This window comes from Papio anubis, chromosome 3 (assembly GCF_008728515.1).
Source record: "Papio anubis isolate 15944 chromosome 3, Panubis1.0, whole genome shotgun sequence".
Lineage (NCBI taxonomy): Eukaryota > Metazoa > Chordata > Mammalia > Primates > Cercopithecidae > Papio > Papio anubis.
In genome coordinates, this window is record NC_044978.1 from 114,745,293 (window position 1) to 115,033,650 (window position 288,358).

A 288,358-nucleotide genomic window follows, 5' to 3' on the forward strand; every position below is an offset into this window, starting at 1 on the left:
ATTTAAGAATTCTTCTCCTTTTTCCTAGTGTTGTCATTTTTTTTTTTTTTTTTTGAGATGGAGCGTCACTCTGTTGCCCATGCTGGAGTGCAGTGGCCAGATCTCGGCTCACTGCAAGCTCCGCCTCCCGGGTTTGCGCCATTCTCCTGCCTCAGCCTCCCGAGTGGCTGGGACTACAGGCGCCCGCCACCTCACCCGGCTAGTTTTTTGTATTTTTTAGTAGAGACGGGGTTTCACCGTGTTAGCCAGGATGGTCTCGATCTCCTGACCTCGTGATCCGCCCGTCTTGGCCTCCCAAAGTGCTGGGATTACAGGCTTGAGCCACCGCGCCCGGCCAAATTTATCAGTATTTTACATGTACATCTCTGTGCATTCTGGAGTTATGGCTAGCCTAGAAAGGCTTTCTTCCTGAGGTTATTTAAGAATTCTCCTTTTTCCTAGTGTTGTGATGAGTTTTTTTTTTTTTTGAGATGGAGCGTCACTCTGTTGCCCATGCTGGAGTGCAATGGCACAATCTTGGCTCGCTGCAATCTCCACCTCTTGTGTTCAAGCGATTCTCCCACCTCGGCCTCCGGAGTAGCTGGGATTACAGGTGCACGCCACCATGCCCGGCTGATTTTTCGGGTATTTTTTAGTAGAGACGGCCTTTCACCATGTTGGCCACGCTGGTTTCAAACTCCTGAACTCACGTGATCCACCTGCCTTAGCCTCCCAAAGTGCTAGTGTGTCCGGAATTGGTGGGTTCTTGGTCTCATTGACTTCAAGAATGAAGCTGGGGACCCTCACAGTGAGTGTTACAGTTCTTAAAGATGGTGGGTCTGGAGTTTGTTCCTGCCGATGTTCAGATGTGTTCAGAGTTTCTTCCTTCTGCTGGGTTCGTGGTTTTGCTGGCTTCAGGATCGAAGTTGCAGACCTTCGCAGTGAGTGTTACAGTTCTCAAGGCAGCACTTCTGGAGTTGTTCATTCCTCCCGGTGGCTTCGTGGTCTCGTTGGCCTCAGGAGTGAAGCTGCAGACCTTCGTGGTAAGTTTTACAGCTCATTAAGCTGTCATGGACCCACAGAGTGAGCAGCAGCAACACTTGTAAAAAGTCAAACAACAAAGCTCCCACAGCACAGAAGGAAACCTACCTGTTTGCCCTGTAGCTAGTTCAGGCTGCCTGCTTTTATTCCCTTATCTGGCCCCACCCACTTTCTGCTGATTGGTCCAACTTACAGAGAGCTGATTGGTCTATTTTACAGAGAGTTGATTGGTCCATTTTGACAGAGTGCTGACTGGTGCATTTACAATCCCTTAGCTAGACATAAAGGTTCTCCAAGTCCCCACTAGACCCAGGAACCCGGTTGGCTTCACCGAGTGGATCCCGCACCAGGGCCCCAGGCGGAGCTGTCCGCTGGTCCTGGGCCGTGCACCCGCACTCCTCAGCCTTGGGCAGTTGACGAGAGCGGGCGCCGCTGAGCAGGGATCGGCGCTCGTTGTCGGGTCGCAGCTGGAGCCCACCACGGGGATTCGGGCATGGCGGGCTGCAGGTCTCGAGCCTTGCCCAGCGGGGAGGCAGCTGAGGCCCGGCGAGAATTCGAGCATAGCGCTGGCGCACTGGCACTGCTGGGGGACCCGGTGCACCCTCTGCAGCTGCTAGCTCAGATGCTAAGCCCCTCACTGCCTGGGGCTGGTGGCGAGTGCGGGCCCGCCGAGCCCACTCCCACCAGGAGCTCATGTTGGCCCGCAAGCGCCACGCGCAGCCCCAGTTCCCTCCCGCACCTCTCCCTCCACATCTCCCCACAAACAGAGGGAGCTGGCTCCAGCTTCTGCCAGCCCGGAGAGGGGCTCCCACAGTGCGGTGGCGGCCTGAAGGGCTCCTCAAGCGCCGCCGGAGTGGACACCGAGGCGGAGGAGGCGCCGAGAACGAGGGCTGCTAGCATGTTGTTACCTCTCACTAGGATTACAGGCATGAGCCACTGCGCCGGGCCGTGAGTTTGATTTTTATTCATAAGAATTGATTTGGTTCCCCATCTGAATTTCTTATGCCAAATTAAAATCCAAATGGTCCAAATATTTATGAATACAATTCATAAATGCAAAAGTCTTGGTTCCCTACCTGAATTTCTCTACACCAAATTAAATTCCAAATGGTTATTCATAAATCTTTGAATGACTGGGTTTTTTTCTTGTTGTTGTTTTGTTTGAGACCTAGTCTCACTCTGTCTTCCAGGCTGGAGTGCAGTGGGGCAATCTCGGCTTACTGCAACCTGTTCCTCAGGTTCAAGCGATTCTCCTGCCTCAGCCTCTGGAGTAGCTAGGATTACAGGCATGTGCGGCCACACCTGGCTAATTTTTGTAATTTTAGTAGAATGGGGTTTCGCCATATTGGCCAGGCTGGTCTTGAACTCCTGACCTCAGGTGATCTGCCCGCATCGGACTCCCAAAGTGATGGGATTACAGGTGTGAGCTACCACACCCGGTCTGTCTTTGAACCATTTGGAATTTAATTTGGTATAAGAAATTCAGATAGGAAATCTAGACTTTTCAGATAGCTCTCCAGTTGTCCCAGAATCATTTACTGAATAATCTATTATTCTTGCATTTTTTTCTTTTTAAATATTTTACATTTATATTTATAAAGATGGGGTCTTCCTATCTTGCCCAGGCTGGTTTTGAACTCCTGGTCTCAAGTGATCCTCCTGCCTCAGCCTCCCAAAGTGCTGGAATTATAGGCTTGAGCAAATGTGCCCAGCTGGATGATTTGATCCTACATGAATTAGATATAACTGGGTTCACATTCTAGATTCACTGCTTGCTACTGGTCTTGTGCAAGATGTAATTTGATTTCCCTATCCATAGAACTAGGCCAATAACATCTGCCCATAGCGTCGTGAGAAATGAATGAGATGTATAGTCTTGCAAGAAAACTGGCAGAAAATTACATACAGGACAGAAAATAAATATTGGTTCCTCTTGTTTCCTGAAGATTCTGTGGCCTCCTTGAGGCATTGGCTTAGATGCTCATATTCGTCCATGATTATGCAAGCTCTTTACGAGCACTGGCAGGAAAGGCAGCCAAGGTTGGCCCTAGGGTATCACAGGGAACAAAGTGCTGCTTTCAGTCCTATCCAGAGTAACCACATGGATCTCCTGTGAGGAACTGGCCTTTTGAGCCATGTTGTGTGGCCGGTAAGGGTTGTTGATTACCCAGAGATGATTTATGTAAATTACTAGCATAATGGTCCTGTGACAGTGACTCTGATAGATGATGCAAGTCCCTGGAGGTTTCCGGAAGGCGGAAGGACACGGGGTAGAAGTGGGAGGATTTGTTCTTAGAAACAGCGTTGGGGGCCGGGCGCAGTGGCTTATGCCTGTAATCCCAGCACTTTGGGAGGCCAAGGCGGGTGGATCACAAGGTCAGGAGTTCGAGACCAGCCTGGCCAATATGGTGAAACCCCGTCCCTACTAAAAATACAAAAAATTAGCTGGGCGTGGTGGCAGGCTCCTGTAGTCCCAGCTACTCGGGAGGCTGAGGCAGGAGAATCGCTTGAACCTGGGAGGCAGAGCTTGTAGTCGTGAGCCGAGATCGTGCCACTGCCCTCAAGCCTGGGCGACAGAGCGAGACTCTGTCTCAAAAAAACAAAAAACAAAAAACAAAAAAAAAACAGCCAGGCATGGTGGTGTGTGGCTGTAGTCCCAGCTACTTGGGAGGCTGAGGCAGGAGAATTGCTTGAACCCAGGAGGAGGAGGTTGCAGTGAGCAGAGATAGCACCACTGACTCCAGCCTAGGCAGCACAGTAATACTCCATCTCAAAAAAAAAAAAAAATGCCATTATGGGTCGGTCTTGATTTCTTTACACATATACACCTGCTCTAATTTTAGATAGGTCATTTGGCTATGCAGTCATTGAGTTTACAGCTAAAGGCTGTACTTCAATTATTCATAGTACTTCCTACAGGACTGAATTTGTGATTCTGTGTTATCGCAGTTCAAATGAGCATTGGAACTATTGTCTGCTTAGTAATCAGAGAGCTTTTGTCTTTATGCTGTGATTCCAGAATTTCTCCCCTACTTGATTCCTGATCTCGATTTTTAAAAAATACTTCTTAAGAAGACTGAGATTTTCATGTCATAATTAGGGATAATTAAAATGCAAATACAGCTAGGGAGTTTATACTGACATATTTGGAGTATCTCTTCCCCGCTAGAATGTGAACTTCTTAGGGGTAGGAACTTTATTTTGTACCCTACTATATCCCCAGAGTATACTTACACAAGTGGCATATAGTTCGTGCTTAATCAATATTTGCTGAATGAATGAGCAAATGAGAGTCTATATTAATGTGTCAATTATTGTAGCAGTCAGCATTTCCTTTGTCTACCTTTTTTTTTTTTTTATGCCTTTATACATTTTAGGCTTTATACATGCTGCATCCTCTTTCTGCAATGCCTTTTCTCTGCCTTTTACTCCTCCATCGCCTCTTCTGAACCTGCAGAAGGTATAATAATCCTTTAAAACTCCCCTTGGTTTGGTAAAACGCTCCTTGATTCCTATCTTCCTCCTCAAATCAATCCTTAAAAAAAAAAAAAAAAAATCAGCTGGGCTCCTGTAGCCTTTTTTTTTTTTTTTTTTTTGAGACGGAGTTTTGCTTTTGTTGCCCAGGCTGGAGTGCAATGGTGCGCTCTCAGCTCACTGCAACCTCCGCCTCCTGGGTTCAAGTGACTCTACTGCCTCAGCCTCCCAAGTAGCTGGGATTACGAGCATGCACCACCACACCCTGCTAATTTTTGTATTTTTAGTAGAGATGGGGTTTCACCATGTTGACCAGGCTGGTCTTGAACTCCTGACCTCAGGTGATCCACCTGCCTCAGTCTCCCAAAGTGTTGGGATTACAGGTGTGAGCCACCTCGCCCGGCCTCCTGTAGCCCTTTGTGTATAATCCTGTTATAAAAGGAATCATTTTGTCCTGTAATGATTTGTTTACATGTCAGCCTCTGCCGTTAGAAATGAGTTCTTTGTTGGCTGGGCACAGTGGCTCATGCCTGTAATCCCAGTAGTTTGGGAGGCCGAGGTGGGTAGACTATGAGGACAGGAGTACAAGACCAGCCTCGCCAAGATGGTGAAACCCGTCTCTACTAAAAATACAAAAAAAATTAGCCAAGTGTGGTGGTGGACACCTGTAATCCCAGCTACTCGGGAGGCTGAGGCAGAGAATTGCTTGAACCCGGGAGGCGGAGGTTGCAGTCAGCTGAGATCACGCCACTGCACTCCAGCCTGGGCGACTGAGCAAGACTCCATCTCAAAAAAAAGAAAAAAAAAAAAAGAAATGAGTTCTTTGGGCCAGGCGCGGTGGCTCACACCTGTAATCCTGACACTTCGGGAGGCTGAGGCAGGTGGATTACCTGAGGTCAGGCGTTTGAGATCAGCCTGGCCAACATGGGAGAACCCCGTCTCTACTAAAAATACAAAAAATTAGCCAGGTGTGGTGGTGTATGCCTGTAATCCCAGCTACTTGGGAGACTGAGGCAGGAGAATTGCTTGAACCCAGGAGGTGGAGGTTGCACTGAGCTGAGATTGTGCCATTGCACTCCAGCCTGGGCAACAAGGTGAAACTCTGTCTCAAGAAAACAAAAACAAACAAGAAATGAGTTCTTTGAGGTTGTGATATTGTTCACCCAGGCTGGAGTGCAGTGGTGCGATCTCCGCAAGTTCCGCCTCCCGGGTTCATGCCATTCTCCAGCCTCAGCTTCCCGAGTAGCTGGGACTACAGGCACCCGCCACCAGGCCCCGCTAACTTTTTATAATTTTAGTAGAGACGGGGTTTCACCATGTTAGCCAGGATGGTCTCGATCTCCTGACCTTGTGATCCGCAGCCTCGGTCTCCTAAAGTGCTGGGATTACAGGGGTGAGCCACCGCGCCCAGCCGATAATGTGTATTTCTTTGGTATCCTCACTCTTACTGTAGTGACTGGTTTATGGCAGATGTTTAATAAACATCACTGACAACTGACTGAATCTTGCAAGTGGTCCTTCACCCTGCAGGGTTCCAGAAAGATCTCAGACAACTCCTTGTTAAGGAGTGCATTACAAAATCATTTTCTTTAAAAGCACTATTTTGGATAGGAAATCTTCCTCCCTACTAATGTTTTCTTTTGCTAAATCTCTTTATTCTGTATTCAAATGGAATGATTCGTGTGGAAACACAGAGTATAGCCCATAAATAAGGGATTTAGAAATACTTGGTCAGATTTCAAGGTGGGATTGATTAACTTGGTTTTCCACTCTTTGGATGCTTTCTGGTTACTTTGATGCCATAGAAACCTCAAAAATAGTGACATTTAGGGAGGGTTTGAATACCTATCCTGAGGAAAAACAAATGGTTTGACTATTGGGAACCAAACTCCTATTGGTGTCGGACAGGGGAATTATGTTGTATAACGTAGTATCTCATGTCTCCAGCTATAAGAGGATTGTGGCCTGCTCAGGTTGCTATGGTTGTGACTATGACAACTCTGGAAAACATGGGAGAGATGCCAAGAAGAGGGCGTGGTAATGGTCATGGGCACAAGAGAACAAATGTCCAAGAGTAGGGACTGCATAGGGTCCTTGGATTCCAGTGGTTGTCCTTGGATTCCAGTGGCAGGGAGTCAAAACCCTATTCGAAGATCTGACTTCCACATTCTATTATTTACATAGAAGCAAACCCTCAACTACTAATAATTGATTCCTTTCATTCATCCATTCTGCTTTTTGTTATTTTGAGGAAGGAAATGAAGTAGAGGGAAGCAGCATAAGTACCTAGGCTATAACCCAAAGGGCTGCAGCTCTTGAGAACAGGCACTATTTAATTAAGCCAACTGTGAATTTGTGTGGGTGAAAGTAACAGCTGCTGATACTTAGGATATTTTTAAGTTGCACCCAGTTGCGATACTCTCTATGTCTATATATGGTCCTTCATGCTAAAGGACCTCATGGAGATGGGTGGGCTAAAAACACAGACTCTTTGAAACTACATCGTCATCTTTTCATCTCTGTCAGCACATCAGCAGCCTGCTCTCTGGGAAACTTCAGCAAGGTTAAATGTTAAACCATTCATCTGACCTACTCAGCAGTAACTCCTCCATCCCCCTACATTGTTGCTAGGCTTTTCTGAGATTCAAGGAGACTTATTTGTTTAGTTCCAATATACTTTCAAGCTGCCTAGTTACCATGTCTTGTGCACAACGTGCACTCCAGGCAAATAAACTTTTTCAGAGCACAGCAGATTGGAGCAACAAACAAGCCTAACAAATTGAGCCCCCTGAGCCCATGTGCTATCTGAAGTAAACCAAAACACAGCTGGTGGAGTTAATTTTAGACTTTCCAACCTTGGTAATGTCTTATCAATTTGGGAAAAGCTGTTTCGAATAGGCTCGAAAAGGACAGTCCCTCCTTCTCCCCATGGCAGCTTACTGCTATGTTGTTTGAGTTTAGTGGGAAAAACAATTAATTGTGGGCAATGGTAAACTTGATGTACCAAGAAATTCAATTCAGTATTTATTGAGCAAGTACAAGGCCCATGCAATACACTTTTTATTTTACTTTATTTTGAGACAGGTTCTTGCCCTGTCACCCAGACTGGAGTGCAGTGACTGGATCGCAGCTCACTGCAGCCTGGAACTCCTGAACTCAGGCACTCCTTCTGCCTTGCCTTCTCAAGTAGTTGGGACTACAGGTGCATACCTAGCATTTTTTTTTTTTTTTCTTGTGGAGATAGAGTTGCCCTGTGTTGCCCAGGCTGCTCATAAGATCCTCCTGCCTTGGCCTCCGAAAATGCTGGGATGCGTGAGCCACTGTACCTGGCCAATGAATCCTTCATAATTTTTGTCCTATGGACAAAATTATACAGAAAGCAGTACTTTCTAAAAAGTTCTGAAAGACTGGCTTTTTGAAAACAAAAATCAATTTTTATGTTGTGGTGCTTCAAAATACCAAAAGGGAGTTGGCATGATGATTAGGAAAGTCATTGTATCAAATTACGCTGTTTATGAATGTAACCAGAATTTAAATATAATACAAGCAGTATATACATGCTATTCACTTCTGAATACACAAAATCCAATACTCTGACCACCAAAATAGGTAAGATCCCTTTAATATATACTCATATACAGGCCAGGCACAGTGGCTCATGCCTGTAATCCCAGCACTTTGGGAGGCAGAGGTGGGCAGATCACCTGAGGTTAGGAGTTCAAGACCAGCCTGGGCAACATGGTGAAACTCTGTCTCTACTAAAAAATACAAAAATTAACCAGGTGTGGTGATGCACACCTGTAATCCCAGCTACTCGGGAGGCTGAGGCAGGAGAATCACTTGAACCCGGAGGTGGAGGTTGCAGTGAGCTGAGATTGTGCCACTGTACTCCAGCCTGGGCGACAGAGTGAGTGAGACTCTGTTTGAAAAAAGAAAAAAGACTTCATATACAACATGGCCCTTTCTTTCATGACACTTACACAGTTTCTAATTTTGCTTTTATTTATTCGATTACTTGTATTTCCCAGTGACCTATAGGATTCAGATGGCAAAGACTAGGTCCTTTTTTTTTTAAATTCTCAGAGGCCCATAGTAGACAATGAATTCTTGTTGAGCAGATAAATGATTATTACCCCAAATCTAGCTATTCTACTGCATAAACCTCATATTCAAAAGAATAATGAGCTTGAAGGGGACGGTACTGGGTTAGGTTTGTGGTCAATAGAATATTCCTTCTTCCTTTTTTTTGAGACGGAGTCTTGGTCTGTCGCCCAGGCTGGAGTGCAGTGGTGCCATCTCAGCTCACTGCAAGCTCCACCTCCAGGGTTCACGCCATTCTCCTGCCTCAGCCTCCCCAGTAGCTGGGACTACAGGCGCCCGCCACCATGCCCGGCTAATTTTTTTGTATTTTTAGCAGAGATGGGGTTTCACCATGTTAGCCATGATGGTCTCAATCTCCTGACCTCGTGATCCACTTGTCTCGGCCTCTCAAAGTGCTGGGATTACAGGTGTGAGCCACAGCGCCCGGCCTCCTTCTTCCATTTTAAACATTAAATAATAAGCTCTGTTTTTTTTTGTTTGTTTGTTTTTGTTTGAGACGGAGTTTCACTCTTGTTGCCCAGGCTGGAGTGCAATGACACGATCTCCGCTCACCACACCCTCCGCCTCCTGGGTTCAAGCGATTTTCCTGCCTCAGCCTCACAAGGAGCTGGGACTACAGGCATGCACCACCACACCCGGCTGATTTTTTTTGTATTTTTAGTAGAAACGGGGTTTCTCCATGTTGGTCAGGCTAGTCTCGAACTCCCGACCTCAGGTGATCCAACTGCCTTGGCCTCCCAAAGTGCTGGGATTACAGGCGTGAGCCACCACACCTGGCAGGCTCTGTGTTTTGATGCTTTGTGGGTTTTAGCAATAAATGAATGCACTGAAAGACACCAAGCTTCATCAGTCTTTCATGTCTCCATTCCTTTCTTTTTCTTTTTCTTTTTTTTGAGTTGGAGTCTTGCTCTGTTGCCCAGGCTGGAGTGCAGTGGTGTGATCTTGGCTCACTTCTTCCTCTGCCTCCCAGGATCAAGCGATTCTCCCGAATCAGCCTCCCGAGTAGCTGGGATTACAGGAACCCACCACCACGCCAGGCTAATTTTTGTATTTTCAGTAGATACGGGGTTTTGCCATGTCGGCTAGGCTGGTCTCAAACTCGTGATCTCAGGTGATCTGCCCGCCTCAGCCTCCCAAAGTGCTGGGATTACAGGCATGAGCCACTGTGATGAAAGAAAAAGCCACTTCTTTTTCTTTCTTTCTTTTTTTTTTTTTGACAGGGTCTCACTCTGTCACCCAGGCTGGAGTGCAGTGGTGTGACCTCAGCTTATTGCAACCTCTGCCTCCCAAGTTCAAGTGATTCTTGTGTCTCAACCTTCTGAATAGCTGGGATTACAGGGCGTGCCACCATGCCTGGCTACTTTTGTACTTTTAGTAGAAACGGGGTTTTACCACGTTGGCCAGTTGTCTCCAACTCCTGACCTCAAGAGATCCGCCCACCTCTGCCTCCCAAAGTGCTGGGATTGCAAGTGTGTGCCACCACGCCTGGCCCATTCTTTTCTATTATGTCAAATTAATCTGTCCTTGAGAAGCACTTAAAATTGTACATTGATTAGTCTTTAATGAAGCAAGATATAGAATTAAAATCTAAGGAGCACTGATAAGGGTCAGGTTGAATTGCTAGCTTTGTTAAGTGAGATTGTGTAGCATGCCAAAATACACTTAGGATATATTTATTCTTTTTTTTTTTTTTTCTTTTTTATAGAGATCGGGTCTCGCTATGTTTACTAGGCTGGTCTCAAACTCCTGACTTCAAGTAATCCTCCTATCTTGGCCTCCCAAAGTGCTGGGATTACAGGTGTGAGCCATGGCATCCAGCCTCAAATGAATATATATAAATATATATATACACACATACACACACACACACATATATATATATTTGCTTTTCTCTTTTTTTTTTTTTTAATTTTACTTTAAGTTCTGGGATATATGTGCAGAAAGTGCAGGTTTGTTACATAGGTATACATGTGCCATGGCGGTTTGCTGTACCTGTCAACCCCCATGGTGGTTAGATGCACCTATCAACCTGTCATCTAGGTTTTAAGCCCTGCATGCATTAGATATTTGTCCTAATGCTTTTCTTCCCTTTGCCCCTTACCCCAGTGACAGGCCCTGGTGTGTGATGTTCCCCTCCCTGTGTCCATGTGTTCTCATTGTTCAACTCCCACTTATGAGTGAGAACATGCAGTGTTTGCTTTCTGTTCTTGTGTTACTTTGCTGAGAATTATGGTTTCCAGCTTCATCCATGTTTCTGCAAAGGATATGAACTAATTCTTTTTTATGGTTGCATAGTATTCTATGGTGTATATGTGCCATATTTTTTTTATCCAGTCTATCATTGATGGGCATTTGGGTTGGTTCCAAGTCTTTGCTGTTGTAAATAGTGCTGCAATAAACATATGTGTGCATGTGTCTTTATTCAAATGAATATTTAAAGAGCATATGCCCACTCCTGTTCTGTTCTGTTATAGTATAATTTCAATTCTTTGAAAAGTTGGATAGAACAGAAATTTTAATAATCTTGCTCCATAAACAAAAGGTTATTAGATTTTGGTCAGGAGAGTAGCTTCTTGAAATTGAAATTTTTAGAAGAATGTAGTAGGAAATGTAGACTGGTGAGGGAGAAATGATAATTATAAATATCTATTTGAATATAACCTCTTTTGATTCTGAAATTCCCAATGTTTTTGGCATACTGAATACTTTTATGTGACAGTCATCATTTGATTTAAAGTCTAAGCTGGAATCATATTGTGTATTATTAACCTGACACCTCCCTCACATTTAGGCCAATATATTTACGTTTTATCAGGTGTTAATTCCAGGCAACTCTCCTAGTGGTATGATAAAGAAATACTCAGAAGGTATTTTTGCAGATTTTTTCCTCTGCCAATGTTTTCCTCTATTCAGTGTCACAGGATACATCTAAATTATGTCAGACCAAAACTAAGACTACCTAAGCCAAATCAGGGAGCAGTTTGGAAATGTGTGCCAGTAATTTGAAGGATGCCCCTGGCAGGAGAGAACTTTAGAACTGAAAGATACCTTAGAGATCATGTAATGATACAAGGCTCTCACTTTAATTGGGCTAAAACTGAGGCTCTAACAGGTCAACTCACTTACTCTTTCCAAAGATAATCAGTAACCTGGTAATGCAAGTCTTACTTTCAGAAGACCCTTAAAAGAATTATACAGGGCTGGGCGTGATGGCTCACACCTGTAATCCCAACACACTGGGAGGCCGAGGCGGGCAGATCACGAGGTCAGGAGTTCGAGACCAGCCTGGCCAACACAGTGGAACCCCGTCTCTACTAAAAATTCAAAAATTAGCTGGGTGTGGTGGCACACGCCTGTAATCCCTGCTACTTTGGAGGCTGAGGCAGGAGAACTGCTTGAACCCAGGAGGCAGAGGTTGCAGTGAGCCGAGATCACGCCACTGGACTCCAGCCTGGGCAACAGAGTGAGACTCCATCTTGAAAAAAAAAAAAAGATTTATACAGTAAGTCAGTACCATATCAATATTTGGAGCACAGGGTTTCATATCATAAATCTATTCTTTTCATTAAGATAAATCCTCCTCTTTCTTCTTTTTAGGGAATCTTTAAAAAATTTTTTAATTTAAAGTTCCAGGATACATGTGCAGGACATGCAGGTTTGTTACATAGGTAAACATGTGTGCCATGGTGGTTTGCTGCACCTATGAACCTATCACCTAGGTATTAAGCTCTGCATGCATCAGCTATTTATCCTGATCTGGTAATCTTTTGAGCCTGTAAGTTTTCTCATTCCAGTAATTTCTTTTCTTCCTGAGATAGTGCAAGATTCTAGTATTTTCTTCTATTAATTTTTTTTTTTTTTTTTTTTGAGACGGAGTCTCACTGTGTCACCCAGTGGGGAGTGCAGTGGTACGGTCTTTGCTCACTGCAACCTCTGCTTCCTGGGTTGGAGCAATTCTCCTGTCTCAGTCTCCCAAGTAGCTGGGATTACAGGTGTGTGCCACCATACCAGGCTAATTTTCGTATTTTTAGTAGAGACTGGGCTTGGCCATCGTCTTGAACTGGTCTTGAACTTTGGCTGGTCTTGAATTCCTTACCTCAGGTGACCCACCCACCTCGGCCTCCCAGAGTGCTGGGATTACAGGCATGAGCCACTGTGCCCGGCCTAAAAAGGTTTTTTAAAAAATTTTTTTAACCACTTTACCAACGTGCCAAATAATAGTGCATAAATGCAGTATAATACATTTCATATCTGTACCTACTTCAAAGTGTATTCTGCCCTTTGGAATAAGCCAAAGGTGAGCTAATATCTGCACATGATTTGTTTTGCTCAGATTCTTTGAAAACGTGTGGATTTCATGGGTGTTGTAAGAAGATGGACATCTTTTGGGTACTCACATTTCCCCCCTAAATTGGTAATGCTGTGGTGACATATTCAAGGTATGTGAAGGATTCTTAAACAGAATATAAAGGCTTGCCCTGGGCCCCATAACCCTGTGAGAATAAAAGTCCCTTTGCAAGTGGGTCTGAATAGCTTCTAGGATATTCTGTGCGTTAGAATGCTTACAAGCTTTGGCTCCCTAAGTGGTTACACCGATGACCACCCTACCTTGCTGGGTTCTGCGGTGAACTGAGCTCAGCTCTCCTCCTTGGCTCGCTTACTTTTCCCAGCTGCTGATGACAGCCTGGCTTGCCTGTTCAGGTAGTCACGGACCCTGACCTTCCCCTAGTTCAGGGTTTACAAATATTACTATAAAAAGACAGAGACCTTGAAAACCCATTTGATCCCTTTCCTCCAAGCCATTCCAACCTGATGAAACTCCCTCCTGTTTTTAAGTGGTAGCAGAGCAAGATGCCATCACCTTTCACCGCCCTTGGCCGGGCACTCACTGTGGGCCTAACTCCGTGGTAATTCCATCCCTCACTGCGGGACCCTGACATCTCGGAGCGGAAGCCCACTTCTCCCCTAACCTCCGGAGCCCAGCTGAGCGTCTCCCAGCGCTCTGCCACGACCCCCTAACCGGGTAGACGGGGGCCGGGCGGCCCCTGCGCACACGCTGGGCGTGGTCCCTGGCAGCAGAGAGGACCAGCAGGTGAGGGACCCCAGGCCGCAGCCAGACGGGAGGGGTGGGCTTGCACCGCTATCGCGAGAGCTCGTGAGGTGGGGGCGGCCGGGAGCTGGGGAGGGGCGCGCGGAGAGCCTGCAGCCCTGCCCCGCCTCCCTTTCCTTCCCCTCCCCTGGAGTGATTCAAGACGAGCGCTACCCACTTCCGCCCCCTCCGCCTGCCATTGGAACTAGCTGAGCCGAACTAGTTGCGGCCACCGAGCAACCAGGTCTCCGCACCTCCTCCTCCGTCTCCCTGTCTCCTGTTCCATTTGCGTTTTCTCTCCTTTCCTGGCCGACGCCGCTCCGAGGCCTCGCAACCGCCGAGCCTGCAGCCTGCACCGCGGCCAACATGAGCTTCTTGTTGTGAGTAGCCAGGCCCCGCACGCGCCGGCTTTGTTCGGGTGGACCTGGGCCCCCGCCCGCTGCCCGCTGCCTTCCGCCCGGCGTTCGCCGCCCACCCTCGTCCCCACCCTCCTGGCCCCGCGCTGCCCGGGCCGGGCGTCACCACCAAGCGGGGCCCCGGGACTGCGCGGAGCGCTCCAACTAGTCTAACCACCGCCTCCCCATCGGGCTTCGAGTACGCGTGGGCTCCTCCAGCCCTGAGGAGGTTCTTTCCCCCTGGCACACCCCGGGGCCAGCGCCTGGATTCCTTCATCACCCCCGTCTCTGCCCTCGCTCGCATTCCTGGGCTTGTTTGCGCGCTTCTCGTGGGTATCTCCCACTGTCCTGCACAACCCATATCCAACCAGTGCCCGGTCGAAGGGCTCCGTCGCGGCTGCCCAATGCTCTTTTCTGGGTCCCAAGCACAGAAGATAGACTGTCGTACTTTCCCCCGTCATCCCAGGACCCTTTTAACTTCCTCTCTCGTCTTAGGGCTGGGAAGTTGGGATGACAAGTTCTGTACTTGTAACACTGAAACAAGGCTGCTTGCGGGTCGGGATCCCTTGGACACAGACTGGGGTCCCCAGGAAAGGGGTCTGGAGCCGCCTCCTTGCTTCCTCGAGGCGCCCTTCTTGCCAGAGTACTTTCCTGAAGAAGACGAGTTTTATCTTTTTAGACAACCAGCAAATAGGTTTTGGATAGTGTACCCTGCTAGGTTGATTAGGTCCTCTGGGGAGTTGTTTGGAAAATCATTTGTAAATGCCAACTTTGGCGTCATATTTAGTGCTGGTCATTATTTCACTTACTTATCGTTTGTTCCAGACGAGTGGGGGGAACGTGGAGAGGGAAGGGCAGAAGGATGGGATGGCCACATGTGGATATGGAGGCAGTAGATAAGCCTCAGGTCGTCTGAAAACAGGGGTTACACCCTGAGGAATAACTCCTTTGAAGGCTTCGTTGTGATGCACTCATTCCATGTTTAGTCTGTGTTTAGAAAACTAATAAAAACTCAGAGGTTGAAACTCGTCCCATATATACTCTTTTACTGTTGTGGAGAAATTAGCATTTAAAGATTATTTTCTTATGATTTCCTTTCTTTCCTTGACTAATAATTTTTAGTTATTATATTGACGTCTGAATACTGAGAATTTAATTCACCCTTCTTTTTTTTTTTTTTTGAGATGGAGTCTCGCTCTGTCGCCCAGGCTGGAGTGCAGTAGTGTGGTCTCGGCTCACTGCAAGCTCCGCCTCCTGGGTTCACGCCTCAGCCTCCCGAGTAGCTGGGACTGCAGGCACCCGCCACCACGCCCGAAACGGGGTTTCACCATGTTCGCCGGGATGGTCTTGATTTCCTGACCTCGTGATCCACCTGCCTCGGCCTCCCAAAGTGCTGGGATTATAGGCGGGAGCCACCGCGCCCTGCCAGTTCACCCTTATTTTCACATGCTTACATCTAGAATTTTTTTTTTAGGGTGTTTAAGCAAAACTGAACAATCACAGAAGGCTGACCTAGGGGCAGACTTGCTATTTCCAATATGCATAGGGGACCCGGCATGTGTTAACTTGCCTAAAACGTTTATACTGTGAAAGGGATTTCTTAGGCTCCTCCTAGAAGTTGATTCTGAGTTTGTCAGATTGACATAGGGCTAGATGACAGGACTGGGTGACTTTATAAAAAAGTCCTTGTTTCCTATTTTAATTCTAATTTTCTTTTTTTTTTTTTTTTGAAACGGAGTCTCTGCTCTGTCATCCAGAATGGAGTGTGTGGTGGCGTGATCTCGGCTCACTGCAACCTCCGCCTGCCGGGTTCAAGCGGTTCTCCTGCCTTAGCCTCCTAAGTAGCTGGCACTACAGGCCGGCGCCACCACGCCTGGCTAATTTTTGTATTTTTTAGTAGAGATGGGGGTTTCACCATGTTGGCCAGGCTGGTCTCGAACTCCTGACTTCAAGTGATCTGTCCGCCTCGATCTCCCAAAATGCTGGGATTACAGACGTGAGCCACCGCGCCTGGGCAGTTTCTTGTTTTAGTTCTAATCACCATATTCAAGCATCTCAGCTTGAAGCTTCTCGTCTTGAGCTTAATTTTACATTGCTAATGTTTTTTTTCAAGAATTTAGAAGCTGTATTCAAAATAGCGCTGTAGATGATGTCCATGACTACTGCTGATGGGCTTGTGTCTAGTAAGCTAAATTGGTTAAAGCAAGGCCGGGCACGGTGGCTGACGCCTGTAATCCCAGCACTTTGGGAGGCCAAGGCGGGCAGTTCATCAGGTCAGGAGTTCGAGATCAGCCTGGCCAATATGGTGAAACCCCATCTCTACTAAAAATACAAAAATTAGCTGGGTGAGGTGGCGTGCTGGTAATCCCAGCTACTCGGGAGGCGGAGACAGGAGGATCACTTGAACCCGGGAGGTAGAGGTTGAAGTGAGATGAGATCGTGCCACTGCACTTCAGCCTGGGTGACAGAGCGAGACTCCATCTCAAAAAAAAAAAAAAAAAAATTGGTTAAAGCAGGGGAGAGCCATATTTGGCTGAAACTAGGGGATGGAGAAGGTTCTGATGCTATTTTTTGAATACAAATACAGTAGTGTCCTATTTTTACATGGCTCAGTGTTTAATATAGATTCAGAAGTGTGATAGATTAGTTCATTTCTCCTGAAGGTTAGTAACTACAAAAGAAATCTTGCTGTAACTAATGTATATAGCGCCGTAGAGCATTTGCACCGTTTGGAGCACAATTTTCCAGTTAGGTTACATCTATCTAGCATTTGATATATTCTCAACCTATTTAGCCCATGTGCTTCACAATCAGAAAAGTTAATTCATTTTTACTTTTGGTCTTTGCCCACCATCAATTAAAAATACAAAGTGAATACCACATAGAAATGATTATTATTGGAAGTGAAAGAACAAAGCTTTGGTTATTTCATCTGTTTGTTATTTGGTATAACTGTCTGAATACTGTTTTTTTTGTTTTTTGTTTTTTTTGAGACGAGCTCACTCTGTTGCCCAGGATGGAGTGCAGTGGCGTGGTCACAGCTCAATCAGTGTAGCTTTGACTTCCCAGGCTCAGTGATTCTTTCATCTGAAACCCCCTCCCCACCACAAGTAGCTGGTACCACAGGTATGTGCCACTATGCCTGGCTGATTTTTTTTTTTTTTTTTCCGGTAGAGTCAGGGTTTTGCCATGTCACCCAGGCTGGTCTCCTGGGCTCAAACAATCCACTCATCTTGGCCTTCCAAAGGGCTGAGATTACAGGTGTGAGCCATCGCACCTGGCCGTCTGAATACTATTTCTTTACCAACAGATGAGCAGAGAAGGAAAGAGTTACAGCTTAGGAGTTAAATACAAATATTTTCCTCCCATTCTTGAAAGCTTACTGGGAAGCCTACTATCAGTGGATGAAGCAGAGGAAATAAGGGCAATGCAAGATAGGGCTGCAAAGGTGGTGACTCATGACTCTTGAGGGCTCTAAGATAGAAGGAAAGAATTACTACTGATTTTTAAAAGGCGCACTGTGGGCCGGGCGCGGTGACTCCTGCTTGTAATTCCAACACTTTGGGAGGCTGAGGTGGGCGGATCACTTGAGCCCAGAGTTCCACACCAGCCTGGACAACATGGCAAAACTCTGTTTCTACCCCAAAAATACAAAAATTAGCCAGGTGTGTGGCAGTGTGAGCCTGTAGTCCCAGCTACTCTGGGGGCTGAGGTGGAAGGGTCATCTGAGCCTGAGGAGATTGAAGACATCAAGGCTGTAGTGAGACATAATCACGCCACTGCACTCCAGCCTGGCCCATAGAGAGTGAGACATTGTCTTTAAAAAAAGGCCAGTCGCGGGACATCGTGGCTCAGGCCTGTAATCCCAGCACTTTGGGAGGCCGAGGTGGGTGGATCACTTGAGGTCAGGAGTTCGAGACCAGCCTGACCAAGAAATGAAACCCCATGTCTACTAAAAATAAAAAAATTAGCTGGGCGTGATGGTGGAGGCCTGTAATCCCAGCTACATGGGAGACTGACTAGGAGAATCACTTGAATCCAGGAGGCGGAGGTTGCAGTGGGCCAAGATTATGCCACTGCACTCCAGCCTGTACGACAGAGTGAGACCATCTCAAAAAAAGAGAAAAAACAAAATTGCTGTGCCAGGCGCTGATGTAGATGTTGGGCACCATTTGTGACAAAAGAGAAAAAAATCCCTGCATTGGTGGGACTTATGTTCTGGTAAGTGTCCGTAAATACTAAACATCAATAAATCATGTAGTATGGCAGAAGGTCGTAAGTGCCATGAAACAAAGGAGAGCAGGGTATAGAGATTTTTGAATAGGGAGTTGAGACAGATTAGGATAATCCCCAGAGTGGGTTCCCAGATCATCTGCAGGAATGATACCTTTGTGTAGCTTTTGTATAAACTCTCAGGATAAATTTGCACTCCGTGTGTGGGTCTGGCTGGGACAGAGCTTTGGTTGTGCCGCAGGTTGGCCTCTGTGTATCTTCAGATTAAGCTAAACTCTCATGGTAGATATGGAAACTTCACAGGGACCTCATTTAATTTTGTGGACTCAAATCTTTTAAACACATCCTTAGCACCTGCTGTGTACCAGGCATTGAGGAAGATATGAGATTCCAGAGATGGTGGATGGTATATAGTCATCTATGATAGATGCAGTACAATCATGGGGGCCCAAAGTATGTGTAGCAATTTGTTCTACTTAGGCTTTAGGAAAGTTTCATGAAAGAAGTGGGTGATAATTAATGGAAGGTGAACAGGAGCTCTCTAAGAAGACAAGGGGAAGTGGGAGATTACAGTCAGAGGAAACATCTTTGAGTCAAGAATTTGCCTGTGAATTGTTCACCTTCATGTTTGTGCAAGAGGCCATAGAATTTTGGAGCTGACGGGTCTATTAGTAACATGGCCTGCGTACTACTTTTAGCTAAAGAGGCAAAAATCACCGACTTCAGGTTGGTGGCTAATTATTGGCCTGGGGACAATTGGTCTTTTGACGTAGGGGTTTTTCTTTCCTGACATTTTAGGCATATGAAAGGCAGGGAAATTGAGGATAAAAGTGAGTTCTGAGTAATCATTCAAAAAGTATATTGCATGTTCTCTGAGTTTGTAGCATTTTTAAGTTATGGGTCTCTTTTGACTAATGGAATTCTGAAAAAAAAATTTGACTTGGAAAAGACCAAAGTGTAATTTCCTAATGTAAGGCTACTTATTTGGAATGGAGTTAAAACAAGTACATTTAACTATTTCTTGTTAAGAGACAGTGTCAGCCAAGGGCGGTGGCTCACACCTATAACTCCAGCACTTTGGGAGACTGAGGGGGTGGAACCTTGAGCCCCAGACTTTGAGAACAGCCTGGGTAACATGGCAAAACCCCCATCTCTACCAAAAACGTTAGCCAGGTGGTGGTGGTGCTCAGCTGCTTGTGAGGCTGAAGTGGGTGGATTGCTTGAACCCAGGAGGCAGAAGCTTCAGTGAGCCAGGATTGCACCATTGCACTCCAGCCTGGGTGACAGAGTGAGACTCAGTCTTAAAAAATAATTTAAAAAGAGACTGGGTCTTACTGTGTTGCCCGCGCTGGCCTCAAACTCATAGGCTTAAGCAGTCCTCCCACCTCAACCTCCAGAGTAGCTGAGATTATAGGTGCGTGCTACCACACCTGGCTACAGTTAACTTATAAATGAAAGTCTGTAGGAAAGGTGATTTGGGAATGTGAATGACTGAACCAGGTGAATTTCTTCTTTCTTTCTTTCTTTTTTTAATGTCAACAATGAAAGCTGAACTAGGTCTATTTCTGTACAGGAAGAAACAGATGGATTGGGAAAGGAAGGAAAAAAGGAAGGAAATAACTTACTGAGCACTGTGCTACATACCTTCCATTTGTCATTCTTAAGATGAGCAATTTAGGCCGGGTGCGGTGGCTCATGTCTGTAATCCCAGCAGTTTCGGAGGCTGAGGCGGCTGGATCATGAGGTCAGGAGTTTGAGACCAGCCTGACCAACATGGTGAAACCCTTTCTTTACTAAAAGTACAAAAAAATTAGCCAGACAAGGTGGCACGTGCCTGTAGTCCCAGCTACTCAGGAGGCTGAGGCAGTAGAATCGCTTGAACCCGTGAGGTGGAGGTTGCAGTGAGCCGAGATCATGCCACCGCACTCTAGCTTGGGCAGCAGAGTGAGACTTCATCTTTAAAAAAAAAAAAAGATTAGCAATTTAGCAGCACTTTGGGAGGCAGAGGTGGGTGGATCATGAAGTCAGGAGTTCAAGACCAGCCTGGCCAACATGGTGAAACCCTGTCTCTACTAAAAATACGAAAAATAGCTAGACATAGTGGCGGGCACCTGTAATCTCAGCTACCTGGGAGGCTGAGGCAGGAGAATCGTTTGAACCTGGGAGACGGAGGTTGCAGTGAGCCGAGATTGCGCCATTGCACTCCAGCCTGAGCGACAGAGCGAGACTCCGTGTCAAAAAAAAAAAAAAAAAGCAGTTTAGGAAAAGAGACTCATGATAGTGCTATGTTTATATGTGTTTATATGTGTCTGTCTCTGCCTCCCTGTCTCTCTCTCTGTCTCTCACTTCCCTCCAAACCCCAAAAGCCAACATCTTGTTTTCAGGCAAATTATTTAACTGATTTTAATGCTTCAGCAGCCTCACCTTTAAAAAAAAGTTAATAATTTAAAAGAATAATCAAATAGGCCAGGCGTTGTAGCTCATGCTTGTAATCCCAGCACGTTGGGAGGTTGAGGCAGAAGGATGGCTTGAGCCAATTTGAGTTATAGTGAGCTATACTTGCGCCAGTACACTCTAGCCTGGGTGACTGAGCAAGACCCTACCTCTAAAAAGAAAATGTAAAAAAAAAACCAATAATAGTTCATTGAATGTTTACTATGTGCCAGGGACAAAGTGTTTTAAATAGTTAACTCAGTTCAGTAACTAGCAGGAATCCTGTTTTACAGATAAGGAAACTAGCACAGAGAGGTTACATATTTTATCAAAATCATATAGCCAGTAAATAGTGTAGCTGGAATTTTGAGTCCTGGAAGTCTAGGTCCAGAGATCCTGTCTTAATACTTCTTTTTTTTTTTTTTTTTTTTGAGACGGAATCTTGCTCTGTCACCCAGGCTGGAGTGCAGTGGCGCAGTCTTGGCTCACTGCAACCTCTGCCTTGCAAGTTCAAGCAATTCTCCCTGCCTTGGCCTCCCAAGTAGCTGGGATTACAGGCTCCCTCCACCATTACAGGTGCCCTCCACCATGCCTGGCTAATTTTTGTTAGTAGAGATGGGGTTTTCACCATATTTAGTAGAGACAGGGTTTTCACCATGTTGGCCATGCTGGTCTCAAACTCCTGACCTCAGGTGATCCACCCACCTCGGCCTCCCAAAGTGCTGGGATTACAGGTATGAGCCGCCACGCCCGGCCTTTTTTTTTTGGAGACAGAGTTTCGCTCTGTCACCCAGTCTGCAGTGTAGTGGCGTGATCTCAACTCACTGCAAACTCTGTCTCCTGGGTTCAAGTGACTCTCCTGCCTCAGCCTACTGAGTATCTGGGACTACAGGTGTGCACCACCACGCCCAGCTAATTTTTGTATTTTTAGTAGAGATGGGGGTTTGCCATGTTGACCAGGCTGGTCTCGAACTCCTGGCCTCAGGCAGTCTGCCTGCCTCGGCCTCCCGAAGCGCTGGGATTATAGGTGGGAGCCATTGCGTCCAGCTGATCCTGCCTTATACTATCTTATCTATAATTAACAAAACTATGTATATCTATATGTAGATGTATATACACACATACACATGCATGTATATACATATATACACACGTACATGTATGTATATATGTGTGTATATCTATCTAAATATTTTTTCTCCAAGCTGATATTCAAGTAGGCCTTGTTATTAAGAGAAGTCTTCAGTTACCAGGTGTTACTGTCTCATGCTGCTGGGACTCTTTTCTAAGATTCACCAATAATACACTAGTAGAAGATAAAATAGTAACTTTTAAATTAATATAATATTCAAGTGTTTTTAACCTTTATCTTTAGTGTAAAAATAATATACATGTTGGAGAAATCACTAAATAATGGTAGGAAAAGGAAGAAAATAAAAATCATTCATAATCACACCTTTGGAGACAACTGTTGTTTGTATTAGGGATACAACTACTTCTGAATCTTTTTTTTTTGTTTTGAAACAGAGCCTCGCTCTGTCACCCAGGTTGGAGTGCAGTGGAATGATCTCAGCTCACTGCAACCTCCGCCTCCCAGGTTTAAGCAGTTCTCCTGCCTCGGCCTCTAGAGCAGCTGGGACTACAGGCGCCCGCCACCACGCCCGGCTAATTAATTTTTGTACTTTTAGTAGGCATGGGGTTTCACCATATTGGCCAGGCTGGTCTCGAACTCCTGACCTTGTGATCCGCCTGCCTTGGCCTCCCAAAGTGCTGCAATTACAGGCGTGAGCCACCGTGCCTGGCTAATTTCTTCTGAATCTTTTTATTGCTTTTTTGTTTGTATGTATTTAAAAATATACAAATGGATTTCCACTGTACATAGATCAGGTTTTTTACTTGTAAATTTTTTTTATGCTAGAGAATAGACTTCTGCAACATCATTTTGAATGGCTGATGACCAAGTATTATCTTACAGTTTTTTATCTGACAACCCAATAAAAAAGGATATCATATATTATATCCTTTAATATATTCTCCTCTGTAAGGTTATTTTGCTTTTTTCTTTTCGTTATTAAATATATATAATTTAATACAACATATAAAAAGATATGTTATATGTATATATAATATCTTTGTATATAATATATGTTATCCTTTTTAATATGTTGTATTTTTGAGGGGAACATGGGGAGTGGAAGTGAACATGGTCATCTTTTCAGAAAGAACTATAGTTTTGGGAGTTGCAGTACTGACTGGCTTTAGTTTACTTTTATCATCTGATACGAGGTAGCTTTTTTTTTTCTTCACATATCAGAGTGCAAAATAATTGCCATTTAGTTACTTTTACCGTTATTGATTTCTTTCTCTAAGTGTAGTTGCAGTTTTTGTACTTTTGGAGTTTCTGATATATGAAAGCACATGTCTAATACATGTAGCACTTCTCTAAACTGTATATTTGATTAGGAGATACTGAAGCAAAATAGCTACATGTTACTTGAAAAATATGAAACCGTTCTACCTCTTAGGAATGTCAAACTGAGTCCTGTAGAGAACTTTACCGCTCCTTTTCTTCCTATGTTTCATTTTTGTTTAATATTAACCAACCTAAGGCCATCTTTTTTTTTGTTTTGTTTTTGAGACAGGGCCTCTTTCTCTCTCCCAGGCACAATGCCACGATCTCGACTCACTGCAACCTCCGCCTCCTGGGTTCAAGTGATTCTCCCGCCTCAACCTCCCGAGTAGCTGGGACTGCAGGCGCCTGCCACCATGCCGAGCTCATTTTTGTATTTTTAGCAGAGACAGAGTTTCACCATGTTGGCCAGGCTGGTCTTGAACTCCTGGCCTCAAGTGATCTACCTGCCTCAGCCTCCCAAAGTGCTGGGATTACAGGCGTGAGTCATCGTGCCCAGCCTTAGGGCCGTCTTTTACAGCACATTTTAGTATAAGTATAGCTGTGAAATACATTCATTTACAGAAGTGATTTTTAAATTTAATTTTTTGTTTTTTGTTTTTTTTTTGAGATGGAGTCTCGCTCTGTCTCCCAGGCTGGAATGCAGTGGTAACGATCTCGGCTCACTGCATTCTCTGCCTCCTGGGTTCAGTTAATTCACCTACTTCAGCCTCCCAAGTAGCTGGGATTACAGGCTCCCGCCACCATGGCCGGCTAATTTTTGTATTCTTAATAGAGATGGGGTTTCACCATGTTGACCAGGCTGGTCTCAACTTTGTCCTCAGGTGATCCACCAGCCTCAGCCTCCTTAAGTGCTGGGATTACAGGCGTGAGCCACCATGCCTGGCCTTAAATTTAATTTTGAAGCATTTTTCAACTTTCCGAAAAGTTGCAAAGAACAGTGTAAAGAACCTCCACGTATTCCTTATCCAGAAACCCCATTGAGTTTCATCTGTTGCTTTAACAATGTCATCTTCAGCAAAAGGATCCAGTCATGAATCATGTATTGCATCCACATATGTCTGTAGTGTTTTTCTTTTTTCTTTTCTTCTTACAGAGTCTTGCTCTGCTGCCGAGCTGGAGTGCAGTGGCCCAATCTCAGCTCACTGCAGCCTCGACTTTCTGGGCTCAAGGGATCCTCCCATCTCAGTCTCCTGAGTAGCTGGGACTACAGGCACGTTCCACCACGCCCGGCTAATCTTTTTTTTTGGTGGAGATGGGGTTTCACCATATTGCCCACCATACTGCCATATTGCCCAGGCAGGTCTTGCACTTCTGGGCTCCAGCAATTTGCCCGGCCTTGGCCTCCCAAAGTGCTGAGATTACAGGCGTGAGCCACCAGGCCCAGCCTGTGTTTTTCAAACTGAAATAGTTTGTCAGTCTTTCCTTGACTTTCATGACCTTTACATTTTTGAGGATTACAGGCCATTTTGTAGAACATTCCTCCCTTTGAGTTTCTCTGATGTTTCCTTGTGCATTTGAGTTACGCATTTGAGCAACATCACAGAAGCCATGTAAGTTTTTCTTATGTATGTTTGTGTGTGTGTGTGTGTGTATATATATGTATGTATGTATGTATCTATGTATTTTTTGGGATAGTCTCACTCTGTTGCCCAGGCTGGAATGCTGTGGTGCGACCATGGCTCACTGTAGCCTCTATCTCCCAGGCTCAAGCAATCCTCCCACCTTGGCCTCCCAAGTAACAGGGACCACAGGTGTGTGTTGCCACACCCTGCTAATTTTTAAATTTTTTTTTTCTTTTTTTTTTTTTTTTGAGACGGAGTCTCGCTCTGTCACCCAGGCTGGAGTGCAGTGGCGCAATCTCGGCTCACTGCAAGCTCTGCCTCCCGGGTTTACGCCATTCTCCTGCCTCAGCCTCCCGAGTAGCTGGGACTACAGGCGCCCGTCACCACGCCCGGCTAGTTTTTTTGTATTTTTTAGTAGAGACGGGGTTTCACCGTGTTAGCCAGGATGGTCTCGATCTCCTGACCTTGTGATCCGCCCGTCTTGGCCTCCCAAAGTGCTGGGATTACAGGCTTGAGCCACCGCGCCTGGCCAATTTTTAAATTTTTTATAGAGACAGCCCATGTTGCCAGGGCTGGTCTCGAACTCCTGGGCTCAAGCAATCCTTCCTCCTTGGCCTCCCAAAGTGCTGGGATTATAGGTGTGAGCCACTGTGCCCAGGTGATGTGCATTTTTCTTACTGCATCTTATCAGATGCATATAGTGTCTATTTGTCCATTATTGGTGGTGTTAACTTTGATCCTTTGATTAATGTGTTTACCAGGATTCTCCACTATAAGGTTCTTATTATTATTTTTTGTTATTAATATTTTATGGGGTGATATTTTGGTAGTACGTAGCTCTCCCATTCCTCATTCTGTTTTCACGCACTAGTTTTAGTGTTCATTGATGTTTCTTGTCTAAATTGTTACTATGATGATTGCCAAAGTGCTAATTCTGTCATTGCTTCTAAATTTATTAGTTGGTAATTTTACTGTAAGGAGGAATTTGCTCTTCTTCTTCTTTTTTTTTTTTTAATGCCAATGTGTGCTGTGATCTGAATGTTTGTATCCCTCTAAAATTCGTATGTTGAAAGTGATCACCAAGGTGATGGTATTAGAAGACAGAGCCTTTGGGTGGTGATCAGGTGGAGGGCTAGACCCCTCAATAATGGTATTAGTGCCCTGATAAAGAGGCCTGAGGAAACATGTTAGCCTCTTTGCCCTTCTACCATTTGAGCACATATGGAAGGAGCCATATATGAGGACTTCACCACACATCAAATCTGCTGGTGACTTGATCTTGAACTATACCATCTTTTTAACTGTGAGCAATAAATTTCTGTTGCTTGTAAGTTACGCAGTCTGAGGTACTTTGTTATAACAGCCTAAAGTGACTAAGGCAGTGTGGATATAAGGATTCCCATGTTCTTCAGCGAGTTGGCTTCTATGTTTCTTTAACTTGTTTCCATCCTCTTTTGAGCACTTCCTTCCTTCCTGGCACAACAAAATATTTTTTATCTTATACTTTTTCTTCCCCAGTCCAGGAAATAGACATTTATCTGAGGACATTGGTTCTGCTCAGTGGAGAACGATATTTAGAAACCAAAATCTAGGTGTAGGTATGCTGATTACAGATGTGTTGCTGATCCCAGGCTGTCTCATTGGACCGTACTAAAAAATATATTCACTTATATCCAACTATTTTTATCTATATCTATCTGTGTATATTAAATGAGTTCACATCACTACTTCAGTTGCAAGCCAGTGGCACAGGGTTCATTCTAGCCTTCTCCTTTCCTGTGTTTTTCTTCGTTGTAAGAAACTTGACTGATCATTCTCAGATAGTTGTTTCCTCTGTCCCTGTACTATAGCTGTTCTCTTGACCCTGTCTGGCCACCCTCTCTGGCCTGGGCCCAAGCTGTTGTATAGTGCCGTTACTGCCCCACCTCCTCTCCTTGGGGCTGTGTGGGCCCCTCCTGTAGCAATATAAAAGATGAAAGCAGTCTGAGATTCAGTTGTGTGTGGTACGTGTGTGACAGTAATGTGTTTTTTTCCTATGAATCCTATGTTTAGGATCAATGCTTCGGAAATGTTGGGAGGATACTGAATGTAGAAGGCCTAGCTCAATCAACTGGACTTATGTGCAACAGTGATACTTAGGTTATTATCATTATCTTAACAATGATAATTGCTAGCAGCTGTTATTTTTTATAAACCACTTATGATTATTTAAATCATAGCCAATTGCTATAGATTTGTTATGGTATGTGTTAGTGCTATTTTGATATTCTGAGGTTACAACTTAAAAGCAGGAGTTTGAAGGTAAACAAGCATTATTTAGGTAATAGTGTCACTGGTGGAGGGTGTCTAGGTTCTTGGCATCTTGAACAAAGAATTGGACAAAACCCACAGACAAGGAAGGCATGACGGGATTTATTGAACTTGAAAGTACACACCACAGTGGGAGCGGGCCTGAGCATGGGGGCTCAAGGGCCCCGTTACAGATTTTTGGGGAGTTTAAATATCTTCTAGAGGATTCCATTAGTTACTTCGAGTATGCCCTATGTGAGGGAGGTTAAATACTTTTTAGAGGATTCCATTAGTTCAGGTACACCCTATGTAAATGGAGAGAATGAAGTAAAGTTACAAAGTCATGTACTTGGTCTACACCCCATGGAGAGGATATTTCCTGTCATAGCTGAAGTGTGAATTGGCCTTATGTTCCATGCCTCCAGACCCTATTTTCCTACCTCATCTGCCCCTGGGAGATGTGATCCCGAGAAATCTTGATGGGAGGCAGAGGGACTGTTGGTCTTTTTTTTTTTTTTCTATAGCTTGTTTCATGCTGGCTTGAGGCATAGTCCCTACCTATTGGGGATTGTGGAACTCTCTCCCTGCTCTGTCTAGTGGAGGCAGGGTAGCTCCTTGATGGTCAGGGATGGTGTCTTCACCTGGAACTGGCTGGAACCTTTATTGCATGATCATCTGAAGTTTGGTGTTCGGTAGGCGAGAGGAAGTGAATTTGTTTAAAAGATTTAATGGGGCCTTCAGAGGGTGGGTACCAATGCTGTCAGGAATGTTTGTTACAGAGTTTAAAGGAGAGAAAACAAAACCTGGTCTATTCTAGAATCTATGTGTTTCCTTAAAGTCTTAGCACGAACGACTCCATTTTAGTTTTGTTTGGTCTGTTGGGGCCTCGTGCATGAGCTTAGTCCAAAACAATGGCCTCCCAGAATTTTGTTTAAAAAATTCCCCCTTTTTGGTCAGGTTCTCACTTAGGTGAGCGTGTGACCAAAATTTAGGGCCTTAGCATTACTCTCAGTTACCATTATTTTGGGTTTCTGGTCTCAGCACGTCATTCATAGGTTATGGTGTCCTCATGGTAACACATTTCTTTCAGCTCTTATTTCAGTTGAAGAGAGACCATATGACATTCTAGAGATGGCTGCATGCTAGCATTTAAAACCTTTGAGAGAATGCAGTGCGCCAGAGAGACTATTATTATGACTACTGGGAGGGTAATACCAAGAGTTCCTTACCCAAGATCCCCATAAAACAAACATCCTAAAATCAAATAGATCAAAAAATGAACTAAAGAGTTTACTCACTTGACTAAGCAATCTTTGTTAATCCCCTGCCACTGAATTTCTTTTTTTTTTTGGAGACAGAGTCTTGCTTTGTTGCCCAGGCTGGAGTGCAATGGCATGATCTCGGCTCACTGCAACCTCTGCCTTCCAGATTTCAAGCAATTCTCCTGCCTCAGCCTCCCAAGTGACTGGGATTACAGGCATGTGCCACCACACCCAGTTAAGTTTTTGTATTTTTAGTAGAGATGGGATTTCACCATGTTGGCCAGCCCGGTCTCAAACTCCTGACCTCAGGTAATCCACCTGCCTTGATCTCTCAAACTGCTGGGATTACAGGCATGAGCCACTGCGCCTGGCCTACCACTGATGTATTTCTCCATAGGCCAGAAGTGCCAGCAGCTATTCACATACTTCTCTGTTCAGCCAATTCTATTATAACTTTCACAAGAGAATTTAAAGTCTGTTGTGTAACTGTAGCCTTTACAGTAGAATTTGCTATAGAGTCTATTATGAGGGATACATTTCTAATCACTACTTCTTTTACTTTAAACCATGGGAAAAGGACCTAACAAATGATGCCCTTTTAGAACAGTGAAGGCCTCCTGGCAGTGTTCTCTTTAACCCATGATATGGTTTAAGAGTAGTGAACCAGTGTTTTGTTTTTGACTGATTATGAGGCAATGTATGTACCATTAAAGTTTCTTACCTACATTGGGTCTTCATCTTTTATCTATCAAAGTATAAGGCTGACTGCAAACTCCTTCAAAAATAAAAGTACATCCCATTAGTGTACATAACAGACCCCTTTTCCTCTTCTGTTGTTCATAGATGCATAAGCAAGAAAAACATTCAAAGATAAGAGTTTCGTGGTAGTAGAAGTTTTAATTTCTGAACTTGGGGAAAAACTGTTCACATCAAGGATGTCATCTTCTTCTTGGGAGAAATTTCCTTGGTTAGCTTTACCTCAAGGGTTCAAATGGGTGCACAGTTCCAAAAGTATGGAGGGAGCCCTCTCAGTTGTGAGATTATGAACCCAAAGTTCAGGGTCCCGAAGTTTTGTTGTAGTGTGGATGGGAAGGACAGTCTTTTTCTGATGTTCTCAGGAGATCCAAACCATAAAAAGCTTTCTTTACCTGGTAAAAATACACTATAGTATAATAATCTGCTGTTTTAACATCAGTCCTCTTGCATGGGAAAACTTTCATACAACCAGAAAACACGCATTGAAAATAACAATTTAATGAAATCCCTTTATAAAATGTTTAAGTGGCCCACCAGGTGACCAAATGTATCTGAAGCTTTAATTATTTTCCCAGGAATGTGGGATCAAGCATTGATAAACTATCTTAAATAATTTCAGTATCAGTTGGTTTAAAATGAAAATTGGACAAAGTATCTTCTTGATATTTAATTTTTTTTGGTTTTACTTGGGTTAGTAGCTTTATACAAGGAAATTTGATTATTTCTGTGGTTTACAATAACTTAATAACCAAACTTAGACTTTGGGATTTTAGAAATCCCATACAATTTTGGAACATATATTATTCACAAAAATATATCCTAAAGAAGATTGAACGTAATTTTGGCAATCCCATGTACCTAAACATGTCAGATAATCCTGTTTACCTTTTTTCGGGATGTTTTCGGGGGCCCTCTGATCCATCCACAAAGCCAGGCATTAGGAAAGACAATTTTGAAACTGAAGTTTGCTTTTGGAATTCCAGATTCCTGCAAATTATTTATTTTGCCAAAATGATGACTCAGAAATTTTAAAGAAGTAAAAACCTTTTATAACCTTTTACCAAAAAAACCCCCACATTCTACTGTTCTTACACACATTGTATGTAAGACTGTTTCTTTTTTTGTTGTTGTTTTGAGATGGAGTCTCGCTCTGTTGCCCAGGCTGGAGTGCAGTGGCGCTATCTCGGCTCACTGCAACCTCTGCCTTCTGGGTTCAAGTGATTCTCCTCCCTCAGCCTCCCAAGTAGCCTAGACTACAGGTGCGCACCACCACACCAGGCTAATTTTTGTAGTTTTAGTGGGGACGGGGTTTCCACATGTTGGCCAGGCTGGTCTGGAACTCCTGACCTCAGGTGACCTGCCTGCCTCAGCCTCCCACAGTGTTGGGATTGCAGGCGTGAGCCACTGCACCCAGCTATAAAACTGTTTCTAGTAGTCTTAATTGCATGTTATAATGGCAGCTCTTAGCAATTTTAATTTTAATGTAGAACCTAGTGAGTTATGTTCAGTAAGGTTTGATATATAGTCATAGCTAGGGGTATGGCCAACTCCACATGTCCCCAGGCTTACCTAGCTGGAAAACAGGCAAGTTAAACAATTTTCAAAAACCAATGAAGCAGCTTATGACCCTAAAGCATCTAACAAACCTAATATTTGAACATAATTTAGACCACATATTTACATTTTGAAGACGTATTTTACCAATAATCTTTAAAACCATCCTTATTTCCCAAAAATTACTCAAGTCACATGAACTAAATAAAAGACATTACGCTTTTCACTTTTCTGACAAAATATTTGATTTAAGCTCCTCTTCCTCTTCCGCTTCCTCCTTCTCTCCTTCTCCTTCGACAGAGTCTCACTCTCTGCTCACTGCACCTCTGCCTCCTGGGTTCATGCTATTTCCTGCCTCAGCCTCCTGAGTAGCTGGGATTACAGGCGTGCCCCATCACGCCTGGCTAATTTTTGTATTTGTAGTAGAGATGGGGTTTTACCATCTTGTCCAGGCTGGTCTCATACTCCTGACCTCAGGTGATCCGCCTGCCTCAGCCTCCCAAAGAGCTGGGATTACAGGAATGAGCCACTGTACCCAGCTTATTATTATTAAAGCAATTAATTTAAAACTTTACAGAGGAGATAAACAGTGACTTTTACTTTATATTTAACTAGTTTGCACCGAGAAAGAAGCCAGAGATTGACTGGTAAGAAATTCTTACCCTTTTGCTGGCATGCCAGTTTTCTGAGTTCTCTGAGTGGTCCTAGCAATCCTGCTTGACTGTGTGCAGGCAAACACATTGCCATGAATTAAGAATACTCACAAATAGTTTACAAATTTGGGGGCAAGTTAGGCAGAGAAAGATAAATATGACTCAAATTCTATTTATAAGAATACTCAACACAGTTAAAGTATTAGGAAGCCTAAAATCCGAAAAGTTAGTTTAACGATAAAAAGCTGGTGTGCTCCATTAATTTCTACTGCCTGATAAAGGTAGTTTAGGAATTCCAGATAAATGGAACGAATGATGACTTGCTAGAAATGCATCAGAAACAAAATAACTGGCCAGGCACGGTGGCTTACGCCTGTAATCCCAGCACTTTGGGAGGCCAAGACGGGTGGATCACAAGGTCGGGAGATCGAGACCATCCTGGCGAACACGGTGAAACTCCGTTTCTACTAAAAACAAAAAAAATACCTGGGTGTGGTGGCGGGTGCCGGTAGTCCCAGCTACTTGGGAGACTGAGGCAGGAGAATGGCTTGCAGTGAGCCGAAATTGCACCACTGCACTCTAGCCTGGGTGATAGAGCCAGACTCCGTCTCAAAAAAAAAAAAAAAAAAAAAAGAAAAGAACTATTCACGGAACCAAATAAAAGCCTTCCACTAGGAACTAAAAAAATCGTGGTTTTTTAAAATATATGCATACACAAGCAAAACCAGAGGAGAATAAACAGCAAATGAATGAAAACTAGAAGCAAAAACAAATAAACAGGAAACCAACCCTAAATTTTCCTACAGTGTTACCTAGGACCCCAGAAAACTCACATAATGAATATTTTATTCCTGATACACAATTTAATATCCGTTAGTTTACCAATACTGTTTCACATTCTATGCAATCAAGAAATCCACGTTAGGCACATGACCAGTAAGTACTCCAGTGCCAGCATTATCCATGCAAAACAGTAAACAGTGTGAAGCAATGCAAACGTGTGTGAAATTTGGCTCCACAGTAAATCCAGCTTCAGGCTTAACTATATTAAAAAAAGAATTGGCAAACTGCTGATGCATCCTTTTTTTTTTTTTCTGAGACGGAGTATTGCTCTGTCACCCAGACTGGAGTGCAGTGGTGCGATCTCGGCTCACTGCAACCTCTGCCTCCTGGGTTCAAGCAATTCTCCTGCCTCAACCTCCCAAGTAGCTGGGATTACAGGCACGTGCCACTGTGCCCGGCTAATTTTTGTATTTTTAGTAGAGACAGGGTTTCACCGTATTGGCCAGGTTGATCTTGAACTCCTGAGCTCGTGAGTCACCCACCTTGGCCTCCAGAGTGCTGGGATTACAGGTGTGAGTCACTGTGCCTGGCCCGCATTTCTTTACAGTACTTCTTATTTTACTTTAATCAAGACTAAGAGCTTTAACTATGAAAATGTTAATTAGCCTAATGTCTTCAATTCTATATCAGATTTTTAAAAATATTTTATTATTTAAACTTTTCCCACATCTTTCTCCCCTACTTAATGACTCCTTACTATATTATTTCATAAATAACCTTTTAAATCTATAATTTGAATTAACTTTTAGATAACTTCTGAATTAGACAAAATTATTATTTCTTCCACTAATAATCCTTTCTGGCACATTTTGTATACAGAATTACATGTTAACTAAAATTCTTGTCCTTAGCAACCTAAACTTCAGTGAAACCCTAAAAAGCAAGAAATCCTGTACTATCAGATATGGGCATTTATAGATAAGAACAATTCCACAATTTTAGAAACGTATTTCTCCATATCACAACCATTTCTTAGTTGAAGATGACCCAGATATTAAATGAGCATCAAAAATAACTTTTAAGATTTTAATTTACACAAAAAGTTTACCTAAAACATTTATCCCATTCGCTGTACTTAATTTTCACTTTTAACAAGGGAGACACGAGACATCAACAAACACATATAAAACCAACATTGGTTCGTTCTGGAAAGTCAGGACAACTCAAGGTGGGGAGGGGGTTGGGGGCTTTCAGATCGTAGGTAGGTGGGAGGCAAACGTCTGCATTCTTTTGAGTTTCTGATTAGTCCTTCCAAAGGAAGCTATCAGATGTCCATTTATCCCAGTGAGACTTTGAATAGAATGAGAGGCAAGCTCAAATTAACACTGACATTTAAAAATATCTAGCAAAGACAAACGTAAAATTCAGACAAAATGTATGCTGACAATTCTGAAGGCATTTCTATTTTTATTCCACCAACAATTTTAAAGCTAGTTTGTTTAGTAGAGTGTTACTTTTAAGTCACGTGAACTTGAAAATTGCTTAATTTATGAACACTCTTATAAGCCAATTTTGGTAGACACAACATATAACAATAAGTGTACATATGAATAAATACATCTAGACATGTATACATACAAACGAAGATCCAGTTGCTTGGAAGCTTAGCCATGAGGTAGCAATACAAGCTTGCCAGTTCTACTTTGCTCCGATAGATAATCCAATGAAGGCTGTGAACCAAAATTTCAGGGAAAGCAGTCTCCATGGCAGTTTGATTATTAAAGGCAAAACCTCCCCAGACTCCGAAGAGCACTGGGGCCAAACAGTACCAAAGGAGAACGTCACGTTAGTCAGGCCCCCTGCTTAGAATGCAGCACAAAAGTCTGGATACATGCAACACCATCCCCCTTTCCCATTAAACAGTAAGCTCCAGATTCCAAACAGTTTTGGGGCCAAGCAGCGTTACAACTGCGAGAGAATTCTAAGGAGGGCTCAGAACCTCTAGACCTCAGAACCTCTGCAAGAGCATCCTCTATGGGGAGGCTGAGGTCCACAGGATGCCCCAGAGCGTCCTCCTATGGGGTCCGATCTTAGTGTGTCAGATGTCTCTGACCTTAGGTGTGCACCGGTGCCACATGCAGGTTTTCCCCTCCAGAGCCTAATGTGAACTTTCTAAGAATAACCATGAAGTGTAATGAGAAGAACTGGATGTCAGGTGGACCTTTTTGTCCTTAGCCAGTTAAGTTTGTTAAGGGAAGTAGTTAGCATAAGAAAAGAAGCTTTAAGTTGTCTGAAACATTTGAGTTTTCTCTGAGCTGTGCCAATGTAGGAATCAGGGACCACATGAGGAAAAGATTAAAAAAAAAGACAAAACAGGTCCTTCCCCCTTTGAGGCACGGCAGTTATAAACAGCTGCTGAAAGACTGAAAAAGAAGGAAAGGAAAAATGAAAAAGACCCAGGTTCCTTAAGCGAACCGGAAGGTGGCAGTTAGGCTTCTCCGCATGGAAACCTCTTAGTTCCACGGGCCATGGCCAGAAGCATGTAGTTGTCTCTGTGTTTAGGTGCTGCCCACCAAGGGTCCCAAGTCGGAAAGGAAAAGAGAGAGAGATTCCCCTGTATGGAGCAGAAAGGAAAAGGAGAAAGGAGAAAAATAAATCCCTTTGGGCTGACCTCTCCTCCTGGCTGGCTTGCCAAAATATGTCAAGGATGGAGGGTATCCAGGTTCTTGGCGTCTTGAACAGAGAATTGGGCAAAATGCACAGACAAAGCAAGGAAGGCATGACGGGATTTATTGAAAATGAAAGTACACTCCACAGTGTGGGAGCGGGCCTGAGCATAGGGGCTCATGGGCCCTGTTACAGAATTCATGGGCGTTTAAATATCCTCTAGAGGATTCCATTAGTTACTTCGGGTATACCCTATGTAAATGGCGAGATGAAGTAAAGTTACAAAGTCATTTACTTGGCCTATGTCCCATGGAGAGGATTTTCCTGTCATAGCTGAAGTGTGAGTCGGCTTTATGTTCCCTGCCTCTAGACCCTATCATAGTCTTAAGTGTCTGATAGCCAAGTAGCATTATTGTTACTATTTGTAATGGAAAGGTTGAATTTTCCTTTTTGGGACAGAGTCTTGTTCTGTTGCCCAGGCTGGAGGGCTGGAGTGCAGTGGCACAGCCTCAGTTCACTGCAGCCTTGACTTCCTGGCCTAAAGCCATCTTCCCACCTCAGCCCCTTGAGTAGCTGGGACTGCAGGCACGCACCACCACGCCTGGCCAATTTTTTTGTATTTTTGGTAGAGACGAAGTTTTGCCATATTTCCCAGGCTGGTCTCCAACTCCTGGGCTTAAGCGATCTGCCTGCCTCAGACTCCCAAAGTGCTGGGATTATAGGCATGAGCTACCTTGCCTGGTCAAATTTTCTTTTATTGCTACCCTTGTATCTGTCTGCCTGAGTCTTTTTGTTGTTCCCAAATTGAAATTTGATGATAATAGTTCAGTAGTTATAGTATTATAGTATTGGGCATTAGGAGGAATATTTTTTATGTAAATCTTCTTTTGTAGAAATAGGTAACAGTATAACTTAGTGGAAATGTAAACCTCTGTAAATAAAGAGTAATTCAATAGAAACAATAGGGGGAAAGGTATTTTAAGGCAACTTTGTGATGTTTGGGATCATGTTTCAAACAGATGAGCAACAGCATAACCCTCCTGCTGTTTAGGGAATCCATTTGTTTGCTAGAGCTCTGTAGTGTTAGATTCAACTACTGAAATAGCTCTTTGTTTAAAAACTGCCTGTGGTTATAGTTTTTGCTCACACATGCCTGATTCCATTGTCATTAACCCTTCTCCATACCTGCCAAATACTCAGTTGTCTTATTTTCAACTCTTAGGAATTGTACTTTTGAGTCAGTGGACAACAGACCAATTCAGAGCAATATTTTGAGGTCTGCTGCAGTGGCTTAGACTCTTCAGCCCTTTAATCCTCATCAGTGTTTCATTTGGAAAATAGCAAGCCATCAAGAACCAACTTTTTTAAAAAAAATTATACAAGTTCTAGGGTACATATGCACAATGTGCAGATTTGATACATAGGAATACATGTGCCATGTTGGTTTGCTGCACCCATAACTCATCATTTACATTAGGTATTTCTCCTAATGCTGTCCCTCTCCCAGCCCTCAACAGGCCCCAGTGTGTGATATTCCCAGCCCTGTGTCCAAGTGATGTCATTGTTCAGTTCCCACCTATGAGTGAGAACATGCGGTTTTTGGTTTTCTGTCCTTGTGATAGTTTGCTGAGAATGATGGTTTCCAGCTTCATCCACGTCCCTGCAAAGGACATGAACTCATCCTTTTTTATGGCTGCATAGTATTCCATGGTGTATATGTGCCACATTTTTTTAATCCAGTCTATCATTGATGGACATTTGGGTTGAAGAACCAACATTTTTAAAAAATTATATTTCTAATTATAGTTAGAAACAAACTATACCAAAAACCTACAGTTTTAAACAGCTAGACATTTGGGAACCAAAATTTGCTTTAGTTGAGCTCTATTGATTTTATTTTATTTTTATTTTTATTTTTTTGAGACGCAGTCTTGCTCTGTCACTCAGTCTGGAGTGCAGTGGCTCAATCTGGGCTCACTGCAGCCTCCACCTCCTGGGTTCAAGTGATTCTCCTGCCTCAGCCTCCCAAGCAGCAGAGATTTATAGGTGTGTGCCCGGCTAATTTTTGTATTTTTAGTAGAGACAGGGTTTCACCATGTTGACCAGGCTGGTCTCGAATGCCTGACCTTGGGTGGTCTGCTTTCCTCAGGCTCCCACAGTGCTGGGATTACAGGCATGAGCCACCACGCCTGGTGAGCTCTATTGATTTTAGCTTTCTTTCAAGTGGGGATGTATTTGTAAGGGGATAACTATACTTGTTAGTGATGTCTTTGCCTTTTTTTAAATATCACTTAACATTAAGGAAGAAAAATACCACTGTCATTTTATGTAGCAGAAGAAAAACTGTTCTTGGCCCTCTGGTGGCAGAAGGTACTCTTAGGACTGAGGGGATCAGTGTCTCTACATAACCATAATCCTTGAGAAGTCTGCTGTAGATTCTCAAAGTGTAGATCTTTGGCACCACTTAGGAGTATGTTCGAAATGCAGGATTTCAGGTCCTAATCATTGGATTATAATGCATTTTAATAAGATCCCTAGGTGATTTGAAAGCACCTTCCAAAGTGGATGCCTGTATATTAATTTAAATGGTTTGAAATAAGGTAAATAAGAAAAATCCGTGGATTCAATATAACACCAGTTCTATCTTTGAGAGATTCCCAATAAGGGAGCCTCAGTGTCGATCCCCTTACTGTCCTTTCATACTTGCAATTATTTTCTTGTTTAAGGTCTCTTTTTCTCCTTCTGGATTCTAAGTTTTCTCCTCCTGGACTGAGGGTTTGTTCACCGTTTTATTTCCCAGCACATTAGGACATTGCTTAGCAAGTATGTTTTCAGTAATTTTCTTTTTTGTGCGTGTGACAGGGTCTTACTCTGTCACCCAAGCTGCAATGCAGTGGTACCATCTCACCTCACTGCAGTCTTAACCTCCTGGGCTCAAGTGATCCTTCCACCTCAGCTTCCTGAGTAGCCGGGATTTTAGGTGTGTGCCACCATGCCTGGATAATTTTTGTATTTTTTGTAGAGACGTTTTTGCCATGTTACCCAGGCTGGTCTTGAACTCCTGTGCTCAAGCAGTCCGTCCACCTTGGCCTCCCAAGTGCTGGGATTACAGCCTTTTTTTTTTTTCTTTTAAATTAACTGAAAATTGTCATGGGAGAGAAGAGTGGCCTATGAGTGAGGAAACCTGAGACTCACAGTCTTTGGTCTGTCACTAGCTATGTGACCTTGGGCAGATGACTTAATTTCTTAGTTTCTATTTCCTCTGCCTACTGGAGGGTAACGAATGCTTCTTCCATTGGGTTAATGTGAGACTTGAATGACAGAATGTATATGAAAGCTTTTCATAAACCAGAAAAGCTTTTCATAAACCAGAGTCCTGTATAAACACTGTCATTATCTCCGCTCATGAAATTCCCAAGCCCAGCGTATAAACTGTGCATTCCAATTTTTTTTTAGCTATCTTACAAATGTATGGCATTATTGCATAATAAAATAAACATTTATTGAACACCTCCTGTGTATAAAAGCAAAGTGTTAGGCGTGGTAGGAGGAGAAAGGAAGGGGTTTAGAAATAAACAAGATGCGATCTCTGTCCTCAAGAATCTTAGCACTGGAAACCAGCGTGTTACATAGATGTGCTCCTTAATGTTTGTTTTTAACTCTTAGCTCTAAGTCCTCTGGCTAATGATGGTTAAAGACCCTTGCATTGCAAGATACTGCATGGAGTATGCAAACTTTTTTGGGTGTATGTGTCATATAATTGCAGTCTGTATTCATCTACAATTACGAATATAAAGAAAAAAAAATTGCCATCAGCCGGGCGCGGTGGCTCATGCCTGTAATCCCAGCACTTTGGGAGACTGAGGTGGGCAGATCATCTGAGATCAGGAGTTTGAGACCAGCCTGGCCAACATGATGAAACCCCCGTCTCTACTAAAAATACAACAATTAGCCAGGCGTGGTGGCACTCGCCTGTAATCCTAGCTACTCGGGAGACTGAGGCAGGAGAATTGCTTGAACTGAGGAGGCAGATGTTGCAGTGAGCCGAGATCATGCCACTGCATCCCAGCCTGGGCAACAGAGTGAGAATCTGTCTCAAAAAAAAAAAAAAAAAAAAAAAATGCTGTCAATACCACAGTTATAAATATGTGTAGTACATTCACCTGTTCAAAACAGCAAGAATTTTGCCGAATTGTGCTTCCAGATTTTAATCAGAGGCTGTTTTTATTGTGTGGATGCGGGAGCCTGCCCTGCTTGTTCTTGGCATTGCTGCCACTGCTGTTCCACTTGAGCATCTTGGTTTTTAATACGGAAAGGAAGTGGCAGGAATCCTTCAGTGCACCCTCTTCCTACAGTTCACTTGGACATTTCAGGTAGATATTGGAATGGGCTGGAAGTGGTCTGCAAAACTCCAAGGCATTGAAGGCCTCCCTGAGATGTTTGCTTACCACTCCAGCCTCATCTGTGCCTTCCTGCTCCAGTTTCCCTCCCCCACAGTGTTCAGCGATTTTATTTGCATTTCTCTCAACCTGCTTTGCTCCCACGTCTTTCTGCCTTTGTAAATGCTGTTCCTGTTATTCTGGCTGGACTGCTCTTCTCCTCCCCACCCCCATTTCTTTAGCTCAGAAGCCAACATTTTCCCTAACCTGAGCCCACTTCCCAATTTGTTAGATACCATTTCAGTGCCCTTTATAGTCCTTATAATAGCCCTTTCCAAAAAGACGTTGCATTACCCCTACTGTCAAGTGTATGATCTCTTTGAAGATGGGGCATTTTCAAAAACTGTTTGTTTTAAATCTCTACCACCTAGCATAGTGCCTCTTAGTAACAGTTTTTTTCCTGACTAATCAATGACATTTTCAAGAATTTTTTTTTTTTTTGAGATGGAGTCTTGCTACGTTGCCCAGGCTGGAGTGCAGTGGTGCTATCTCGGCTCACTGCAACCTCTGCCTCCTGGATTCAAGCGATTCTTCTTCAGCCTCCTGAGTAGCTGGGATTACAGGCGTGTACCACGGTGCCCGGCTAATTTTTAGTAGAGATGGGGTTTCACCATGTTGTTCAGGCTGGTCTCGAACTCTTGACCTTGTGATCCACCTGCCTCAGCCTCCCAAAGTGCTGGGATTACAGGCATGAGCCACTGCACGTGGCCTGACATTTTCAAGAATTTCATCATAGGTGGTGGGGTATGAGTGATTCCCCTCAGTCTGTCTTATGTTTTTCCCTTGTAAAGATTTTAGGGAAAGTATTAAAAGGTGACTACTGTGCACAGAAGAGTTTAGAATACCTATTTATTGGATTTTTAAAATTAAAAACAATTTTTTTTTAATAGACGTGAAGTCTTGCTATGTCACCTAGGCTTGTCTTGAACTCCTAGGTTCAAGTGATCCTCCCACCTTGGCCTCCCAAAATGCCGATACTACAGGCGTGAGCCACTGCACTCAGCCTTATTTTTATGTCTTTGTCACATAGTTTTGTAGCGGCCTTCTTTACAGGATTGTCATATACCAGGCACAAGTTTCCTATTTTTCAATGTGCCCTGTAAATTGTGTTCCCTCTATCAGGGAATGAGAATGCTCATTTCCCTGCATTCCCACTGTCATTGCATCATTAAGAAAAAGAATTGCGAAAACTTCTTGGACTTTTAAAATTAATGCCAGATAAACAAGATAATAGTAAAGGTTCTTCCAAATAATTTCTGTCCCCTGCATTTCTTTTTTTCTTTTTCTTTCTTTCTTTTTTTTTTTTTTTTTTGAGACAGTCTTGCTCTGTCACTCAGGCTGGAGTGTAATGGCATGATCTTGGCTCACTGCAAGCTCCACCTCCCAAGTTCAAGTGATTCTCCTGCCTCAGCCTCCCGAGTAGCTGGGATTACAAGTGTGCACCACCACGCCTGGCTAATTTTTGTGTTTTTAGTAGAGAAGGGATTTTCCCATGTTGGCCAGGCTGGTCTTGAACTCAGGACCTCAAGTGATCTGCCCACCTTGGCCTCCCAAGGGATTACAGGTGTGAGTCACCGCACCTGGCCAATTTTATTATTTTATTTTTGGAGATAAGGTCTTGCTCTGTGGCTGAGTCTACAGTGCAGTGGCTCAACAACTGCTCATTGTGGCCTCTACCTCCTGGGCTCAGGTGATTCTCTTACCTCAGCCTCCTGAGTAGCTGGGACCACAGGTACACGTCACCACCCCAAGCTAATTTTTAAAATTTTTTGTAGAGATGGGGTCTCCCTATGTTGCCCAGGGTGGTCTTGAAGTCCTGGGCTTAAGCAATTCACCTGCCTCAGGTTCCCAAAGTGTTGGAATTACAGGCGTGAGCCACCGTGCCTGGCTAGAATGAAGTTTTAAAATTTAAAATTTAAATTTTTAAAATGAAATTTTACCAATTCACTAGAAAAATAATGCTTTTTTTCCAAGATTAGCATATAGTATAGTCTATAAGGGTGGATTTCACAAAGTGAGATATTTAACTCAAAGTGTGTATCTTGTTTCTTAGTTGTTCTTTTTTTTATGTTTTACTACAGACAATAAACTGATAATTTAGTGTACATAAACATGTTTGGGAGGTAGATGGCATACATGGAGCTATAAAAGTGACTAGATTCTGGGGGTAGATTTAAAGTTACTTTTCACTTCTCTTAATTCCTTTATTGCTTTTCTCATGGAGTCTGATAGAAAGCCATGCTAGGGTTTTTAGTTTCTGAGTTATTTCAGGATGAAGAATTTTTTTCTTTTAGTAACTCTTTCCCTGAAGTATGAGTAAACAGTAGTGTCCAGTGGCTAGTGCATGTGAAGAATATGCTTTTATGGCATGCTTGTTGTTTTTGAGTATTTATAGGTTGAATTATTAAGAGTAATTTATATGTTATGACAACTCAGAACACTCTTTACCTTTTTTTGTTAGTAAAATCAGTAAATACTTTGCATGATTTTATGTGTGAAACCCTGGTAGCTTAATGAATTTGTTCTTTTTCTAAATGGCGGTCTGACAACTATGCTTGCATTTCACTTATTTCAAAAAGAGGAAGAGGGAGGATTTTTGCATTTAGTTTTATGCATTTTTTTTCTTTTTTTCTCTCTGATGGTTTTCACTTATTTCTGTTATCCTCTCTTAGTTTAAATGGTTGGAGTTGAAACCCATTCTAGGTATTGGGAAGCATTGCAAAGTCTCAAAAATGTGAAATGTCACTTTTGCAGTTGACTGTATTAGCACTAAAGGGACTTCTTTAAACGTTTTTAATTGTACCTTTTTTTTTTTTTTTTTTTTTTTTTTAAACACAGCCCTTTCTCTGCCTTGTGTCCCAGGTTTGATTGTATCTGTATATTACTTTCACAGTGGGCATTTCCTGACATCATACTGATAACCACTAACTGCTCTTGTTAGACTTTGTTTAGAGAAATCATGGTTGTCCTGTGCTTGGGTACCATAAGCTCATGCTTAAAGCATTGGTGATCTGAAAGATCTCTTAGCCTCCCAGACAGAAAGAGGAGAATGAAATGAGCTTTAATGAAATAAATGTTTTGGCTCAGTTGTGTAGAAGAATTCGAGTGTTCTTATGATTTGCAGTTACATTCTGAAAGAATATGTCTAGAACTGTGTAGGCCCCTGTAAATCAGGCTCAAAAGAGGTAGGACTTAAGGTAGTGGTAGTTACAAAACTTTTATAATTTGGGCAAAATCATCATACTTTTGTGTCTCTTTTTCTTATTCATAAAATAACAGGTTTTATTTGACAACATGCAGGCTTTCTTCCTAAAGATGTTAGAGAAGATTTATGATTGACTTGTGGAACTGGTCAGAATGAGATCAGACCTCTGAATAAATAGTTTACCTTTAGTGATTTTCTAGGGTTGGAAACATTTCTAGTCTGGCCTCTTTGTTTTTAGATGAAATATTTGCTTTGGGTTTTATGATTTTCTAAGGCCACACTTTGTCAACAATACATTCTGGTGAGACTAATTTTGATTACCAAGAATTCCAAGTGTCTTATTTTATTTGAATTTTATGACATTAAGACAATTTTCCACTCTTTTAGAGACAGGATATCACTCTCAGACTGGAGTGCAGTGGGGCAATCGTAGTTCACTGCAGCCTCGAACTTGTGGACTCAAGCAATCCTCCCATCTCAGTCTCCTAAGTAGCTGGGACTACAGGCACGTACACCTTGCCTGGCTAAGTTTTGTTGTTGTTGAGATGTGGTCTCACTGTGTTGCCCAGGTTGGTCTCGAAGTCCTGGGCTCAAGCGATCCTCCCACTCCAGCCTTCCAAACTGCTGGGATTATAGGCGTGAGCCACCGCACCTAGCTGGTTTTCTGCTCTTTTTGTAGTTTATTGTTAAAAATGTACAATTTGTAGATATAACTCAGCCTGTATCTGTGGAGCAGGCCTCTAGCTACCAAGGATAACGAGATGGTACAGATCTATTTAACTGGTATTGATTATTGAATATCGATTGTATGCCAAGTGGCGCTCTATATTTCTATACATATAATTTAATTTTCAGATAAGAGAGATCATATCATCCACCATGCAGATTGTATGATTTGCAATCAAAATAATTGCAATCAATCAATTAAATAGCTTACCTGGAATCACATAACTAGTACTAGACAGATCAGCATTTCCAGTCTAGGTGATCCAATGGCAAAAATCAAGGGTTTTTTTTCTTTCTTTTTTTTTAAACCACATGAAGTAGATAATGCCTGAGTTAAATAATAACAATAAATGGGTTTTATTGATCTTTGTGCCAGGCATCACACTAGTATTTTATTTTCTGATTTCTAATCCTTGAGAAAACTCTTGCAGCATGTTGGTCTCTCCATTTTGTAGATGAGGCAAATAAGGTTCTAGAGAGGCTGAGAAGTAAATCAAGTCTCTCACTAAATTGTGGAGTTGCAGTGTGATTCCAGGGCTATAGGACTCCAGTCATCAGTCTGTGTTTTTCCACTGCCCCATGCTGCTTGTTGCTTTTATAAATAACAACCTGATACATGTTTTTGTCTTTTGTTTTCCTTAGGTGCCATTGGTATATCACATTGGTTGAATGTGGCAGTATTTCTAATGTGGATGTTTTCGAAACAATTTTGATAATAGTGCTAAGGATGATAGTAGTAGCAGCTGCCAGCTACTAGCTAATTAGGATGCCATTAGAATGAGAAGTCTCCATTTGTATAGATGGTTTTGACTTACTTATTATCTATGGTATACTGTAAGAATGCTGCATCATATATCTATATTACTGTATTAGCCTGTTCTCTCATACTGCTGTGAAGAAATACCTGAGACTGGGTAATTTATAAAGAAAAGAGATTTAATTGACTCACAATTCCACAGGCTATACAGGAGGTATGGCTGGGGAGGCCTCAGGAAACTTAATAATCATGGCAGAAGGGGGAAGAGGAAGCAAGCAGGTCTTCACATGGTGACAGGAGAGAGAGAGAACAAAGGGGCAAGTGTTATACGGTTTTAAACCACCAGATCTCATGAGAACACAATCACTGTCACAAGAACAGCAAGCAGGAAGTCCATCCCCATGATCCAGTTACCTCCCACCAGGCCCCTGCTCCAACACTAAGACATGAGATTTGGGTAGGGACACAAAACCAAACCATATCAATTATATAGTATATTTAGGTTTTAAAGACAGAGCAGTTTACTAACATTTCTATATATAATTTTATTACCATGTTTTGATTAAGCATTCAAACTAGTTTTAATTAGGCTTTCAAACTTAAAAAACTTTTTATTTTTGTCAGTGTTCTTCATGTATATAGTTTAATTTAGGGTCAAACAGTTCTATAGGGCTTGTAATAAAAATAACTCGTCTCACTCTGTCGCCTAGGCTGGAGTGCAGTGGCATGATCTTGGCTCACTGCAAGCTCCGCCTGCGAGGTTCCCACCATTCTTTGCCTCAGCCTCCTGATTAGCTGGGACTACAGGTGTCTGCCACCATGCCCAGCTAATTTTTTGTATTTTTAGTAGAGACGGGGTTTCACCGTGTTAGCCAGGTTGGTCTCGATCTCCTGACCTCATTATCCACCTGCCTCGGCCTCCCAAAGTGCTGGGATTACAGGCGTGAGCCACCGCGCCCGGTCATAACTCTTTTTCTGCTTCTGAGATACAACTACTTTGAAGTCTTTTACCTGATTGTTTTGATTTTTAATTTCACATCTCTAACATGTTTATATTGTTACTTCTTGATTTCTATATTTTTAGTCATTAGTTATTGAATTTTTTTTTTTTTTTTTTTTGAGACAGAGTCTCGCTCCGTCACCCAGGCTGGAGTGCAGTGGCGTGATCTCGGCTCACTGCAACCTCCATCTCCCGGGTTCAAGCGATTCTCCTGCCTCAGCCTCCCAAGTAGCTGGGATTACAGGTGCCCGCTACCATGCCTGGCTAATTTTTGTATTTTTAGTAGAGATGGGGTTTCACCATGTTGGCCAGGCTGGTCTCAAACTCCTGACCTCGTGATCCGCCCATCTCAGCCTCCCAAAGTGCTGGGATTACAGGCGTGAGCCACCGCACCTGGCCAATTATTGAATTCTCATTGTGGAGGAAAAAGGTTTCACTCCTCTGTCACCACAAATGGCTGGGTGCATTGGCTCACGCCTGTAATCCCAACACTTTCAGAGGCTGAGGCCGGTGGATCACTTGAGGCCAGGAGTTCAAGACCAGCCTGGCCAACATGGCAAAGATCTTGTGTCTACAAAGAAGAAAAAATTATTTTGCAAATACCACATACATACTTTTCATTCTGCCAACTTATTTATTTATTTATTTGTATTTTTTTTAAGGTGAAGTCTCGCTCTGTTGCCCAGGCTGGAGTGCTGTGGCACGATCTTGGCTCACTGCAACCTCTGCGTCCTGGGTTCAAGTGATTCTCCTGCCTCAGCCTACTGAGTAGCTGGGATCACAGGCATGTACCACATACGCCCGGCTAATTTTTGTGTTTTTAGTAGAGATGGGGTTTCACCATGTTGGCCAGGTTGGTCTTGAACTCCTGGCCTCAAGTGATTCACCTGCCTCAGCCTCCCAAAGTGCTGGAATTACAGGCATGAGCCACCGCACCCGGCCCCATTCTGCCAACTTTTCAATATATATTATGTAAACACTGTGGACAGTTGAGCCAAGTACTGGAATATAATTTTTCTTTTTTTTTCTTTTGAGACCGAGTCTTACTGTGTCACCCAGGCTGGAGTGCAGTGGTGCAATCTTGGTTCACTGCAACCTCCACCTTCCAGATTCAAGTGATTCTTCTGCCTCAGCCTCCCGAGTAGCTGGGATTACAGGTGCCTGCCACCATGCTTGGCTAATTTTTGTGTATTTTTAATAGAGACAGGGTTTCACCATGTTGGCCAGACTTGTCTCAAACTCCTGACCTCAAGTAATTTGCCTGTCTTAGCATGCCAAAGTGCTGGGATTACAGGTGTGAGCCACCCCACCTGGCCTGGAATATTTTATTTTTCCTCTTCTGCATAGCTTTATGCTGTCTCCGTAATTGTTTTGTTTAATTTCATATGTATTCATTAAGTCTTTTATCCTCAAATACGCCCCCAGTTAACCGTCAAACATATTTAAATTCTTTTTTTATAATTAGATTATTATTGTATGTGTCTTTTTAGAGACTGGGTCTCTGTTGCCCAGGCTAGAGTATGGCAGATCATAGCTCACTGCAGCCTCCAACTCCTGGGCTCAAGTGATCCTCCTGCCTAGCTGGGAGTACAGGTGTAGTGCATGCCAGTATGCCCGACTAATGTTTTGAAATTTTTTGTAGAGATGAGTGCTTGCTATGTTGCCCAGGTGTAAGGAATTTAAAATTGTATTACTCTTGTTTAGCCTTCAGAAGCAATGCTAGGCCTCTGACCAACAAATGACCCCATGTGGGCTACATGGAGATTAAACACCCACCAGTCCTGAAAAACTTCAAAAAAGAAAGGGAGTGTACTGTGGACCTTCTCAAACCTAGGGAATCTGGCCAATTCTCTAGGTTTCAGACCCTCCGAAAACACACAAAGTAAAAAATTAAGCATTATGAATTAAACCTTTAGAGCTGCGTATTTGCACGTAGCTGATAATTTCAGCTAGCGGCTTGGCAGTATAAGCTGGGACACTCCAATTGCACTCTGAAGTCTCGCCTGTGGAGTAAACACACATTGACCGGACTCATTTCAATTGGAACTCCAGATGGCTGTTGTAGGACTTCCCAGCACTGCTTAATCTGAATGTATTTTCCCCAACTTGGTGAGTGTGTGTGTTTGTGTGTGTGTGTGTATTTTCCTTTTCTCTCACTTTAGTCTTTGCTAGGTTAACCATTATACTTTTTTTTTTTTTTTTTAATTTGAGACAGGGTCTTACTCTGTCGCCCAGGCTGGAGTGCAGTGGCACATTGACTGTTCATTGCAACTTCTGCCTCCCGAGCGTAGGCGATTCTCCCATCTCAGCCTCTGGAGTAGCTGGGACTATAGACGTGCACCACCATGCCTGGTTAATTTTTGTATTTTTATTTTATTTTTTTTATTTTTATTTTTTTTTGAGACGGAGTCTCGCGCTGTCGCCCAGGCTGGAGTGCAGTGGCCAGATCTCAACTCACTGCAAGCTCCGCCTCCCGGGTTCACGCCATTCTCCGGCCTCAGCCTCCCGAGTAGCTGGGACTACAGGTGCTGCCACCTCGCCCGGCTATTTTTTGTATTTCTTAGTAGAGACGGGGTTTCACCGTGTTAGCCAGGATGGTCTCGATCTCCTGACCTCGTGATCCGCCCATCTCGGCCTCCCAAAGTGCTGGGATTACAGGCTTGAGCCACCGCGCCCGGCCAATTTTTGTATTTTTAGTACTGACAGGATTTCGCCATGTTGTCGAGGCTGGTCTTGAATTTCTGAGCTCAAGCAATCCGCCCGCCTCAGCCTCCCAAAGTGCTGGGATTGCTGGAATTACAGGCGTGAGTCACCAATATACTCTTTTGCTATGCTAATCAAACTTTTCTTTGAACTGCATTAAAGTGTAATATTGTGGTTTCTTTTGCTTTCAAATCCTCAAACCCAAACAGGAAGTAAAACTTTCAGCAAAACACTAGGCTGGTCTTGAACTCCTGGCCTCAAGCTGTCCTTCCTTGGTCTCTGAAAGCACTGACATCACAGGCATGAGGCACCGTGCCTGGCTCATTTGATCTTTTTGAACAAGCCTATGTTGGAGCTTTTTGACCTGCTCTAGTCTGTATTGTTGGTATTATATAGTCCTGCACCATAGCTGTCATATTTGGAATCTCTTTTAGCCTTCATCCAAGGGATTCCCCTTACATAGTTCTTGGGTTGGATTTCCTGTTTCTTTGATCTCATGTCTTGGTTTACTTTTTTATTTTGGTGAGGCAGATCTTCTAAAACTGTAGAAACAATAAGGAATGTAAATATTTTAAGACCTTAACATACCTTCATACTTGACTGGCATTATGTCAGAGGAGTATAGAGTTCTAGGGTAGAAATAATTTTCCTACAGAATTTAGTTTTAATTTGTCTGGGATCGAAGTTCCATTTGCTGTTCAGAAGTCTAAATGGGTTTCTTTTTTTTTAAGTTTAAAAAAAAATTCTTTTTGAGATGGAGTCTTGCTCTGTCACCCAGGCTGGAGGGTAGTGGTGCGATCTCAGCTTACTGCAACCTCTGCCTCCCAGGTTCAAGCTATTCTCCTGCCTCAGCCTCACAAGTCGCTGGGGATTACAGGCTCCCGCCACCACACCTCACTAATTTTTGTATTTTTAGTAGAGACAGGGTTTTACCATATTGGCCAGGCTGATCTCAAACCTGTCTTCTGGTGATCCTCCTGCCTCAACTTCCCATAGTGCTGGGATTACAGGCGTGAGCCACCTTGCCCAGCCTCTAATACTTTTTTATTGATTTTTATTTCCTGATCTTTCAGGTGGGACTTCTTTTTTTTTTTCTGGATTATTTTAAAGTCTTACTTTTAACTTTTTTTTTCTTTTTTTTTTTTTTTTTTTTTTTTTGAGACGGAGGTCTTGTCGCCTCGGGTTGCAGTGCAGTGGCTAGATCTCAGCTCACTGCAAGCCTCCTGGCTTCCCAGGTTCTCACTTCATTCTCTGCCTCAGCTCTCCCGAGTAGGCTGGGACTACATGCCCACCACCTCACCAAGCTAGTTTTTATGTATTTTTAGTAGAGACAGGGTTTCACCAGAGCCAGCTACAGGATGGTCTCGATCTCCTGGACCTCATGATTCCGCCTCCTCTGGCCTCGGCCTCCCAAAGTGCTGGGATTACAGGCTTGAGCCACCGCGACCGGCCAACTTTTTCTAAATTCATAATGGCATCCTCTGGTGTGGGTCTAGTTTCATGCACTGTTGTGGGTCCTCTTTTAGTCTGAAAGAGCATTTTCAGTTCTAGGAAAATATCCTGATTTATTGATAAAACACTTTCTCTTTCCGAATTTTCTATATCTTGGATATTAGGCTTCTTGACTGGTCCTTAATTTTTTTTTTCTCCTTTCCCATCTCTTTTTTTTTTGAGATGGAGTCTTACTTTGTCACCCAAGGTGGAGTGCAGTGGTGTAATCTCGGCTCCCTGCAATCTCTGCCTCCCAAGTTCAAGTGATTCTCATGTCTCAGTCTCCCAAGTAACTGGGACTACAGGCACGAGCCACCACACTTGGCTAATTTTTTGTATTTGGTAAGGGGAAATTTTTAGTAAGGGGTCTCCCCATGTTGACCAGGCTGGTCTTGAACTCCTAACCTCAGGCTGTCTGCCTGGCTTGGCCTCCCAAAGTGCTGAAATTACAGGCGTGAGCCACCGTGCCCATCTCATGTTAGAAGCTTCCTTCCAGTGCCTGGTAACTCTTTTGCTTTCTGCTTTTATTTATAAGTAGGGCAATTAAAAAGCTAATTGGATTTCTGTGTGCATGAGTGTGGAGGGTTTATCAACTATGGGCTTTGCTGAAGGATGATATAGCTAGGTTATTTCCTTGAAGAACTCCTGGTATGATTATCTTTTCAGGTCTTATACATGGTATGGTACGATTTGCCCCCCCCCCCCCAAAAAAAAGCTTTTCTGGTCTTTGTTTGGAGGCTGTTATCCCTGATTGCAAGGTTTCTGGTTAGCGGAATAGGCTAGGGGTCTCAATATTGATTATTCAAATTCACTTTATCTCCTTGTGTTAAGTATGGTAAACTTGCCTACAACTACTGGGGTCTCTCAAGTCAGAGACTTTCTGTTTTGCCCTCTCCATAGAATAAACCTTCAGCTTTCAGTTTTTCCTTGGGGCTGGGGTGGTACAGAAGCCCACTGTGTAGATTGTTTAGGGGATCTGGAGGTTACAACTGCTTTTTAAATAGAGTGGTAAAAATCCTGTTCTGTTTTTACTTGCATTTCCAGAGTATTCTACATCTAGAATTTTACATCCTGAATTTTTTGTAGGATCTATGATGTAAATTGGATTGGTTTTAATTTTTAGGATTGGGTGTTTTCTTTTTTTTTTTTTTGAGATGGAGTTTTGCTCTTGTTGCCCAGGCTGGAGTGCAGTGGCACGGTCTTGGCTCACCACAGCCTCCACCTCCCAGGTGCAAGCAATCCTCCTGCTTCAGCCTCCCAAGTAGCTGGGATTACAGGCGCCTGCCAGCACGCCTGGCTAATTTTTGTATTTTTAGTAGAGATGGGGTTTCACCATGTTGGCCAGGGTAGTCTCGAACTCCTCCTCAGGTGATCTGCCTACCTTGGCCTGTGATTACAGGTGTGAGATTACAGGTGTGAACCACCGCGCCCAGCCTAGGATTGGGTTTTCTTAGGGACATTAAATCAGTTATTCATCTACTTTATAATTTCCAAAATTTTGTTGTCTTCTCTTTCATTCTTTTTATTTGTATGAGATTATGATTTTAAAAAACTTCACTTTATTATGACTTTGAGTAGGAAGTGGAGGCTAGTGTATGTTTTCAGCCCAACATCTTCAATAGTTTTCTTCTAAGTACTGATCCATTTTATTGTTATGTTCTGTTAAGCATTCGCAATTGTGTTGTGTCTAAGTGAAAGGAAATTGTGTTATTGTGTTGAATCACTGCAGTGTATTAGTAGATATTCTTAAATTCCTTTTTTCAACGAATTTGATATTTCCTTTTTCCAACTTTGACTGTTCAGCAACTCTCATTTTTGCAAGAAAACAGATTAATCCAAATTTGAACCGCAAGGGGCCAGGCATGGTGGCTCATGCCTATTATCCCAGCACTTTGGGAGGCCGAGGTGGGTGGATCACTTGAGATCAGGAGTTTGAGACCAGCCTGGCCAACATGGCAAAACCCCATCTCTACTAAAAATACAAAATTATCCATGCATGGTGGCGCGCACCTGTAATCCCAGCTGAGGCAGGATGATTGGGAGGATCTCTTGAACCTGGTAAAATGGGAAAGGTTCCCTTGTCCCCCTTGAAGGGTGTGCAGTGGGGGTGTGGCTCGCTTCTTTGGTGCCCTGCTGCTCAAACCTCTACGTGGAGCATGCAGTGCTGAAGCTCCAGTGGGTGTGTGTTACAGGGTACTCTTTTAGTTTAGCCATCAGCTCATTGAGACCCCCTGCCTAACAAGGACAGAGAGTTTTCTTTATCCCGGAGTTCTTGCCTTGGTGTACAGAAAAATTGGGTCACAGGTGGGCTTGGAGAATGAGTGGAAGGTTTTATTGAGTGGAAGTAGCTCTCAGAAGATGGAGGAGCCAGGGGGAGATGGTTTTCCCCTGGAGTCCGGCCACTCTGTGGCCCAGTCTCTCTTCCGACTGCCCTGGCCAGACTCCGCATCTTTCCGCTGGTTTATGACCTGCCCAGTGCCGGCGTCTGTTGGTTTGCTCTTCTGCCGGTGTGGTCCACTCAATGGCCTCTTGACACCCAGCCGCTTGTGTCTTCTTCCGCTGATGTGTTCCTTTCCACGTCTAGCCACTTGTGTCTCTGCCTGTTAGGGTCTCGGGGGTTTTTATAGGTACAGGATGGGGCCATGGTGGGCCAAGGTGGTCTTGAGAAATGCAGCATTTGGGCATGAAGGCAGGAGTGTCTGCCGTCACCTAGGTCCATGGGCACAGGCCCAGGGATGGAGCCCTCTCCAGGGACCCACCTTCCTCTATCTAGCCAGCACTTTTCTGCCTCCTTTCCATACCACTGGGAGGTGGAGGTTGCAATGAGCTGAGATCATGCCACTGCAGTCTAGCCTGGGTGAGGAAAGAGTGAGATCCCATGTCAGAAAACAAAACAAACCACCAGATTTGAACTGCAAGGAATATCTGTTAGGTGTTTTGCTAGCTTCCCACAGTGCTTAACATGGTGATGTCTTGCCAGTATTAGGTATCCTAGACGATTAAAGATGAATCTCTGTCCGTGTATCAACATTGTTATCAGTTAAATGTCTCTAAAATCTGATTCTAAATGGGTGAACAAGTTTCCTTTCGTTTTTGTTTTCAGGTTAATAATAAAAATAATATTAGGGCATTACATATTAATTGGTCTTTTAATGTATCTCAGCTTTGAATTTAGGATTTGATTAACCAAATTTAACTATAGTATTTTGTCTTACTATAACTGCAGAAGTAGACATCTCTTGCCACATGTACATTGTCTGATTTTCTCTTTATTTGTATCTGGCTATCATATCTCTCTTGACTACTTTGACTATTTATTTTATTTTATTTTTTTTCTTTTCTATGCCATACAGACTCAGCAGTAGTGGCTGTTTCTTAACAGTTTAATTTGAATTTCCAGATGCCCTTTTAGACATAAAATGTGTTCTCAGGACTATACTTTAATTTCTACTCACCTCTTTGTCACTTTTATCTGCTGCAACTTAAAAAATTTCTTTTTTATTTTCTTTGAGATGGAGTCTCATTCTGTTGCCTAGGGTGGAGTGCAGTGGCGTGATCTCGGCTTACTGCAAGCTCTGCCTCCCAGGTTCACGCTATTCTCCACCTCAGCCTCCCGAGTAGCTGGGACTACAGGCGCCCGCCACCATGCCTGGCTAATTTTTTGTATTTTTAGTAGAGACGGGGTTTCACTCTGTTATCCAGGATGGTCTTGATCTCCTGTCCTCATGATCCGCCCACCTCAGCCTCCCAAAGTGCTGGGATTACAGGCGTGAGCCACCGCACACAGCCAATAGATTTCTTCCTTCTTTCCCTTCTTCTCTTCCATCCTTCCTTGTGACATTTCTCTTTGGTATCTTTCTTTTCAGAGAAAATTAACATTTGAACATTCAAATGCTAATGTAACCTTTTAATGTAAAGCTAATTACTGAGATCACAAACGGTATTTTTATTTATTTATTTTTTTTGTGTGTGTTTTTGCCTTTGGGGTTTTTTTTTTTTAAATTATACTTTAAGTTCTAGGGTACATGTGCACAACGTGCAGGTTTGTTACATATGTATACTTGTGCCATGTTGGTGTGCTGCACCCATCAACTCGTCAGCACCCATCAGCTTGTCATTTACATCAAGTGTAACTCCCAATGCCATCTGTCCCCCCTTCCCCCTCCCCATAATAGGCCCCGGTATGTGATGTTCCCCTTCCAGAGTCCAAGTGATCTCATTGTTCAATTCCCACCTATGAGTGAGAACATGTGGTGTTTGGTTTTCTGTTCTTGCGATAGTTTGCTGAGAATGATGGTTGCCAGCTGCATCCATGTCCCTACAAAGGACACGAACTCATCCTTTTTTATGGCTGCATAGTATTCCATGGTGTATATGTGCCACATTTTCTTAATCTAGTCTGTCTCTAAATTTCTTAAACCTCTTGATTAGAATGTTTTAATAGTTGTAAAAGGCTTTAGTAAGTTTTATAATTTAATTATTATTATCAGTCTTAGCTAATATTTCAGATTATTCAGGTTATGCATCAGAATTACGCTTTGGCAGCTCCTATTTAAATCCTCAATGTCTTTGACCTTAATTACACATTAGTTAAAGTTGATCTCCAAATCAGAAATGATTCTTATGTTATTAAAAACCAAAAATCCTAAGAAGCAAACACTCAAATCAGCTGCATTTGAAGTTAGATTTATAGGAGAAAATAGTTTATAACTTTTGTGTACGTATTACCAATATCGTCTATGTAATTAAAGTAGAATTGCCATTTAATAAGTAGTTATTTCATAGGACATTTTATCAGTTTTTTATAGGCATTAGCATGGATTCCTTTATTTTTTTAAGAATGAATTTAATGCATTGAATTTCTCATACATGCCATGATTTTGAACTTTAACATAAATTATTTTATAAATATGATTAAAGCTTTCTGCTAGAGTCATTGTTTAATAGAAAAAGAATAAACCTAAACTGTAGTTTTAAATTGAAAGAAAACTTGTACCTATCCTGAATGTATGTGTGTTTTATCTAAAAGATATGTCTGTAGAATTGGAAATTAAATGTGAAGTTCATAGACATTTAAAGAGAAACTGATGTTTTTGTGATAGCCTCAGAGAAAAGATACAGACTAGGGCAGAATTTCTGTATCTGGGTTTATGAACAGGTTTTAGCCCCTCCCTGAATTCCTGTATGCAAAATATTGTGTTTTTTTTTTTTTTTTTTGAGACGGAGTCTCACTCTCTGGCCCAGGCTGGAGTGCAGTGGCCGGGTCTCAGCTCACTGCAAGCTCTGCCTCCCGGGTTTGGGCCGTTCTCCTGACTCAGCCTGCCGAGTAGCTGGGACTACAGGCGCCTGCCACCTCGCCTGGCTAGTTTTTTTGTATTTTTTAGTAGAGGTGGGGTTTCACCGTGTTAGCCAGGATGGTCTCCATCTCCTGACCTTGTGATCCGCCCGTCTTGGCCTCCCAGAGTGCTGGGATTACAGGCGTGAGCCACCGCGCCTGGCCTAATAATTGTGTTTTTTGTCTCTAGAGAGAAGGTTCATATTGTCAGATTGTGAAAGACTCAAAATAAAGAACTGGAGGCAAAGAAGTCAGCAAAGAAAAAATTATTAGATAGGCCGGGCGCGGTGGCTCAAGCCTGTAATCCCAGCACTTTGGGAGGCCAAGACGGGTGGATCACGAGGTCAGGAGATCGAGACCATCCTGGCTAACACAGTGAAACCCCGTCTCTACTAAAAAATACAAAAAAATAGCCGGGCGAGGTGGCGGGCGCCTGTAGTCCCAGCTACTCGGGAGGCTGAGGCAGGAGAATGGTGCAAACCCGGGAGGCGGAGCTTGCAGTGAGCTGAGATCCGGCCACTGCACTCCAGCCTGGGCGACAGAACGAGACTCCGTCTCAAAAAAAAAAGAAAAAAAGAAAAAAATTATTAGATAAATGTTTAAGAGCATTGTGGCGGTATTTCCATTTTATGTAGCTCAGAAATATATCTCAGTAGGTTCGGGGAGTTCATTGCTAAGTTATTTTTATTACTGAGATATGATTTACAAAACATGAAGTGCTCAGATCTTAAGCGTATAGTTAAACAAGCGTATGCTCTTTGTAAACCACACTACTTTTAAACTTGAAACATTTCCGTCACCCTGGAAAGTACTTTACCTTTTAAAAATAAAACCATAGGGTCATTTCTGATGGTTTTTTTGACATAATATTATATAAGCATACACTTCCATTTCACATAGTTCTAGAGATTCCATTAGCTAAATGGGGTGGTTCAGATTTTATGGAAGAGGAACTAGTAGTTTGCTAGTTCCTGCTTTTTGCACTTGGTGCTAGTTTTGCCCATTGAACAGCACAGCTGTTTCAACTCTGATGATCTTTGAGGTGATCAAAGAACTGGGATGACATCCAGTATCTCAACACCTGAATCCTTAGAGAGATTAGCTCACATCATTTCTTACAGTTAACCATGTTTTCCTCTTACCCCACAATGATGAATAATCATCTGACATAAAATAGTGAAAGAGCTTTGATAAACTTTTCTAAAGATAGTAGTTGAAGGTAGAGTAACTTAAAAAAAAAAATCAACAATTATTGATCTGCATTAGAAAGTAGCTTCTGAAAAAATACTCAAATGAATAAGACGTGGGACCTGCTTCTAAATTGTACACGGTAATAGAAGAGACAGGAGTTAACACACACTTGTCATAGTTTGGTAAATATGGTAATAGAAGACTGTACATGTACCTAAATGGGTTTATATATTGATAATTGAGAGAATCAGTTATATCAAGCTATAACTTCTGATTTTCCCTCTGTGAGTAGCATTAATAAGCCTTCAAGTAGATAGAGATCTAGAGTTTTGGAAAATCTTTTTCAATCAAAATTTAAAAAATCAAAACATTTCCCTTTTTGAGAAAATGAAAAAATATATAAATACAAAATTTGGTGTCAAAATGAATATTTAGAATGAAAAAATCACATCACAATTTTAATAACACAAGGTTAACATCACAAAATATAGAAAAATAACATTTTTATGTCAACTGCTAGATATCTCTAATACTTTTTTTTTTTCAAATGGAGTCTTGCTCTGTCACCTAGGCGCGATCTTGGCGCATTTCAACCTCCGCCTTCCAGATTCAAGCAATTCTCCTGCCCCAGCCTCCTGAGTAGCTGGGATTATAGGCACATGCCACCATGCCTGGCTAAGTTTTGTATTTTTAGTGAAGACTGGGTTTCATTTCACCATGTTGGCCAGGCTGGTCTCAAACTCCTGACCTCAGGTGATCCTCCCGCCTTGGCCTCCCAAAGTGCTGGGATTACAGGCGTGAGCCACTGCGCCCAGCCTCTTATACTTTTTTATTTAGATTTTTTGACCACTTCTTCATATGTCAACGGTGTACTTTTTTCTCTAGCCTGACTGATCAAATTGTGTTTATTATGATAGCTTAGAAAAGTTTGAGATTCACAACTCGTTTTATTGGTAGTGTCTGTAATATTTTAAGATTGTTTTCAAATTTGGGGCAGCTCCTAGGGTTAGGCTGTTCTGGCATTGCTATAAGGAAATACCTGAGACTGGGTAATTTATTAAAAAAGAGGTTTAATTGGCTCAGGTTCTGCAGGCTGTACAGGAAGCATCGTGGCATCAGCTTCTGGGGAGGTCTCAGGAAGCTTACAATCATCACAGAAGGCAAAAGGAGAGCAGGCACGTCACATGGCAAAAGTAGGAGCAAGACAGTGTGAGAGAGAGGAAGTAGAGAGGAGAGAGAGAAGGGGAGAGAGTAGGGGATGACATGCAACAAACTTTTAAATGACCAGATCTCACGAGAACTCACTCACTATCACACAGACAGCGCCAAGCCATGAGGGACCCACCCCCATGATCCAAACACCTACCAGGCCCCACCTCCAGCATTGGGGATTACAATTCAACATGAGATTTGGGTGGGGACAAATATCCAGACTATCTCACCGTTGGTAAGTTTTATATGAAGTGCAGTGTTTTTAGATACTTCTGTGCCAATACCATGTGGAGCTCATATCTAGATGTCTCTGGCCCTCTGCCTTAGTGTTAATGATACCAGATAAGGCAGTGCATTGGGTGGTAGGAATATTCCTGGATGTCATTCCTGTACCCAGACTAGCAATTATCTAGTCATACATGGATGTGATTGCACACTACATATATCCTGTGAAACTGAAATATATACCCAACTCAACTTCCCCTTAGTTCAATGCCCAGAATATCCGATTACCTAAGGAGGAAGTATGATGGAGAGGGAGTCAGAAACAGGAGTCAGAAGTCAGAACAGAAGTCTTTAACCAATTGTAGTTGGATTGCTTTCGCGATTTTTGTTAGGACCCTTTCCAAGGCCCTGCATTTTAAACTCTCATGGTAAAGTAAATTCTGTAGCCTTGTACTGTAATTTTGTGCTTGGATTCTGTTTGTTCCATTGTGCTACTGAAATGTTAGTTACAATACAAGACGTATGTTATTCTGCGTGCATACTATGTACTATGCTACTTGAACCTATCATGATTAGGCCTATTTGTATAAGCTGAAGATATAAATTTTGACAGATGTCTAAGGTATTTGCTGTGCTTTCAAATTTTTGTCCTGGAATTCTTTGTCAGTTAGCTCAACATTGAAGCTCTATTCTGACCTAGGCCTTGTGATAGGTTCTGGAGATGCAGTGATGACTTAGAAACATTTCTTACCTTTGAGAATCTCATGGTGCTATGTAAAATAGACAATGATAGTATCCTGTCTGAACACAGAGAAGGCATCCTTAACCTGTCTTAGGATATCAGGGAAGCTTCCTGAGGAAAATTACCCCTGCACTGATTATCTAGGGATGACTAGATATTATTTGGTGAAAAAAGAAAGTGCAGTTAATATTGTATGAGATAAGGAGAAGTAGGCACTACCTGATTTTAACTTTGTGTGTGTGTGTGTGTGTGTTTGTTTCCTATCAGGCTGGCTTCTGTATTGTAAGAGTTTAATTTCAAAGCATTTAGACCATACAACTTCTGTGTCACTTATTGCGTTGAACGCCTTTAGCAGGCAAATGCTTTGGCGAAGCTGGTTTTTCTTTGTTCTTTTTTTTTTTTTTGATCAAAGTTTAAGTATGGCAGTACTGTAAAGGGGCCTAATACTGAAAATGAAATTTTGGTGTCAGGACTAGGAAATATTTCTCAATCTGTTACTTTTCTTGCATAGTTGGAATCCTTTAGATTTGTCATAGTGAATAAAATAAAGGTGACAGATTGATCCTTTTCTTTAATATTGGTAACAGTGGCTCCTCTCAATAAGATTTTTTGTCCTCTTCAACATTATTATTTGAGATAATAAGCATTTATTATGTATTTTATTACATTTCAGCTTCTGTGTTAGGAATTGGGAATGCAAAGATATCTAAGACAAGACTCATATCCCTGAGTAACCCACAATCTAATGAAAGAGAGGGAGAGGGAAAAAGAAATATAAACAAAAAAGCAGGAGGAGGTCATATTTTAAGCTGACCCTTCCTTCATGGATTAGTGGAAGTATGGCAAGAGGATAAAGTCAGAAAGGGTATTTTATTTATACACATTTAAGTGCATGTAAATGTGCATATATATATAGTCATTTGTACATTTAAAAAATGCTAGTTCCTATTGTAAACCAAAAACTGACTGAGCAGATCTCAATCAATTAGTGGTTTATTTTGCCAAGGTTGAGGATGTGCCTGGGAAAAAGAAACACAAGTCACAGTAGGATCTGTGACCTGTGCTTTTTCCAAAGAGGGTTTTGGGAACTTCAGTATTTAAAAGGGGAAGAGCGAACAGAAGGGGAAGGAAAAAAAAGGAAAGAGGGTAGGCAGTGAGGCAAGTGGTTACATTCTTGTGAGGCTCTGATTAGCCAGCCACCTTTCTCTTAAGCCTAGTTAGTTTGGGGTTCCAAGATTATATTTTTCTTTCACATTATACTGAGCGTTTGCTCTGTGACTGCTACCTCAAAACTAGGGTGCTTCAAATGTATTTACTCATTTATCGTAACAGTCCTGCAAAATTGGTGATGTCATTCTCAGTTTTTTCATTTTAAACTTAAGGAAGTTCTTAGCCAGTAAGTTAGAAAGACAGGATCTGAAACTGGCCATGAAATATCAAATTACACAATTTCCCTAAGCTTACAACTAAAAAATTGGGGATGATATCACCAGTTTTGCAGGAGTGTTATGACAAGTGAGTCATAGACTCTGAAAAGGCAGGATCAAGACACTGGGTCTTCTTATTGATTTTTGTTTTTCTTTTTAGAATGAGGGTCTCACTCTGTCAGTCAGGTTGGAGAGCAGTTGCGTGATCACAGCCTACTACATACAGCCTTGAACTCCTGGGTGATTCTCCCACCTCAGCCTCCTGAGTAGCTGGGACTACAGACATCACATCCGTGGCTAGTTGGCTAGCTTCCCTCCCCCCCGCAGAGATGGAGTCTCACTATGTTGCTCAGGCTCTTATTGTTGAATTTTAATAGCTCTTTGTATATTTTGGATATAAGTCCTCAACTGTGTATGTGATCTGCAAAGATTTTCTGCTAGTTGGTAGCTTGATATTTGACCTTCTTTACAGTGTCTTTCATAGAGCAGAATTTTGTTTGTTTGTTTATTTATTTATTTTGAGGCAGGGTCTCACTCTGTCGCCCAGGCTGGAGTGCAGTGGCACAGTCTTGGCTCACTGCAGCCTCAACACCCCCAAACTCCTACCTCAGCCTCCTGAGTAGCTGGGGCAACAGGTGTGTGCCACCACACCCAGCTAATTTTTTGTAGAGATAGGATTTTGACATATTGCCCAGGCTGGTCTTGACCTTCTGAGATGAAGTCATCTGCCCACCTTGGCCTCCCAAAGTGCTGGGATTACTGCCGTGCACCACTGTACCCAGCCACAGAAGAGAATTTTAAACTTTAATAAAGTCTAATTTATAAATATTTTCTTTCATAAGATGCTTTTTTGTATCTAGAAACTCATCAAATTCAAGGTCACATAGATTTTCTTCTATGTTTTCTTCTAGAAGTTTTATAGTATTTTGTCGTAGTTTTAGGTCTATCATCTAATTCATGTTAATTTTTGTGAAAGGTGTAAGATCTGTGTCTAGATTTATGTTTTTGCCTCTGGATGTCCCAGTGTCCCAAGCAGTAGAGAACTACCACTTGTTGAAAAGATCATCCTTTCCGCATTGAATTGCCTTTCCTGTTTTGTCAGTATCAGTTGACTCTATTTGTATGGTCCACTGTTCACTTTTATAACGTCAATTATATTTTTCTTTGTGCCTTAAAAAATGCTTAATTAGACATAGTCACATACCTTACAAATCGCCCATTTAGAGTGCACTGTTTAACACAGTTTTTTAGTAACCATCTCCGCAGTGAATTATATTAAAAAGTCAACTTTTTAATCTTACCAGAATTCTTTAATTTTTCAATTCCCCTCACTGCAGTTAATATCTCTTGACTTAACACCACTTGCTTAAGGAGAACTTCAGCTTCTCCATCCTTCCCTGATTGTTTCTTTTCATAATTGCCTGTTTTTGAATATAAGTGTCTCTGTTATTTCTAAAGATATTGATTATATTTAATATGTTCTTCTTGGTTTTCATTAGCATTAGATATATTGTTGAGTAGTTCTTTCATGGTGGTGGTTTTCCTGGAATATTTAGTGATTTGGGATTGTCTGCTCAACTTGAGTGTTTGAGGATATTGGTTTGCTTCTTGGTGAATAGTCTGATTATGGGAGCTTCCCTCTGGTGACAGGAAGGAGTAGGAACCGCTGCCTACTGTATAGAGGTATGCCAGTAGTTTCTCTTTTGACTGCCAAGTTCCCCTGCCTGCTGGGGAGGTGGTTAAAATCCCTCCCTCCACCATGCTCTGAGCTTCAGCTTAGGCTGTGCTTGCCTACTTCTCAGAAAAAGACCAGTCAAAAGGGTATTGGGATTCACTTGTGCAAAGACCCTGGGTTAAGTTTCCCTATAATCTTCTGGAGATCCCCTCAGGGTCCTCTCCCGTAGTCTGGATTCTGAGTTTGGAGCACAGTAGAATCACTGTTACCTTCATAGAGACCTCTACTGGGCATATCTAAGCTAGGTTTTCTGACTTCTCAGTCACTGTGTCTCATCAACTTTTTAATCTTGTAAGAATTCCCCAATTTCTGAACTGCGGATAGCAGATAGCATTCTTTCTTTTTTGCCAGCCGTGTTAAGGATTTCTTACTCTCCTAACAGTAACAATAGTAGGAATGCCACCTGCCACTAATAATAGTGATTTAAAAGGGATTATAGGCAGAAATGTAAGTAGATGTCTGTTCAGACTGCTGTCTGTCTTGAAACAAGGTTATCTTTTCAATACTCATAGCTTTTAGCCTTTAGCTTTTAGTCTTATTATTTCTAGAACACATTCTATTTTGACAGCTTCTAACATTTTTTTGCAGATGGATATCTGCCTTTCTGAAAGCATGGATGTGTTTGGCAACATTTGGGGGAAATTGGTGTAGGGTAGAATTTTAATTTTCCTTACTGTCAGAGTATGTGCTGAGTATTCATATAAATTAGAGAAGGTATGAGGAGGGGAAATAGGTGGTTTGAAGATTAAGATGTATCTATTCCCAGCGCTTAGGGAGGTGAATGTGGGAGGATCACTTGAGCCCAGGAGTTGGAGACCAGCCAGGGCAACAAAGTGAGACTTCCTCCCTATAGAAAAATACAACAACAAGAAAATTAGCTGGACATGGTGACGTGAACCTGTGGTCCCAACTACTTGGGAGGCTGAGGTGGAAGGCTAAGGTAGAAAGATCGTTTGAGCTCAGGAAGTCGAGGCTACAGTGAACTGTGTTTGTGCCACTGCACTCCAGCCTAGGTGACAGAGTGAGACCCTGTCTTCAAAAAAATACACAAATAAAATTACAAAGGGGTGGAGACAAGGGTAAGAAAAAAAGAATGTTTTAAAAATAAGAAAAAAAAGGCGGCTATTAATAACTCTGTTGATATAAATTAGCCTTGTGTTGTTCATGAATGACTTGAGTAAAATATGGTGAAAAAGGGAGAAAATTGTTAGAAATAATTTAGTAGAAGCTAAAGGTAAAGCATTGAGTAATGTTGGGTAGTGGGTAAAAGAATGGGCTTTAGGCCGGGCGCTGTGGCTCATGCCTATAATCCCAGCACTTTGGGAGGCTGAGGTGGGCAGATCTCCTGAGGTCAGGAGTTCAAGACCAGCCTGGCCAACATGGCGAAACCAAAAATACAAAAATTAGCTGGGCATGGTGGCGGGTGCCTGTAGTCCCAGCTACTCAGGAGACTGAGGCAGGAGAATCGCTTAAACCCAGGAGGCAGATGAGCCAAGATTGGGTTACAGCTCTTCAGCCTGGGTGACAGAGCAAGACTCTGTCTCAAAAAAAAAAAAAAAAAAAAAAGGAATGGACTTTAGAGATTTAAATCCTGGATTTAAATTTTGGCTCCTTAATTTACCACTTTTATAATGTTGAGCAGGGTATGTAAGTACTTTAAAGCTTTAGATTTGTCGTCCATAAAATAAAGAAAAATAATAGCATGTGTATCAGAGTTACGGGGATTAAATGAGATGTATTGCACGTATATATTCTCAGTACAAAGCTTGCAGTAAATGTTAGTTAATATTAATCATCATTATTATCCTGATGTAGGAGTTCTCAGCCTGAAGTTGACTGGAACTATCAATTAACAAGTATTTATCGAATACCTGATCTGTAGTGTTGGACTTAGACCTATGGAAGGAGCTACTGATGTGAATGACAGGTTAGTACCTAGAGGCGGAGCAAAGAGAACTAATAGTAGTGAAGTTCTTACCATAAGTTTCAGTAGTAAGGTAGGTATTATTATCTCCATTTTATAGATGAGGAAGCTGAGACTCAGTAACAGTAACTTCTTCGAGACCTTGGTTCTGCCATTTAGCTAGCTGTAGTTAGATTAATAACTCACTTAACCTTGAAGAGATGGAGCTGTTGACACAAATACATGATTTGTGACAAAAAATCATTTATTTTATAATCATTTGTATTACAAATAATTTGCTTTTAATTTTGAATAAATTTACATATTCTTCAGTGTCAATATATAGGTATCTGGTACAGAAAACCAAATAGGGATAATACAACAAAAACAAAAACTGTTAGGAACTGAGCCTCACAGCAGGAGGTGAGCAGCCAGCAAGTGGAAAAATTGTCTTCTGTGAAACTGGTCCCTGGTGCCAAAAAGGTTGGGAGCCACTGTTTTAGAGTCTCAAAGAGAAAATAAATGATGTTGAAATTTGCAAAAGATAAATCGGAAGACTAAGAGATACGTATTCAGAGCTATCTCTAGGACTAAGTTGTTTACCAGACAAATCACCCTGTCCTGCTCTAAAAATTGATTTGCCTTCAAAGACGAGTAAGAGTGGGAAAACAAATGTGAATATCATGGACATTTATTTGGAAAGCAGTGGAGTAATGCTATGAATTATTAATATTATACCTCTAATATGTAATACATCGTTCACATTCTAGTTAGAAAGCATTCCATAGTGGTTGAGTATGGTGGCTCATGCCTGTATTCCCAGCAATTTGGGAGGCCAAGATGGGAGGATTGCTTGAGCCTAGCAGTTCGAGACCAGCTTGGACAACGAAGTGAGACCTCATCTCTAATAAAAATACAAAAAATTAGCTGGGTGTGGTGGCGTATACCTGTAGTCACAGCTACTCAGGAGGCTGAGGTGGAAGGATCACTTGAGCCATTGATCATGCCCCTGCATTCCTGCCTAGGCAATAGGGCAGGACCCTATCTCAAACAAACAAATAAACAAACAAAACAAAACACAACATTCTCCATAGTTAGGATGCTGTGTTGGAAGCTGTACAAGAGAAATTAGTCTAATACCTGTCCTTTAAGACTCATATGTTGTAGCTGCTCCCATACATTGTTAGTGGGATTGTAAAAGGGTACAATTTATTTGGTGAAAAAACAGGCACTATATAAAATTTAAAAATGTAACTGCTCTTTAGAATAGCAGTTCTAGGAATTTATCCTTCGTATATGCACACACACAAGGATGCCTACTGCAGTATTGTTTGTGGTAGCAGATGACTAGAGGAAACAACCTAAATGTTTTTAATAAAGGACTGATCAAACTATATTATGATATAATCTATATAAGGAAATGCTATTTCAGTCTTTAGAAAGAATAAAGTAGATCTACTTGTATCTTAAATATAACAGTTTTCTGGATATGTTAAGTGAAAAACATTATTAAGTACACTACATTATGGTGCTATTGTGTAAAAGCAAACAAAAACAGGCACAAAACTTCCTGATGCTTTTACCAGATAATAGAAACTGTAATTTCTTCTGAGGTAGATGGGGTGAGAGGACAACATACTTTATGTTTTTGAAAATTTTTGTGAAGATTTGCATTCATATATCTTAAAATATGTGAGATATATGCATTTGGGCATACAGTGTTGCTACAAGAGCTTGTACTCACTGATGAGGACTTCTGTGTACATGCTTGGGTATTTGTGCTTTTGAATTTGAAAACTCTGTCAGTTGGTCTTTTTTTTGTTTTTTGTTTTGGAGATGGAGTCTTGCCTTGTCGCCCAGCCTGGAGTGAAGTGGTGCAATTTCGGCTCACTGCAACCTCCGCCTCCTGGGATCAAGCGATTCTCCTGCCTCAGCCTCCTGAGTAGCTGGGATTACAGGCGTCTGCCACCATGCCCGGCTAATTTTTGTGTTTTTAGCAGAAATGGGGTTTCACCATGTTGGCCAGGCTGGTCTTGAACTCCCGACCTTAAGTGATCTGCCTGCCTCAGCCTCCCAAAGTGCTGGGATTACAGGCATGAGCTACCTTGCCTGGCCTGTCAGAGGTCTTTTGACCTGGGAATGAGGAGCATTATTGACCACCACCATTTCCCAGTTGGGTGGATTCGGGTAAGAGAAGATTCAGGTAGCAGCTGAAAAAACCTAACAAAGACTTTTAAAAGAGTATTTTTAAAAAGTGTTAAGTGGTTAGCATATTCTGCAGTAATAAAGCAGACGGGTTAGACAGAAGGAAAATTAAATGCAGGACTTGAAAGCATTTGAAAGTATAAATGTATGTGGAAATGAGGAACAGAGAAGAGAGTCAAGAGGCTGCAGGGAACTAAAAACATTTACAAACATCTAATCCCTAAATGATACACTTTTGTAAAAAGTCATTTTCCAGACTCTTGAAAAAACAAAATAAAAAAAAGTAGAAGCCCAGATGATAATTTGTGATTTCTTAAGTAACATAAGAAGAAAATTGCAGGCTGGGCATGATGGCTCATGCCTGTCATCCCAGCACTTTGGGAGACTAAGGTGGGCGGATCACTTGAGTTCAGGAGTTTGAGACTAGCCTGAATAACATGGTGAAACACTGTCTCTACTGAAAATATAAAAATTATCTGGACATGGTGGCACATGTCTATAATCCCAGCTACTTGGGAGGCTGAGGCAGGAGAATCGCTTGAACTTGGGAGGCGGAAGTTTCAATGAGCCAAGATTACACCACTGCACTCCAGCTTGTGGTTGACAGAGCAAGACTCTGACTTAAATAAGAAAACAAAAGAAAATTGCAAAATGGGGAGTAGAACCTTGTTTTCCTGATTTCCAATCTAACGCTAAGATTATTCCAAGATCGCTTGAACCTTGTGGTCAGCATAGGGCATAGCACCTCCCCCCGCCCCCCCAAAAAAAGAAAACCCAGAAATTAAAAAATTTTTCTTTTAAACTTGATGTATGACAGTTATTTTTTTCTGAACTAATTATATTTTCCCCCATTCAGTCTTGAGGGATAGAGTAGGATTTGGAGTTTTAGCATTGCACTACCATTTCTTTCTGTGAGTCATTGTGGTTCAAGAAAAGAAAGGATAATGAAAATACTAAATGTTGCACATATCCTCTCATTTTGCAACTGTCCTATAATACAGGTAGTGTTCATGTTTTGTTATTTTTATTAGGCTTTCACTGCTAAAGAAAAAATAGGCTCTGGAAAGTTAGGTAGTTTGCCTGAGATAATAACTTATGTGTGTCAAAGTTGGCCTTCACAAAATTGAACTCAGATTTTATTTTTTCTTTTCTTTTCCTTTCTTTTTTTTTTTTTTTTTGTTTTGTTGAGACGGAGTCTTGCTGTGTCACCCAGTCTGGAGTGCAGTGACGTGATCTCGGCTAACTGCAACCTCCGCCTCCTGGGTTCAAGGAATTCTCCTGCCTCAGCCTCCTGAATAGCTGGGATTACAGATGTGTGCCACTATGCCCAGCTAATTATTGTGTTTTTAGTAGAGACAGGGTTTCACCATGTTGGCCAGGCTGGTCTCGATCTCCTGACCTCGTGATCCACCCACCTCAACCTCCCAAAGTGCTAGGGTTATAGGTGTGAGCCATTGTGCCCAGCAGATTTTCTTTTTTTGGAGACAGAGTCTTGCTCTCTCACCCAGGCTGGAGTGCAGTGGTGCGATCTCTGCTCACTGCAACCTCCAGCTCCCAGGTTCAAGTGATTCTCCTGCCTCAACCTCTCGAGTAGCTGGGATTATGGTTGCTCACCTCCACGCCCGGCTAATTTTTGTATTTTTAGTAGAGACGGGGTTTTGCCATGTTGACCAGACTGTTGAACTCCCGACCTCAGGTGATCCATCCGCCTCAGCCTCCCAAAGTTCTGGGATTACAGGCGGGAGCCACCACGCCCAGTGAAGTGTGTGTCTTATGCAAAATTTTGTTAAAGTATTAGAAAGAGGAAAATGAAGTAAGTTTCAAGCTTGGTAGGCATGCATCTATTTATATTATTACCATTTATATTTATATAAATAAATTTTTAAATTTCATTTTATTTTTATTTTTGGAGGCAGAGCCTCACTGTGTTACCTAGGCTGGTCTCAAACTCCTGCTCTCTAGCAATGCTCCTGCCTCAGCTTTCCCGGTAGTTGGGACTATAGGCATGTACTGCCATACCTAACATTTATATTTTTATAATTATATTTTAGAGATGCTTGGAGCAAATTTGGTGTTTAATACATTGTCTCATTAAACTGAAGAATTTCCGCATTCTAGTGTGGGTCTAGAGCTTGACTATATCTAATATTTGACCTTTGGATTTACACTTTTGCACTGGAAAGTCACTGAGTGGTTCTAAGCAGAGATGTATCATAATCTAATGAGTGTTTTTATTTTTAGTTTTTTTTCTTTTAGCTTCTGATTCTCTGGTTGAAAAAAAAAATTAAATATATTTTTTAGAGAGGGAGTCCTACTGTGTTGCCCAGATTGGTCTTGAACTCCTAGGTTCAGGCGATCCTCCTACCTTGGCCTCCCAAAGTGCTGGGATTACAGGCAAGAGCCACTGTGTTGGGTCGATTTTTTACTTTTATTTTTCTAGACAGGGTTTTGCTCTATCACCCAGGCTGGAAAGAAGTGGCATGATCTCGGTTCACTGTATCCTCGACTTCCTGGGCTCAAGTGATCTTCCTACCTCAGCCTCCTGAGTAGCTGGGGTTACAAGCATGCACCACCACACTTGGTTAATTTTTGTATTTTTTGTAGAGACAGTTTCGCCGTGTTGCCCAGATTGGCCTGGGCTCAAGCAATCCGCCTGCCTCTGCCTCCCAAAGTGCTGGGATTATAGGTGTGGGCCACTGTGCCCAGCTCTGTGATGAGTGTTTTTAAAGTGATCCTTTAGGAGAGGGTGTGTGTTAAGAGTTGAGGAACATCAGTTTAATTCTAATTAAACACCTGTGGAGAGACCTACATTTAAATGAGAATGCATGTACTTTACAATGAAAAATACCTGTTATTTGAATTGGGTATTCGGGTTGACTGGTAGATTCTTATTTTATTTCAAGATCCTCAATACTTTTTGACAGCTCCTCAGATGATAATAATAATGCAGCCAGGGATTGAGAACTACTGGTTTATCTTAGGGAAAGAGGGAGGGATTGGGGTGAGGGGTTAAAACTTGAGAGGAGGTAGAGTGAAAAGCTTTGTAGAGTTTGGAAAGTGTCACCATCGTTTATGTAGTTTTTTTTGAATTCCTTGTTCATATTCATATGTTCAAATGCCTAGATGTTTTTGATGATGTGAATTTAATAACGTTAAAGTTCCCACTTATCTAGCCTCTTTTTTTCCAGTCTGTTTCTTTTCATAAGAAGTGAAGGAGAATAATGGACGGGGGTGACTCCTAATTTGATAAAAATTTGCTAGCATTAACAGAAGATTTAAAAATCCCCCCGCTATGTTTTTTCTTTTCTTTTTTCTTAAGGAGAGGGGCCTCATTCTGTTGCCCAGGCTGGAGTAGAGTGGCACGATCATTGCTTACTCAGTCTTGAACTCCTTGGTCTTAAGCTATCCTTTGGCTTCAGCCTCCCTAGTCCCTAGCTGGGACTACAGGCTGCACCATCACACCTGACTTAATTTTTAAACATTTTTTTAGAGATGGCGGGGGAGGGGGTGGTCTCACTATGTTGCCCAGGCTGGTCTCGAATTCCTGGCCTGATGCAGTCCTCCTGCCTCTGGCCTCCCGAGTAGCTGGAATTACCAGTGTGAGCCACCACACTCAGCTTTCCGCCTCTTTTTTTTTTTTTCTCAGAGATGGAGGTCTTGCTCTGTTGCCCAAGTGGTAGTGCTGTGTCTATTCACAGGTGTGATCATAGTGCACTACAACCTCAAGGGATCCTCCCACCTCATCCTCTTGAGTAGCTGGAACTAGAGGTGCCCAGCTCTCTTAAAAACTATTAAAACCACCTTGAAGCCTAGTTTCAGTTGATCCATTAAAAAAATTTATGTGTATATATACACATACACATTCGCTGTGTGTGCTTGTGTCTGTATCTCTGTATGTGCGTAAGCATTCAGAAATTTGAGTAAACCAGCCATACTAATGTCTAGCTACTTAATGCTTAACCAGAATTCTGGACTAAAATTGATTACTGATACTTCCTATAATTGGGTAGAAAAACATGTAGCTTTGCTTTTCTTTCCCTTTTTTTTTGAAACGTAGTCTCACTCTGCCGCCCAGGCTAGAGTGCAGTGGCACAATCTTGGCTCATCGCACCCTCCGCCTCCCGAGTTCAAGCGATTCTCCTCCTCAGCCTCCCGAGGAGCTGGGATTACAGGGACCCGCCACCAAGCCTGGCTAATTTTTTTGCATTTTTAATAGAGATGGGGTTTCGCCATGTTGGCCAGGCTGGTCTCCAACTCCTGACCTCGGGTGATCCGCCTGCCTCTGCCTCCTAAAATGCTGGGATTACAGGCATGAGCTACCGTGCCTGGCTGAACATGTAGCTTTTTTTTCTTGTTCCAGAATTTTTATGTTTTATTAATATCAAATTGTATCTTTATATTTCTTTTAAGAAGGAAACAAATTTATTTTATTAGAATGAGAGACTTAGAATAGGAGTGAAAGGAATAAAATAACTAAAACTTACCATGGAAGTTTTTTTTTGTTTTTTAGATTACAATTTATAATCCTGAGTCATTAATTTATTGAGAAGAGGTGTTAGTTACAGCTTAAAAACTTTTTCTTTTTGTGAGTTAACTAGAGACAGCAGAGAAAGTTTGTAGGAGTTTTGAATGGAGAGCACAGTAGTTACAGCAATTATATTGCTGGGATTTAAGCCAATACAGTTTAGGTCTAATGCTTGGTGAATGACTCTGTTGAATGTCATGCCTTAAATATTAAACTCCTTTTTTTTTCTTTTCTATTCATAGTGGTAGTCGCTCTTCTAAAACTTTTAAACCAAAGAAGAACATTCCAGAGGGTTCTCACCAGTATGAGCTCTTAAAACATGCAGAAGCCACACTTGGCAGTGGCAACCTTCGGATGGCTGTCATGCTTCCTGAGGGGGAAGATCTAAATGAATGGGTTGCAGTTAACAGTAAGTAGCCTTTCTATTTCTCAGTAGACTATGAATTAGGATAATAGCCTCATTGTTGATGAGTGTTGGTGCTATCCCTTCTAGGATTTAGTTAGCAAGCTAACACCATAAAAGAGTGATAATCTAACTTTAACCTTCATGTTACTTTATTATTATTTTTTGAGACAGGGTCTCACTCAGTCACCCAGGCTGGAAGGCTGGAGTACAGTGGCACAGTTATGGCTCACTGCAGCCTTGACCACCTGGGCTCAAGCAATCCTCCCACCTTTAGCCTCTAGCATAGCTAGGACTGTAGGCACATACCATCATGCCTAGCTCATTTACAAACATGTTTTAGTAGAGATGGGGCTCTCACTATGTTGTCCAGGATGGTCTTAAACTCCTGACCTCAAGTGATCCTTCTATCTCAGCCTTTCATGGTGCTAGGATTACAGGCACTAGTCACCACATCCAGTCTTGTTATTTTATTTCTGAATATGGAATTTTATGAAACCTTGTTTCCTATTTTAATATAAAGCATAGATTTACTATCTTCATTACAATAATTATTTTTCATTTATCAAACACTGTATAGACACGTCACTCTCCTTTCTACATGGATGATTTTATTTTATCTTTATAACCTTACGATGTAGGTATGATTATTATTTTGGTTTAATAGATTAAGTTGAGATAATTAGTAAATTGCCTAGGTCATATAGCTATTAAATGGCAGAGTCTGGGCTCAAATATACAGCTATAGAATTTCAGAGTCTATGGAGTCAACCACTATGGTAAATTGCCTTTTTCAGTGGCACACTCAGTTATTTGTCTAATTGTGCTTTTTTAAATTTTTATTTAGAGATGGAGTCTTGCTCTGTCGCCCAGGCTGGAGTGCAGTGACACGATCTCGGCTCACTGCAACCTCTGCCTCCTGGGTTCAAGTGATTCTTCTGCCTCAGCCTCCTGAGTAGCTGGGATTATAGGCATGCACCACCATGTCCGGCTAATTTTTGTATTTCTAGTAGAGATGGGGTTTCACCATGTTGGTCAGGCTGGTCTCGAACTCCTGACCTTGTGATCCACCCGCTTCGACCTCCCAAAGTGCTGGGATTACAGGTGTGAGCCACCACGCCCGGCCAATTGTGCTTATTTTTTAAAAAAAGACATCAAATAGTGATCTTATGAAATTAGTAAAATATATTTATGAGATGTTCTTAACTCCTACAGAGAATAACATATGAATAGTAATTATATTCTTGATAATTAAGCCAGAGGAAGTTGAGGAATAAAAGGTTCAGGGTTTTTCAACATTAGTGGGAAAAAAAAAATTAGAATTTTATAATTGAAGGAAATTGATTTGAATTTAGTAAAAATAAAATGAAATTTAATTGAAAGCATACGCAAAATAGGCTTTAAGAAAATGCAAAACAGTATTTTTCTTATATTTGATGGCCTCTTATTATAATTTGAACTATGTCATGGAATTTATAAATTGAGTGGCCCCTCCTCTAATACCTTTTAGGAACCAGGAGATTTTATTATGATGTCTTAAAACTTACTGTGACAGCATTTACACAAGAGCCATGTTATTATTATGTGCTTATCCTCCTGGACCAAGAGAGTCTAGTTATTTGAAATAAAGTGATTTATTTGCTTTATTGATGAGGCCTGTCGTATTTCCAAGATGGTTCTGTGTCATCTCCAAGACAATATTCAGAACAAATCTCCAATATATGTGTATGTTCTTTTTGTACGAATTTGTGCCTTTTTGTAAAATTTGAGAGTTCATTTACTCATGTTTAAAATGTAAGGATGGCTGTATAGAGCTTCTGTAGTACAGTAGATTCCGACTTTGAAATATAAAAGCAAATAATCATTTTCTGTCTGTATTCTGTCTCTTTCTCAGTTGCCACAACTGAGTGTCTGTACCTCCCTTATCTGCTAGGGATACATTCCAAGATGACCAGTGGATTCCTGAAACCGGTGATAGGACTGAACCTTATATACACTGTGTTTTTTCCTGTATACCACATACCTATGATAAAGCTTAATTCATAAAGCTTAATTTAAAATTTATTAAAGATTAATTTAAAATTAAGCACAACAGGAGGTTAACAACTATTAATAAAATAGAACAGTTACAATTATACTGTAGTAAAAATTATGTGAATATGGTCTCTCTCTTTCAAAATAATCTTATTGTGCTTTACTTAACCCTTCTTGTAATCCTTCACTCTGATAACCAAGGTGGCTACTATAAGTGATTAATGGGCACGTATACAGCTAGACAGAGGGATGATTCACATCCCAAGTGGATGGAGTGAGATAGTGTGAAATTTCATCACGTTACTCAGAATGGCACACAATTTAAAACTTACGTATTGTTTATTTCTGAAAATTTCCATTTAATATTTTCAGCCCGTGGTTGATCACAGGTAACTGAAACCATGGATAGTGAAACCACAGATAAAGGGGGACTACTGTACTACTGAAACACCTAGAACTTTGAGAACTTTTAAAATTTCACAGTAATTCTATGATTTTACTACAGCTGGACACAGATTGTTCTGTACTGTAGCATTAGAACATCTGCTTAGGATATACTCTGCTTTGAAAATACAGCATTTAACTGAAGTGTTGGACTGTAAAATTTTCCTTATTTATAGTAATCTTCCCAAATGACACTTGATGAAGTAGGTGAATAGGGTTGGAGTCAGGACAGATACTTCCACTCACTGGCAGTGATTCAGTAAACATTTCAGGTTCATAAAAGAGTAAAGGGAATTATTGAAAAGATTTATATCCAAATGATAGGTGAAAGTATAATTACTTAGCTAATACAGGAGAAAAATAGAATAATAAAAAATAATCCTAAAGAATATAAGGAGAGACTGGGTGCATTGGCTCACGCTGTAATCCCAGCATTTTGGGAGGCCGAGGTGGGAAGATTACTTGAGGCCAGGAGTTTGAGACTAGCCTGGGCAAGACCTGTCTCTATAAAAATATAAAATAAAATAAATTAGCTGCGAGTGGTGGTTCACATCTGTAATCCTAGCTATTCCAGAGGCTGAGGTGGGAGGATGGCTCGAGCCCAGGAGTTCGAGGTTAGCCTGGGCAGCATAGGGGGACCTCTTCTCTAAACTAATAAAATAAAAATTTACCCACCAAAGACTCTTGCATTCATAACTGTAGTTGAGATCTCTCCCCAGGCTTCATGAATTAGTCAGAACTCTACCTGATAACACTATTTTGATGTCTAAATGTGATTTCAAAGTGAACATGTTCAAAAAGGAACACAGAAAAATATAATTGAAGTTATGAAAGTTACCAGTGGTCCATATAAATAGAATCAACTGATCTTGACAAAGAAGAAAAGGCAATTCAGCGGAGAAAGGATTATTTTTTCAACAAATGGCGGTGAACACTGGGACATCCAGATGTAGAAACATAAATCTAGACACAGATTTACACCTTTCAGAAAAATTAACATGAATTGAATGATAGACCTAAAAATACAACACAATACTATAAAACTTGGAAAAAAAAAAAAAACACAAGAGAAAAATCTATGTGACCTTGGATTTGGTGATGAGTTTCTACATAGAAAACCAAAAGTGTGCTTTTAAAAGAAAAAATAAATTAGATCTCATGAAAATTTAAGAGGCCAGGCACAGTGGCTCACGTCTCTAATCCCAGCATTTTGGGAGGAGGCCACGTGGGCGGATCACTTGAGCTCAGGAGTTCAAGACCATCCTGGCCAACATGATGAAACCCCATCTCTACTAAAAATACAAAAAAAAATTAGCCAGGCATGGTGGTGCATCCCTGTAGTTCCAGCTACTTGGCAGGCTGAGGCATGAAAAAAATCCGTGGTCATAATGGGAGATTTTAACAATCCTCTTTCAGTAACAGATCGAAAATGCAGAAGAAAAAATCAGTAAGGAGTTAGAAAAATTTGAGCACCATGATTAACAAACTTGACCTAGAAGCACATGACCTAAGCATCTAAGAGTGTATATATGTACAGTTTCAAAAATGGAAACCAATACATTTTCTGACCATGGTAGAATCTCACTAGAAAGCAGTAGTAAACAGAAATCTCTATATATTTGGAAAAAGCAAATCTCAATGAAAATTAGAAAATATTTTGAACTGAAATTTGGCGATGAAAATACTATATATGGAAACTTGTGGGATATATTATAGCTAAAGCTGTGTTAGAGGAAATTTAGAGCCTTACATAAACACATATATTAGAAAAGAAAAGGCCGGGCGCGGTGGCTCACGCCTATAATCTCAGCACTTTGGGAGGCCCAGGCGGGCAGATCACAAGGTCAGGAGATGGAGACCATCCTGGCTAACACAGTGAAACCCCATCTCCACTAAAAATACAAAAAATTAGCCGGGTGTGGTGGCGGGCGCCTGTAGTCCCAGCTACTCGGGAGGCTGAGGCAGGAGAATGGTGTGAACTGGGGAGGCAGAGCTTGCAGTGAGCAGAGATCTCCCCACTGCACTCCAGCCTGGGCGACAGAGCAAGACTCTGTCTCTAAAAAAAAAAAAAAAAAACAAAGAAAAGAAAAAATATTAAAAGTTAATGAACTAAGCATCATTCTCCTAGGTTGGAAAACCAACAGCAAATTAAATGCAAAGAAAGTTAAAAGAGGCGAGGCCGGGTGCAGTGGTTCATACCTGTAATTCCAGCACTTTGGGAGGCCAAGGTGGGTGGCTCACCTGAGATCAGAAGTTCGAGACAAGCCTGGCCAACATGGCGAAACCCCATCTCTACTAAAAATACAAAAATTAGCTGGGCGTGGTGAGGTGTGCCTCTAGTCCTAGCTGCTTGGGAGGCTGAGGCAGGAGAATTGCTTGAACCCAGGAGGCGGAGGTTGCAGTGAGCTGAGATTGTGCCATTTCTCTCCAGCTTAGGCAACAAGAGTGAAACTCCATCTCAAAAAAAAAAAAAAAAAAGTTAAAAGAGGTTATTAGTAAAGAACAGAAGTTAATAAAATAGAAAATAAACATAAAATGGAATCAGGCTGGGCGTGGTGGCTCATGCCTATAATCCCAGCACTTTGGGAGGCGGAGGTGGGTGGATCTCTTGAGGTCAGAAGTTCAAGAGTAGCCTGGCCAACATGGTGAAACATGAGACTTCATCTCAAAAAAAATAATAATTCTTTGAAAAGTCTAAAAATTTATAACTCCTGGTAAGATTGATCAAGAAAAAAATATTTTAATATTTTAAAAATATTAATTTAAAATATTAATTATTTAATAATATCTGAAAGCACAAATAACCAATATCAGGAATAAAAAAGGAAATACACACCAGATCTTACATAACATTAAAAGTTGTAAGAGAATATTGTGAACAAGTTACAGATTTATCCCAATAAATTTGAAAGTTTAACTGAAATAATCGAATTCTTATAAAAATTCAACTGATCAAAGTTAACACTAGAATAAAAAATCTGAATAATCTTATAACTTAAAAAAAATTGCAATCTATTTAAAAACCTTGCCACAATAGTATGTCCATGAAACATTTAAGGAAGAAATAACACCAGTGTTTGACTCTTACAAAGAATGGGAAAATATATTAGTTTTATGAGTTCTACATGAACATTAGAAGAAAGGGAACTAGGTCATCTAACTTTTGAAATGAATGTAGATAATAAAAATGTTAGTGAGTTGAATCTAATAACATTTTAAAAGTGTATATAATTCATTGTGACTAAGTTGAGTTTATTCCAGAAATACAAAGATTAGTTTAACATCTGAGGGGCCTCAGGTTGTGGCTTATGCCTGTAATCCCAGTACTTCGGGAGGCCAAGGTGGAAGGATTACTTGAGGCCAGGGGGTTCAGATCAGCTTAGGCAATATAGTGAGTCACACAATTTTTTTTTTTTTTTTTTTTTGAGGCGGAGTTTTGCTCTTGTTGCCCAGGCTGGAGTGCAATGGCACGATCTCGGCTCACTGCAACCTCTGCCTCCCAGGTTCAAACGATTCTTCTGCCTCAGCCTCCCGAGTAGCTGGGATTACAGGCATGTGCCACTGTGCCCGGCTACTTTTATATTTTTAGTAGAGATGGGGTTTCTCCGTGTTGGTCAGGCTGGTCTTGAACTCCTGACCTCAGGTGATCCACCTGTATCAGCTTCCCAAAGCGCTAGGATTACAGGCGTGAGCCACCGCGCGGGCTTAATCCCACTATTTATAAAAAATTTTAAAAGTTAACCAGCTGTGGTGTTGCATGCCTGTAGTCCTAATTACTCAAGGAGGTTGAGGTGGGAGGATTGTTTGAACCCAGGAGTTTGAGGCTCCAGTGAGCTCTGACTGCACCCCAGGCGTGGGCAATAGAGTGAGATCCTACCTCAAAAAAAAAAAACAAATTAGAAAAAAAATGTAAATTGGTCATTGTAATTCACTGCATTAACCAAAATCAAGGAGAAAAAAAAATCATATCACAGCAATACATGCAGAAAAACCATTTGTTAAAATTCAAAATCAATTCATAATAAAAGGGTTATCAAGTAATAGATGAGAACTTTCTTCTGATAAAGCATATCTATTTGCAGAATAGCTATAACAGTATAATAGTAAATGTTGAAATTTTTTCTTAATTTAGGAAAGAGTCGAGGATATCTGCCACCAATATGTTACTGGAGTCCTTTTTTTTCTTTTCTTTTTTTTTTTTTTGAGATGGAGTCTTGCTCTGTCTCCCAGGCTGGAGTACAGTGGCGTGATCTCGGCTCACTGCAGCCTTTGCCTCCTGGGTTCAAGCAGTTCCCCTGTCTCAGCTTCCTGAGTAGCTGGGACTACAGGTGCACACTGCCATGTCTGGCTAATTTTTGATATTTCAGTAGAACAATGTGGTTTCACCATATTGTTCAGGCTGGTCTCGAACTCCTGACCTCAGATGGTCCACCTGCCTTGGCCTCTCAAAGTGTTGGGATTACAGGCGTGAGCCACCGCACCTGGCCAGTTACTGGAGTCTTAACCAATTCAGTAAGGCAAGAAAAATAATAAAAAATATACTGACTGGAAAGGAAGAATTATTCTTTTCATTTATAGCCAATGAAAGTAAATATGTTGATTGGTCTGAAAATCCCTTTTTGGAAAAGAAAATATGTTGAAAATCTAAAAGTCCATGATTATTATTACTAATAGATGAATTTAATGAGGTGGTCAGCTCTTGGGTCAATATAAAGTTATGAATATCTCATCACCAGGAAATAGAGGCCAAAAGAAAGAAAAATGAACAAAAAGTAAAAAAAAAAATAGCATAAAAAATATCAACCTAGGGACAAATCTAATGAAACCTGAAAACTATTCGTTTATGATTAGTGTATTTTGTTCTCTTTTTTTAAAATTAAATTTTTATGTTTTTGAGGGAGTTTTGCCCTGTCATCCAGGTTGGAGTGCAGTGGCACGATCATGGCTCACTGCAGCTTTGAAATTCCCTGGCTCAAGTGACCCTCCCACTTCAGCCTACTAGAGTGTTCCAGAGTGCTGGGATTACAGACATGACCACCATGCCCAGCTAATTTATTTATTATTTAATTTTTTGTAGTGATGGGATTTTACTGTGTTGCCCAGGGTGGTCCCAAACTCTGGGGCTCAAGTGATCCTCCCCAGGCCTTGGTCTCCCCAAGTGCTGGGGTTACAGGTGTGAGCCATCATGCCTGGCCTATGCTCTTTTTAAACTTAATTGTCTTGCCTTTCACATTTAGAGGTACAGTCTACTTGGAATTGCTTTTTGGGTATGACATGAGTGAAGAGTCTAATTTTATTTGATTTCATTTTGTTTATTTATTTTTTTGAGATGGAGTTTCGCTCTTGTTGCCCAGGCTGGAGTGCGATGACATAATCTCAGCTCACTGCAACCTCCACCTCCCAGGTTCAAGCGATTCTCCTGCCCCAGCCTCCCAAGTAGCTGGGATTACAGGCATGTGCCACCATACCAGCCTAATTTTGTATTTTTAGTAGAGACAAGGTTTCTCCATGTTGATCATGGCTGGTCTTGAACTTCCAACCTCAGGTGATCCGCCTGCCTCAGCCTCCCAAAGTGCTGGAATTACAGGCATGAGCCACTGCTCCCGGCCTCATTTTACTTTATTTTTTTGAGACAAGGTCTCATTCTTTGGCTCAGACTGGAATGCAGTGGCGAGATCATAGCTCACTATAGCCTGGAACTCCTGGGCTCAAGCAATCCTCCTGTCTTAGCCTTCTTACAATTTGTAGGTCCGTGATTACCAACATCTCTTCATAGGACATTTGACCACCTGGAAATTTCTTTTGTGAAGTGACAGTTTAAAACTGTCTCACATTTTTCAGCTGTGTTGTCTTTTTCTTACTGATCTATATGAGTTCTTTATATATTCTGGATAAAAGATTTCTGTTGTTTGTATATGTTGCAAATAATTTCTTCCTCTCTGTGCTTGCTGTTTTGCTCTCAAGGGAGTTGTTTGATAAACACAAGCTCCTCATTTCAGTGTATTGAGACTTCTGTATATGGTTTTCACCTGTTCTTTGTAGGGGAAAGAACACTGATAAGCCTATTCTGTTCAAGTACAATAAAATTTCATTTTAAATTTAGCCATTTTGTTTTACTTACAACTGATATTTGCTTTACAGCTGTGGATTTCTTCAATCAGATCAACATGCTTTATGGAACCATCACAGACTTCTGTACAGAAGAGAGTTGTCCAGTGATGTCAGCTGGCCCAAAGTAAGACATAGTTAATGATCGGTTTCTTATTTTTACATTATTTTACGGTTCTTAGAGAAGAATGGGGTTTCTGACCATGTAATTTTTTGCTACTTAGCATCTCTTTCTGAGGTTTGCAGTGACTGTTAATCTAGATTCCTTAGCTTGGGCTTTGTGACTCTCCATCCTGCCTTTTCTCTGTTTGCTTATGTGTCTTCTCTGGTCTATCCTAACTGGATTACTGGAAATACCTTGCTATTCCCTCCGTTACTTACATTCTCTGGAAGCTTGCTTATTCTCTTCTTCTCTTGGACATTTTTCTTCTCTCCATTTCGCTCCTGTCATTTTCTGTCAATATTTCAAAAAATCTTACTGATCTTCATGTCTTTTTTCAAATACTTCTCTGTCAAAGCCTTCTGATTTCATCAGACTGTTTAACTTTTTTACCTTTGTAATGATATTTGTTTGTTATATTTCTTACACTATTCATACATGTTTTATTTAACCGGTTGGATTTTTTCTTCTTTTAATTCCCTTTTGGTGCAAGGACAGAGCTTGCTACCTTGTTTTAACATCCAAAAAATGTGGGTTGAATCAGTACATTTTGGAAACTGGCTTTTATTATTACTTCTACTAATAATAACAATGGCAGTTACCATTTCTTTAGTGGTACCTAAATGTAAGGCCTTTCATATATATTTTTTACCTCATATGTCAACATTCATTATAAAAATATTGCTCTATGCATTGCCATAGACTCAAAGAATTTAGTCAAATGATCAAAGAGCCCGTAACAGAAGTATAATATTGTAGCTCAGGAAAGATATGGAGATACCATGTGAAGATGTAAAATAAGTTGGCATTTCTCAGTAAAGAGAAAGGAAGATCACACTAGCAAAGACACAAAGCTGTGTTTGAACCTTCACTTCTTTCTAGCCCATGGAGATGAGTATAGCTGCAGAGCTATTCAAAATCTAGTGTCTGTCAATTCCCTTCCTCCATTTAGACCTCTTCCTGCAGCAGTATGTTTGTGGTTTTTACCCGTCACGGGACTGTTTACTTTGGAGCAACGTCTTCTGTGGAGTTTGTATGGGGTTTGTAGTTGCAGGTGCGTCTTTTGTTCTCTCCTCACCCTACTTGAACTTGTATGAACTGTCGTACTCCCCACCTCGCCTGTTTGAAAAGTCTAGTCAAGATAGCCCCTTTAAAAAATAATGTCGTTTAGGCTGGACATGGTGGCTCATGCCTACAATCCCAGCACTTTGAGAGGCTGAGACTGGCAGATCATCACCTGACGTCAGGAGGTTGAGAGCAACCTGGGCACCGTGGTGAATCTCATCTCTACTAAAAATAGAAAAATTAGCTGGGCGTGGTGGTGCACATCTGTAATCCCAGCTACTCAGGAGGTTGAGGCACGAGAATCACTTAAACCTGGGAGGTGGAGGTGAGGTTGCAGTGAGCTGAGATTGTGCCACTGCACTCCAGCCTGACTGATAGAGTGAGACTCTGTCTCAAAAAAAAAGTGATTTAAAGACATAGGTGTCTCCTAATTTTATCGTCAAAGGTAGAGTGTGAATTTCTGTTACTTGTTATTTTGGGAAGATTTCTTAGAGGAACGGGGGCATTTAGAAATGAAATACTTTTGGAAAACTAGTATTAGTATTAATTCTTGTCAATATTACTGATGTTCACTTTGGTTAAGCTTCACTTGTGAAAATAGATGTTTTTAGTTTTTCTATTCTATGGTCAGTTTTACCTTGAGAAATTAAATAGCACTGCCTTCTAAGAAAGCCAGTTCTTCTGGCGTGAGAGCTGTTTGTCTCTGTTCCCGTATGCATGCATGCGTGCGTACATAACGTTAAAGCTGTGTGGTCTCCTGCCTGCCTGCTTCCCTCTCTTTCTCTTCTTTCTTCCTCCTTTTCCTTCCTTTCTCCCTCCTCCTGTTTCTTCTTTCTCTACATCCCTTTTCTTCTTCCTTCTCTTCTTTTCTCCATTCCTCCCTCCCTTCCTTTCTCCTTTTTTTTTTTTGAAGGGGGAGAATCTTGACATTTCCTAGTCATTAGTACTAAGAAGATGTAGTAGTTGTCATAGTTCTTCATTTTTACCAGCAGATGAAGGATTGTGCCTAGGAGAGGCATTTGTTAATACTTAATAAATGCTGAGCCCCTTGCAAAGTAGTATTGAATCATGGCTCATAGAACTTTGTTCTCAGATACTGTTTTTTAAATTTTTATTTTATTTTTTTTGAGACAGAATCTTGCTCTGTTGCCCAGGCTAGAGTGCAGTGGTGCGATCTTGGTTTACTGCAACCTCTGCATCCTTGGTTCAAGAGATCTTCCTGCCTCAGCCTCTTTGAGTAGCTGGGATTACAGGATTATGTCACCATACCCGGCTGTTTTTGTATTTTTCATATAGACAGGATTTCATCATGTTGACCAGGCTGGTCTCAAACTCCTGACCTCAAATGATCTGCCCTCCTCGGCCTCCCAAAGTGCTGGGATTACAGGGGTGAGCCACTGCGCCTGGCCCTCAGTTACTGATTTTTATTATTATTAAAAAAGAAATTGTACATTGGAGTTTGCAGTTTACCAGTTCATGCTGTGATGACAGAAATACATTTCAAAGAGAATAGTCTGTCAAAGGTAGAATGAGAAAGGCACCGCGGCAAAATAGAGCTACAGAATGAAGAAAGTCATCGTAAATATAAACACAACGAAAGAAAAAGAAGAGATTAGGGAGTCATAGTTGTAAACTCTAAAGGTCTAAGCAATATACAATTATTTTATTTTTCAAAAAGCCTTAGGATATAGATAGTTAATATTTTTAAAAAACACTTCGGAATATTGAAAATGATTCTTTGGTTTACCTTGTCTGTTTCTGATTTTTACATTTAAATATAAATGTGAAACATCTGAAAATGATTGACAAGATGAAAAACATGATTGTGAGGGAAAGTTAAAAATGTTAAAGTTTCTTCACATAAGGTAGTAAACATGGTTGTGCCCCTGTCTCTTAAGAATAATTACAGTCAGCCAGGCACGGTGGCTCACGCTTGTAATCCCAGCACTTTGGGAGGCCGAGGTGGGTGGATCATGAGGTTAGGAGATCGAGACCATCCTGGCTAACACGATGAAACCCCATCTCTACTAAAAATACAAAAAATTAGCCGGGCGAGGTGGCAGGTGCCTGTAGTCCCAGCTACTCGGGAGGCTGAGGCAGGAGAATGGTGTGAACCCGGGAGGCGGAGCTTGCAGTGAGCCGAGATCGTGCCACTGCACTCCAGCCTGGGCGACAGCGAGACTCCGCCTCAAAAAAAAAAAAAAGAATAATTACAGTCTGGGGATGGTGGCTCACACCTGTAATCTCAGCACTTTGGGAGGCCAAGGTGGGAGGATTGCTTGAGCCCAGGAGTTCAAGGGTGCAGTGAGCTATGCTCGTGCCACTGTACATCAGCCTAAGCTACAGAGCAAGATCCTGTCTCAAAAAAAAAAAAAGCATAATGATGGCTAAAATCTTACCATTCATGGTCTCTATCTCCTAAGAGGAGCAAACAAGGAGATACAATAGGCTTAAATTGCACTAAGAACTTTAGTATTATATTAGAAAGAATCTTTTGACTGTGAAAGTGATTAAACAGTAAAAACAGAATATCAAGAGGTGTTGGAAAGTATCTCCTTGGAGACCTTCAAAATGGACTTGATAGTCATCCCTATTGCCCCACTTTTGGCAGTAAGGTTGTCTACAGAATGTTTAATTCAGGTATATCTTGTTTAATATTATTGTTCAGGTATAAGTAGTTCTGATTAAATAGAAAGCATCCTCACTTATCCTATCCAAAGATAATTGTTATTGTTTAAAATATCCTGTAGTATTTTTCTATTATATATTGTCATCTCCTTTCCCAGGCTAACTGACCTATCATTTAGCCCAAATCTGGGGACAAGGGTAGAATTGAATCAAAGGGAGAGAGGTTAAGCAGCAGAAGTAACCTTTTGGAAACTAAAATACTAAATGCTAGTTGAGTTTAGATATTTTTCCACTTTGGAATTTCACTTGTATGCATCTTCCTTATCTCAAAATTCAGGGGGTGTGTGTGTGTGTGTGTAACTCTTTTAGGGTTTGTGTTTTTTTTTTTTTTGAGACGGGAGTCTCGCTCTGTTGCTCAGGCTGGGATGGGCACCATCTTGGCTCACTGCAACCTCTGCCTCCTTGATTCAAGCGATTTCTGGCTAATTTTTATATTTGTAGTAGAGACGGGGTTTCACCATATTGGCCAGGCTGGTCTTGAACTCCTGACCTCAAGTGATCCGCCCGCCTCAGCCTTCTGAAGTGCTAGGATTACAGGTGTGAGCCACCTTGCCTGGCCTCTTTTAGGGTACTTATACCGTTTTTACATCTTCACTTTTGAGGCTGTCCTTTCTACTAGCCTATTTTCCTTGAGAGTAGGGAAAGTGTCTGTCTTTCATTTTAGTGTTTCTTGTTCTTAGTATCTTTTACATGGAAGGTGCATATTAGATGTTTATTGAATCAAAGGATGGTGGTGTTCTGCTAATACCAAAAGCCTTTATTTGGGTTGCAAATTTTCTTTGGACCTTCTTTAAAGACATGTTTAGCTCTTCAGCCAAATGTACTCAAATATGAAATCATTCTCATCCTCATTAATCTTATTTTGGTGCTTCTGTGTCATTCTCTATCCTTAACCGAAAATTTAAAGCCCCAAGTTAAAAAGAATTGTACTGCATAAGGAGAAGTGGTTTTTAAGGAAGAAAAACAACCATAAAGTACAATAGTAGTCATCATAGAACTAGGAAGTGAGCTAGTTTTTCTACTACAATAATATGTGATTCTAAAATATAAATGCTGTTTATGACAGCTGTGCAGAAAAATTCAGACATGTGAGGAGAGCATAGAAACACAAAACATGAGTTTGTTGGGATCTACTTAGTTTGAATTGTGATAAATGCAAAGTAGTCCATTGGATATTTAAAAATATATCTTTATTTGGAGGAGCAGAGTGTTGAAAACATGTCTGTGTGTACATTAGTAATATAGATACATAAAATATATACACTGTGTATAGGTATATACTAATCTTCTGTGTGCTTTTTATCTCTCCAATGCAGATATGAGTATCATTGGGCAGATGGAACGAACATAAAGAAACCTATAAAGTGCTCTGCACCAAAGTATATTGATTACTTGATGACTTGGGTTCAGGACCAGTTGGATGATGAGACGTTATTTCCATCAAAAATTGGTATAATTATTTTTTGTAATTGGGATCCATCATGATTTATCTTTTATATGTTTATAGAATTTTCCTCCCTTTTTCCACTATATCTAGTTGGAGAGTTCTTTACGGCTGTGTTGATGTGTGTATATGTTATGCACCTCCCAAGAAGAGGCACAAAAGTTTGTTAACACAGTGGTAAAATAAGCAAGTGATCCTGTGTGAATTGAGCTTTCCCCCTTTAACTTAGTGCTTTTAAATGCATAATTAGCTGAAAGGATAGGTATATTAGAAAATAAATGATCTCCCTTTCTTAAGGTAATTATTTTTTGATGATATTCTAGATTAAAGTATCACTGAGTTTATTTTCAGACAATGATAGTTTTTTTTTTAATACTTTAAAAAAACAATTATGATCATCATTGAGAATAAACTTACTTTCCTGAAGTAAAGGAAAGGCTTAAAAAGCCCTTTCAGTAGAAAGTTCTAGCTGGAGGGTTATTCCTATTCCAGGAACCATGGTAAAGTACCATATGTAACATATATTTCCAATCTTATGCACTTAAAGGTGTTTATCTTTTTCAAACCAAATTTATCATGAACATTAAGGTAAACCCTCTATTTTATTTTATTTTAATTTTAATTATATTATATTATATTTTATTATTTTAGTTATTTTAATCTAATTTATTTAGACAGAGTCTCTATCACCCAGACTGGAGTTCAGTGGCGTGATCTCGGCTCACTGCAACCTCCACCTCCCAGGTTAAAGTGATTCTTCTGCCTCAGCCTCCCAAGTAACTGGGACTACAGACGTCCGCCACCACGCCCAGCTAATTTTTTTGTATTTTTAGTAGAGACAGGGTTTCACCATGTTGGCCAGGCTGGTCTCGAACTCCTGACCTCAAGTGATATGCCCACCTCGACCTCCCAAAGTGCTGGGAACTCTCTCTCTAATTTTAAATGATGAGATCAGTATATCTAGGATAGTAACAACATCTGGCCCTGTTATAGAAAAAAGAGAATGGATATTGAGTAGATAGCTAATAACATCTGCCACAGTCTTATCTGCTTATTTAGGGAAGTTCATATGGCTTCTATCCAGTGCTATTTAGTAATATATTTGTGATCAAAAGAGAGTTTGAATTTATGACCCACAATATGAATCTTACAAATTCAAATATTAAGCTGTGCGAGAAGAAAACAAGATTTGAGGGGTTGCCGTATCATCAGCTGAGTGACTTTTGCTTTTTTATATTTACTTTTAAGGGCCACTGAACTCCAGTCTGGGTGATAGAGACTCTGTCTAAAAAAATTAGATTAAAATAAATAAAATAAAATAGAGGGTTTACCTTAATGTTCATGATAAATTTGGTGTGAAAAAGATAAATATATTTAAAAACATGACTGTCTAATTATAAACATTTAGACAGTCATGTTTTTGCCTTCTCAAACTTCTTACAACTTACAACTGATTATCTCAAAAAGCTAAGAATCTGCTCCTGTAATGTTAGAACTTTTTGACATTTTATGATTTATTTTTTGAAAAAAAAATGTGGTGAAGACAACAATATAAATAGTTGTTATTATGGAGTATTTTAAACATATTTATTGAATGCATTAACCACTTGGAACTTTTTAAATAAAAGAACAATTTTTTAAGACTGAATTACTTATATGTATATATGTATCATAAGGGTTGGATGAGTGTCCCCACGTTTTCTCTTCTCCCTCATAATATAGTTTTAAAATTTTTATTTTGATCCAATTTCAAACTTTTAGAAAATTTGCAAGACTTATGCAAGGAAATGTAAAAAGAATCATACAAACCCTACATCCAGATTCTTCGTTGTTAACATCTTCCTCCTTCCCTCTCCCTCTCCCAACCTCTGTCACACATACACGTATATTCATTCATTCCTTTTCTTAAACTGTTTGAGAGTAAGTTGCATATATGATGCCTTTAAAACCTTTAATATGTATTTCCTTAAAAAAATCACAGTACAGATATCAAAATTAGGAAATTTATATTGATGCTATACTATATAGATCTTATTTGAGCTTTTCAGGTTTTCTTAATGTACTTCATAGCAAAGGAAATCTTTTATATTTGTTTTCATTTATTTGTTGTCTCTTTAGCCTCCTTTGATCTATTTGTTTTCATTTATTTGTTGTCTCTTTAGCCTCCTTTGATCTGGAAATGTGCACTTTAGTCATTTTTGGTTTTTCATGACATCGATATTGTTGAAGAGTACATATTATTTTATAGATGTCCTTTCACTTTGGTTTGTCTTATGTGTCTTTGTGAACTGTAGTAATTTTAAATGAGCAGTAGCAATATGATGGCAATATGATGACATTGAACCCAGTAGTACCAATTTTGGCTGTTATGCCAGTCTGCATCATTTAGCAAGTTTAACAAAGCATATGGGATTTTATACATTTTTAAAAATAAATTTTATCATGTATATTTAAGATATACAACACGATGTTATGAGACTGTACATAATAAAATGGTTATTATAATGAAACAGATTAAGATATCCATCATCTTACATAGTTATCCTTTTCCCCCCCTGTGGTAAGAGCAGCTATAATCTACTCATTTAGCAAAAATCCTGAATACAATATACTATTCTTTAAAATTTTTTTTTTGAGACAAGATCTCACTCAGTTGCCAAAGCTGTAGTTCAGTGGCACAATCACATCTTACTGCAGCCTCAATCTCCTGGGCTTAAGCAATCCTACTGCTTCAGCCTCCTAAGTAATTGGGGCCACAGGTATACACCACCATACCCAGCTAATTTCTAATTTTTTATAGAGGCAAGGGGCTACTATGTTGCCCAGGCTGGTCTTGAACTCCTGGCTCAAGTGATCCTCCCACCTTGTCCTCCCAAGTGTTGGGATTACAGGTGTGAGTCACCGCCCAGCCTCAGTACACTAAGTACACTACTGGTAACTGTGGTCCTCATGTTATACATTAGATCTTTAGTCTTGTTCATTTTACATAACTGCTACTTTCTATCCTTTCACTTAGCTCCACCACTTTCCCTGGTAGCCACTGTTTATCTCTGTATATTTGACTTAAAAAAAATTCCACATACGTGAGATTATACAAGATTTTTCTTTGTGTCTGGCTTGTTTCACTTAGCGTAATGCCTTCCAGGTCTATCCATGTTGTGGTAAATTGCAAGATCTCCTCTTTTTGTAACTGAATAATATTTCATTGTATGTATATAGCACAGTTTTAAAAATCCTTTCATCTGTTGATGGACACCTGGGTTGTTTCCATATCTTGGCTATTGTGGACAATGCTGTAGTGAACATAGGAGTGGAGATACCTTTACGACTGGGTTATTTAATTTCCTTTGGGTATATACCTAGAAGACGGATTGCTGGGTCATATGGTATTCTATTTTTAATTCTTTAGGAACCTCCATGCTGTTTTCCATAGTGGCCATACCAATCTGTGTTCCCATCAACGGTATATAAGAGTTCCCTCTTCTCCACAGGGATTTTGTATTTTTCTACTTTTGTTATTTCAGTGCTGTAAAAGTGCTGTAATTTACAAATCAGTGGAATAGAGAATGCAGCTAATTTCAGGACAAATGTAGACTTGGAGTAGTAATGAAATAATTCCCATAGAAAAAAGTACAATATAAACTGCAAGCATTTTAAACCAAACTGAACATGGTTAATGCATTATTTCTGTTCAGCACATATTTGTATTGAGACTTAAGAAATCTGATGATCTGGCCGAGCGCGGTGGCTCATGCCTGTAATCCCAGCACTTTGGGAGGCCAAGGCGGGCGGATCACAATGTCAGGAGATCGAGACCATCCTAGCTAACATGGTGAAACCTTGTCTCTACTAAAAATACAAAAAAATTAGCCGGGCATGGTGGGTGCCTGTCGTCCCAGCTACTCTAGAGGCTGAGGCAGGAGAATGGCGTGAACCCGGGAGGCGGCGGAGCTTGCAGTGAGCGGAGATCGCGCCACTGTACTCCAGCCTGGGCGACAGAGCGAGACTCCATCTCAAAAAAAGAAAAAGAAAAAAAAAGAAATCTGATGATCTGAGTGTTTTAGCTCCACTACCATCTTGGGTGTGTGTGTGTTTCATTTTAGAAATGCGGTGGTAGTATGTTAAAGACATAACAGGCTGTAATGAAGACTAATTCTTATATCATAAAAACTTTGAAGTTTATTTTCATTCATGACATGTTGAGAACTTCTGAAAAGGTATAATGGGTATATGTATAAATTCGTAAATACTACTTCTTTTCAGCCTTGTCTTGGTGATTTATTTTGCTCTTTACCGACAAACTCATATTGTCTTGTTGTCATCTCTTGTTACTAGAGGGAGTTGTTTATCTCTTTTCTAGGTGTCCCATTCCCAAAGAATTTCATGTCTGTGGCAAAAACTATACTCAAACGCCTCTTTAGGGTTTATGCTCACATTTATCATCAGCATTTTGACCCTGTGATCCAACTTCAGGAGGAAGCACATCTAAATACATCTTTCAAGCACTTTATTTTTTTTGTCCAGGTAAGTTGGATGAGGAGGCCTTTGGTGCTCAGGGTAAGCATTTATCTTCATAATTCTAAGGTGAATACTGCATCCGCACTGTCAGGATGGAATTTGCCATATCTCTCTAGTCTGCATCCTCTTCTACACTTTTCCATGATGATAAGGACTGGCTTTTGGTTTTTAAATTTTTTTAGTTTACAAGTTGATGGTATGCAAGTCTAAAACGGATTTGAAAAGTTGTGCCTTGGATTTGCTTCAGTTAACAGGCCATATGGAGGGGCCGGATAATGAATCTGACTAGTTTGGCAGATCTGTGAATGAACTGGTTCTCCTGGACATTTTAGTACTTCTCCTACTCCAGTCTGCCCTGGATCTTTGTTAGCAGACTGTGGCCCAGGAATGGGTTTTGAATTTCACATCCGTTTTTTGTCTTTTTTTAAAAAACCACATTCTAAATAAGTTTTAAGTTAAGGACTATCCATCATGTCTGAGGGAAAAATATGTCACAAAGAATGTTTCTGTGCCAGAGGGTCATTAGTCTTTGGTCTGACTTCCTAGTTGACTTCCTCTTTTTTTAGTCTTCAAAGAACTGGCCTTACAAATGTAGACTAAGCAGTGACATTATTCTCACCTTGCTGTAATAATAAGACAAATAACAGGCAAAAATGAAAAAGAGGTGGAAATAAAAGAGCGACCAGTTTTTTTGTTGTTGTTGTTGGAGGTTGAGAAGGGGAGATGGTCGTCAGGAGAATAAACAATTCAACATCTTGAATTCGTGTTGTTTTTGTATATTTATAGGCATATATTTATAAATGTCGTTGCCACTTCCCCGGTTCTTTTAAGAAATAATGTATCCATCTTCCCCCTGTACACACTCCTTACACTGAAGGCATACATTTTACCTATATAAACATACTTTAGGAGATTGTAACTTGCCAAAACTGTTGCTCTTAATGGTTACTTTACTGTGGTATCCCATGTCCAGAACTAAGGAACAAAGAAAATGTTGTCCTTAAGTTTGCATCTGTGTTTGGTTTAGGCAGAACATGATTGCTAAAGTTGAGGTTATGGTGGTTTAAGAGAGTATATTCTCCCTCCAGAAGGGTTAATTTTACTTGACTCAGTGATCTTACACTGTGTTTCCCAACTCTTAGCAAGTAGCAAGGGATCGATACATAGCATTTACCACATCTGATCCTGTTTGTATCTCACGACACTGTGAACTTCTTAAAGGTAGGTCCATTAGTTATGCAGTATCACCGTTTGATTAAGTAAGGGGGTCACTGGCCTTGGACCCCACAATTTCGAGATAAGTGCTGTGGTCCTTCCACAGCCTGCACCCCTCCCCACAGAGCGAGGAATCCATAGGGCTAAGAATATACCTACCTAAATCCCTTCTGTTGCTTGCTTGGGTACCTGAAACTCAGAATTATCTGTCCACATGGTCCAAAATGTATTTCCATGGTCTCCATGCATCTTTTCCTGGGCTCCATTCTTTTGAGGGCAGGTCCCGTCTCTTGATATGTATACCTCTAGGCCTGAGGGGTAGCTGATGGCAGCTGTTTCAGAGGGAATGTGGACATTACCCAAAGTGTCCACAATCGTATATGAGACCTCCTGAGGTGCAGGGTGGATGGGGTTGGAAAAGCAGGGAGGTTTTCTAAGGGCCAGGCACCCGGGGCTGGCTTTCCTCATGTCACTACTTTCCAGTGCAGAATCCTGAGGAGTCTGGAGAATTCTAAGTTTGAATCTGTTCTCCTGGTTGTTGTGAAAGTATATTTGTTAAGGTAGGAGGATAGAACATGTTTTCTTAACAACATCCTACCTTAATATAAATTTTAGTAATTTAGTCATATGATATATGACTTGGCCCAGACTCTACAAATCTTAGGCGTGGTCCTGCTATTAAATATCCCCTAATGCTTCTCTCCAGTATTTAACTGTAGTGCTTGGCACATGATAGATGCTAATAAACAAATTAAATTGGAAGCTGAGAGTGCCTTACCATGGCAGCAGAAGATCAGAAATGTAGACAAGCCTCTATTTACTAGCCTTATAGTTTATAGTTCAGGGGAAATCTATTCAGAAGTGGACTTCAGAATGACAGGGGTGGAATTTCTAAAGGAGCACAAATTAAATTCAGGTTTTCTCATTTGTTCTTCACAGTACTTTAATTTGTCATTTGTGGATCCAACCATATTCATGTTATTTTCTTACCATATCTTATGATAGCTTGCAAATACGTTAGTTTGTAACCAGATTTTGGCTTTTCATATAATGCTGAGTTTGCCTGAGATGCTACTGTTTATTGTGTGTGTGTCTCTACTTAGTTGACTGTACTTAAATGGTGTCCAGATCATTCCTTTCAATAGGAAGCAGCAATTCCCATTTATTGTTACTTTATGTCAGGCATTACATGAAGTAGTTAACATCCAGTATCACATTTAGTCCCCCACAATAATTTTATGAGGTAGGGGGATTTATCCTAATGTCACAGATGGAAAAACATAACATCAGGAGTGGTTAAGTGATTTACCCAAGACACAGACCTAGTGAACAAGGAAAAAAATAATCTACTTTTATTTACTTCAAAAGCTAATTTCCAACAAATGTTCATGGTAATTTACTTTGGAATAAGATGCAAATAATGTTTTTGCTATTTATTCTGCCTTTCTTTATCATGCGTAGGAATTCAACCTTATTGATAGAAGAGAACTTGCACCACTCCAAGAACTGATTGAAAAACTCACCTCAAAGGACAGATAAAAGGATGCAGAACTGTGCACATTGTTCCTCAAATGAAGCAGTGTGGAGTGTATTGGGGTTTTTGTTATATTTTGTTTTTATCTGGATTGTTTTTGTCCTAGGTTTGGGGGCGGGGGCTTGTTTGGGTTCCTTTTTCTTTATTCTGATTATATGAAACCATATTCGATTGCTAGGGGAAGCCAAGAACCATTCTCTATACATTTGATTAAGGGTAAATTTATCTTAGTGGACTTGGTTTTGGTTGCTTGAGGAGTTTTTAAATAATATTGTGTGCTGCAAGAAAGTGCTTATTGATTGAACTGCCGATGGATTGGTTTCTGTGTGGTATAAATTGCCCATTTTTGAAGTCCCCAAACGACTTATGTTTTTAAGTGCCTTGGCAGGCTCACTTCTGAGGTGCAAAGCATAGATATAGAACTGAACAGGGCTTGAAACAATATTAGGATTACTACCCAGGGCACTTACTGGTGCATGTTGTAAAATATCTATGATAAAAGCCATAGTTTACCTAATATGGTGATCTCCAGCCTTTACTGCTTTGAAGAAACAGAATTTGTAAAGGTATGCATGTAGAACATAAAAAATATTTCTTAATTATATTTTATATTGATGGTAATATATTATGTTCAACAATGCTTAAAGCTCTACAAGCAGGTCTTTTCCCAAACCTCTTGATATCTGTGATACTGAAACTTGAGGATGTTGAAATGTATTACATTTTGGCTTCTTTCTACACGTTGACTGCACTGTAGATGTAAAAATTCAGGTTATCTATAGGATTGCCATCTTCAGAGGTGATGCTGAACTGTGAGGTTTCCTAGCAATTGCCAAATGAGCCATAAGTCTGCAGAATTCCCTTCTACTTTGAAGAGGAGGGGATAGGAATGTGTATTTGGCTGGGGGCATGGAGATGTTTGTATGGGGAGTTAGGGATGGGGAGTCAAGTTCTAGAAAGTTTTGTCTGAAAACATTTGAATAGAATGGTGTGAAGATTTTAATCAATTACTTATAAACAAAGTCTTAGAGACTTCCTTTTAGGAATCAACTTCCATGAGAAGTTAAAAATAAATTATTAATTTTAGGTACAGACATTAAACATGGAATTTAAGGACTGTTGGGGGAAATTGATCACTTCTTAGCATTTCCATTCAGTGAATGGAGCTGATGTTTGCCTGTCATTTTAAGATGATACCATACCTTCTTTGGTTATTGTAGGCCCAGTTTGAAGCATTCTGACTTCTGGTTTTTCCACTGTGAAAGGAAATGTTTTTCTTTGCAGTGATATCAGATAATGAAAAATGCTAATTCAGTAGTTATTAACTTTTAAATTTTATTCATCATGACTTTCTAGTGAATTATTACCGTAAATAACAAGTTCAGAAACTTAGTTTTTAGAATATTAATTTTTTCTTCCAGTTTTATTCTAGAGAAATACCCTTTTTAGAAATCCAGTTTTAGTTTTGTCATTTCCAATAGCTCTTCTGTCTTCAGTTAGAAATATATACCCTTCCTTCAGTTGAAATATACATCTTTTTCACATCTAGGAAGAAATGCTTGCCCTTAAATAGTATAGATTAAAAACACTCAGTAGAAAAGAAACTAAATTAAATCAATTTGTTTTGCCATTAACAAGTAGAGCAGTGATACAATTTAATGCCATTACAATTATGTTGACTAGAAACTGCCTTTTTCTCCACTTCATTTCTAGGAATTATTCACCGAGTACCAACAGTAGAAGTAACAGGAAAGTCTGGCAGAGTTAAATATATTGGACATTTATTGGTAAAGCTTATTTATAAACTGCAATCAGAGCTAGTTAATTTCCTTAAATCTTTTTGTTTTCAGATAGATAATATGAATCATTATGGGTTGATTCAGAAATAAAATTTGTGAGGTGATTTCGAGTCTTGTCTATATAGGAAAATGAAGCACAGAATTACTCAGTCTTCCATATTGTATTTGACTTCATATCTATCTAATAACAAAGGAGTTGCAGTAGCCAAGTGTAGAGAGAATAGTGAAAAATTAATCTTGCCCTTTCAAGCCTTATACAGTAGTACACTGTACTTATTTTTAGTAGTAAGACCTACTTTCCCACTATATGTACATAGTTTGTTTTCACTGTGCCAGAATCTCAGGTGCCTGCTTAGAGTATTTCTTTAATCACAGTCACTGGGAAGTAAGGATATGTGTATATGTGTATATATGTTAACAAAGCATAGCAGTTCTCTAGGGGAGAGGCCTGGCATTGCACATTTTGTTACATGGGTACAAGTAAGGAAAAAATCAGAAAGTGAAAGAACTGATGTAATAAAAGGTTGATTTGATTTGGTTGGTTCCCATGAAAGTTAGTAAGATGCCCTTTTAAGTATAAGGATCAATACTTTGTTCTGCAGCAGAGTTTGCTGATAAATGTCTATTGGAGGGCCGGGCGCGGTGGCTCAAGCCTGTAATCCCAGCACTTTGGGAGGCCGAGGCGGGTGGATCACGAGGTCAGGAGATCGAGACTATCCTGGCTAACATGGTGAAACCCCGTCTCTACTAAAAATACAAAAAATTAGCCGGGCACGGTGGCGGGCGCCTGTAGTCCCAGCTACTTGGGAGGCTGAGGCGGGAGAATGGCGTGAACCCGGGAGACGGAGCTTGCAGTGAGCCGAGATCACGCCACTGCACTCCAGCCTGGGAGACACAGTGAGACTCCGTCTCAAAAAAAAAAAAAAAAAAAAAAAAAATAAATGTCTATTGGATTCATTTTGGATTTCTTCAATTAATTTGTAAGTAACCAAGATAATTATTTTCCCCCTTGTGCTCTATATTAATACATAGCTATAAAGCAACAGTTGGTTTTCTTATCCTTTGATAAAAGCATCCCATAAAATATAAAGTAGTAAGTTAACATAGTATTATTGTCACACACAATGCTTTTTTTGGTTAAATGTTGATATGAAGCAATGTTTTAGAATTACTTTAATTGATGGAGTAGTGGTGCTAGAGAGAAATTAATAACAAAAAGAGTGAAAATATTTTAATTAGCAGTAGATGGTGCTACTGGCTTTCATTTGCTGACTTGATTATTCCCTTTCCCTTAAAAACCATGGCATTAGACTGCACTAAAATAACAAGCACATTAGTTGCTGGTAGAGGTTTTGGAGGTTAATTTAGCTTAAATTGGAAGATTTTTAATTGCAGTCTCTACCTTTCCTCTGTTAGTCATTTGTAAATTCTAAATGGTCACCATAAAATGTATTAGGTAGGAGATGATATGTTTTGTGTATAATATATCTCAGACTGAGTTACTGCCTGGCTTATCAGTATGGATAAAACACTACAATCTCTTATCAGGAAATAGAGATGATGCGGATATTTATATATTACATATATAACCACCAGACTCCATTTTATGTATTAGCATTTTCCTTGCTTAAGGAAAAATAGCAAAACAACATTTCATTTATACTTTTGTTTACCCCTCTCTGAGAGAGGTTTTGATAACCACTGAAATGGTAGAATATGTGAGATACAAATATTGAGTTGTAGAACTTACTTTGTAAGGTGAATAAGTCATGCCTTAACATCCAAATGAGAGTTGATCTTCAGAGTGGTTCTTTTGGGAACACTGTTTATTCCAGCTATACTACAAAAGTGTAATGTTTTTGGAACTCTTCTAGAGCATGACGTGAAAAGCAGTTTTTTTATTATGCAGGAAAATCAATTTCATCATTTTAGTTGCACCAAACACTTTTGGCAGCTTATATGACCTATTATTTTTTTGACATGGAGTCTTGCTCTGTTGCCCAGGCTGGAGTGCAATGGCATGATCTCAGCTCACTGCAACCTCCACCTCCTGGGTTCAAACAGTTTTCCTGCTTCAGCCTCCCAGGTAGCTGGGATTACAGGCAGCACCACACCTGGCTAATTTTTGTATTTTTAGTAGAGATGGGGTTTCAACATATTGGCCAGGCTGGTCTCAAACTCCTGACCTCAAGTGATCTGCCCTCCCCAGCCTCCCAAAGTGCTGGGATTACAGGTGTGAGCCACCAAAGCCAGCCAGTATGACCTATCTTAATCATCAGCTCAACTGTAATTTAAACTTGGCTCTTTTCTGAGAGGGAAACCATTAGGGAAGTTCAAAGGAAAGTGCCATAATTTCCGAATTTGCACAAGAGAATGTTTTAAGCATTGGTAGCATCATTGAATAAAATAATAGTTTCCTGATGTCACTATTTTGAAGTGGAAAATATCACTTGGATGTGGAGGTTTTACTTTTTAAAAAAATTCAGCTTAATTACCTTACCTTAATTACCTTAGATATATTAATAATGGAAAAATACAAGTCCTTTCTCTGGAACTTGTTTTCTATTTTTATTCCTTTTTGTGAAAACTTTTCAATTTAATTTTGACTACTGTAGGATAGTATTGATTGAGTGGATACTATGGGAAAATGGATCCAATATTTAAGATAGAAGTAGTTTAAGGAAACAACAGCCTTTACTGCCATTTTTTAAAAAAATGTTTTTACTCAGATGAACAATTTGACTTTAATGAAAGACTGGTGATTATTGTACAAAGAAATTGGAATAAGTTTCATCTACTAATTATACTGAGTTTTAAGCCTGCGTATCACAAAATATTTAGAATTGTGTAACCTTTTCATACACTTATAATTTTTAATGTCTTTTTAAAAGATACGGGACCAAAAGTATATTTACAATTTGGAAATTTGACTGCATACCAATAAGAAAACTTACTTTATTTTGAAATTTATCTGGGATATTAAAGAATCTACCAATTCTTAAAAACACAGATTTATACTTTAAGCTTATTTTGAAATTAAAGAATATATACCAATTCTTAGAAACACTTGAAGGACTACTCTTAAATAATTTAAATATCAGAGTTTTGTTGTAATATTAAAATTTACCATGGAAATCACTGTTATTCAGCTATCAGCTTAATTGTGTATGATATAAATGTTTAGCAGTAAAGCTATCTTAAGATTTAATGGAAAAGTTTAATTTGAAGATGTAACAAAAATTCTGACCAGAGATGATTTTGAATTTTTAAGGCTTTCCTAATAGGCTAATCACAGAGAATAATTCAGTTTGAAGGTATAAAACTGCTCTGTATGTCTGTCACTTGTAGCTGAACTGATTCACATTTTGACAAAAGAGAGAAAATACAAAAATCAGTTTTGCAAATGTAATACAACTTTTTCTGCATATAGAACTAAATAATTGAAAATTTTGGGCTACAGTTCTCAAAGGTAGATAGTAAAATCACTGGCTTTTTCCAGCAGTGTGTTTTTCCACTGTGAGTGTAACACACACACTGGAAAATAATTAGGCTGATTTTGCAGGTCTTTATTGTTAGAGATTCTGAAGTATTTACTGTCAATTCATAGGTTTCAGTTTGTTTAGGAAGTTAGTGTTTGACAGCTTTCTTTAAATTATTTCACTGAAGCTGAGATTATTAGTGATACAAAGTCAAAATTTCAATATTTAATTTCTCCATATATTATTAATATTTTTTTATTTGTAGATTCATGTTCTCGTCTGATTTAATATTAAATTTGTATAGGTGGTGTTTCTTACCATTTTGCACAAGTTTTTATTTTTCTGAAATACTTAATTGTGCAGGTTATAAAAAAGATTAGTGCATTTTCATTTTAACGATGCTTTGCTCCTTAAATTGTTTGGCAGAAATGACTGTTTTTAGGGAAAATAGTTTTTTTTGCAGCCACTAACTTGTATTTGTTATTATTGTACATGCATAACCAGGGTGGTGAGGGCACTAATCTTGTAGGAAACACTTACTTGATGTTTTATTTGAACTTTTCCTATAAGTTTAAGTTACTACTTAGAATTACCACTAGGAACAATATCATGAAATCTAGGTTGAAAGAGAAAACAGTATATATGAGAACACTTAAAATTCAAATAGAAATCATTTCTGAAGACAAAAGCAGAGGAATATTGTCAGTACCAAGTAATGTAAGAATAAGGGCAGCATTTACACTGTACAAGTATTGGGGAGAGTGCATAAAGACAGGGAACTACTCTCATGGAGACAGTTTTATAATGAAGTAGAAGGGGAAAAATCGTCTAAGTTATGAAATTCAACATAGGCGCTGTATTACAAACTGTGCCAGATTATGCAAATTGTGATTGTCACTGATCAAAGTTTAATCGCTTCATTTTTGTTTAAAAAGGGATACTGGATGTCAGAAAATCTGTAATATGTTTTATTAAAAAGATGTAAATAATGTATACAGACTTGTATGTGATCGGATGGGAAATATTTAAATTCTAGGTGTTTGTTTTTTTTAAAAGAAGAAACTCAATGTTTTTAAGAAAAAAATGAATAAATAGTTATGTTTGGCCATGAATCCTGACTTTGCATTACTGTTTATTTTTGCTATAGGCTTTCCCACACCAAACACATTCCAAGGGAAATATTGAGGGTATATGGAATATGTTGAACATTTAAAATATTAGGAATTCTTTCTGTAATGTTCACAACAACCTGGGAAATTAGTATCTCAGTGTCTTAACACCTTAGAAAACTAAAGCTCAAATTGTACAAATCACTGATTTGGATTAGGGTTTTAAAACCCTACTATGCCTGAACTTGAAACCAGTGTTTTTGTTTTCCTTTTGTCACTTTTTTCTTTATTCTGCCGTGTGCAGGTGTATGTTTTCTGTAATATATACTATTATTACAGTGAGAACAGTTAGCACAGTAATAATCATTTGTTGACCTTTTCATCAAGCTATTATTTAATATTTTGTCTTCATTATAGATCATTAAGGAATATTAATAAACAATATTGGTGAATCATTTACAAAGTTCCAAAAAGGAAATGTGTATTTTATTTTATTTTTTATTTTAGGGATGGAGTCTTGCTCTGTTGCCCAGGCTGGAGTGCAGTGGCACGATCTCAGCTCACTGCAACCTCCAACTCCTGGGTTCAAGTGATTCTCCTGCCTGAGCCTCCCAAGTTGCTGGGATTACAGGCATATGCCACCATGTCTGGCAATTTTTTTGTATTTTTAGTAGAGACAGGGTTTCACCATGTTGGCCAGGCTGGTCTTATTTAGGCCTTCCAAAGTGCTGGAGTTACAGACATGAGCCATCATGCCCAGCCAAAATGTGTATTTTAGAAGTCTTCTCAGAGTATCAGAAGTATTTATGTTAGAGGCATTTGTGTTTGAATCTTTAGGTCAAGAATATTTAATGGTAGTAGCCACAGTTGCTCAAAGTCACTAATGATACTTGGGAGAAAGACTAGTTGAAATGCTAGCCAGTGCTGTTGTGGACTGTGTCTGCATGCTATAAAAATGCCCTGTGGGCCGGGCATGGTGGCTCACACCTGTAATCCCAGCACTTTGGGAGGCCGAGGCGGGTGGATCACGAGGTCAGGAGTTTGAGACCAGCCTGGCCAATGTAGGGAAACCCCGTCTCTACTAAAAAATATATTAAAAAATTAGCCGGGCACAGGTGTGTGCCTGTTGTACTCGGGAGGCTGAGGCAAGAGAATCTTGAACCTGGGAGGCGGAGGTTGCAGTGAGCCGAGATTGCACCACTGTACTCCAACCTGGGCGACAGCGTGAGACTCCGTCTCAAAAAACAAAAAATAACACCCTGTTATTCATTTATTGTGTGTAAAGAAATATGTATTGTAAAATTATCTACATTTTGATAATTAGGTTCATTTACCTCTATTGTACTAAATGTATTATAAGTTGTTAATCCCTCATAACATCTGCAATGAGCATTTTGCAACACAAAGATTCTAATTATTCCTCTAAGGTTTAAACAACCATGTTTAGTAGAAGTTTTACTAAGAAATTGTACATGCTCCTATTACAGCATGATGAATACAGTGCCACATTTTCTTGATGACCTCAATCCACTTTACAAGCATGTAGCAAAACAGTTTTCTTTGCTAAGCTATATACATCTGATGACTTCTATGCTCTTCTAGTATGTTATTTTGCTTTCAGATTTCAGATTTGCAGGAAGCACCCTGACTCCCACTCTTGCATTTATGATTGCTTCTGTACCCCGTTTTCTAGGCACTAAATGAAGATTACAAGGGGAAATTTATAACCAACTTATTAAGTTGATAAAAATCATTTTACAGAAGTAATTGCGTTTGTGTAGACAAACTCATGGGCTGTGTAACCACTACTTACTATCAATGTTCAGGGTCTCTTATTTTTTCTTTTTATTATTTTCTGATTTGATTTAGTTTTCCTAATAAACCTGTATGTTGTCAGTCAGGACCCTGTCTCGTTCTTTAGTTAGACTAGAATTCCCATAGGAGAAAAAGAATTCCCAAATTGAAGGAGTAGTAAAATTTCTGGCAAGAAAGGATTAAGGTGGCAGCACACTCATGACTGGCTAGGTGCTCTGTGTCCTGTCTCTTATCTGCAGTTTCAAAACCTGAAAAGCTCAGAAAACCAAAGTTTTGTTGTTGTTGTTGTTGTTTGTTTTTGAGACGGGGTCTCACTCTCTCACCCAGGCTGGAGTGCAGTGGCGTGATCTTGGCTTACTGCAACTTCCGCCTCCTGGGTTCAAGCGATTCTCCAGCCTCAGCCTCCCGAGTAGCTGGGACTACAGGCACATGCCCCCATGCCCGGCTAGTTTTTGTATCTTTAGTAGAGACAGGGTTTCGCCATGTTGGCCAGGCTGGTCTTGAACTCCTGACGCAGGTAATCTGTCTATCTTGGCCTCCCACAGTGTTGGGATTACAGGCATGAGCCACTGTGCTTGGCCCCAAAAGTTTTTTTTTTTTTTTTTGAATTCAGTGCAAACATAATCTGACCAGATGTTAATAGTCTTTATCCCACTTAATGTTAACACTCTTTATGTTTCACTGCAAAATATTAGTGCATTTGATTTAACACCTCTGCAGGGGGAGTGGGGGTGCTTACTTAATATATACAGTATATGCACTGTATTTCTTAAGTTTGGATTCCAAATTTTATTTTTGAGATGGGGTCTTGCTGCTGTGTCACTCAGGCTGGCATGCAGTGGTGCGATCATAGCTCACTAAAGCTAAAACTTTGCAGGCCCAAGCCATCCTCCCACCTCAGCCTCCCGTGTAGCTGGGACCACAGGTGCGTGGCACCACAACCAGCTAATTTTTGTATTTTTTCTGTGAGTTTCACCATGTTTCCCTGGTTGGTCTCAAATTCCTGAGCTCAAGGAATCCACCTGCCGCAGCCTCCCAAAGTGCTGGGATTACAAGCATGAGCCACTGCACCCAGCCAGTTCCAAAGTTTTGAATTTCTTTTCTAAAAATCTTTTCTAGAAGTTTTAAATTCTGAAACATCTGGCTGCCAGGGTTTTAGATAAGAGATTGTGGACCAAAAATCAAGAAGGTGTTTTGAAAAGTGCTTTTCCCTGTCTCTCCTTGTGTACCCCCAGGTCATGTAGGAAAATGGGAAATTATGCTGGACTTAATGCCAAAAAAAGCTAGATTCTTTGCTTCCCCCATTTACTTTGTTGTTACTTGAGACAGGGTCTCACTGGAGTACAGTGGCATGATCTTGGCTTACTGCAGCCTTGACTCCCTGGCTTCGGTAATTCTCCCACCTCAGCCTCCCAAATAGTTGGGACTACAGGCGCCCAGCTAATTTTTGTAGTTTTTGTAGAGACAGAGTTTTGCCATGTTGCCCAGGCTAGTCTCAAACTCCTGGGCTCAAGCGATTCACCCGCCTTGGCCTCCCCACATTTGTATTTTTCAAAGTATACTCTTAAGCTTAGATGAATTCAAGTTTTCACAGCCAGAAACTGGTAGAACTGGTGTTTGACATCTTTCATTTTCCAGTGCTTAAACTCTTCATCATTTTAAGATACTTCCTGTGTGGGTCTTTTTTGTGGAAACCACACTTGGAGATTTCTACTCCTTGGAACCCCAAGCCTCTTTATGACATGCATCCAGGACCAGCTCTGCTTCCCTGTTGAATGTCTCAGAGACTTGCCTGCCTTCTCTCGGTAGCCGCCAGTACCCTTACCATTTCATGAGTTTTCCCCCAAGCTTGGCGGTGGAATGGATAGCTAGTAGCTTCCCCAGCACCCTTCTCCCAACTTCCTTGCTATACCTGATGACAACTATTCAGGCCTTTTCGATTCCTAGGATCTTGCTATTAATCACTATGGGGATAAGTAAAAGTAATACATACAAAATAATTGCATAACAGTAACATAGGGCAGTTACATAGAATGATACTTGCTGTTTAATCCTGGAAAATGTGATCGCCAAGGATTCAGATTTAATTTCTGCTCTTTATTTCTGAGGATGGAGTCACCATTTTTCCCTTTTGGCTACACATTTAGATCCTTTTCAAGTCTCATGGTAGTTGCAGTGTAAAAAAAGAATAGCAAGGCCTTTGGTTTCTGTAGACAATTTGGACCAGAAAACTTCTAGACTGGGTAATATCCGGTTTATTAGTGTTACTGAATGGGAAGTCTTGACTCTGAATTGTCTGGGTTCTTGGCGTGTTGAAGAATTGAATAAAACGTAGAAACAAAGCAACAAAAGAAGGAAGCAACGAAAGACAAAGCAACAAAAGAACGGAGTAACAAAAGCACCAAATTTATTGAAGCGAAGGAAGTCCTTCAAGAGTCCCAACTGCAGTGTTCTTAAGGTTTACTAGGCTAAAAGAATTTGATAGACCCCTAGGCAATTGGTTACACCCTATGAAAGATTGGCCTGCGACCAATCAGAGGCTGAAATGGAGATGGCTGAGAAAAGCAGGCTGATGCGGAAACTTGTCTTTTTTTTTTTTTTTTTTTTTTTGAGACGGAGTCTCGCTCTGTCACCCAGGCTGGAGTGCAGTGGCGCGATCTTGGCTCACTGCAAGCTCCGCCTCCCGGGTTCACGCCATTCTCCTGCCTCAGGCTCCAGAGTAGCTGGGACTACAGGCGCCCACCACCATGCCCGGCTAATTTTTTGTATTTTCGGTAGAGACGGGGTTTCACCGTGTTAGCCAGGATGGTCTCGATCTCCTGACCTCGTGATCCGCCCGCCTCGGTCTCCCAAAGTGCTGGATTACAGGCGTGAGCCACCACGCCCGGCGGAAACTTTTGTCTTGTAATCACAGGAGTGAAGGTGTGGCCTGTATGCTGCCTAGTCTTGCCTAGAACTGGCTGCACCTGCTGTTCTTTTGCTTATGCCTTAACCCTTGGTTACCCTAATTCCCTAGTCTCTTGCCTCATTAGGTCTTTACCCTGACTAAAAATGCACTCATCGAGCTGGGACAAATCCTACACTGCCTTTGTCCCAGCAGAGTACATGGCACATAAGTAGGCATTCAAAAATTCAACATACAGTACATTTTGTTACCTATGTGCCAGGTGTTAGGCAGGCTAACAGCCGAAGAGAAACCTACCTACCCAACGTGCTAACTTCTATACAGCATGGTCGTGCATCCAAATCAAATGGAAAGCGGTATGGGAGATCTGGAAAGGCTTCCCGTGGGTGGCATCTGACTACCTAAATTCCCATCCCAGTTTCACTTATTGACTTTGACACTTGGAACAAGCAGCCTTCCAGTGCCTGTTTTCCCATTAGTAGGTAAATGGGCTAATGACAGTATCTCCACCACTAGACTTAATTAATGAAAAGCACATAGAGGAAGAGAGCCTGGCTCTCTAAGTGGGCAGTACGATTCCCGAGGGCGGCACTTCGCTTCATGGTCTTCCTCTAGGCTGAGAAGCCAGGGTAAATCCATTTGATTTTCCTACCACACAGTGCCTTCTCCCCTGATGAGTTCAAAGCTTTAAGTCTATCCAGTTCTGTCCAGACGCGTTTGTTCATCTCCAGCAGGCCCACTGGAGAGGAGGGTTTTCCAAAGCCTGGCACGGCCCACTGCAGATGACGCCCTCTGTCCTCCAATGCCCTCAGGCCTCTGGCGTCCACCCTTCCTCCCCACCCGACTCCGGAACCTCTTCCAGCGCCCCGCCCGGGCGCCTGGCTGCGAGGGTAGAGGCCTTCCGCCACACGCGCGGCCCCGCCCCGGCCTCCACGTGACGTGGCGTGCGAAGCGCGCACGCGGGGACTCGCGCTGGAGGCGGGCTAGGGCCGAGGGGCAACCAGAGATCGGTGGGTTGAGGGGGGCGGGGCCACGCCACAGGCCCGCCCCTGTCCTCAGCTGCCTCCGCGCGCCAAAGTCAAACCCCGACACCCGCCGGCGGCCCGGTGAGCTCACTAGCCGACGGGGCAGGTCGGGATCTGCCTCGGCTGCGCCGCGAGCTCCAGTGCGCGCACCTGTGGCCGCCTCCCAGCCCTCCCTGCTGGACGCGCTCTGGGCCGCCACAAGACTAAGGAATGGCCACCCCGCCCAAGAGAAGCTGCCCGTCTCTCTCAGCCAGCTCTGAGGGGACCCGCATCAAGAAAATCTCCATCGAAGGGAACATCGGTAAGGAGCCTCCAGAAATGTGGCACGCAAGGCTGGGGTGTCGCGGCAGTGGCTGAAGCTTCCCTTCGCCGCATCTCTGTGCAGCTCCTCGGTGAGGGCTTTCCCTCCAGCCTGGCCGTGTGGACGCGCCCTCGGCTTCCTTTCCCACCCAGAGCTTCCTTCCCTTCCCTCCCGCGCCACGGGGTGACTGCGGTCCCCCGAGTCAGACTGGGCGCCAGGCCTGCGGTCTCTGTGAGGCGCGCTTTGAGCCTCTGCGCCCTCTTTGTTGGGAACTCGCAAAGGGAAGCGGGGGAAGGGTATGAGATTTCTTGAGGTGTAACTTACATTAAATTCACCCTTTTTAGGTGTACTCTTTTATGAGGTTTGACAAACATTATGCGTTTTACTATCACCACGATCGAAATACAGAACATTTTCATCACCTCAGAAAGTTCCTACCTGCTCCTTTGTAGTCAGCCCCCTCCACCCTTCCTATTCCCTGGCACCCACTGATTTGATTTCTATCCCTGCAAGTGTTGCCTTTTCCAGAATGCCATATAAATGGAATCATAGGCTATATCGCCTTTTGTGTCTGGCGTCTTTCATTTAGCATAATGCTTTTGAAATTCATTCATGTTACTTGTGTCTGTAGTTTTTTTTTTTTTTAATTGCTGAGTAGTATTCCATTGCATGGATGTACCATCGTTTATCGATTTTCTAGTTGTGGACCTCTGGGTTGTTTACAGTTTTTTAGCTATGTTATTACCGAAACATTATTTTAGCTATATTATTAACGAAACTCGAAACATTCGAGTACAAGGAAAGAGGTCTTTTATGATCTTAATAACATGCAATTCCTCACCCCTTACTCCACATCCAAGTAAACACTGGATTATGATTCGAAGACCACTAACGTTTCTGTTAACTCAGATGGGGTGCAGACTAGGCCATGCCTGTCATTTTGCAAGATACACACCAACGTCCGATTCTTCTGTATTTCCAACCTCAGGAAACCTACCCCTGAAACTTCCTGTTTTGATAGATTTTTTTTTTTTTTTTAAATTTTTTTAGCTCCAGGTTGGGTGCTGGTCATTCATGCATACAGCAAATTTTTAAAAATTCTTACCACATTCAAAGCACTGTACCTTCTTGAAAAAGACAAGGCAGGCAGATGCTTAGTATTCAAATCAATAGAAAAAAATACATTCTCAAAGAGGACTTCTTATTTCATTGCTCCATAATTAAGGCACCAGTAGAAAGACCATATAATATACTTAGCAATGTAAGTTATTTGACGGTGCATGTTTACTAGTATGGAACCCCTGACAGTTGCTTACTGAATAAAGAAGACCATATATAAAGACAGGAGAAAGTGGCTGAACAAAGCCATCTGAAAAGTAAATTTGAGGCAGGGCGTGGTGGCTTATACTTGTAATCCCAGGATTTTGGGAGACTTAGGCAAGAGGATCACTTGAATCCAGGAGTTTGAGACCAGCCTGGGCAACATAGTGAGAACTCATCTCCAAAAAAAAATTAAAAAATTAGCTGCATGTGCTGGTGTGCCTGTGGTCCCAGCTACTCAGGAGGCTAAGGCAGGAGGATTGCTTGAGCCCAAAGGTCAAGGCCACAGTGAGCCATGCTCACACTACTGCACTCCAGCCTGGGTGACAGAGCAAGACTCTGTTAAAAACACAACAACAAAACAAAAAAGTAAAGTTGAATGAATAACCCCTCGGATCAATACCACAATACCTTCATCCACTTTCCCTCTCTCTAATCCAGTTAGGTAGCATCATATTTAGAAATCTTTCCTCAAAGCATCTTTAATCTTCTCAGCAGCTGAAATAATTTCCTAATATTTCATCCCATCTCCAGTTTCTCTTAACTACTTCTGCAGCGGTCTTTTTGTATGCAAATCTCATGTGTTATCCCCTGCTTAAAATTCTTCATTGATTTCGCCTTTACCTACACTGAAAGGAGTTGCAAACTGATAGCCGCAATTGCACAATATTGGCCTGCACAGGTTGAAAAAAAATTTTAGTGCCCAGTGGCTCAGGCTTGTAATCTCCGTCCTTTGGGAGGCTGAGGCGGGAGGATTGCTTGAGTCCAAGAGTCTGAGACCAGCATGGCAACATAGAGAGAACTAGTCTCTAAGAAAAAAAAAAAAAAAAAAAAAAAAAGACCAGTTGTGGTAGCATGCACCTTTAGTCCTAGCTACTCAGGAGGCTGAGTTGGAGGATCTCTTGAGACCTATACTTTGAGGCTGCCACGAGCTGTGGTTGTGCCACTGCCCTACAGCCTGGGGTACAGAGTGAGACCCTGTGTCTAAAGAAAAATAAATTAAATTTGTTGCTAACTTGAAAACATTTTGAGATTTCCCATAAACAGTTAAATTATTGGCTTTTGAAAAATCTGAAGATCTGTTAACACCAGGCCTGCATTTCTGTATGACAGCAATTGGTGTTTAGATGGAGCATGTTCCTTGCTATTTTTCGTCTCCCTGACACTGAGACTGTGTTAGTTACTGTTTATTATTGGTCTTGCACTTTTGTTCATGTCCTCTTCACCTTATTTGTCAGATCCAAATAAGCAATAAATGCACAAATTGTTAAGCTGTGCGTAAACTATTTTGCAATTCCTCTATTCTTCCTAGAATTTGAACTTGGTCGTTTTAGTTTTATATTTATATAACCCATCTTCTTATGTTCTGTGTATTCAAATGTTCCCTTATGTTAGATGGATGGAGGACTTACCTGCTTCTCATTTTAGTAGTCTGTTCAGAATGACTTTCAGCATTATAACGCCTGCTTGGCATTAGGAATTCTGTTAGTTTCCATGACTTTTAAAAGTATTAATATCAGTGTCTTTGGTTCTTTTTCTCCTTTGCCTTCATAGAAAATTAATTTAATAATTAGCTTATTTTCTAGCTCCCACTTCCCCCCAAAAAGTTAAGGAACTAGACGTGTTAGTCTGATTGGCAGCTCTAGCTAACTGTTATTACTCTGGTTCAACTAAATGTAACCGTTTTTACTCTTAGACTTTTTAAGTATGACCATATGAATTTTTCTGCTTGTAAGCAGTGTCAGAAGAAAGTTGAATGCTCTAGCCTTAAGTGCTTTCCGACTCTGGTGGATGCCTAATTTTTTGATTTGTTCCTTGAGTGCTCTTTCTGAATATCATGTTCTCCTTTCCCTCTTCCATCTAGCTTAGTGAATGTGAGGTGTTCTTTCTATATGCTTCCACTTCCACTTAACATTCTTCTAAATGCCATACAGTCCCTAAGCTTATGCTCTCCATACTAAATTTTGGTGGCCAGTGTTTTGCCCATGATTAAATCTAATTGTCATCCAGTTTATCTTTAAACGTTTTTCTCCTCTCCTCTGGATCCAATTTACTTTGTGTTTTTCTTCTGAACTGTCTCTCTGTGTCACCTTCTTATTTACTGCCTCACTCCTTTTTTTTCTCTGTGTATGATTCTTTAGAGTTCTTACAGGTTTTTCTTCCTTTCTATTGCCCTGTCTAATGTCCTAGATTTAAATATAGTTCTGCAAGCCAAAGGTAAGTTCTTTCTACTCTCCATGGATCTAATTTATAAGGAAGAGGAAGCTTTGCTTATAAGTATATGAAGTTATTTATATGTTCATCTGTGTGTGTGTGTGCACGCACACAGGGAAAGAGAGAGAACATTATGCTAACCAGAGATGTCTGATACAACCACATTTGGTGACTTCAGATATAAAGGGTGTGGTGGCCATTAGGAGTATTACTTCTAGGTCAAGACTGTCCCTACTACTAAATATAATGTATTGTTAAACTAAACATAATAAAAAACAAATGTGCTTAATGAAATTGGGCAGGGGGGCCTTTTAATTTTCTTTTAAAGAAATATAAAGTTGAGAAAATTGAATGTTTTGGGTTTTTTGTGTTGCTCACTATTGTAAATCTTGCAAAAGCTAATGACTATTTAACATCTTTTTTTCCTGACAACTTTTCTTCCTCAATTTTATCTTTCCTCACAACAGCTGCAGGGAAGTCAACATTTGTGAATATCCTTAAACAAGTGTGTGAAGATTGGGAAGTGGTTCCTGAACCTGTTGCCAGATGGTGCAATGTTCAAAGTACTCAAGATGAATTTGAGGTATGAAAATAAAATTTAAGTAGATAAAAGCCTTTTGGTTTAGAGGAGCAGTAGTACTTAATCTCTTGGCTTTTTTCTTTTTCAATAAAACTTTTCAAATCTCACTTTAGGTCTGTATCTTCATCTAGGTGGTAGTTACATGGATATATATACAGTTGGCTCTCCATATCAGTGGGTTTCGGATCTGGGGATTCAACCAGTCATTAATAGAAAATATTCAGAAAAAAATAAACAATACAAAAATAAAAAATAATGAAAATAATACAGGATTACTGTTCATATAGCATTTACATTGTATTAAGTATTATAAGTAATCTAGAGATGATTTATGCTATTTGGGAGGATGTGCACAGGGTATATGCAGATATTGCACTATTTTACATAAAGGACTTGAACATCTATGGATGTTGGTATCTGTGTGGAACCTGGAATCAATTCTTGAGGATACTGAGGGGTGACTGTAGGTATAAACATTCATTGAGGCCGGGGTTGGTGGCTCACGCTTGTAATCCCAGCATTTTGGGAGGCTGAGGCGGGTGGATCACTTTAGGTGAGGAGTTCAAGACTAGCCTGTTTAACATGGCGAAATGCCATCTCTACTAAAAATACAAAACTTAGCCAAATGTGGTGGTGGATACCTGAATCCCACCTACTCGTAAAGCTGAGGTAGGAGAATTTCTTGAACCCAGGTGGCAGAGGTTGCAGTGAGCTCAGATGGCACCACTGTGCTCCAGCCTGGGTGACAGAATGACACACTGTCTCAAAAAAAAAAAAAAAAGGAAAGTAAAATTTATCAAGCTGTGCATTCAAGATTTATGCACAAGTAAAGTTTAAAGTTTTCTTTTTCATAAAAATTTCTTTTTTTTTTTTTTTGTTATACTTTAAGTTCTGGGATACATGTGCAGAATGTGCAGGTTTGTTACATAGGTATACACGTGCCATGGTGGTTTGCTGCACCCATCAGCCCGTCATCTACATTAGGTATTTCTCCTAGTGCTATCCCTCCCCTTGCCTCCCACCCCACCGACCCCTGGTGTGTGATGTTCCCCTCCCTGTGCCCATGTGTTCTCATTGTTCAACTCCCACTTACAAGTTAGAACATGTGGTGTTTGGTTTCCTGTTCATGTGTTAGCTTGCTGAGAATGATGGTTTCCAGCTTCATCCATGTCCCTGCAAAGGACATGAACTCATTCTTTTTTTAGGGCTGCATAGTGTCCCTTAGTGTATATGTGCCACATTTTCTTTATCCAGTCAATCATTGATGGGCATTTCAGTTGGTTCCCAGTCTTTGCTATTGTGAATAGTGCTGCATTAAACATACGTCTCCATGTGTCTTTATGGCAGAATGATTTATAATCCTTTGGGTATATACCCGGTAATGGGATTGCTGGGTCAAATGGTATTTCTGGTTCTAGATCCTTGAGGAATCGCCACACTGTCTTCCACAGTGGTTGGACTAATTTACACTCCCACTAACGGTGTAAAAGCATTCCTATTTCTCCATATCCTCTCCAACATCTCTTGTTTCCTGACTTTTTAATGATCACTATTCTAACTGGTGTGAGATGGTATCTCATTGTGGTCTTGATTTGCATTTCTCTAATGACCAGTGATGATGAGCTTTTTTTCATATGTTTATTGGCTGCATAAATATCTTCTTTTGAAAAGTGTCTGTTCATATCCTTCACCCACTTTTTGATGGTTTTTCTTGTTTTTTTTTTTCTGTAAATTTGTTTGAGTTCTTTGTAGATTCTGGATATTAGCCCTTTGTCCGATGGGTAGATTGCAAAAATTTTCTCCCATTTTGTAGGTTGCCTGTTTACTTGGATGATAGTTTCTTTTGCTGTGCAGAAGCTCTTTAGTTTAATTAGATCTCATTTGTCAATTTTGACTTTTGTTACCACTGCTTTTGGTATTTTAGTCATGAAGTCTTTGCCCATGCCTCTGTCCTGAATGGTACTGCGTATGTTTTCTTCTAGCGTTTTTATGATTTTAGGTCTTATGATTAAATCTTTAATCCATCTTGAGTTAATTTTTGTATAAGGTGTAAGGAAGGGGTCCAGTTTCAGTTTTTTGCATATGGCTAGCCAGTTTTCCCAACACCATTTATTAAATAGGGAATCCTTTTCCCATTGCTTGTTTTTGTCAGATTTGTCAAAGATCAGATGGCTGTAGATGTATGGTGGTATTTCTGAGGGCTGTGTTCTATATTTTGGTCTATATATCTGTTTTGGTACCAGTACCATGCCATTTTGGTTACTGTAGCCTTGTAGTATAGTTTGAAGTCAGGTAGTGTGATGCCTCAAGCTTTGTTCTATTTGCTTAGGATTGTCTTGGCTATATGGGCTCTTTTTTGGTTCCATATTAAATTTAAGGCAGTTTTTTCTAATTCTGTGAAGAAAGTCAATGGTAGCTTGATGGGAATAGCATTGAATCTATAAATTACTTTGGGCAGTATGGCCATTTTCATGATATTGATTTTTCCTATCTATGAGCGTGGAATGTTTTTCCATTTGTTTGTGTCCTCTCTTATTTCCTTGAGCAGTGGTTTGTAGTTCTCCTTGAAGAGGTCCTTCACATCCATTGTAAGTTGTATTCCTAGGTATTTTATTCTCTTTGTAAAACAATTGTGAATGGGAATTCACTCATGATTTGGCTCTCTGTCTATTATTGGTGTATGGGAATGCTTGTGATTTTTGTCCATTGATTTTGTATCCTGAGACTTTACTGAAGTTGCTTATCACCATAAGGGGTTTTGGGGCTGAGACGATGGGATTTTCTAAATATACAATCATGTCATCTGCAAACAGAGATAATTTGACTTCCCCTCTTCCTATTTGAATACCTTTATTTCTTTCTCTTGCCTGATTGCCCTGGCCAGACCTTCCAATACTATATTGAATAGGAGAGGTGAGAGACGGCATCCTTGTCTTGTGCCGGTTTTCAAAGGGAATGGTATTGGTTGTGGGTTTGTCATAAATAGCTCTTATTATTTTGAGATATGTTTCATCAATACCTAGTTTATTGAGAGTTTTTAGCATGAAGGGATGTTGAATTTTGTCGAAGGCCTTTTCTGCATCTATTGAGATAATCATGCGGTTTTTGTCACTGGTTCTGTTTATGTGATGGATTACGTTAATTGATTTGCATATGTTGAACCAGCCCTGCATCCCAGGGATGAAGCTGACTTAATTGTGATGAATAAGCTTTTTAATGTGCTGCTGGATTCGGTTTGCCAGTATTTTATTGAGGATTTTCGCATCAATGTTTATCAGGGATATTGGCCTGAAATTTTCTTTTTTTGTTGTGTCTCTGCCAGGTTTTTGTGTTAGGATGATGCTGGCCTCAAAAAATTAGTTAGGGAGGAGTCCCTCTTTTTCTGTTGTTTGGAATAGTTTCAGAAGGAATGGTACCACCTCCTCTTTGTACCTCTGGTAGAATTCAGCTGTGAATCTCTCTGGTCCTGGGCTTTTTTTGGTTGGTAGCATATTACTGCCTCAATTTCAGAACTTGTTATTGGCCTATTCAGGGATTTGAATTCTACTTGGTGTAATCTTGGGAGGGCATATATGTCCAGGAATTTATCCATTTCTTCTAGATTTTCTAGCTTATTTGCGTGGAGGTGTTTATAGTGTTCTCTCATGGTAGTTTGTATTTCTGTGGGATCAGTGGTGATCCTTTATTGTGTCTATTTGATTCTTCCCTCTTTTCTTCTTTATTAGTCTGTCTAGTGGTCTATCTATTTTGTTAATCTTTTCGAAGAACCAGCTCCTGGATTCATTGATTTTTTTTTTTTTAAGAGTTTTTCATGTCTCTATCTCCTTCAGTTCTGCTCTGATCTTAGTTATTTCTTGTCTTCTGCTAGGTTTTGAATTTGTTTGCTCTTGCTTCTCTAGTTCTTTTAATTGTGATGTTAGGGTGTCGATTTTAGATCTTTCCTGCTTTCTCGTGGGCATTTAGTGCTATAAATTTCCCTCTAAACACTACTTTAGCTGTGTCCCAGAGATTGTGGTACATTACGTCTTTGTTCTCATTGGTTTCAAATAACTTATTTATTTCTGCCCTAATTTTGTTATTTACCCAGTAGTCATTGAGGAGCAGGTTGTTCAGTTTCCATGTAGTTGTGCAGTTTTGAGTGAGTTTCTTAATCCTGAGTTCTAATTTGATTGCAGTGTGGTCTGACAGACTGTTATGATTTCCATTCTTTTGCATTTGCTGAGGAATGTTTTACTTCCAATTATGTGGTCAATTTTAGGGTAAGTGCATTGTGTTACTAAGAAGAATGTATATTCTGTTGATTTGGGTAGGGAGTTCTATAGATGTCTTTTAGGTCCGCTTGGTCCACAGCTGAGTTCAAGTCCTGAATATCCTTGTTAATTTTCTGTCTTGTTGACCTAATATTGACAGTGGGTTGTTAAAGTCTCCCACTGTTATTATGTGGAAGTCTAAGTCTCTTTGTAGGTTTCTAAGAACTTGCATTATGAATCTAGGTGCTCCTGTATTGGGTGCATATATATTTAGGATAGTTAGCTCTTCTTGTTGCATTGATCCCTTTACCATTATGTAATGCCCTTCTTTGTCTTTTTTCATCTTTCTTGATTTAAAGTCTGTTTTATCAGAGATTACGATTGCAGCCCCCTTTTTTTTTTGCTTTCCATTAGCTTGGTAAATCTCCCTCCATCCCTTTATAGCCTTTCTGTGTCTTTGCATGTGAGATGTGACTCCTGAAGACTGCACACTGATGGGTCTTGACTCTATCTAATTTGCCAGTCTGTGTCTTTCAATTGGGCTATTTAGCCCATTTACATTTAAGGTTAATATTGTTATGTGTGAATTTGATCCTGTTATTATGATGCTAGCTGGTTATTTTGCCCATTAGTTGATGCAGTTTCTTCATAGTGTCAGTTGTCTTTACATTTTGGTATGTTTTTGCAGTGGCTGGTACTGGTTTTTCCTTTCCATATTTAATGCTTCCTTCAGGAGCTCTTGTAAGGCAGGCGTGGTAGTGACAAAATCCCTCAGCATTTGCTTGTCTGTAACGGATTTTATTTCTCCTTCACTTGTGAAGCTTAGTTTGACTGGATATGAAATTCTGGGTTGAAAATTCTTTTCCTTAAGAATGTTGAATGTTAGTCTACACTCTCTTCTGGCATGTAGGGTTTCTGCAGAGAGATCCACTGTTAGTCTGATGGGCTTCCCTTTGTGGGTAACCTAACCTTTCTCTCTGACTGCCCTTGACATTTTTTCCTTCATTTTAATCTTGGTGAATCTGACGATTATGTGTCCTGGGGTTGCTATTCTCAGGGAGCATCTTTGTGATGTTCTCTATATTTCCTGAATTTGAATGTTGGCCTGAATTGCTAGGTTGGGAAAGTTCTCCTGGATAATAATCCTGAAGTGTGTTTTCCAGCTTGGTTCCACTCTCCCCGTCAGTTTCAGGTACACCAGTCAAACTAGGTTTGGTCTTTTCACATGGTCCCATATTTTTTGGGAGACTTTGTTTCTTTTCATTCTGTTTTCTCTAATCTTATTGTCACGCTTTATTTTTATTCAGTTTATCTTCAATCTCTGATATTCTTTTTTCCACTTAATCGATTTGGCTATTGACACTTGTGTATGCTTCACTAAGTTCTCATGCTGTGTTTTTCAGCTCCATCAGGTCATTTATGTTCTTCTGTAAACTGGTTATTCTAGTTAGCAGTTCCTGTAGCCATTTATCAAGGTTCTTAGTTCCTTGCATTGGGTCAGAACATGCTCCTTTAGCTCAGTGGAGTTTGTTTTAACCCACCTTCTGAAGCCTACTTCTGTCAATTCATCACACTTATTCTCCGTCCAGCTTTGTTCTCTTGCTGGTGAGGAGTTGTGGTCCTTTGGAGGAGAAAAAACATTCTGGTTTTTGAAATTTTTAGCCTTTTCGCACTGGCTTTTCCTTATCTTTGTGGATTTATCTACCTTTGGTCTTTGATGTTGGTGAACCTCAGATGGGGATTTTGCGTGATTGTCCTTTTTGTTAATGTTGATGCTATTGCTTTTTGTTTGTTAGTTTCCTTCTAACAGGCCTCTCTGCTGCAGGTCTGCTGGAGTTTGCTGGAGGTCCACTCCAGATCCTGTTTGCCTGAGTATCACCAGCGGAGGCTGCAGAACAGCAAAGATTGCTGCCTGCTCCTTCCTCTGGAAGCTTTGTCCCAGAGGGGCACCTGCCTGATGCCAGCCGGAGCTCTCCTGTATGAGGTGTCTGCCGATCCCTGCTGGGAGGTGTGTCCTAGTCAGGAGGCACGGGAGTCATGGACCCTCTTGAGGATGCTGCCTGTCCCTTAGTAGAGCTCGAGCGCTGCTCTGGGAATTCCACTGCTCTCTTCAGAGCCAGCAAGCAGGAATGTTCAAGTCCGCTGAGGCTGCACCCACAGCTGCCCCTTTCCCCAGGTGCTCTGTCCCAGGGAGATGGGAGTTTGATCTATAAGTCCCTCACTGGGGCTGCTGCCTTTCTTTCAGAGATGCCCTGCCCAGAAAGGAGGAGTCTAGAGAGGCAGTCTGGCTACAGGGCTTTGCCAAGTTGTGGTGGGCTCCGCCCAGCTCAAACTTCCAGGTGGTTTTGTTTACACTGTGAGGGGAAAACCACCTACTGAAGCCTCAGTAAGAGCGGACGCCCCTCCCCCCACGAAGTGGAGCGTCCCACGTCAACTTGAGACTGCTGTGCTGGCAGTGAGAATTTCAAGCCAGTGGATCTTAGCTTGCTGGGCTCCGTGGGGGTGGGATCTGTTGAGCAAGACCACTAGGCTCCCTGACTTCAGCCCCCTTTCTAGGAGAGTAAATGGTTCTGTGTCACTGGCATTCCAGGCGCCACTGGAGTATGAAAAAAAACTCCTGCAGCTAGCTCCATGTCTGCCCAAATGGCCGCCCAGTTTTGTGCTTGAAAACCAGGGCCCTTGTGGTGTAGGCACCCGAGGGAATCTCCTGATCTGCGGGTTTTGAAGACTCTGGGAAAAGCCTAGTATCTGGGCTGGATAGCACCATCCCTCAAGGCTTCCCTTGGCTAGGGGAGGGAGTTCCCCCACCCCTTGCACTTCCCAGGTGAGGCGATGCCCCATCCTGCTTCTGCTTGCCCTCCGTGGGCTGCACCCACTGTATAACCAGTCCCAGTGAGATGAATTGGGTACTTCAGTTGGAAATGCAGAAATCACCCGTGTTCTGCATTGGTGTCACTGGGAGCTGCAGACCAGAGCTGTTCCTATTCGGCCATCTTGCCCGGGAATCTAAAAGTTTTTAAAAAGTTAAATAAAGTTTAAAAAAATCTAATAGCAAATTAAATTCCTTCAGTGTCTTTTCTAATTTTTTTTTTTTTGAGATGGAGTTTCACTTTTGTTGCTCAGGCTGGAGTGCAATGGCTCGATCTCGGCTCACCACAATGTCCGCCTCCCAGGTTCAAGCAATTCTCCTGCCTCTGCCTCCGGAGTAGCTGGGATTGCAAGCATGGGCCACTGTGCCTGGCTAGTTTTTTTTTGTATTTTTAGTAGAGACGGGGTTTCTCCATGTTGGTCAGGCTGGTCTTGAACTCCCAACCTCAGGTGATCTGCCTGCCTCAGTCTCCCAAAATGCTGGGATTACAGGCATGAACCACCGCGCCCGGCCTTTCAGTGTCTTTTCACGTTTTGTTTAAAAACAAGCAAATAAGGCCAGGCGTGGTGGCTCATGTCTGTAATCCCAGCACTTTGGGAGGCTGAGGCAGGCAGATCGCCTGAGGTCAGGAGTTCGAGACCAGCCTGGCCAACATGGTGAAACCCCGTCTCTACTAAACATACAAAAATTAGCTGGGCATGGTGGTGGGCGCCTGTAATCCTAGCTATTTGGGAGGCTGAGGCCAGAGAATTGCTTGAACCTGGGAGGTTGCAGTGAGCCGAGATCACGCTATTACACTCCAACCTGGGTAACAGAGGTAAGACTCCATCTCAAAAAAAAAAAAAAAAAAAGAAAAAGAAAAAGAAAAAGTACTATTCAGTAACTGAGTTTTACCTTTTAAGCCTTTTGTCATTTACTCTCATTTCTTTTTACTTTCATTCTTGCCAGACTTTCACTCTGGGCACAAGTTTTAATTTCCTAGCTTTTTTCTATTCTGCGCTGCAAATGAGGAAGAAAGAGAATGACAGTACAGTTCCACTTTTTTATACTAAAATGTATGGTTGTATGTGTGAGAGAGACATTGCTAAGATTTTTATTTCTGGAGAAATGAGAATTGAAATTGAAAGCAAGGCCAGGTGTGGTGGCTTATGCATGTAATCCCAGAACTTTTTTTTTTTTTTTTTTAAGTGACAGCAAGTTTATTAGGAAGGTAAAGCAATAAAGAATGGCTGCTCCATTGGCAGAGCAGCCAATCCCAGCACTTTGGGAGACTGAGGCTGGAGGATCGCTTGAGCCCAGGAGTTCGAGACCAGCATGGGCAGCATAGGGCGACCCCATCTCTACAAAAAATTTAAAAATTAGCTAGGTGTGGTAGCCTGCACTTGGGGTTACAGCTACTTGGAAGGCTGAGGTTGTAGGATTGCTTGAGCCCAAGAAATTGAGACTGTAGTGAGCCCTGCTCATGCCACTGTACCCCAGCCTGGGTGACAGCAAGACCCTGTCTAAAAGAAAAAAGAAATTGAAAACAGTAAGGCAGAAACCTTAAAAATGGAAATGTATGCTAGCAAGTTACTTTGATCAGAGGAGGACAGAAAATGGAAAAAAAAGTTTAAAAAAAATTTAGCCGTTGGTATAAGGAATTCTGGGAATAATAATTGAATATTTACAATGTAAATCACATATGCAAAGAGGAATCACTAGCAAGATATTCCATGGACTTTGAGAATATATGGTTTTGAATAATCAAAAATATTTTTTCATACACCTTCTGTTTGCCAGGCATAGCTAACTTTAGACCTAGGGCCTAATTCAGTACACATGACGTTACAATCCTTAGTACATGATGTTACAATCCTTAGGATATCCAGAACTGAATCTTAAAGGGGCTTTCTTCCCATATAGACCTCATTATCTTAAGAAATTGATGTTTTACATCTGATTTTTGGGGAAAGGCAAGGTTAGTCTACAGTAGAATTTTAAAGTGGGTAAATTTGTTTATTTGCTTCTTTTTAAAAACATTTTTGGCATTATGATGTATCTGTAGAAAAGTGGGTGATAGCTAATGTACAGTTTGAAGAACAGTTTTAAAGTTGACATCTTTATAACCATTATCCAGGTCAAGAAGTACAACATTATCGTTCCAGAAATCCCTGTTTGTCTTCTCCAATCACAATATCTTCTTTCCTGTGTTACTACTCTGCTAGGGGTAATCAATCCCATTCTTTTGTGATAATAATTTTCCTGCTTCCTAAAAATTGAGCATACATGAACGTACTTCTAAGTATAATTTAGTTTTGTCTGTTTTTGAAGTTATATAAATGGAATTACATTGTTTGTATTTTTTCTTCTCGCTTCTTTTACTTAATACATTTATGAAATTTGTCCATATTGTTATATGCAGCTATAGCTTGTTTATTTTCAGCTATATAGTATTGAATTTTGTTTTTTAAAAATACTGTTTTTTTGAGACAGGATTTCACTCAGTTGCCCAGGTAAAGTGCAGTGGCACAGCCATGGTTCACTGCAGCCTCAACCTCCCCAGGCTCGGGTGATCCTCCCTCCTCAGCCTCCAGAGTAGCTAGCACCATAGGCCACCACACCTGTGTGCCACCACGCTTGGCTAATTTTTGTATTTTTTATAGAGATGGGGTTTTGCCATGTTACCCAGGCTGGTTTCAAACTCCTGGGTTCAAGCGATCTGCCCATCTTGGCCTCCCAGAGTGTTGGGATTACAGGCGTGAGCCACTATGTGGGGCCTATAGTATTTAATTTTATTCGTATATCACTGTTTGTTCATTTTATACCTTTAATTGATTTTTGAATGATTTCCAGTTTAGTTGCTCATGTAAACAGCATTGCTCTGAACGTAAATTCACTTGCATACATGCAAAAGTTTCCGTAGGAATAAGAAGTAAAATTACTAGGAATGTTATGATGCCTGTTTTCCCAACTGGCTTTCCAGTTTTCTCTCCCCACAGTGTAATCAAGCTCTCATTAATCCATGTCTTTGCCAGCATTTAGTAGTGTCTGGCTTTCTCATTTTTGTCATTCTGCTGAGTGTTTACTATTTTTTTGTTTAATTTGTATTTCCCCGCTTGCTAATGAGGCTGTGTTCCTTTTCATATGTTTATTAGGCATTTTGATTTTTGTGAAGTGCCCACTTGGGTCCTTTTGCCCATTTTCGTCTGGGCCATCTGTCTTCTCTCACTGCATTTTTTATATAGTTTTTTGCTGAAGTGCCTACTCAAGTTTGCTTACCTTTTGAAAGGAGAGACTTAAGTTCTAAAAGCAACTCTTTTTCCTTTTATTTCTGGGGTCAGCTGTCAGTGCAGTTATCCTCAGGTATTAGAAACTAACCAGATTAAACCAGTGTTGGAAAATAGAGGGTATTCTTAAACAGGGTATTGGACTAGGTGACCTCCATTTAAGGTCTGCTGACACATTTGTCATTTGACTCTCAGCATGCCTCACATTAACCAAGGGCACGGAAACTGATATATAAAACCAAAATGCCAAAAATTTTAATTTGCAGAAAGAAATGTAATCACTAAGGTAATTGAATTTAGATCAGTTTATTCTTTATTTGGTTCATAATTCTCAACCAGTGGAAGGAAGTCATAAGAATCTCTGGGAGCTAAGCAATTTGAACACTTGAGATAGAGTGTGGAAAAATAGATAACAGTAACTGGGAAGGGTAGGTGGAGGGGAGGGGGAAGATGAAGAGGAGTGAGTTAAAGTATACAGACATACAGGAAGCTTGAAGAAATAATTCAGTGTTTTACAGCAGAGTAGAATGCAAAAATATATTGTACTCTGGTGATGGACACCCTGAATACCTTGATTTGATTACTGCACATTATGTACATGTACAAAATTTCTCATGTATTCCACAATTTGCACACACAAGAAAGAATCTCAAGGATTTGAGTGCTTTTTAAAATAACAATCCCTTGGAGGTTCAAATATGTGGGATGCCTCCTAGTTAAAAGTCATCACCCTAGTGAATCACTGTTACCGTTGGGAGTATATTGAACCCTTTAGTTAGATTGCAGAGAAGTTGAAAAACATTGCTTTCATATACAAGACAAGACAATTTATAATAAGGTTGTCTGTTGAGCTTGGAATCAGAGCCCAGAGGAATTAGTTAAATCATGTTAATCAGACTATGTCATCAGATTATGATGCATTAATACATTTGTCTTCATTTTAAGACTTAATGGCTTTCTGAATCTGATATCCATGTTTATGGAATGGGGCGTTTTCTTTCCATATACTAGAGTCAGAATGCCAAACTGGCCATTCTTTATAACTAGCATGCAGGTGATCCTATTATTATTAACATATTCTTTTATCAGACAGTTTATTGTAATCTGGTCATATCTTCATGATGTTACAATTTGATTACCTTTGTTGGAGTCTGGTGCACATTCTTGGAAGGTGGCCTCAGCTGTTTTGTGTGTATTGGGGACTGCTACATTATTAATTCTCTGTGCTTCTGTAAGCAGTTTCACACTGTGGGGATAGTATTTCTGAGATAGAGTGGTGGAATATGAGGATGGTTGGGTGGGTGGCTTCCCTGTATCTTTGGATATTTTCTTCCACTAAACTCAAGAAGTGAGATTTTATTTCTTCATCCAGTAGTCCTTCCCCAGATTCATCCTTGATCTATTCCTTGAGGTTATAGTATGAACCACCCACTATTCAAATGTCAGTTTTTCCTAGAATGCTCTTAGTGATGAGAAGTGACTGTTTTCAGACCTTGGCAAGGTCAGTCCTACTTTGGATGTTCTCATTTCATCACACTTCTTGGCATTTGTAGATTTGGAAGAATTGGGCCTTTGGTACCTCTGATCTCTTCCTTTAGCAACTTATTGTGCATCCATATGCTTAGCTTTTGCTGGTTCAGCTTTTTTTTTTTTTTTTTAACCTGCCACCTAGTGGCCGAAATGTTGCTATACAATTGATAAGGTACCACTAATTTTGGCAAAATAGTAAGAGGCAAAGCACCAAAGAAGATTACGTAATCTCTCCCTTCTCCAAATCACTCTTGGTAAGAATGATCTTTAAAACATACCACTCAGATTATTAGCAATCTTGGTATGGAATGTTTTTTAAAATAATAATAATGTACTTTATATGGTGATTTATGTTATTATTTAGGCCCAAAGCTTTGATTTAATTGTTTCCTTTTAGCTTATTTTTGAGATATGCAGACTGCTAGGAAGCTGTCTCTTTTTTTTCATTGAGCTGAATTCTTTTGGAGGATCACTGTTACTAATTGTGAAGTACTATTTTACTTTTAATTTAAAAAGATATTTTTAAATTTACAGATTAAAATTATATTTAATTTTATATTCATATGTAAATTATATATAATATAAAAATTATATTTATGGTATACAACATGATGTTTTAAAATATGTCTACATTGTGGAATGGTTAAACCAAGCTAATTAACATATGCATTACCAATACTATTTTACTTTTATCCAACACTTCTTACCGCTGGTAAGCCACTGAAAAACTAGTAACTGTGATAAAGAAGGTGTAAACCATACTTATTTATGACACAACAGCATATTTTTTACTTTTAATAAGTCATTCATTTTTTTTTTTTTGAGACGGAGTCTCGTTCTGTTGCTCAGGCTGAAGTGCAGTGGTGTGATCTTGGCTCACTGCAACCTCTGCCTCCCAGGTTCAAGCGATTTTCTTGCCTCAGCCTCCCAAGTAGCTGGAGCTGGGATTACAGGTGTGTGCCACCACACCTGGCTAATTTTTGTAATTTTAGTAGACATGGGGTTTCACCATGTTGGTCAGGCTGGTCTTGAACTCCTGACCTCAAGTGATCCACCCATCTTGGCCTCCCAAAGTGCTGGGATTACAGGTGTGAGCCACTGCTCTGGCCCAATAAGTCGTTCTTGAAAATTAGTTAAGAGTGCTTGATAAAGCACTTCCACTTGTATCTTTTGAATTGATGTGATAACTTTTGTTGGCTTGTATTTTTTTGAGTCTTGCTTTGTTGTCCAGGCTAGAGTACAATGGTGAACCTCAGCTCACTGCAGCCTCCACCTCCTGGGCTCAAGTGGTCCTCCCACCTCAACCTCCTCAGTAGCTGGGACTACAGGCCCGCGCCAACATGCCCGGCTAAGTTTTGTATTTTTTATAGAGAGAGGATTTTGCCAATGTTGCCCAGGCTTGTCTCAAACTCCTGGGATCAAGCAGTCTGCCTGCTTCAGCCTCCCAAAGTGCTGGAATTAGGTGTATGAGTCACCATTCCTGGGCCTGTTGGCTATTTTATAATTATCTTATTTGGTAGACTCTGATCTTTTACAATTGAACTTAATTCAACTCCTTTGCAATGTTTACAAAGATTAGACTTAGAATTAAAAGATAAATGATTTTATAGCTGACCTTGATATTTCTGTTTTTCACTTACCTTGGCAGTAATCTGTACTTCCTATAAAACAAATATTCTTTCATAAAGTGACAATGGATATGTATTATAGAGACAGAATAAAAATTATCCATAATTCTACCACTCTGTATGTATCTTTTACATAGTTGAAATAATAATGTAATATATTACATTTTGGTGGAGGTGATACATAATTTTAAAAATATTATAAAGTAATACTTGTTTACTGTTTGAAGTTAAGGAAATATTAGAAATTATCAAAAGATAGGAATAAAACTTACCTATAACCTTATTATCCAGAGATAACCATAGATCTTACTTGATAAAACAGTATATACAGTTTTGTATTTTGTTTCTTCCCCGTCCCCCATAATATTTATATGTCAGGGCAATTAAAATTATCATTAAAAATTTACTGTAAATGATTTTTAACGGCAACCTAATTTATTGTATGCATGTACTATTATTTACTTAATATAAATGCCTAATAATAGTGAAATGATAACCTATTCGCTTAGCTCTGTGATAAATACCTTTGTGGTTAAATCTGTATTCTAGATTATATCTTTTTTTTTGTTTGTTTTTTGAGATGGAGTCTTGCTCTGTCACCCAGGCTGGAGTGCAGCCATCTCGACTCACTGCAAGCTCCGCTTCCCAGGTTCACACCATTCTCCTGCCTCAGCCTCCTGAGTAGCTGGGACTACAGGCGCCTGCACCACACCCCGCTAATTTTTCTTTTGTATTTTTAGTAGAGATGGGGTTTCACTGTGTTAGCCGGGGTAGTCTTCATCTCCTGACCTTGTGATCCACCCTCCTTGGCCTCCCAAAGTGTTGGGATTACAGGAGTGAGCCACCGCGCCTGGCTTAGATTATTTCTTTAAAGTAAATTTTCAAAAGTGGAATTAATTGGGCCAAAAGGTACAGATTTTTTTTCCCCACAAATGTAGCTAAACTGCTTTCTATCTAACAGTGTTCTACCAATTTGTATTTAGTGTAGTTTCACTCTGACACATTCATATTTTTTTCTGGATAGTTTGCAGAGGGAAAATTTTGATAAACATTCAGTTTGGTAAAGATGATGCACAGTAGTTTTCAGATTTTTTTCTTTCTTTTTTTTGAGACAAGATTCTTGCTCTGTTACCCAGGCTGGAGTGCAGTGGCACAGTCTTGGCTCACTGCAACCTCCACCTCCCAGGCATAAGCAATTCTCCTACCTCAACCTCTGGAGTAGCTGGGATTAGAGGTGCATGCCACCATACCTGGCTAATTTTTTGTAGAGACAGGGTTTTGCCATGTTGCCCATGCTGGTCTGGAACTCCTGAGCTTCCGTGATCCACCTGCTTTGGACTCCCAAAGTGCTGGGATTATAGGCCTGAGCTGTCTCACCTGGCTGGATAAATTTTTAATATGTATTTTATTCTTAACATTTATACTTGCATACAAAAAACCCTAGCAATTTGTCTCAAATTTCATCATAGGATCAAAAGAAAATGTTTTATATGACTCATAAATTATCCTGAAGAACCAGATAATGATACCCTGGCTTACTGTTAATTTTCTAATCTGTTACACTATTAAACTAAGAGACAGTAACATCTTCATAGCTGAAAATTCTATTTCAGATTTTTGATTCAGTTTGAATTTACATGTTTGTATTTTTAGAACTAGTTTATTATTTTTTTGGTTAGGTGATGAATCAAGATTGGTTCTCTAAGTTATTTTAATATGGTAAACTTTGAAATTGCTTTGGGCAAGAGAGATTATATTTATTGAGAAATTCAAATAAAATGAGGTATGTGGTCTTTTTTAGTGATTAATTTTTTTATTGTGGCAAAAATATAAAATTTATCATCTGAACCGTTTTTAAGTGTACAGCTCAGTAATGTTAAAAGCATATTTAGGTCATTATGAACAGATCTCCAGAATTTTAGCCTCCTGAAAAGATCCAGAGACCCCTGGAGCTTTTCCTACTATATTTTGAAGAACCTCTATCTTAGAGAATATATTACTTCATCTGGAGAAAACAAAGACTCAAAGAGAACTCTGGAAATATAGTCTTTTAAAAAATATCATCTAAAAGATTAATAATTCTTTTTATCATCTTATCCGGTCTGTGTTCATATTTCCCCATTGTCTAATAATGTTTTCATAATTTTTTGAAATTAAGAACCAAACAAGGTTCACACACGTTACATTTGCTGGTTGATATGCCTTTTATTTATTTTTTATTTTTATTAATTTATTTTTCTGAGATGGAGTCTTGCTGTGTTACCCAGGCGGGAGTGTAGTGCACCATCTCAGCTCACTGCAACCTCTGCCTCCCCAGTTCAAGTGATTCTCCTGCCTTAGCCTCCCGAGTAGCTAGGATTACAGGTGCGTGCCACCACGCCTGGCTAATTTTTTATAATTTTGGTAGAGACAGGGTTTTACCATGTTGGCCAGGCTGATCTTGAACTCCTGACCTCAGGTGACCTGCCTGCCTCAGCCTCCCAAAGTGTTGGGATTACAGGCGTGAACCACCCGGCCCAGCCTTGATATGCTTTTAAATTTTAATCTAGGTTGTCTCTTCCTTTTCTTCCTTTATAATTTATTTGTTGAAGAAACAGGATCATTTTTTCTACATAATTTTCCTCATTCTGGTTTTCGCTGAGTGTATCTCTGGTAAAATTTAACATGTTTTTCAGTTCTCTGTATTTCCAGTAAATTTACAGGTAGAGACAGACTTGATTAGATTTACTTTCAATTCTTTTTTGGCAAGATTCCTAGTTGGTGATGTGTATTTCTTTACATCAAAAAGATATGTTTTGTGATGTTAAAATCAAACAGTTTAGGTTTTGTCAGCTTGATTCATCCATTACAAAATTCCCAATTAACTTTAATAATAGCATCTATTGCTAATTGTTGCCTCATTGCAGTATATTAGTAGGTGTTGTAAAAGGTGATATTCCTTCTCCAGCCTTCTAGATTTATTGGCTGAGATTCTTCAGGAATGAAGACCTCTTCTTCATATACCACTTTATTACCCTGAAAGTATTTATACAGGAAAGGCCAAAATAAAATGGGACTTTTTTTTCTTTTCACCTACACATTCCCAGAATAATTTGTGCCTTAGGAGCCTCAAAACATGACTAGAGGTTTGTTGTTGTTGTTGTTTTTAGTATTATAAGCTCATGGATTTTTGCCTCCCATTCATTTTCGATGTTCAAATTCTTTGTTTGACCAGTGGCAGCTTTATTTATGTTGGCTCTTGTGTCCTTGGCACAATCCCAGTGGTCTGTAATAGTTTCCTAAAATATACAAGATGAAGCTCATTTTGTATATTTTCTTCCCCAGATTTAGAATCAGAATTTAATTCCTTTCAGTGGGAAATGGTATTTAGAGATTATAATCTGGGTGATATTTTTGTATATTCCTACAAGGTTCTCATTGTTTATAGACGTTTTGGTGGACAGAACTAGGAAAACTTTATAGAAAGAGAAAAATAATTCATGTTTCCAGATGCTAGTTCTAACTCAGATAAAAGATGGTAAGAGTTTTTACTTCATTTTAAAATTTACATTTGTATTTTTCCTCAACATGGAAAATGTAGTTCTAACAATAAAAGTATTGAATTACAAAATCTGGGGGAGGAACTATTCTATTATATTAGAAGATTGGAGGGTTACAAATACAAATGCCTAAAGGTACCAGACAGCCAAATGAATGTATCAGGCCTGTTCTGAAAATCATCTGGGAATGGTGGGGGTTAATAAGCTGGAGAGCATATATCCCATCTAAAGGAGGCATCTGTGACTTGACTCTAGCTGATTTTTGCCAAGAGGGAATATGGGCACGGTACTGCTTGTTTTTTTTTTTTCATTTTTAAAAAAAAGATGTAATCCCAGCACTTTGGGAGGCCGAGGCGGGCGGATCATGAGGTCAGGAGATCAAGACCATCCTTGCCAACACGGTGAAACCCCATCTCTACTAAAAATACAAAAAATTAGTCGGGCTGGCATGCGCCTGTAGTCCCAACTGCTCGGGAGACTGAGGCAGGAGAATTGCTTGAACCCAGTAGGTGGAGGTTGCAGTGAGCTGAGATTGTGCCACTGCACTCCAGCCTGGGAGACAGAGCAAGACTCCCTCTCAAAAAAAGAAAAAGAAAAAGAAGATGTAAATCCAAATATTTTATGTGAAATTATTTAGCTTTTAAATACTGACAATAATACTGACAAACTAAGTCAAAGTTTTAAAAAGGCCTTTTGGACCAAACAAGGATTTCTTCCATAGGTTATTAGTTTGTAACCTCTTGTGAGAAAGATCTAAGGATTTTTCCAGACCTCAGACAATCTGAAAAATATATTGGGAAGGAGTATGAGAAAGGGAACTTAATCATCTTGGTTTTGCTAATCATGATTGCATTTATTTATCTGACTTTTCTTTTTTAGCCTTAAAAAATTAAAATAGCCCTATAATTAATTTTGCTTTTCTTTTTGCACATTCAAAATAGGAACTTACAACGTCTCAGAAAAATGGTGGGAATGTTCTTCAGATGATGTATGAGAAACCTGAACGATGGTCTTTTACCTTCCAAACATATGCCTGTCTCAGTCGAATAAGAGCTCAGCTTGCCTCTCTCAATGGCAAGCTCAAAGATGCAGAGAAACCTGTATTACTTTTTGAACGATCTGTGTATAGTGACAGGTATGTATAAATGGCTTATACGTGGCCATTTGAAGTTTTTATCTTAGAACTGGACTTTTTCTTTTTCTTTTCTTTTCTTTCTTTCTTTCTTTTTTTTTTTTTAATGTTTCCTGGGAATTAGTAATATGAATGGCTGAGTTGGGGATTTAAGATGGAAAATGATATTTAAATCCCTCAGCAGTCTGGTACTAATGGCATTAGGGAAGTTATTGCATTTATTAATCCCCAGCTTCCATAGAAACTGTTGGGAATATCATGGTGCCCATCTCATTTAAATTTGCAGAGAAGTTGTTTTTCCCTCTAACCCTTTTAAAATTCTCATCTGCTCTGGTTAAATCTGGATCTATATCCTAGACTCTTACCTGGAGCAAGTAGATAAAAGTCTCTAAGGGGCCTTAGAATTGCCCTACTTATGCTAGGATTCTTTTGACCTCCAAAGTTAGCTCAGAACAGAGGTTCTCAGACTTTTTGATCGATCTCAGGACCCTTTTCAGTTCTTAATAACTATCGAGGCATCCAAAGAGCTTGTCCTATTGATACTTGCATTACTAGAAACTGAGATGCACAAAAATGATTTAAAACTAGCAATAATAAATTCATTACATATTAATATAAATACACTTCACAAAAAGTTATATTTTCTAAAATAAAAAGTAGCTAGAAAAGTATCATTGCTTTACATTTTTGCAGATATCTTTAATGCCTCACTTATTAAAAGAGCTGGATTTTTATTTATGCTTCTGTATTTAATCTGTTATGATATGTTTGTTTGTTTGAAGTATATTGGTATATGAAGTAATCTGGCCTCTCACAGAACCCCTAAGAATATCTTGGGGACTCATGGGGTCCTCACTCCATATTTTGAGAACCATTGGCCAAAAACATGATGGAAAGACTCCTGTCTTTTTCTGCTTTCCATGGCACTATGTGCCACTGAATTTAGGAGAATGTTTCATGTTCGTGTTTTCTTTTTTATTTCTTTGTTTTTTTTTTTTTTTTTGAAATGATACATGTGTTGATGAAGACTCTCTTTTAGGTATATTTTTGCATCTAATTTGTATGAATCTGAATGCATGAATGAAACAGAGTGGACAATTTATCAAGACTGGCATGACTGGATGAATAACCAATTTGGCCAAAGCCTTGAATTGGATGGAATCATTTATCTTCGAGCCACTCCAGAGGTAAAACCCAATAAAAATGTATTGCATTGAAAATTTAAATAAATATTTAGAACTCTTTTTAGTGGTATGTAATCAGGGCAATTTAGTTTAACTCCAGCCTCCCAACCTCCCACTCCCCACCTCTAAATTAGAAACTTGTAACTGTGTAGATAGGAGCATTCTTTTTTCTCAGCAAATTGGAATCCCAGCCTGGGCAAGTTGCTTTTTTAGGCTCTTTGTGCTTCCTCAATCCTTTTTTATTTTACTCATTATTTCTTCCCAACATTTGCAGATTCTTCTCATTCATCACAGTTAAAGTAATGAATGTGGTCAAGCAACTCCTAGAATATAGGCTTCCTGAGGCGGGACCTTGGGTATTTTGATTCCTGTTGAATTTCCAGTGCCTAGAACACCCAGTGGTCGGCACTGTTGGAGCATATAGTAGGAGCTCAGTAAATATTTATTGAATGAATGGCGATGCTGATGGAGGTCCATTTCAAGAAATCTTTTATTATGGTTGTTTGTGCCTTGGAAATGAGTCGATAATGGCAACTATAGTTGGGAAAAGACTTAGAGGACCCTTGCCATTTTCCATTAAGGGAGCTCACTTGAAAAGATGCTTTTTGTGATAGGTTATAACATAGCTATTCTATTTACATATGATGTTATATAATGAATACAGGAAGACCAAATAGATGCCTTTCATAAAACTAACCTAAATATTAAGATCTTACATTTAATCAGAAGCTTTCTGGTTTTGGTGCTTGCATTTCTATTGTTTCTGTTTTTTAATTCTCATTTTTTCCTTAAGTCACAGGGTAGGCACTGATGAATGTAAATGTCATAACTTCTGGCCTAAAATTAGAATACTGTGTTGTTGTCAAAGCTGGGTTTTCAAAGAAATTAGGTTTCTGATTCCAACGGATGATTTTGTTCTCCATTAAGTAAAGATTTTGTTCTTCATTAAGTAAGCGAGGATTTAGCAATTCTTTAGCAATTTCAAAAGTTAATTTTGAAATTCACTTTTATTTTTGAAATTTTTTTTGTTCTTAATTACAAAAATAGTAAATAAAAATGTGAAAAAGAGCATAAGGAATACTAATAATTTCATTTTGCTTGAAACATTTATAGTCACTATTAAGCTAGAATTTAGCAATTATAATAATTCTGAAATTCTTTTATTTTTGAAAAGGTTTCTTAAAGTTATGAAAATAGTACAAACACCAAAAAACAAAGAATACTAATAATTTCATTTTAATACTGATAATTTCATCAGTATTGTTTCTGATATCTTTTGATGAAAGGATTAATTGTTGAAAAGAGAATTTAGAGTTTGAAACACAGTTTGTATGCTGCGATGGTCTTATGCATGTCATTTAGGTTGGAGGCTTTTATTTCTTGGAATGCATGAAGAGTTTCTCAGGGTCTATAAGCCCCCACAAATTATACAAAATTTTTTATGTATGTGTGCTTTTGGGGGAACATAATCTAGAGCTGCACTGTCCAATGTGGCTATTTAAATTTAGGGTTATTAAAATTTAGAAATTTAGTTCCTTGGTCATCACACTAGCCGTATTTCTTTTTTTTTTTTTCTTTTTTTTTTTTTTGTTGAGACAGAGTCTCGCTTTGTCGCCCAGACTGGAGTGCAGTGGCCGGATCTCAGCTCACTGCAAGCTCCGCCTCCCGGGTTCACGCCATTCTCCTGCCTCAGCCTCCCGAGTAGCTGGGACTACAGACGCCCGCCACCTCGCCCGGCTAGGTTTTTGTATTTTTTAGTAGAGACGGGGTTTCACCGTGTTAGCCAGGATGGTCTCGATCTCCTGACCTTGTGATCCGCCCGTCTCGGCCTCCCAAAGTGCTGGGATTACAGGCTTGAGCCACCGCGCCCGGCCACTAGCCGTATTTCAAGTGCTTAAAAACCACAGGTAGCTAGTGGCTACCTTATTTGATAATGCAGATATAGGACAGGCATAAAACATTCCAAAGTTGTTTTGGTTGTGCTGGTATAGAGTTTTCATCACATTAAGAACCACTGCCTTTAGTGGTTTTATGTGAACTGAACATAGATATTTTATAGTCAAGTTTGGTTAACAGCAAAGTAAGATTGTGTTTATAGATTGGCATACCTTTTAGCTGTTGTCTCTGAACATTTTAAGTAGATGTTTAGTTTTTTTCTCCTTTTTATCAAACTCAGTGTATTTCATGTGTGGATACCAAAAATTTATAGACTTATTTTAACTTATTTTTGAAAGTACCACTTGGCTTAGAGCCACCAAGTGGCTGAAAAGCTCATGGAGGGAAAAATGAATTATTTCAACTTTTAAGAAGTAATAAGTAGAGATTTTGGCTAGCATGAGTAGAGAGACACAGAAAAGAAAATTTTGATGGCAGCAGACAAGAATAATTGTTCACTGCCTTTTTCTTCCATCTCTTATTACTTGCTTTTAGAAATGCTTACATAGAATATATTTACGGGGAAGAAATGAAGAGCAAGGCATTCCTCTTGAATATTTAGAGAAGCTTCATTATAAACACGAAAGCTGGCTCCTGCATAGGACACTGAAGTAAGACTTCTTTATTTTTATTTACTATTCATTTTAAATACCTTTGTTAAATTTTAATCTAAAATTTGGAAGATATGACTAGCAACATGTAAAATTTTCAGTCATTTTGCTTATTGGTATCTTTCAGAACTAGGTATAGATTTTGATTCTGTTGATAGCAATGAGATCCTATTTCCTTAAAGTTTTTATAACTAGTATCCCTTGGTGGTATTGATAGTATAATATATGAAATTTCACTTTAAGTGATAAAGTAGGAAATATATCTGTACATTATTTAGTTACTCTTTCAGAAAGAATTTTGACTTGGGACATTGTATAGCATGGTTGTTGAGAGGATAGACTTTGTTATTAGTCAGATCTTGGCTCAAGTCCAGTCTTACTTATTGGTGTGTGACCTTGAATAGCCTCTGAGCTTCAGAATGACAATTCTGAACTTTAGTTTTCTCATCTTTAAAATGCAGAAATTCCTCCTTTATTATCTGTTTTTCGATTTTGAAGAGAATCATATGTTACAGTACCCAGCTTTATATATTTGTACCCGAGTTTTTTGGCTCCATGTGGTAAATCTAAATGAGAAAGAAGGGGCTGCCAGATGAAGTATTGCAAAGTAACTTTAGTGTAAATGATTGACAACATTTTGATTTTCCGAGGACATACGAATGAATTTTTAATGTTTCTCTCTCTTTTTTTTTTTACATTTCTGATTATTTTATTAATCTCTCTTTTTAAACAGAACCGACTTCGATTATCTTCAAGAGGTGCCTATCTTAATACTGGATGTTAATGAAGACTTTAAAGACAAACATGAAAGTCTGGTTGAAAAGGTAGATTTAGACAGACTACAAACAAATATTTGTTTTTTCTAAAAAAGTGTACTGACTTGTGAGAAAACAATTTTCTAACAGAAAACGTTCCATAAAGTTACATTAAGAAACAGTTAAGAGCTTTAGAAGATTTTGGACTGTTTAGATTCCAGTCCTGACTAAATTCTAGCTTTGTGGCCTGAGTTAAAATAAGGATCCTTCGGAATCTCAGAATCTGACAGATGTTTTAGAAAAAAGTTAAATAAATAAAAATAAAACAAGGATTTTTTTAAATCCTTCAGTGCCTCTATCTGTAGGATAGGGATAATCATAATAACAAAAGTTCTTTCTCACCCCCTTTTTCTCTGCTTTGTCCCCATTTCTTCCTCTCTTCCCTACACCACCAATCTTTAGATACTTTAATAATAAACTTCTTGTGAAGTTAAATTTATCTTTTTCAACTAAATTCAATATGGAGGATATTTAAAGTTGTAGGATATGGATCTCATCCATTTTTACGTTGGCTAAAGTCTTGAGATTGAGGGTTTTAGTTTTCAGTTTCATTTGGGATCATGTCAAGGATTAATTGACATTGCTTAATCATTGAGTCATTGTCTTAATCACAGTGTATTTATCGCTCAAATCACTGGGAGTTGACCATATTCTGTTAAGTGAGTGGTGCCCCTTGATAAAGGGACTGGGCGAGAATTTATTGATGAAGATTTGAGAGAGAATAGTAAGGGAATTTGTATAACAAATATCCCTATACCCATGTTGATAACTCAGTGATTAAGCTATAAAGAAGAAACCACAATTTGGTTTAGTTTTGAGAGAAATTTGATTTTTCCTTTCTTTTGTGACATAATGTCTACTGTTTAATAGAGACTTGACATTCATAAGGGATATAATAAGGATTTTGAAAATCTTGACTTTTTATATAACTACCGTAGCGTATACATGTAGTTGTTTTTCCCATGATATGAACTAAAGCTTATCTGGAAAATTCCAGTGACCTCTTCATACTATTAATGATGTTAAAAATATAGGATAAATTAACTTATAATACTATTAAATGAAATTAAGTCAGCATTAAGTATTAACAGCCAACCATCAATTTAACTGACTTTGTAAATCACCTTTTAATTTTATCTAACACTTCTTTGTTTTGACTAAGAATCATTTCACGTTATTATATTTACTTTTATTAATAATGTTAGCAGTTGACGTTCTTTTTAAGGTATTTTTACAAGGCAATAATCTTTGTCTCTTGAGAATTATTGAGTAGCCTAGAATATGTGGAGAACAAGCATATTCTTACATTATGGTCAATTGGCTAGGTTCATTGACTCCTTATATGATTTTCCCCACACACTGACATTGCAGAGTATGATTCACATATGTGCTTCAGAAACATGACAAATCTACTACATGTTTGATCTTCAGAGTTGCCTGAACTTTTGTGCTTATTAATGTTATCAGTGTTAAAGCTGCATATGTCAATGGTCTATGATATTAAACAAAGAGATTATAAAATTGGTGTTACAGCTATTTTACAACTGTATCTAAAATTGATAGATGCAGTGGCTCACACCTGTAATCCCAGCACTTTGGGAGGCTGAGGTGGGAAGACTGCTTGAGCCCAGGAGTTCCTGACCAGCCTGGGCAACATAGTGAGACCTCATCTCTATAAAAAAACAAACAAAAACTAGCCAGACATGATGGTGTGCACCTAGCCAGGAGTTCAAGGCTGCAGTGAGCTTTGATTGCATCACTGTACTCAGCCTGGGCGACAGAGCAATAAGTAACTCCTAAAATGACCTTTTAGGTCATTCATCTTTTACTACTGAAGTATTTAACAATATTTCTTTCTTTTTTTTTTTTTTTTTTCCGAGACAGTCTTGCTGCGTCGCCTGGGCTGGAGTACAGTGGCACAATCTTGGCTCACTGCCATCTCCTTCTCCCAGGTTTAACCAATTCTGCCTCAGACTCCCAAGTAGGTGGGATATCAAGTGCATGCTCCATGCCTAGCTAATTTTTGTGTTTTTAGTAGAGATGGGGGGTTTCACCATGTTGGCCAGTCTGGTCTGAAACTCCTGACCTTAAGTGATCCACCCACCTCGGCCTCCCAAAGCACTGGGATTACAGGCATGAGCCACTGGGCCCGGCCTTAACAATATTTCTTTGGAAAGTAAATGCAATGGCATTGTGATAGTTATTTATACGGCTGGGGTCTTCAACTATTATATATTTTTAAATGAAGAGGAATATCAGATACCTCAAATTAGTCAAGGAATTATACTGATTTTTTTTTTCTTCCTTTCCTCAGGTCAAAGAATTTTTGAGTACTTTGTGATCTTGCTGAAGACTACAGGCAGCCAAATGGTTTCAGATACTTCAGCTTTGTGTATCTTCATAGCTTCATATTAATACAAGTTTCTTTAGAAAACCCAAGTTTTTAACTATTTTTGTTCTAAGGAAAAAAAAAGATTTTTAAACGAATCTTATGTGAAACTTTTTGACCAGTTTTCTTTTCTTTTCTTCTTTTCTTTTTTTTTTTTTAAAGACATTTAAAGACAAAGACATTATTTCTCATAGCAGGAAGTGTAGAGGTAGATGGTTCCAGAATCAGTATAGTGGCTAAACTACATTAGAAAAGATCCAGCTTCCGTCTTTCCCCTCTTTTGTCTTCCTCAGCAGGTTGGCTTTTTCCCCTGGTGCCTCTCACCTCATTGGTGACCAGTTTCTTAACTGAACGCTTTAAAGTTACATAGTAAATGGTAGTGTGTCCTGTGTAAATTAGTATACCTATTAAAAGTTGCAAAGTAGAATTAAAGGAATTCCTAGAATAAGGATTCTAAAGTTTTATTTTAAATGATTATCTTCTTAACAGTTTAGTCCTACCTCTTACTTCCTGCCTCAGTCTGCTTTCTCTACTGTCTGGATTAATTAGGCAGCCTGCTATAAAGTTAAAGTCACACATTTCTATTTTGCAAACATTGTGATTACTCTTTGCTTTGTACTTTGCTTTGCTTTGTAGGCTTCTGCTTTAAGTTTTTCTCTTTTTCAGACAAATTACTGATAAAAATGATATTGCTCTATATGTAATATATCCTGAAAGCATTATTTTTTGTTGAATAGAAAATAAAATTAATGAAGACAGAGGCTAGAAAGCATCCATTAGTTAATGAGACACACTTAATTACTTATCTCTAAACCATCTATGTGAATATTTGTAAAAATAATGCATGGATTCATCTTAGTTCTGTATATAAATATATTTTCTTTCTAGTTTGTTTAGTTAAGGTATGCAATGTTTTTCCTGTGTATTAAACCTTTCCATTTTGCATTTTAGAAAATTTTATGTATTTTAAAATAAGGGGAAGAGTAACTTTCATTTTGAAACTATTATTTTTCTTTCCAAAGTGTCATTTTTGTTTTTGGTTTCTTATTCGAAGATGATAATTTATTGGATTAACCAGTCCAGATGCACTGATCTTTGCAAAGGGGACTTAATTTCAAATCTGTAATTACCATATATAAACTGTCTCATTATACATACACATTTTTTTTGGTTTGTTTTGGTTTGGTATAAATGAATTCGTTTATTTAATTAAATATTTCTTAACTATAAACCTCATGAACTACAGCAGAGCTACACTCATTGAAATGTAATTTCAATTCTAAAAAGATGTAACAATCTTTTTAGAGTTAAAATTTATTCTACTTTTAAATAAAAAATTATGAATATTAAAGGTGAAAATTATATAAATTACTTTGATTCCATTTTAAGTGGAGACATAGTTCAGTAATTTTTAGTAACCTTTAAAAATGTATAATGACTTTTAAAATTTGTAGAATTGAAAAGATGCTAATAAAAATTTATTACTTATTTGTCATGACTCAAAAATTGTCTCAGTGTGGTGGTCATAAGAGAATTGAGCCTAATGGTGGTCTGGATTATCTCTTGGATCTATTACCTATATCATGTCTTCCATTAGAATTTATATATTGTTCCTTATAGTTTGCTCTCCTAGAAAGGTAATTAATAATACAAGACTTATATTTCTCATCCAGAATTTTCTCTTCTGCTATGCCTAAAACTTTATACTGAACCACTGAGAACTTACGTCTGTCGTATTTTAAAGAACAGAGTTGTAAAATGTTTCTAAAATAGAAATATAGATGTTATTACCTTAGAAAAATGCTAGATACATTGCAACATTAAGGTGTATATAAATTCTGGTAAATAATAGCCTTCTTCATTTTTCATTTGACTAACCTCTTTTTTTTTTTTTTTTTTTTTTTTTTTTTTAAGAGACAGGGTCTTGTTCTGTTGCTTAGGCCCGAGTATAGTGGTGCGATTATAATTTACTGTAATCTTAGACTCCTGGGCTCAAGCAGTACTGCCTGAGCGCCTTATGTACCTGGGACTACAGGGCTTTCACCACCATGATGGCTAATTTTTTAAAATTAGTTTTTGTATAGATGGGGTATTGTTGTCCAGTCTGGTCTCAAACTCCTGGGCTCAAGTGATCATCCTGCCTTGGCCTCCCAAAGTGCCGGGATTACAGGCATGGGCCACTGTGCCCTGCAGTAAAAGCTTTTTTTGAAATAGCTTTAGACTCATAAAAAGTTGTAAGAATATTACAGAGTTCCTGTTTACCTGTCACTCAGTTATTTCCCAAAGATAACACTTTATTTAACAATAATATTTTAAGGCCGGGCGCAGTGGCTCAAGCCTGTAATCCCAGCACTTTGGGAGGCGGAGACGGGCGGATCACTAGGTTAGGAGATCGAGACCATCCTGGCTAACACGGTGAAACCCCGTCCCTACTAAAAAATAAAAAAAAAAAACTAGCGGGGCGAGGTGGTGGGCGCCTGTAGTCCCAGCTACTCGGGAGGCTGAAGCAGGAGAATGGCGTAAACCCGAGAGGCGGAGCTTGCAGTGAGCTGAGATCCGGCCACTGCACTCCAGCCTGGGCGACAGAGCCAGACTCCGTCTCAAAAAATAATAATAATAATAATAATATTTTATGAAAACAATTAACTTTGGTGTACTACTCTTAACTACAGACCTAACTTGTATTTTACCAATTTTATGTCTTATTTTAATTCATAAACTTTAAAACATCTTTATTTTTTAAGAGCAGTTTTAGGTTCATAGCAAAATTGAGCAGAAGGTAAAACATCTCATATACTCACTGTTCCTCCTTTGCCCTCCGGAGCCATCCCTACTATCGGCATTTCCCTCTGTACTTGGTACATTTGTTGCAATTAATGAACCTACATGAACGTATTACCCAAAGTCCATGTTTTACATTAGGGTTCATTCTTGGTGTTATACATTCTGTGGGTTTAGACAAACTTATGATATTTATCTGCCATTGTTTTTACTGCCCTAAAAATCCCCTGTTCTGCCTGTTCATCCCCATCATCGCTGCCAAGTAATCATTTTACTATATTCATAGTTTTGCATTTTTTAGAATGTCACATGCTTGGAATCATACAGTATGTAGCTTTTTCATATTGGCTTCATTCACTTTTCACTTAGTAATACATATTTAAGTTTCCTCCATGTCTTTTCATGGCTTGATTGCTCATATATTTTTAGTGCTGAATAATATTCCATCATCTGATGTAAAACAGTTACCCACAAACCTAGTGGAGGATGTTTTGATTGTTCCAAGGTTTTGGCAATTATGAATAAAGCTATAAACATCCATGTGCAGGTTTTTGTGTAGACTAAGTTTTCAACTTCTTTGGGTAAATATCAAGGAGAGCGTTGTAGGATTGCATGGTAAGAATATATTCAATTTTATAAGAAATGGCCAAATGGTATTTGAAAGTGGGTATGTGCCATTTTGTATTCCCACCAGCAATGAAAGTACCCATTGTTTCTCACCCACTTCAGCATTTGGTGGTGTTACTGTTTGGTCACTCTTGTAGATCTGTAGTGGTATCTTGTTTTACTTTTGATTCCCTAATGATATGATGTTGAACATCTTTTCACATACTTGCCATCTGTTTATCTTCTTTGGTGAGGTTCTGTTTGTGTTTTGGGGCTCATTTTCTTATTGTTGAGTTATGAGTTCTTTGTATGTTTTGAATGACAGTCCTTTTTCAAGTCTCTTGGAAGTATTTTTTCCCAGTCTGTGACTTGTCTTACTCCATTGGCATTGTCTTTCATAGAGCACAAGTGTTTTATTTTAATGAAGTCCAGTTTTATCAGTTATTTCCTTCATGGATAGTGCCTTTGATGTTGTAGCTAAAAAGTCATTGTTCTGCAAGGTCATCTAGTTATCTTCTAGGAATTTTATAGTTTTGCATTTTAAATTTAGGTCTATTATCTATTTTGAGTTAATTTTTTATGAAGGGTGTAAGATCTGTGTCTAGGTTTATTTCTTTGCATGTAGATGTCTACAAAGATTGTTGACCATTCTATAGTCTTTGTTGAAAAGATTGTCTTTTCTCTGTTGTATTACTTTTACTCCTTTGTTGAGTATCAGTTGACTATATTTATGTAGGTCTATTTCTGAGCTTTCTATTCCGTTCCATTGGCCTATTTAGTGTTCTTTTGCCAATGCCACACTGTCTTGATTATGTAGCTTCATAATAAATCTTGAAGTCAGGTACAGTCAGTCCTCCAACTTCGTTCTTCTTTAACATTGAGTTGGCCATTCTGAGACCTCTGCCTTTCCATATAAACCTAGTTTTTAGTTTTTATTATTTTTTTGAGATGGTTTCTCAACCTGTCTCCCAGGCTGGAGCACAGTGGTGCCATCACAGCTCAGTGAAGCCTTTAATTCATGGGTTCAAGCGATCCTCCCACCCCAGCCTCTCGAGTAGCTGGGTCTATAGGCACACGCCACTATGCCCAGCTAATTTAAAATTTTTTTTTGTAGAGATGGGATCTCACTACATTACCCAGGCTGGTCTTAAACTCCTGAGCTCAAGCAATCTTCCCACCTTGGCCTCTCAAAGTTTTGGGATTACAGGCATGAGCCACCATGCCTGGCCCTTTCCATATAAACTTCAGAATCAGTTTGTCAATATCTACAAAATAACTTCATGGGATTGGTTGAGATTGTGTTGAATTTGTAGATCAAGTTGTGGAGAACTGAACATCTTGACAATGTTGATTCTTCCTATTTATGAACACAGAATATCTCTCCATTTAGTTGTCATCTTTCATCAAAGTTTTGTAGTTTACTTCATATAGATCTTGTACATGTGTTGTAAGAGTTACAGCTAAGTATTTCATTTTTAGGAGTGATAATATAAATGGTAATGTTTTATATTTCAAAATCTACCTCTTTATTGCTGGTTTATAGGAAAGCAATTGATGTTAGAAATTAACTTTGTATCCTGCCACTTTGCTATATCACTTATTAGTTCCGGGAGTTTTTTTGTGATTATTTCAGATTTTCTACATAGACTATTATGTCCTCTATGAAGAGAGAGAATTTGATATATTTCTTCCTGTCTAATCTTTATACCTTTTATTTCCTTTTCTTGTTTTATTACATTAGCTAGAACTTACAGTATGATGCTGAAAAGCAGTGGTGAGGGTAGACATCCTTGCCTTCTTTCTAATCTTAGTGGTAAAACTTTGGGTTCCTCACCATTAATATAATGTTAGCTGTAGGTTTTTAGTAGATGTTCTTTTCAAGGTGAGGAAATTGCTCCTCTATTCCTAGTCTGCTGAGTTTTTATCATGAATGATTTTTGATTTTGTTAATGCTTTTTCAGTATCAGTGTGATTTTGATTTTTTTCTTTAGCCTGCTATTGTAATGGATTATATTAATTGATTTTTGAATCTTAACCCAGGGTTGCATAGTGATATGATTTGGCTATGTTTCCACCCAAATCTTGTCTTGAATTGTAGTTTCTATAATCCCCATGTGTTGTGGGAGGGGCCAGGTGGAGACAACTGAATCATGGGGATGGTTTTCCCCATCCTGTCCTCGTGATAGTGAGTTAGTTCTCGTGAGATCTGATGGTTTTATAAGAGGCTTCCCCTTCACTGGTCACTCATTTTTCTTCTCCCTGCCACCATGTGAAGAAGGACATGTTTGCTTCCCCTTCTGGCATGATTATAAGTTTCCTGAGGCCTCACTGGCCATGCTGAACTATAAGTCAATTAAACCTCTTTCCGTTATAAATTACCCATTTTCTGGCAGTTTTTTTTTTTTTTTTTTTTTTTTTTTTAAAGATGGAGTTTCACTCTTGTTGCCCAGGCTGGAGTGGAATGATGTGATCTCAGCTCACTGCAACCTCTGCCTCCCGGGTTCAAGCAATTCTCCTGCCTCAGCCTCCCAAGTAGCTAGGATTACAAGGATGTGCCACCACACCCGGCTAATTTTTTGTATTTAGTAGAGATGGGTTTTCACCATATTAGTCAGGCTGGTCTTGAACTCCTGACCTCAGGTGATCCACCGGCCTGGGCCTCCCAAAGTGCTGAGATTACAGGTGTGTGCCACTGTGCCCAGCCTCTGGCAGTTCTTTGTAGCAGCAAGAGAATGAACTAATACACATACCTAGAATAAATTCCACTTGATTATACTGTATAATTCTTTCTATATATTGTTGGATTCAATTTGCTAATATATTACTGAGGATTTTTGCATTTATGTTGGTAAAAGCTGTTGGCCTGTAGTTTTCTTGTAATGTCTTTGGTTTTGGTATTGGGATAATGCTGGCTGCATAGAATGGGTCAGGAAATGTTCTGCTTTAGGAACTGGTATAGTTTCTTCCTTAAATGTTTAGCAGAATTAACCAACACAGCAATATGGGCCTAATGACTTCTGTTTTGGAAGGTTATTAATTATTGATCCAATTTCTTTCAAAGATACAGACATTCAGATTGCCTATTTCTTCTGTGAGTTTTGGCAGATTGTGCTTTTTAAGGAGTTGATTCTTTTACTTTGTTTATTAAATTTGTGTGCTTAGAGTTGTTTATAATATTCCTTTATTAACTTTTTAATGTCTGTGGGAACTGTAGTTGTGTCCCCTCTTGTTGTTGTTGTTGTTGTTGTTGTTGTTGTTTTTTTGAGATGGAGTCTTGCTCTGTCACCCAGGTTGGAGTGCAGAGGTGTGATCTTAGCTCACTGCAACCTCTGCCTCCTGGATTCGAACGAGTCTCCTGTCTCAGCCTCCTGAAGAGCTAGGATTACAGGCGCTTGCCACCATGCCTGGCTACTTTTTGTATTTTTAGTAGAGGTAGGGTTTTGCCATGTTGGCCAGGCTAGTTTTCAACTCCTTACCTCAAGTGATCCACCTGCCTTGGCCTCCCAAAGTGCTGGGATTACATATGTGAGCCACCATGCCTGGCCCCCTTTCATTTTTGATGTTAGTAATTTGTGTCTTCTGTTTTTCTTAGTCTGGCTAAGGCTTAGCAATTGTTATTGATCTTTTCGAAGACCTACCTTTTTGTGTGACTAATTTTTCTCTGTTGATTTCCTATTTTCTATTTCTGATTTATGCTCTAATTTTGATTATTCCTTTTCTTATGTTTATTTTGGATTTAATTTGTTCTGTTCTTATTTCCTGTGGTAAAAACAAATATTACTGATTTTAGATCTTATTTTCTAATATACACATTCAATACTATAAATTGCAGTTTGAGTACTGCTTTCACTACATCCTATTTTAAAATTTATGTTTATTTACTTCAAAATATTTTTAAATGTCTCTTGAGAGTTTTGTTTGTTTTGAGACAGTCTCGCTCTGTCGCCCAGGCTGGAGTGCAGTGGCATAATCTTGGCTTACTGCAACCTCGACCTCCCAGGTTCAACTGATTCTTCTGCCTCGGCCTCCCGAGTAGCTGGGATTACAGGTGTGCACCACCACACCCACTAATTTTTTGTATTTTTAGTAGAAATGGGGTTTCACCATGTTGGTCAGGCTGGTTTTGAACTCCTGACTTCAGGCAATCTGCCCACCTTGACTACCAAAGTGCTGGGATTACAGGCATGAACTACTGCGCCCAGCCTCTTGAGAGATTTTTAACCCATGTGTTATCTAGAAATGTATTAATTTTCAAGTAATTCGGACTTTCCAGCCTTTTTTCTGTAGTTGATTTCTAGTTTAATTTCCTTGGAGTCTGAGAGCAAACATTGTATGATTTCTATTCTTTTAAATGTGTTAAGGTGTGCTTTATGGTGCAGAATGTAGTCTATCCTGGGGAATGTTTTATATGAGCTAGAGAAGAATGTGTACTGTGCTGCTGTTGGATGAAGTAATCTATGAATGTTAATTATATCTAGTTGATTGATGGTGGTGTTGAAGTCAACTGTGTCCTTACTGAATTTTTTGCTTGCTGGATTTGTCTGTCTAATACTGATAGAGGGGTATTAAAATCTCCATTGATAATACTGGACACAACATATAGTTGGGTCTTGTTTTTTATCCACTCTGACAACCCCTGTCTTTTAATTGGTGTGTTTAGACCATTGATGTCTAAGGTGATTTTTAAGTATATTTGGATTAATACATAACCATATTTGTTTTTCAAAAATGGTGCCAAAGCCAGATGCAGTGGCCCACACCTGGAATCCCAGCACATTGGGAGCCTGAGGCAGGCAGATCACTTGAGATCAGCGGTTCAAGATCAGCCTGGGCAACATGGTGAAACCCTGTCTTTACTAAAAATACAAAGGTTAGCTGATTGTGGTGGCACATGCCTGTAGTCCCAGCTACTTGGGAGGCTGAGGCAGGAGAATCACTTGAATCCAGGAGGTGGAGGCTGCAGTGAGCCAAGATCATATCACTGCACTCCAGCCTGGGCAACAGAGCAAGACTCAGTCTCAAAAAAAAAAAAAAAAAAAAAAAAGTGCCAAAAAACACAATGTGAAAAGAGTAGTCTTTTAAATAAAGGTGTTGGGAAAAATGGATTTCCGCATGCAGGAGCATGAAACTGGACTCATACTATATATAAAAATCAACTCAAGATCAATTAAAGACTTAAACGTAAGGCCTGAAACTATAAAACTCCAAGAAGAAAACATAGAGAAATCTCCATGACATTGTTCTGAGCAGTGATTTTTTGGATTTGACCCCAAAAACTCAGACAGCAAGAGCAAAGATAGATTCATGTGATTACATCAAACTAAAAAGCTTCAGCACAGCAGAGGAAATAACTGAATGAAGAGACAACCTACAGATTGGGAGAAAATATTTGCAATTTACACTAATACATCTAATGAAGGAGGGGTTAATATCCAAAATGTATGAGAAACTCAAACAATAAAAATAAAGCAATCTGATTAAAACATGGTCAAAAGGCCTGAGCACACATTTCTCCAAAGAAGGCACACAAATGACCAACAGATATACATGAAAAATTGTTCAACATCACTTATCATTAGGGAAATAGAAATTATAACCACACTGACATATCATCTCACACCTGTCAGAATGGCTGTTATCAAAAAGATGAAAGACTATATGTGTTGGTGAAGATGTGGAGAAAAGAGAACCTTTCCCTCAACATGTGGGGATTACAGGTCCCTTCCTCGATATGGGGGGATTATAATTCAAGATGAGATTTGGGCGGGGACACAGAACCAGACAATATCCCTGTGGATCAGGATATCCCCTCGTGAGCCCATGCCACCAGGGCCTTGGGTCTGATACACAGAGCTGTGTGAAGTCTTGGGAGAGCAGCTGCTCAGGCACATAGAGAGACCCAGGAGTTTTACATACCCTGGCCCCGGGATCTCCGGCATGGCAGGAAATTCATCCATACATATGCCTAGGAAGGGGAGGCTGAATCCAGGGAGCCAAGCAATGTCATTCTGTGGGCCCCACTTCCACAGCACCTCACAAATAAGACTCACTGGCATGGAATCCCAGCCAGCCAATGGCAGTGGGTTGAAGTCCTCCTGAGATGGGTCCAAGTTCCCAGGGGAATGGGTGACTGCCATCACTGCGGTTCCATCGACTTAGCTGCTGTAGCCTGCTGACTGTGGAGAATACAGACAGTCTGGGAGGAAGGGTCCCCCACAACACAGCACAGCTGCCTTGCCAGATTGTGGCCAGACTGCTTTAAGCAGCACCCAGATCCATTTCGCCTCACTGAGCAGGATCTCCCTGCAGGAGCTTCAGTCACTCCAGTAGGGACTCCAGTAGGGTTCTATGGACAGAGCTCTGATCTCTCCCTGGGATGGAGCTCCTGTGAGGAGGAATGGCTGTCATCTCTGCAGTTTGGTGAACTCAGCCACTCCAGCCTGTCAGCTTTGGAGATTGCAGGCAGTTTGGATGCAGAAGTGTGCCCCTTAATGCAGCACAACTGCTCTACCAAAAAGCAGCCAGACTGCTTCTTTGGGCAGATCCCTGATCCCATTCCTTCTGACTGGGTGAGACCTCCCAATGGGGGTTTCCAGACATCTGCAGGTGCGTGCAGGCTGGCAACAGGTTAGTACCCCCTGGGGCAGAGCTTCCAGAGAAAGGAGCTGGTTGTCATCTTTGCTGTTTCGTGGCCTTCGCTGGTGATACCTCCAGGTGTGGAAGAACGAGGCAACGGGTCTGGAGCAGACCCCCGGCAAACCACAGCAGCCCTATGGTAGAGTGGGCTGACTGTTAACAAACAAACACAAAACAACAACGACAAAGACCCCATAAAAGCCTCATTCAAATGTCAGCAACCTCAAAGATTGAAGGTAGATAAGCCCACAAAGATGAGAAAGAATCAGTGCAAAAATGCTGAAAACTCAAAAAGCCAGAGTGCCTTTTTTTCTCCAAATGACCACAACACCTCTCCAGCAAGGGCACAGAACCGGGCTGAGGCTGAAATGGTTGAATTGACAGAAGTAGGCTTCAGAGGTGGGTAATAATGAATTTCACTGAGCTAAAGGAGCATGCTATAACCCAATGCAAAGAAGCTAGGAATCATGGTAAAACAATGCAGGAGCTGACAGCCAGAATAACCAGTTTAGAGAGGAACATAGCCAACTCAATGGAGCCGAAAAACACAACACAAGACCTTCACAATGCAATCACAAGTATCAATAGTGGAATGGACCAAGTGGAGGAAAGAATCTTAAGAGCTTGAAGACTATCTTTCTGAAATAAGACAGAGAAGAATAGAGAAAAAAGAATGAAAAGGAATGAACGAAACCTCCAAAAAACCTAGCATTATGTAAAGAGACCAAACCTACAACTAACTGGGGTACTTGAAAGAGATGGGGAGAATGGAACCAAATTGTAAAACATACTTCAGGATATCATATAGGAGAACTTCCCCACCTAGCAAGACAAGCCAACATTCAAATTCAGGAAATGCAGAAAATACCAGTGAGATACTCCATGAGAAGATCAGCCCTAAGACACATAATCATCAGATTCTCCAAGGTCAAAAGGAAAGAAAAAATGTTAAGGGCAGCCATAGAGAACGGCCAGGTCACCTACAAAGGGAAACCCATCAGACTAACAGCAGACCCCCTACAAACTGGAAGAGATTAGGTGCCAGTACTCAACATTCTTGAAGAAAAGGATTTCCAATCCATAATTTCATATCTGATCAAACTAAGCTTCACAAGTGAAGCAGAAATAAGATCCTTTTCAGACAAGCAGATGCTGAGGGAATTTGTCACCACCAGGTCTGCCTGGCAAGAGCTCCTGAAGGAAGCACTAAATATGGAAAGGAAAAACCATTACCAGCCACTACAAAAACACACTGAAGTACACAGACCAGTGACACTATGAAACAACCACGTACACAAGTCTGCAAAATAACCAGCTAGCATCATGATAACAGGATCAAATTCATACATAACAACACTAACCTTAAATGTAAATGGGCTAAATGCCCCAATTAAAAGACACAGAATGGCAAGCAGGGTAAAGAACCAAAACCTATCAGTATGCTGTCTTTGATACCCATCTCATGTGCAAAGACACATATATGCCCAAAATAAAGGGATAGAGGAAAATTTACCAAGCAAATGGAAAACAGAAAAAAGCAGAGGTTGCAATCCTAGTTTCTGACAAAACAGACTTTAAACCAACAAAGATCAAAAAAGACAAGGGCAGTACATAAAGGTAAAAGGTTCAATTCAACAAGAAGAGCTAACTATCCTAAATATGTATGCGCCCAATACAGGAGCACCCAAATTCATAAAGCAAGTTCTCAGAGACCAACGAAGAGACTTAGACTGTCATACAATAGTCTCACACAACACTTTAACACCCCACCGACAATATGAGAAAGATCATTGAGACAGAAAATTAACAAAGATATTCAAAACCTGAACTCAGACCTGGATCAAGTGGACCTGATAGATATCTACAGAACTCTCCACCCAAATTCAATAGAATATACATCTTTATCGCCACATGGCACTTACTCTAAAATTGATCACACAGTCAGAAGTAAAACACTCCTTAGCAAATGCAAAAGAACTGAAATCATAACAGTCTTCCAGACCACAGCAGAATTAAATTAGAACTCAAGAAACTCACTCAAAACCACACAACTACATGGAAATTGAACAACCTGCTCCTGAATGACTCTTGGGTAAATAGTGAAATTAAGGCAGAAATCAAGAAGTTATTTGAAACTAATGAGAACAAAGACACAGCATACCAGAATCTCTGGGATGCGGCTAAAGCAGTGTTAAGAGGGAAATTTATAGCATGAAATGCCCACATGAAAAAGCTAGAAAGATCTTAAGTTACCAACTTAATATCTCAGCTAAAAGAACTAGAGAACCAAGAGCAAACAAACTCCAAAGCTAGCAGAAGAACAAGAAATAACCAAGATCAGAGCTGAACTGAAGGAGATAGAGACATGAAAAACCCATCAAAAAATAAATCTGGGAGGTGGTTTTTTGAAAAAATTAATAAAATAGCCTGCTAGCTAGACTAGTAAAGAAAAAAAGAGAGAAGAATCAAATAAACACAATTAGAAATGGTAAGGGGGATATCACCACTTACTCCACAGAAATACAGCCGACCATCAGAGAATACTATAAACATCTCTGTGCACATAAACTAGAAAATCTAGAAGAAATGGATAAATCTCTGGGCACATACACCCTCCCAAGACTGAACCAGGAAGGAAGTGAATCCTTCAATATACCAATAATGAGTTCTGAAATTGAGATAATAATAAATAGCCTACCAACCAAAAGAAGACCAGGACCAGACAGATTCACAGCTGAATTCTACCAGAGGTACAAAGAAGAGCTGGTACCATTTCTACTGGAACTACTCCAAAAAATTGAAAAAGAGAAAGCCCTCCCTAACTCATTCTGTGAGGCCAGCATCACCCTGATACCAAAACCTGGGAGAGATGCAACAATAAAAGAAAACTTCAAGATGGATTAAAGACTTAAATGTAAAACCTCAAACTATAAAAACCCTAGTAGAAAATCTAGGCAATACCATTGAGGACATAGGCACGGGCAAAAATTTTATGAAGAAAATAACAAAAGCAATTGCAACAAAAGCAATTGCAACAAAAGCAAAAATTGACAAATGGGGTCTAGTTAAACTAAAGAACTTCTGCACAGCAAAAGAAACTATTATCAGAGTGAACAGTCAACCTACAGAATGGGAGAAAATTTTTGCAATCTACGCATCTGACAAAGGCCTAATATCCAGTCCACAAGGAATATAAAGAAATTTATATGAAAAAAACCTCATTAAAAAGTGGGCAAAGTGAGGTAATTTATAGATTCAATGCCATCCCCACTAAGCTACCAATGACTTTCTTCATAGAGTTGGAAAAAACTACTTTAAAATTTATGTGGAACCAAAAAAGAGCCCGCATTGCCAAGACAATCCTAAGCCAAAAGAACAAAGCTGGAGGCATCACGCTACCTGACTTCAAACTATACTACAAGGCTACAGTAACCAAAACAGCATGGTACTGGTACCAAAACAGAGATACAGACCAATGGGACAGAACAGAGCCATCAGAAATAATACCATACGTCTACAACCATCTGATCTTTGACAAACCTGACAAAAACAAGAAATGGGGAAAGGATTCCCTATTTAATAAATGGTGCTGGGAAAACTGGCTAGCCATATGTTGAAAACTGAAACTGGATCCCTTATTTACACCTTATACAAAAATTAATTCAAGATGGATTAGAGACTTAACTGTTAGACCTAAAACCATAAAAACCCTAGAAGAAAACCTAGTCAATACCATTCAGGACATAGGCATGGGCAAGGACTTCATGTCTAAAACACCAAAAACAATGGCAACAAAAGCCAAAATTGACAAATGGGATCTAATTAAAGTAAAGAGCTTTTTCACAGCAAAAGAAACTACCATCAGAGTGAACAGGCAGCCTACAGAATGTGAGAAAATTTTTGCAATCTACTCATCTGACAAAGGGCTAATATCCAGAACCTACAAAGAACTCAAACAAATTTACAAGAAAAAAACAAACAACCCTATCAAAAAGCGGGCAAAAGATATGAACAGACACTTCTCAAAAGAAGACATTTATACAGCCAACAGACACATGAAAAAATGCTCATCATCACTGGCCATCAGAGAAATGCAAATCAAAACCACAATGAGATACCATCTCACACCAGTTAGAATGGTGATCATTAAAAAGTCAGGAAAAAACAGGTGCTGGAGAGGATGTGGAGAAATAGGAACAGTTTTACACTGTTGGTGGGACTGTAAACTAGTTCAATTGTTGTGGAAGACAGTGTGGCAATTCCTCAAGGATCTAGAACTAGAAATGGCATTTGACCCAGTCATCCCATTACTGGGTATATACCCAAAGGATTATAAATCATGCTGCTATAAAGACACATGCACACATATGTTTATTGTGGCACTATTCACAATAGCAAAGGCTTGGAACCAACCCGAATGACCATTAATGACAGACTGGTTTAAGAAAATGTGGCACATATACACCATGAAATACTATGCAGCCATATAAAAGGATAAGTTCATGTCCTTTGTAGGGACATGGATGCAGCTGGAAACCATCATTATCAGCAAATTATTGCAATAAAAGAAAACCAAACACCGCATGTTCTCACTCATAGGTGGGAATTGAACAATGAGATCACTTGGACACAGGAAGGGGAACATCACACACTGGGGCCTGTTGTGGGGTAGGGGGAGGGAGGAGGGATAGCATTAGGAGATAAACCTAACATTAATGACGAGTTAATGGGTACAGCACACCAACATGGCACATGTATACATATGTAATAAACCTGCACATTGTGCACGTGTACCCTAGAACATGAAGTATAATAAAAAAAAAAAAAGTGGGCAAAGGACATGAACAGAAGGCATACATGAAGCCAACAAACCAAACGTGAAAAAAAGCTCACCATCACTGATCATTAGAGAAATGCAAATCAAAATGACAATGAGATACCATCTCATGTCAATCAGAATGGCTATTATTAAAAAGTAAAAAAACAACAGATGCTGGAGAGGTTGCAGAGAAAAAGGAACACTTTTACACTGTTGGTGGGAATGTAAGTTAGTTCAGCCATTGTGGAAGATAGTGTGGTGATTCTTCATAGACCTCAAAGCAGAAATATCATTTGACCCAGCAATCCCATTACTGGGTATGTACCCAAAGGAATATAAATCATTCTGATATAAAGATACATGCACACATATGTTAATCACAGCACTATTCACAATAGTAAAGGCATGGAATAAACCTAAATGCCCATCAGTGATAGACTGGATAAAGAAAATGTGGTACCTGTACACCATAGAATACTATGCAGCCATAAAAAGTAATCATGCCCTTTGTAGGGACATGGATGGAATTGGATAGATGGAATTGGAAGCCATTATCCTTAGCAAACTAATGCAGGAACAGAAAACCAAACACCGCATGTTCTCGCTTATAGGTGGGAGCTGAATGATGAGAATATATGGACACATGGGGTACAACAACACACACTGGGGCCGGTCAGGGGGTGTGGCAGGAGGGAGAGCATAAGGAAGAATAGCTAATGGATACTGAGCTTACTATCTAGGTGATGGGATGATCTGGGCAGCAAACCACTATGGCACACGTTTCCCCATGTAACAAACCTGCACATCCTGCACATGTACCCAAGAACTTAAAATAAAAGTTGAAGAAAAAAAGAAATAAAATAAAATATGTAAACATACAATAAAATATATTTTTTTCTTTATAAAAAAATGAAGAATTACTACATGTTCCAGCAATCTCACTTCTGGGTATATATCCAAAGGATCTGAAATCAGTATATTGAAGAGGTAGCTGCACTCCCATGTTCATTGCAGCAGTATTCACACTTGATCTTAGCCAAAAGGCCAAGAAGTAATATTGGGTAAAGAAAATGTGGCATATATACACAATGGAATACTATACGGCTTTTAAAAAGAAGGAAATTCTGGCCGGGCTCAGTGGCTCATGTCTGTAATCCCAGCACTTCGGGAGGCCGAGGCAGGTGGATCACCTGAGGTCAGGAGTTTGAGACCAGCCTGGCCAACATGGTGAAAATCCATCTCTACTAAAAATATAAGAATTAGCCGGGTGTGGTGGTACATGCCTGTGATCCCAGCTACTCAGGAGGCTGAGGCAGGAGAATCACTTGAACCCAGGAGGCAGAGGTTGCAGTGAACTGAGATCACACCTCTGCATTCCAGTCTGGGCAACAGTGCGAGACTCCATTTCAAAAAATAAATAAAAATAAAAAATAATAAAAATAAAAAGAAGGAAATTCTGTCCTTCGTGACAACATGTTTAGATCTGGAATAACCCAGGCACAGAAGGACAAAGACCACATAAACACACTTATATGTGGCATCTAAAACAATCAAACTCATAGAAGCAGAGAGTAGAATGGTGATTACCAGAGGCTGAGGAGGTGGGGGATGAGAAGATATTGGTCAAAGAGTACAAAGTTTCAGTGAGACAACAGGAATAAGTTTTTTGAGATATATTGCATAGAATGGTGACTATAGTTAATGATAATGTATATTTCAAAATTACTGAGTAAATTTCAAATGTTCTCATCACAAAAAATGTGATGGATATGTTAATTAGATTAATATGTTAATTAATTTGATCATTTCACATTTTATACATATAACATCACTTTGTAGCCCCTAAATATATAAAATAATAAAAAATAAATAAAATTTTAATTTAGCAGGGGAAAAAATCAGTAATTATATCCACTTGCCACATGAGGTCATTATACCCTTGATTCTTTATTGTGCTCTGGCTGTAATCTAAGCATCATTATTTTGATGGTGAGTGGCTGGAAAAAAATAGTAGCTGATGAGAGGTTTCTTGCATTACCAGACTAACAGTATTATTGATTAATAAATATTTCATTGAGTGAGATTTTATGTGTACAGATTCAGGGGGGAAAATAAAATGAGCTGTTGGATTAAATACAGGCAATGAAAACTACAGAACTTTTGGAATTACTTTAATATAAGAAAATTTGCTATACGACTCCCAGCTGCTTCTTTTGGTATTAAATTGAAGAATATCAATTGTCAGGTATTTAAGGGATAGTAGTAGGTTTGGTAATTATGCTTAACAGGTTTCCAGGAAATTTAATGTTTTACTTTTCACTCAGACCAAATATTAATGGCTGTCTTCCAAGACTGTTTACAATTTACTTAGTAATAATGTGCACAGAGAAGCTTATAGCTATTTTTACTATTCTGTGGAACTACCTGGAACTTGGACAGATGTTATAGAAAATGATACAGTAACAGAGGTAGGTGAAACCTATCATTCTGAGACTTTTTTTTTTTTTTTTTTTGAAACACCATCTTGTTCTGTTGCCCAAACTAGAGTGCAGTGGCGCAATCATGGCTCACTGCAGCCTCAACTCTCAGGCTCAATCAATCCTCCCGCCACAGCCTCTTGAGTAGCTGGGACTACAGGTGCATGCCACCACACCTGGCAATTTTTTTTTTTTTTTTCTGTAGAGATAGGGTTTCACTATGTTGACCAGGCTGACCTTGAACTCCTGGGTTCACGTAATCTGCTGGCTTTGGGATTACATGTGTGAGCCACTGTGCCAGACCTATCTTCTGAAACCTTTTAATGTTCTTTGGTGTCACTTCCAAATGTTGGTAGTAATGCTGCCTCATTGGTAATATTGGATATATTTGTGAGTGTGCATGCATGCACACTATTTTTTATTGTTTTTACTGTTATCCTCTGTTTATTAAGATTTAGCCAAAGGTAAATCCCTCTTAAAGTTGTCATTTTGTCATTGCAGTGACTATCAGTGACAGCGGAATCACTTTGTGTTAAAAGAGTAACTTTGGAAATTGGCTAATGTTATAAAACAATTTACACTCTGCTTGGCTCACCAACACTATTTTGATATGTTATACAATACTAGCTATCAAAGCGAGTACGGGCTTGGGAACCGAATTGTCAATATGGCATGTTATTTGCCATATTGGTTGACATGAACTGGTTGCTAGATTGGTACACTGACTTAGTCCATTTTGTGCTGCTCAACCAGAATACCACAGAAGTAAGTAATTTATAAAGAACAGAAATTTATTTCCTCTCTGTTTTGGAAACTGGGAAGGCCAAGATAAAGGCGTTTGCAGGTTTGGTGTCAAGGACTTCCATGATGGTGCCTTGAACTCCATGTCCTCTAGAAGGGAGGAACACTTCCTCAACAGAAGAGTGGAAGAGAGCAAACCCACTCCCTCCAGCCCTTTTTATTAAGGCTCTATCCCATGAGGCTCCACCCTTATTACCTAAACACCTCCCGGTGGGCCCACCTCCCAACACTGTTGCATTGGGGATTAAGTTTCAACATGAGTTTTGGAAGGAACAAAAACATTTAAAAAACCATAGCATAAATGAAATAAACTTGCCGAGTATGGCAAATAACTTTAAACAAAACGACCTTACGCTGCCAATTGAATATTGTCCTCTTCAGAATAGTTACTTTCAGAGACTGTGTGTTTATTCCAAAGGCTACCATCATTCAGAACACTCTTGGATCTGCGTTTGGAGTCTGGGTCATATATTCTAAAAGTATGGTTCAGGTTTTTCGTGTGTGTGTGACTGGATATGATTTTTTAAATGGCCATACATCATTTAGTGACAAGTATAGTGAATAAGATGGGTAGTCAAACTTGAAAAAAGCAGGTTATTAAAAAAAGATAGTAATAAGGCAGTTAGACCCATTTTCTTGTTCATTTATAAAGTATATCTGAAGGAAATTAATGGTTTTTTACTAAATCAAATGTTTTTTACTAATAGCAGACTCTAAACTAAGTACTTATACAGTATAAATAACTTCTTCGTATGGTTACTTTGAAGGCACTACTAAGCATAGAAGATTCCAGTATAGTTTAAAAAATTATGTCCTATTACGTTTACGTGTGGTATATAGCAGCCGTCATTGTTAAGTTAGAATTTATGTTCAATATTTTTAACTTCTTGGAGGCAGTAATAATTAAAAACACAGGTTCCTAAGCCAGAATGCTGGCTATAAATCCTGACCCTGTTCCTTACTGTCTAACCTTGGGCAAGTCATTATAACCTTGGGCAAGTAATGTATTCCAATTTTTTTTTTTATCTATAAGAGAGTCGTAAATAATAGTACCTACCTATAAAATTATGCCATTTCGATGTGTAGAACAGTGCTCGATGAATGTTAGCCATTACTATTAGTATCATTATTTCACTCAATGTCTTTGTTGATGAAAATATCTAGATAATTGGTAAGTTTGTGCAGTTACTAAAAAAGAATGAATAAGCTAGAACTACTGTAAGATCTCCACTGTATTTTTAAAGCGGAGGTAGCTATAATATGACCCCATTTCTTTCTTTTTGAAAAGTATGTAAGGCATATGTGCAGAAAGAGATTCACCAAACTGTTTATTGTGGTTACCTTGGGGGAGTGGGATTGGAATGGTGGGTTGAGATTCTTGGGAGAATGTCTTTGATATAAATATTAAACATTAGGCAATTCATTTAACGTTAAATTTATTCATTCAGCAAATATTCATTGAGCTCCTACTGCATATCAGGGACTGGTGAAGAAATAGCTAAGTTTCTAGGAATTACTCTTTCCCTTGAGTAAGTTTGAAACTACATAGAGGTGATTGGATTGCTATCCAGATTCTCAGCATTCTACTTTATTTTTATTTTCTGTACTTTTATTTTTTGAATGGTGCTCAATATAAATATTTTTAGTATCTCCATTATTGTTTAAGAAAAGTATGATTTTTTCCTTTGTGAATGTAAATAGTCTGGTAATTTTTAAATACAAACCTGGGTTCATTTTTTTCAGATTGTAAAAATAATAAATATGTGTTATGGAAAACTCTCAGGAGAATTTGATGCTTGATACTCTCAACACCTTCTCTTGGGGTATAGATGGGATTAATAGGCTATGGTTATTATCTATTGCTTTTAAGCAAGGTATGTAAAGATCTTTGCACCCCTTTCTAGAAGATAGGTTGTGACAAAGAGAACTTTGTATTAGTATTACTATAAATTAAATAGATAACTATTAATACCTATAAATTATCTTTAAAGTCTGTTTAGAAATTGCCCTTGCTCTTTCTGTTCTTGTAAAAGTTAGAAGTCTATTACTTTTCTTTTATTTGGGTAAAAGAATACAGTCAGTGTCATGAGTCCAGTATTTCTGCTTTGAAGAAGTGATTAGAGAAGCAAAATACACTATACCCCACCTTCACCCAAACAGTTACTCAGATGTTCCCACAAGCGCATTGTTGCAGGCTGCCAGCAAAACCCATCAGCACCTCAGACTCTTCGGACAGTTAAAGAATGCCGTCTTCGGTGGAGCAGTGCAGGTAACACCTGGGTAATTCCTGGGTAATACTTTATTTAAAATGGACTAAAAGGAACGTGAATGAAATCCTTTGACTCATCTCCATCTCTTGGTATCCTGCAATTTCTATTTTACTGTAAACAAATTAATCAGGGTGAGGGGAGGCATTCCCAATTTCTTGGGGACTAGAGCAGTATTTAATATAGAAAATTAAATGGTCTGGAAAATTATAAATAAAAAAAGTATAGTTTAAAGGAAAGTATAGTTTACTGGAAATGCTGGATTTCATATATCCTCATGTGTGTGCATATATGCATATGCATAGACCTATTTTCTACATTTGTGTGTATTTGTCATCTTTAGAGATATTTTGTCTACATTCAGAAACTGAAATCCTACATTTGGTATTGGAAATGTAATAATACATGATTTCTTATACTAATATTTGATTATCAACAATATTTATTAAAGCCATTTTCATTGTTATATGAGAGGTACCTGTACCTAACTTAATGGACATAAAGCTAAACATTTTATAAACTAGAATTTGGTATATTAATATTTTCAATTGGTTTATAATTTGAGGTGATTTTTTTTTTTTTACTTCCACTTGATCTCCAGTTGGCAATGACAATAAATGTAAACATGTTTTTTCTTTATAAAAATACAATATGCCAGTTTGAAGCTGCAGTGAGCTATGGTTATGTCACTGCACTCCAGCCTGGGTGACAGAGCCAGACACTTTCTCAAAACAAAACAAAACAAAACAAAACAACATGCCCATTAAAAGAATTTGGAGATTGCAGAAATGTTCAAATAAGAAAATAGCCCTGTGGATCCCATAATGCAGAGATAACGCTATCCTAGCTGACTATTGTATTCCAGCTTTATGTACTTTCATCTAATTTTTCTTTTTTACCAAGTTAAGATTATGCAGTAGATTCAATTTTGTGCCCTGCTTTTTTCTCTTAAAGTATATTGTGAAAATTTTCTTATGTCTGTTGTTTTTGAATTCAATTATGCCCATTATTTATTGATTCTATAATGTTTGAAAAGTACAAATAAAGTTTCAGCTATTGGCTGGACGTAGTGGCTCACACCTGTAATCCCAGCACTTTGGGAGGCTGAGGCAGGTGAATCGCTTGAGGTCTGGAGTTCGAGACCAGCATGGCCAAAATGGTGAAAGCTCGTCTCTACTAAAAATACAGAAAAAATTAGCTGGGCGTGGTGGCGGGTGCCTGTAGTCCCAGCTTTTTACATTTGCAAAAGACCTCTAATCTAAGAAAATTTATTGTAACATTTTCTCCAGAAATTCTATTTGTTCATGCTTGTGTGTGTGTTAGATGAAGCACTATCTTACAAGCTGTTGTAAGGAGCCAATAATACAAAATCTGTGAACTATGAAACACACAAATGTTAATAGTTATTATTCAAGGAGTTCCAGGAAAGAAAACTAAAAGGCAAAAGCAACTCTCGATTCCAGCAAGTTGTGGTCAGTTTTCTTTTTAGAACAAATGGAAATTGGGTATGAGAATCTTTCTGTAAGAAATGCAGAAATAACTCCTTTGACTTTCACATCTTCCTGCTGAAAAGGTACACGTTTTTAAACTGATCATTTCTCTAGATCTTAGGGCAAGAGGGAATAGAATTATTTTTATACTGTTTTAATTTTCAACAAGGCATGTTTATGGTACCTATCCCTTAGAGGGAAGAAAAGAGCAAGGGAAAAATGGTATATCTGTCCACCACCACCTGCTATTTTTAGATTGGCTAGGAAGTCCTATTTGGCTGCCTTTGCCCATCTCATTTGGCAACTCTTGAGCCTGCATCATTCAGATGATATAAGAAGCTTAGAAGGTAGAAAAGTGGATTTCTTAAATATTTCAGACGACATTGCTGAAAAACGTGTTACCACAGAGAATTTGAAGGACATTGACTGTAAGTAAAACAATAAATCTTTTCATTTAGTGTGGTGGGCATATGCCACACAAAAGACATGATGTGTTTTCACCTTTCTGACTTAATAAGGGGTGAGGAAGCGATGAACCTTCTGTCCCAATTTGATTTTCATCCATTATTAAAAGAAATACTAATCTAGAAAAAGGTGCAAATACAGTTGCACACACACAAGTATATATATATGCTCATATATTTTTATGGTATTTTAGAATAAGATCCTTGGAAAAGAAAGAGAAACAATATGAATGCCAAGAGAAGAACACACAGAAGCAATCCTGGAAATGACAGATTTTAAGATTAATGCACTAAGTTAGATGAATTTTAATGGTAAAGAAGTAGAAAGTTAATAGAGAAATTGAATTTTCTATTTACTTGGATAAAAGAACTTAGTATCATACCCATGGATCATTTTAAATGAACATACATGTGGGCATTTTACAAATAATACAATTTAACCAGTTTTATTGGTAGTTTCTATAAAGTGTTCTGAAACATTTTCGTTGTTGGGTACAGTAATTTGCCAAAATCTCCATTAAAAATCAGGTTATACGTGTTATGTAGTTTTTCTTTTGCCTATATTATTACCCTTCTAGCTTCCTTCACTAACTTTTCTTAACTATTGTTAAATTATCATTCTCTTATAACTAAAAAATTTTATTAAATGAGTCAAATGCTCAATGAGAAAAAATAAAATATTTATTTTCTATTATAATTACAATAATTGTTTGTACCTGGTATTTTTAATATGTGCAAAACTTCTAATACAATTATATTAGAAAATTTATTTAAAGCCAGCCCTATTTCAAGCTATATAATTATTTTAAGTAACTGTATATTTAAGATGGAATTTATTTTTTCATAACTGTTCCAAAGTTGATATTTTTCTTGTCCAAAAGAGTTTGAGAGACATTTGCATTGTAAGCTTCGTCTTATGTGTAGTAGTAATGTAAAACAATTTTGCTACTAGGAAAAGGTATGGATATAGTGCTCTATTTAAATTTGTGACTGTGAAATCAGTGATATATTATATAAAGGAATATCCACCCAGAATTATTTAAATTTAAAAATAATTTTTTTATGGGTCTAACCTGCTTGTAAAGAAAGGTCAGGGAGCATTTGTAAACTGCTTTATTGTTTACAAAGGACCTTTACATGCTTTATTATTTAATCCTGACAATAACGCTGTGCGGATTATTATTTAATCCTGACAATAACACTCCTTTTCATAGGTGAGAAAACTGAGGCTGTGTCACAGAGATCACAGTTTGTGTGTAATAAAGCCACGATTTCAATTACAGACTGAATCACTGGAAAGGATTCTGTAGAAACGATGCCTATGCGGGGCGGCATCTTGTAAAAGATTGATTATTACACATTGTATGTCTGTATCAAAATATCTCAGGTACCCCATAAATATATACACCTACTCTGTACCCAAAACACTAAAGATAAAAAATTTTAAAAAATAGGTTCTACAGGGCTCTTTTAAATCCACATTTCTGTGATTTCTATAATTTTAGAGAGGCAATATGTATGTTAGAGTAGGAAGCCAGACCTGGATTTACTGTATCCTGGCCTTGAGCAAGTAATTCAGCTTTTCTGAACCTCAATTCTTCATCAGGGACAATTTTAGTAACTTGCAGTTTTATTGAAAAGATGAAATGAGATAACGTAGAAAAGAGCAATGCTCTTAACTGGTTAGTGTAGAGCTATTGTTAATATGTATAATTCCAAATACAGCAATCCTTTTAATATTCCACAGTCACGCCTGTGGATGACTGCAGAGCCCATTAGAGTCATGCCTTTGAAGGGGAATATTATAATACTAATCAATAACTGGTTTTGGTGAATTAGAAAAATGAACTGAGAATTTGTTGAAGATGTTAAAAGTAGAGGAGGGAATTGGATAAATTGAATCCAATTTGAAATGATAATTTGAAATGAAAACCAAATAAAAATTAAAAGCAATGCAGATGGAAGGAAGGCCATTACAGGAGTAAGAAGTATGTCAGGACCTAGCTAAGTGGAAGGAAAGAGTGAGAACCACTTGGCACACAATTTCAGGATTGGTCATGTATTAGGGCAGCCTCCAGCAACCTCTGTGGTTCATGGACATGGAAAAGTTCAGCAGTGGAATGGAATGGCTTTAGCGTCTGATAGACCCAGGTAAAAATTTGCGCTGTGCCACTTGCTAACTATCTAATCTTAGACAAGTTATTTAACATCCTCTGTCTCTATAAAATGAGGGTGATAATTCTACCTCATGGAGTTGCTTTGAAGATTAAATAAGATATCTATGTAAGGTGTTAACTTATTTTTCTGTTTATTGCCTCCTCTTCTGCCAACAAAAATATAAGATTTGTATGGAGAGGGTCTATATCTCTGTCCCTGTTGTATAAAATATAATAGTAAACCTTTGAATATTTTTTGAATGACTGAACAAATGAACCCATCAAAGTTATCTATATATAGTAAGGCCATATGCCTCATTGAATGACATGAGGAAAATACTCCCAAGCTACAGTGGCATTCATAAGATTTTTGTCGTGATCCATCCTTGTCTAAATTTCTATTATATTTATTGTTCAACCATTCAAGTAACATTTAACCATATGGTGTTTTACGTCATCCATTTTATTTTATTTCTCTGATTGTACTGTTAAGTTAATGAAGTTATTTTGTTAAGTTATATAATTAAGTTATTTTGTCCATCGTCATCCAGTCTGATGCTATGCTTAGAGTATCACCAGACTGAAATAAGAATATAAGTTGTGAATTATTGGGCCATATAATGAGAAAGTTATACTTGATAATGGTGATTGGTGAATGCAATTTATACTTGCTAATGGTATGATTTTGGCTGAAGATGAAAATATATTTTCTTCAATTGCTATTTGTCAGATAAATAGCAAATGTCTGTCAACTGAAAGACATGATGTAAATGGACAGGAAAAAGACAGAAAGAGCTATTTGACAGTATATATATTCTAATCCCAGAACAAAGGGTATGTGTTGCTGGATATTTTAAGATAATCTTTGACTAACATGATCTCTCGCTTCTGAGCCTTTGCGCATGTCTTTTTCTGGAAAATTGCCCTTACACTCTTCCCTTCACTCGATAATTCCTACTCATCTTTCAGTTATCAGTTCAATGTCGCTTTCTCTGCGGTACCAACCTAAGTCTGGATGAAGTGTCTCTCCTCTGGGCTCCCATAGGACCATATATACTTTTGCTATTATATTAGGTTGGTACAAAAGTAACTGTGGTTTTTAATATATGTAAAATTATATTGTAATTGCCTGTTTGTTTGTGTCCCCTACTAGATGATCACTCCACAAGGGCAGGAGCTGTATATGCCTTCCATTATACTCTAATACAGTACAGTAAATATCTAACGCAGCTTAAATAACATTTCTTGAATCAATGAATGAAAAATGACTATGAACAAATGGAAGAAAAAACCCTTCAAAGTAATAGCTGTCATTTACTGGATGTCTGTTAAATGACTGGGCTTTTATAGATGTTAATATTTAATCTTTGTAACAGTTCAGATGGGGCAATTGAGGTTCAAAGGACTTAACTTGGTCAAAGTGATAATGCTGAGATTTGAACCAGAATCTCTCTGGATCCAAAGCCTCTAATGTTTCTAACTGGTGATACTGCCTCTTTCATACCTTACATTTGTATACGCTCCTGCAGGGCACAAAACATCATTATTCCTTATAACAGCTTTGTGAAGCTAGGTGCTATTTCCCATTTTATATCTAGTAAGTGGCAAAGCTATGACTTTCAAATTCAATATTCTGGTTCGAGGTGCATTCGCTTTCCGTGATAACACAGTTGTCTCATTCTAAAGGATTTAAAGGTATAGCCCTTAACAAAAATGCTGAGATGATAAAAATTTAGAAAATAAGAAGTTTTTGATTCATAGAAAACAGAAACAGTTCCAGATAGGTGTATTTTAGCAGGGCTAGAGTAAATTCCAAATTTTCTTTGTAACTTTTCCTTGAGAAAAGACAAATTAATCAAATTGGGAATAATTGCTGTTAATGCTATCAAGTTCTTTCTTCTCTTTGACGTCTGATTATTTCGTGGTCTCATATTACTACGAGCTTGGAATTGATAGAATCCCTACTGAAGAAACTATTGATGATGGGACAGCCTGAATCTTGGGTGAATTTCAGGCAGTTCGTTCCTACCAGTGGCCCTCCTTGTCTCAGTTTGTTTTTCAGTTAGTTTGCTTATCCCACACCCCTCAAATTTTGGCTTGTGCTAGGAGGGAGCTTAGTGGGTTTGCCCTAGAGTTCATTGACTTTGGCCATCCTTGGCCTATGACTTGACTTTGCTCTTTATCCTCCTGCCAGAAATTACTTCTGTTGAGAGGTAAGGGTGTAGAGATGAGGTAGTGGGGAGTGTTGTATTTTTGACCAAAAGAGGCAGAGTGCTAGAACTAAGGAAAACAGTTCTCTACAACTTCTTCCTGAAAATGGGAGAGTCTCTCACACATGCAGAGGAAAAAAAAAAAATTAGTGTGAAAAGCAATTCAAATGTATTTTTGTAGTACTACCATAGTGTTTGGCAGCTGCTTTGACACATACGTCACTGAACTGTAGGGCAATGCAAATGTGGAATCTCAAAAAGGAAAGAGTTTTCTTTTTTTAATTTTCAAAAACATTTTTTAAAGCTTTGAAAGATTATAGTTTCTAAAACCACAATGAACTGAAGTTCTATTATAATCTTTTAAAACTGTTAGATTTAAATGCAAGACTTAAAATCAATTGCAAATTTGAAAATAAATTGCTCTAAAACAAATATTATTCAAATGTATATCTTGATTATTGGCTATTTTGTTCTGCACTGTGCTGTTCTGTAAATGTTTGATGAAGCCGTAGTTCATTATTTACTTTTCTTTGATCTCCCTGCCAGCTAAATATATTTGTGTTTCTGTTTTCCTTGTGACTTTGCATTTGTACTATCTGCCATTGGAATGTTGAATCTATGAGTCTGATTCTTTGTAGGGGAGAAAAAGAGAGTAATGTGGATAACCCAGGCCTAAGTAGGTTGTGGTTGAATAAAAGGAAATACCAGGCTAACTCTTTTTAAACTGAGGTATAGTTTATATAAAGTCTGTGCCTCTTAAACAAACTTTTTTTAAAATTTTTCATTTTTTTTATTTTTTGCGTTGGGGGTCTCACTTTGTTGCCCAGGCTAGAGTGCACTGGTATGATCATAGCTTACTGCAGCCTTAACTTCTGGGCTCAAGTGATCCTTCCACCTCAGCCTCCGGAGCAGCTGGGACTACAAGTCTGAGACAATACACCTGGCTAATTTTCAAAAATTTTTGTAGAGATAGGGTCTTGCTGTGTTGCCTAGGTCAGTCTCAAACTCCTGGCCTCAAGCAATCCTCCTGCCTTGGCCTCCCATAGTGTTGGGATTAGGGGTATGAGCCACTGCATATGGCCTTTTTGAAGAAACATTTTTTATTTTGAGATGGAGTTTCACTCTTGTCGCCCAGGCTGGAGTGCAGTAGCGTGATCTCGGCTCACCGCAACCTCTGCCTCCCAGATTCAAGCGATTCTCCTGCCTCAGCCACCTGAGTAGCTGGGACTACAGGCATGTGCCACTATGCCTGGCTAATTTTTGTATTTTTAGTGGAGATGGGGTTCCACCATGTTAGTCAGGCTGGTCTCGAACTCCTGACCTCAGGTGATCTGCCTGCCTTGGCCTCCCAAAGTGTTGGGATTACAGGCGTGAGCCACTGCGCCTGGGCAATGTTTGTTCAACAAACATTTTAAAGTATATATACATCCATCTTACCACCACCCGGATCAAAATACAGACCATTTTTGGTACCATCAGACTCTCAGGTGTGCTCTTTCTCTTAGGCATTACCTACTCCCAAGGATAACCACTAGTCTGATTTTCATCACCATCATTAGTTTGGTCAGGGCAACCTTTTTTTTTTTTTTTTTTTTAAAGACAATGTCTTGCTCTGTCATCCAGGCTAGAGTGGCAGGATCACCACTCACTGCAACCTGCAACCTCCGCCTCTCAGTCTCAAGCGATCCTCCAACCTTAGCCTCCTGAGTAGCTGAGACTACGTGTGCGCCACCAGGCCCAGCTAATTTTTTGCATTTTTTGTAGAGATGAGGGAGTCTCTCCATGTTGCCCAGGCTGGTCTTAAATTCCTGGGCTCAAGTGATCCGCCTGCCTTGGCCTCTCAAAGTGTTGGGATTATAAGTGTGTGCCATTACTTAGCCTGGGACAGCCATTTTTAGCAGTGCTTTTTACATAAAACATCATGAATGGGAGTGACTGATACAAAGTTTGAAGATTAGGAATAAGTTCCATCTTTTGTTATGACATACATGACAGTTTTGATGTGTTTGCTACATCTCAAAGATAGACATTCCCAACTGGTTCCAGTGAGTCACACATTTGTTAGAGGGCAGCCTTTGACTGACCCTGCTAGGTGCCTATACAATACATATTCTCTTTTTCTTTCTTACTAAAGAGAACCATTATGTTTTTCAGGGCAGGCACGTACATAGATAAAATACTCACCTCCCCAGATTCCCTTACAAATAAAAGCAGTCATGTGACTGATTCTGGCTAATGAGATGAAAGGAAAAATATCTGGGAGAATAGTCCTTAAAAAAATCTTACAAGAATTAGACTTTACTTTTCTGCCTTTCTATGGAACATGGACATAGAGGACAAAGGTACATTCTCAATCTTGTATCCCTGAGGACAAAACAAAAACCAAAAACAAAAACAAAATGAAAACAAAACAGACTTGAAAGATGACAGAGCAGGTAAAAAGAAGGAAATCATTTCCTTGATAACACTCTTGACAGGCTGCATTGGCTTTGGTCCACCTATTATGGAGTTTCTTGCTACATGAGAAAATTACTTTCTTGTTAAGCTGCTGTTTATAGGATTTTCTGTTACTTGCAGCTATTTGCATTTCTCTCATATATTTCCCAAATTTTGATTGGGACCATTAGAGACCATGGACGCCGAAAAGATCATGTTATTAAAACCAGTTTTCTCAACATCTCCAAGTCACTTTATCCTTGTTTTATATACTAACAACCCCTAAAGCACTAGTTGAAAAACATTTAGCTTCTATTCTTTCTTTGGACAGTTATTTACAACTACTTTAAGCTAGAATGATAATTGTTAACCTCCCTAAGTTCCCACACAATGATTTGTTTCTGAACGCTTCTCTTTTTCCAAAAGTACAGCATTTAATTTAATTTTCTTAATGAATAAAATCAGGTTTTTTTTTTAGAGTTGATATTACCCTTTCCAAATGTCTCAGTTCAGATACTATAAGAATAGAAATGGGAACCAGCTGTTTAACAATTTCCGTTCTCACAAATAATCCTTATAAGTCTGTCATTGGATTAGGCTACAGGTCAAAGAATCAGAAGACTTTCTCATTTATTTGTTTTATATGTTTATGTTTGTCTCCCCTTTGCTATTATTTCTCAGAGTCTAGAAAACTGAGTGGTACCTGGAAGATACTTATTTGTTGACTGATTGACTGAATGAATTACTTTACTAGTGTAAACAGTAACACAGTGGACTCCTTTGTATCAGTCAGTATAAGTTAGGTGATGCTACAGTAACAAAGTACAAAGTCTTAGTGGCTTCAAACAACAAAAGTTGATTTCTCAATTACATAAAAAGGCCGGGTGTGGTGGCGCACGCCTGTAATCCCAGCACTTTGGGAGGCCGAGGCAGGTGGATCATGAGGTCAGGAGATCGAGACCATCCTGGCTAACACGGTGAAACCCCGTCTCTACCGAAAATACAAAAAAAAAAACTAGCCGGGCGAGATGGCGGGCACCTGTAGTCCCAGCTACTCGGGAGGCTGAGGCGGGAGAATGGCGTGAACCCAGGAGGCGGAGCTTGCAGTGAGCCGAGATCGCGCCACTGCAGTGCAGCCTGGGCGACAGAGCGAGACTCCGTCTCAAAAAAAAAAAAAAAAAAATTCCAATGTTGATCACTTTGGGGGACTCTGTTTATTACAGTTACTTAGATACTCAAAATGAAGGAGTCTTTACCTTGCCAGATGTGTCTACAATTGCCAAGGTGGGAAAGGGGATATTGTGACTTTGTACTTTTTTTTTTTTTTTTTCTTGAGAGAGTCTTGCTCTGTCACTAGGCTGGAATGTAGTGGTGACGATCTCAGCTCGCCACTGCAAGCTCACGTCCTGCTCACACTATTCTGCTGCCTCAGCCTCCCAGCAGCATCTGAGAGACTACAGGTGCCTCGTCACTCGCTAATTTTTTTTTGTATTTTAGTAGAGATGGGGTTTCACCATGTTAGCCAGGATGGTCTCATCTCCTGGACCCCGTGATCCCTGGCCCTACTGCCCTCCTGAAGTGCTGGGATTACAGGCGTGAGACACTGCGCCCGGCCTGTGCATTGGTTTTTAAAGGCTTCTTGATGAAAGTGATGTATGACACTTTCATATTTTATTGACCAAAGTCAATGGCCAATCTCTAGGTAATAGGGAAATGAAATATCACCCTGCTCCCAAATGAAGGAGAAGTAGAACATTTAAATAGCTGTAATGATTAAATATGATCAATACAAAATTAGAGAAATTGATTTGCAAATTCTGTTTCTGGCAGCATTGTGGGCTAGAAATCTGGTTTGTTCATTCTATTAGAAAGCAACTTAAAATACTGGTTTGAATATAAAACAATTCTCAAATGCTTCCACAAGCAAAAAAGAAAATGAGGACGTTTACATCAGAGAATAAGTGAAGATGAGCCTAGAGATGTGACTGCAATGGAAACTGACTTTTAAACCTCGGTGCTAAGCGGAGCGGGAGGCTGGGGCAGCAGTCCTGGTATGGAACCCACAAATCTGCATTAAAAAATACTATGACGTTTGTGAATAGCAGTATTCTCTTGCATCAGTTTCTCAGTAAGTTTCAGAAATTCAAGAGCCAGGAAAAGCCTGGAAAAGTTCAACCTTTAAAAATAAGCTGTCTTGGCTGGGTGTGGTGGCTCACGCCTGTTATCCCAGCACTTTGGGACGCCAAGGTGGGTGGATCACTTGAGGCAAGGAGTTGGAGTCCAGCCTGGCCAACATAGCGAAACCCCATCTCTACTAAAAATACAAAAATTAGCCGACCATGGTGGCGCACTCCTGTAGTTCCAGCTATTCAGGAGACTGAGACAGAGAATTGCTTGAACCCAGGAGGTGAAGGTTGCAGTGAGCCGAGATCACACCACTGCACTCCAGTCTAGGTGACAGAGCACAGCCTGGATGACAGAGTGAGACTGTCTGAAAAAAAAAAAAAAAAAAAAAAAAGCTGTGTTTTGGTTCTAAAATGATTCAATAGAAAGATCTAAGACCAGAATCTAGATTCCTTGTTTTTATCTAGTAATTTGAGAAATATATTCCTTGGTTTCCATAGTATGGGGCTATCGATAAAGATATTTTAACAAACCTCTGTTAATTTTAAAGTATTAAAATATTTTTTATTGTTTTGAGTAGGCACAACATATTTACAGCACAAAATTCAAATCTATAAATGAATATAATTGAAAATTAGATTATTTTTTCATTCTCTGGTGCCTAGTTCCCTTCCCAGAGGCAATCATTGCTACTAACTTCTTAAGTTATCCTTCCAGAGATGTTTGAGCGTGTGTGTTTGTGTGATTCTTTTTAAAAATCTCACAAATGGTAGCATACTAAGTTCACTATTTCGTCATTTATTTAACTCTACTGTCTTGAAGAGCATTTCCTATCAATACATATAGATTTGCCTTATTCTTGGAAGGTTGCATATGATTCCATTATATAGATGTATCCCAATTGTTCTAATATTTTGATATTTCAGATAATGCTACATAAATATCCTTGTACATATCTTTTTCATATGTGTCAATGGATGTATGAAATAAATTCCTAGAAGTGGAATTTCTGAGTCAAAGATATGTACACTTGAAAATTTAATTTTAATAGTGCCAAATTACTCTCAACAGAGCTGGTACCAATTTTTTACTTCTACCAGCAAAGCATGAATGTTTCTTTTTCTCCTTGTTGCAAAAATATTTCTTTTAATTTTGCCTTTTGCCATGCAAAACTTTAAAATTTATATGTATTTGAATTGATCAGTTTTTAATAGTTTCAATCTTTTGTATACTTCATAAGATCTTCCCTACCCTGAGTCTATTAAAAAATTATTTCCTATTTCTGGTGCTTTATGTTATGTTTCTGTTTTTACATTTAAAACTTTTATGTACTAAAAATTTATTGTGATATGAAAGATATGACATTAAAATTTTGTATAGACGGCTGTTGTTGTTGTTCCCAAACCACATACTTACTGATTCATCTTTTCCTCCACTGATGTGCAAAGCAACCTTTAGTCGTATACTAAATTCGTTAGTATATTTATGTCTATTGCTAGACTTTCTATTCTGTTTCATTCAGCAATTTATCACCCATTCAGTAGTACCACAGTATTTTAATTGGTGAAGCTTCAAAATAAAAATAAAAATGATAGGCATAGTCTTCTCTTATTATTAGTCTTTTATTTTTTAGAGCTTCCCAGCCTTATGAACTCTTTTTCTTTCCATATGCACTTTAGATACAGCTTGCTATATTTCTAACAAAAATTATTTTGATATTTTTATTAGATTGCATTACAATTATAGGTTTAAAGAGAGAATTGCTGTCTTCATGATGTTGAATCTTTCTAATCATGAGCCTAATATTTTGGTCCTTTTTTTGTTGCTATTATAAATGGGATTTTATCTTCTTTTGTATTTGTATTTTTATTTTTTGAGACAGGTGTCTTGCTCTGTTGCCTAGGCTGGAGTGTAGTGGCGTGATCGCAGCTTGCGATCCTCCCATCTCAACCTTCTGAGAAGCTGGGGCTAAAGGTGCATGCCACTACGCCCAGTTAATTTTTGTATTATTATTATTATTATTATTTTGGTAGAGACGGGGTTTCGCCATGTTGTCCAGGCTGGTTTAGAACTCCTGGGCTCAAGGGATCCGCCTGCCTTGACCTCCCAAAGTGCTGGGATTATAGATGTGAGCCACAGTGCCCAGCTTTCCTTTGTATTTTTAAACTGGTTGTTGATTGTATTAATACATATGAAGGCAATTAGTGTTTGTATATTAACTTTGTAACCAGTGACATTGCTGAATTCTTTTAATTGCAATTGTGTTTTTTCCCTTTAAGTTTAAGCAATTGATAGATCACCTACACATTATGAAGTTTATCTCTTCTTTTGCTATTTTTTATTTTTTAATTTTTATTTTATTTTATTTTTTGAGAGGGAGTCTCTCTCTGTCGCTCAGGCTGGAGTGCAGTGGCGTGATCTCGGCTCACTGCAAGCTCTGCCTCCTGGGTTCACACCATTCTCCTGCCTCAGCCTCCTGAGTAGCTGGGACTACAGGCCCCTGCCACCATGCCGGGCTAATATTTTTGTATTTTTAGTAGAGACAGGGTTTCACTGTGTTAGCCAGGATGGTCTCGATCTGCTGACCTTGTGATCTGCCCGCCTCGGTCTTCCAAAGTGCTGGGATTACAGGTGTAAGCCACTGCGCCTAGCCTCCTTTGCTATTTTTATAACTAATTTCTTTTATTGACCAGTTTCATTGGCTACTATCTTTTCCAGAACAATGTTAGATGATAATGGTGAGAGTGGTCATCTTTGAGCTAACACATTTAAATTTGTGTAAGGTAATCAAAAAGGCTATAAAATATGCTTTCTTAAAGCCACCGTGGAGAATATGTTTTTAGAAAGGAAATGAAGTCAAAATGTTTTCTGCAAGGGTGCCTCATGTTTGATTCTTTCAAATATTCTGTTCAAATGTACCTTTTCAGTGAGACCTTCCTAGACCACCTGTTTAAAAGTGCACACCCCCCAACCCTCCACCTGTTCTGGTTCATTTTTCTCTGTAGCATTTATCACCACTTCACAAACTATATTTCATATATTTATTTTTATAATGTATGTTTCCCTCCACTGGAATGTAAGCTCCACTAGAGTAAGGAATTTTACCCCCTTTTTGGTACTGTCCCTCCAGCACCTAGAATAGCACCTGCACATTAAAAAAAAATGCTGCATAAATACTTGATGGATGGAATTTCCTAAAAAGATCCACAAAAGGCTGGGCGCGGTGGCTCACACCTTTAAAATCCCAGTATTTTGAGAGGCCGAGGCGGGATGACCGCTTGAACTCAGGAGTTCAAGATCAGCCTGGACAACATAGCGAAACCCTGTTTCTACAAAAAATACAAAAATTAATTTGGTGTGGTGGTGCGTGCCTGTAGTCCCAGCTACTTGGGAGGCTGAGGTGGAAAGATCACTTGGGCCCGGGAGGCAGAGGTGAAAGTGAGCCGAGATTGTGCCGCTGCACTCCAGCCTGGGTGACAGAGCCAGATCCTGTCTCAAGAAAAAAAAAAAAAAAAGAAAAAAGAAAATCCAGTAAAGGTGCTACTATAAGGGAGATTTGCTTACCTCTAGTTAGATGTCAGTATAGAATAGGGATTAATTACCTGAAAAACTTGATGGAACTTTAAAAAGTTTAGTGACATCATTTATTTCTGTTACTCTATCTGTTTCTCCATAGTGATAAATAATAAATGAGAATCTTCAAATCCCAGTGGGTCTGGGAAGGTAAGAATCCAGGTGTTGACAGCTGTAAAGAGGAGAATGGGCTGAGGCTTGGGGCTGCACCAGCAAGAGTTCCCATATAGCTCCCTGACTGGCATCTATTTTAAAGAAAAAATTTTTCATCTGTTTTGCAGAAATGACCACTAAAGTATTTTACTAGAAATAGAATTTACCAGGAGAACCTGAGCTCCATAAAACAAACTTCATTGTTGTTCAAAATGGGTGTTCCTTTCTTTGTACCTAACTCACCATTAAAATTAAACACACCAAGGTCTTTCAAAAAAGCAGTGAGAAACTTTAAAGGAGTTAGGTCTAGAATGTAGCCATGATTATTAAGAAAAAGGAAGGAAGGGAGGGAGGAGGAAGGAAAGAGGAAAGGAAGAAAAGAGAAAAAGGAGAAGGGAAAGGAAGGAAGAAAGGGAGGAGGAAAGAAGGGAGGGAAAGAGGGAAGGAAGCAAGCAAAAAGAAAAAAGAAGGAAGAAAATAAAGGTTATGAGATTTAAACAAAGTAGTTTGTGAAACTGTGTGCAAATTCTGTTGGAAAATTGTCCCGGTGGCCTCAATGTGGGATAATGAGTTGCTCAGCAGGGACTGCTAAAAATACAGCGACCAGGAAGACGAGATGACTTCACGCTGGCACATTTGCCTGGCTAGTGCTTGATCGTTGTTTGTTCTGACTTCTACTTCTGGTACAGTGTCAGTGCCTCTCCTTAAACTTTGTTCATTAGAGTAAAAGGATTAACTTGAACCTGGAGGACATAGAACAAGGCTTAATTCAGAAGCCAAAACTGGGGATCTCTAGCTCAGAGACGCTCTTCACATTTGTGCTATTATTAGCACCAGGATTAGGCTGAATTTAGACTGGCATTCTTATTGCACCTGATGGGAAAATAGGAGGTTACTGCATTTAGACTGAAGGAAATCACGAGTGTCAGCCTACTATTAACTATATTTTAGATAAAAATCGCAAGAATCTATGTTATGATCTTAAAGTGGATTTCAGAGCAGCGTGTTGTTCATCAGGACTAGTCTCTTCCTTCCTTGGTATTGTGATTTCTATTAATGTATTTCTTTCTTACCTTCCATTTTATCCCAGATGGACATAAGGGACTGTCTTTTTCAGTGAGGCAAAGGAAATGCAATCCTATCTTTTGTCTCTCATTTCAATCAGAGAAAAGACAAAAGCCCTTCCCATGCTCTGTAAGGTACTTCATGATCTCCAGCTTCACTTCTCACCCCCTGCTTTCTCGCTCACTTCACACCAGCCAGATTGGCTTCTACTGTTCCTTGAACATGCCAAGCCCACTCTTGTCCCAGGAACTTTGCCCTTGTTCACGCTGCCTGGGGTGCTTCCCCCAGCTCTCTTCATGGCTCACTCCAGCTCTTCCTTCAGGTCTCTGCTCAAATGTCTTGGCTGACTACCCAATCTGAAATAGCAATCCTGGCCAGACATGGTGGCTCACGCCTGTAATCCCAGCATTTTGGGAGGCTGAGGTGGGCAGATCACGAGGTCAGGAGTTCAAGACCTGACCAACATGGTGAAACCCCGTCTCCACTAAAAATACAAAAATTAGCCAAGCATGGTGGCGCGCGCCTGTAGTCCCAGCTACTTGGGAGGCTGAGGCAGGAGAATTGCTTGAACCTGGGAGGAGGAGGTTGCAGTGAGCCAAGACCGCCATTGCACTCCAGCCTGGCATCAGAGCGAGACTCTATCTCTAAATAAATAAATAAATAAATAAATAAATAAATAAATAGCAATCCCATCAACCTGCCGCTGTTTCCCCTTACCCTTCTTACCCTACTTCATGTCTGCTTATTGTTTTGATCACCACCTAACAAATTATATTTTTGTTCATTTATTTATTGTCTTTCTTTCTCCCCTATAGTGTAAACTCCACTGAGGGCAAAACGAATTCCTCAGTGCCTAGAATGTGTTCTCAGTGCCTAGAATGTGTTCTCAGTCCCGAGAATGTTATCTGGAAAATGAAGCAGATGCTTGATGAATATTGTTGAATGAATAAAAGAATCTACTTTTGTCTGTAATCCCAGCACTTTGTGAGGCTGAGCGGGGTGGATCACTGAAGGCCAGAAGTTAAGAGACCAGTCTGGCCAACGTAGCGAAACCCTGTCTCTGCTAACAATACCAAAAAAATTAGCTGGTGTGGTGGCACGTGGCTATAATCCTAGCTACTCAGGAGGCTGAGGCAAGAGAACCACTTGAACCTGGGAGGAGGAGGTTGCAGTGAGCCAAGATTGCATCACTGCACTCCAGCCTGGGCAATGAAGCCAGGCTCTGTCTTAAAAAAAAAAAAAAAAGGTATCGACTTTAATCTTGGGCACTTTAATGTGCAGGTTTGCTTCTTTGGGTTTTCTGCCGCATCCATAATTCTTCTGTGGCAGTTGGGAATGTATTTCTCATTTAGCATTACAAGCCATCTATTTTTGCAAAATGTTTTATAAATATGAACTTAAAAAAAAATAAGCCCAGACACTGTGGCTGACACGTGTAATCCCAGCACTTTGGGAGGCTGAAGTGGGCGGATTGTTTGAGTGCAGGAGTTTGAGACCAGCTCAGGCAACATGGCAAAACCCCATTTTTACAAAAACTACAAAAATTAGCCTGGCTTGATGGAGAGGGCTGTAGTCCCAGCTTTTCAGGAGGCTGAGACGGGAGGATTGCTTGAACCTGGGAGGCAGAGGTTGCAGTGAGCTATGATTGCATCACTGCACTCCAGCATGGGCAAGAGGGAGACCCTGTCTCAAAAAAAAACCACATATACCTGTGTAAAAACACATATACATATATGTAAAAATACATATACATAACATACAATACATATACATAAATTATATATAATAAAATATGTAAGGAGTTTATGTTTGAAGTTGATTAATTAAAAAGGGTCCTGGATTTTTCAGAGTGTATACTTTTTTTTATTTCTTTTTTTTTTGAGACGGAGTCCCGCTCTGTCACCCAGGCTGGAGTGCAGTGGCGAGATCTCAGCTGACTGCAACCTCCGCCTCCTGGGTTCAAGTAATTCTCCTGCCTCAGCCTCCTGAGTAGCTGGGATTACAGGGGCCCACCCCCGTGCCAGGATAAGTTTTGTATTTTTAGTAGAGACAGGGTTTCACCATGTTGGCCAGGCTGGTCTCGAACTCCTGACCTCAGGTGATCCCCCTGCCTTGGCCTCCCAAAGTGCTGGGATTACAGGCGTGAGCCACCGCGCCCGGCCCAGAGTATGTACTTTTAATATTGGTTTCTATTTTGTTCTACCTATCACACTCTATGTTAGGTAGACAAAGATAAAGACCCAAAGAAGGTATTTATTCAATTCATCATTATCCAGGCTAATGGATGAGTTACTTGCTATACCCATTTTGCCGGTGTTTGTTTTTATATTTTCCATGAGTTAGACAGGATCGATATTTTGGCTGAGGAAGTTTGGCTATCGGCTATCTATGATGAAAAAAGTAAATAAGAAATAATGAGCATTGCAGCAGACGGTTTTGTTTTCTATTCTGCTTAATGATGCCTAAGAATTTGAAAGCAAGATTTGCTATGGATCACCCTATTTCTATTTCTCCTCCTACTGCACTCCCCTAGTTCCTTCCAACAAAAATACACTTTTAAGCATTTTTCCATACATTAACAGGCAAAAGAATGTCTATCTAGCAAATAGGCCTAATGACTAAATATACATTTTTTAGAAAAATCAGTGAAAACATATTTATTTAATCAAATGTGAGTCTCAGGAAAATATATGTACAAATAGGATAGGTCTTCTTTCCGTCCCATTACTTGCAAAAAATCTTGATAAGTAAAGATAGGATTCTAGAAACTATTAAAAAATATATTTGGTGTAAAAAAGATAGCATGAGGAAAGAACTGGATGCAGGAGTACTACTGTCTCATAAAGGGGTTCTAGAGGTTAACCAACACATGTGGGCCCTCAAAATGCATCAAGCCATTTTTGAATGTACAATTAGCATTCATTCATTCATTCATTCATTATTTATTTGCCAGACATTAGCCAAATGCCCACGAGGTGACAGATTTTTTTTTTCCATGTAAGAATACAAAGTTGAATAACAGAGCCCCACCCTCAAGTAGTGCATAGCCTCTTTAGGAAGACACATGTACATCAATTAGTAAGTGTAATGAGTTGCTTAGAAGTCTATGCAAGGTGTAGGGGGAAGTGGTAGAGTTTGTTCTGAGAAGGGAATGATCAATTCAAGCAGGCTGGAGTTTGTCTGAGAGGAGCACAGGGCATTAGAATCTTGGAAAGGCTTAAGTAAGATATCTTGTATAGATTAAGTAAGAGTTGGAATGATTTCAAAAAAATGATTAGTGCAACAAAAGTCAAAAATAAATACATTGAATATCAAATTTTTAAGATGTTATGCTTTAATTTAGGGACACACCGAGGCCTTCTTCACTCAGCTCATACTCATTCTAGCTCCCATAGAACCCCATCTGGGTGCTAGGAAGAGCTTGGTAGTAAAACCTTAAGGAGACATTTTTATGAAAATCTCTGGCACATTAGGAGAATACACCATTGCTGCTTTGGGATTGGTATAACAGGTTTGTTTTTTGTTTTTTGTTTTTTTTTTAGATAGAGTCTTACTCTGTTGCCCAGGCTGGAGTGCAATGGCATGACCTCAGCTCATGGCAATCTCTGCCTCCCCAGTTCAAGCGATTCTCCTGCCTCAGCCTCCCGAGTAGCTGGGATTACAGGCACGCATCACCATGCCTGGTTAATTTTTGTATTTTTAGTAGAGATGGGGTTTCACTATGTTGGTCAGACTACTTTCAAACTCCTGACCTCCAGTGATCTGCCTGCCTCGGCCTCCCAAACTGCTGGGATTACAGGCGTGAACCACTGCACCCAGCCTTGTATAACAGTTTAACATTGAAGTCATGAATAGTTATTCCCTGCTTTGGTGAAATCGTGACATGCCTCTGGGTGCTTCTCTGGCAAGGCTGTGATCATCATTACCCATGAGACACCTCCTAGGAAGGAGAGAGGGTGTTTGGGGTCTGGTAATCACCAGGCATTCCTATCGCAAGCCTATTACCTGCCCGAGGCAGGGGAAATATGGGACACATATGCAGCAGTGTGAGGGCATCAGTAGCTGTAGAAGGAACATATCGTTTTGTGTTCTGAATTTTAGACCTGCTGTTTCATTCAAAATCCTAGTCAGAATGATCTGTAAGTATCATCAAACCTTCAAGTACTATGATGATAAATTCAAATTTCACCAAAAAGAAGTGCTATGGGCCCGGTGCGGTGGCTAATGCCTATAATCCCAGCACTCTGGGAGGCTGAGGCAGGAGGATTACTTAAGCTCAGGAGTTTGAGAGCAGCCGGGGCAACATAGCAAGACCCTATCTCTCTATAAACACAAAAAATTAGCTGAGCGTGGTGGCACGTGCCTGTAGTCCCAGCTACTTGGGAGGCTGTGGTGGGAGGATCACTTGAGCCTGGGAGGCCAAGGCTGCAGTGAGCGGTGGCTGTGCCACTGCATTCTAGCCCAGGTGATAGAATGAAACCCTGTCTCAAAATTAAAAAAAAAAAAAAAAAAAAAAAGTAAAGAAAGTGCTATGATTTGCTCATAGAGGCCAGGTTGCCAGCAAGTCATCATATGTCACTGTCTGGAGACAGACTCCCCTGTGAGTACGGTTTAAGTGTCTGCTGAAAGCAGTAAGAAGGTGTGAAGTGTAAGGACTGTTGGGGCTGTGTCTCCCACAACAAAGAAATGCTGGCAAGCAGTTCTCCTGCCTGTGTGCTGCCAGCAACAGCCCTCTCTGGAGGGATGAATATGTTGATCAGCCCTCTGGAGGGTGGAGACCTCTCCAGTGGAAGAAGTCTGGCTAATCCTTTAGTTTCTCTGACAGCAGGTCTGAAAGGATCCCGTTGCCAGGAATCAAAGGCAGTTGTTACCTTGACAGCAGGAGTGCAGCATGCGAGCATCTCTCCTGGTCCCCATGTGATCTGTCACTGTGACGCTATGTGTTTGTACATGTGCGAGACTCCAGAAGGTAGACTACCCACGAGTGTCCCATATACCCTCTCCTGGAGGCAGGGCTGGGCCTACTGGGGTCAGCGTGCACTCTCTCTTTGCTGTTCCTCTGACGTCCACTGATGGGACCCTTTAAGCCAGACGCAGATCTCTCAGGGCAGACAGCATGATTCCTGATATGGGCAAAGTGCTGGGTAAGTAAGAGTGCCTCCACTTTCAACAAACCAATTGGCTGAAATTCTTCTTAACATAGGACACATATAAAAGGATGAGTGTTTTCCCTTCCAAGTGGCCGTAAATGTTGCTGGACAATTCTCAGCATCACATCAGAATGGTCTCAGGTGTTTTCTCCATCCCTGCCTTTCTCACTTTGATTATTTTTGTCTTTCTTCATATATTCAAATACTTTGTAAACTGAGGATTGCTTGTGCTAATGGGCTCGTAAGTGTTCTGGGGTGAGTTGTGAGCACTTTTATAGACTTGAGGCCGACTCTGGTGACTGTGACTGCCCAGCTCCTCCTCAAGTCACCTGGGTTTGTAAGCCTACTAGTCCCTGCTTTAGGTATGCTGTAACCTCATCTCTTATACTTTCATTCTGCAGACTAAAATTCTAGCTATTACACAGAGTTCCATTTAAAACAGGCTCAGGTATTCGTGTTCATCACTGTTGGTAAATGAAGATATTCTCATCACAAAATATTCATAAGCAGAAACATTTAATCAGTTGCAGTTTCTTCCTCCACCTATCCCTCTGCTTCCTTCCTTTACTAAAACTCCTCTTGGATTCTGTATCTTAGAGGGAGGCAAAAACATCAGGAAGAAAAATCTAATTCAACCTTGTGTTTTATTTGATTATATATTTTTCCTCTGAAGCACAAAGTGTTTCGTAAACATGCATCTTTCACAGCAGCAAGTTACTGTGACTTGAACATCTCTGCCTTTCCCACCCTGAGAGTACAAAAGCATTCACATCTGAATGGCTCTGCATCCTAGCTACCCATTATGATTCTTTGTGGGAGTTCCTCTCCTCTATATATTTGTGGAAATTCCCCCACAAATTATTTTTTCATTTATTCATGCAGAGCCTGGGCTAGAGCTCACCACTGAGATTCCTAAACAGGGTTGCCACAGATGCCAAAACTGGAACTGTGCTGTTGCGAATGCAGTCCAGCTGCAGATCCCAGTGAAAGCTGTGATGCTGTCACTCTGGCCTCACTGCTGCTGCGCTGGTGCTGGCACTCCACACCCCCGCCTTGGTTGCTTTGGAGTAGCTCTCACCTCAGGCACCTCAGCCAGTGATGCTTTTGCGAAGTGAGAAAAAGGATGCTTCCTTGCTCTATGTTACAGTGATGACAAAGGGTTCTAGAACAGGGTTGGTTAGCCCTAAAGCGCAATGAGTTAGATCCCAGAGTGCTTTATTCTGAATTGAACTGCACTGGTCCTGCTGCAGCCAGAGCTACCACTTGGAACTAATCTAGTTGGAATTCTGATGTTGCATCTGTCTTTGAACCCAGGAATCTAGGACTTTGCTACCACCGGCACCTTGTCATTTGGGATTCCTGCCAATATCCTGGTCAATTCTGTTTCTGAAAATAAAAATATAATGTTTCTTTCTTTGCTTTTTGGAGTGGTGGGAAGGCTTGTGCCCCAAAGTTTCTAGTTGTAAGACAGCTGTTAATTCATACACACAGGGCCCAAACATATGGCTGGAATGCCTGGGTCCCCAATGTCTGTGCTTTAGCTGCTAAATTCACTGCCTTTCAACCCTTAGGTTCTTTTGCTAAATGTACTATCCAAATACCTTGCCCTCTTTGGTAAATTTTCTGTTGTCTCTCTTTATATCTTACTTATTTTGCTTCCTCCAACTGTATACATGTTAAACCTAATTTGGGTCAGGATTTAATTATTTCCCCAGTAGCATCTGTAGTATCCAGCAATTCAGTTTATTCCAATAGATTCTGTACTATAGGGATGAAGGGGATGGGTTCTCTTATTCTCCTTAACTTGGATGTATCTGAGTCTCAGCTCCAACCTAACCGAAGTGCTCTGCGTTTGCAGCCAGTTATAGTTCAAGTTTCAAACACGTTATTTGCAAGTAACTCTCCCCCCACCACTATAGAACATTCTATCCTCTCACCGTCTTCCTTTGTCTTCCTACTCTTAACCATTACTTTGACATCTTCCTCCTCCCTTGCCTGCCTGCTAGAACAGCCACCAAATTGCTGCATGTTCTTGGTGTTTATCAGTGGTTGGCACAGGGAACTCTTCCGTCAGTGTCTTTCCTATAGTCTTCTTTTTCCTCGGGAGGAGTATCTATTTATCTACATAAAACAATCAGAGAATTATGTTGAGAGAAACTAATTCAAACATTGGGGAAACAATAGAGATTAATATAACAATACCATGTAGCCACCACTTACATTTTGTAAATGTTAACATTTTCCCATTATGCTTCAGATTTTTTGAATTCAATACCTTACAGATACAGTGACACTGTGTGTATGTGACTCCCCGAGTCATCTATTTACTTCTCCCTAGCCCATAACTCCCTAAGTCCCCCAGAAATAATCATTCATTCCTGAAATAGGTTTTTTCCTTCCCATAATTTTTTTTTTTTTGGAGACAGAGTCTAGCTCTGTTGCCCAGACTGGAGTGCAGTGGAGGGATCTTGGCTCACTGTAACCTCCGCCTCCCAGGCTTAAGCAATTCTTGTGCCTCAGCCTCCCGAGTAGCTGGGATTACAGGCACATGCCACTATGCCCAGATAATTTTTGTATTTTAGTAGAGATGGGGCTTCACCATGTTGGCCAGACTGGTCCTGAACTCCTGACCTCAGGTGATCCACCTGCCTCGGCCTCCCAAAGTGCTGGGATTATAGGCGTAAGCCACCATGCTCAGCCCCCATACATGTTTTAATACATTTTATATAAGTGCGTATGCCCAAATAATTATATAATATTATTTTATGGGTTTAAAATTTAAGTGTATGATATCATTCAGTGCATCACATTTTCCAACTTTTTTTTCATTCAAATTTAAGTTTTTTAGATTTTTTCCTTGTTCATACATTAGATGTAATTCATTCATTTAAACTACTGTAGAGATTATATTTGACACTATACTCATTTCTCAATTGATAGGGCAAATAGCTACTTTAAATTCCCTTTTTTCCCACTCTTCCAACTCTTGCCTTATTACCTCTGAAAAATTTCATTACTCCCTCCTGATTCTGACAGAAGCTGTCTTACCTTATTTGTCTCCAATGTTGAATGAAGTAAACTGATACCTGAAGTGACAGACAGGGCAGCTAAAGGACAAGAACAGACTCCAAAGTTATGAGTCCTGAAATGGTGACCTGAAGATGCTCTAAGGGTTGAAATGAGGTTGGTGGAGATGCTGTGCCTGGCACAGCGAGAGTGTGGGGATCTGGGGTAAGACAACCCACGCTTGAATTCCAGCTTCACTCCGTTCTAGTTGCTTGAATTTTCCTCTAAACCTTTTAATCCCCACCCCCCATCTCAAGGTCCTAATGGATAGTTTATGGAGTTGTTTTGAGGGTTAAATGAAATAATTCCTATAGAGCTTGTAATGCATTGCCTGGCATATGGTAAGCATTCTGCTCTTCTTTGTTGTGGTTATTCGTTTAGTTGAATGCAGACACTTCTATTTTGGTAGGGGGATCTATGTAAGATCTACTTCTGCCTCTTCGCTGGAACTGTCTCTCTCTCTCTCTCTCTTTCTCTCTCTCTGTGTGTGTGTGTGTGTGCACTTATGTGTGTTCAAAAAGGGATGAGGAGGGACTAGCTACAAAGCTCTTATAACCATGAGCTTATATGGAAGACCATCTCACTCCTGCTTCAAAGGCAAGATGGACTTTTTGATGTGTCGAGGATTCGATATTAATTCAAGGGAATTGTTCAATATCTTAACATCTAAGAGCATTATTAATAATGGGATGTAAAGATTGCCTTGAAATATAGTCTATAATAATAACTTGAGTTATTTCACTACATTAAACACAGTCTTAAATGGTCTTTGCATATGTATGTTTCAACTTATCTGCAACCTCCACGAACCTATTCAACCCCCTATTTAAACCCACCCCAAATGACAGTTTTTATTAAGAAATAAAAATGTATATCTTCAGATAAAGGTAGTGAGAGGCTATCAGTTTGGGAAGGGGGAGACTTTGTGACCTGCAAGATTTTAGTGACTCCATCTTCATTCTTAGAAAAACTGTTTTGTATTACTGCTCTTTGTAGGCATTATGCAGCCAAAACACACAGACGCTATTGAAAGAAACAAAGGTTGTTCTTTGCTGGGAAAAATGCTAAAGGTAGAATGGGAACCTCTTCAGAGTGCCTTTTTCTTCCGAAATTATTCTGAAACAATTAGTCAGGGTTGTTCAGAGAAAGGCTGTTTCAAACGGCTCTACTAACGCAAAACTGTGATGATTGTAGCCAGGGACGCAGAAGGAAGTCGGGCCAAATAGGGGTACTGAGCACAAGGAGAATTTACACAGAAGGCGTTCATGTTGAGGACATTTTTGTTTGTTTTTCTTTCTTTTTTTTTGAAATAGTCTTGCTCTGTCGCCCAGTCTGGAGTGCAGAGGTACGATCTCCATCTTGGCTCCCTGTAACCTCCGCCTCCTGGGTTCAAGCGATTCTCCTGCCTAAGCCTCCCAAGTAGCTGAGATTACAGGTGTGCCCCACCCTACTCAGCTAATTTTTGTATTTTCAGTAGGGATGGGGTTTCACCATGTTGGCCAGGCTGGTCTCAAACTCCTGGCCTCAGGTGATCCATCCACCTTGGCCTTCCAAAGCATTGGGATTACAGGTGTGAGCCACCCTGCCTGGTCAGGAAATTTTTTTTTTTTTTTTTTTTTTTTCCTGAGCCGGAGTCTCGCTGTGTTGCCCAGGCTGGAGTGCAGTGGCGCAATCTGGGCTCACTGCAAGCTCCACCTCCCAGGTTACGTCATTCTCTTGCCTCAGCCTCCCAAGTGGCTGGGACTACAGGCGCCCGTCACCACGCTCTGCTAATTTTTTTTGTATTTTTAGTAGATACAGGATTTCACTGTGTTAGCCAGGATGGTCTCAATCTGACCTCATGATCTGCTCGCCTCGGCCTCCCAAAGTGCTGGGATTACAGGCGTGAGCCACCGCGCCCAGCCTGGCCAGGAAATATTTTTAAACGAATCCCGTGGATGAACTGAGGAGGCGGTGTTGGTTAAGACCCAAATTCTCTGGTAGCCAGCAATGGGTCATAGTCTACTCACAGTTGGCGTTTCTATGGACATTCTGAAAAATTAACGTCTTTCACCAGGACAGAAAATAAAGAGATACCATCTTTGGGAAATACTACATGTCCCTATTAGGACCTGGCTCCTAATATTAGTTTTGTACTCATTTTGCAAAACTGCATATATTCTGCAAAGATGTCTCTCTCCTAAATATGACAGTATCTGTAATAACAACATTTTTTTAAAAAACTGAGTTTGTTCTTTTTTACTGCATTTTTTTCTGCATATTAAATCTTTGAGAACTGTGTTGGAACTATATTGCCTTACTGAGTAGTAACATTCTGTGTAAGCCAAGAGTGGCACGCAGTAATAAAATGTAGCGGCCATTTTCAAGGGAGTTTTATCCTTTGTGGTATCAAGTACCAGACTATGTGTTAACAGACTAGTAACACATAGAATTACGACTCATAGTTACTACTCAGTAAGTATGTAACTCAATAAGGTGATATAAAGATGACATTTATTGAGGGATGCAAGATAATGTAAACATGTAAACAGGAACTGGCAAACTGTTCAGTAAGGATCACGGGACTGCAATTTCTATTCTAAAGCTCATTTTAAGTAGCTTTTCTTAACTTAGAGAATTAAAATTCTTATGGTTGATGGATTTCAATAGATTTCTCTTTCTGTACTTCACTGGGATTCTATTTTTCCTACATTTTCTTATAGAAACTTTTTCATGTTGACAGATATTTTAAAAATGAATATTGATATTTACATATTTCAAACCCTAGTAAGAATTAGTAGATCAATTTATAGAAGTTCATAAGGAGATATTTGTTGAGACAGTTTCCTACACATTTTCTAGGAAGAAATATTTGATTTTAAGTATTTTGGAGGTTACTGGGAATTTACACATCATGTTACATCAGAAATAACAGTGCAAAAACCTAAAAACAGAATGCTGAGAATAGAACCTGAAAGGAGGGCAAGAAGAAGAGATTCTTACATGGGTTTAGGTAATTTGAGGTATAATACTCTCACTAAGAGTTTTTATATTACTTGAGATACATCAAATAATTGTTATTTTTCTTTTTACAGATACCCACAATTGTGTTATAATTTCCTCTGGCGATAAACCTGAGCACCGATGCTTGACCTATTGTAAGTAAGAAAGTCATATATGGGCCGCATGCAGTGCCTCATGCCTGTAATTCCCGCACTTTGGGAGGCCGAGGCTGGCAGATCATGATGTCAAGAGATCGCGACCATCCTGGCCAACATGGCGAAATCTCATCTCTACTAAAAATACAAAAATTAGCCAGGCGTGGTGGCGTGCGCCTGTAGTCCCAGCTACTCGGGAGGTTGAGGCAGGAGAATTGCTTGAACCCAGGAGGCAGAGGTTACAGTGAACCTAGATGGCGCCACTGCACTCCAGCCTGAGTGACAGAGCAAGACTCTGTCTCAAAAATAAAAATAAAATAAAATAAAATAAAATAAAGTCATATATGGCAAAATCCAGTCTTGTATTTTGACCTCTTTTGTTTTTTCTTTTCTTTTTTTCTTCTTTTTTGAGACAGAGTCTTGCTCTGTTGCCCAGGTTGGACTGCAGTGGTGTCATCTTGGCTCACTGCAACCTCTGCCTCCCGGGTTCAAGTGATTCTCTTGCCTCAGCTTCCTGAGTAGCTGGGACTACAGGCGCGCACCACCAAGCCCAGCTAATTTTTGTATTTTTGGTAGAGACAGGGTTTCATCATGTTGGCCAGGCTGGTCTCGAACTCCTGAGCCACCTGTCTCGGCTTCTCAAAGTGCTGGGATTACAGGTGTAAGCCACTGCACTGGCCTGTTTTGACCTCCTTTCTGTCTTTACTTAAAATAAAAAATAAAAATAAAAAAAAGATTTAAATCATAAATGGTTAGGGATAGTAAAACCTCTTTGTTCTGTAAGTGAATATCTTCACCTTGTTCTGCCTAAGTTTAGCTTTAGCAGTTTAAACTCCCAGAGTTCTTCTTGTGATATTGTTGCGTACTCAATAAATCATTGCTATTGTTGTTGTTGGTAAAATAGGTGAAAAATGAGTGTGGAGATGCGTTTTCCCCCTTTGTGACTTGATATTAAAATTTTTCTTCACAAACCATTATAGGGACCTACCTATTTGTTGGTCTTACAATGGTGGGTCATTTTGCAACCTATTATAATTTGCTCCAAATAAAATAGTTTTTATCTTCAAATAGAAACACATTGGAGAGAAGTAATGAGACACCATTTGGGATTGTTGGCAATTTTAAATGTTCAAAAAATGAAGTCACAAAAGCAGTAGAACAAAAAGCCTCACCCTGGCTCATTAGATTATTTAACCAGCAGTTGGTGTTGGCACCAGATCATTAGCCAGACTGTTAAAAAAAAGTGCTAGGGGCTGGTAACCCTGTCCTCTGTGGGGAAAAAAATCTAAAATATGTCCCTTATTATACCTTTTGGTACACAGATTTCCCTTATGAATTTCTGATTAGAAGAAAATATGAGGATATGGCATTGTAAGCCATGAGTGGCATACAGCCATAAAATGTAGTGGCCATCTTCAGGGGAGTTTTATCCTTTGACTATCAAGTTTTGTATTGTCAGGGTGTCTTGTCCTGCCTGGTTCAAAGCACTCATGGCTCACATATTGATGATCAGAGAGAGAGAGATTCCAGGGAAAATGCATTGGAAAAGTACTTGTAAGAGCTTCTGCAGAGTGGAGTGGCATGTACAGATCCTTCTCCAAATATTAAGCAGTGTGTGTCTATTTTTGGCATCACATTATAAATAGGCCTTCTGCTTATTGCGATACAGGAAAAATACTTTCAAGGTGATTTACATTCAGCTCTACCATGTTGTAATATTTAAGGCTGCAGTACTTTTATAGATAATGCTAATTTGCTGGTGAGGTTTATTAGCTTTGTGAGTCTCAGCTGGTAGATGCAAGGATCTGTAGTTAGGGGAAGCTCTAGGATTTTCTCTGACGAATCCCAATACGTTAACAGGAAATATTAGCCACACCCAGTATGATTGATAAAGTTCTCTACTCCTTGTTTTTTAAAAAATATACCATTTCACAGTTTTGGGGGATTACCAGAAGCTGGACGTTTTGTGTTAAAGTGTGTGTGTGGTTCACGAGTCCTCATTTTTCCAGGACAAGAAAGGTCTCTCTCTTCTCCTGCAGTCTTCAATGAAGCTTCAGAGCCAAGCTCTACATTTTCCAGGGGGCGTCTGTTGATTTTTGTTAAATATATACCCATCAGTTTCAATGGACAGGCTAAAAGTTAGGCATTCATTAATTAGGTGTATTTTTTTAACTTATGGAATTAGACTTCTTTCAAATTGTTGATCAGTAAAACTGATGATAAGTAAAACCATATGTGTTAGTTTTAAACACTATACAACAGGAGCATCCTGTTTAATCAGCATAATCTTTTCAGAGAACACTATGTTGAAAAAGGGTTCTTAACTTCTCATGGTAAGCATTTGGGATTTGGAAAACTTGGATCTCTTTCCCTACTTCTGTGTGAAGCCATTCTCTACCACTCTTTGGTAAAATGCAGTAGCCAGAAAACTGTAAGTAAAACTCTATATCCTGGAAAAGATCAATGGGGAGAACATTTGGTCACGTAAGAGCAGAGATGAGTTTCAAGAGGGATGAAAGGACAGATGGCCCTGCAGGGTCTGCCAAGATGTTCAGAGGCCCCAGGACAGCCAAGACAACAAATGGACTGTGCTCTCCCTGTTACGTGGACAGCACCAGGGTGGGGAGTTCTGGTTATTTAGCAAAAGACTTTGCTCCAGGATTAAGAAAATGTAGGACTTTCTAATTAGCTGCTTCCTGACAATAGCTGGGTTTTGTGATCTTTGCATCTGCTGCGTTTTGCTCATTTGCTCATCTGCTCATTGACTGCATAAGTTCTGTTTAGATGGTATTTGATTTTTGCTGACTTCCCTCATATAATTATTAATACTTCTTTAGTGACTGATAAGGTCTCGGTACTAGATATATAATAGTGAACAAGAAGGGCATGGCTCCTACTGTTATAGAGCTTATGGTCTAGTATGGAAAATGAAAATGAAACTAGTTGTAATAATGCATAATGAGGGCTATAAAAGAGAAATTGCAGAGTTCTGTAGGTGTACATAGGAGGGAAACCTAAGATAATCTGCAGGTCAGAGCAAGTCTCTCGGGAAGGGATAGGTAGTCTGAGACCTGAAGGATGAATAGAAGTTTGCTTATAAAGATTCCAGATAGAGAAGATGGCATGTATGAAGTTGTTAAAGTAAGAGAGATTTTTATATATTTGAGCAATTGGAGGGTAAAGTGGAGAGAAGGATAAAATGGAGGGCCTGGAGGATTTTTGTCTCCTTTTCTCCCTTCCTACACTCTAGGATATAGGCAGGCATGAGGAAGGCCAGGAGAGGGTTTTGGTGGGACAGAGTTTAAATTTTGGCAGGAGGAAGTACTTCACTGGGAAGTGGGAAGTATGTCTTTGGAAAGGCATCATAGGAACAAGGATTGACTGACTCACAAAGGTAGAAAATAAGGTTAGTTTAGGGTTAAATTCTCTGCATGGTGTGGCTGGAGGGTAAAGTGAGGAGGAAGCAATTTGGGAATCAATAGAATACAGTAGTAGCTAGGATAACCCAGATGGTACCTATAGAGAAAGCAGAGAAGAACCAAAACAGAACTCTGGAAAACACTGACGTTTAGTTGACAGGCAGAGAAGCACTGCAAAGAAGATGAGAAGGACAGCTCAGAAAGAGACAGGGAGAGCTGGGAAACTGGGGAATCACAGAAGTGAAAGGAGAGAGTTTTTCAGGACTGGGCTTGCCTCGGGCACAAAATTTAAAAAGGTGACAAAAACTCAGGAATTGAGATAAATAATATTTTAATGCAATATTTAAAAAAAATAAAAGTTAATGCAAAAAATCCACGATGAACAAAACATCACATTTTTAAATAAAAATGGGATCCAAATTACTGAATTTTATTTTTGCTGCAAGTTCCAATATGGTTGACAGGACACTGTGGAATTTATATTTAGAAGTCTTATTTTTCTAAGTTTGATATTTTGTTCATCTGGAAAGAAGAAACAATGAATGTTAAATGTGGCTGAGAAGTCAGTCAAGATAAGGACTGAAATGAGTCCATTGGATTTAGGGACAAGGCATTGTCATTGGATCTTTTGTCCACCTTGTTTTAATAAATTGCAATGGAAATTATCTTCCTGTCTCTGTGAACATAATCATCACCTCCAAAAAAGCTGAGTTCTTTTATGAATGAGTGGATTGTGTAACTATAAACTTATATTTTTGTTCAAATTTTTATTGTGACAAATACATATAACATAAAATTTGCCATCTTAACCTTTTTGCTTGTTTGTGTTAGGTCCAGGGGTACATTTACAAGTTTGTTATATAGGCCAACTTAGGTCACGGGGATTTATTGTACAGATTATTTCATCACCCATGTACGAGGTCTAGTACCCAATAGTTATTTTTTGTGTTCTTCTTCCTCCTCCCATCATCCACCCTTAAGTAGGCCCCAGTGTCTATTGTTTCCCTCTTTGTGTTGGTGAGTGCTCCTCATTTAGCTCCCACTTGTAAGTGAGGACATGTGGTATTTGGTTTTTTGTTCCGCTGTTAGTTTGCCAACGATAATGGCCTCCAGATCCATCCATGTTCCCATAAAAGACATGATCTCGTTCTTTTCTGTTGCTGCAGAGTATTCCATGGTGTGTATATACCACATTTTCTTTATCCATCTGTCACTGATATGCATTTAGGTTGATTCCATGTCTTTGCTATTGTCAATAGTGCTGCAGTAAACATTTGCGTGTGTGTGTCTTTATGGTAGAATAATTTATATTCCTCTGGGTATAAATCCAGTGACGAGATTGCTGGGTTGAATGATAGTTCTGTTTTTGGCTTTTTAAGGAATCACCACACTGCTTTCCACAATGGCTGAACTAATTTACACTCCCACTAACTGTGTATAAAGTGTTCCCTTTTCTCTGCAATCTCGTCAGCATCTGTTATTTTTTTGACTTTTAATAATAGTCATTCTGACTGGTGTAAGGTGGTGTCTCATTGTGGTTTTGGTTTGCATTTCTCTAACAATCAGTGACATAGAGCCTTTTTTCATAGGATTGTTGGTGACATGTATGTCTTCTTTTGAGTTCTCTGTTCATATCCTTTGCCCACTTTTTAATGGGATTGAATTTTTTTTGTAAATTTGTTTGTTTCTTGTAGATGCTGGATATGAGACCTTTGTCAGATGCATAGTTTGCAAATATTTTCTCCCACTCTGTAGGTTGTCTGTTGACTCTGTTGATAGTTTATAGTTTCTTTTGCTGTGCAGAAGCTCATAAGTTTAAAGATCCCATTTGTCAATTTCTGCTTTTGTCGTAATGGCTTTTGGTATCTTTGTCATGAAATCTTTGCCTGTTCCTATGTCCAGAATGGTATTAGCTAGATTGTCTTCCAGGGTTTTTATAGTTCTGTGTTTTACATTTAAGTTTTTAATTCATCCTGAGTTGATTTTTGTATATGGTGTAAGGAAAGGCTCCAGTTTCAATCTTCTGCATATGGCTAGCCAGTTATCCCAACACCATTTATTAAATAGGTAGTCCTTTCCCCATTGCTTGCTTTTGTTGGATTTTTTGAAGATCAAATGATCATAGGTGTGTGGTCTTATTCCTAGGCTGTGTATTCTGTTCCATCAGTCTACGTGTCTGTGTTTGTGTCAGTTTTGATTACATGCTGTTTTGGTTACTTAGACTTGGAGTATAGATTGAAATCAGGTAGTATGATGCCTCCAGCTTTGTTCTTTTTGCTTAGGATTTCCTTGGCTATTCAGACTCTTTTTTGGTTTCATGCAGATTTTAAAATAGTTTTTTCCACACAAAGAAATTGACATAATAACCAGCTAACAATACAATGATGGAATCAAATCACACATACCAATACTAACGTTGAATGTGAATGCATTAAATGTCCCACTTAAAATGTGCACAGTGACAAGCTAGATAAAAAGCAAGACCCAATGGTGGGTTGTCTTCAAGAGACCCATTCCACATGTAATGACACCCATAGGTTCAAAATAAAGGGATGGAGGAAAATCTACCAAGCAAATCGAAATCAGAAAAAAAGCAGGGCTTGCAATCCTAATTTCAGACAAAACAGACTTTAAACAAAGATCAAAAAAGACAAACAAGGGCATTACATAATGGTAAAGGGTTCAATTCAACAAGAAAACCTTACTATCCTAAACACATATGCACCTAACACATGAGTGCTCAGATTTATAAAGCAAGTTCTTAGAGACCGACAAAGAGACTTAGACTCCCACGCAATAATAGTGGGAGACTTTGACACTCTACTGATAATATTAGATAGATCATTGAGGCAGAACATTAGCAAAAATATTCAGGATCTGAACTCAACATTGGACCAAATGGATCTGCTAGATCTCTACAGAACTCTCCATCCCTAAACAACAGAATATACATTCTTCTCATTACCACATACTCTAAAATCAAACACATAATTGGACATAAAACAGTCCTCAGCAAATGCAAAAGAACTGAAATCACTCCAAACACACTTTTGGACCATAGTGTGATAAAAATAGGAGTGAAGACTAAAAACATGCTCAAAACCATGCAATTTCGTGGAAATTAAACAACATGCTCCTGAATGGCTTTTGGGTAAATAACAAAATTGAGGCAGAAATAAAGAAGTTCTTTGAAACTAATGAGAACAAAGATACCAGAATCTTGGGGACACAGCTAAGGCAGTGTTAAGCGGGAAATTCATAGCACTAAGTGTCCATATCTCAAAGTTACAAACATCTCAAATTAACAGCCTAACATCACAACTGAAAGAATTAGAGAAGTAAGAGTAAACCAACCCCAATGCTAGCAGAAGACAAGAAATAAGCCAAATCAGAGCTGAACTGAAGGAAATTGAGACACAAAAAACCATGCAAAAGATCAATGAATCCAGGAATTGGTTTTGTAAGAAAATTAATAAGATTGATAGGCTGCTAGCTAGACAAATAAAGAAGAAAAGAGAGACAATCCAAAAAACATAATTAGAAATGACAAACGGCACGATAAAGGGCATGTTACCACCGACCCACAGAAATAAAAGTAACCATCAGAAACTACTATAAACACCTCTATGCACACAAACTAGAAAACCTAGAAGAGATGGATAAATTCCTGGCTACATATATCCTCCCAAGACTGAACCAGGAAGAAATTGATTCCCTGAAGAGACCAATAATGAGCTCCAAAATTGAATCAGTAATAAGTAGGCTACCAACCAAAAATAGCCCAGGACCAGATAGATTCACAGCTGAATTCTACCGGGTATACAACGAAGGACTGGTATCATTCCTACTGAAACTATTCTAAAAAATTGAGGAGGATGGACTCCTCCCCAACTCATTCTATGAGGCCAGCATTATCCTGATACCAAAATCTGTCATAGATGCAACGAAAAAAGAAAATTTCAGACCAATATCCTTGAGGAACATAGATGCAAAATCTTCAATGAAATACTGGCAAATCGAATCCAGCAGCACATCAAAAAGCGAATCCATCACAATCAAGTAGACTTCATAGCCAGGATGCAAGGTTGGGTCAACATACACAAATAAATAAATGTGATTCATCACATAAACAGAATTAAAGACAAAAAACCACACATGATTATCTCAATAGATGCAGAAAAGGCTTTCAATAAAATTCAACATTCCTTCATTCTCAATAAACTAGGTATTAAAGGAACCTGCCTAAAAATAATAAGAACCATCTATGACAAACCACAGTCAACATTGTACTGGATGGGCAAAAGCTGGAAGCATCCCCCCCTCGAAAACTGGCACAGTACAAGGATGCCCTTTCCCACCACTTCTATTCAACATAGTAAGTTCTGGCCAGAGCAGTCAGACAAGAGAAAGAAAGAAAAGATATCCAAATAGAAAGAGAGGAAGTCAAACTGTCCCTGTTTGCAGATGGCATAATACTATATCTAGAAAACGCCACAGTCTCACCCCAAAAGCTCCTTCTGCTAATAAACAACTTCAGCAAAGTTTTAGGGTACAAAATCAATGTACAAAAATCACCAGCATTCGTATACTCCAGCAGCTAAGCTGAGAGCAAAATAAGGAAGACAGTCCCATTCACAATTGCCACAAAAAGAATAAAATACCTAGGAATGTAACTAACCAGGGAGGTGAAAGATTTCTACAATGAGAATTATAAAACACTGCTCAAAGAAGTCAGAAAAGACACAATCAAATGGAAAAACATTCCATGCTCATTAATAAGAAGAATCTTAAAATCATAAAAATGATCATACTACCCAAAGCTATTTACAGATTCAATGCTATACCTATCAAACTACATTGACATTCAAACAAATGACATTCATCACATCTTAATCGTTTTTAGGAGTTCAATTATATTAATTATATTCTTACTGTTGTGTAATAATTACCACCATTCACCTCCAGAACTCTTTTCATCTTACAAAACTGAAACTCTATACTCATGAAACCCTTTGATTTAAAGTCTATTTTTCTGTATTATTATTGCCACCATGCTCTATTGGTTATTGCTTGCATGGAATATTTTTTTTATCCTCTAACTTTCAGTCTGTTAATGTCCTTGGGTCTAAAGTGAGATATACTATCTATCTTGCAGATAGCATATAGTTAGATCATATGTTTTTATTCATTCTACCAATCTCTGTCTTTGGAGAATTTAATCCATTTATATTTTAAGGAATTATTAATAGGAAGGGACTTATGCCATTTTGCTGCTTGTTTGCTATATGTCTTACAACTTTTTTGTTTTTCATTTACGGTTTTACTACCTTCTTTTGTGTTTAGTTGATTTTTTTTTTTTTTTTTTTTTTAATGGAGTCTTGCTGTGTCATCCAGGCTGGAGTGCAGTGGTGCCATCTCAGCTCATTGCAACCTCTGCCTCCCAGGTTCAAGCGATTCTTCTGCCTCAGCCTCCCAAATAGTTGGGACTAGAGGTGCATGCCACCACACCCGGCTAATTTTTTGCATTTTTTAGTAGAGACGGGGATTTCACCACGTTGGCCAGGCTGGTCTCAAACTCCTGACCTCAAATGATCTGCCTGCCTCGGCCTCTCAAAGTGCTGGGATTACAGGCATGAGACACTGCACCTGGCTGTTTAGTTGATTTTTGTAGTTAACATTTTAATTCTCTTCTCATTTCTTTCATTTCTTTCTTTTTTTAATTTCTTTTTTTTTATTTGTATAAACAGGGTCTCACCTTAATGCTCAGGCTGGAGTACAGTGGTGTGATCATAGCTCATTGCAGCCTCAATCCTCCTGCCTCAGCCTCCTGAGTAGCTGGAACTATAGGCAAACACCACCATGCCTAATTTTTAACTTTTGTGCAGACAGGGTCTCACTCTGTTGTCTAAGCTCCTTCTCATTTCCTTTTGCATATACTATATAGCTACTTTCTTTGTGGTTACCATGGGTGTTACATTTAACATCTTGAAGTTATAACACTCTAATTTAAATTTATACCATATTAACTTCAATAACACCCAAAATTCCTCCTTTGTAGCTCACTCTCCACTCTTTTTAGTTAATGCCACAAAATTACAACTTTATAGAGTGTGTGTCCAAAAGCACAAACTAATAATTTCTTTTAAAAATGAATTAATCTCCTAAATTATGTAGAAAACAAAATGTATTATAACCAAAATTATTGTAGTGTTAGCTTTTATCATTTCCCATGTGTTTATTTGTATTGCAATCTTTATTTGTGCATGTGGCTTCCAACTACTGTCTAATGTTCTTTCATTTCAACCTAGAGGACTCCCTTGACCATTCTTGCAGGACAATTCTAGTGCCTCAATTTTTGTTTATCTGAGAATGCCTTAGTTTCTCCCTCACTTTTGAAAGATAGTTTTGCTGCATGTAGGATTCTTGTTGACGATTTGTTTCTTTTAGCACTTTAAATAAATATATTAGACCACTGATTCTGGCCTCCAAAGTTTCTTTCTTCTTTTTTGAACTCAAAAGCTTTTATTATATATTCTTTTTTTTAAAAAAATTATACCTTAAGTTCTAGGGTACATGTGCACAACGTACAGGTTTGTTACGTATGTATACATGTGCTATGTTGGTGTGCTACACCCATTAACTCGTCATGTACATTAGGTATAACTCCTAATGCTCTCTCTCCCCCATCCCCCCACCCCATGACAGGCCCTGGTGTGTTCTCATTGTTCTCATTGTTCAATTCCCACCTATGAGTGAGAACATGCGGTGTTTGGTTTTCTGTCCTCGCGATAGTTTGCTCAGAATGATGGTTTCCAGCTTCATCTATGTCCCTACAAAGGACATGAACTCATCCTTTTTTATGGCTGCATAGTATTTATTCCATGGTGTATATGTGCCACATTTTCTTAATCCAGTCTATCATTGATGGGCATTTGGGTTGGTTCCAAGTCTTTGCTATTGTGAATAGTGCTGCAATAAACTACGTGTGCTTGCGTCTTTACAGCAGCATGATTTACAATCCTTTGGGTATATACCCAGTAATGAGATGACTGGGTCAAATGGTATTTCTAGTTCTAGATCCTTGAGGAATCACCACACGTCTTCCACAATGGTTGAACTAGTTTACAGTCCCACCAGCAGTATAAAAGTGTTCCTATTTCTCCACGTCTCCAGCACTTGTTGTTTCCTGACCTTTTAATGATTGCCATTCTAACTGGTGTGAGATGGTATCTCATTGTGGTTTTGATTTGCATTTCTCTGATGGCCAGTGGTGATGAGAATTTTTCATGTGTCTGTTGGCTGCATAAATGTCTTCTTTTGAGAAGTGTCTGTTCATATCCTTTGCCCACTTTTTGATGGCATTGTTTGATTTTTTTCCTGTAAATTTGTTTAAGTTCTTTGTAGATTCTGGATATTAGCCCTTTGTCAGGTAGATAGATTGCAAATATTTTCTCCCATTCTGTAGGTTGCCTGTTCCCTCTGATGGTAGTTTCTTTTGCTGTGCAGAAGCTCCTTAATTTAATTAGATCCCATTTGTCAATTTTGGCTTTTGTTGCTGTTGCTTTTGGTGTTTTAGACATGAAGTCCTTGCCCATGCCTATGTCCTGAATGGTATTGCCTAGGTTTCCTTCTAGGGTTTTTATGGTTTTAGGTCTAACATTTAAGTCTCTAACCCATCTTGAATTAATTTTTGTATATGGTGTAAGGAAGGGATCCAGTTTCAGCTTTCTACATATGGCCAGCCAGTTTTCCCAGCACCATTTATTAAATAGGGAATCTTTTCCCCATTTCTTGTTTTTGTCAGGTTTGTCAAAGATCAGATGGTTATAGATGTGTGGTATTATTTCTGCTGGCCTCCAAAGTTTCTGATGAGAAATATGCTGATAATTGTATTGAAGATTTCTTGTATGTGATGAGTTGCTGTTCTCTCATTGCTTTCAAGATTCTCTCTTTGACTTTGTCTTTTAACAGTTTGATTATAATGTGTCTCAGGATGGGTCTCTGAGTTTAACCTACTTGGAGTTTTTTGAGCTTCTTGGATGCTTATATTCATGTATTTCCATCAAATTAGGGAATTTTTAGCCATTATTTCTTCAACTATTCTTCCTACCCCTTTCTCTCTCTCTCTTCTCATTCTGGGATCCTAGAAAGTCTGAACATTGTAATTTCAGTTATTTTGTTTTTCAACTTCAGAATTTCCTTTTGGTTTCCTTTCACGTTTTGTATCTCTTTATTGATATTTCAATATGTTCAGATATTGTTTTCTTGAATTTCTCCATGTCTTCCTTTAGTTCTTTAAGCGTGTTTAAGACAGATATTTTAAGCCTTTTTCTAGTTGATTTGCCATTAGGTCTTTCTCAGGGATAGTTTTTGTTGGTTTATATATATTTTTCCTTTAAATGGGCTATATTTTCCTATTCCTTTACATATCTTGTGATTTTCTGTTGAAATCTGGATATTTGACTCTAATAATGTGGTATCTCTGAAAATCAGATTCTCCTCTTCCTCAGGGTTTGAGGTTTTTGTTTTTGATTGCTGTAGGCTGTCTCTGTGCTGAGAATCTGCCTTAAGCAGGAACTGAAGATCTTTTCAGAGCCTACATCTTTTCCTGGGCGTTCATGGTGATTTTCTAATTTCCCCCATATATGTAGTTGCTTTTGAATGTCCTAGTCTTTAAAGTCTGGCTCCCAAAAGAGGAAAAAGAGAAAAATTAAGGTGGGGAAAATGCACCAATCCTTTAAATCCCCTGGAAGTCACTTCAACCAAAGGGAGAGAAGCTTGCAATAATGGAGGGAAGTACATCAATAATGGTCACTGCCTCCCTGTTGCATCTCTGTGATCAGAGGCAGCAATCAGCGATTGGAGCACAGGTCCCTGATATTTGGAGGACAATGTCCTTTATTTTTATTTTTCTACCTTTTTTTGGAGAGGAGTCTTGCTCTGTCACCCAGGCTAGCGTGCAGTGGCACCATCTCGGCTCACTGCAACCCACGCCTCTTGGATTCAAGTGATTCTTTTTTTTTTTTTTTGAGATGGAGTCTCACTGTGTCACCCAGGCTGGAGTGCAGTGGTGCGATCTCAGCGCACTGCAAGCTCCACCTCCTAGGTTCACGCTATTCTCCTACCTCAGCCTCCTGAGTAGCTGGGATTACAGGCGCGTGCCACCATGCCTGGCTAATTTTTTTGTATTTTTAGTAGAGACGGTGTTTCATTGTGTTAGCCAGGATGGTCTCGATCTCCTGACCTCGTGATCTACCTCCCTCGGCCTTCCAAAGTGCTGGGATTACAGGCATGAGCCACCGGGATTCAAGTTATTCTTATGCCTCAGGCTCCCGTGTAGCTGGGTTTACAGGTGTGCGCTGCCACACCTGGCTACTTTTTGTATTTTTAGTAGAAACGGGATTTCGTTATGTTGGCCAGGCTGGTTTCGAACCCCTGACCTCAAGTGATCTGCCCTCCTCGGCCTCCCAAAGTGCTGGGATTACAGGCATGAGCCACTGTGCCCGGCAATTTTTCTACCTTTTTACCAAAGGGGAAATAGGGTCTTTTAAAAAATCTACCCTTGCTCCCAAAGCTGTTTGCAAAGTTGCTCCAGGAACACATGCACAGCTGCCTGCCAGTGGAATGGGGGTGAAAGGAGGATGGGTAGCTATTGCTGAGCTAAGAGCTGAAACTGATGAGAATTAATTGCAATTTACAATCCAAGTTTTCCCCTGGAAGTTGCAAATCTTCAATAGACTACAGAGTTCCAAAATCATTACATCAGGCAGATTGCTGGAGTGTAATTATTGTCTGGGTGGGGAAACAGATTCCTGGTGCTTTCTATTCAGTCATCTTCCCAGCATCCTCTGTGGCCTAGTGTACATTTTAATTGTTATTATTTATTTATTTATTTTCTGAGACAGGGTTTCACTCTGTTGCCCATGCTGGAGTGCAGTGGTACAATCATGGCTCACTGCAGCCTCGACATCCCAGGCTCAAGAGATCCTCCCACCCTAGCCTCCTGAGTAGCTGGGACTACAGGCACATGTTACCATGCCCAGCTAATTTTTGTAGTTTTTGTAGAGATGGGGTTTCACCATGTTGCTCAGCTGGTCTTGAACTCCTAACCTCAGGTATTCCACCCACCGTGGCCTCCCAAAGTGCTAGGATTACAGATATGAGCCACCATACCTGGCCAAATCTCATCTTTTATGTTAACTTTAAGGCGAAACGAAATAATTCCTTAATTGTATGAATTAATCTTTAGAAGTTATATGGATAAGTCCTTGTTCTTGCCTAAGTTCATAGGGCAGGCATATCTCAGGGCCAGAAATATGAGCTGGGGAGTTTAGGTAATTAGGTATGATTGCTAAGCCTATCCATGTTTACTCTGAGAGAAGTCAGCTGGTGTTTTGTTTGTAGGCCATTGTATAGTATCTGTCTGGGAGGTTCTAGATTCTTTTTAAATGATTTGCTTCCTAATGGGCTCTTCAGTTTGAAGTACCGTATATAATTTAGTTCTGTGTACGATACAATCCCCAGGCCCCTCTTTAATAAAGATGTTTACTTACATTTCCTTTTCAAGTGCTTTGTTGCCCTTTAATCAGGTCATACTTGATCTAAAAAAATCAGGTCCTTTTACTCTCAGATGCTATTTTATACTCTAATCATGGTTGGGATACTTCAGAATATTAGAAGTACTTGTCAGGTTCCAGCCACTTTTTCAAAATCTGGGGAACTCCAGCTTCACCTCTTAGTGTGTTAGTTATATTTACAGGATAAAACAATGATTTAATCTCATGAACTCAGTGTTTGGCTTTATGATAATCAACCATGGTGGCTTGCCTGGGACTGTCCAGGTTTTCATGCTGAAAATATCCTGTGTCCTGGGGAATCTGTCACTACTGAATAAACCTAGACAACTGGTCACCCTATTTGGCCTACAAATATTTCCTGCTTTCCTTTTTAAAAGCCACATAATTCTTCTAGATGTAAGGGTAGCAGGTGACTGCTAATTTGCATGTTTTTGTTCTTGCTAAATTTCTTTTCTATTTATTTATTGGTTTATTTATTTATTTATTTATTTATTCACTTATTTTGAGATAGAGTCTTGCTCTTGTCACCCACACTAGAGTGCAATGGCGTGATCTTGGCTCACGGCAACCTCCGTCTCCCGGGTTCAAGCAATTCTCCTACCTCACTCTCCTGAGTAGCTGGATTACAGGTGCCTGCCACCACGCTCAGCTATTTTTTTCTTTTTTTTTTTTTGTACTTTTAGTAGAGATGGGGCTTCACCAAGTTGGCCAGGCTGGTCTTGAACTCCTGACCTCATGTGATCCACCCGCCTCAGCCTCCCAAAATGCTGGGACTACAGGTGTGAGCCACTGTGCCTGGCTGCTAAATTTCTTTTTATTTATTTTTTGAGACGGAATCTCACTCTATCATCCAGGCTGGAGTGCAGTGGCACTTTTTTGGCTCACTGCAACCTCTGCCTTCCAGGCTCAAGTGATTCACCTGCCTAAGCCTCCGGAGTAGCTGGGATCACAGGCGTGCACCACCACACTTGGCTAAGTTTTGTATTTTTAGTGGAGACAGGGTTTCACCATGTTGGCAAGGCTGGTCTTGAACTCCTGCTCTCAAGTGATCCACCCGCCTCGGCCTTCCAAAGTGCTGGGATTACAGACGTGAGCCACTGTGCTCAGCCTTAAATTTCTTAATATTCACAGACTGCTGGCAGTTTTGAGCAAGTAAGGAGTTGAGAGACATCCTATGCTATGACCATCTGAGTTTACAGATGAATAAAATTTCAGTTGCATAGGCAAGTTTTGGCCATCTTCCTTCCACTCTGGCTGCCATGGTACTAGATTTCTGCAATGTCTTCAAACATCTCCTTTCCACTAACTAAAAACAAACAATTATGTTGGAACATCAACCACAGTAACAGGAAAGAGTAGCATTCGGTTAGTTTTAAATTGTCCAATAATCTTTTTCTAATGCCTCTATTTGCGTCATAGGCATTTTAACTTCCCTTGTGTCTAAAGTTCAGTGTCTCTCATGGATTACTCATATTATCGGAGTGTGAAAATAAATATAGTCGGGTTAATTAGCATCAATTTTAATAAGATCCCAGAGTAATTTTACACAATGCTTCCTGGGAAGAAAGAAATTAAACTTGGTAACTGAGATGATGGGATCTAAAATAGAAGCTATGCATAAAAGAAAGAAAATAAACACAGAAAAGGGAAAAAGATATTGTGTGCATTATGTTTGATATATAGATAAAGGTTTCTTTTCAGAATCACACAATGGGCTTTTGTTATTTTACCTCCAAAGGAAGTCAGTCTTGGTTCCCAAACAAGCAGACTGACCTTGTGGGCTTGTGGAGAATTCAAATACTCAGCTCCAATACTTGGTCATTCTGATTCAGTAGATCTGGAGTGGGACCTGGGAATCTCTATTTTTAATAAACCTTAAAAGTGATTGTAGTGTTCCTGGTTAATGGAATAATGTCTAGAAACCACTGAGTTAGGGAATTTGAAGAGATTTTCCTATTTTTCACTTTGGAAAAAAATATTTAGTGGTCATTCTTGAGATTTTGTTGAGATGACAGGTATCATTGTCTTTCCTTCAAAGGGGGGAAATTGAAGAAGGCGGAGTCATATTTGAATCTAAAAATATGGGAAAATGTGGACCTTTACCCTGCAGTTTCATCTTGAAGAGTAGATTGAGGTCCTGAAATAAGACTTGCTATAAAGTGCAAGGGTGAATTCCTCCAGAGGGCATGAGGGACTATGCAAAGCAATGTGTACATTTTACGCTTGACCATAACGAAGCAACTGAGTGCAGGAGGCTCCTGGAGACTGCCCAGAGTTAATCATTTTTCAATTGTATTCTAATTTATGCTATAGAGATTGTCCAACACTAATCAGGTGGAGAAGAGACGGTCAAAGTCTCTCTTGCTCATTATACATAATGGATGTACTTCTTAGGTGTATGTTTACGTGGCCTTTTACACCTATCCACGGACTCTGAAAAATCCTCTGGGAAACCGACACTAGGCCCCAGATACTTCATTAGCAGAGTGGATTCCCCAGCCCTGTCTCTTAATGGTATAGCAGAAGATGTGCTTGGCAATTTAATTGGATGGCTGTAAAGCTGGAATCCTGACCACTAGTGGTCACTGAAGATCCCAGGAGACTATCCTTATGGCAGGTAGAGTCCTGGACAAATTCCAACTCTGATAATTAAATTACATTCTGCCCAGCTTCCCTGTACACTTTCAGCTGGACTCTGTTCCCTTTCCATCCTTAATTGTGGAGGACATACACTTTAACAGAGAACCACTCGTTTCTAAAGATGCCTACAATATAATAACAATGTCCCGTAACTTACGGAGTGAGATTCACTTTGTTAGTGGTCTAGCGGCACATTTTAAAGTGGCACATTATGTACAAAGGGATAATTACTGGATTGGTATCCAAAGAGACATGGATCACTCCTGAAAAATTAAGTCTGTTAAACATTTCAGTGTATATTAAAAAGGCATGTTCTATTAGCTTTTAGAAGCCATTTTTTCCTGTTTCTTTATGGGAGATGTCTTTCGATAACCAAAGTAATTAGTAGTTATATCTTATTAGCAGAATAAAACCAATGTATTTTTTTTTTTTTTAAAAGCAAACAAAACAAAAAACCCAGCTGAGCTAAGTCAATAGAATAGAGGTAGAGGTGAGAACAGTGAGACATACTGGGAATCAATTTGAAGACTTGAAGTTTGTTGATGTAGAATTTGACCTAATGTGTGTCTTCATAATAAACAATTAGTCTGGTTTTACTCTTCTACTATGTTTTTCCAAAATGGTTAAGTTTAGAGGGCAATCTGCTTTCTCTTAACAGTTAAATTTTGTTATTTTTACAAATTGCTTTACTAATACAGATTTTTTTAAACAAATGAGAATTTAGTAAACTGCAAATTTACTGAGAACAGAGTGCTGTTATGTAAGATAAACAAACTTTAAATTATTATTCAGCAAGTTGTCTGTTTCTTTGAAATAGAATTCTAAAATATTTTAAATATATGAATAAAATATTATTTTCTCATCGTAGATAACTTTCCATTTAAAAAGTATTTAACATAACATTCTTTTTAATTTATTTTTATTTTATTTTTATTTTATTTTTTGTTTTTTTGAGACAGAGTTTCGCTCTTGTTGCCCAGGCTGGAGTGCAGTGGCACGATCTCGGCTCACTGCAACCTCCACCTCCCAGGTTCAAGCGATTCTCCTGCCTCAGCCTCCTGAGTAGCTGGGATTACAGGCATGTGCCACCACGCCTGGCTAATTTTTGTAGTTTTAGTAGAGATGGGGTTTCACCACATTGGTCAGGCTGGTTTCAAATTCCTGACTTCATGTGATCCACTGCCTCGGCCTCCCAAAATGCTGGAATTACAGGTGTGAGCCACTGCACCCGGCCTATTTAACATACATTCTATTAATAAACCAAGCGAGCCCATTATTTGGTATCCTGATTAACTCATATATATTTAGGAAAGCAAAATGTACTTCGTAGCTTATGTGGTTTGTCAACATGTTTGAGAATAAGTCCAGTGGAGATTGTTTTTGTTTGCTTTTATTATTATTGTTAAACTAACTTTCTGTTTCAAGTAATATACCTAGCTTAGAATTTCCTACCTTTAATACAAAAGGAGTCAACACATAGCTCCCGCACACCTATACCCACACAATGCTTAAATTTTGGAATTCTGTAATCATTTTCTGTGCATCTTCTTTCTAAGCCACACTAAATATTGCTTTACTTCAATTAGAATAAGGAGAAAAAATAGAGATCAGAAGGCAGACAACAGCTGGTTTTCATTGTAAGGAAGTTGGTTAATTACCTGGGTTAACGTGAGGAACGTGTTTGAGTGTGTATTAAGAATGCCTGTAGGCTGGGCATGGTGGCTCATGCCTGTAATCCCAGCACTTTGGGAGGCCGAGGTGGGCGGATCACCTGAGGTCAGGAGTTCGAGACCAGCCTGACCAACATAGAGAAACCCCATCTCTACAAAAAATACAAAATTAGCTGGGCTTGGTGGCGCATGCCTGTAATCCCAGCTACCCAGGAGGCTGAGGCAGGAGAATGGCTTGAACCTGGGAGGCGGAAGTTGCGGTGAGCCAAGATCACACCATTGTACATCAGCCTGGGCAACAAGAGCGAAACTTCATCTCAAAAAAAAAAAAAAAAAAGAATGCTTGTAAAAATTATTTGTTTATTTATTTATTTATTTTTGAGACATGGTCTCACTCTATTGTAGGCTTGAGTACAGTGGCATGACCGTGGCTCACTAACGCCTCAACCTCTTGGGCCCAAGTCATCCTTTCACCTCAGCCTCCCAAGCAGCTGGGCCTACAGATGTGCACCACCATGAGTGGCTAATTTCTTTTTTGTCTTTAATTTAGGGAAAGAGTTTTGCTATGTTGTGCAGGCTGATCTCGAAATCCTGGGCTCAAGCAATCCTCCTGCCTTAGCCTCCTAAAGTGCTGGGATGACAGGTGTGAGCCACCACATCCCACTAAAAATGTTTAAATATAAACATAGTCCTGTAATGAAAAGAGGTGGAAGTTTATCTCAGAAGGTCTCTGAAAACAGGAAAAATTCTCAGAAATATAGATGGTTTGTGAATGATTCTGTCCTGTGCTTGAAATAAAGTAAATATAGGTAGAGATTGTAGGTTTGTTTTAATGGTAAATTTTAAAATTCTGAAAGAAAGAAAAAAAGAAACAATGCATCAGATTGTGCTATTTTTTATAGAGGTTTAAAATGACCTAGTGAAACATGTGGCTGATTGAAACATGTTCATCTCTCTTTCCTCTAGAGACTTCTCTAAAATGAAAGTAAAGAATAAAAACTCTTTATAGTCACAATGTCAAAGAGAAGGAAATAAAAGCCATTATCTTTTGGGAGAATTTCCACATTATCAATCTGGCATAATGATTTATCCTTCTAAGGGTGAACTGTTGACCCTTCCAAGATGGAAGGTGTTCTGTCTCTCTCTCTCTCTCTCTCTCTCTCTCTCTCTATATATATATATATATATATATAGGTAGATAGATAGTCAATTATATTGTAGTTCAAGACATTTTATAATTTCCATTGTGATTTCTTCTTTGTCCTATGCAAAATTCAGAAGTTTATGTCTTAATTTTTAAATACATTTTCTTTTTTTTTTTTTTTTGAGATGGAGTTTCACTCTTGTTGCCCAGGCTGGAGTGCAGTGGTGCTATCTCAGCTCACCGCAACCTTCACCTCCCGGGTTCCAGTGATTCTCCTGCCTCAGTCTCCCGAGTAGCTGGGGTTACAGGTGTATTTCACCACGCCTGGCTAATTTTGTATTTTTCGTAGAGATGAGGTTTCTCTATGTTGGTCAGGCTGGTCTCGAACTCCCGACCTCAGGTGATCCGCCCACCTAGACCTCCCATAGTGCTGGGATTACAGGCATGAGCCACCACGCCCGGTCTTTTAAATACATTTTCTAGTTATCTTTTTCTTACTGCTTTTTACCTTAACTGCATTTGGATATCATATACTCTATTTCTATTTTTTAGTGGTTTTCCTGGAAATTCCAACATAAGTATTTATCAAAGCCTAAAATAAATCAATGCCTTTATCCTTTCTTTGGATAATACAAGGTCCTGGGGATACCTCAACCTCATATACCTCACTTTCGTCTTACATGATATTTTGGCATGAATTGACTAACCATAGGGTATTACTATTGTTATATTATACAGATAATGTTTATTTAGATTTATGTACTTATCACTTTATTTTGCTCTTTATTTTTTTCTGTCTTCTTTAGCATTCTGTCTGGGAGTACTTTCCCTTTGCCTTAAATATACCCTTTAGAATTTCCTTTACTTGAAGGTCTATTTGCCTTTATCTTTGAAAGATTACTTGATGTAAAATTCTAGTTGTTAAATATTTTAGCATATTAAGGACAGTATTTAATACATTCTGATTTCTTCTTCATTTAAAGAAGTCATTGTTACTTTATATTCACACTCCGTAACTGCACAGGACTTCAGAGGAGGGAGATATGGGAAAGCTTTATAGCATAATTTGGATTTTATTTGTTACAGGGAAATAGACCAGATATGGTTGGGAGAGCAGACGGTGACTTTCAGGGAGATGGAATGATTTGTACAAAATGAGAGTGGGGCACAGAGGACTGTTAGGACTGTAAAACCATTCTATCTGCTACTGTAATAGTGGATACATGTCATTATGCATTTGTCTAAACCCATAGAAAGCACAACACCAAAAGTGAACTCCACTGTAAACTATGGAATCTGGACGATAATGATGTGTCGATGTAGGTTCACCGAGTGTGAAAAATGTACCGCTCTGGTATGGGTTGCTCATAGTGGAAAGGCTGCTATCATGTGTTGGGGCAGGGGGTATATGAGAGCCCCCTGTACTTTCGACTTTGCTGTGAAAATAAAGTTGCCCTAAAACACAGTCTATTAAGAAATGTATCCCACTGTTTTCTGGCTTTCAGTGTTGCTGTTGAGAAGTTAATGTCAGCCTATTACTCGTTTGTAGTTAATCTCCTTTTTATCTATGAGTGCACTTATGCTTTTTTATTGTTGTAGTTGGGAGTTTTATAGTTTCTTTTTCCCGTTTTTTTTAAGTGTTGGGGTTTTTCTCTATTGTTCAGGCTGGAGTGCAATGGCATAGTAATGGCTCACTGCAGCCTCAAACTCCTAGGCTCAAGTGATCCTCCCACTTCAGCCTCCCAAGTCAATGGGACTACAGTGTGTGCCACCATGCTCACCTGGCTAAGTTTAATTTTCTTTTTCTTTCTTTCTTTTTTTTTTTTTTTTAAGAAATAAAGCCTTGCTATGTTACCCAGGCTGCACAATTTCATCATGATGTGTATTGGTTTGAATTTTTAAAAATTTATCCTATTTGGGATTCATTTGGCTTGAATATGGCTTGAAATCTTTCATTAGTACTGGGAAGCTGTTACCTGGATATTGCTTCTACCTCTTTCTCTTTTTTCTCCTTATGAAACTTCAATTAAATCAATAAAGTGAGACAAACTCACTTGATTCTCCATGTCTCTCAAATGCTGTAGTATGTTTAGTCTGTCTTTATATTGTGCATTTCTTGATTGTTACTTCTGATGAATTCTCTCTTCAGTCATGTCTAATCTGCTATTAAACTGGTTTGTTGAGTTTTCCATTTTATTTTTTATTTTTAGAAGTCGTTTCTTTCAAATTTTTGTTATGTCACTTTGTGTGTTTTCCTCTTTCCTGAAGATATTTGCAAGCTTGTCTTTTATGTTTTTAAACATATTGAATTTTTTAATCTCTGTGTCTGATAATATTGGAAGGTTTTGAACTTAGTTCTTATGCTTGTGGTTTCTACTGTTTCCCTCTCATGGAGCTTTTTTTTTTTCTTGTGTCCTTTTATTGTGGATTGTTTATATTAAAAGTTTATTTATACGAATATAAATTGAGGTGTAAAATTAAGGTGCCAGCTCCCGAGAAGTTTTACATTGCTTCTGTCAGGTAGCAGCAAGTACCAGTCTGGGATCACCTTAACCATGTTCATGGCTCCAAGTTTCTTGTTCCACCTGGGTGATAATGCTTCACTGTTTTCTGAAGTTACAGACCTTCGGAACTCCAGCTTACTGAGGAGCGCTTTTCCTAGTAGAATCTCCACAATGTGTGAGCCTTGGGCTTTGATTTTATTCTCCTGGGCTGCCAGATGCCATCAGGCTTCTGCGCTGGCTTTTCCTTCCAAGTCCCTATTTTTCCTTCAGTTTTGGCCTGGTAATCGCTTCATATCTTGGGATCTTTTGGATGCTTTAACAAATATTGAAAAATGGCCGGATGCGGTGGCTTGTGTCTGTAATCCCAGCACTTTGGGATGCCGAGGCGGGAGGATCACCTGAGGTCAGGAGTTTGAGACCAGCCTGGTCAACATGGTGAAATCCCGTCTCTAGTAAAAATACAAAAATTAGCCGGGTGTGGTGGCAGGTGCCTGTAATCCCAGCTACTCAGGAGGCTGAGGCAGGAGAATTGCTTGAACCCGGGAGGCAGAGATTGCAGTGAGCTGAGATCACGCCACTGCACTCCAGCCTGGGCGACAAGAGAAAGACTCTGTCTCCCAAAAAAAAAAAAAAAAAAAAAAAAAAAATTGATCTGACAATTTTAGTCACCTTCAGTGAGAGGGTGATCTTAACAACCTTTTTAGCTATTGTTGGATGCCAGAAAGATCTTAGCAAAATCTGGAATCAGAAAGTAGTTGAAATAGAGATGACTGATACAGCTATGTGGTAGAATTCTACCACTGAGCATTTTCAGAAGAAGACTACAGAATTATAAAAATTTGATTTGACCCCACAGAACTTTATGAGACTTCAGGTTCAGAGATGCCAGTTTTTTTTTTTTTTTTTTAAAAGAGTAGAGATGAGATGTAGGACCTAAAACAGACTGTATAACGCTAACAGTAGGTGCCTACCCTTGGGTGGCAGATAGGAGGTTTCTACTCTGAAGAAATCGAACTGTCTCAGGCTTCCACATGCTGGCCGTAGAGTTTCTCCCAGACTATCCCTGCTGGGCATCTCCTTGCATACCCACCACAAAGTGAAATCTATTGATTAAAACACTGTTCATGTACACAGGACTTTCAATCATTTTATGTGTGTGTCTGCCTTATGTCAATGTGAACAGGTGGCTAAGAAACAGTAAAGAAGTGTAGACAATTTTCTTAAGAGACAGAAATAAACAAACACATAAATGTGGAGGAATCAGGGATAGCACAGAGAATCTTAAAAGGTAAAACAAAACTCTCTTATCTCTTAGAGAGAGAAGAAGGCTGTTATGCCTATAAAACAAGAACAAGATAAAATGAAAAGATAAAAGAGAACAAGAAAGATCTCTTGAAAAGCAAAAATACAATGCCTGCAAAAAGCAACAGAAGATCTTTAGATGGTATAGTGAAAAGTTTTAAGATATGGAAAATAGGAGAGAAGATAAGAGACTTAAAGAAGCAGACAACTAAAAGGTGTTCTAGGAAGAGATAAAGCAAATGGAGAGGAGGACTTTATAAAACAATGTAAGAGCTAACTATGGCAGATTTCTAGATCAAAAGGGCACCTTGAATGCATATAAAATGAATGAAAAAGGCATATAATCATTACATTGCAATATGCTAGGGGAAAAGAGAGAAAGTTTCCAAAGAGAAAATATAGATTACTTTCAATGAAGAAAAACTCAGCATTGTCATTGGATTTCTCAAAGCAACATTGATTGTTGGGAGACAATCAAGGAATCACCCCAAAATTTGAAAAAAAATGAATTAAAACCCATGTAATTGCTAAATTACCTAAATATGATTATAGGGATAAGAATGGGAAGCTGAGTATTTGTAGGGAAGGAGAGTTTTTATTAGAAGACTTTTATTTAATATTTTACCTGAAGTATATACTAATTTGAAAAAAATTAACAACAGTAAAATAAGTAAGTGTAAAAAAAGAGGGCTTCGTAATACAGACATTTTTGGAACACTGTGAAATGGTATTCTTCCTCATTCTGTCCTATCGTATTTACTGCTGTGGTCTGTGAACAAGGAGAATGATCTAGGTCACTATTTGAGAACATTTTTTTTTGTTTGCACCAAAACATTCTATACATCTAAAACTTGATATAACCTTTGGATATTCTATCTGAGGTGGTTTTAACTGGTGTTTAAAAATTTGCTAATTTTGAGATATTCCACTTTGAGTATCTAATTTGATGCTTACTTCTGGCAGTCACTGAACTCTTAACAGTTGAAGCTGCTGTTGGCTCACTAGGATTTTAATCAGGCAACTGAATCCCATATGTTTATGTGCACTGCTTTAATTTCTCTAGCATGCTTATTTGGGTGATTGTGGCACTTCAGCACCCTACCTTCCCAGGGGACACACAGACAGTCTGATAATTTGGTATATGATGTAACCACAGAACACATATCAGTTAATCAAACACCCTAGGCCCACACGGTTTGTTTTTTTTTTTTTTTTTTTTTGAGACAGAGTCTTGCCCTGTTGCCAGGCTGGAGTGCAGTGGTGCGATCTCAGCTCACTGCAACCTCTGTCTCCTGGGTTCAAGCGATTCTCCTGCCTCAGCCTCCTGAGCAGCTGGGACTACACGCGTGTGCCACCATGCCCGGCTAATTTTTGTATTTTTAGTAGAGATGGGGTTTCACCACGTTGGCCAGGATGGTCTCGATCTTTTGACCTCATGATCCCCCGCCTCGGCCTCCCAAAGTGCTGGGATTACAGACATGAGCCACCGCGCCCAGCCAGGCCCACCCACACTTCTAAAACCTAAATGGTAAGTGTTGTAAATTTTGTACACTCATCTATCAGGTCTGTTGCTCTTGTTCCTTGTTTCTCATTCTCATTTCAGTACTAATTTTCATTCACATCACCTCTTTAAAAATTATTGCGCTCACTTCCTAACTCTTTTCTTATTTTTACTTTCAATCTCTAGTGTTCAATGCATCTTGAATAGCATTGCTAAAATTATTTACCAAAAATATTACTTTAATGTCTCTCTCCTGCTCTAAGATATTCAGTGTTTTCTTTTTTTCTTTTTTCCTTTAACTAGGGAAATCATCTCCAAAGTAAAGGGGATGGACCCAGGAGATGTGAAGGACAATCCATTGTCCTAGGCAAGAATGTAGCCAAACTTTTAATTCCTATTTCCACACTATGTAAATAATTATATATGTTCTAACTAAAAAGGAAGAAAAGTTAAACTTTGCTAATTTTCTACACAGATTGATACAGGAACTATCTTTCAGACTGTATGTCAGATGATCATGTATTGCTTATGGTATCTGAGATATCTTGAATTAATGGTTGGAGTTGATGTGCTGAGAGGATAGCACTGGTACTGCATTTTTTTTTTTTTTTTGGATTAGCTTCTAGCATATTGTGATATTTTTCTATTTACATGTATCTGGTTATGGACTTATCTGATTTCATATATAGGCAAGTGGCTTAAAAAGATTTCAGGAAAGAAAACACAGATTGTAGAGAATAGTAATTGCAAGTTGAAGAGAACAACAAAAAGGTCAAGATATTACTTTTATTCATAGTGTGAAAACTTTGTAAGCCACATTATATAGTAAAAAGAATGCAACTATGACCGGGCCCAGTGGCTCATGCCTATAATCCCAGCACTTTGGGAGGCTGATGGGGCTAAATCACTTGAGCCAGGACTTGGAGGCCAGCCTGGCCAACATGGCAAAACCCCATTTCCACTAAAAATACAAACAAATTAGCTTGGCAGGGTGGCACAGGCCTGTAATTCCAGCTACGCAGTAGGCTGAGGCACAAGTATTGTTTGAACCTGGGAGGTGGAGATTGCAGTGAGCCGAGATCACGCCACTGCACTCCAGCCTGGGCAACAGAGCCAGACTCTCTAAAAAAAAAAAAAAAGAATGCACCTAATCAGGTCTGACAAAGCTTTGGCCAAAAGATTCAAAATCATTGAAATAACAATTTGAAATAGGAATTCATCTTATATTTAATAATAAATTTCACTTTAGGCATGTATTGTGCTTGAGATTTTAGTAATAGTATCAAGGCATTAAATTAGCAAGATATTAATAAACTAAACACATGAAAAGGACAGATTCAGGTTCTGAGGAGCTTGAATCTGTGCTGATTTTGGAGGACTCTAAGAGAAAAAAATATAAACTTGCAAATGCAAAATCAGATGAACGTCTATTTAGAATAAGAAATCACAACAGATCACTCATTTTAGAAAGCAGGAAATACTACAAACACAGGATCCAAAAAAGTAGCAATATTTTTATAAATCAACTGTGGACATGCCTCTATCATACTTTTTTCTGTATTTTGTTAGTTGCATCTTCTTTGATTGCCTTTTCATGTGATGATTATTTTATAATATTTTCTAAAGATAGGTAATTTCTTTAGCATGGCTGATCAAAATCTGTTTATTATTATTGAAAATAATTTGCTATTAGTACTGTTATATAGATTTTTTAAATTGTCAAATTTTTGGAAACCTCTATCATGTTTATATATGAGCTGGAATATTTCAATGATGTTCATATTTCATCATGCAAGACTAACTTTAAATCCTCTTTGAACTGATAAATACTAGTCTGAGAAAATTCAAATGTATTTAAAAATTGCTGTTATTTTGTAGTGAGCTACGTAATTATATAATCAAATTATTTTCATGTTATATTTTGACTTATGAATAAATATGTGCAGGAATTATGTCATAGGAATGCTTGTTTCTTTTATTTGTTCTGCTGTTTGGTGGCAATTTTGTATACCATGTTATGTAGAATTGCCAGATTTCACCAGGACAAGTTACATGAGACATCCAAAGATGTGTTCTGATAAGTTAGGACACATAAAACATGTGACTTCGCAGATAGGCATACGTACTGATTGTAGTATTGCTACAGGTTTGTGACAAATTACGAACAAAGGAATTATAATAAGTTCTGTTTTATGTGATTACAATAAAAGTAAAACTAAGAATTTATGGTTTACTTTGAATATGATGACTTAAAATTTGTAATTCATGTTTACTTAAAATATGAATATGAGGAGAGAATTTCTAGTGAGAAACAAATCTTTTGCTTATAATTTCACATATCTGATGACTCAAAACATTTTCCACAGACTAGCTTCTGCTTCCATAATTTCCAACCTTGTTTCCTATCCACTTCCACATACTTTTGGTTCTGCCTGCCATACAATACATTCATATATGAGATGACCTTTGCTTCTGCACCTTTATGTCACCACCACAGGTGACTCAGACAGTGGGCAGGAGTATTCCTGGAAGGCATCCTCTGCTGGGATGGCTAATGATAACCTAACTACACATGGAAAGCCTAGAAACCGCATAAATATATCCCACTAAACCCAAACTAAATATATTCAAAACTCTACTTCCTCTTATTCAGACCCCAAAAATGCTTTCAGCTGCTTATATCCATCATACTAACATCATATTAACATGAAGGGAAGTGTAAGGAAGGAAATCAAAGTAGAAAGGAATTGTAGTAGTCAAATGATCTTACCTTAATCTCACCTTTGCAGCCTTTGTAGAAACATATGGTCATATGGATACATTCCAGGGGATATGCGCTTGCTAGGGAGGGGTCCTGAACTTAAGTTTCATGGCAAATGTGTCTCTATCTTCAGAAAACGAAGTCGAACAACTACACATCTTATAATAATGTTTAGAGGTATTTGGTGCTTTATAAAGTGTAGAACGTTGCTGAACTTAAATTCTTTTGAGAGGGCTTCCTTATTTAAAAGTGAACAAAAATCCCACCCGTATATCTTTTGGTACCTATGTCAGTCACTAAAATCACCTATCAAATTAAAATAAATAAGCCAGACTTTTGAATCACATTGTCACCAAGTGTTATATAAAGATTAACAAAAAGTATATTAAATCATATTTCTCTCATTAAAAATATTTATTTTTTAAAGAGATGACCAAAAGGACTTTGTACCGCAAATACATAAAGATATTTAAAATCATTTATATTTCACTTTTTAAGATATGCTATATAAAGTATGTAATGTATCAGTTTGTTATACATATATGTATGCTATATATGTACATATGAACATACATATGTACATACATACATTCACACAGACTAGGGTATATGCTCAAAAGTCTTTACTGATAAGATGTACGATTCAAAATATTTTAGTATCGGCTGGGCACAGTGGCTCACACCTGTAATTCCAGCACTTTGGGAGCCAAGGCGGGAGGATCATTTGAGTCCAGAAGTTTGAGGCCAGCCTGGGCAACATGGTGAAATCCAGTGGTGCAGGACTATAGTCTCAGCTACTCGGGGCTGGTGTGGGAAGATCACTTGAGTCTGGGAGGCAGAGGTTGCAGTAAGCTGTGATCGTGCCACTGCACTCCAGCCTGGGTGACAGAGCAAGACTGTATGAGTCCGTTTTTACGCCACTAATAAAGACATACCCGAAACTGAGCAATTAACGAAAGAAAGAGGTTTAATCCACTCACAGTTCCACCTAGCTGGGGAGGCCTCACAATCATGGTGGAAGGCAAGGAGGATCAAATCACATCTTACGTGGATGGCAGCAGGCAAAGAGAGCGCTCGTGTAGAGAAACTCCCGCTTTTAAAACCATCAGGTCTCATGAGACCCCTTCACTATCACGAGAATAGCACGGGAAAGGCCCGCCTCCATGAATCAGTCATCTCCCACTGGGTCCCACATGTGGGAATTATGGGAGCTACAAGATGAGATTTGGGTGGGGACACAGAGCCAAACCGTATCGAAGACCCTGTCTCAAAAAAAAATAAAAAATAAAAAATAAAAAAAATAAAAAAAATTGGGGTATAAAAGACAGTCAACTTTTTTTTCTTTTTTTTTTTTCCCTAAGACGAGTCTCACTTTCTTGGCCAGGCTGGAGTGCAGTGGCATGATCTTGGCTCACTGCAACCTCTGCCTCCTAGGTTCAAATGATCCTCCCACCTTAGCCTCCCAAGTAGCTGAGATTATGGGTATGAACCACCGTGCCCAGCTAATTTTTATATTTTTCGTAGAGATAGGTTTTTGCTATGCTGACCAGGCTGGTCTCAAACTCCTGGACTCAAGCGATCTACCTGACTTACCTCCCAAAGTTCTGGGATTACAGGCATGAGCCACCACACTCAGCCAAAGACAGTCAAAATTTGACCTAAAGTTCTCCATTCTTAAGCTAGCCTGAATTATTCTCAATCCCTAAAACAAGTCTTTATATTTCTACCCTAGTGTCTTAGTATCTAAGTAAATCCTGCCCTAACTTTCAACTCAGGGTGTCTCCTTTTTTTCTGGGTTACTCAAATATTCTCCATCCTCTGAATTAAAGACTTAAATGTAAGGCCTAAAAACTATAAAAACCGTGGAAGATAACCTAGGAAATACCATTCTGGACAGAGGATCTGGCAAAGATTTCATGAAGAAGATGCCAAAAGCAAGTGCAGCAAAAACAAAAATTGACAAATGGGATTTAATTAAACTAAAGAGCTTTTGCACAGCAACAGGAACAATAAACAGAATAAACAGACAACCTGCAGAATGGGAGGAAATATTTGCAAACTATGCATCCTACAAAGGTCTAACGTCCAGAATCTGTTAGGAACTTAAACATGCTAACAAGCAAAAAACAAGTGACCTCATTAAAAAGTGGGCAAAGGTCATGAACAGACATTTATGAAAAAGAGATATACATGTGACCAACAAGTATACGGAAAAAAAAATGCTCAACATCATTAATTATTAGAGAAATGCAAATGAAAACCACAGTGAGATACCATCGCACACCAGTCAGAATGGCGGTTATTAAAAGTCAAAAAATAACATGCTGGCAAGGTTGCAGAGAAAAGGGAATGTTATACACTGCTGGTGGGAATGTAAATGAGTTCAGCCATTGTGGAAAGCAGTTTGGCAATTTCTTGAAGAACTCAAAATGGCATTACCATTTGACCCAGTAATCCCTTTATTAAGTGTATGCCCAAAAGAATATAAATTGTTCTGTCATAAAGACAGATGCCATATGTGTGTTCATTGCAGCACTACTCACAATAGCAAAGACATGGAATCAACCCAAATGCCCATCAGTGATAGACTGAATAAAGAAAATGTGGTATATATATATCATGGAATACCATGCACCAAAAAAAAAAAAAAAAAAAAAAGAATGAGATCATGTCCTTTATAGCAACACAGATGGAGCTGGAGGTCATCATCCTAAGTAAACTAACACAGGAACAGAAAACCAAATATTGCCTGTTCTCACTTCTAAGTAGGAGCTAAACATTGCACACACATGGACACGAAGAAGAGAAAAACAGACAACAGAGCCTACTTGAGGGTAGAGGGAGGAAGGAGGGTGAGGATTAAAACTACCTATGGGGTACCATGCTTATTACCTGGGTGATGAAGTAATCTGTACACCAAACCCTTGTGACATGCCATTTACCTATATAACAAACCTGCACATGTATCCCTAAACCTAAAATAAAAGTTAAAAATAAATACTCTTATCCATCTTCAGGGACCTGTTCTTCAAAGATTCCTCTGACCTCTTCAATTGCCAGAGTTCTCTTGTAATGTTAATATTTTTTTTTTTTTTTAAGAGACAAGATCTTGCTCTATTGCTTGGGTGGAGGTGCAGTAGCAAGATCATAGTTCACTGCAGTCTCAAACTCCTGAAGTTGAGCAATTCTACCACCTCAGCCTCCTGAGTAGCTGGGACTACAGGCATGTGACACCATGCTGGCTAATTAATTAAAAAAAAATTTTTTTTGGAGATGGGGTCTCACTTTGTTGCTCAGGCTGGTCTTCAACTCCTGGATTCAAGCAGTTCTCCCACCTCGGCCTCCCAAAGTGCTTAGATTACAAGCATGAGCCACAGTGCCTGGCCTCATTTTGTTAAATGAATGTCACTTACTATTTGCAATATGCTCTTAGCACTTAATGATATCATACTTATTTTGTTAAATGAGTGTCACTTACTATTTTCAATATGCTCTTAGCATTAAGTGATATCATACCTTAAGGCATCACTTGTATTGTATTATTTGTTGTAATGCATATGTATCTTATTTTTGCAGCTTCTCAAAGGCAAACCTCGCTCATATACTTTTGTATCCCTCACTGCACCTAACATAAGTCTATGCAAATAGTAGATCCTCTGTGAAGATTTGTGGAATCAATACCTTTTTTGGAAAACTCAAGCTGAAGGGAGATATCTTTGTAGTTCAGAGAACTGTCTGTGAGAGGAGGATGTGTGAAGGCAGTCATGGTGACAGCCTTTTCTTTCCAGTGACACAGTGGGAGGAAAGTTCTCCTCTGTACATGTCTATCCCGTGCTGAGAATGTAATCCCCATGATGAATATCAAGTAAGTGATACACACTAGAATCTCAAACTATGACACTAAAGGGAAAGAATGACGAGATAATTTTATCTTCTCAACCACTTACTTTTCTGCCTTATTCATCATGAGATCATGTTCACTAACAACGGTGGATGGGAGAGTGGGGATGTATCTGTCCCTCTCATACTAGTTTGGCATCTCTGTAGAAGGAAAAAAATTGACAAAAAAAGCAACTGTTTCCTTTTTAAGTATCCTTCTGTTTGCTCCTTTCTGTTTTGTCTGTTTTTGAAGTGCACTTCGCCATCCCTCTAAAGATGTTGATTCTTTTATAACAGCAGAGGTCCTCCTTGCTCAGCAGTCCTCCAGGATCAAGCAACTACTCATCCTAAAAGCTCAAGATCATTGGGAACTGCGTGACTTAAACAGATGATTAAAGACCCATTGTCTGTGCTGTAGCTGCGTTTATGATGCCTTTTCATCACGACACCTGCCAACATTTCAAGGTTCTAATTAGCTGCCAATCAGTGTAAAAAGCTCAGAATAAGCAGCATTGTGCCTGGAATTACTATGTGGAAGTATATGCAAATTACTTGGGTTAAAGATAAAGAATCTGCGCTTTAGAGAATGAAAAGCTGTATTAATCTAGGATTATTAAACACTGGTAAATGCATTATTGACCCTGTCATGATGCCAGATTGTGATCGAGAGCCATCCAGATTCTCTGGACAGTGGTAAAACATGCTGGGTCTGGCCTGGCTAGTTCCATTTGAATAGCAGGGAGCAGAAAACCAAAGCCTATACTAATCTGAGTGTGTCTGGAGTCCCGAGCCCATGAGATCGGGACAAGCTCTACCCTGTGCCACCCACCTTTTCCCATCTGTATCCATCTCCCACTGTGTTATCAGACCCTCCAGATGGAGCTTCCTGTACCATTGTTAATTATTATTATTATTTTTATCTGTTCACCCATAATGTCTCTGAATCCACTGGCGCTGCAACTGTTGTCTTTGTTGGAAAGAAATGATAGCCTTCCGAAATGGTGATGGTGGCGTATCTTTGTGAGCTCTAAGGAGCAATGTGCATACTATTTAAGTTTTAAAAAATAATAATTATGTCCTGACACTTTAAAAAAGTGAATTTCTTTATAATTAGTTCCAGTGTTAAGGATTGCTTTAAAAATCACTAGTGTTTTTTACTTTAAACAAGAAGAAAAGATTCAGCTTGTTTCTCTTGTTTGGTATTTTTTTTTGGATGAAAAGCACTATAGAAATGTAAGCTATTATTAATCCGCCCCTTCTCCAGACAATGTTGACGGGGACTCTAAAATGTATATCAGCTAACGGTGTGTCTCAGCTCAAAGAAAGCTGCAAAATTATCTTAAGCATGTTCTTCAAATTTGCCCAAAGCCTCTCTATTTCCATGGAAATAGAAGTGACATCCTGCAGCTGAGGCTGCTGTTGGTTTTAGCAGCTATGGCAGGTTTAGCTGGATGGATACTACCTCCCGGACAATACTTAATGCTTTTTCCTACGTGCTTTTTATAGCAAGGGTAGAGAATGGGTTAAATTGTGCCTGGATGCAGAGGGACAGACAGAGAGGTCTTGTAGATTTCCTCCAAAGCCTTGCATATCATAATAAGATCTTGATGACTATTACTTCTGTTGCAACTGCCTGCTTACTGGTATTGCATAGTAAGATGAAGAAAAAAATCATCATGTTTTGCCCAATAGCTTTACCAGCTCTGTGCCTAGTTGGAATTTTCTAAGTAATAATTCCTTTTCCACTATTGGCCACAGTTAGTGTTAACTGACCCTAAGCAATCCAGAAATCAAGGTCTCTGTTATCATTGTCCTCTTTGGGATATTAAGTACATGCATGTGTGTATCACTATGTTGGGCACTGCATAGGCCAGACAGAGACAGCTGAAGCCCTCTCCAATGCAGTGAACATGTGGAGGATGTGGTGGGAACTAGCAAGCCTCAAACACCGTTGGAGTTGACAAGCCTACAGACTTGCATTGAATGACAATTAATTTAAGTGTATTTGGTGAATTGCCATTTTTTTTTTAACCAGGGTGAGATTTGTAGAAATTTGTGCAAATTTGGAATATTTTTATTGTAATTTGGAAATGAGTGATAGCACTGAGCCCTTCTTAGTTTCCTGTCCCTGAACCCCTCTAGGAGAATTTTAGGAGCCTTAGGTTGGTAACATGGGAAACACTAAGACATCTTCTTAAGGTCTCACTTGGATCCTATTTCCTGAATAGCTCTGTGAGGCTAAGCTTTACCATATGTTTTGGTTATCTATTCACCATGAAACTCAGTGGTTTAAACAACAATCATTTGTTTACTTATGATTATTTAATTTGGCTATGACTCAGCAAGGACAGTGCGATTCTGTTTCATGTGGTATTAACTTCCAAGGTGGCTTGCTCACATAGCTGGCAAATTGGAACTCAGCTGGGGGAGTCAGCCAAGGGTGCCTTGGTTGGCAGGATTCCCAGGTTCTTCTCTGTGTGGCCGGCATGGGCTTCTTAACAGCAAAGTGGTCCAGGGTAGCCGTGTTCCTTACATTATGACTACCTTCCTCCAGCGTGTGAAAGCGGAAGTCCCAGGCCTTTTTTAGGCTAGTCTTGGGAACTAGCACAGCATCACTTCTGCCAGGTCACAAGGGTGGCTCACTTTCAAGGAGAAGGACTCCATAGATATGAGTCCTAGGAGGTGTGATTCAATGGGGGCTATTGATGTAATTATCTCCCAGTTTGGTTCCCTCGTTCTTATGGCTGTCACTGCCCTGACACCAAACTTGGCACCCCCATGGCTCAAAGTCTTAGGGACCTGCCCTACTCTTTCTAGAACTTTCAAGGACTGAAATTCTTCTTTTCAAGCTTTGTCCTCTTGGTAGCTATCAAATACCGTGCTCTGCCTTGCTGGCACAACCATTGACTTCCCCATGAAGTTTTCTGTCCTGGGCCTTTACTAGCTTCTGACTTGCAAACAGAGTCCTGAATGCATTGAGGTATACAGGACGGTGTGCCAAGGAGGGTGTGGAACTGTGAGACATATACATGATTCATCTTCCCTAAAAGTAGATTTTACCTGAAAATATAGATTTTTAAAATTCTCATTTCAATCATTATATTTTTATATGAGTTAATGTGAATAAATTATGAAATAAAATACAAGGTTCTATTGAATTTTCAAGATAAAACACAAGGCTTCAAGAATATGTAATGCTTAGTAGGGCTGCTTGAAACTATAATCCCGGGTTCCTGGGCCAGGGGTATGTTCTCCTATGTCACTGGTGGCCTGTTCAGTTTTTGTATCAGAAACTCTCCTACTGGTCTTGCTTACAATGCTGTCCATCCATGTCTAGATTAGCCTACATTGTGGCCTTGGCCTTGGCCATAGTGCTTATGAGGCTTGTTGTCTATGACCAGCTTTCCGGTAAAGGGAGAAATCTCTTTGGTGAAGGAGGAGGAAATGTACATTGTTTCTGTATCCTCATTCTGGGACTCAAATCTCTCTTTTTTTTTTTTTTTTTTTTTTTTTTTTTTGTGAGACGGAGTCTCTCTCTGTCGCCCAGGCTGGAGTGCAGTGACACGATCTCCACTCACTGCAAGCTCTGCCTCCCGGGTTCACGCCATTCTCCTGCCTCAGTCTCCTGTGTAGCTGGGACTACAGGCGCCCGCCACCACGCCCCGCTAATTTTTGTGTTTTTAGTAGAGGCGGAGTTTCACCATGTTAGCCAGGATGGTCTCGATCTCCTGACCTCGTGATCCGCCCGTCTCGGCCTCCCAAAGTGCTGGGATTACAAGCGTGAGCCACCGCGCCTGGCCTGGGACTCAAATCTTGTTCTAAACTTTGCTCCGCTAAAACCAGACCCTCCTACTTGCTCTGTGTACTTCTCTTGCCATTTGCTTTTCTAGCCTTTTAATATCACTGAATACTAGAGTGTATTGCTTCGAATAGAAGCCCTAGAGGCCAGAAATTCCCTCCTCTGTTGCCGTCCTTAGCATGGCTGAGGGCCTCAGTAGTGCTGAGCTTTGGCAATTGCTCATTTCTAATTCTCTGGTCTTTTGCAAAGTCCACAAGGCTGTACTACTCCACAGGCTGAGTCTGTTACTGTGGACCCCACTCCTACTTTTTCAGTTGGGAAAGGATAGTGTCTGGAGAGCTCAGTGCTGAATTTTAGGCAGGGCATTGGGAGTGCCAGCAAGGTTTGTCTCCTCTGTGCAGTTAAGAGCTGACCTTCAGCTCTAAACCAGCGAGGATGATGAAGCGTCCTCCTGAGGAGGATGGCATGTGGCATAAACCATGGTTAGTGCTTGCTAGGGGTTACAGTTGCCATGAGTCCATTGCTGGGCTCCGATAAGCCTTTAAGTAACTGCAGAGGAATAAAGTTGCTCTTTAGCGTGCCTCGAATCTTAGCCTAAGTCCCATAGTGTGTATGTATGCATATATGTATTTTAAATTCAGTCTTCTTTTAACTATTCATCTATTTTTAGTTGACAAATAAAAATTGTGTATGTTATATCATATACAATATGATGTTTTGAACTATATATGCATTGTGGAATGGCTAAATTGAGCTAATTAACATATGTATTACCTCACATACTAATTTTTGTGGTAAGAACACAATCTACTCTTTTTTTTTTGAGACAGAGTCTTGCTCTGTTGCCTAGGCTGGAATTCAGTGGCACCATCTCAGCTCACTACAACCTCAGCCTCCCAGGTTCAAGAGGTTCTCCTGCCTCAGCCTCCAAAGTAGCCAGGACTACAGGCCTGTGCCACCACACCTGACTAATTTTTGTATTTTTATTAGAGATGGGATTTCACCATGTTGGCCAGGCTGGTCTCAAACTCCTGACCTCAGGTGATCCATCTGCCTTGGCCTCCCAAAGAGCTGTGATTACAGGCGTGAGCTACCACGCCTGGCTCACAATCTACTCTTGTAGCAATTTTCAAGTATACAATACATTGTTATTAACTATAGTTGTCACAGTTTACAATAGATTTCTTGAACTTATTTCTCCTGTCTAACTGAAATTTTGTACCGTTCGATTGACATAATCCAATCCCCACCACCCCAGCCCTGACAACCACCATTCTACTTTCTGCTTCTATGAGTTCACCTTTTTTAGATTCCATGTTAAGTGACATCACGTGGTATCTCATGGTATTTAACTTCTGTCCCATCTTCACTGAAACTCAGGGATGAATACTTGTCTTCTTTGAGTTGTTGAAGCCTTCTCTAGCCAGTCTCCTGAAAGAACTCAGTATTTTGGACTTAACTGAAACCCTCAGCACCTTTGATGTTGTTCTGATTAAGTTTTAAAACCCTCTGAACGTCTCTTCTAGAGGTTCACAGTGCTGCAGAGAGAGAAGAACCATAAGAGCTTAAATATTCCTTTCCCACCCATAGTCCTGTCCCTTTGGATGGGCAGCTTTAGAGCCAAGCCTTTTGTGAGCACAGGTTCAGGTGTTTACCACAAACCCTGTTTTAATAATTCTGTGTCTAGCATTCATTTTATCTCAGGGCCTTTAGCTGGGTGCTCTGGGGCCAGGGAACTCAATACTAAACAACATGTCATTGACAAACCAGAGACCAGTAGAACTGGATTCAAGCCTGATGTAGTTACAGAAGAGCCCTCATGCATAGCTGAATGCTTTTCTCACTAATCTTCTATAGGAATGTATGTTTTGAGTTCTCTTGAGAGAGAGCCAGAAGTTCACCTGCCACTTGGAACACATTTAGAGCAGAGCTAATTTTTGCCCTTTAGTGACCACTGAAGAGTCAGTGTTAGTGTGGGGTTGCCTGTTAACTCCATGTGGGGATGTACAGCATTGTCTGAGGAGCCATCTTGGAGGGGCCATGTGAGATTCTGAAAGGACTCAAGACTCAGTTATGGTTTTATACTTTCAAGGATCAGTATATTGTAAGAGTAAGTGTTCTGCTGTCAGACAAACTGGTTTGAGATAGCATTTCCCCCATGCATTAACTATCTCTTCAAGAGATTATGTAACTTGCTCAAAGTCACATAGTTAATGCATGGGGGAAATGCTATCTGTTTTCTCATTAATACATGTGTGGTAATAGTAGTCCTAGCTCAAGGAGTGTTAGGTGGGCTAAATGAGATGATGAATCTGGCATCCCTCTATAATCCCCAAAATAATAATAACAACACTAGCATTTTTTGGGTGCAACTTAGTGTAAGTTTGGCCTAGTATTAAGCACATTACATGCTTTACATACAAAGAGACTGTATTAATATCTCCAGGGTAATGTTAGATGAAGAAGCTGAAACCTTTGCCTAAATCCAAAGTCTATGCTCTTACTCTTGACCAAAGAAGAGGTACCTCTATGTCCTGGTAGTTCTATGCCATAAAACTGGTTACAGAAAGTTTTGAGAATATAATATCATGAGCAGTCTGGCTCCCTTACCAGTTTGTTCACCAACTTTCCGAGGTGGAGCAGATCTCTATTACTCATAAGATTAGCTCTGCCCCAGACTCCACTATAATCAAGGAGAAAATAATTAGCTCCAAGCCGAGAGACATCTGCCCACTGACTCCACTCTGACTCTATACCGAAGTTGTGATAGAACACCCCATCTTTCACCCAAGTTCTGATAACTGGATCCCCATCATATTTTCTTTTGTCCTTATACCAAAGTTCCTCAAGAGCCATCCTCCATTGATTGCCAATCCAAGAAACTTCTTGATCACTTCTGTATCTAGACATTAGTCTGCCCAGCATTTCTCCTATGGCATAGAAAATAGTGCTTAGATTCTTAGCCTGAAGTGACTTTTCCATCCACTAATTAATTGATTCATTAAATAATATTTAGTGAACATGACCACTGCATTCCTGATCTCAAGACACAAGGTCCTTTTAGAACTGTCTTTTAGAACTGTCTTTTATAACTCTTTTAGAACTGTCTTATAACTTGAACAAACCTTTATTCTAAGTTCCTGGTTCTGCCACAACTTCATTCTTCCCTTTGCTTTCTGCAAATTTCATGGACAGCCGACAATCTTAGGACAGAAAATTCTCAAGTGGTTGCTCCCCGTCCACCTTGGAAACTTGATCTCTGAAGATAGCTCTAATCACTGGTTCCATCAGAAAAAAAGAAGTGGAGCAGAATAAAGCAGCTGAGGTTGAAGTCCATTGTGTTAACTCAAGGAAACATTTTTTGTTTCTCGTTTGTTTTTCTCACAAGTATAAAGACAAAGAACTACTTTAATAGGAAGTTTCAGTCACAAAGAAATTTCACAAAGAAACAAACCCAATACTGTACTTTGGTTGACAAGAGAGGTTTCTAACACACAGAGAAAATGCACTGGGGGCTTCTCTTTTGTTGATATTGGGCCCTAATGAAAAGATCTTGTTAGATTTTCAGTAAGAATGCTCCATGAATATATTTGCCAAATTCATTTCTATGTTTAACAGTGTCATAGCAGGTCTCCAAAAGATAGACTTCATGCAATATGTTAGTGTGCCCTTGGAATGACAAACCAGGTGGTTAAGTTGATTAATGGAGGATATGTTTATTCACTACTTTGAATAAAACACAGTCAGAGGGGTCAATAAGTGAACTCTTCGTGGAGGCCAGTGTTATCACCTCTATTAATATATTAATACTATCCATTCCCTGCTTGCCTCACTAATCAATTCTTTTTTTTTTTTTTTTTATGTTAGTTTTCAGGTCAGGCTTTTTCTCAAAGCTTGTCCAGGCAAACAAGATAAAGCACAGGTTCCAATCAAGTGACGATCATGGTTGGCGTAAAATCTCTTGCAACACATTAAGCAGAGACTATGGGAAAGAACTTGCTTAGTAGGAAAAGAAAGGTGCAGCCAAGGACACACCAAGCCTTTCTGTCCTTTGGTTAGAGAAATTCGTGCATTGTTACATCTCACTCAGTTCATATTATCTTCAAGGATCTGTACAGTCAGTGAACAAAGTTCTCTTGAACAAGCTAATCTCAAGGTTCACAGATTATCCAAACACCATTTCTTTTCTGGACTGACCGTATGCTTCTACCTTTATCACAGTGATTCACACGTCCCTGACAGTGGACTTGAATTCTTTATTTTACAGGAGGGAAGAAGGCTGGTTGGGTATGGGGGGGACCAGGTAAAGAATCAGTAAGTCGGCCGGGCACAGTGGCAAATGCCTGTAATCCCAGCACTTTGGGAGGCTGAGGAGGGCTGATCACAAGGTCAGGAGATTGAGACCATCCTGGCTAACATGGTGAAACCCCGTCTCTATTAAAAATATAAAAAATTAGCCGGACGTGGTGGTGGGCGCCTGTAGTCGCAGCTACTTAGGAGGCTGAGGCCGGAGAATGGCGTGAACCCGGGAGGCAGAGCTTGCAGTGACCTGAGATTGCACCACTGCACTCCAGCCTGGGCAACAGAGCGAGACTCCGTCTCAAAAAAAAAAAAAAAAAAAAAAAAAAGAATCAATGAGTCAATAATGCAATAATGGATCTTTCTTTATTTAACCACAAGGGATCATTCGGTTGGAAGGGTAATGGTGATTAATCAAAGTCATCAAACTAAACTCCCTTTTCTCTTGCGCTCTCTCTCTGTGTGTGTGTATTTGCGGCAGCACTGGACCTCACTCCCACTTAGCAACCACTGACTTTTGATGTGAATTGGCCACCCCCTGTGGATGAGGCTGAAATCCTCCACTTTTCTACAATCTTCCTGCTTATTACTATCCCACTCCTGATCCTCTTCATCCATTTACAACACCTGCCTTGCCCCACATCTGGAGACTGTGAGGCTGTTCACCCCAGCTTTCACACTAGAGCCCTGGTGAGGTTCTATCAGGCCAACATCCAACTTTTAGGACCCTAGAAAGTACGATGCTCATGTTGGAAGTGCTTTCAACCCTGTGGGCATCCCTAGCAATTGGTGATAAGCCCTGCCCATGTGCCTGGCGATTTTCAGCATGCCCCAGCTCACATCCAACTGTGAATATCTCCATCTCTGTACCCGTGGGCATTTTCTTCCAGATTTGTATAGTTTGCTCTGGCCATTCACATACTAATCTGCTTCTTTTTTCCCTATTTCAATTTTATTTATTTATTTATTTAACTGATACATAGTATTTGTACACATTTATGGGGTACATGTAATATTTTGTTTCATGCATAGAATGTGTAATGATCAAGTCAGAGTATTTAGGATATCAACCATCGAGCATTTATCATTTTTATATGTTGGGAATATTTCAAATTCTCTCTTCTAGCTATTTTGAAATATGCAATACATTGTTGTTAATCATGGTCACCCTATTCTGCTATTGAATATTTGAACTTAATCCTTCTATCTAACTGTATTTTTGTACCCATTATCCTCTCTCTCTTAATCCTCTCTGTTTCTGTTTGGGATGGTCAAGGTGTTTAATTTTCTCTTTCCAGCTTCTCCCTTTTCTTGGATTTTCTAGTGAAACTATTTTTAAATGGGTTGTTTTGGACGCATAGCATCCAATTGGAATAAACAAAATCTCTGCTGGCCAGGCATAGTGGCTCACGCTTGTAATCCCAGACCTTTGGGAGACCAAGGTAGGCAGATGGCTTGAGCTCAGGAGTTCAAGACCAGCCTGGTCAACATGGTGAAACCCTGTCTCTACAAAAAATACAACAAATTAGCTGGGCGTGGTGGTGAGCATCTGAAGTCCTGGCTACTCAGGAGGCTGAGGCAGGAGGATTGATTGAGTCCAGGAAGTTGAGGTTGCAGTGAGCCATGATTATGCCACTGCACTCTAGCCTGAGTGACAAAATGAGACCCTGTTGCAAAAAACAAAATCAAACAAAACAAACAAACAAACAAACAAAACCTCTGCTAATGACTTCTAAATGTATATCTTCAACTGTGACTCTTTTTAATATCCATAATAATATATTTAATTGCCTTGAATTTCTAGTTGTATTCATCACTGGCATCACAAACACATTACTTTGATTCTTCCTTCCAAAGCTGCTCTGCCCCAGCCCCACTCACCACCCCAGCCTGCCTCATCTCATTAAATTGCACCATTTACACTGCATTAAGTCACTCAGATCTCAAACCTAGGACTCATTCTTGACTCCTCTCTTCTTTCCTTCCTCATCGCATGATGATCTGTAGGCTTACTTTCAAAATATGTGTCAAATATGACCACTTCTCATCATCTCCGCTGCTACACCTGTCTATTCAAGATACCATCAATCATCTCTCACTAGGATAATTGCAAAGACTCCTAAGCTTCCACTGTTTTTAAAAATTGTAAATTGACAACTTATAATTATATAAATTTGTGGGATACAAAGTTATGTTATAATATATGAATATAATGTGGGATAATTAAATTAAGCTAGTTAACATATCCATTACCTCAAATACTTAGCATTTTTTATAGAGAGAATATTTGAAATTTACTTTCTTATCAACTGTGAAATGTATGACATTCTATTATTAACTACATTAATTATACTGAGCAATAGAACTCAAAAAAGAAAAACAAAACATATTCCTTCTGTCTGAGATTTTGTACCCTTTGATTCTCATCTCCCCATCCTCCCCATTCCCCAGCCTCTGTAATCACACTTTTCTTCTATGAGTTCTATAAGTTCATGTTTCAGCTTTCACATATAAGTGAGAAATTTAAGCTTTCATTCTTGCCCCACTTCCAGTATGATCCTATAGCCAAAGTGATCCTGTCACCTGCTTGCTCAAAACCCTTACATCACTTTCTGTTACATATAGAGCCATGTTTGCAAGGCCCCTATGATCTTTTAAGGCTCATTTTTCACTGTTCTTTCCCTCATTCATGCTGCTCCAGCTACACTGTCTCAAACATTTCAATATTTTCCCATCTCAGGTTGTGTGTTTCTTCTTTTGGGCACGTTCTTCTCTTGGGCATGCTTCTTTTCTTGGTGGTCCTTCCCTCACACCCTTGCCTGACTTCCTCCCTCTTCACTTGGGTCTCAGCTCAAATGTCTTCACTCTTTCAGAAATGTCTTCATAACCACATTGCCATAAATAAATATGTTGTAAAAACTTGTTTATATTTTGTTTTCCGCATGGAAATAAGTCCCAAGAAGTCAAGAACCTTGTTTGCCTTGCTCATTAGTATCCCCAACGCCTAGAACAGTGCCCAGAACATATTATGCTTAAAAAATATTGGATGGATGGATCAATTCATTTACATATACTGAAGTAAGAACTAAACTGAAGTGAATTAAATCAGCAAAGCTCTCAAGCTTGGGTTGAATCAATGTTTGGAGAATAGGAGAATGAATAAGGAAGAAGACAATTTCATCAGCTCAGGTAGCTACTTTCTAACCTTTCCCATCTTTTAATTGAAAGGCTGACCCTACAATATAATAGCACTTATTGATACCTTATTATATCCAAAGCATGGAAGTGGGGAATACAAAATTGCATCAGACCTGATCTCAAACTTTGTGTGTATGTGTGCATGTATACAATAGGGACAGGTTTAATCAAAGAGGAGTAAGAAAACTTCTGATACAAACTATAGGTACTCACTGCTCTATAATTAGATCTAATTCATAAAAACCTATAAGATATTTTGTGGTGAGCAGTATAGCTTTAGGACAGAGCTTCTCAATAAGTTTGCTAGTTGCAAGGTTGCCTCATAAGTAGCTGCCTTCTTTTACTAAAATTTACACAAACATATTAAAACTAAAATGGAACACTGCATATAAAAAGAGTGGGAAGCAATGCAGCTTCAGAGGAGAAAGACTTCTGCTCGGGCATTGGCTAAGGTAATCTTTCTGGGACCTTATAGAGCTACTTCAGGCATCTATGCCATTCAAACTCAACCATGGCTTTTGCTGCTCCCTGTTTTAGGAGAAAATAGTGCCTCAGTGATGCTATCTTAAATTTCTTTCTTTCTTGCTTGCTTGCTTTTTTTTTTTTGAGGAAGGTCTCACTCTGTTACCCAGGCAGGAGATTGATGTTATCAATGTCAGGTATCTACTCATGACATAGCAGAGGCTACCTCCTGTCAGAGGAAATTCACCAACCTGAGTCTCGGGCTTTTTGCAGCATCTTTCTGTTGTTCTTGGAGATGCTGTCTAGCAGTTGAAAATATAGTAGAGTGAATGCAACTCTCTCCAGCCATTTCAAAGGCACAAACTTTCCTCTCTTTTTTTGAGAGAATTACACAGGGAATTAGGAATTATATGAATTTTGTTGTTTAACAAGAAGCCGTTCCCTTTCTCTCCTTTCAAATTTCTCCTCTTAAATTTCTTTATTTTTCTTCCTTCTCCTTTACGTTTGCCTTTTCTCTCTTCCTCCTGCTCTTCCTGTCTTCTTTTCATCCTCCTCACCTCTGTCTGCCTTTTTCCCAACTCTCCTTGGACGTGGTGGTTCATGATGGTCAGTGAGTAATAGGCAGTCAGAGAGATGAATTCCAAAATCAACAGTGGCAAAGCAACCCACACACCACAGTGATGCTTTTCCTTCTTTTCTCCTCGCTCTTCTCCCCTGGATAAACCAAGGACTTGGGTTTTTCTGCCAGTGCTCTATGATGGAGTACAATAGTAAATAGGAAAGAAATGGGGCTTGATTTAATCACACCAGGGGTTCATCTGTCAGAATATCAAGCTAATTTATAGCATCGTGACATAGAACATCATATTTCAGAACACAGAATTTAAATCAGTAGGATCTCATGGTTGTCCAGGTAGGGTCTTTCTGAGGAGGGGACCTGAGGGGGCCATTGCCACCACCCATCTGTATTGTTGCCAGAAAAATGGCTGTTTACCAGATTTCTAAGGCTGAATTTGTTTTGGTTGAATTCCACATGCCTGGTAAATGTACTGGTCTGGCCTGGTTGTCCCAAGGGAGGACAGAGCACACTCCATAAGCTGTGACTCTAGAGGGAACTGGGCTGGTTTCAAGAAAGTCCTGGGCCTGACCAGTGAGCGAGATTTAGTGTTTTCTTCCATGTCCTTCCTTGCCCTCCAAAGTTCAGGTAAGTGACTAGATTCACAAACTTATTTCAGAATGCCAGGAGGAGACACATGGAATCATAGAAACTTAGGACTGGAAGGGACTTTAAAGATCACAGACCCCACTACTGACTTATGTTCCATCTTTCTTCTCTACTTCTGGCCTCTACTTGAACAGTGACAGGGAACTTCCAAGTTCCTGAGATAGCACATCGGATATTTAAAATTTTAGAGACAGCTCTGACAATTGGAAAGCTTTTCTTCATATTGAGTCAACGTTTCTCTGGGCTGAAGTTTTTCCCACTTGTCTCTCTCAGAGCTCTTCTGGCACCCTGTGAAACAAGTCCTGGGTCTGTCTAAAAAGAAACAGGGTCTCCAAACCTTCCAAAGAAATTAATTTTCTTTGTTTTTTAAATTTAACTTTTATTTTAAGTTTGGGGTACATGTGCAAGTTTGTTATACAGGCAAACTTGTGTCATGAGAGTTTGTGGTACAGATTATTTTGTCAGCCGGGTATTAAGCCTAGTACCCAACAATTATTTTTTCTGATTCTCTCCTTCCTCCCATCCTCCACCCTCTGATAAGCCCCAATGTGTATTGTTTCCCTCTTTGCATTCATGTGTTCTCATCATTTAGCTTCCACTTATAAATGAGAACATGTGGTATTTGGTTTTCTGTTTCGGTGCTAGTTTGCCAAGGATAATGGCCTCCAGCTCCAGCCATGTTCCCGCAAAGGACACGAGCTTGTTCTTTTTTAAGGCTGTGTAGTATTCCACAGTGTATGTGTACCACATTTCCTTTATTCTAAATACCCATTGATAGGTATTTAGGTTGATTCAATGTCTTTACTCTTGTGAATAGTGAACATATGCATGCCTGTGTCTTTATAATAGAGTGATTTATATTCCTCTGCATATATACCCAGTCAGGGCATTGCTGGGTTGAATAGTATTTCTGTCTTTTGGTCTTTGAGGAATTGCCACATTGTCTTCCACAATGGTTGAATTAATTTACATTCCCACCAACAGTGTATAAGCATAAGCATTCCTTTTTCTCTGCAACCTTGCCAACATCTATTATTTTTTGACTTTTTAATAATAGCCATTCAAAGAAATTAATTTTCTAAGGTCCTCTCTAGAAACAGCCTTAGATCTTGAAACTGACATTAAACAAAGTAGTTGAAGCCAGGTGTACTCAGTGAGTTTAATTAGAATGACATGATTCTCTTTCTTGAATGTTCTCATTATTTTTTAGAAGATGGCATGAAGGCACTTATTATTATTATTATTGGTTTAAAACTAAAGGCCCCAAAATAGATTCAACAGAGAAAAAAAATCATAAGAAGATTCTCCAAATGATAATCTTTTTCTGGGGTCCTTTCTGATATGATTTTGGGGCATTGATTAAAAAAGGTCATGGAAAAAAGACATAGCTCTACTTGAGCCAGGAGCAGGAAGTCATACATTTTGCATATTAAAGGCATTGGGTGTGAGAGGATTAAATTCCTTCAGTTACTGGATCAAACTGGAGGGGAGAGCTCTAAACACCTTTCAGGTGTGAGCATGAAATTCTGCAAGTTCTCTTAGGTAAGGAGGAACTTTCTACTTTATTTCTCGTCATTATTTGTTCAACAAATATTTGTTAGGCACCAATCACATGTTGGGCTTTGTGCTCCATATATGGAATGGGGGCTTGAGTGGGGCCGTGTTCTCCTTTTACCTTCTGAGGCTTAACTTGAAACCAGTTTTGTCAATTCTGCTGATAGGTTTGGATGAGATTCACTGTTTACTAATGGTTTTTCTCTTATCACTGTGAAAATGCAGCTGGAGCCAGAGTTTCACTGGCTTACTTTCAACGATGGCATTATTTGTTGATTCATCAAATGGAGCCCCTAAATCCAATTATCCATCTGGCTTAACTTAATTGTTCATCAACTTAAGTGTGAATTCCTTTTTTTAAACTAATATTCTTTATTTATTGTTTTTAAATTTAAGCTTTCATTTTAGGTTCAAGGGTACATGATTAGGTTTTTTATATACGTGTGAATATACCTGCTTATAATTACTTATCTGTAGTATATGTTCATAAAACCATCTTTAATGCTTCAATACCCCTTGAATTCTATGACTGAAAAAGAAAATATGTTATTGATCTTGGGTATTGTTACAAAAATAAATGTTGAGCCTTGACAATCCTTGGAGTGTCAAAGCAGTGAGTTTCTGTACACATTGATGTTGCCTAGGGAAACAGAGTATCTGGAAACAGAAATTTGGGTTTGGCTGAAGGTGGAAAGGGGGAGGTAGCAACTGGGTTCTGGGGAGAACCAAGAGCCATATGTTAAGATGTGGTTAGGGAAACAGATGCCCTTCTCATAAATGGAGATGGTCTGCAAGTTGCCTTCCTCTGGGAACCAAGGTTTGGTTTCAGCCAAAAATAGTGGTATGTAAATAGCCTGATTCCCTCATGTGCGGAGAGAGAACTGAGCCAGTAAATACAGAGCCTTTTTTTAGTCAGCAGAAGGCAAATGAAGGCTCAACTGAATGTGTTACCTAAATGGAAAGGTGAATCCAGTTTGCAAAATGCTATAATTGTGCTGCCATTCAGCATGACAAGCAGAAAAGATAATTTAAAAAATGAAATCCTTTGCTTTATTCCATCAAGGCATCCAACTAGCAAACTCTTCATTTAAGTGTGCAGGGATGAAAATGGGAGAAGTGCAGGTGAAAGTGCTTGGGATTTGTGACCTGAATTCGCCTTTGGCAGCTTGCGGTCCTTCAGTTTGCCAAGTGTTCTGGGACCACTATCTCTCTATGGCCTCCCTTCCCCTTTCCATCCGCTTTCCACATTTTTCTTATGCTTTTCTTCTATGCACTCAAAGGTCTGGAATCTGGGGATGTTTGTAGAAGAAGAGTTATGGTACAACCAGGTAGGCTGGGGAAGAAATAGTTTGCTATTTGAAAGACCCTGCCTCAGATTGTTCTTGCATTATTTTCATCATTAATTGTTAGGACATGAGAATATCCTGTGCTGTTCAATATCGTAGCCACTAGCCCCATGTGGCTGTTTATATTTAATTTTAAAGTAATTCAAATCAAATTAAAATCTCAGTGCTTTGGCCACATTAGCTACAATTCAAATATTAAATTGCCACATGGATGGTGAATATTTAGAACATTTCCAACATCACAGAATGTTCTGTGGCACAGCACTGGTAGACTGGGCCTACTGGTTTGCTGCCAACCTCTTCCAATGACTAACATTTGTTATGTGTGTAACTTAAAACGTATTCCCAATAACAAACATCTTACTCATTTTTACGACATGTAAACTATATCAATGGTAGGTTTTGTCCTACTCCTTTAGAGTACTGGCCTGAAGGAACTAATTCAATGCATTTCTCTGGTTCTGCTGACCTGCTGACCTCTTCTGATGGTCCAAGGTGATCTCTCATGATGTCTTCATTTTCTCTCTCTGACATAGCCTTTGTCAGTTTTACCTTTAATGACATTTAATGTAATTTTAACCTTTACTTATTTACTGTTTTTTTACACTATCTGTTCTTTCCTCTGTTTATTCTTTTTCATCAGCTTTTTAGGCCTTTTCTCTCTTCTGCATATTCTTGTGTATATTTTTACACGTAAGAAATATTTCTGTCTGCTCATGGTGGCTCACACCTGTAATCCCAGCATTTTGGAAGGCTGAGGTGGCAGGATCACTTGATTCCAGGAGTTCAAGGCTAGCCTGAGCAACATAGGGAGATCCCATTTCTACTAAAAAAAAAAAACAAAACAAAACATTAAGGCGGGCACAGTGACTCACACCTGTAATCCCAGCATTTTGGGAGGCCAAGGAGGGTGGATCACTTGAGGTCAGGAGTTTGAGACCAGCCTGGCCAACATGGTAAAGCCCTGTTTCTACTAAAAATACAAAAATGTTTAGTAGAGGTGTGATGGTGCACACCTGTAATCCCAGGTATTGGGACTACAGTGAGCCATGATCATGCCACTGCACTCCAACGTGGATGACAGAGCAAAACCCTCTCAAAAAAACAATTTTCTTTCAGAAAAGTTTAAGAACTTTAAATATATAAAAAGGGTATATAGAATGTGTATCTATATGTAATTTAAGAAAATAATATAAAGTATTCTTATCAGCTAGCTAAAGACCTAGAAGACTACCCCTATATTACATGTTTTCTGTATGTCTCTCCTGTAGTCCCTTCTTACCAAGGGGTAACCATTATTCTAAATTTCGTGTTAATATTTCCTTTGATCTTTAATACTTTTATTATGTATATGTTTATCTCTAAATAATACAACACAATTTTTGCCCATTCTTGAACTTTATATATGTGGAATCATGCTGTGTACATTTTTCTATGACTTGCTTTTTTGGCTCAACATTATATTTGGGGGATTCTTTCACTTGCAGTTTTATTCTATGAGACTTAGTTCTTTCACTCAAGATTATGTTTTTGAGAATAATTCATGTTAATATGTGCACATGTAGCTCATCATTTTTGTATCTGTATAATAATCCATTGTTTGAGTATATACACCAATTTATTTACTGGTTTTACTCTTAATGGGCATTTGGGTTCTCTGCATTATTGCTCTCACTATTATGACCTGAGGTACTAGGGACACTCTTTCTTTTTTTCAATCAGCTTCCTCAGGTTAAAGGACATTCTTATACATCTCTTGATGCACATGTGAAAGAGATTCCTAAAATATTTACCCAAAGGTAGACCTGCTTCACACTTTCTTTGATATTTTTTCTATGCTTATTTCATCTTCATTTCTCCCCTCATCTCTATACTGCATAATACTCTCCATTTGCTCATTCGCTAAATAAAAGGAAGAATTATTTATCCTCAGAAAAGTGTCATTTTGGATGAAAAGGACTGGTATATTAGGGTTCTCTAGTGGGACAGAACTAATAGGATGTGTGTGTGTGTGTGTGTATATCTCCTATATATGTATCCTATATATATATCCTATATCTATATCTATATATAAAGGGAAGTTTATTAAATATTAACTCACATGACCACAAGGTCCCGTAATAGGCCATCTGCAGGCTGAGGAGCAAGGAGAGTCCCAAAACTGAAGAACTTGGAGTCCGGTGTTTGAGGTCAGGAAGCATCCAGCACAGGAGAAAGATGTAGGCTGGGAAGCTAGGCTTTATATTCTAGCCAACTTGGCAGCTGATTAGATGGTGCCCACTCAGGTTAAGGGTGGGTCTGCCTTTCCCAGTCCACTGACTTGAATGTTAATCTCCTTTGGCAACACCCTTACAGACACACCCAGGATCAATACTTTGCGTCCTTCAATCCAGTCAAGTTGACGCTGAGTATTAACCATCACAACTGGCTTCCTGGAAGTACTAGGGAGTGATGAAAAGACAGACCTGGTTTTGAAATCCAGCTCTCCTCCTGTTAGATGTCTCCGGTCATTGGCTAGTCATTCGTTAACCTCGTTGAGCTTCACTTCCTTCATCAGTAAAATGAAGGGTTCTAAAATGTTTTTTCAGAGAGTAGCGTGAGGATTAAATGAAATAACACATGTAAAGCTTTCAGCACTTGGCATGGCACATAGTAGGCACTCAGTATGTCTTGGCTTTTTTTCTTCATCTTTGTTAGAAATAAAATATTTCATTATCCACACTACACCTTACAAGCAAAAGGCCAGACTCCCTGTCTACTTCACTGATTAGTAGCCAGAAAAGAGACAGATGGAAATGTTTTAGGACTTCTACTCATTCTCTCTCAATGCCTCTCATTGGCCCTCTACTCCATGCCCTTGCTCTTGTCACCAGTGGGCTGGAAGCACATAATCAGGGTCATCAGTATGTGATGCAGGAGCATCAGTAGCCACCAATCTAGTCTAGCATACATGAGTGATGAGGCAGTGAGGTGAACAAAACAATGTCATACAGTCTTGGATGTTTGTTCAGCCCTATCATAATTCAAGATATATGCGTATTTGGAGTAGATTATGATTGGGGAGTTCCTTTCAGGAGAGATGACCTCTAAAAGGTCTATGTTGGTCATCAGGGCTTGAAAACAGCCAATGTGAGGGTCACTGACAAGGGTTTGCATTTGTTCAAGGAGCTTTGCCTCTACAGACTTGATAACCTTTCTATCTTCCTGGAAATGAGCTTATGGCTATGGCTCTTCAAAGGCTTGGTATTATGAGGATATGGTAGCTCTGGATAGAGGGGTGCTGGCTCTACACTGGGAAGCACTGCCTTATAGGCATGCTGTGATGAAGGAACCTGGTCACAGGATTAGAGTGTAGATGCTTTCATTGGAAGAAAGTAGAGAGTTGGGGCAAACAAAATGAGCTGTGTGGGATACACAGCATAAGAATATGCTAGTAAAATCTATGATAATTTTAGAGTAAGGAAGAAAGAAGATGCTTGAATAGGATAGATACAAGAGAGGATGCAGTAAAGAATTACCTGTTCTTCCAGTGTGCAATCAACAAAGAATTCTGGGTAAGTTAGTTAACAATTGGGGTTGATAGAATCGGGTAATTATTATGAAAATGTATGTTGGAGTTGGTTTAAAGTAAAATAGAAAGAAAGAAATATTGTTAAGTATTAACACCTGCAGGCAAAATAGAAATGCTAAATAAATTAGTGACAAAGTCAGGAGAATAAATGTCATAATGCTACATTTAATAGAGTAAGAAGAAACTAGAAAAGAAGCAAATCTATGCCAATTAAGGAAAGAGGATCGTAAATAATTTACCGTCATTATTTCTTATATTTGTGAAGGAAAATTTGATGATCAGTGTTACGGAAAAGATTCACATGTACTATGAGTTCATTTTGTGTATCATTTAAAAATGAAAAAAAAAGGAAAAAAGTTCATTCATAATTCCTTTTATTCTTATAAGTTACCAAAGCAACAATACGGCCTAAATTTTCAAACTGTGGGTTGCAACCCACCTAGTGGGTCACAAAATGAATTTAGTGGGTCACAGTGAGCATTTTGTGATATTTGCTTTTATTTATATTACGGGGTGTGTGTGTGTGTATGAATTTGTGTATAATGGGTCTAACATTGAAAAAGTTTGAAAGCCACCAATCCAGATAATTTCCCAGGGACCCTTCTAATTCTGGTGTATAATAATTCTGTACGTTAAACAATTTGAGATGAAAATAATTTTATAGGAGTTCATATGGTTCTTTTGTCTGTGAATAGTACTAGTTTCTGCTGAGTGGAATTTGAATTAAGCTGTCTCCGTTTTGGACTGCAAAAAAGAGCACTTAATGATTAAAAAAACAAATAAAGAAGAAACATCAGTGGTCTCATCTTTAAGACAGTCCAAAGGTGTGGAGCTGGCAGCCACAATTAAGAGGAAGCTCCATGTTAAGAAAATTTTATTCTTTCTTCCTTTTTAAGATAGAGGCTCTTGTTCTGTTACCCAGGCTGGAGTGCAGTGGCACCAGTATAGCTCACTGCAGCCTTGAACTCCTGGGTTCAAGTGCTCCTCCCTGCTCAGTTTCCTGAGTAGCTGGGACTACAGGTGCTGCACCATGCCCACCTAATTATTATTTTTGTTTTTTTAGAGATGGGGTTTCACTCTGTCGCCCAGGCTGGTCTTGAACTCCTGGGTTCAAGTGATCCTCCACCTCAGCCTCCTAAAGAGTTGGGATTACAGGCATGAGCCACTACACCTAGTGAAAGTTTTTCCCTATATTTCTGTCTTATTATTTTTTGTTGTATGAATTTATCAGAATAGCCCAATTAACTGGGGGCACTCTAAATGCATAAATGAGAATAAATGTCTGTATTTTTTTAAAAAAAAATCCATTTGATATGACAGCTATTGTAAACATTTCTTTGCATTTCTTGGTAATATACATATGCATACACTTTGCAAGTCATGATTCTTTATAGAGCAGACCATACCAAATTTACAAGAATACACATGATTGCTGCTGGCTCTTCATACATGAATTTAATAAAAAGGAACTCAGTCTGTTCTTCCTTCTTATGTTGTTTTGCTATTATACCTAAAAGCCCAGTTTTGGACTTGTGGGAATGATGATGCACTGCATCACCAGACCAACTCTGTGGCATAGAATTCCACAGGGAGCCGCCAAGGAGGCTGTTGTGGTGGGAAGTGAGTTGGGTTTCCATATTCCCTGTATTGCTCATGCATTGGCTAGAGGTTTTGGTGAACCTCAGAAAGGTTTTTTGATACCTTATCACAGTCTGGTGAGGTAAATGAGTTTTTTTTTTTTTTTGATTTGCAGCCTTAACAAAAATTTTATTTTGATGATGCTTCACTCTGTGCACACTTATGTGCACACCTCAGGTACACATGTCATGCTTTTGATAAGTTCTTATAGTGCAGCTATTCTACACTCACAAATTTTACAAATAAAAATCGCAGGACTTTGACTACAATGGACTCTGATACAATTAAACTTATTGGTATAAAGACGGTAAAATTATACCTTGAGAGAAGTTGGCTTATGTCCAAACAAGTGCACACACACACACACACACACATTGTGATTCTGTAGGAGGCTTATATAGAAATACCATATCAAAAGAGATGTAACAAGGGATGAGGAAGAAAAAAAAAGATATAGAACAGCCCTTGAAACAATTTGAGACTTACAGTGAAGCCATCTTTGCTACCACTACTGTTTTCCTCTCGATTTCTTGCATTTCATCAGCAGTAGTTTTTGGTCTCATTTCAGCAATGCTGAGGTGACAATTCTTTTCTGCTCTGAACTCTTAACAGCTTTAATTAATAGCACTTATTCAGCTCATGCTTAGCAGTTTTGTTTTTACAAAGTGATTTATGATCATTTTTATTAGTTATTCTAAATTGAGATTTAGAATGGCATGTCATAAAGAAAATGTTTCATGTTTGCGAAAGGAGACTATTCCTACCCAGCATTTGTCTAAATAGCCTAATTATGGCTGGATTACTCATAGATTGTTTAATTATTTCTTCCTTAATCTGTAAATGTAAATACACGACTCCAACCTGCAATTACGGAAGGTCTGCAAACCTGAGTTGTGAAGTTCAACTGATAGCTGTAAGAATTCTTGAGGCAAAGTTGAGTGTGCGTCACTATTAAAGAAAAAGGAAATTGGAATAATGATATAAATTATTAGGCACTAATGCAATCCAAAGTTAGTAGTGTGTATAATAAAGCCATGCCACTTAGAAATCAACTATCAGAATAATGTTATCATTTTTATTCATATAAAAGTAATACATATTAATACAGTATATATTAATGTGCTTGTAACAAGATCAAACTGGTAACTGGAAAATCTTTTCACCTGATATGAATAAAAATTGTCACTAAAATGTATATTTCTGAATCAAATTTTAAGATTTTTTATGTGTAGATCTTTTGCATACCCAAATGATAAAAATTAGCATAAGCAATATTTTATCATTGGCTTTGCACTTACTACTTTTGAATACATTATACAATATAACGTACAAATTCATAGCTCTGAAATTAGGAAATTTGAAAGGACGTTTAATATTCTAATTACATTAACTTAGTACATAATTTTCAACCAGTTTTCGATTATTCAAAGACCTTCTGATCTTTGGATTATGTGTACCTTAGTTTGCCTTTGGTGTCTGCCTTTTGGATATTACACTACACATGTAAGAATCTTTGTAAGAGGAGGCCTTGAGAAGGGAGAAATGATGAAACAGCTACCAGTTTCTTTGCTTGCTGGCATCTCTAACAAGGAAAACAACAGTGGGAAGAGGAAAATAAAACCAACTAAGAAACTCTATAGACCAGGGAAATTAACACCCACCTGCCTTAAAGCCATATTTGCAGTAAAACTTCCAGGCTATCAAGTTATGAAAAATGAATTTCATGAGATATTCCCTGTTTGCTATGGTGTTTATAAGAGGAGGAAACTATGAACAACAACTGAAGTTTATGGGAAAAGACCCAATTAAAAAATGAGGATGTCAGGCAAACACATCCTTGACTCAGTATGTATGTGTGTGTGTGTCTCTGTTTCTCTCTCTCTTTTATTTTATTTTTTTTAAGGAACGAGTAATATAAACATGCAGCCACACAGCATCTGCATAAATATTAAATATGATAACAAGATTTACGAATGTACAACTGTGACCTGAATGAAAGGGCATGTCCGAACACAACAAATCCAATTTTCTGCTTACACTGGCAAAGAAACCAACTACTGTGCCTAAAAAAACAGTTTATTTTATCAGCTAAATAAACAGACTAATCAACACCACTGATTCTCTGCTCCCACTTACGCAAACCTTTTTGAAAAGTTGGAATGTTTCTCAAAGGCAAACTATGGATTTCAGATGCTGAAATGAGGTTTTAAATACCCCCCAAATTCAAGTGATGGTTTCTATGGTGACTTTCCCTCAGCCACTTAGAATGGCAAAGTGCCTCCTTTTGAAACATCAAATTCCCAAGTCCCTTTAGCCTTGTAGCAATGAGCCGAAAAAGGAATGACTGATTTTGAGCAGGGTATTTGGTGTTGGCAGGCATTTCTTACATCAATATAGATTTTAATTTCCCATCAGACTGGTTTCTGGATATTCTACTAGGACTTCATCTTTCTTTGCCAGTCATTGTGTTCGTGTTCTGGGTCAGGGCAGAGGAGAGTACACGTAAAGTATGTGTGGGCCACCAGCAAGAGATGATTTAGCTTGTGTGTGCTTTTCAGAGTGCAAGTACTCCACGGAGAATGGGATGTGAATTGGAGAAGAGACTGCTGAAGTGGCATGTCCCGTTATTTTCACCTGGGACACTTTAAGAGTCCGGTCTTTTTGTTCATGAAACACCTGAGTGGATTTCACAGTACTTCACTTTAGTAAAAATATATGTTGTTTATTAAAAAAAATAATGAAATGAAAAGGAAGAATTATAATTATAAAAGAAGAATAGAGATACAAATGTGTGTGTGTTCATATATGTGTATATGTGTATAGCTACATATCTATATCTAGATAATGAAAATGGTTTCATGCCTTGCATATAGTGCTCTTCCGCAACTTACCCACTTTTTCCTAATATTGCATTGTGGATAGCTGAATAGATAGACCATAGAGTTTTAACCAATTTTCAGAGGGTTTTCAATTTTTTAATCTTACAACTTCAAACAATGATGCAGATAATATGTTTGTATAAATTTTTCTTTCTCTCTCTTTCTGTTTTTATTGACTTGGGTAAATTTTTTTTATTTTTGTCTTATTGAGACAGAATCTTGCTCTGTCACCCAGGCTGGACTATAGTGGCGTGATCTTGGCTCACTGCAACCTCTGCCTCCTGGTTCTCTCACCTTGGCTTCCCAAGTAGCTGGGATTACAGGCATGTGCCACCACGCCTGGCTAATTTTTGTATTTTTAGTAGAGATGGAGTTTCACCATGTTGGCCAGGCTGGTCTTGAACGCCTGACCTCAAGTGATCCGCCCTCCTTGTCTTCCCAAAGTGCTGGGGTTACAGGTATGAGCCACAGCGCCCAGCTGACTTGGGTAAATACTTTCTAGGAGACATTCCTAAAATGGAATTGCTGGGCCAAAAGTATTGCTTTTATTATTATTGTTTTCAATAAATGTGAAGATACAATACTTTTTGTAGAGTCCTGTATTGCTCAGTGATTATCAACTAGCCTGTATAAAAATCTGAGCATAGTTTCCAATGCATTTGGTTTGATTTTTCTATAGTATTCTAAAGTTCTATTCTATAGTTCTATAGTATTCTATAGTTCTATTCTATAGTTTGATTTTTCCATAGTATTTATCTATAGTATAGTTCAGAAAAGAAAGATGTGTATTTCTGCAATTTGGAATCTGTCATAATGATATCTAACATTTATTGAATGCTTACTATGCCAGACTTTCCAAGCACTTTACATCTATTTAATTCATGTACTTTTTACATCACCCTGATGAAGCAGAGACTTTTTGCTAATGCGAAAACTCAGCCTTAGAGAAGTTAGGTAACATTAACCAAAGATATGCAGCTGGTAAATGAATGTGCCAGGATTAAAATCCATGTAGTCTGATTCTACAGTTAGTAATCTTACTCATGACTCAATACTATCCTTTTCTTGTTGACAATCTCTGTTTAAGAGGAACTAAATACATTCCCTATTGTTTTATCTTATTTATATGTCTTGGTAAGTGTTAACTTCAGGCTTTTTTTTTTTTTTTTTTTCCCCAAGAACACAGGACAGCCATTATAAATGCCAAATTTTGTTCAATGCTATTTGGGTACTTGATAAAATTGTAATTCTTCTATAATACATTGAGCTATTCTCATGTGGAACTCTTTCATTTCTATAACAGTTTAGTAGGAATCAAAGGAACACTCACCTTACAGATTCAGGAACCAGCTTAAATAATGAGGAGAAGAAAACAGAAATAAAGGGAAATGTGGACAGAGGGAAAGGGGCAGTAATATCATGGAGTTGAGGAGGGTATTATGAGATGGGAGATGGACTAGATAAGGGATGAGGAAAGGTAGGAGCTGAGGAGAAAAAGGAATTAAAAAAAAAAAGCAAGCAAGCAAACATTAGTCTAAAGAAAGCAGATAAATGAAGAGGACTTGAGTAAAAATATCTCCGCCGAATAGAGTCAAAACATCATCACTACCACCACCAACCACCACCTTATAATTAAAAACAAAAGGCTTTGCACTAATTTCTCTTTACTGGCACACATTCCTTTCATATATGGACTAGATTATAAAAATGAGGCTTCGATAAATTCTGAAGGAAGATCTATGTGTTGGAGAAGTAGGTTACCTTCAATAATAAATATTTATCCTCCAGATAAATATAAAAATCTTCAAGATGAAAAACATTGCAGAGAAACCGTATTTTCACAGTGCTGATTAGGGCTCTATGCCTGGGGGCCGGGGTATGTCTGCTGAGGGCCAGAGGGTGGAGGGACTTCCAGTGTTTCCAACTTGACTTTCCCTTAAGAAGATGAGTTATGAGTGAGCCCATATGAGACGAGATATGGATTCTGATAGAGACATTAGCCCGAACCCTTCTCCACAAAGCAAACAGGCCTCTCACTGTGCACCAAGTAAATAATTGGTGCGATTTCCCTAAAGGGAAGTACAGTGTTATGGAGTCAGAAAAGGTGTCATGTGACAATATGATTATTTCATTAACTCTACAAGAACATTTATTGCCCTAGCCAAGCATCATCGTCCATATCCCATTGTTGTGTTTTACTGAGGGGATGTTGTCAGTGACAGGGAATGTGGAGACAAGTTGTCTCCAGTTGCCATCCATTAGGTGTAGAGTTGATGGTTCACCAGACTTCCATAGGGCAGGTCTCCATCTATTCTCTTTTAATGATGACTGTTGGCTAAACTTATTTGTAACTAATGAATTGCCTATGTGTGTATTCATTTAATATTTATCTTCCATAGGAACTCTTCAGTAAGCTTCATGAAGACAAAGATTATATCATGTTTTGTGAACTGCTCTTTATTTCCACTACTGAGCAGTGTTTGACACATAATATGCTATTAACTGTTGAATGAATGAATGAATGCTGCAAAACAGTGTAGGAGCCTGGCAGGTGATAAAAGACAACTAAAGGCTCTAGGTCTAACATTGTGTGCCAGGATAACTTTGTCAAGACCTTTTAAGAGACGAAAGAGAACATGATGCTGACAGGGAACAATGTATACCTACATGGATTATTTAATCTGGTCTCTGAGTTTACGAAAGGAATAAAATGGTGTAGAAATGGATGTATTCCTCTCCTCTCTAATTCTGACCATACTCCTATCCCAATCTACTAATTGGGTATAGGATTACAGTGAGTTTTCCAATTCCATAAGAAATAATAAGATGAGTGTGCTTATTTTCATGCCAAGCAGTGACCTCAATTCAATCAACATCACTTTGAAGAGGTCATATTCTTGCTCACCCCAGTTGAAGACAGAATATAGACTGAGGCATTCAATATGTTTAGTGGACTGAGAGGTTTATTTACAATTATTTCGGTGCTGTAAATCGTGTCTTTGCACGGTCACTGAACTACTAGTAATAGCCTCACTCCCCCCAGCAGCGCCAACATTGCCACCACTGCCATAACAAGATCAGTTACTGGATAATAAGTAGGAGAGACACACTTTGAATCCAAGGTGGTCTGACTCCAAAGCCCATGCCCCTTCTGTTGTGCTCTTGCTTCAAAGTATAATCTTCACAGGCAAATCCTCCTACAGGGAGTACGACAGTTACATCCTGTTTGATGGCACCACTGTCAGGTACTCTTAATCAGACAATTCCAAGGTTTTTGTGGTCTCAGTTCAAGCCTAAGCAGCAGAACTCCTGAGTTCAGTCTCTGCTAACCTTTCCCTAATCTCTTATTGCTCCTTGTCCTTATCTTTTAAATGGATTCATAATTCGTGAGAGAGGGGTGTGAATCACTAATGAATGTAGATAACAGGGGAGAGTGGATTAAAGAGATTAGCTCAGGAAAGAATGACATATTATCTCTATGAAAGAACATTTTATCATTGTGTTTGATTTTGGGTCTAGGTGTATTAAAACCCAGAAAAAAGAAAATATAATTATGATAATTCTTTATGGCTACCATGTGTGGTCAAACTTTTATCATGTAAGGTTAGAGAAACAAGACACTTAAGGACCCATCAAACACATTTATTTGCTATTTCAATTCTATTTTTCTTTTCGCCTGCTCTATTGCTCTTGATTTTGTTGTATATGCCATGTTTGGGAACATTCTTTTTCACTAAAACCATGTTCCTAAAATTGTACTATGGTTCGTCATGAGGAATAATTCAATCTTTGACAGACACTGGGGGGCAGGGAGCTAGAAATCAGAATCATACAGGTAGAAAGGAAATAACTTTTTAGAAAGTGATTGGTTGCACAAGCTGACAAGAAAACAATTTTAGGCCAGGTTGGTAACATCAGATGCATTATTTGGCCATAGGAGTAGATAGTCTGTTAATACTTTTTTATGAAGTTAATCTTCACTTTTACTTCATAGTGAGAGTAGTTAGGGTGTGGGCTTTATGTTTGTCATTCTGGTTTTATTAGGTTGTCTACTATAAGTGAAATGGGAATGTGCACTTCATGCTGTGTGGCATTAATGCTTCCAAGGAGTGTGCCCCAAATCAGTCACATTTTAATTTAGATGTATCTGTACAAAGTAATAGACTGCTTTGCTAGATATTCTAGTCCTAGTATTTCTATACTTCCCTTTAACTCCAAAATACCAGATAGAGTCTTTGGTCTGTTTTTTTCTGCTGTGATGTTGCAGAGCAGTTTTGTTGCATTCCAATCATTGATGTAATATGATAAGTGACTTAGTTGGCTTCAACACAGAGGTTTGGGCTGAGTGAGGAGGCATGGTATAGACTACAGTAAAACAAAACAGTAGGTATATAGACTTACTAAGAAGACCTAAAAGAGATATTTTCATAAATAAATGTGATTCTGCTTCAATATGTTTTTATTAATGTAGTCTGCCTTTAGTCTAAACCAGGGGTTGGCAAAGTGTGGCCCTCTGTGGCCAAATCTGGCCACATCCATTATTTGCATATCACCTATAGCTGCTTTCTCACAACAGTGGCAGAACTGAGTAGTTGAGACAAAGAATATATGACTGGCAAAGCCCAAAACATTTACTATCTGACTCTTTACAGAAAAAGTCTGGCAACCTCTGGTTTAAACTAATTTCTTATCCTATTTTATAACAAGCCCCTACATTCAAACTCTTCAGAAAAAAGGAAAAGCAGGCCGAGTGTGGTGGCTCACGCCTCTAATCCCAGCGCTTTGGGAGGCTGAAGTGGGTGGATCACTCCCATCAGTAGGTCAGGAGTTTGAGATCAGCCTGGCCAACGTGGTGAAACCCCATCTCTACTGAAAATACAAAAATAAGCTGGGCATGGTGACGCATGCCTGTAATCCCAGTTACTCAAGAGGCTGAGGCAGGAGAATTGCTTGAACCCAGGAGACGGAGGTTGCGGTGAGCCAAGATTTTGCCATTGCACTCCAGCCTGGGGGACAGAGGGAGACTCTGTCTCAAAAAAAAAAAAAGCATGTTTTGAAATTTCTTTTGTAATAGTACATCATTAAAACATGACACAGTAAGTTACAACATAAAAATTTCTATATAGCAGCTGGGACATTCTAAGGCTTTAAATACTAAGTGTGTTAGTTTGCTTTGTGGAAAGAAATGAAAACAAACAAACAAACAAACAAAAAAACCCGTAAGACCTAAAACCATAAAAAACCCAGAAGAAAACCTAGGCAATACCATTCAGGACATAGGCATGGGCAAGGACTTCATGACTAAAACACCAAAAGCAATGGCAACAAAAGCCAAAATTGACAAATGGGATCTAATTAAACTAAAGAGCTTCTGCACAGCAAAAGAAACTATCATCAGAGTGAACAGGCAACCCACAGAATTGGAGAAAGTTTTTGCAATCTATCCATCTGTCAAAGGGCTAATATCCAGAATCTACAAAGAACTTAAACAAATTTGCAAGAAAAAAACAAAAAATCCATCAAAAAGTGGGCAAAAGATATGAACAGACACTTCTAAAAGAAGACATTTGTGTGGCCAACAAACATACAAAAAAAAAAGCTCATCATCACTGGTCATTAGAGAAATGCAAATCAAAACCACAATGAGATACCATCTCAAGCCAATTAGAATGGTGATCATTAAAAAGTCAGGAAACAACAGATGCTGGAGAGGATGTGAAGGAAAAGAAACACTTTTTCACTGTTGGTGGGAGTGTAAATCAGTTCAACCATTGTGGAAGACAGTGTGGAGATTCCTCAAGGATCTAAGACCAGAAATACCATTTGATCCAGCAATCCCATTACTGGGTATATACCCAAAGGATTATAAATCATTCTACTACAAAGAAACTTGCACACATATGTTTATTGCAGCACCATTCACAATAGCAAAAACTTGGAACCAACCCAAACGCCCATCAATGATAGACTGGATAAAGAAAATGTGCACATATACACCATGGGAATACTATGCAGCCATAAAAAAGAATGAATTCATGTCCTTTGCAGGGACATGGATGAAGCTGGAAACCATCATTCTCAGCAAACTAACAGAGGAACAGAAAACCAAACACCACATGTTCTCACTCATAAGTGGGAGTTGAACAAAGGGAACACATGGACACAGGGAGGCGAACTTCACACATTGGGGCCTGTCATGGAGTGGGGGGCTAGGGGAGGGATAGCATTAGGAGAAATACCTAATGTAGATGATGGGTTGACGAGTGCAGCAAACCACCACGGCATATGTATAGCTATGTAACAAACCTACACGTTCTGCACATGTATCCCAGAACTTAAAGTATAATGATAATAAAAAAATAATAATTTAACTAATAAAAAAGCATTATTTTGAAGTTCTTGTTACAATACATCATTAAAACATGACCCAATGAGTCCCAAAATAAAAATTTCTATATGGCAGCTGGAACATTCTAAGGCTTTAAATACTAAGTGCGTTAGTTTACTTTTTGGAAAGAAATGAAAAAATAAAAAAAAAATAATGTGAGCACACGTAGTTACTGTTTTTTAGGAGCTTCCAGAATCTTAACATTTCAAGCAAGTACCAATATTGGTATTATCCACAAAGCATAATAGTGAAAGCAGAAGTAAAGCCAAGAGCCTTGAGTCCAGTTGTTTTGTCCATAAAAATAAAAGTTTCCTATTGATAATGGATCTGCAAAGGTAATAAAATCTTATTAGTTTACTAAGGAGTGAAATGTTATTAAATAGCAGCACTGTTAGAGCCAGGAGGCAGTGGCTAAAAAAACTGCTATCTTGGGAAATATTGTTTATTGTTAACATTTGCTGTACTCACCCATATGAAGGAGTGATCAGTCACTAAATATTTTTGATTGTTGTAGAGGCAAAACAAATTTACTTTATTGACTCAAAGGATAGCAGGTCCTAATTCCTAGGAAAATAATATACTTTTAAAATTTAGTATATTGCGTTAAAACAGTTTCCAAATCAAGGTATTCTTTTGCAAGAAATATCCTAATAACAAAGTCCAAATTCTCCTAGTTCACAAGTCTCGTAAGAAAGGTGAAGAGAAAATATTGGGTGTTAAGAAAAGAAAAAATACAGAGGATTGTTTCTGTAAACAAAGCAACTTTGTGTTCCAATGCCCTGTTTGGCATACATAATAATTTTATCCGTAAGCAGTCTATTTTATTTCTAGCTCCACTTATGTGAACTTAGAGATATCTTCAGGAAAACTGCTTATGGAATGTAAATGAAATCATGAGATTTGAAATATGCATCAGGGTTTTTAAATTGTCTTCCTTTGACTCTAGCTTTTATGAAATTTGAATACCCAGTACTATCCAACTTAATTTTTCCAAGAAGAATTAGGTGCCCAATTTATGTCTGAGCTTCAGATTCCTTGTCTGTCTCATAGTTACCACTAACACAGTTATTTAAACTTCATTTGGGTAAGTGAAATGACATTTAGTTTAAACATTTTGTTTGGAGATTGCAAGCTCCTCTAGAATGTAGGATTGAACAGTACAGGCAGATAGGATTATAGTTCAGATGTATTTTTTCCTTGAATGTTTGAGTAACTGGCTGATCTGAATACCACTGCTGCTTGATGAATTATTACAAAACTTAGTAGCTTATAACAACAAGCATTTTATTATGTTCATAGATTCCGGGGGTTAGGACAGGGCACAGCAAAATGGCTTGCCTCTTCTTCATAGTGGTTAGGATTCCAGTTGAAGAGATTTGAGGGCTGGAGTGATTTGATGGCAGGGAGTCAGAATCATTCAGAGGTTCCTTGACTCGTATGTCTGGTGCCTGTGTTGGGAAGACTTGAAGACTAGAGCTGCTAACCAGACTATCTACAGATAGATGTCTTCTCCATGTGACCACTCCAAGTAGCTTGGCTTGGAGCCAGGCAAGGCAGCATTAGGACAATTTGGTTTGTTATACAGCAGCTCAAGGCTCCAAGCATGGCTATTCTGGCAAATAAAGTAGTAGCTGCACCATCTATGCCACATAGCCTTATTCCATTGTGCTGTATTGGTCAAAGCGGTCCCAAGTACATCCAGATTTAAGGAGACGAGAATTAGACTCTGCCTTTTGAAAGGGGAGTCGCGAGGTCACACCAGAGAAGAGGATGTGGAAGTGGAGATGTTAGGGAGACCCTCTTTGGGAAATATAATCTGCCACATTGACCAAATAAAAAATGAGTATACAATCAGGAGAATGTAAGTGTTATGTTAAAAGTGAAATGTTAACATTTTTGTGATGTTGATTATTTATTAGAATTGGATATCTAACAGACATCTCAAACTTATTATGTTCAAAATAGTGTTTTTTCTGTCTTTCCTCAAAAATCAAAACAGTGATTTCTGTCTTCCGCACAGTTGGTCTTCAAGTTTTTCCATCTTAGAAAATGGCACCATTTCCAAAACAAAATGTAGGAGTCACCTTTGATTTTTCTTGTTCTTTCAACTCTTATATCTAATGTGTCAACAAGTTCATTTAGTTCTACCTCCAAAATATCTTTAAAATTTATTCACTTCTCTCCATCTTCAGTCTTCACCCTTGCCTTAGTCTGTTTTGTGCTGCTAAAATAGAATACCTAAAGCTGGGTAATGTCTTTTTTTGTTTTTTTATATTATTTGTTTTTAAATTTTTAAATAATTTTTGTGAATACATAGTAGGTGTATATATTTATAGGTTACATAAAATATTTTGATACAGGCATGCAATGTGTAATCATCACACCAGGGTAAGTGGGGCATCTATTACCTCAAACATTTATCCTTTGTGTTACAAACAATCCAATTATACTCTCTCTTTTTTTTTTTTGAAATGGGGTCTCATTCTGTCACTCAGGCTGGAGTACAGTGGTGCAATCTCGGTTCACTGTAACCTCCGTGTCCTGGGTTCAAGCGATTCTCCTGCCTCAGCTTCCCAAGTAGCTGGAATTAGAGGCACACGCCACCACACCCGGCTAATTTTTTATATTCTTAGTAGAGATGGGGTTTCACCATGTTGGCCAGGCTGGTCTTGACCTCCTGACCTCGGGTGATCCACCCACCCCGGCCTCCGAAAGTGCTGGGATTACAGGCGTGAGCCACCGCTTCTGGCCTCTTTTAAATGTACAATTAAATTATTTTTGACTATAGTCACCCTGTTGTGCTAGCAAATATCAGGTCTTATTCATTCTTTCTAATTTTTTGTACCTATTAGCCCTCCCCACTTTTCCCTTACCACTCCCACGACCATTTCCATCATCTGGTAACCATCCTTCTACTATTTCTGTGAGTTCAATTGTTTTGATTTTTAGCTCACACAAATAAGTCAGAACATGTGAAATTTGCCTTTGTGTGTCTGGCTCATTTCACTTCACATAATGACCTCCAGTTTCATCCATATTGTTGCAAATGACAGGATCTCATTCTTTTTTAAGGCTGAATAGTACTCCACTGTGAGTATGTACCACATTTTCTTTATGCATTCATCTGTTGATGGACGCTTAGGTTGCTTCCAAATCTTGGCTATTATGATCACTGCTGCAATACACATGGGCATGCAGCTATCTCTTTGATATATTGATTTCCTTTTTTTTCTTTTGAGTATATACCTAGGAGTGGGATTGCTGAATCATAAGGCAGCTCTGTTTTTATTTATTTATTTATATTTATTTTTTGAGATGGAGTTTTGCTGTTGTTGCCCAGGCTGGAGTGCAATGGCGCAATCTCAACTCACTGCAACCTCTGCCTCCCAGATTCTCCTGCCTCAGCCTCTCAACTAGCTGAGATTACAGGCATGCGCCACCACACCTGGCTATTTTTTTTTTTTTTTTAAATTTAGTAGAGATGGGGTTTCACCATGTTGGTCAGGCTGTTCGTGAACTCCTGACCTCAGGTGATCTACCTGCCTTGACCTCTGAAACTGCTGGGATTATAGGCATAAGCCTTGCGCCAGCCTCTATTTTTATTTTTTTGAGAAACCTCTAAACTGTTCTCCATAGTGGTTATACTAATTTACATTACATAAAAGCCATTTTAATTGGCATGAGCTGATATCTCATTGTGGTTCTGATTTGCATTTCTCTGATGATCAATGATGTTGAGCACCTTTTCATATACCTTTCATATACCTTCTTTTGACAAATGTCTATTCAGCTACTTTGCCTATTTTTAAATTGGATTACTCGAGTTTTCTTCTTATAGAGTTGTTTGAGCTCCTCATATATTCTGGTTATTAATCCCTTGTCAGATGGGCAGTTTGCAAATATTTTCTTCCATTCTGTGGGTCGTCTCTTCACTTTGTCAGTGAGACTGGGTTATTTATAATGAACCGAAATATATTGTCTCATAGATCTGGGGGCTGGGAAATCCAAGATTAAGGTGTTGGCATGTGGCAAGGCCCTTCTTGCCAGTTCAGTTCAAAGAATGAACTTTCCGGATTCTAAATTTGATCATGTGACACCCTTGTTTATAAATCTTCAGTAGTTTCTGATTGCATTTGGAATAAGATCTTAATTCCTTCCTAGACTTACAAAACCCTGCAAGATTTGTCTCTTGCCTCCTTCTAGAAACCTCAGTTCATCACTACTCTCTCTGCTTATTCATTGTGCTCTACTGTCACTGATCTCCTTTCTTTCCTCAACCCTCAAGTGCCTTCGAACCTGCTGTTTTCTCTGCCTAGAGCACATGCCCCAACGTGCTCTGCATGGCTGGATACTTTAAGGTGAGCCGGTGCCTCCTTAGGCCTTCCCTGACCAGCCAATCTAAATATTCTACCTCATCACTCTCTCCTTTATCATCTTATTTATTTCTATAGTATAAATTATTATTTTATATGTTTGTTTACTTGTTTACTGCCTCTCTTTTCAACTAGAATTTAAGCTTCCTGAAGACAGTGGCCTTGTCTATCTTGCTCATCCCTGTTTCTTGAGTACTTTGCTGAATCTTGTGTATAATAGGCATTTCATAAATATTTTTTGAATGAATAAATCAAAGATGGTTTAAAACAGAAGAAAATTACACGTTTAAGTCTAATTTCTCATGAAAACTTACCCATATTTTACTCAAGCCAATAACTGAATATAAAAGATGACTTTTACATGACTAGCCACAGAAGAATGAAAACTTACAAGTGTTTTGTTCTCAATATTACCTATCAAGGGGGCCTTTACTATAATTGAACTTGTAAACATTATTAAGTTCATTTACTAATTGTTTTATTTATTCATTCAGCTTTTAGTGAGAGCCTACTATACGCATAGGACTGTACTAGAGGAGACAATGTAAAAATGTGTAAGTCACATTTCTTACTTTCACAGAGCTTAAAATTTAGTGGGGGATATAAGAAACATATATCAAAAGCCTCAATACTGGTGATGGTGTTGTTGACATGTAAGTGGCACAGTCTCAATGCTATCAGTATGGAAGAGAGAGGTTTTAGGGCTGAACTAATCAGAGAATATGGATTAAGCCAGCATTTAAATTGGATATTTTAAAATAAGGCTTTTAATAGGTAGAGATGAAAATTGAGGAAACAAAGACATTCCTGGTAAAATAAATGGCGTGAGCAAGGGACTGGGACCAAGAAAATAAAATACCTGTTTAGAAAATGGTGAGAAATCTAGGTTGAGTGAAGCATCAAACTGTGTATGGGATCAGTAGCAAATACAGCTGGTTGAAGCTAAGTCATGAAATGCTACTAATTCCAAGCTAAATAACATGGATTTCATTCAATAGTTGATGAAGAACTACTGAAAAGTTTTTGTTTTTGTTTTGTTTTGAAGAACAGTGGGAGGTTCATCAAAAACAGTGCTTTAGGAAAATTAACGTGGCTTTGTGTGCAGGCTAGACTGCAAATGGAGAGTGTGGAGAGGATAGTGTGGATGTTGGGAGGCCATACTTTACCCACCAAGGACTAAGTGGTGCCAACTTTCTTTATGTACCTCCTACGGGTAGATTGAGAAGGCACAGTATAGTAAAAAGAGCATGGACTTAGGCCTAGTTACAGAACCCTGGCTTTGTAAATTTGGTGCTTGTGTGACTTGAGGTCAGTCACTTGATGTTTCGGAGCCTCTGTTCCCTCAATTGTAGAACAGGGGTAATTTTTATTCTGTTGTCTAGTTTCCATGGGGATTAGGACATACTTGACAACAGTAGTTACGTAGTATTATTAATGACTGAATGCAGTATTGAATTCATTTGCTTAAACTTTTTTACTATTACGTGGGGCGACTTCCATTTGCTTTGACTGGTGGTCTATGCTAAAGCAAGATTATGAAAGCAGTTTATTAGTACAGCACCACTATGCCTAGTATGTAAATTTTCTTTTGTATTCTCTGAAAAATCACCTCCATCTACTTGATTACTCTGGTCTTTATTCCAAATAGTAACTGCAATGTCAGCAGAAGCTTTTGAATAGTTGTTTCTCTAAATGGAATGCCTTTTACTCTTGCCAGGATAGGCAAAGTGTTAAATAAATACTCAATACTTTCTGTATTTTAATTTAATCAAAGAAGCAGTAATGGAATTTGACAGCTACTGGTGGAGGCAGAGAGAGTTGTCTAGAACTCTTCTACTTTGTTCTGTTTGTCTCTTATTCTTTCTTCCTGATTAGAATTTATTTTAAATAACTTCCCTGGACTAGGATGCCAGGCTATTGGTTCCAAGACATCACCACACCTATGAAAAAATTTGAGTATTGAAAAGTAATTTGGGATTACTTTTCTTGGATCAAAGTTACTTAAACACTTAGATGAAAGTTTGAGACAAAAGGAATTTACCTATCAATAATTCGAAAACAGTCTCCCTCTTCCAATTCCTGCTTTGCCATTACATATTCTAGCACAGATATTTTCTTTCTTTCTTTTTTTTTTTTTTTGAGACAGAGTCTCACTTTATCGCCAGGTTGGAGTGCAGTGGCGTGATCTTGGCTCACTGCAACCTCTGCCTCCTGGGTTCAAGCGATTCTCCTGCCTCAGCCTCCTGAGTAGCTGGGATTACAGGCACATGCCACCATGCCTGGCTAATTTTTGTGTTTTTAGTAGAGATGGGGTTTCACCATGTTGGCCAGGATGGTCTCGATTTCTTGACCTTGTGATCCTCCCGCCTCAGCCTCCCAAAGTGCTGGGATTACAGGCGTGAGCCACCACACCCGGCCTAGCACAGATATTTTCTGACAGATGTTTGCAGAATATGAATCTTCTTTAAGTTTAAGCAAGTAAAAATTGCTGAATGAAAAGAGATATGTTGGCCTTTGCCACTAATTTCTGTGTAATTCTGAGTAAAATGTTAGTTTTTTTTGTAAACAGAGATAAAAGTCTGAAAATTTAATTTAAGAATGAAGATTACTAGCATCAGGCTCAATGCCTAGATACCAAACACCAGCACCACCATCAGAACACCAAGAAAAAGATTTCCCTCCTCCGCTTATTTTATAATGAAAAATCAAGAAATTAAGGTCACAGTATCAGTAGTCCTCCTCTTACCCACAATGGATACTTTACAAGATCCCTAGTGAATGTTTGAAACTGTGGATAGTACTGAGCCTTATATATACTATGTAGTACTGTCTGTACTATGTTTTTCTATATAGTACATTATGAACAAATACCATGGTGTTACCAGTGCCTGGGAAATTATTAATGACTTTCAAACCTATATGTTGAATTTCTACTGTGCACCCCATAGGAAGGACTGCAGATAGAAAGCACATACCTGTGACTGAAGGTAGAAAAAAACACCATTGAAACTCTCATGTGAGATAGCAGTGACAGAATGTAGTCAAGATGAAAAAGAAAGAAAATCAAAGTCTAGTATTTTCAAATTCCAAAATTCTGTTTTTGGATAGCTGATATCTCAGAAATATATGTGGGTATTGATATCAGTATATATGTGCTCTGTTAGGTTCAGTTGAAATGAGAGAAGTAGATGTAATTTAGGTGTTCTACTATGTGATGTCCCCAACAATTACCTTTTATTATTAATTAATTAATTAATTTTGAAACGGAGTCTCCCTCTGTCTCCCAGGCTGGTGTGCAGCGGTGTGATCTCGGCTCACTGCAACCTCTGCCTCCCAGGTTTAAGTGATTCTCCTGCCTCAACCTCCTAAGTAGCTGGGCTTACAGGCGTGTGCCACCACGCCAGGCTAATTTCTGTATTTTTAGTAGAGACAGGATTTCACCGTGTTAGCCAGGTCTCAATCTCCTGACCTCGTGATCTGCCTGCCTCGGCCTCCCAAAGTGGTAGGATTACAGGTATAAGCCACTGTGCCTGGCTATCCCCAACAGTTATCTAACCCTTCTGGACCAGATGTTTAAATTGACAGAGACAGACCAACCCAACTCAACTCCAAACTTTCTCAAATTTTGAGTACATCTGAAACAGTTGACCATGTATAAAAACGTAGGGAGTTCTGATAGACATACAGCTTCTTGTGAAGATGAAAGTGATACCACCAAAAAATAAATAAATAAAACAACAACAAGAAAGAAAGTGATACCACTACTAACAACGGGGTTTTAAAATCAAGATTAAATGAGTTAATTTACTAGAACAGATCCTAAAACCTGGTAATGGCTATGTAGGTGCTGGCCATATTATTATTATTACTGTTGTTAGTGAGCCTATCAGTATTTTAATTGCCAGATAGCAGAAACTGTCAATAGACAACTTATTCCATTGGAATTTTCATAAACAGAAGGGAAATTCTGAAACTGTGTTTAGATAAGAGTATAACAGCTATGAACTGGGTTTGACAAGATTTTTTTTTTTTCCTAGCCACATCTCTTAAAATTTGTGTTTTATGACAAAAGAGATTGTCCTTACTCAAAATTAGGTTTGACGACCACACACCTTTTTTTTTTTTTTTTTGAGACAGAGTCTTACTCTGTTGCCTCTGAGCACAGAGATATGATCTCAGCTCACTGCAGTCTCTGCTTCCTGGGTTCAAGCAATTCTCATGCCTCAGCCTCCCAAGTAGCTGGTATTAGGTGTGCACCACCACGCCCAGCTAACTGTATTTTTAGTAGAGACAAGGTTTCAGGATGTTGGCCAGGCTGGTCTCAAACTCCTGGCCTCAAGTAATCCGCCCGCTTCAGCCTCCTAAAGTGCCGGTATTACAGGGGTGAGCCACTGCGCCTGGCCCACACACCATTTTTTAATACAGTATGGTCAATCAACTGGAAACCACAAATCTAAATTATGCAAAGGAAATATGTAAAAATATGAAAGTCTTCTCTGAGATTTTTTTTATTGCCACTCCACCTATTTTTCTCTATTTATGATGATTTAATAGTAACACTACATTGCTTTTAGAATGAAAAAAAGCAACACATTTTCTTTTATTTATTTTTGAGACAGGGTCTTGTTTTGCCCAGGCTGGAGTGCAGCGGCATGATTATGGCTTACTGTATGTAGCCCAGGCTCAAGCAATCCTCCTGCTTTAACCTCCCCAGATTTTGAGATTACAGGCATGAGCCACTACACGTGGCCCAATTGCATTTTTGAAAACTAACCCTTCTAATCAAAGTTACAGCAAGATGCCTGATAAAATGTTTTTTTAAATTTTTTTACTTTTTTTTTTTTTTTAACTTGCCAAGGTGCAAGAAAAGCAGCAATTTCCTTTCGAAAATCTTTTTGTACTTTTTTGACACTGATGTGAATGGAGCCCAGGTGGGAAGTGAGCAAATACTTTTGGCACTGAACAACATCCAATAACTATGAAAGGGGTTAGACATTCTAGTCTTGTCACTGGTGTCTCAGTAGCCACTGTGTCATAGTTTGTAAAAGTATTAATCTATCAGGTAGGATTCTGTTTAAATTATATACTTATTCATATGGAAAATTATAGGCAGATAAATGGAATTATTTATATATTTTAAATCCAAATTTCATTTAAAAATAAGCAATCTATGTGCACAGCTAAATTTTTAAAAAGTATGAATGATTCGGTGAAAAGTCTTCCTCCCTATGCCTGCTCTAGTTCCCCTTCCTGGAAGCAAATAGTGCTTTTAATTGCTGATGTATCCTTCAAGAGATGCTTTATGCACATGCAAATAAATACACAGATATAGTCCCAATGTTATTGTGTAAGAAGAATGATGTCATAAGTAATTTGTGAAGCCTGAAATCTGTCTTAATAGAAATATATTCTGGGTAAGTAAGCTTCTCTATTTTTAATGTTCCTAAAAAGAAGGAATGCCATCAATCATTCTGTAATTACTGAGTTCCTACTATGTGTAAGGCACCATGCCAGATGCCATTTGTACTGTCAAATTGCCTTTAAAATTTTTCATATTTATGTCTTGTCGATTCAGATCTCTCCTTAAACATTCCTATCACAGAAAGGCCTTCCTTGACCCCCCCACTTGAAAGCAGCTCTCCCTTACCTTGTCAGCTGCATCACATCTCTATGCTTTATTTCTTCTAGGGCTAAGGGGATTCTACAATTTCTCACTATGTCTTCCTTTTGAGGTGAAAGGGAGTGCTGTAATGACAGAAGGATAACTGGGGTAAATTGGCAATGTAACCTGGGATAGTTGGTCACCCTCTTCATAGCATTTATCGCTTCATTGCATTTAGCATTCCAAGATAATAGACATTATTTTGTCCACTTATTTGTTTACTTGTAAGTTCCATGAAGCAGGAACTTTTCTTTTTCTAGGAATCCATCACCAAGAAGATTCTTGACACAAAATAAGTAGGTTCTTAATAAATATTGGTTGACTGAATGGATGACTCAAGCATTCCCCATATTCTGTGTAGAACTGAGCGTCTTTGGTTGGTACTGGGAAACTGAAAAGCCATGAAGGCACATTTGCCCAGAGTGCTCTTTCCCTAAGCAGAGGGGAAAAGGGAGCCAACTTTTAATATTCAGATTTTGATTTGCAGTGTTTTCCGTGAAGACATGAGTCTGGTAGATGAGTACTAGCAACATCAACTGTTTTGCTACTTGCAAAGAGACTGAGGTGCTGTGGTCTCCAAGACAGGCCTGGTCTGAAGAGCAGACCAGTGGGATGTGAATGGTTATAGCCCAGTTGGATCTGGTGGTCGGTTAGTCCATGGGGAAACCTGTCTCCAAGCAATGGAACAGCTGAATCCACATGACTTAGTCCATAGGCCAAAAAGGAGGAACAGCTTTTAAGTGGCCTGCCATGTAGGCCCATTCATTTCCCAAGGAGGCGGGAAGCCAGTGGGATACAAAGGAAAAAGCACCTTTCCGTGTCTGGGAAGTGGCTGGTCTGATCACGCACATGTACATTTCACACACACACACACACGCGCGTGCGCATAAACACACACTTACACTCACATTATCAGAGTCCAAGGGCTCCAAGAGTCTGCTCTGGTATGGAAGTCTAACATAATTCTCTACCATCGTACCTAAAACCAGACCAATCTTTTAAATCAGGGGCCTGGGTTTTAGTGGCTTAGTAGCTCATTTTTAAGTTTTCCTTCTCCTTCCAAACGGAGAGGCCTGTGTCCTGTGTTATGCTGATCTATGGGAGAATTCCTGTAGGAGGAAGGGGCTGAAACATTGGCCTAAGGTTATTAAACAGAGCTTTCATAATAAATATGTTGATACCATTTCTGAAAGATTTGCGTATTTCTCTATTACATATTGTTCAATTTTATTAGAGGAAATCATTCTGGTATCCTATTGGAATTGTTGAACTTTGGGGTATTATCTTAAGCTCCTTGATTTTAATGCTGTGGGAACTGAGACTCAGATTGAATAGCTTGCTTTCCTTGACATTAACTGAGATAAGTTCCTGTTTTCAGAAGTTAGAACCTCTTCTGATATTTGACTTTAGGCATGTGTTTTAAAAATGACAGTTGGATATGGTTGAGAGCTCAGTTGCTAAAGCTGTGAAGCAACTTGGGACACGTGTTTAACCAAATAAAATTATTTTCCCCAGCTCATGCTGTGCTGACAGCTTCCAAAAACTGTGTTCACCTTCATTCTCTCCTCATATAAAGGGGCTACAGGTATTTTTAAACCTGGGATTTGAGGAGAGAATGTTAATTATAAATCTAGGTTAGGTGAATTTATTCAAGAACTTGCCAGACTGAATATGAATACTCGTGGAATGTACGTGAAACAAAAATGAGGCCTTTGGTTATCTATCTGTTATCTATCGATATCTATCTATCTATCTATCTATCTATCTATCTAACTTTTCATCTTAGAATGAGAAGGAAAAAAGTGCTTTTTCTCATTTCTTACTCTTACACCATGAAGTGGTTAACTAAATTGATATAGAGTGGCAACTTTAAATGATCATTCTGTTGCAAACAACTACAAGTCCAAACAAATATCAGCACAAAGAAAATCTCTATTCTGTGTAGCAAAATGTTGGTCAGACTTTCACCAATGAGCCACCTATTTTAAAAGGACTTGATATTGACAAACATCTCTGATCAGTCTTTGACATTTGTAGTAACAAGCTATAACGTTATCTCCTACCACCTTTCTGTTTAGGCCACAATATGAAATGCGTATGAATGTTATAATTTTGTTTAACTCCAGGAGAAACATCCAACAATATTTTTCACTTTTTCTTCCTAATAGTGAAAAAATCCAACCATAATAGTTAATTTAAGGATTCTGCCCTTTGTTGAACACAGTGCTTTACAGATAACATCTGGTGACAAGCCATCACTCTTCCTATTTTATGTAATGAGGAAACTTAAATACAGAGTCTTTACGGACCTATTCAGTCACACAAATACTGAGAAAATTCTATGCTAATAATCCTACCTGCAGGTCACATCTGCACCTTACTTTCAACAGTCAACACAGGGCCGATCAATTGCATTGTTCTACTACATACAACTTCTTGTTTCAGAATCAAAGAATGTCATGCCTATATGCCACCAGGAATGCCTGGACTACCTATTCAAAAACTTTCATCTTCATTTTTGTTAGATATTATGTCATCATCACCTGCTGCCACTAGATGGTGCTTGTCATCGAAACAAAGGTCCTTCTTTCTATTTTCTTTAGATGCCTATTAGGACCTTGGATGATATGAAAGAAACTTGATTAATAAGCTAAGCACTGGGCGGGTATTCTAAGAAGTCATTTAGTACAGAGAGTTATTGATTAAAAAGTAAACAAATCATTATCAGTAAAGCTTACTTACACCATTTTTCTAATTCCATCAGTTTTTCTGCTCATTCTTCTTGTCACCAAACCGTGTGAACCCCAAGACAAAAAGAACTAATAAATCTTTCTTTAGGCTTATGAGAATCAGGAGACACAGCATATGTTTTAGGAGAGGTGAACAAAAATCTCAGGATTCATTGTTATCACCCGGAAAAGCAACAGAAAGTGACCACATGCAGAGTTTATAAGAAAAATTAATCAATGACCTTTCAAAGGAAAACACACATATATCTCAACTACTGGACACTAATCAATAGGAAAGGAAATAGAACACGCTCTTTTATTTGTGGGACAGCAAACATCAAGTAATGAAAATGATAACAGAGATCAACCCTTTGCCAAAGACAACTCTTTTTCTCATTAATTTAAGACACACACCAAATTTGTCTCCCTGCCTCCCACCCCACACACCAACTTTATGCTCCTTTCAGGGTAAATGCTTGCCAATCTTTGTACTGAAATGCCTTCAGGAGTTACCTATTCAACTTACATGAAGGAGAGTTTGATATATTTTGCAGCAGGATGCTTGAAAAATGTGTTTCTTGGACTTTTTCCTTCTTATTCACCAACACTGACTGTTCATGGCTGCTTCACCATTATAATGAGAAATTGCCAGCTATGTTGAAATACATGATCCACAGTGTGAAAAACTGCTGAACAGCAGTGGCAAATTTTTAATACAAAAGTGACTTCCCTTTGCCTGTTAGCTTACTTTGTGGTTGCTGATTCTTGCTCACTGCCTGCTCAGGGAGTGAAAGTTAATTTTAACATTCGTCTAGAGACAGAATATAATCATTTAGGTGAAAACTTTAAAGCTAAATTTTTGTTTTACCTTTGGTTTTGAGTTTCCCATTAAAAATTCCCAGTGATACTCTGATGACTATCACTGCAGTGGGTTATGTAGAATGTGTGAACATGTATGTGAGCCAGATGTGACAAGAGACACATGACAGTACATTTTCATTTCATACATCAGACTGACTGGGGTGGTTCCTTGTGCCTTCTGAGCATTAACTAAGGATTTTAAACGTACAAGCTATTTAAAAGACACAAGCTCCATACCTGCTTTCCAAGCACTGGTGAGGCACCATGGATCTCTGGATCTCTTCCAGTTTTGAATACTAGAAAGAAAAGCCTCTGTCCTCAAATTATTTCCTCCCTACCCTTATTTTTTTTTTCCCCTTGGAGGTCCTATAAACTATACCTTTGTATTGAAGAAAGACTGGGAACCAGGAGCAGTTGGTATGTGAAATTATTTCTCTTGAGCTTTATGCGTTTTGGTGGCTACTGTTGAAAACACAGTTTGGTCAGTGATGTCCACATATACATTACAAATAATATGTATTACTGGAAAATGATATACACTTATATGATATACCGTGTGGTTGAAATCCATTAAGTGACTACTCTCTAGCAGTATACAGAACAATATATGGTGTGTCTGTGCTGACAGTCTGTTCATATCTTAATGGTTTACTTATGATTCAATGGTTTACCGATGGCAATGGTGCTGGGTCATTGATATATTACTTGCTTGGCAAACAGTACTTGAACCTCATTAATTAGACTTAGGAACAGAATAAATACAAATAATCACTTTGCTAAGGCAGTTTTCTTAACTCCCAAGGAAGACAGAAAGGTATCAGTGACATAAGTGAAGGACACAGTTGACAACCACATTATCTTCAGACATCTTTTGTTAAAGGTGAACAATGACTTAATACTGTGTTACGGCAGCACTCTATACGCCCCAAGTTTTATAAAGTAGAGTCAAGAGTGATCTGAGCTGGGAAACGCATGCAATTTTAGGTCTGCATGGAAGCACAGGCTCTCCCCACGGGGAACTCTTCTGAGTAGGACAAAAAGCTGGACCTAGGACCCAGCCCAGGGCGTGAGAAAGAAGGAACCCGGGAGGCAAGAGCGGCTGGTCCGGAGCCGTGTCCTCAGCCAGCTGCGGGCGGGCGCTGAGCGCAGAGCTCAAGCCCCTGGCGGAGGCGGCGCGGCTCGAGGCCCCTCCCCGCCGCGGGTGCCCGGGCGGCTGACGCCGAGCGGCGGCCCGGAGCGGTGGGGGCCGGGCGGGCGGGCGCGAGCGAGGGCAGGGCAGGGGGCCGGCCGAGGCCACTTACGGCTTTAAATATGGATCGCAGGCTCGCGCTCGCGGCACAGCCTCCGCCGCGGCCGCCTTCCTTGAGCCCCCGCACCCTGGCTTGCTCCCGAGGGGCGCCCGGGCTGGGCTCCACTGCTGCAGCGTTAGTTACTGGCAGGAACATCAGAGATCCCCATAAATATGCAGGAGCTGCAGGAGGCAAACTAGAGTAGACGCCCGCGCTCTTACACACTCGCTTGCCGAGCAGCACGCGGGCTGTGTAGACATCCCCCCTGCGCCACCTTTCTCCCTCGTGGGCCCTTCAGGTTCCAGTCCTGCCTGTTCCGAAGACCCTCCCGCCCCAGCCCCTTTGCCCCGCTCTCCCGCACTCGCCTCTCTCCGGAGCGCGCACCCACCCAGGCGGCAAAGTTGTGACTACTTGGGCGCGGGTGACTGGCGCCCGGCTCGCTCCGCGCTCCGCGCCCCGCGCAGACAACTTCCCGCGGCTCGGCCCCGCCGCGTCCCGGGCTCGCGCCTCCAGGGATTCCGCGGCCCCCCAGCCTCCAACCCCGGCGGCGCGCCGGGCAGCGCTTCGGTGGCGGCGGCGGCCGCTGTGGCAGCCAAGGCGGCGGCGGCGGCGGCGGCAGTGGCCGCTGCAGCCCCACACTCCGCCGCCAAACTGGAGGAGCGACGGAAGCCGGACCCTAGGAGGTGAGCGCCTGGCCCCGGCAGCTGCCGGGAGGGTCGATGGGGTCCCTCGCTACACGGCAGGGGCGGGCGCGAGCCCGGGGGCCGATCCAGTGGGGCGCGCAGGCGGCCTCAGCGCGCTCCTGGGAGGGAGAGAGAGGTCAATTGCGGGCCGGGCATCCCCTGAGCTGGGCGCGGGAGGTGTGTGGAGGCTGCTTCCGCGGAAAAGTACTTTTTTTTTTTCCTTCTTAGGGTTTAGAGGAAAAGTTTGGGTGGTCCTGCTTCTCCCTCATTGCTAAGTCCCCTGCGCGCCACTGGGCGTCTTTACGAGGACTGCGGGGCCAGTGTCTGCGGCGGGCTGGGGTCGGGCTCAGTGACACGTGTGTTGCTGGGAGCCTGGGTGGTCGCCCTGTGACCAGGCACCTGCTTGAGAGGAACACATCCCCAAACCCATCACAGGGGGAGATTTGGGGACTCTCAGTGCTACCGAGGCCGCGGCCCCCACTTCACTGCCCGCTCCAGGACGGAGCATTTACATCTCTCCCTGGCACTCCGAAGGCGGGGGGTGAGTCAGGCAGATTCTCTGCAAGTGGCACACACACATTTATTTGCAATGGATTTGGATAGGAGAGGCAGAGGTTAAACTGGAATTTCTTTTGGCCAGCGACAGCGGAGCTCTTCCTCAGGTACTGGGCAGCATGTGCGTCTTGGCAAGGAGAGGTGATTTCTTTTTTCTTAAGTGCATTTTACTCAGCCTTTGCCAGTCCGTTAATAAGTCACCAAAGGAAGGCAGGAGTTGGGAACTACATCAGCAAACCGCAGCAAGCACCATAAAGACAAAAGTTCTTACAGAACAAAAAGAAAAACTTGAATTGACGTGAAAGATGGAGAAGGAAGCAGTTCTACCTCTGGCCTGTCACTTTTTTCAGCGCCCTGTAAAACTGTGTTTTCTACCCTTCCTTCCCTCTCAAGGCCCTACCTTCTCAGCATAATTGATCGCAGCAAGCTCTTTCCAACTTGACACTGAAGAGCAGCGACCCCTTTGGCTTACCCTCCCCATTTCTTTTCCTAGTTTGCTTCAGTGCCCTGGAAAGTTGCTCCTAATGAGAAATCAAGAACACTGGGCTGTACTAAACGCTCATTGTCTCAAATCCTGGAACAGTTCCTTTCCTAAGAGACACTGTATTGTACTGTAGTTCTCTTTTTTCTTGTATCTTGGGACTTGGAGTTGTAATATTACCTGAATTAAATTAATTAAAGTGTACATTGCTCATTTGGGCCTATTTTTTTTTCATTGTGATTTGAGTAGATTCGTCAATGGCTTTAGAACAATATTCAGTACCTTTTTATAGCCAATGTAATGTCTTTTGTAAATGTTTCTGACTACAACTGTCTTTCTTGTGTCTATCATATTAGCATGTAAATAATTTATATGGTCATTTTAGTACTTAGACTGAAAATATTAGTATAACTTCATTCAAAGGAAGTGTGCCTGTTTATTTTTCTATAGCTTTTATAGCTGAGAAAAAACTTTTACTTTCATTTTAAAGTTAAAAGTACTGATAGGATTCTGGTCTTTGTGGTAGATCTTGAAATTGAATGATTTGTTTTAACTGTGTCCCACACTGTCAAGTAAGATGACACAGAAACTCTCATGTATGTAGATGGAGACATGAAAGCAGTACCACTGCATTATGAGCTGTTGAGGCAGAGAGCATTTGTAGGAGTGGGGGTGACAAGGACAAGATGGGATATTTTGATAGTCCCAGCCATGCTTAAAAGAACTGAAAACTAAGAAACCCCCAACATTTTGGATTTAACTGTTCTTCAGAATGAGGGTTTTGGTGACATTTGCTCTTTTGGGGTCATTTCTAGAGACTTACAAACATACGTTAGACACCTTACCCAATGAGACTGGCAGAATGTACTCTCAGTTTAGATTAATGTATTTCTTTTAGTTCATGTAGTCAATATTAAATTATTTTAGATGTTTGAATGTTAGTGCTATGATTTCAGTCTCTTAAATGATTAAGAGACATTGTGGATTTACAAAAATGTTGTGTGAAAGAAATAAAGGCAATCAGATTTAGAGGAATAATGCGATAGAAATCGGGTAACCTTTGGGACAACTTCCAGTAGGCCCTGATGGTAATCTCATTTTTCGCTGAGTGCTGGCAGGTACAGTTTTGAGGTTCTGATCCCTTGTTCTGATAAAAGTGATATCTGGCCGTAGCTTACATCTTAAAGGAAAAGACAACACTTAAAGAAATGCACACTAGCTGGTGAATCATGTAAATAAACAGGATTCCTTGCCTGCCTCTGAGAGTGCTGTAGACCATGAGGACTGCTATTGTTAGGGGAGAAGAGTCCTGAGATACTCTGCTGGACCTAAGTGTGGCGAGATACATATTTGTTTCTTGGAGTTTCTTTGTGTTTATTTAAAATAATATGAATGAAATCTAAGACTGGAGTTGGTAGATAAGATTGGGAGTGGAAAGAACAAACTGAGAAGAGGAAAATCTAATGATGATTAAAATTTCTAAGCAGTTTTTTCTTGATTGCTAAATGGAAAGAATCAGAATGCATGATTTGATGGGACAAAGGAAGCTATAAGCAGAACATGGATCTCAGTTGATGCTGTTTCCAAGGACAACCTGTGATTTATGAAATTTATGTATTTTTAGGGAGTCATTTAGCAAAATGGATAAAGAACATCCAGGAAGCTAGTAAGACTACAAAACTGGATCTTACTACTTTTACATAATGTAGGAATCTTAGAGAAAAGGAGGATAAAGTTTTAAGGTCAGCTAAGTTGTATTCCAAATACATTTTGCCTTTTTCCCAATATTTAAGCTGTTGATACATTTGGGTCACAAAAATGGAAAATATGCTTCTGTTCTACTGACATGAAGATGATCTTTTTATCCTCAGTAGTGCATACCTTTGGTTATTTTTCCAGCAATAGGGATGGATTCCCCTTTACTCAGTTCTGCCTAATATATGTTTACACACACACACACATATTTGTAGAGGCTGATTTAATTTTGTCAAAAGCCATATTGACTACCTTCAGTTTTATTTTTTATTTTTATTTATTTAGTTTTTTGAAACGGAGTCTCGCTCTGTCGCCCAGGCTGGAGTGCAGTGGTGCGATCTCAGCTAACTGCAAGCTCCGCCTCCTGGGTTCACACCATTCTCCTGCCTCAGCCTCCGAGTAGCTGGGACTACAGGCACGCACCACCACGCCTGGATAATTTTTTGTATTTTTAGTAGAGACGGGGTTTCACCGTGTTAGCCAGGATGGTCTCAATCTCCTGACCTTGTGATCTGCGCGCCTCGGCCTCCCAAAGTGCTGGAATTACAGGCGTGAACCACTGCACCCGGCCACTTTCATAATACTTCTGTGGCAGTGGCTTTTATTGCATTTGGTAGTCTCAGCAGTGCAATGAAATTTCTAACAAGACATTGAAAATACAATGAGAGCCAGGTGCAGTGGTCCCAGATACTCTGGAGGCTGAGTTGGGAGGATCACTTAAGCATGGGAGTTCGAGGCTGTCATGTGCTATAAAATTGTGCCTATAAAATTGCTATAAAATTGTGCCTGTGAATAGCTACTGCACCTCAACCTGGGCAACATAAGGAGATCCTGTCTCTAAAAAATGAACAAGTATATAAATGCTAATGGCTTTATTTACTTGCTGTGGCAAAAGAGAGAGAAAACTTTTTCTTCCAATCTTCCTAATGATGCCAATAATTTTATTCCTTAATGATAATGTCTTACTTGATACTGAATATAGACAGTTCCAGACTTACTATGTTCGAGTTAAAATTTTTCAGAATTACAATGGTGTGAAAGCATTCACATTCAGTAGGGTCTATACTTCGAATACTGATAACAACTTTCTGTTTTTCACTTTCAGTACAGTATTCAATAAATTACATGAGATATCCAATAGTTTATTTGTAAAATAGGTTAGGCTTTGTGTTAGATGATTTTGCCTAGTAGGCGAATATAAATATTCTGAACACATTTAAGGTAGATTAGGCTAAGCTATGATATTTGGTAGGTTAGGTGTATTAGACACATTTTTGACTTGCAATATTTTCAATTTATGATGGGCTTATCAGGACATAACCCACCATAAGTTTAGGAGCCTCTGTATTGGAAAAAGATAGTGATAGAAAGAGTAATGTTGAAACTATGTGACTCTGTAGTTGTTTGGGTAAACCAAAACATCATCTTGTTCTTCTTTCCTGAAAACTAAGTAAATATAAGGGATTGTTATGCTTATTGAGAATAAGAGGAAACTATGTCAGAGAACCCTATGCTTTTCTTAAACTTAGCTGCAAATTATTGGTGGAGGTAGAAATGAATATTTTATCTTTTAACTGGTGATACATGTTTGTCGAATCACTGTCAGTGAATGGGTGAATGTCCTTTTAGTCACAGCAGAAGATACTAAAGCAGATAAAAGTTTATCCTGTTTTAAAGTGACGGTTTCCATTTTCTGTTGGTAATTCCGCTCAGTAGCAGTGCCCACTTGCCGCAACTTTATTTCAGGTTCTGCAATCCAGGAAGTGTTTCATGAGAGAAGAATTTTCAGTTTGGGTGTGCCAGTTTTAGCTACCATCTTGAGAGCTAAGTTTTGTTTTTCATGTAGAATGAACACAGAAAGAAATTAAGTGAAATTAGGATATTAAAGGAAATAAATAACCACCAACTGATATTTTGGAGTTTTGTATTTTTACTTTGTGCATAATTGTGTGGAAAAGGTTTACTCCTTGACTTGAATTTAACTCGAATTTCTGTATTAGAAACCTTAAGAAAATTTTAAATAATACTCCTAGTATGCTTTTTTGGGGGATTAAAGAAATCAGTATGAATAAAAATACAAAATGAGAAAGGAATATGTTATGTTTAACACTGCTGTAATAGTCTATGAGTGACACAACTAGAAAAATCTACTCCTAATATTTTGAAGATACCTTCTTAAGGAGATTTTGGTGATTTATTTTTTTAAGTATATTCACTGGTTAATATTATTCTTAAAACTATTTTCAAGTAAATAAGCTTGTGGGATATGGACTTCTATGTTAGTTAATTCTAGCTTTGGCCTGGAGATCTAATATTCACTGATAAGATCTAGTAACAACTTCATCTATTTGAAACTCCTACATTTGGCATGTTCCCCAGCAAAAAAAAAAAAAAAAAAAAAAAGCCTCTGAGCAGGCAAAATAGAGGGTAAAAAAAGAAATACATTATAAAGAATTCACTTTATTCCTAGGACATCCCTCAGAGTCAGTTTACTTTTAATACACATACTGTTCTATGATTGATTATAAAATTTCTAATCCCATAGCAAACAGTAAACTACAAAGTAGAAGACTAAAATGGGCTTCATTGGCAAATACATGGAAAACATTGAAAAGTACCTGAAAACAGCGTGGTAGTAAAGGAAGAGGGAGACAGAGGTAAGAACTAAAGCAAGCACAGTGGTTGAGGGCTATTTAGATGTGGACTCTGATAGCCTCATTCATTACACCCCCTTCTCCCTCCCTCACTTTCTCCTTTCTTCCTTCTTTTCTCTTCCCCTCTTCCTTCTGTTAAGTTTTATTGAAATACATTGGTCAGAAAATTGTATGTCATCATACCATCAGTAGACAGCTCAGCAATTTACCTAAGTGAACACATCCATGTAACCAGTGCCAAGACCACAATATAGACCATTGCTGGCATCCAGAAGCCTCCTCTAATTCCCTCTTCAAGTCATTACTTCCCCCCAAGGTAACCGCTCTCCTGATTTCTGAGACAGTAGGTTACTTTCACCTATCGTTAACTTTCTGTGAGTGAATTACGTGGTATGTATTCTTGTGTGTGGCTTCTTTTGCTCCACATTATGTTGTGAGATTCATTCTTGTTTTGTGTGAGGCATCAGTTTATTCTCATTGCTACATAGTGTTCTACTTTATAAGAACGCCACAGTATATTTATCCATTTTGTTCTTGATTTACTCATTTTATTTGGGTTGTTTCTAGCTTTTGGCTATTATGAATCGTGCTGCTATGACCATTCTTGTGTATGTCTTTTGGTGAACATGTGGGAATTTCAGTTGTGTGTTTTGCCAGTTTAATTGATGGGATGGTTTTAGTAGATGGTACCTTCCTTTAGAATTGGTACTAATTCACATTTCTACCAGCATTGTGTGAGAGTATTGTCTACACCACATCCTTACAAAAGGGGTTTTGTATGTCTTTTTTTAAAGCCATTCTGTTGGATGTATACTTGTATCACATTGTAGTTTTAATTTGCATTTCTCAGAGTACTTTGTCTGTCTTTTCATATGATTATTGTCTACACTTTTTTTGTAAAGTACTCTTTCATGTTTTTTGCTCATGAAGTTTTTATCCAGTATCTTTTCCCAAGTAAGGATGATTTTAATACTTGGGAAGTGAACTTCTTTTATTTGTTTAGAAGACTCAGCTAACCAGGCAAACTCATTCACCAATGCTTCCATCTAATAAGTAAATTCATGGGATAAAGAGATTACAAACATTTTGAACTTGTAAAGATGATAGTCTGAATCTTTGAAACTTTATCCCTAAAAAACAAAAAACCCAAACCAAAACAATATTAAATAACTTTAATACAGCACTCAGAAACATGCAGAACTTCTCCTCAATGCTTTACGTAAAAGCAGAGCATCTTGTAATTTTGTATTGCCCAATGACCGATGGAGATTTGTATTTGGAAGGTATGAGTTGAACATCCAGCTCTCTTACTTATATTTGATTTTGAGAATTAAAAAAATCATCTGTGTCTTTTTTCCTTATTAAAATAATTATAAAACCTCATTCACAGAGGAGTTATGAGGAACAGATAAAGTGATCTTTATGAAATCTTGTTCAGCAGTGTAAATGGCCATACATGTTAGTTTTTATTATTGTTATTGTATTCTTCAACATTCCTTATTCTTGAGTTGAATTGTGCCAGCACTGAGAACAGTTCCTGGCATATTAATGAATGTTTGTTGGCTGAATGAATGAACAATACATTTAAGCATTTTTCTTAAGCTGTTACTCTGAGTGACTCAAGCTGTGCTTTATATATATTTTTTTCTCTAGAACTTTTACTTTTTATTGCTAAAACTGAGTTGGAACCAAGGTTCATCAAGCATCATATTGAAAAATTGAGTCTAATAGCCAGCAGCTTGAGATCACCCATTTCACTGTATAGTTCGTATTAAATTTATGCCCCCAAGTAACGCACACGATTTGGAGAACCCTTGAAAATGATTACACTGCTCTTCACTCCATGAGTGATCCCCAAAGCTTACACACTGAATATTTTTAGCTTCTATAATTAGAATGGCCACAAATTTCCAGATTTAAATTATTACAGTGGGTTCTCCAGTGCTAATACTTTGGAAGCCATGTTTTGTGTAAAATTGAACATTTAAGGATGAACAATAGCTGAAAACTGGAGCTTTTATAGTCCCTTTTCAGCTTAATATGAACAAGGTGTTTCACAGATATGTTGATTACAATGTGAAAGCAAACAGCATACACCTTATACACATTTGTTGTAAAGCAACAATTCTTAACCCTTTAATAGGTCTGATTTTCAGCTGTTGACTTGATTGTTCAAGTTGTGACTCTATTCAAAAAGTAGTTTAGAGGCATATTTTTATTTTTAGATTAAATAGAATTAAAATTTGTATGATTTTTATTTTGGGGAATTACGTGATCTTCCTTTAAATAATAGTAGGTATCCCTTTGAAAAATCAGGCTTGCAGCAGAAGAAACTTGAATTTCTACATAGAAATCTAGTTAGATTTTCTTACCCAAAGACTGATGTTCTTTGCCTTTTTTCCTGTATTTGAGTTTTTTTTTTTTTTTTTTTTTTTTTTATGTATTTTTGTTTTTTTTTTTTTTTTTTTTTTTTTAAGAGCTTATGGTGTTCTTGGTTGCTTGTTGCCATCATTTAAGTATAGCTGTTCTGTGGTACTCAGAATACTGAGCATGTAACATTTTACTTCAGAATAACATAAGTCAGTGTACATTTTATAAGGACTTTTACGTATTAGGTAGTATACCTCATGTGTGCTTGACGCAAATGTGGCCAATTTAGGGTGATTTAGTGGAAAATAGAATCATCTGGTATAGTAAACAGCTTTTGTTTTCTGTTGCAGACATAATGCTATGGAAAATTGAAATAAATGCAAGGGGTAGTTATGGTGAACCCTGTTAAACTACTGTTTTAAAAATAGTGAATTTCAGAAAAGTCTCATCTTCTAAGTGATTTCATTCCTTTGAGAAGTTAAACTGGCTTTTTTTAAAAAACAAATGCATCCAGGCGTGCCTGGTTATTGCTGTATTTAAAACTGGAAGCAAGGCTCCTCCTTTCGGTTCTCACTTGACACGCGGGATTTAAAAAACAAGGGTATACTATGAATTTAGGGAAGGATACTTGTTTAACAAATAGGATTATGACAATTAAAGTAGCTAAACTGATCTCCCAAGGGAATGGGATTAGCTCTTCCATTTTTTGTGCTCTTCAGCATGGAAATCTGTTGGCCTTATTGAAATATTCCTAATGTCTCTAATACAAACCAGGTTTTTGCACCTTCTACCCCAGAAGGATCAGGAATGAAGTCCTGAAAGTGAGACTTGGTGAAATATGTTTTGTTCTGAGTGAGGAATCAGTGGGACCATCAGTTAGGCTGAAAGTTTCATGGGATCTTGAGTGTTGATGGCTGCACTCCTGAAACTCTCTCCTTGTGTATTGCGTGACCACAGCTGTAGTGAGACATCACAGTTGAACTGCTTCACAAATTCCTTCGATTCCTTTGACCTCTGGAGACTCTGTCCTTAGGAATGTGAGATGAGCACTCACGATGTTAGCAGAAGGTAGGGCCTCATAGTAGGGAGTTTGCTAGAGTACTGATTACAGTCGCCTTTGGAAAATGGCTGAGCATTAACAGATTAAGCAGAAACATGCAGCTCACACATTTGCACTTTTACAAGTTGAGCTCCTTTGCCAGGGAATGGGAGAAGGTGGATAGGAAATGTCTCAAAAGATTTAGATAAACTAGATCAGATAATTTCCCTGGAAAATATATTAAGAAATGAAATAAAAACACCACTCCAAAAGCATCAGAATAAAATATAGTTCAAACACTTACATATTTTTATTGGCAAAACCTGAGGCAGTGAATTCCACACTTTAATTGATCACTTTATTGCTTACTGCTTTGCACTGCCCTTTAATTGTTTCATATGTGTTCATGTTGTCTACACAGTATACTTCCCCATGGTCCTCATAGTGGCCAGAAAATGCTTATTTAATGGAAGGATACTTACTATGTTAAAAATATGTACTGGCCAGGTGCGGTGGCTCACACCTGTAATCCTAGCACTTTGGGAGGCCGAGGAGGGCGGATCGCCTGAGATCAGGAGTTCGAGACCAGCCTGGCCAACATGGTGAAACCCCATCTCTACTAAAAATACAAAAATTAGCCGGGTGTGGTGGCTGGTGCCTGTAAGCCCAGCTGCTTGGGAGGCTGAGGCAGGAGAATTGCTGGAACCTGGGAAGCAGAGGCTGCAGTGAGCCAAGATTGCACCACTGCACTCCAGCCTGGGCAACAGAGCAAGACTCCGTCTCAAAAAAAAAAAAAAAAAAAAAAAGTGAACAGACCAGAGATCCCAAATCATCTTATCCAACTTTATTTAAACTGTATTTCTGGCTGGGCACAGTGGCTCACGCCCGTAATCCCAGCACTTTGGGAGGCCGAGGCGGGTGGATTGTTTGAGGTCAGGAGTTCAAGGCCCGTATGACCAACATGGCGAAACTCCATCTCTACTAAAAATATAAAAATTACCCAGGCATGGTGGCAGGCGCCTGTAATTCCAGCTTCTTGGGAGGCTGAGGTGGAAGAATTGTTTGAACCTGGTAGGCGGGGGTTGCGGTAAGCCGAGGTTGCACCACTGCACTCCAGCCTGGGCGACAGAGCGAGAATTCCATCTCAAACAAACAAAAACAAAAACAAGAACAAAAAAACACTATTTCTTCTGGAGAAATTCCTCCAATGCAGTAGCTGTGATCATTGCTATTAGGCTTTTTACATACTACTTGTGAAATTTGTTGTAATGAAGTTTGGAGCCCGGAGCTTTGGGGATGAATATTTGTTGTTATGATTTGTGATGTGTTATAGTTTCTTGGAAAAATTAATTAACTTATCTTGATATGAGTGTATTTGATCTGTTCTTTGAGTTGGATACAATTTTACTTACTAATTATTTGAGATTAAAAATAAATTGTGAGCACTTTTATAAATAACTTTTTGTTTTTAAATACAGGCTCACTAGAGTTGCAAAAATATAGTGCAGAGTTTTTCTGTATGCTTTACTCATCTTCCCTCAATGAACACGACTTTAAAGATGCCTGAAAAGGCCTTTACCTAAAAAGATTTATAAGGAATTACAATTTTTATGCTTGCTCTGAAGAAATATGTATTTTACTGATTATATGTATAACCACAGATTATAAAAAATAGTTAGAGACACCTTCTAACTCTATTTTTGGGGGTTGTGGGTTTCTGTTGGAAAAGGTGCTCATGTGGCAGGCAAGAAGGAAGAGTCATTTGTTCACTTATTTATTCATATCTCTGTGAATTTGGTGTTTGCCTCATTCAAATAATTTTTAAAATATTGATCATATTGATTACATTGAACTAAGAGTTTGAAGTCTAAATGTTGTTCCTATAAAATCTTTCGAAAATATAATGCAAATAAAAGTGCATGAGAGTAGAACTTTTTAAAATTTTTGTTATACTTTAAGTTCTAGGGTACATGCGCACAACGTGCAAGTTTGTTACATAGCTATACATGTGCCATGTTGGTGTGCTGCACCCATTAACTCGTCATGTACATTAGGTATGTCTCCTAATGCTATCCCTCCCCTCTCCCCGCACCACACGATATGCCCCGGTGTGTGATGTTTCCCTTCCTGTGTCCAAGTGTTCTCATTGTTCAGTTCCCACCTATGAGTGAGAACGTGTGGTGTTTGGTTTTCTGTTCTTGTGATAGTTTGCTGAGAATGATGGTTTCCAGCTGCATCCATGTCCCTACAAAGGACATGAACTCATCGTTTTTTTTTTAAAATTTATTTATTTGTTTATTTATTTTTTATTATACTTTAAGTTCTAGGGTACACGTGCACAATGTTCAGGTTCGTTACATGTGTATACATGTGCCATGTTAGTGTGCTGCACCCATTAACTCGTTATTAACATTAGGTATATCTCCTAATGCTATCCCTCCCCCCTCCCCCGACTCCACGATATGCCCCGGTGTGTGATATTCCCCTTCCTGTGTCCAAGTGATCTCATTGTTCATTTCCTGCCTATGAGTGAGAACATGAGGTGTTTGGTTTTCTGTTCTTTTGATAGTTTGCTGAGAATGATGGTTTCTAGCTGCATCCATGTCCCTACAAAGGACATGAACTCATCCTTTTTTATGGCTGCATAATGTTCCATGGTGTATATGTGCCACATTTTCTTAATCCAGTCTGTCATTGATGGACATTTGGGTTGGTTCCAAGTCTTTGCTATTGTAAACAGTGCCACAATAAATATACGTGTGCATATGTCTTTATAGCAGCATGATTTATAATCCTTTGGGTATATACCCAGTAATGGGATGGCTAGGTCAAATGGTATTTCTAGTTCTAGATCCTTCAGGAATCGCCACACTGTCTTCCACAATGGTTGGACTAGTTTACACTCCCACCAACAGTGTAAAAGTGTTCCTATTTCTCCACATCCTCTCCAGCACCTGTTGTTTCCTGACTTTTTAATGATCGCCATTCTAACTGATGTGAGATGGCATCTCATTGTGGTTTTGATTTGCATTTCTCTGATGGTGAGTGATGATGAACATTTTTTCATGTGTCTGTTGGCTGTATAAATGCCTTCTTTTGAGAAGTGTCTATTCATATCCTTTGCCCACTTTTTGATGAGGTTATTTTTTTTTCTTGTAAATTTGTTTGAGTTCTTTGTAGGTTCTGGATATTAGCCCTTTGTCAGATGAGTAGATTGCAAATATTTTCTCCCATTCTGTAGGTTGCCTTTTCACTCTGATGTTAGTTTCTTTTTCTGTACAGAAGCTCTTAAGTTTAATTAGATCCCATTTGTCAGTTTTGGCTTTTGTTGCCGTTGCTTTTGGTGTTCTAGACATGAAGTCCTTGCCCATGCCTATGTCCTGAATGGTATTGCCTAGGTTTTCTTCTAGGGTTTTTATGGTTTTAGGTCTAACAGTTAAGTCTCTAATCCATCTTGAATTAATTTTTGTATATAGTGGAAGGAAGGGATCCAGTTTCAGCTTTCTTTATATGGCTAGTCAATTTCCCAGCACCATTTATTAAATAGGGAATCCTTTCCCCATTTCTTGTTTTTGTCAGGTTTGTCAAATATCAGATGGTTGTAGATGTGTGGTATTATTTCTGAGGGCTCTGTTCTGTTCCATTGGTCTATATCTCTGTTTTGGTACCAGTACCATGCTGTTTTGGTTACTGTAGCCTTGTGGTATAATTTGAAGTCAGGTAGCATGATGCCTCCAGCTTTGATCTTTTGGCTTCTGATTGTCTTGGCAATGCAGGCTCTTCTTTGGTTCCATATGAACTTTAAAGTAGTTTTTTCCAATTCTGTGAAGAAAGTCTTTGGTAGCTTGATAGGGATGGCTTTGAATCTATAAATTACCTTGGGCAGTATGGCCATTTTCACTATATTGATTCTTCTTATTCATGAGCATGGAATGTTCTTCCGGTTGTTTGTGTCCTCTTTTATTTCATTGAGCAGTGGCTTGTAGTTCTCCTTGAAGAGGTCCTTCACATCCCTTGTAAGTTGGATTCCTAGGTATTTTATTCTCCTCGAAGCAATTGTGAATGGGAGTTCACTTATGGTTTGGCTCTCTGTTTGTCTGTTATTGGTGTGTAAGAATGCTTGTGATTTTTGCACATTGATTTTGTATCCTGAGACTTTGCTGAAGTTACTTATCAGCTTAAGGAGATTTTGGGCCGAGACGATGGGGTTTTCTAAATATACAATCATGTCATCTGTAAACAGGGACAATTTGACTTCCTCTTTTCCTAATTGAATACCCTTTATTTCTTTCTGCTGCCTGATTGCCCTGGCCAGAACTTTCAACGCTATGTTGAATAGGAGTGGTGAGAGTGGGCATCCCTGTCTTGTGCCAGTTTTCAAAGGGAATGCTTCCAGTTTTTGCCCATTCAGTATGATATTGGCTGTGGGTTTGTCATAAATAGCTCTTACTATTTTGAGATATGTTCCATCAATACCGAATTTATTGAGAGTTTTTAGCATGAAGGGCTGTTGAATTTTGTCAAAGGCCTTTTCTGCGTCTATTGAGATAATCATATGGTTTTTGTCTTTGGTTCTGTTTATATGCTGGATTACGTTTATTGATTTGCCTATGTTGAACAAGCCTTGCATCCCAGGGATGAAGCCCACTTGATCATGGTGGTTAAGCTTTTTGATGTGCTGCTGGATTCGGTTTGCCAGTATTTTATTGAGGATTTTTGCATCGATGTTCATCAGGGATATTGGTCTAAAATTCTCTTTTTTTGTTGTGTCTCTGCTAGGCTTTGGTATCAGGATGATGTTGGCCTCATAAAATGAGTTAGGGAGGATTCCCTCTTTTTCTATTGATTGGAATAGTTTCAGAAGGAATGGTACCAGCTCCTCCTTGTACATCTGATAGAATTCAGCTGTGAATCCATCTGGTCTTGGACTTTTTTTGGTTGGTAGGCTATTAATTATTGCCTCAACTTCAGAGCCTGCTATTGGTCTATTCAGGGATTCAACTTCTTCCTGGTTTAGTCTTGGGAGAGTGTATGTGTCCAGGAATTTATCCATTTCTTCTAGGTTTTCTAGTTTATTTGTGTAGAGTGTTTATAGTATTCTCTGATGGTAGTTTGTATTTCTGTGGGGTCGGTGGTGATATCCCCTTTATGATTTTTTATTGTGTCTATTTGATTATTCTCTCTTTTCTTCTTTATTAATCTTGCTAGCAGTCTATCAATTTGTTGATCTTTTAAAAAAAACCGGCTCCTGGATTCGTTGATTTTTTGAAGGGTTTTTTTGTGTCTCTATCTCCTTCAGTTCTGCTCTGATCTTAATTATTTCTTGCCTTCTGCTAGCTTTTGAATGTGTTTGCTCTTGCTTCTCTAGTTCTTTTAATTGTGATGTTAGGGTGTCAATTTTAGATCTTTCCTGCTTTCTCTTGTGGGCATTTAGTGCTATAAATTTCCATCTACACAATGCTTTAAATGTGTCGCAGAGATTCTGATACGTTGTATCTTTGCTCTCATTGGTTTCAAAGAACATCTTTATTTCTGCCTTCATTTCGCTATGTACCCAGTCGTTATTCAGGAGCAGGTTGTTTAGTTTCCATGTAGTTGAGCGGTTTTGAGTGAGTTTCTTAATCCTGAGTTCTAGTTTGATTGCACTGTGGTCTGAGAGAGAGTTTTTCATAATTTCTGTTCTTTTACATTTGCTGCGGAGTGCTTTACTTCCAACTATGTGGTCAATTTTGGAATAAGTGTGTTGTGGTGCTGAGAAGAATGTATATTCTGTTGATTTGGGATGGAGAGTTCTGTACATGTCTATTAGGTCCGCTTGGTGCAGAGCTGAGTTCAATTCCTGGATATCCTTGTTAACTTTCTGTCTCATTGATCTGTCTAATGTTGACAGTGGGGTATTAAAGTCTCCCATTATTGTTGCGTGGGAGTCTAAGTGAGAGTAGAACTTCTTTATGGTACAGGTATTCGGGCAGCATGATAACACTGGATTTTATGTAAAGATGAGAGAATATCATTGTTCTGTATATCTCTATATGTTAGGTGCATGTTGTTACCATACAGTATGTGTGCACAATATATTGAGACGTTTTAGAACAGATGTTTCATTTATTACATATGCATAATATTTCCAGTGAAATCTCAGTGTTTCACTACTCCTTAATATATTGATAAATATTACACTTGAACATGCATTTGAATTCAATTGTGTCTTAACAGGAATCTTCTCTCTCTCTTTTTTTTTTTTTTTGAGACGGAGTCTCGCTCTGTCGCCCGGGCTGGAGTGCAGTGGCGCGATCTCGGCTCACTGCAAACTCCGCCTCCCGGATTCACGCCACTCTCCTGCCTCAGCCTCCCGAGTAACTGGGACTACAGGTGCCCACCACCACGCCCGGCTAATTTTTTGTATTTTTAGTAGAGACGGGGTTTCACTGTGTTAGCCAGGATGGTCTCGATCTCCTGACCTCGTGATCCGCCCGCCTTGGTCTCCTAAAGTGCTGGGATAATGGGAATCTTTAAATGCTGTGTTTCTATGTTTGTCCATGTGTCTGAACTTTATGTAATCTTATCTAGAATATTCCTTTGAGGGTTTGGTCTTGCACCTCAGGGCAGATGTAACTGGGAAGGGTCTAGAGAAACACACTGCACATCATGAGAATGGAGGATTTTTTTTAAGAGAACACAGAGAAAGTTATTTGCATGCTTATGGTCCTGAACAATGAAGTGTGAAGTCTGAAAGGAGTCCTCACCAAAGCCTGTAATGTCATGAACACTTTCCCCAAATCCAAGAATATCAGAACTAGTAGCACCACATGTAACAGAGAAATAGGCTGAGTGGCTCATGCCTGTAGTCCTTGTGCTTTAGGAGACTGAGGCTGGAGAATTGCTTGAGGCCAGGAGTTTGAGACAGCCTTGGCAACATAGTGAGACCCTGTCTCCACAAAATACAAAATAATAAAAAAAAAACATAACTGAGAGAAATAGGCTTAGCTTAAATTTTTAAAAAGTTTAAGTTTATGCAGTGGGTATTTATGTGAGCAGATTTTTTACCACAAGAGGAGAAACTGTATACTCTAACAGGAGAAGGTCCAGAGCAAGTCATTGGGTGGATTAAGTATTTATACAATTTGAAAGAGAAGATGGACATTTGGTAAATAGACCTAATCTTTTGGGTGGTTATTCTGTCTTTATCCAGGACTTTACCCAGGATTATCCTCTTTTCACAGAACTTTCTTCAAGTCACTTATCATTTTGTAGAATAATTTCCTGTTCTTTGATGTCGTCGGGTGTCACTGAAACTTGGAGAGGATTGTGGGTCTGACCACATATGACAGTTCCTATAAAGTTTACTGGCCTCAGCATGTCTTATCTCAGCTCTTGACCTTGACCAGAAAGTGTAAATGCATTGTTACATTTGAGGTTATAAAATAGGCACTTAGACTTCCTTATAAAATTTCTATGAATCAAATCCACATCTTGCTACTGATAACATGAAATTGGATGTTATTTCTGAATTTAAACCAACATTTTTGGTTTGGGGTTTATTTGGTATTATCTCACTAATCTGAAATAGTTTATTTTTCCAAATAAATGCAATATATTTTATTTTGGGCAAGTTTAAAAATCATCCTCTTGGATAGCTTTTTAAAAGATAATGCTATGTATGCAAATTAAAGAGCTTGGAAAGTCTCGTGCCATGTATTCCTGTTCGGCCTACAGCTTTTAGCTTCTGTGATAAATGGACTCTACCACATGGGCTTGAACAACACAGTGTCCATTTTTAATTTTTATTTTTTGAGACAGAGTCTTGCTTTGTTGCTCAGACTGGAGTGCAGTGGCACGATCTCGGCTCACTACAACCTCCTCCTCCTAGGTTCAGGCAGTTCTCCTGCCTCAGCCTCCTGAGTAGCTGGGACTATAGGAGCACGCCACCAAGCCTGGCTAATTTTTGAATTTTTAGTAGAGGTGGAGTTTCACCATGTTGGCCAGGCTGGTCTCGAACCCCTGACTTCAGGTGATCCGCCTGCCTCAGCTTCCCAAAGTGCTGGAATTACAGGCGTGAAACACTGTGCCTGGCTCACAGTGTCTTTTATGTAAAAACCAGAATAGCAGAAAAAAGTAGGTTAGAGCATGTGGCCCAGGCTGCTACTTGAGTTGACAGCTGATGGACTAACTTCTTAGTCCTGTAGAGAAAGTGAGGATTTAGTCTTTAGATGAATGTCTGGGGATGTGGAATCTGACAGAACCCCTATGGCTTGGGGAGCAGTGGTGGGATGATGTGAAAGCCTTAGTAGGTACTATGCAGGGTCTGTGGAATCAAGGAAGAGGAAATCATGTTTTGAGGAGGCTGATTGTGAGAAACTGTGAACCTGTCTGCTTAAATTACAAGAGTGGTCTGTTTATTTGCTGTCAACAGAGATGAAGTAGTCACTTTAATTGAATTTTCTGATAATTGAAGCTTATTTACTTAGTTAAGTGTCTAAACTAAAGTTGTCTGAAAATATTTTCTGATGTACATCATTTTAAAATGAATTGCACACATTTATATTCTGTCTCAACATATTGAATATAATTTTCCCTCTTGTTCATCTGTTGATATTCATTATATAATTCAGATGTGGTCTCAAGTCTGGAGACATGTGGAGTTATTGCTCCTACACTGAGTGTTTCCATGTCATTATGCCTTAATCCTTGTTTAGACACAGCTGTGACACCCTCTTTACAACATAAAGGATAAGCAAAAGGTTCTATAAATGTATCCTGGGCTGGAAAGTGGCATTATTGACTGGCCACTGGCCATCAGCAAAGGGGCCTGAGTGGAAGGATATGAAAGGATGGGTGTCATGTAGATGACGGATTGATGGGTGCAGCAAACCACCATGGCAGGTGTATACCTATGTAACAAACCTGCACGTTCTGCGCATGTATCCCAGAACTTAAAGTATAGTTAAAAAAAAAAAAAAGAAGAAGAAGAAAGGATGGGTGGTGAGCACAGCTGACACAGCCCACGAATACCTTGGGGGCTTTGAGAAGGTTGCTGAGATCCAGCAATCATGTGGCAAATTTCAGTTATTTTTATTGAGACCTTAATAGGCTGTTGAGGTCATTGGAAACTCCTATCAAAGTTGTTTTCTGAATCCTCTGTGACTGTCAGGGTTTCCCTATGCAAGTTAAGCTCTGCAGCCAGAGAGCCTGGGCTTGAATCCTGTCTCTACCATTGTCTTAGGCTGAGTTCCCTGTGAAACAGTTTCTGAGATTGTGCAAGAAGTTTACTGGGACTTGTACTGAGGGACGCTACCTGTTGGGGGAGTGAAGGAAGTTGGATTGCGAAGAGGGAGGAGCTGAAGAGCAAGGCAGTAACAGAGGCCTCCGCTGATCCCATCAGGAGCTCTGGAGCTGGGGAGAGAGACCTTTAGAGTTGCCCCACCTTCAGATGAGGAAGCCAGGCCTTCTTCTCCCACATCAAATGGTCATGATATATGGGCTGCCTCTGGAGAGGGGTGTGACCTTGGGTCAGATGGCTCTTTTTGGCTAAGGTAATTTCTAGAACAAGGTTGGACTGAGTGTCATCAACCAACACTCCACCAGCTGGGGAAGCACCTCTGTTCTGAAGGGGGGATCTGGGCCGCACAGCACAACACCGAAGACTTTGTGTCTTATGACGGGGGACTCTGTGCTTCCAAGTTCTTTATCCCAATCTTCTTTAATTCCTAGGGTTTAAGTAAATTAATGAATGTGAAATGCTTAGAAAAATCCATAGCACGTAGTCAGTATGGTTTAAGTGTTTGTTATTATGATCATACCTGACTTTATCAGCCCTACCTCTCTCTTATACCGTGGTTCTTCTAACATGCTGAGTCTGAAAGCTGCTAATACTCTCCTTACTAATTTTTTAAAATTTTCTTTGTAAGAGGAAAACAACTGACAATATTTTAGTAAGAAATGATTTACGTATAATGTGTTTTAGTACCATTTGTGTTTTTAATTTTTACCAGAAGAAAGATGCAAAAGAAGTAATTACTGATGATGACATTTGAAGGATTTGGACATATGGTGGGTAAAAGTTTTAGGAGTATGTGTGTATTAATTGTTGGCCTCCCTCAAAGTAACTTAGATAAGCAATTTCTGAGTTAACAGAGAGTTTACTGCTGTGGAGTTGGAGACTGATGTGATAAGAGCAGTTCATAACCAGGGGATCGTGTCCAGCTGAGAAGCTCCTTGAAGTGTTGGTCTTCTCCTATCCCATCACTGTAGGCCTATAAACATTAAAACGTATAGCCAATACATATAGCATTGACAGTTAAATTGCTTTATTTCTTAAACATTTCAGAATCATTCGTTTCAGTATTTAAATTCCATAAATATAGAGCAGATCACCTGGAATGCTTTAGAAATTTGGTTTTGATTCAAAGTAATGTTCTCATGGAGATTCAGTCTCTGCCAATTCATTTCTCACTCACTTTAGGACATGGCTAATTCCCTTGGACAGTTTTTATCTCCTTCATATTCATATGGGTGGAAAACATTTTATTTGAAATGACTCACCCTTCCCCCACCTCCTCAAATATGGCAACTATGTTGTATTGTTTATTTTTAAGGGACTATCTGATTGCAGTGTGAACACTAAAGCAGGGATAGTTAAAAATGTATGCCACAAAACACTTTTAAAATATCAACTGTGAACATTTCTTCTGTTTGTACCAGTAATCCATTATTTGTACACCCTAATAAAGTTAGCAGAGTGGAGGAGGAAATGATACAACACCTTGTTTGAAATTTTTTTTTTAAAAAGAGGGCTTCCTTGAATCCATTTTCCTCCCCAGTTTTAATTTAAATTACTTGTACTTATTCTCTGTTTCTTTTAAAGAAATGAGATTGTTAGAAATGAACCATGGAAAATAATTTATCTGCATATTTATTATATGATGATCTGCAGAAAATGAGGATTACATGGAATACATAGTAAGCATAAAGCTGTTAACAAGAAATTTTGTTTTAACTTAACTTTCTTAGACATTAACCTTGTTTCTGAGTTGAGCAATCTGTTGTGGGTTCTATGCAGAATTCCATGGTTACTTTTGTTATGTGAGCCAGGAACCTAATGGAAATCTTCTCACTTCAGCAACCAGCTAACTTTTTTTTTCCTATTGAGACTAAGAATGTCTAACACATTTCAGATTTTACTTCCACATTTTGGTGGGGGTGGTATTTGGGAAGAGTGAATATGGATAAAAGATTTGAGGTAGACTAATAGATGTGTAAAAATGTATTAATGTTTATATATGATGAGTGGTAAAAATGTATTGCATAACAAGTCCTTTCCCCTTTTAGAAAGATGACTTTTAAAACTGTGTATTTTGGGGATTAAAATACATAAACCCTCTTTTTAGAGAAACATTGTTGAGCTTGATTTAATGGGAAACAACTCTATATCCAAGACGATAATGCTAGCATAGCTTTTAATTCTCAAAAACATGAAATTATGACATTGGTGTGTATGATCTTTCACTACTTAAGAGATAGTGAAGTAAAAATAGTATTTTGGACAAAATTATGTATTGTGTCCAAAATGGGTGTAGGTGAAATTTCTACTCTTGTATATTTAATCCCAAGCCAATCACAGTTACTGTGTGATGGCTTTGCAGAGGGTCTTGCTCATAACTCCCAATTTAAAAAACCACTTAATGCCCTCTTTTTTGTTAGCATGCATGTAGGTAGGTTTTTATGTGGATTTTAGTTACACCTTGGTGAAAAACATGCATTTCTCAATCTTGGGCCATTGACCTGAGTTTTTTAAATGAATAAATGCAAACCGGAATATATTGTAAGAAGGAAAATCTGTTGATCCAAAACACTTGTTTATTTATATAGAATGGCTTACTACTTTCATTTAGAGTATAAAGGTTAATCAAGTCTTGGGATTGTTCATCTAAATATATAAATGTAATAGGGTCAGGGACACCTAAATAAATGTTTGCTTAAATGATAACTAGTTAGTAGAAGTATATTAAACTTGATTTTAATCACTCACAAAGTTTTACAAATGTAATGTGTAGTAAACTCACTGTATATTATGTAATTTAAATAAAAGGCAGAAGAGGAAAAATACCTAATAAGCAAAACACTATAAATTCCAGAAAAACCATGTTATTGGAATTTATATTTTCTCTGAAAATCAAGTAGTTTTTCACCCAGAGGCCACTTGAGGGTTTATCAAAAGAAGAGGAAGATTCCATGTGGTGTTGGCTATTTGATCTAATGGTCTAAATGAAATGGAAAAAGAAAACATGGCCTTATACTAATGGTTCAGTTTCCAACAATAAACCTGGTGGGTTCACTTTAAGTGTGGTTTCCTGAAAATTGATGATGATTTTTAGCACTTAGCTTCTTCAAAGCACTTTCCAAATGTTAAATAATTAATTGCCACAACCCCCATGTGGGGGTAGAATAGCAAGCATGACTTTCCGTTTACCAGGAAGCCATTATGACAGAGTCTGGAAATGTTGATTTTTATTTTTAGAGGTGTCTTTGCTTTCCAAGGTGACCAGCATTTTAAATGATGTCCTGGTTTCCAATCACAGGGTCATGGGAAAAGTAACCAAGGATGTTGAGTACTTGAAAACTTTTTCTTCTTCTTGTTTCCATACAGATTTCACTTTTCATCTTACTTTTGCCTGTTCATTTTGCAATACTATTTTTTAAAATGGAATATTAAATATTAGCAAGTTTAGTCTTTGCCCTTAGTATAGTCTCTTTGTACCTAGTAAATCCAGCATGTAGAAAATCTGGTGGAACTAGGAGGGATAAAGATAACTTTAAGTGGAAAAAAAAAATCACATTTCAAAAACAACTTTAATATATTAAATAAATGAATCATTTTAAACAATGGTTTTCTAGCTTAACTTAACCTTGGAGTCTGAGGAATAATGAATATAGACCATATATATGCCTAACGGTGTATTATAGACAGTTGCACTGTATGACATATATTGAGGATGAACTTATATAAAACAACTAGAGAACAAGAAAGACAATGAGAGAGGCTAATGTAGACAAAATAAATATGGAATAAGATGGCTAACACTGGAGTTAACGTATACATCTTAACACCGGATTTAATGCATACATCTTGAGGAGACCGAGGTCGTGGGTGATGGTGTGACAGGACCTTTAGGAAGGAGGTGGGTTAGAATTTACAAGATATGTGGTGACTGTCCTAGCAGACAATACCTACATTAGCCAGACTAATTCCCGGCTTGTTTGTGTTGCCAGCATCAGGATGTCTACTGATTAGCTCTCTGGAGGGATGCAGGATGGAGTCACTGTGGCAGACGCAGAAGGCTCCCCATCCCTCAGCTTCTCAACCTTTGAAATAGAAAACAGCCAGGACCTTACTTTGAGAGCAGTTAATCCTTTTATGCTTTGAGAAACCCACCAGATAACAAAGAGAATGCTGTGGTGATTATTTCTGATGAATTTGTTTCTTTGCATACGATTAACATCTTTAAACGCAGAGCAGAGTTAGATTTTTTCCATGTCATTTTAAGGAGGTAAGGCCCTCCGATTCTCCAAATCAGAAGTGTCAGCTCACACTTGTCTATTGAATGCAGGTATATCTTCTTCATCATGAAGTTTGAGACCCACAGCTGGGCTTCAGAGAAACCCCTCGATATTGTTGTGTACAGAATTTGTGTGTGTGTGTGTATATATATATATATTTCTGGAGAAGTATGTCCAACATATTTATGACATTACTGAAACTGGGGCATACACAAAAATATTTAATATTTAATACTGACTAGGGTCCCTTATGGATCACAAAACAAAATATCAGTTTCTAGCTATCCACTCCTCCAAAATTTGAATGAAAATAAAATGAGAGCCTGTCAGCTGCAAGACATCACCTCCAAAAAATCTACTGTTTTTTGTTATCGGAAAGATCAGAAAGTGCAATGATGCAGTCAAAACCAGTGAACATGGCTATTTAACTACAGTACATTAAATTTGGAAAGGTAATGATCAAGATTATTTTATCTACCTTCAGTCATGGGACTTTCTTACTATCAGATCTGAAGAGGGTATGCCCATAAGGATAAGGCAACTTTAATTGTGCATTTGTAATTTAGCTCACATTCAAACATGAGTATTTCGATAGCCTTTTTGTGGGAAGTTGCTCATTGACTATGTCATAGAACTCACTTGGGAAGTAGGATAGTTCTTTGCCTCTCTGTAGTTCTTTCTGTAAGCAAAGTAGTTATTTTCCTGTAAGTTTGTATGCTAATTTAAACTTTGTAAATAAGACCACATTTTCTGTGAAAGTTTGCAAATAAGATCATGATTATAACTCATTAGGGGAAGCTTGATATTTAAAGGAGTATTAGAATATAAGAGAATCATTAAATATGGAAAGCAAGACCAAAAGACTAGGATATTTTAATTGAACTTCGTTGTTGATCTTTGAGGTGTGAGTGTTCAATAACCTCATGAAATTATAGCCACGTTTAAATTATATATTCATATATCCATTTTATTTTTAGGTTACAATTCACAGTTTTCATCAGATTTCCAAAAGGCTCATGGCCCCCAAAATGTGAAGAATTATTAGCTTATAATGTCAGAATTTTGTAAGTGCTTATCTAGGGAGAAGCCTTCCATGATTTTGAGAATTTTGCTCAACTTCAGTAATTTGAAAACAGGTCATTGATAAATAATAAAATAGTACAATACAGTGGAGTTCAACACTGTTTAGTTCTGAGTATAATGCTTTATGAATATATATTAGACTTGGCAAATGTGTAAGAAGATAAGCAAGAAAGATCAAACTATTAACTCTGAATTATAACTGAGGGCCTGGGACTGAATATATCGGTTGAAATCTGTCAATAAACTATGAATCTCATTAAAACCTGTAGTTGGAACCATTTCACTCATGAAATTCACATTCATTTTGATGATGATGATGATGATGATGATTTTAGAAGGAGAGGTTTCTGACCCTAGTGATTGGTTTGGGTTTCATTTCCTCTCCATAATCATGTACTGCTGGCAAATCATGCAGTGGTTGAGCATTCAGGCTCTGGAATCAGCTTGGACAATCATATTACTTTGCCACTATGACTGTGGTCTTGGGGAATTCATTTGACATCCATGTGCCCGTCTTCTGTAAAATAAGCATAATGGTACTAGTAATCTCATAAGGTAGTAATGGAAAATCAAATGCTATAGTGTGTATTGAGAACTGTACCACCTGTCTCAACTGAATAATTTTAATTTTGTCATCATTTCTGAAGTGATGCCTGCTCATAAGATAGATAAGATACTAGCAGCTGAAAGGATAATAAGAAGAAATGAGGTGTTGGCTGTATTCCAAACACTGTGATCCCTTGAATAAATGAGAATTGATGATTTGTTTTATTGACACTAGTCTGAAGTCTCCTGGAAATGTTTCATCTGATTTAGTATGTCTAGACAGATGGTCCTCCTGCATAGAATATTTCTGCGTTTATTAATTCAGAATTAGAAAAATTTAAAAAGCTGTAAGCATGTGTGAGGATAAATTTATAGCATGTGCTTCCGTATCCTTAAAGCAAAGTATATCTATAGGTACAAATTACTGTTGATCTTACAACTATGATTTCTCAACATTTGGTGAGTATTTAACTTTCTTTTGTTTACAAAACAACTAAATGAAGTCACTGACTATGAAATACACTTTAAAATATTGAAATCAGATAATCTTAGATGATAATTTTTCTGCAGTGGTAAAGGAAGTATTGGAAGTGATGCAAAATTTGCTACTTCACATTCTCCTCCATCAATTACTTCATGGTCTTTCAAGTTAATTTGTATTTCTAAGAACTGCACGAAAGCTTATTTTCTTTGTGTAGAAAAATATTAATACTTGAATCCTATTTTTTCTCTTTATTTTCATTTGAGTTTAGGAAATTTTTGGAAGACTTCCCTCCTTTTTTTTGGGGGAGACCGGGGCTCATTCCATTGCCCAGGTCGGAGTGCAGTAGTGCAATCATAGCTCACTGCAGTCTCGACCTCTTAGGCTAAAGTGATCCTCCCACCTCAGCCTCCTGAGTAGCTGGGACTATAGGCTCGTGCCACCTTGCCCAGCTAATTTTAGTCTCTGTAAGAGACAGGGTCTTGCTTGTTGCCCAGGCTGGTCTCAAACTTCTGGGCTCAAACCATTCCTCTGCCTTGGCCTCCCAAAGTGCTGGGATTACAGATCTGAGCCACTGTGCCTGGCTACTTTCCTCCTTTGACAAATTATAATAATATAATAATGTTACTCTTACAGGTATCCAGATATATTATTGGCTAATCATATCTCTAAAATGAAAAAATTATTGGAAACAGAATGTGGTATTACACACTTTATCACATTATATTAGAAGGGGCCTACATTAGAATGTGTGGAAACAAGCCTGTGTTTTTTTGGTATTAAAATCTCATAATTTCATTTAATGATTTATTAATTATGATTTTCTTTCCCATTATGGCCTTTGCTTTTATTGTTGTCATCTGGACTCTTCTATTTTAAATCACCTTCATTTTTATGATTGTATGAAAAGCGAATTAACCTAATTAAGTTGGGTTCTAAGATACCTGAATCAGTGTCCCGCACCATTTATACCATCTCTTGAGGATGTTAGATGATATTCAGATGACCCTCACTTGAGTGTAATTCTTGAGCCAGGACCAAAGGTTTGATATGAGATGAATATTTCTCAGTTTTTTTTTTTTTCTTGAGTTTCCAGACTTGAAGCTGGCTAGCAGTTAGCTGGAATATTTGGTTATGAGAGATAAATTTGGTTACACTAGAAACCTGATCTTTAGAATGGCTTTATGCTCTTTATGCAATGCTGAAAGTTTTCAGAAAGTCCGTGTCAAATATTCTTTCCTTTTTAGTTTATTCTGCATGATCAGAATAAGTATGGCATAAGTTACTTTATATGACAAGGGCACATTTTTTTTCCCCAATGCTCAATATAATATGCAAATCAAAAGGACCCTCATACTCTCTGTGCTGTTGGCTACAGTGTGTTATGTCTAACTTTTGAAATGAACAGTGGCATTTTTATTTAATATTCATCTATTATTTTGAGCACTCTATTAGGATCTTGGGAAAAAGAAGCTGCAGGGCACATTCCTCCCTAATAAGTAACAGTCTACTGGGGGAGACAGGGCAGAAACATTTAGAAACAGAATTCTACAAGGATGTTGCAAGAACAGGGCCAATGAAGGGTGTCTGAGGTTCACAGGTGCTGAGGCAGTTGAAATCTTCCTTTTCTTCTTCTTCTTTTGAATACAACACTTAGATCACATTGTTGCAGCTAATAAAGACGTATCATAAAATATGAGTATCAGTAGCTACCTGTAATGCATTTTGGAGATTTTCATTTTATTGTATCTTTCCTCAGAAAATTATGAGCATTTCAGTCTGTTAGTACTCTGCAGCTGCATGTCAATTGGACTCAAATTGCTCAATCTCTGTTTTTCAGACCGATTTATTTTTTCCTTCTTGAGTATTGTGAGAAACCTAGGTTTTAAAGGTAGCTGACTTTGCTGTTGCGGTGAGTTATGCTTGAAAATTGGAAAAATAAATTTTGATGTATTCTTGGATTAACTATTTACAGTTTTCAGGAGATTTCAGCACTGTATTTTATTTCATCATTATTATTTTTATTTGGTCGTATGTTATTTGGAGGGACTGTTCCAGTGCTTTTTGTGGTCTATCCATGAAAATCTCTGAGAATTGAACATTTATACATTTTTGCGGAGAACCCTGTGACCATGTTTATCTCTTTTTTCCTTTTGCTTTTCACCTTAGTTGCCTGTCTTTTGAAGCCTGCCATGCTGGCAATGATATCACATATTTCTGGTGCTTTTTGTAACTACCAGTGTGGACGCCAATTGGGTACCCATCTGAGTAGCCCTGGGTGCCGCCCTGAGCTCACCTGCGTGTTGGCCTGAGCACTGCTGGTATTGTAGGGAAAGTCACTGTTTGCTTCGTTTAGGCAAGCAGGTGCTGCAAACCTGAAAATATGTGATTTTCTAGACAGTGAGCAAGGGTGTGCTTACCATTATCCTTCTTGACTGTTTAATAACCATTATCTAATTTAAGGAGAAATCACAGCATCTATGCAATTTGTCAAAAACATGATGACTTAAGCATACTTAATATATTTCTAGAACCAAAGTAACAGTTGCCAGAAATGTTGAAGAAGTTAAATGTCTTCTCTGAGCAACTTTAGTTTGTCGGCAGTGCGTTGTATGTGTTAAAATGCATAATCTTTGGTAATTTTTCAGGAAACATTTTCTTATCGACTATTTCTCACAAAAGAGCATGTTATTTGTGATTTCTGTTTCTCCATCTCTCCTTCCATTCCCCACACTTACCCCAAGGAAAATCTTAGGGAAATTAACACAACTAAGGAGAAAGCTTTATTCTTGTTACTGGGAACACTGTGTAAACCAAATGATCAGAAGAATTGAAAAAGTGTATTTCTTAGAGCTTGAAGCTATGTAAAGTTATGTTTATATACTTTTCTACCTCAGTAGTCTATAATCTCCTGAATGAAATGTCTGTATCTTATTCATTTTTTATGTCATCAGTCTCTAGTATGGACTGATGCAGAGTAGGTACTCAATAAGGAGTTGTCCAAGAGAGCTGAACTGGAGACATACAGTTGCAGTTATAAGGATGAAAAGTAATAGAAAAAAAATGTTTGCTACTCAGAATTTCCAAAGAATTGTCTGAAAAATGTGAAAAGACTTTGAGCCAAAATATGACAAAGAAAACTCACATTCTGAATGTTTTTCTTTGTAGTTTGTCTTGGCAACATTTATTCATTTGCACACATCCATGTGGTTGTTAGATTGCTTTCAAATAATATCTTTGTGTGACAGGGTGACTGAATATACTTTTACTACAAAATACCTTCACAAAACAGTTTATCTTTTTATAATTACCTTCCATCTTTTCCTTTACTTACTCCTACAGATTTTAGGCTTTGGGCAGTGATTCAGAAAAGATTTATCTTTTATTTGCTTTTAACAATATAAAGACATAGTGATTCTCCTATGATTCTGTATTCTGTAAATTTAGATCTGTCATCACCATGCTTTGTTTAACACAGAGAAGTTTTTTATATATTACCTGTGAAACTCCAAATAATTTGCAAAATTAAAATATCAAAATGGTATATGATAACTCACATCATGAGTTCGTTTTTTACCAGGAGGTAGAAGGATCCTTTGGGTCTGTAACACAAACTACTAACAATAAATTTCTGTCCATCTTAATTGAGAATGTACCAGTTTTTAGCAGTGATCTTAATGTTCTTGCATCCTGAAGTTTTAAAAACGTTTAACAGCTCCCCAACGAATCTGAGCAAAACCCAGGAGAGTTGGAGCTCTGCCCTAATTTGGTGGACAGATTTTTCACAAATCTCTATTGCTAAGAAGATGGAACCTTTGGCAATTTAAAGTCATGTCCCCCATAAGTTGAGAGTAAACACATTAGTAATAGTGTCACTTGAATTTATCTGTTTTTTTTTTTTTTTTTTTTTTTTTTGTGAAGAGCTTATAATGCTTTATGGACCTTATCAGAGCCACACGGTGATGACTCTCAGACCTGGAGTTGTGCAGAAATGAGCTTTGACTCTTGCAGCTAAGGAGACTTAGACACTAAAAACCAGGAACTTGTTTTAGAGTTACCTAAGAATTTGTAAGATTTACAACCAAATTCATGGATGCGATGACTGCAGTGCTCCCTCACCAAGGAAGCCAGCCAACTGTCAGGATGTCTTACTGGTTGTGTATGAAGACAACTTAGATGCCATCTAAGAAAATCTAACCTTCTAGCCTTGGCTTGTACAAGTGTGTCTGCCCTCAAAGAGTCATTCCAGCTTTCTGTCTTCTGTCTGAAAGCATAATTTAGGTCTAATTTTAAAATTATCTAATTTTCCCCTAAAATTTTGAGTTCTTTATCTCTATTGTTATTATTCTGGGGTTTGGAACCCTCTGGCTTTTTTCTCTAATGGGCTGTGCACTGAGCTTAGGTTTCTCACTTGGTTAGATTCGGGGTTAGTTTTAATGTAGTCACCATCCTGTGTTGAATCCTCAGGATCAGGAATGGATCTAGGCAGAATTATGTCTGACTGGGAGAGTAGCCAGGAAGAGGCCCAGTCCTCCGGAGCTGGGCAGAAGGTGGGGGTTGCCCTTGCTGGGAGCAGAGGTTGAATACCAGTGCTGACCTGCTGTCAGAGGGGCTCACCAGAAATGAGAAAAGCCAGATGGTCACTAAGACCAGAGTTGGAATCTACAGTACAGAGGCACAGTGGGGTTGGCGAACCATGGGACATGAAAGTGTAAGGCAGAGGTTGAGACTAGATGAATGAGATGAGGTGGCCCATATTCCACAGTGGCAGTGACATTTCCTGTGTGCACACATTTGTGTCTGTGCACGTGTGTGTGTGAATAGGGTAAGAGGTGTAGTTTTGGGTAGGCCAGGTCACATTAAATAAACTGGGATGGGGTAGGTACTAGGGAGCTGAGCAGAGTGATTACCATGAGGCTGAAGCTCCTCTGGTGCTGGGGGAAAGTGTACAAAGGTGAGAGAAGTAAATACAGTCATGCGTTGCATAACGACATTTTGGTCAGTGACAGACTACATATATGACAGCAGTACCATAAATTTATATTATTGTATTTTTACTGTATATTTTCTATGTTTAAATACACAAGTACTTACTATTGTATTATAATTGCCTACAGTATTCAGTACAGTAATGTGCTGTACGGGTTTGCAGTTTAGGAGCAATAGGTTATACCACATAGCCTAGGTGTGTAATAGGCTGTACCATCTAGGTTTGTGTGAGAACCTCTCTGATGTTCACACCATGACAAAATTGACAAACGATGCATTTCTTGAAACATTTCTTGTCAATTACCAACGCATGACTGCATAAGACCTGATGATAACTCATCAATACTAATTCTGTATTTTCCTGCATACAGGGTGTTGCTGATGTGCATCTGTTTGTCCCTTCCTTTATTGTCATTACTAGAAGTAATCCTGGATTTTACCTCATAAAGTATTGGCTTGTGAGTGCCACTCTTGACATGTTACAAGGAGCTGGTAAAGCAGACATAGGGAAGCCTCTGTTCTTGTTTTTGGGACTAAAACACAAGAAAGCAAGCTGTGCTTCCAGGCTGGTGGACTTGAAAGCAGGGGCCTCTTTTGTTAGCACACAATTTGGTCTTACTGGAGTACTGAGTTTTCATGGCATAGTAATTGCTCTTTATTAAGAGTCATTTCTGTGGCTGTCATTATGATTGTGCACCTTACTGTATTGAGTAAAAGATGAAAAGGTGAGAAGAAAATCTCCCTGAAACGGATTGAATGTCTATATCCACCCCGACCCCCACCCAGAGTCATAAGTTGAAGCCCTAATTTCCAATATGATGATTTTTGGAAGTAAGACCTTCAGGAGGTAATTAGGTTATGAGGGTGGAGCCCTCATCAATGGGATTAGTGCCCCTATAAGAAGAGACATGAGAGAGATGATCTCTCTTTTGGCCATGAGAGGACATGGTAAGAAAGTGGCTTTCCGCAAACCAGCAAGTAAGGTCTCACCAGGAATTGAATCAGCTAGCACCTGGATCTTGGACTTCCAAGTCTTCAGAATTGTGAGAAATAAATGTGTGTTCTTTAAGCCACCTAGTCTATGGTGTTCTGTTATAGCAGCCTGAGCTGACAAGACACTCCCTCTTCTCTACGCCCCACTCAGGCTGCTCCCTCGCAATATTTTGTGCCGGCCACTAGTATCTCAATCATTTTTCTTGACATGACCCCTAGGTACCCAGATGTACTGGGGTTTTGTGTGGAGAACTGAACTGTGCACAGGCCACACCTTT

General features: G+C 39.3%; 3 protein-coding genes across 11 annotated transcripts in view; all 3 read left to right on the forward strand.

Moving 5' to 3' along the window:
• Positions 1-13,814: 13,814 nt before the first annotated feature.
• On the forward strand, positions 13,815-92,848 carry MOB1B (MOB kinase activator 1B). 7 transcript variants are annotated; one of them, XM_009206969.4, is made up of 7 exons: positions 13,823-14,064; positions 62,688-62,799; positions 69,748-69,914; positions 78,528-78,621; positions 83,724-83,857; positions 88,212-88,375; positions 91,046-92,848. In XM_009206969.4, the coding sequence occupies exons 2-7, from the start codon at positions 62,771-62,773 to the stop codon at positions 91,121-91,123; spliced, it is 666 nt and encodes a 221-aa protein (XP_009205233.1). In that variant the 5' UTR covers positions 13,823-14,064; positions 62,688-62,770; the 3' UTR covers positions 91,124-92,848. The 7 variants fall into 7 exon arrangements, with proteins under 7 accessions (XP_021794240.1, XP_017814270.1, XP_031520342.1 ...); XM_021938548.2 differs by having other exon boundaries at positions 13,815-14,064; positions 88,212-92,848; XM_017958781.3 differs by lacking the exon at positions 91,046-92,848 and having other exon boundaries at positions 13,815-14,064; positions 88,187-88,384.
• A 10,220-nt stretch (positions 92,849-103,068) lies between these two features.
• DCK (deoxycytidine kinase) lies at positions 103,069-134,319 on the forward strand. Its single transcript, XM_009206967.2, has 7 exons — positions 103,069-103,551; positions 107,553-107,668; positions 125,689-125,882; positions 126,919-127,066; positions 129,494-129,609; positions 130,343-130,433; positions 132,739-134,319. The coding sequence occupies exons 1-7, from the start codon at positions 103,461-103,463 to the stop codon at positions 132,763-132,765; spliced, it is 783 nt and encodes a 260-aa protein (XP_009205231.1). The 5' UTR covers positions 103,069-103,460; the 3' UTR covers positions 132,766-134,319.
• Positions 134,320-155,018: 20,699 nt separating this feature from the next.
• SLC4A4 (solute carrier family 4 member 4) overlaps positions 155,019-288,358 on the forward strand; it is a 494,300-nt gene continuing 360,960 nt past the window's right edge. Inside the window, exons 1-2 of one of the 3 annotated variants that reach the window (XM_031664484.1) lie at positions 155,019-155,118; positions 180,162-180,224. In XM_031664484.1, coding sequence (XP_031520344.1) covers positions 180,211-180,224 — 14 coding nt within the window. In that variant the 5' untranslated portion in view covers positions 155,019-155,118; positions 180,162-180,210. Of the gene's footprint in view, positions 155,119-180,161; positions 180,225-257,443; positions 257,578-288,358 lie in introns of those variants that run through there. The other 2 variants (XM_031664486.1, XM_031664485.1) reach the window with 2 other exon arrangements.

Excerpts from the sequence above, each read along its gene's own strand:
- MOB1B (XM_021938548.2), top strand. The coding sequence starts at position 62,771 with ATGGAAGGAGCTACTGATGTGAATGACAG. Across the intron at positions 62,800-69,747 it reads GCTACTGATGTGAATGACAG|TGGTAGTCGCTCTTCTAAAA; the intron begins GTTAGTACCTAG and ends TTCTATTCATAG. Across the intron at positions 69,915-78,527 it reads TGAATGGGTTGCAGTTAACA|CTGTGGATTTCTTCAATCAG; the intron begins GTAAGTAGCCTT and ends TTTGCTTTACAG.
- DCK (XM_009206967.2), top strand. The coding sequence starts at position 103,461 with ATGGCCACCCCGCCCAAGAGAAGCTGCCCGTCTCTCTCAGCCAGCTCT. Across the intron at positions 103,552-107,552 it reads CTCCATCGAAGGGAACATCG|CTGCAGGGAAGTCAACATTT; the intron begins GTAAGGAGCCTC and ends TCCTCACAACAG. Across the intron at positions 125,883-126,918 it reads CGATCTGTGTATAGTGACAG|GTATATTTTTGCATCTAATT; the intron begins GTATGTATAAAT and ends ACTCTCTTTTAG.